Source organism: Triturus cristatus, chromosome 2_1, assembly GCF_964204655.1.
Source record: "Triturus cristatus chromosome 2_1, aTriCri1.1, whole genome shotgun sequence".
NCBI classification, from domain to species: Eukaryota; Metazoa; Chordata; class Amphibia; order Caudata; family Salamandridae; genus Triturus; species Triturus cristatus.
Window position 1 is genome coordinate 836,853,952 of NC_140581.1, and position 288,358 is coordinate 837,142,309.

The following is a 288,358-nucleotide window of genomic DNA, read 5'->3' on the forward strand; positions in this document are numbered from 1 at the left end:
GACACTGAATATTATCAATCTAAAGTATTTGCTCACGTTGCAGACACCAACACTTATTGTATTGTTACGAATAAGGATTGTATTTCAAAGGGTTTTTTTAATAACCCACAGTATTGTGCACAGTGTACACTACCATACTGGCTAGTCTTTTTTCCTGTTCAGAAACAAACTAAGACACATTTAAGAAAGGCTAGTGCTACTGTGATGCATTATTTCCCTTTTGCAAATATTTCTTTTTTGACATACAAGTGCAAATCCGCACAATGCTTTGTGTTATGTCACAGGCAAGTCCAATACAGGACTGGAAAATATTGTTGATTATTTTCTAGTACACATGTCATTCTTTTAGCTGTTTCATGCTGAAGTGTCTGCATTCTTTTCATTATCTATGGATTTATGCTTAATTATTTATCAAGTTTAGATATTTGATACTGTACAAACAAAGGGCCTGATTTAGAGTTCATCAGCTCAGTCACTCCATCACAAACGTGACGGATATCAAGTCTGCCATATTACAAGTACATTACATCCAATGGCACTTGGAATACAGCATTCGCCGAGCTGTAATTCTGGGCCGAAGTGCCAAGGATTTTGAAAACATTTACTAAGAATATTTTTATTACTAAGGCATCCCAAACACAAGGTGCAGTACATAGAACAGAGAGAGAGAGTGTGCATGTGTGTGTGTGTGCATGTGTGTGGGTGTGTGTGTTTGAGCATGTGTGTGTTTGAATATACACTCAGGTCCAGATTTATAAAAAACTGAAGCAGCGCTGCATGGCAATTCACCTCGTTGCACTGCGCTGCGCCATAGGGAAAGGGCTGGAATACACCGTAGTTAAAGCAATCCGGTGCATTCCTTTCTTTTCCCTTGTGCTGGAACCATTTTGGCAGCCTAGGGCCAACGCTGGCACCCCTATACCGGGGTGCCAGCGTGCGGGTGTTGCACGAAGGCTTGTTATTGTGCAGGAAGGAGAAACGTCCTGCAGAAAAACAATCCCGATCCTGGGAGGCATATTCCTCTTTCTATGGGCAGCACACAAACAAAGAAGAAGAAACTAGGAGAAACCGAGATTTTGGGAAGGCGTAAGATTTTGGTGCATCCCTGGGTTTACAAGTTCTTGTAAATCTGGGAATGCATCCAACTCCATGGGAGTTACATGGGAACACCCATGAAACGCTCATGGAACCTTCACAGGGCAGAATAATGCAGAGCAGTGAATTGCGCTGCGTTGCGTTACTCCACATTTATAAAACCACTCTGAGCCACGCAAAATTGCTTTGCGTGCCTTCATAAATCTGACTCAGAGGTATGCGTCATGCATGTACCACTTTGTGTGGTGCAAGCGTGGCCCAAGCATCTAGTAAATATGCCCCTGAGGACCTGACTGAAACTAGTTTACAGAAATTAGGGCAGTGAATGTGTACATGTAATTTGAAAAATGCTAGATATCTTACCTCTTTTTACACAAACAGATATTTACAATTTAAGATACAAGTAGTTAAAGTGAATTGCCCACAGTGACTACATTTATTGTGAAGTGCCAGGAGCCAAGATTAGCAAGCAGTTATCTGGAATGTAATATAAACTACTTGATTAAATCCCTTCCTCTTTTTCTAGTGTATTACAGGTTGTTGCAGTAGGCTTCCCTCTATGATTTTGACCCTGAACTACCATAGCCTTAATAGACGCTCAAATTCGGCATGGGTGTCTGCACCTTTCCCACCCATTTTTACAACTAACAGGCTCACCCTTTTGTTATTTATTTATCAAATGCTGCTTAGTAAGGTCTCTTTTTGTTTAAATAGCCTGGATTATAAGTAGGCTGTAAGTGATATAGTGCTTACAGAATTCAACACACCTTTAGGACCTATAATATAAATCAATATAGTGCTTCCGAATGAATAGGTGGTGAATTAAAGTTTGTGACACACTTTTTGAAAAGAAGCTGTTTAATAAGAAAGCAGCTCTAAGTGGTATTGATGACTAAGTTTACCAAATACGTGAACAATAGTTCAAGTTCGAAAGTATGCACTCATTATACAATTACATGAAACAATTGGTATGCATTCATCACAATACACTTTATCATGTAGGGACTGGCTACTTTACATTGGTGAAACAAAAAGAATCTTTCCATAATATTCCAGGCTTCCGTATTACTATAAATGCTCACAGCAGCAAGCATAACACACTGAGGGGTTTATTAACAAACCCTTTGCGCCACCGCGACATCACTTTTTCCCCTATGAAAAGTGACACACCAGCGGCGCGAGGGGCTCCTAAATGTGCCCCATAAATTTATGTTGCAGTGCTGTCACATAATAACCCTATTTCAGCACATAGGCCCTATTCTGATAGATGTTGGTCGAAGCGAGAAACGCTATCGCAGCAGTCAGGAGGCCGCCCGACAAGCGGGTGGCTGTCCGACCCCCGCATTACAACAGGCTGTTGGAAAGGGATATCCAATACCCAACTGAGGTACCTGGCTCAGCACCACTACCATTCTGGGCTGCGACTCCGATCACTGCCCCGTTGGGATCTGAGATCCGGGCGGAGAAGATGGTCCGGATTTTGACCTCTGCGGTCCAACCAGCAGCATTAAAATGCCTTGGTCGGACACAAGGGCTCTCAGCAGTCAGACCGTCACTGTCGGCCTGTCTGTGGTGGTCCGACCACCATCAAAATGAGGCCCATAGTTCTGATGAGGGTTTTGTGCACCATACAATAATATGAGGTGAAATGCTGGGGCCCGGTAATCTGTGGCATGGCTTCCATGCAGAATACCACGATGTGGCCTTATTTTCACTCGGCGCACAGTGTTTTAGGGGCCAATATTTTTCCTAGTCAGTGATCCTGTGGGTTGTTTTCTAGAAACATAACATAATTTTTTATTGCCCATTATTTCTTTGGCATTGCCTGTTTTTGGGAAGGACATGAACTGTGATTTGCTATCTCAATAGACAGAGTATCAAACAAGCATTTACAATGCAATGGTCTCGGCATTGGTAAAGTTAGAGCTATTGGCATTGCTCATGACATTATTTTTGTTTATGTTTTTGTTTTTAAAACATTTAAAGAAACAGCATTGTCATGAGCAATGCCAATAGCTCTAACTTTACCAATGCCGAGACCATTGCATTGTAAATGCTTGTTGCTTATGCTTTGATTAAATGAGTCAGGCTTTGACACTAAAGTGCAGTTCTGAAATATGTAGTTTGTGTGCAGTCCCCTTACCTCTTCCACTGTAGTGAATGAGTTTTGGTAAACTCCTAGGGATAGTGGTGCTTGTCTAGAATCACACTGTGAGTCTGTGTGCATTTGGGAACCACTGTGAGAGAAGCATTTGGTAACATTGTGTATTTGCTGACAGATAACTGTTTTAAAACCTGTCTTGTTGTCAAGTTTTAGTAGCCTTAGAAGGCAGTTTTTGCTTATGCTTTGATTAAATGAGTCAGGCTTTGACACAAAAGTGCAGTCCTGAAATATGTAGATTGTGTGCAGTTCCCTTACCACTTCCACAGTAGTGAAGGAGTTTTGGTAAACTCCTAGGGATAGTGGTTGTTGTCTAGAATTACACTGTGAGTCTGTGTGCATTTGTGTAACCACTGTGAGAGAAGCATTTGAGTAGTTCATTTCTTTGAATATGCATAACTGCTTAAAAAATGTCCTGTTCTCAAGTTTAGGTAGAATTAAAAGGTAGTCATTCCTTATGTATTCACCGAGGAACTGTCCTTGCAATACTGTAAACATTCAGTTAATGTTCAAGTAGTAATGGAGTGAGGCAGGCTTTTGCACATGCATTGATTCAAATGCTTATCTACTATGCATGCAGTTCTCTAACCATCTACATAGTTCTCTTTCATACCTTTAATTCCACAGTCAGTATCCATACACTTCAAGCAAACACCCTGTCACTCCCCATGACTCCTCTAATGACCCGTTCAGCACCATGTACTAATCCATTTACTGCGCAAAAACCCAAACACTTACAAATTCTCCCAGGCACTCTCTTTGCAGTACTTTAATCATTCAGTCAGTGTCTAAGTACTCATGGTGTGAGCCAGGCCTTTCAACATGGACTGCTTTAAACCCTATACAGTATGCACACAGGCTTCTAGTCACCTACACACTTGTCTTTCACTTCTTTAATTACCTAGTCAGTATCTATATATTCCAATAAACATCTTGTCAGTCATCTTGCACTCATCCAGTGACTGATTCAGTACCATGTACTATTCTCTTCACTGCGCCAGAACTGAAAATTTAAAAGTTTTACTCAGGCACTGTCCTAGCAGTTGTCTGATGATTTAGTTAGTTTCCAAGTACTCATGTTGTGAACCATGCATTACCACATAGACTGCTTCAAATGTCTGTGCAGTATGCATGCAGTCTTGTAACATACTATACACTTGTCTTTAACAGCTTCAATTCCCCAGTCAGTATCCATGTACTTCCAGCAAACATTCTGTCACTCCCCTTGCACTGTACCAGTGACCCATTCAGCACCATGTAGTAATGCATTCAGTGCGCCAAAACTGAAATACTTATAAATTCACCCAGGCACTCTTCCTGCAATAGTATAATCATTCAGTCAGTACCCAAGTATTAATGGAGTGAGACAGGCCTTTGCACATAGATTGATTCAAACGTGTTTCCACTATGCATGGAGGCCTCTAACTACCAACACAATTGTCTTTCACACCTTCAATTCCCCAGTCAGTATATATACACTCCAGCAAACACCCTGTCACTCCACTTGCACTTCTCTAGTGACCCATTCAGTACCATGTACTAATCCATTCACTGCGCCAAAACCCAAACACTTATAAATTCGCCCATGCACTCTCCTTGCAGTACTGTAATCATTCAGTCACTACCCAAGTACTCATTCAGCGACCCAGGCCTTAGCACATGGACTGCTTCAAACCCCTATCCACTATGCATGCAGTCCTCTAACCACTTACACACTTGTCTTTCACACCTTCAATTCCCTAGTCAGTATCCATACAGGCCAGCAAACATCCTATCACTCCCTTTGCACTCCTCTAGTGACCCATTCAGCACCATGTACTAATCCATTCACTGTGCCAAAAGACAACCACTTATAAATTCACTCAGGCACTCTCCTTGCTGTACTCTAATCCTTCAGTCAGTATCCAAGTAGTCATGCAGCGACACAGGCCTTAGCACAGACTGCTTCAAATGCCTATTCACTATGCATGCAGTCCTTTAACCACCTACACAGTTGTTTTTCACACCTTCAATTCCTTAATCAGTATCCATACACTTCTACCAAACACCCTGTTACTCACCCAGTGTGTCTCCTTATAGTACTGTAATCATTCAGTCAGTTAGCATGTAGTCTTTTAGTGAGGTAGGCTTTAGGGCATGAACTGCTTCAAAGTAGTATGCACTATGCATGTAGTGTTTTAACCATTGTCACACTTGTGCTTCAGGGCTATAGTTTCTCAGTCAGTTTTTATATAAAATGTGTTTCTACAGTAATAGAATAGTATAAATTTGAAAGTTATTAATATACATTTATTTGTGATTCTTTTTTACAGATACTGTTTTTCAACGTTAAAATAGAGAAATCATGCCAGAAAAAAAAGAAAAAGAAAAGAACAGAGACAGGAGGATTACTTGAAGAAACATCAACCACAAGTATTGAATGTACAAGATAATGTGGCTAAAAGGAAAAAATCTTCTGGTAAGATCACAAAGCAATTTATTAAAAATGTTTGTAGAACCAAACAGAATGTACATAATGCTGGAACTACTGAGAATTGTTCAAGTAAGAAAAAAATTCAAAATAAGAGGAAAAGCAAAAAAGCAAATGGTCAGTCAAAGGAGATAAAGTATGGTAAAAGAAGGCAAAATCAGTATAAGGAATTACGCAAAAAAATATTTTACAAGAGAGTAGTGCATAATTTGCTGAAAGATGTGAAGAAATTGAAAACATTGTGGAAAAGGCTTTTGAAGTAAAAAGGAAACTATTCATTTTAGTATTAAACAGAATTCGATCACTAGATAAACCAATCCATGTAATGAAGGCCAAAAGTAGGAGTAAAAGAGTTATTAAAAAAAAGAAAATTGTGATTTTTTGGGGGAGAATGGAAACACAGTTCCAGTTCAGAGCATTTTTTTAGCGAAGAGAGTTATTCACTGAGCGAAAAATTATTGTATGCAGTTGACACCAGTGGTAGAGGTTATGAGGTTAGCGACGGTTGTCCAATTGAGACAGAGAAAATGGTTGAAAGAAATGCAAGAAGTGATAGCTGATGAAGTTTTCGGGAGACGTGCTAAAAACCCTGTGTACACTTGGGATTGCAGTAGTATTTGCAGTGTACGACAGGAATCTATTGAAAAATGATGTATTTTTTTACGAGGCTATACTAAAAAAAGTGTAAAACAAAAGATTAAGCTGTTGCAAGGACGAGACCCTTGCAGAGTGAGAAAACATACTGGTTTGCAAGGTCATTCTCTGGCTTGTCTTTCTAGGAAACTTTGTCAAAGTGTTTTTCACCATTTCAGAATGCTGGCAGTACATCATACTCAAATGCGGAAGTTAGTGAGAAGGTTGTATTATGCAAAAAGTCCAGCACTAAAGTTAAGTGAGTTGAACAGTGCTCTTTTGTGTGGGTCAGTATCAGATGTGAAGAAGGTTTGTGATGATATTGAGTTTTGTTACTTTGGTCCTCAGCAAGAGAGTGTAGAAACTGACACATTAGTAGAACAAAATGTTAAAGACAATGTAGAACCCGTGATTACAAAACATTTTGAGGATGAAATCACAAAGTTTAAGGTAATTTCAGGTGAAAGACCAAATGTTTCTTGTATTTGTTGTCGGCAAAGTCACTATAAAAATCAGACTAGGGGTGCCAATCTGTATTTAAAAAGTGAAACAGAAGATAATGATAAGTGGAAGGAATTTGCAACTTATTTGGTGGTAGAGGATTGTTTTGATTTGGGATCTGAGCAGCGTATTTGCAAATATTGTTATAACAAATTAGATGAGAATAAAATGCCTGCTAGAGCTGTTCATAATAATCTAGAGTTGGTTGCTATTCCTCCAGAGCTGATAGATTTCAATACGTATGAGTCTATTCTCATTCAATGTGTTTACCCGTTTTAGGCTATTGTTCGTATGGAGCCTAAAACAGGTGAATTACCTCCATCATAGTTGCAAAGAAGATTGAAAAGAAAAGTTGTGTATTTACCGTTAGATTTAAGGAAAAATATTGAAAATATTGGTGTAGACCATGCAGAAAATGAGCCACTAGTCATTCTAGTTAATGGTGATCCTACTAAGAATAAGGAAATCTGGCAAGAGTTAGTGGATGTTAGAAAAGTGCAAAAGGCATAATTGTATCTGATAAAAAATAATGAGTTCTATAGAAATATGTTTGTAAGAGAAGAAGAAATAGATTTAGCAGAAGATACTGAAACATCAAGTGGACAAATTGAAAAAGTGGACATGTCCAGATGTGAAGAAATCTATGAACATTACAGTGTACATCCACTTCATTCCAAAGAGGTGATGGGGAATACGATTGAGTTGTTCCAAATGAAAAAAGCAAGAGGAAGTCCCATGAGTGAATGGGAAGAGAGCTTGGAAGCTTGTTGTTTCCCGCAGTTGTTTCCAACAGGAAAAGGTGGACGATATGATGAACGTCCTGTGCAGATTCCTGCATCTGAATATCGGACAACAAGATTATATGCAGAAGATCCAAGATTTTGACAATGTATCCCTTATATGTTTCATCTTCTGTTTGAAAGTGACTTGTCTGGACTTTCATATGCAGTAAATCACATTTTAAAAACTGGAATGCATCTGCAAAATGTAACTGCAAAGGATTTTATGGATAAAGTGCATCAGAGAGATGATCATTTAGAATCTCAGTTGATTAATCTGATGGCATGTCAGCGTGGGACTAATGAATATTGGTACCGTCGACATGGAGAACTGAAATGTATGCTACGGAACTTGGGAACTCCTACATGGTTTGTTACACTAAGCTATGCTGAGTATGCTTGGGATGATTTACTTGAATTTCTTTGAGAGGCAAATTCCAATATAAAAAATATTGAATACAAGACACCTTGGGAATTGTGCTCTTTGGATCCTGTCAATGTATGCAGATATTTCAATCATAGATTTGAAGCTATGATGTCTTTCATCTGCAATAAAAAGAATCCTCCTCTTGGAGCAGTTGTGGATTTCTTTTGGACAAAGGAGTATCAAGCAAGAGGTGCTCCTCACATACATCTGTTGTTATGGATCAAGGATGCCCCCAAATTTGGAACAGATTCAGATGAAACTTTTGAAGATTATGCTACATGTGCTCTTCCCAATAGCAGAGAAGATAAAAACGTAAAACAACAAGTCTTACGATTTCAAAGCCACAGGTGTGGAAAATACTGTAGACGAAAGTACAAGTCAAAGGATAAGTTCAATACCAAATGTCGTTTTGGATTTCCACGTCCTGTATTATCCAAAGGAAGAGTGAACAGTTTTATGTCAGCTATGCGACATACCATCACAAGAAAGTCTCCGAAAAACACCTACAACTTAAGAAGAAGCGAAGAATCGAAATACATAAATGACTACAATCCAGTTATTTTATTCATTTGGAACGCTAACATGGATATTCAGTATGTTGCGGACAATTCCATTGCTGTTGCTCGATAAGTAACGTCTTACATTACTAAATCAGAAAAGACTGAGTTGAAAGAAATGTGGGAAGAGATTTCTCACGAGAAGACGCTAAGTAAGAAATTATACAGTTTCAGTTTGAAGATGTTATTGCATCGTGAAATTGGAGCATATGAATGCTCAGATCGGTTATCATCTGCAAGTCTATTTTCCAAAAGTAGAAGAATCATTTGGGTGAGTCTAGGACTTTCAGGAATGCGAAATCGGGTACTGAAATCTGTTCAAGAAATTGAATATTTAGCAGAAAATGAACCAGAAAGTACAGATATTTTGAAAACGAATATGTTGGACACATGCTACCCAAATAGAAGTCATCATCTTGAGAACATGTGTCTCTATGAAGTGCTGCAAAACTACACTTTTAAATGGAATACTACAGTGAACATCAACGTTGGAAAATATGCAGTGATTGGTTCCGAAGGATGTCTGGTGAAACAAAGGAAAGGAAATTTAATTAATCACAGGAAACTGAGTTGCGACACTGCTGACAAAAGGGAATTTTACTATTTAGCCCTTTTGCAAATGTTCAAACCATGGCGTTCATAACTGGAATTACTTGGAGATTTTCCCAGCTATGAAGATTCATTTAATGCTTCTAAAGATAGCATACAATGCAGTGCTTTCGCAAATTATGTCAAAATGTTGAATGATGAAATTGATCACGAAGCTACAATTGCAGCTGAGATTGCTAGAGACAGTTCTCAAGACAGTCAAAGTTCTGCCGCACTGAGTCAAGATCCACAATTGTTGAAAATGAAGCAGCGATTGCAATGAATGAGGTGGAAACAGCAATGTATCAAGCTCAAGAAGATACAATACAGATAGGAAACTTGGAAGAACAACTAAATGTTGAACAGAAACAAATATATCAGCAAGTGAAAGAGCAGATTGACCATGGATTACTTCATGAAAAGAGAGGGTGCTCATGTACATCATTTCAACCTATCCGAATGTGTGTGAGTGGTCAAGCTGGAACAGTAAAAAGTTTCTTAATTAAAGTAATTACAAGTTATCTGCAGAAAACAACTGATTTGCATTTGTCTTGTGTTGTCACTGCTCCAACTGGGTTGGCAGCACATAACATTAAAGGAATTACTTTACATCGTTTACTAATGCTGCCAGTAGAGCATGAGAACACATTGGAATACCACAAGCTATCTGGAGAAGCTTGTTGTGAAGTTTCAAGAGTCCTGAAGAAAATGAAACTTCTCATTATTGATGAGGTGAGCATGGTCTCAAACTTGATGCTTGCCTTTGTGCATTTAAGAATGCAGCAAATTTTTAAAACAGAGTATGACGTACTATTTGGAGGAAAACATGTCATAGTTTTTAGAGATCTACTGCAACTGACTCCAGTAAAAGGACAACCGGTATTTAAAACACTAGCCCATGAAGATAGCAGAAAGTCTCTTGGCAGTGTTGGTAATGTAAACATTTGGACTCATTTTGAATACAAAGAACTGACAACAAATATGCGACAGGCAAATGATGCTGAATATGGAAGTATTCTTCAAGATATAAGAATTTGAATTCTTTCAAAACAAGGCAAACAAGCTTTGGAGAGTTGATTACTTTGCAATGTTTTTCCAAATGAAAATGCAGTTCCTGCAAAAGTGTACGTGGAAATTGCTAAAAATAAATCAGTGATTTGCTTAATGCCAACACTGCGCGAGTGTTCCATATTCAACGAAGAACTATTGAAACTGGAAAATGAAGAAATTGTAAAAATGGAAGCCATCGATAAAATACAGCATGAAGGAATCACTATTATTTTGACGGGAAAGTTGAGATCAAAACTGGATTGTTTAGAAAAAGCAAATATCTAAAATTGCTGGTTTAGAAAAGACACTATATGCGTGTGTAAACTGTCGGGTAATTTTAAGGCGTAATTTGGATGTAGAGAAAGGTTTAGTTAATGGTGCAATTGGTAAAGTGGTGGATTTAGTGAATTATCAGAAAAAAGAAGGAATTGAATTTTTAAAAATTAAATTTGATCAGATTGAAGAAGTTAAATAAATTGGTCGTTGTTCAGTTCATTTTTTGCTTGTTAAAGATTTATATGTCCGTAGCAAACAATTTCCATTTTCTCTGGCATACGCAGTGACTATTCATAAATCTCAAGGATTAAGTGTAAACAGTGCATTGGTGAACATTGGATCTACCGTATTTAAAAAGGGTATGGCATATGTTGCTTTGTCACGAGTCAGAACATTATCTGGTTTGTTTTTGATTGATTTTGATGAGACAAAGGTTATTGCAGATGCAAACTGTGTAAAAGAGTATAATAGGTTAAGAAGGGTGTATGCTCCCAAATTAGCTCAATATCCTGTATTTGAAAAGCGTGTGGTTGGTCAAAAAAGAAGGTTTGAGAATATCTGTACTGAAGATGTGAAGAAGGGAAAAGAACAAGATAATGTTGTGATTGCAGGTAAAAAGAAATTGGACACTGTTGAAGAGATTGTTGGTTATCAGTTTGAAAATAGTTCAGGTGTCAACTGCTATGCTAATGTAGTGGTCAATGTTGTTTTTTATCTGGAAGGTTTGCGAGAACAAATTATGCAGAATCGGCAAAAAAGATTTTTTTCTCTGTTGCATTCTGTTTATGAAAAATTGACAACAGATACAAGTAAAATACAATCTGTTTCAGATGTTCGTAGTGTTTTGGATGTGTGTTCTGGTTCTACACAATTTTCACAAAATATCCAACAAGATGCCCTGGAATTTTTAATGTATATGCTTACCATTTTTGAAAATGAAGGTGTAGAAATAGAAAATATTTTTGGCCTTTCTTACAAATGGGAACATGATTGTGAAAATTGCATGTATACATGTAGCACCAATGTAGACACTGGGAGATTTCTGTATTTAACATTACCAGACTGTAAATCAGTGTCTTTCAATAAATTAGTTAAAGGTGCAAATCAAAACATGGAGTGTACCCAATGTAAATCAGAAATGTTATCCACATTATTCTTAACAAAATATGGAAAATACATAATTTTAATGATGCAACGTTGTACAGCTGATGGAAGAAAATTGGATACTTTAATAAAGCAATTTGTAGCAGCACAACTATCAATATCAGGAAGGACTTTTGTGGCAATTGCTATAATTTTCCATGATGGTCCTTCCACCACATCTGGACATTACACTGCCTATCTAAAATGTGACAAAGGCTGGACTCTTTGTAATGATTCTCAGTTGGTTTTTAAACAACGTTTGCCTAGGGAATTACAAAATTCCTACCTAATATTTTTAAAGTCAAAGTTTTAGGAAGATAATTCATTCTATTCTTATAATTATTAGGACTACCATTGGACAATTTACATAAAGAAGGAGTGCAAAAATACCATTTGGCCTCAAGGAAAGGTATATTTTTGAATTATGGACTTTTTGGTGGTCATTGATTCAGTGAATATTTTAAAGCGGCAACATTTACAGTTTATATAAGTTAAAGTTATAAACTTTTGTAAGCCGTAAGCATTTCATATATGTGTGATTTGTATTTTCTGGTATTTTACTGAGAATAGCATGTTGTTGTTTTTTAACAATCTTTCTGATTGTTTTTTTTTGCCCTCTGTTAAGTGATGAGTACGATTGAAATCACTATTTCTAGTGAAATTCAATATGTTCTGAGAACAGCAAAAAAGGCAAACAAATTACTTTGTGGAAATTATGCTGTGTTGTAAAAAATGTATTATTACATGTTATAATGTTTTTTTCTTTTCGTTCACAGATACAAATTTTAAAATAAGCAATTTATATCAATTTAGATTGCAATGAAAATCTGGAAAAAATGTATACCATTTGTTATTCCTATTACTGTGAAGGTAAGTTTAACTAAGTCTCAATATGCAGTCTGAGGAGGTCTGCAAGAAGCTACAAAGTTGAAACACGTTTCTAAAAACACTTTGTTTATACCTATGTAGTTTTAAAATCTGAACATAATCAGATATCATGTGACCTGCAAAAAAAGAAATTTGAGGGGTTCATAATATTTCCCATTGTACCTATTGAAGGACCACAATCATTTGAATCATTCTTCTTTCTTCATTCGCAAGCAATTTTAAAAACAGAAATATGTCACTTTTTGTAACATAGTTATTGCGCAAGACAGTCTTTCATATTTACAAAGAGAGGAAAAGGTACTCTGTGCACTTTTCCTAATCCATGTAAATACAACATCATCATACACACCACTTTGCGTTGAAAGGGTGTTATATAAGTGTTGTTGTGCATTATTGCACTGAATACTCATAGAACAAGACACATCTCTAGATTTATCAGAAATCATGAATCTCAATATGTGTGTGAATGCTGCACCATTCTAAAATTGGTATAGGAAAGCACAACAAGGAGAATTATTTTCATTTCTCCACATTTTTACATCTTCAATGCATGCTAAAATGTTCAGCATACATTGAAGGAGAAAAATGCAATTTCTCATTGTTTTTGTGCAGGAAGGTGTGTCTTCCTGCAGAAACAAAATAGCACATGACACAGATATCCTTGCACTATGGTGCAAGGGTGCCTGTGTCACCACATGGCTGCAGTTTAAGCAGCCGTGCAGAGAGAAGCATAGATTTGCAACATATTTATGTACATATGTTGCATCCCTGTGCTTCAGAAGTACTACAGCAGACTGCAGTTAAAGAGGTTACTGTGTGATGCTGCAACACTTCCTTATAGTTCTGCACTTATACATTCACCATACGCTACTAATGAATTCATTCAGTCAATTACGTACTACACATCCATTCATCTAAACTTTCACACACTAACAAAGAAATTTAGCTCTTTTTTTAAACCAGGAAAGTTAGTTCTTAGAAGAACTTTTTTTTTTCTTCTTTCTTCTTTTATATTTTTTGGGGTTTTTCCAACAATTTTGTGATTTTTTTTGTTTTTTCTGGAAAACAAAACCAAAAAACAAAACAGGAAGAACCAAACAATGAACTTCAGGGAACAAAGAAAAACAACAAAAAAAACCTAGCAATTGTGACTTTCTTGCCGGCGGCAGATCAGATTGATCGACTGCTCACCGTAGCACAAAGTCGCATTGCACTTAGTGCAGAGCACTTTTAAAAATTGAAATTGAGGATGGATGTCCAAGTTTTGGGCTGACGGATGCACTCTTGAAGTGCTCGGCTGCGATGAAGTGGAAGGCGCAGGAGTGTCTCTCATCCGTCGGCATTCTTCTCGTGCAAGATTGTTAGGATGAAGGGTCCTTAGGTGCTTCATCATACTAGCCGTCCCGCACGAGTATTTCTTGTTAGGATCGCCTCGAGACAGGACTCTTTTGAAAATCTTGCACGTGACCAAGGTGCCATTGGTCTTCGTTTGCCCCTCGGGAAAAGTAAAAAATTTCCACACCACTGAAGAAAAACGTGGTGTGCGTGATGTCTCCTCCAAAAATTCATCCTCAGATGTATGAGGAGATGCAGGTGATGCCTGCTGCCCTGAAGCCATTTTTAGTTGAAAAAAGTTAGAGCTAAGTGTAAACTTAGTCTAAAAAATCTTCTTCTCTGCAAAGAGATGCTCCTCCAAAGAAGGTCAAAGAAGAATGATTGAATTGGGTGGGGTCTTTCAATAGTTAGAACAGGAAGTGTAATGAACCAATCAAATCTCTTTTTTTGCAGGTCTCATGGGATCCGCGCACCCTGCGCATAGGCAGCACGCACCCAGCGCGCATCCGCGAAATTGAATTAAAAAGAAATTTAGGATTAGATGTAAAAATATATTACTTTTAAGACTAGTTTAGAGTTTGTCTTCAATTAATATTCACATGAAATACATATATATGTTTTTTTAAATGTTAAATATTTTGCGGGATCCGCGCACCTAATGCGTCACAGACGCACATGACGCATCGCGGAAGCGCGTAACCGTCGTGTTACATACATCGTACGTGTCGTGTATAGGCTTGGAGTCGCGTACTGGTCGCATTGGAATCGCGCATCAAACACGTACCCAACGCATATCGTGCGCGGATGCTTTCGCGTAGGGATCGAGAACGGTGCGCATAGGGTGCGCAGATCCAAAAAATATGGAAAAAATATATAAAGTTTTGAACATATATTTAAAAAAAAGAAATTACAAATATATATAAATATGTTTGAAAAACCCAATAAAAACAAATAATATTTTTTAATTTTGAAAAAATAGTGTTAAAAAAGAATTTCAAAAAAACATAATTAATGAAATTGACACACAGAAATTGAAAAATATAGAAATCCAATGAAAATCATTAAACATGATATCTTTAGAGATAAGTTATAGATAGGAATTAGCATTTAAAAAACCTTTGACATTCACTGAAAAAAACCATAGGTTTCATGCACGTTATAGTTAGGAATTGGCATTTAAAAAACCTTTGAAATTCACTGAAAAAACCAAAGGTTTGAGGGGCGTTAAAGTTAGGAATTGGCATTTAAAAAACCTTAGAAATTCACTGAAAAAACCATAGGTTTCAGGGGCGTTATAGTTAGCTGGACATTTCCCTCGTACAAAACCCTAGAAATTCCCCCGTTATAGTTAGTTCAGTTAACTATAACTCGCGCCCCCGCAATGAACTGCTGATGACGTCACATATTACATTACTCATGACATGGTCAGTGACATCACTGATGACATCACTGATGACATCTGAAATGACATCACTGATGACATCACTGATGTCATGAGTGATGTAATATGTGACGTCATCAGCAGTCCATTGCGGTGGCGCGAGTTATAGTTAGCTGAACTAACTTTAACGGGGGAATTTCTAGGGTTTTGTATGAGGGAAATGTCCAGCTAAGTATAACACCCCTGAAACCTATGGTTTTTTCAGTGAATTTCTAAGGTTTTTTTAAATGCCAATTCCTAACTATAACGCCCCTGAAACCTTTGGTTTTTTCAGTGAATATATATATATATATATATATATATATTCAAACTGTAGCCAACCAACCCCCCATCCCGGCACGGTATCATTTAAGATGTTATCGGTGATGCCATTTGTGATATCATTTAACATGTCATGAGTGATGTTATATGCGAGGAAATAAGCAGTGCATAGAGGGGGCGCAAGTTATACTTATAGTTAGCTCAGTAAACTACAGCTGGTGAATTTCAGTGACTATTTGATTTTAAAGTCTTAGTTTTTATCTTATTTTAATGCTTAACTAGAACGTTTCTTTGCACTTTGATCTTTTCAGTGAATGTCTAAGGAGTTTTAAATTAGGACAAGGTATTATAACCACATCTAATTATATTTACAAAATCACTTTTACCTTTGTTTTTTGTTCAGTAAACTTCTGCTGTGTTTTTATCATATTGATCTATCTTCCTCGCTGTGTATGGCCTTTGAATGTGTGCAGCTGGTTGGTGGTCCCAGAGTCTGGACCCCGGCCATGTCCTGCGCCTAACCCCCCCAACCTGACCAACCCTGTTTTGCACATGATCTTTGGTCATATGCAGTGCAGGTTGAGCTGCACACTGCTTTTTGTCATTGGCCGCAGGCTTGGTCTCCAGTCTGCTCTTTAGCCAAACCCCGCGGGCACCCTCTCCTCCTATCTGTGCATAGGATTTGGCTATATCCAGGAGGGTAGCAGAGGGACAACACTTCTGCCATGCCATGTTCCCAACACTGTCATGGACTCCCAACCCCTTCTTGGGTGGCCAAACCTCCCCAGCATATGGTCATTTGTCGTGCGTGGCGGGGTTGGCCAAAGGGCCTGGTTTCTGGCCAGGCCCTGCGTCCAACTCCATATGGGTGACAACTTCCCCCTGCGCATGGCCTTGGTTGCCTCCAGCCCTGCTACAGGTTCCCAACCTCCCCGTTGTGCATGTCCTTCGACATGCTCCAAAATTATGAATCAGAATTATCTCAGACAGCGTTAAACAGCTTCTGATTATAAATATCCCGCCACAGACTGATCAACTGGAGGGTTGGCTACATGACTCTGCAGCCAAACCATCTGCTAAACCCCCACTGCACCATGTCCTTTGGCTTTGCACAGTAGAGAGTTGGCCGCATGGCCTGGCCGAAGGCCAAGTTCTGTGTTCAACTCCAGCATGGGCACCCAACCCACAGCTTTGCACTGCCACAAGTGTTGTGCGACAAGAGGTTGGCTTAGGACTCAGCCTCTGCCAAGGCCTTTCGTCCTCACTGGCACCCAACCCCATGGGTGCCCAACACCCTGCTGTGCATGGCCTACACCTGTGCGCAGTGAGGATTGCCCACAGGCCCTAACCTCTGGCCAGGTCCTGTCCCCTCCCACCTTGGACAATCATCCTCCGTAGATGCCCAACCCATATTTTCTTTTATTTTTTTATATTAGTTTTAGATACTGTAGTACTTTCTCTGCACCTGCCGCACAAGCTTCATCCCCATAGTACTAAAGTACTGCAAAGCTCGCATAGTACGGCAGTACCAGGATGGATGTTTATGCAGCAGTTCCAACTAGAGTACCGCAGTAACTCACGGGAGGGCAATCCTGAGTGCTGTAGTACCTGCAGCGTCTTTTTTTTCCAATTTGTCCTTGGCGATGGAGACCCTCTGGGTTCTCCCACAAGCACCAGGGTGTCAAGGTGGCCTTTTATACTATTTCTACAAACCATTTTTCAGGATACAGCGACAGAGTCTCCGAGTCCTGTAATGCAGCCACAAGATTTTCTTTTGCGAGGTGGCCGGCTTATCAGATTGTTCAGTACTGCAGGACGGGGACTGGTCACACGGTACTGAAATGGCTAAATGGCTGTTGGGAGAAAAATCTCCCTCAGTCAATTAGAGGGCCCTAGCTTTTTAATTTTCTGTACCACGGGACTCCTGCCGTACCAACCATTGCTCCACACACAAGTTTTTAACCCCACAACTTGAGCACCTTTTTAAACACAAATTACTCACAAATTGCAGAATAAATTCACACCAAATCACCAAAGGCATGCTTTTTGAGTACAGTTCTACCTTTTGCCAAATGTGATGCAATTCCATTTATCCATTTTTTCTGTATCATAAAACAAAGGGCATCATTACGATGTCAGACACGTTGCGGTCTCGGGACTGACTGACCTTCGGTAGGTGGGCCTGACACTGCAATTACAATGCGAGCGCACATGGTGCGGTCGCAAGCTCCCATTTCTCTATGAGAGCTTATGCTGTGGTCGGAAACCGGCTGCAGCACAAGCTCCCATGGAAAAATGGGAGATTCTGTAAATCCCTACACCGCGTGGCAGAGCCACACGGTGCAGGCATTGCCCCCCCCCGGCCCCAAACCATAACCACTGATGGATGGGCGCCCTGCTAGGGCCCCCAAAAGTCGCTTTTCTGACAGCCTTTTCATGTCGGACAGCCCGACATGAAAAGCCTGTCTGAAACCGACATCATACTGCAGACAGCGGAAACGGCATCCATAGGGTGTTATGAAAGGTTTCCGACTGGCCGACGGGCTCCTTGAGCCTTTCGGAAGCCAGTCGGAAAGACTGGCCAGTTTACACTCCAACCGGCTACATCATAATTGGTTAGTCGGACTGTAAACCTACCATGTCGGTCGGACTGACATCGTAATCGGCCCCAAAATGTCCTATGGGAATTACCATGGGAAACCATCGTTTTGAACCCCCTTGTTGTTTTTTTGGACACTCCTGACAAATCCGCACAATTTTACTATAAAGAAATAAAGGACCCAAGGTGGAGGAACAATTTTTTGGCAAAGGTTCTTGCTGATGCGTCAAACTGTGCCAAAGTTATTAACAAAAAAAAAATGCTCTTCCTATAGTTGGAATTCAGGGACACCCTTTGATGTTCCCTGAGTTTGGGAGAAACTCCTTTCTTTTCCTTACTCTCTAGTCTCAGAGGGGTAGCTCCCCTGATCCACTATGAAGAATTCCTGACTAGATGTTTGAGCCTAGAGCTAAAGCCAGTGTAACAGTTAAAGGCATCCCCATGTACATTAATTCCAGACGATTTGAAAAGACCAGGGCCCCTCATGTTTATTGCTTGTGTATTTTAAATGTTCTCGAACAATACTGCTTAAGATTTGTAAAATTGATCGTGATCATTTAAAACAAAAACTTTTTTATTTAGTTTAAAGGAATCAACATAGCATTAGCATACATGCGGAAAAGTAGCCATTTGTGGAAGTACAATCATGTAGTTACATACATTGGTACTACAATACGGGCCATCATATTCATCTTATAGGCATGGCATTGTAGAAGAAACACAGGTATCGAGGATTCAGAGAACATTTTACAAGGAAATGTAGGTGCCGTAAATAGATACAAAGTAATCAGTGTATGCCATATGGTCTACAACAGGTGGTTAAAAATAAACAAGGAAAATAAATAATAAATATCCCTATTCCCTCTGTAGCAAATAGAAGAAGTCGCATGGTCCATACTGTTGTGAATAAACAATAGAAATGAAAAAGTCAACATTGAAGCTCCTGGGAAGAAAGGACCAGGAAGGGGAAAGGAGGTAGAGGATTAGAGGAATTAATGGAGGGGGGTGCCAGTCAGTGGAGCCCCGTGGTGCTATCCCGGGTAAGCATCTGTGAGGGGCCAGCATAGGGGAATAAGGAGGGAGTTGGCCATTAAAGTGAGGTACCGATTAGGATGGGAATGCTCAGCTATGACAGAGCGGACATTGTTATACCTGGCACCATTGGCGTGGGTCTCCCTTCCATTTTTCGCTGTTGTCTCCTCTGTTTTTGCTGGTAATAGATGCTCTGGGCGCTGTGCCACTGTCATTCAGTGCCACAGCGTGAATGCTCCCTGTGTAAAGATGACATGTGAATTGGTATATCCATGGTTGGCTTATTTGGTTTACCTGTTAGTCCCTAGTAGCGTGGCCTGTGTGTGCCCAGGGCTGGTAAACCAAATGCTGTTGGTGGGCCTGCAGCGCTGGTTTGTGCCACCCACAGAAGCAGCTTGTAAAGTGCGTCTCAGACCCGCCACTGCAGTGTCTGTGTGCAGTCTAGAACTGCCATCTTGGCTGTGAAGTGCACCCACTTCCCAGCCCCTGAACCTTCCCTTGGCATCATGTAAGCCACCCCTATGGTAGGGTGCATTGTATGTGTAAGGTAGGACATGCTCTGATGTAGCATGTCCTGGTAGTGAATTACACCCAATTTCGTTTTTCACTACTGTAAGGCTACCTGTTCTCCATAGGCCAGAATGGGAGGTTTGGCTATTACATTCTGACCCACAGAACATGGTAGAAAAACGAATTTAGTATGCCTGAGCTAAGAATATTAAAATACATCTTTAAGTGAAGTTTATTTTTCTATTCTGTGTTTCAAAATACCACTTTTAGAAAGTAGGTATTTTCTTGCCTAAGCCTTCCAGTGTGCTCTGCTGTTATGTGTATTGGCTGTCTGGTTTTGGAGGGACAGGGCAGGATGAGTCAGACCTGGGTTGAATAGAGAGATCTGCATTGGAGTATGGGGAGGGGTAGCTCTTGGACCTGAATAGGGCTGTGCCTGGCAAGGTGAATGCTGGCTTCACCTCCCACTGTGCGTCTGATGGCAGACCCCCACTTTCTAAAAGGAAGGATGCAGCCTGGTAAACAAAGTGCTCCAGGGCTGGGCAGAACTGGTTCTGGCTGGGTTCAGTGACTTGTAGCTTCTAAGAACAAAGACTTTTGGGGTATAAATATCTGTGCTGAAACCCCTAAAATTTGTATTGCTCCTGGACAACAAGAAGAACCTCTGTCTGTGTAACTGAAGGAATCTGCAGGAGAGGACTGTCCTTGTGCTTGTGTGCTGTTTCTTGGACTGGCCTGCAGTGGTTACTACTGGACTTGGAAGAAGAGGAAAAGGACTTTGAAGGAACTTTTATTTTTGCTACAGCAATCATCCAAGGGCTAGAAGAGAGCTAGCCTCCTGCAGGAGTCTCAGGAACATCAGACTCCACCACCAGCCTCCTGTTTCCTCCCAGCGAGGATTTCTATCCCCAGGTGAGGCTCCTGTGAGTTCCAGGGCCTCTAGTTCTACTGTGGAGAAGAGAGTTGAAAATCATCGCTAACCCCCGTTAGAGAGCCGCCGCAGCTGAAGAGCGTAAGGATAATCATCGCGCTGCTGCCGCTGTGTGCTCCCTACCGGAGATTATCGCATCACACGTTTGCGGGCTGCCAAATGCTCGTTAACCCGAAGATTATCGCATTGCCTGTTTGCGGGCCTCAAAGTGCTCGCTAACCAAAGATCATCGCATCGAGTTCATCACTTCACGACATCGCAGCGCGGACGCCGAGCGTTCGCCATTTTCATCGCATCGCATCAGGATCGTCGCTCCCTCACGGAGCGCCATTTCTTTTCATCGCAACAAGATCGCACACGCAACAGGCTTGGCGCATCATCCTCCCTTCGCGGCAAGGATTTCATCGCATCACCGGCTTAGCATGTAGAAGTTTGTCGCTTTGTCCTGCACACAAATCAGCGCATCATCCTCCCTTGCGGCAAGGATTCAACGCATCGCTGGTTAGCGTAAGGAAAATCATCGCTACAACTCCTTAGCGACATTTTGGTTGCTTTGCTACAGAATCCAGGTATCTTGTGAGTAAAAGGGTCGCAGAGACCACTGCCTTGAACTGAACACCTCTTTGCACACTTTGAACTATTTTTGCAGCCTTTTAAGAGTAACCCTATTTTCTATTATTGTGGCGTTTTACTGTTTTTGGTCTTGTGTTAAGTCTATATATAAAGATACTTATTTTGTATAACTACTTGTGTGGTGTCCCTTTGTAGTGTTCATCATTGTGTTACTGTGTATGGTCATAAATGCTTCACACACTGCCTCTGAGATAAGCCTAGATGCTCGTGCTACGTTACCACAGGGTTGAGCAGGGGTTATCAAAGGGTGTAGTCTGCTTACTGTGACTTAGGAAGAAGGGTCCCTACTTGGAGAGTGGCCAGCCATTTCCAACTAGAGACCCCCATTTCTAACAGACATCCTGTGACTTATAAGCGGTCGATGGTAGATCATTATGTAAGGGTTGCCAAATATCTTTCATCCTTAAGGTAGGGGGTTGGAGAGAGGCATACAGCTCACTAGTAGTGTTGCACTATGTCATGCTGGTGCGCCAGTTGGCAGCTGTGGGGGGCAGGCCCTTACCCCAGTGCAGGGCAACTTCACGTTTGGCTAGTAGTAGCGCCATAGCAGTAAACCGTCTAGTACTTTTAGAAGGTCTTGTACGTAACCCAGCTGAGCGATTAGGGGAATCAGCATCTAGGTCAATCTCTAACATTTGGGTTGAGCAATAAAAAATCACACCTCAGTAATGTGCTATGTGCCTACATGTCCATGTCATGTGGAGAAAGTCTGTTCCAGAGGTGTGGCATTTCGGACAGTCAGAAGAACACGACAGGTCACATTTGTGTTGGTAATTAGGAGTTATGGATACTCGCCACAAAAATTTGAAAAGAAGAAGTTTGTCGACGATGGTAGGGCAAGCCCATACAGGTTTGTGCACAGCATGCAGCCCATACCTTATCTGTTATGGGTCTCCCCTAGGTCTCGTTCCCAATAGGTTCTGAGTTTTACATCTTAAGATGGGGGCAGGGCAATACTGGCATGATACAATTTGGATACTAATCATCTCCCATCGGAATCATTAATCACTGATGTTAGGGGTGGGAACTTACCTGGTGCTATTGGATAAGTCAGTATGGTAGTTATGGTATATGTTATGTTATAAAGGGTTTTATAGCGTGCTCAAATACTCAAGAGTGTCCTGGCGCGTGCCGTTATCAAAGCCCAAGGGAGTGAAGAGTATGTATCAGCTAATTAAAAAGAAGAGTTTTAAGCTGTTTCTTAAAAAGTCCAAGATCCTCAATATGTCGCAATTCCAGTGGGAGAGAATTCCAAGCCATAACTGCTTTAACAGAGATAGACTGACCTCCCAACTGGGACCTGCGAAATCGAGGGATAGTCATCCGATGTTGGGCAGCTGAGCGAAAGCTCTTCTGGGGACGTAGAAGCAGAACTGCTTCCTGATGTAAAAAGGCCCCATACCATGCAGAGCTCTATGAGCCATCGTGAGAACTTTGAATTGCACTCTTTGGGCCACCGGGAGCCAATGCAGGTTGCGTAGGTGCTGTCTCATGCTAGATCTTCCAGAGATGTTAAATAGAAGTCTAGCCGTGGCATTTTGTATGGTCTGCAGTTTTCTCAGCAGATATCCTGGGATGCCACAGTATAGTGCGTTGGCATAATCAATGCGAGAAAGAATGAGTGCACGGGCGACCATTTCCTTGGCAGGCCTGGGAAGTAGGGGGAAGAACCTTCTGAGTGACTTGAGAGTGTCGAAGAAAACTCCGGTGAGTTTCTTAATTTGCACCGAAAATCGGAGGTCTTCACCAAACCAGATCCCCAAGTTCTTAGCAGAAATGCCCTCTCACTTAGGGCGAGGGAAGTCTGTCGGCCACATGTTTTCTCTGAAGGCAGGTGGAAACGAACCATACAGAAGGACCTCCGACTTATGCACATTGCGCTTCAGTTGGTAGTTCTTACTGCGTTGTGTACACAGAGCATGATGAAACGGTCAATGAGCGAAGTCTCAGTGAAGCGCTTGTCCATGGAGAGTGTTAGTGCATGCCCCTTCGGGAAGAGGTCACCAAAGGTGTATAGGCCATATCGTGACAATGTGCGTTTTACCAGGTTTTCGCAAATTATGGGGAGCCAAGGGTTATCTGTAAGAGTTAAGGCAGGAGAGTAGAGGAGGGTGGCATTCAGAAATTGTTGAAGTTTCCTCCATGCCCAGCAGGTGACAGAAAGGGTTTGAATATCCTTGGGTATAGAAGGATCCCCTTAGGAAGTATGGAGGCAAGCGGAGTAGGTGCAGCAAGGACCACCTCATGTTTGGTGTACAGAAGTCTTGGGTCCGCATGGTACCAATGATGGGCATATTGGCATTGTGCAGCCACATATAATGTTGGAGGTGGGGTACTTCAAACCCGCATCTCTCCTAACGGAGCACCAACTTGTCCCAGCTAATGAGAGGTTGCTTATCAACCCAATTGAGTTGGGGAAGTAAGACGTGCAATGTAAGGAAGAATGAGTTGGTGAGTGGTATAGGTATATCAAGTAATAAATAAAGAAATCAGGGGAGATTCACCATTTTTATTATTGCTATTCTACTGGACATTGAAAGAGACAAATGAATCCATCGAGCAATTTGAGTGGATATTGTGTCAATGGCGGGGCCACAATTTAGCCACACCACCTGTTCCTTGTTGGGATGGAGTAGTATGCCTAGGTATTTCACTGGCCCATCGCACCAAGTTAATGGTAAGGCACACAGGGTCTGTGTGTGGTGGGATTAATTGTGAAAAGTTCCGATTTGGACCAATTGATCTGAAGACCAGAATGGCTCCCAAATTGCTTAATTTTGTGTAGAATCGGGGTTAAGTTATCTTCCGGATGCCAGATAGTATGTCATCCGCATAAAGTGAAATGAGGAGAGGGCCGGTTTTACACTGAAAGCCTCGGTGGAGGTGGTGCATATGATGATGTTGGACCAGTGGGTCCATTGCTAGTATGAAAAGTAAGGGGGGCAGCAGACAGCTCTGGCGGGTACACCGCGTTATTGAAAAGGGAGCCGTAATTGAGCTGTTGACTTTGGGCTGTGGGCCCTGTGCATACAGGATATTTATCAAGGAAGAAAATCCAAGGGGAACCCCAGGTTTACAAAGCAGAGGCCGGAGAAAAAGCCACTCCAAGGAGTCAAACGCCTTCTCGGCATCAAATGAGCTATCACGGCAGGGACTACTGTGGAGATTCTATGGAGTATGGAAAAGACTGCATGCAGATTCAGCGAAGTAGATTGGTGGGGGACAAACCCCGATTGTGCAGGGGTAATGATCTGTTCCATTAGAAGGGAAAGACGGTATTAGAGGGCTTTTGCTTAATATTTTATTATTCAAATATAGAAGCAACAAAGACCTATCAGAACCTCAATGTAGAGGGTCCTTGCTGGGTTTGGGGTGGAGGTTTATAACAGCCTCACGCATGGAGGCTGGCAAAACTCCAGTTTTGAGAGATTCCTTATAAACAGCGAGCAGATGTGGTGCATGTATGTTTAAAATGCTTATAGAATTTGCCTGTGTAGTCATCGAGGCCAGAATCCTTGGAGCCATCCATGGAGTTAAGGGCCTGAATGATTTCCTCACAGTATAAAGGCTGCTAAGGAATTGATGTTGTGGATTAGAGAGCCACACCATAGCCACCTCATCAAGGAATGCTGTTTGGGCTGTGGTATCACCTGATAGACAAGTAGTGTAGAGGTTTATACAATACTGGAACAGAGTATCCAGTATGCCCTTATTAGAGGTCACCCTTGTCCCACCATCTGCGTTCTGTTTGGGAATGAAGGAAGTGCATCTATGTGGGCAGAAAAGTCAGGTTAGGGTGTGCCCAAGGTGTTCGCCCTCCCCATATCTGCGCACGCGAGCATGTTTACCCAGATATTGGACCTCACACTCAGCAAGGTCTTGAGACCCAGTCAGTAGGGAGGCTCTGTTTGAGGGTGCAGTTCACCAATGCTATAGGCTGTCAGAAAATCCAGGTTGGCTAGCTCCTTCTAAAGGCCCTGGAGTCCCTCACGTATGTCCCTAAGTGACCCCAAGTACATGGAGATGGAAATGCCCCTGATGTAAGCTTTAAATGCCTCTCATTAGGAGTCCACTGAACCCTCATTTAGTCAAAAATATTCCAAAACTGCTGTTCGCAGTTTGGAACGGAACAGCTTGTCCTGCAACACCAAGGTAGGGAAGAACCATTGTCTCCCCTGACAGCCTCCAAAAGAGACACTCAACAGGATCTGCACAAGAGAGTGATCGGATAGTGTGCACGATAGATGTTATGTGGAGAGCAACCATAGGTACAGAGTAGCGGATAGAAAGCAATAGTCGATGCAGGACCATGTGTTGTGGGGGGGCGAATAATGGGTGAATTCCAGATTGGAGGTACCTTTCAGGCACCAGGCATCTCGTAATATATGTGCAGCACAAATATCATTTAGCATGTGGAGTGCTCTCAGCTTATTGGCCAGTGATGGTGTGGGAGTATCAATGGTAGGATCCATTAGTAGATTAAAATCCCTGCCCACAATAATGTGATCAAAATCCATATGCCCAATCTCAGTGGTTAGAGACAGGAATAACTCCAGAGAATCAAGATTAGGGGTGTAGATTTTAGCCAAAAATACAGAGCGACCTGCTAGGATACCAGCGACTAGTACATACTGGCCATCATCATCTGTGACAGTGGTGGTATGGCAAAATGGTAAATCTTTATGAATAATACGGCAAACCCCTCTGGAATAAGTGCTGTAATTAGAAAACAAATGGTGTGAGCCCCAAGTAAATGTGAATATGTGCAATCACCCAGGAGGAAGGTGTGATTCCTGAAGGAAAGCAATTTGTGCACCATGGCGCGCTACATATTTTAAAACTAGTTTTCCTTTATGGCGAACATTGAGATCCCTATATTCCAGCACAGAAGCGTAAGGTTAAGAAGGTTTGAATCAAGAGGGTATGTACAGGCCGTGTCAAATGGATCTGCAAAGCGAGGATGGACAGTGACCAGTGTATACAAGAAAGCAACGAGGAAAACAGCAAGCAGTGACTCAAGCTTTCACAGTAACCCCCACCACCCACACAAGGCACATGAAGGCTCCGAAATGACCCAAATAAGCAACCCAAAATATGCAAATAATTGAAACAGTAAGCATATCTGTGTGTACCACTAGGGAGTGGCAACATTACGGCAGGCACCGACGAGTGAAAGCATCATTATGCAGATTAGTGAGTGAGCTGCAGTAAGCCTGATGGAATAAGTCTGAGAGTGCAAATGTTCAAGCCTGCACTAAGCCAGAAGCAGGGTCTACAGCCATCTGTGCAGTATGGAAAGAAGGTGGAGAAAAGTAAGCCATCAGGGTGTGGGGAAGAGATCTGCACTGGCCGTGGAATAAATGTCTGAGGGGAATCTGGCCAGAGTAGATCGACGAGAGGACGGGCGCTCAACAGAGTGTTGCTTGCAAAAGGCCTGCGCTGCAGCCATGGTGTCAAAGGAATGAGGCTTACCGTTGACTTTGACCTTGAGGTGTGCTGGGTATAGCATGTCATAGCACAATGCCAGTTTTCGCAGAGTGGATTTGACATCTGTGAATTTCTGATGTGCCTCTTGGACCACTGCGGTGAAGTCAGGGAACAGGGAGATGGTGGAGCTCTGCCATTGAAAGGGACCATTTTCACGGGACAGCCACAGGGCTAAATAATGGTCTCAGAAGTTCAGTAGGTGCAATGATAAGCCATCGAGAACAGCCAGGATTGGGGCACAGGCCCAGTGATCGATAAGCCCGTTCCACCACGAATGCAGAAGTAAAGTGTTGTTTGCCCAGCCACCCTCAGGATGTGTAGGTTATTGCGCCTAACCCGCCTCTAAATCTTCGTTCTTCATGGCCACGGATGTAAGAAAGTTTCCATTCTCTCCAATCGCTTCCTAGACTGTGCAACACCATCTTTCAGGTCCAACACTCACCCCTCAGCAGCTTACAGTTGATTTTAGTGGTGGTTGAGGCGTTCAAACATATTCTCCTGGCATGTGTATCAAACCGAACACCTATGGCTGGAAAATCTGCTCTAAGTTCAGCCATTATGGCGTCAGTGCCCATCAGCTGTTCTGGGCAAGAGCCACCCTTAACACCCTCCGCCATAGTTATGGGTTGCATGGCTTCTGAAGGCTTTGGCTTCTCAAAATTAAGACATCTCTGCTTAGGTCTCCACGAACCACAGCCTGCAAAGTGGAGAAGGGAAGTCTTACCCCTGGATTTGGAAGGAGAGAAGGACAGCAGCTGCACCAGGAAAAGGCAGTATTGTTGGACTATACGTGAATATACCACAGCATTGACAAATACGGTCAGGAGGATGAATAGGGAGAGGCCTCCCAGGTGGAGTGAATTTTAACTTCCCAAGAGACTGCGGTGAAGGAACAGGCAGAGGTCCAGTCCATGAGGGAAAGAATGATCCTATCAGCGTGGTACATACCACCAAAGCTCCACCCCAACAGCTATCGCTGGTAGGGAACAAATGGAGGCATAAGGGATGGGCAGCACCTTCAAATGTTGCTAAGGGCAAGGTGGAGAGGCATATTCACTGGGTGGCAACTGGGGGGCCAGCAAGCATGGTCGACCAATAGACCCAAGAAGGAACAGCTGCCAGATAGAGGGGCAGGAGCATCTGATGTAGCCAAATCAGAGGGGGCAGAGAGCGGCAGGAGAACTGTCGCAGGTGCCAGGAATGGATGCAGAGTCAAGAGGCAAGGCGTGATTGGAATAGGCACAACACCAAGGCCTGTGTCTGCATATCAGGGCATTAAGTGTGTATGATGGATGTGCACAAGAGTCCAGGCTGAGTTAATGGAGGATTACAGCAGTAAAGGCCCAGTACTCCAATGGCAAGAGCTTGTAGGGCATCAAGGCCATTTCAGGCTGAAGGGTAAACGTACCATGAATGTGTAGAGAAAATGGTGCCCTGCAGTGCCACGCCCCACCAACACAAGGGAACACGAGCAATCCACTGGGCCTCTGGAGGGGAGGTGAAGGGGAGTTAGACGGTGGGGGGCACAGGAGGTAGCTAAGTTGTGCTGACACGGTACGACAGCCAGATCCCCAGGCTTACCCGCAGTCCCTGTCACTGTGGGGCTTCTGGGGAGAAACAGGGACAACTGTTACCTGAAATGATGCAAGTGATTTATGCCGGTATTGCCCCCACAGCTCTCTGTAAAGCTGGCCACTCGATGCGTTTCACTGCCGCAGCGTCAGTGGACAGAAGTGGCTGCAATTCCACTGCAGCACATTAATGAGGGCCCTGCCATTTGTAGGTAGAGGATCCGCCCCATGTGGCTCAGTGCACCAGCAGCCGGATGAGAGATTCGTTCAGGCTGCGACCTTCATTCAATCAGGAGTGAGTAATGGGTGATGCTGGAGTGCAGCCAAGCCCCCCGATGGGCCGCCGCAGTATGCAGCGATGCCACCCAGGCTCAGGTAGTAGGTAGGCCGACCAGCGGGCTAAATGCTGCATCCAGTGTAGGTCCCAAATGGAGGCCGGCCAGCACGCCACTCCAAGGCTACATCTCCTGTGTCACCCAGTCTCCCACTGTCAGGGTGAACAATGCATGCCCAGAGTGTCTGGGTCTCCCTACGGCTTAGATGTAGGCGGATGATTGCGAGGATCTCATCACAGTACTAGATTTGGGCAGCGTCCACCGCAGCTTCAATGTCGTGCAGCCATGTCGGTCTACGGCTTGGACACTCCCCAAATTGATCACGATCATTGGGATGTGTTTACATGGGAAAAGCTTCTCTGATAATATCAGCTATGCAGATTTTAGGTGAAAATACATTTGGAATGTTTGTGAATTGGCTTTGTGAGTGTTCCCTGATTTCTGGTGGCCAACCACACCCTCTGACTCTCCCCTGGATACATCTTAGCTCCACCATCATCACTATACTTACTGTAGCAGACAATGTGTCACAATTCGGAATATGATACTGCACTCTTCATTTTACAATCCTGAGTGTAATTTAAGATTACCAACCAATTTGTAATCAGGCCCAAGTTAATTCAATGTGCAAACATCAAGTAGAAAATTCTTGTTTATAATAAAAACAATGCACATTTGATACCCAGACACGGATATTTTCATTTATATTGCCATCTCTATCACAAAGGTTGTGATTATTTGTTTTAGTAAAATATAACTCATTTGATGAGAAAAATTAATAAAACCCCCCTGGTGATCACTAACATCAAAAATCATATATATTTTCTAAAGATATTTGCGCTCAATGATGAAAGGTTTTGTAAATTTAAAGTGCTATAGTTTATCATACTAGGTTTTTACCAGACAAGTGATTCAGGGCCTACATAAGCATTTTTTGGCAGCAAACTAGCAAAGAGACTTATTTAAATTATGACGGAAGGGTACTACATCAAAACGTAATGGATCTCATGGCCGCCATATTACAAGTGTCATTGGCTATAACGCATTTGTAATATGGTGCACTGAATATCAGGCTGTCATAATGGAACATATTGACTGAAGTATACTCAGAAACTGCAACAAGGGATTACAGTTGGTTATATTGGAACGTTGCCTTTTGCACCTTACAAGTGTTAGGAGAATCAGTGGATTTACAATATTGCCCTGAGGAAGCATTTGTAAGGTGAAACATGTTGGTTGCATGTTCGTAGTGTGGATGAAGAACCAAAATAAAGAAAAATGACCACTTTGACAAAGACCTACGAGTTATGATTCGTGTTGATTGATCATTTATACTTAGTTGTGTTCCTTTCCTCTCTTTTTTGTGTAAAAAGTTTTGAATGTATGGTCAATGAGCAGCTAGCCATTAGAGGTGGACAACGTGGGTGGCTATTACAGTGATTACTCCAGGTGCTGCAGCATTGGGTTCCCTGGATGCTCTTGTTTGTTCAATATTTTACATCACTCATGGCATGCTCAATGGCAGCATTGATAACATCACTGATGACACCTTAATTTACATCATTTATGACAAAACTGTGCATGGCGTCCGAGTTATAGTGATGTGAGGTGGTCCATTATCTACAACTGGTGAATTTATGTGTTTTTTGTTTTTGTTTAAAATGTTTTGCTGTAACTACCATTCCCTTCAATTAGTCACTCATTCATTCATGTAGTTACCATAATAATCAAGTATTATATTGGTCCAGGATTAACTTCCTTTAAATTCAGCACTTGACGCCAGTTCAACTGAATGTGAATATTAATCCTTTATTCTAAAATGTTAGGAAAAAAGACTAGAGGTGGTGGATTTATGCGAGTGCAGGTTTTCTACGTATAATAGCATCTTCCTGCGTCTGTGTGCACAAACATCTGGGCGCCTTCTGCTGTCTTTTCCTTTAGGACAGGTTTGTGCATCTATGCCTGGGCTACGGTATTCTGTATTAGAATGTGCTGATTTTACAGTTCCCGAAGAACCCACAAAACAGCAGGAGAGTTTTCATTAGCTCCATAATTGTGCCCAGGCTATTAAACATCAAGGCGCCGTCCTCAGCCTCCTGTGAGATCTCCTTTGGGAAATGCCATAAATTGGACTCCTTTACAAGACATCACACACATATGACAGGGTTAAATTACGAACTCAATTTCTAATTATTGCGAATGAAGCTTAATAGCAGCTCACACTGTGAATAAATATTTGAGTCACATAAAGAAATACAGTAAGTTAATTGTTTTAATGATACAGGGAAGTCAAACAGGAAACACTAACAAGACACGTTTTTCATTATACTAAAGATGGCCAGAAGTCCTGAGTGATTTTTTTTTACCCCATTGGTTTAACTCAAAATGATGGATGATTTATGGATCAGCATGCACTGGAATAATGTGTGTGTGTTTTTTTGTGGCGACTTCTGGCGTCGAACTTTAATACTATATAGTTCAAAGCAAATACAAATGGTCACTGTTATCAACAACTGAGCAAATCAATAAACATATTGGATTGCGTGCTTTGTGTGATAAGGGCGCGTGCTCTGTGCTGAGCCACTCAGCCACTCAAGGTACATTTCACTTTTAATTCAATGGGCATTTTGTTTGCAAAATAAATATATGCAATTGCCCTGTATGCGGAATACTCATCTCAACACAATTTATATTTCTGTCCCGTTATGATACTGGCAATTAATTTTCATATACTCTGGGTAACAGCTTGCAACATTTGTGTACCTTATTGTACCGAAGTTGTGGCTTCGAAGGGCTCTCCTTTTCACTTGGTTAAGAGGGTGCACCATTCCTTATCCAATGCTGGTAGCAAGTAGGTTCATACTGTGGTCTTGGTGTGAAGTACTTGGTGTTTTGTGTGAGGTTCAGTGGAGTGCTCTAAAAGGGTTGTAATAAGGAAAGCTAAAGAGAGATGTTTGGATAGCTTGATTTAATCTCAGTCACTGATAAGTAATCTGAAGCGGAATCCTGCCCATTATTTTGTGCCCATCATGCCACCTCAAACAGTGAGCAGCCATATGCAAACCAGCCTATGTCCTGCTCCAATAGGAAGGGTCCAGCTCAACCTGCAAGGCCAGATCCCATATAAAAAGGAACACAAGCAACCCCATTCTGGTTTTGCCCCTAAGTACCAGACGTAGGTGTTGTGTTCACTGTGCCATAGAACACTACCTTCCTACTTCTCTTGATGTCTTTCCAAATAGGAAACTTTTTTTAAAGCTACATCTGTCCCCTTAATAGTCTCAGGCTACTTTTAAAAAAATTGTTACGTTTGGGAGCGTAATTACAGGACAGCGGTCCTGTTCCTTGCATCCGTTTGTTTTTGGCTTATCAGAGGGGTCACAAATAGCAAACTAATGAATATGAATAAGGCAGACAGGTAATTCCATGACAACCTGTGACTGGACATTTTGAAATACAACTTATTAGTCCATAGGTCTCATCAGAAAACGAAAGTTAGGTCATAAAAATTCCGTGAGCAATTTGCACCCACTATATGCAACCTGCCTTTTTGTACATCAGGCCCCAAATTCTTTTTAAGTGGCATTGTCATATTCTAATAAAAGAATAGCCAAACCAGAAAGACCAGGCCTTGGCAAGCATGCATTTTTTTATTCTATTTTTAATGGCCCTGGGCGTAGTTCGCGTATTTTTGCAACGCGGAACTCCGCGAAGTTACAAAAAACCTCCATGAAGTTCCGCGAATGGCGGAGTGCAGTGCGAACTGCAGTTTGTGTTGGTATTCCTGCAGCTCGGGTAGAAATTGTACCCGAGCGGCAGCTCGCGCTCACAAACTTACCGTTCGCGATCGCAAGCGGAGACAAAACTCATCTGCACATCGCGAAGCTGAGTTTTCTGCACTCTGCGAGCTCCGCTGAGTGCGGAGTGCAGAAAACTACGCAAACTCTGCGAACCGAGCGAAGTTTACTTCCCAGGCCTAATTTTTAATTTCTAACATATGCTATATAAAAAACTGCCCTAAAAATATCAAGAAAGGAGTGGACTAGCAGCCCAGGCACACCAGCACTGGCGGTCAGGGGCGGCTCCTCTGCTAAGTCAGAGGAGCATCGACCCACTGCTCTCAGAGCAGGAAAAAATTAAAATAAAATGATAATAACATTGTTATTATTATTTTATTTTTCATAGCTATGGGTCTGGGTTCGGGGGGGTGGGGCTAGTGTCACAGGAGGAGAAGTGGTTTATGCACTTAAGCACGCATGGCGGTTTGGCCGGCCGTCTTGGGCCGGCCAAACAGTCATGCGCACTTAGCATGTTCTCCACCGGGCTGTTATACACAGCCTGGGTGGGGAACATGCACAGACTCCCAGTCTCCGTCTGAGTGCCGAACCGCGGCACTCAGACCAATCACAATGCTGCCATGCAGTGTTGTGATTAGCTTAAGGAAGCCTGTGTGCTTCCTGCTTTTGCGACTCGCCAGGAAGTGAAGCAATGACCAAGCAAGTGTTTTTTTTTTTTATATTTTGCTCCACCCCCACCACACCTGCTAGCAGTGAAGTGCATTCCTTTTCTGGCAGCTCTGCACATGTGATCAGGAAAATGCCTTTACTCTCAGCCTTTGGATGACGTGTGCTGGCCCATTGGCCTGTGTTGCATTGTATGGTGGGTTGAAGCAAAATTTGAATAACATTTAAACAGACCAAAGGATGACTAGGACTGACCAAATATCCATGTGAATGCACATATAAAGTATGAATTTTTTGCAAACCACAAGGTTAGCAAGATTCCTCTGGGCCAGACCTAAAACGAAATGCTGGTACATTCTAGGCAAGCATACCACTGTTTAGCAACAGAAGTCAAAAATATTTTACAAAAATAATCTTCACTTTTGCGAGCAATTCCTGTAAATTAATTGCAACTGTTGTTGTCAGTTCTGTTAATAACTTTAGAGAAAATAACATAGTAAGTGAAAGGTTTGGGCCCATAAGTTCTGGACCTGTTCTAGAGTCACAATCTGATGGTTCTTTTTCATAGCATGAAAGTGTAAAGGGGTGAAAAGTTGTTAGCTGGCCAATCAATTAGTCAATAATCCTCTTGGACACATAGTAACCCTGGACCACTACTTAAGGTTAGTTTGATTTATTACACAGCCAAAAATAACTGATCATCAAGACACCTCAGCACAAGGGTGTAGACATACATAGGAATTAGCATGAAGCCAAATCTGATTATCCATTTTAAACAATGTAGGATAAGCAATACAATTAGTTCAAGAAGTAAGATACAAAAGATCAGGATGCATAAGTCCAAGTTTCCCTACATTGAGGGTTGTTGTGTGAAAAGCATTAAATCTATTCCTACTCTAGCACTAAAGTGACATCCTTACCTAAGCATTTTCAGAAGGAAGGATAAAAAGGTGTCAGTATCTGGAGTCTTTCTAAGAAGTCTCTCCACGATCAGTGGGTTATGTAGCAGAAAAATATCAAGACAGAGCTCGTATTAAGATGCTCTCTCTCTGAAGACTAGAAAGAAGTCGAGGACTATCCCTAACTCCAAGAACGGTTATCCGTAGGTAGCATTCCCAGGGTGCAGCGTGAGTCACGCTTTTTGCTCTGGATACAGTCCTGAAGGTGATTTTCCATGGACAACGGTGTTCTTTCCTTGATACACTTTGTCCGTGGTTCCCAGGCCTTCTCCTGTGTGAAGCGCAACAACCTTCCTTTATTGACTCAACCACAAATTGTAATTTCTTCTCTCTTTGCCTGACTGGTAGAGCAAACACATTATTCTAGCTAACAAGAATGCTTCTTTCACCTGCAATGCAAAATGTGAGAAAGAACAAATTCCACAGCGCATAAATGTCAGCTGTTAATTCTAAAGCAAGAATTTTGAGGGAACTACATTTGAGGCATACGAAATTCAGACAACATAAGACAGCATTGCATGAGTTTTATGAATTTGTATAACTTTAAGGCAACTTCAATTAATGCATTTACTTGTGTGCAAAATGACACAATAAATAAATACATTTAATACATAAACAGTTGCCAGTTGCACAACACAAGTTCTTCACGTTAATGGTTTCTGCAACTTACATACAATTTCTACGTTGATTCTCCATTCTACTTTTCAATGGCCTAAAATAATTCATGTTTTCATGTTAATGCATTTCACAATTCTAACGCTTTACATTTATACAACAAAGGATTATATGCGGGTGCAGACTATACATGATTATAATGCACCCCTACAAAGAAGATGCAGTTTCCACCCTGATGATGTTGTATCATCATAAAACAATCCAACATTTCTGCAAAGTAGACCGATCTAAACAGATGTCGCAGCTAATTTCCTCTGTCTGAACCCTTCTCTCTCTTTCCCTTAAAGAATTCTCCGCTTGTCTCGGCTTGTGCCATTTGTATGCTCTTATCATCCTTACCAAGACAATAACACAGATTACAACAATTATTATTGGCTACAAGATGTATCTAAAGATTCCACTTCCCATGTTTGCAAACCAACTTCCAACTGCACCAAACCCTTTTCAAATCTTATCCCAAACTCACTCGGCTGCCAAATCCTGGATCTCATGATGTATATCAGTGATATTATAAATATATCTCCTCAGATCCTTACTTCTATCAGGAATATATGTACAACACTGTTGGAGCTTCAGCATTTGACAGACTCCGCCTTCCTTTGCCAGTAACACGTCTAATGCAAGACGGTATTCCATCACCATTGCCCTTATCAAGACCATCTCCCCATCTACGAGTAGCAAAGAGTGAGCTGTGTTAACTGATAACTTATCCACAATAGTAGACAACTTTCTAATCTTGATGTCATTCAATATCACTCCTAGACTAGGTGTCATTGCTCCAAATATATCTCCCACAACCTCACCAGCACTCATCTTTCTTCCTAAACTGAACATGACCATTTGTCCAACTAGTCTCTTCTGCTGAGTCTGACTCTATACCACTCGCAATGTTACCATCTCCCTCATGGATCTCATGATGTATATCAGTGATATTATAAATATATCTCCTCAGATCCTTACTTCTATCAGGAATATATGTACAACACTGTTGGAGCTTCAGCATTTGACAGACTCCGCCTTCCTTTGCCAGTAACACGTCTAATGCAAGACGGTATTCCATCACCATTGCCCTTATCAAGACCATCTCCCCATCTACGAGTAGCAAAGAGTGAGCTGTGTTAACTGATAACTTATCCACAATAGTAGACAACTTTCTAATCTTGATGTCATTCAATATCACTCCTAGACTAGGTGTCATTGCTCCAAATATATCTCCCACAACCTCACCAGCACTCATCTTTCTTCCTAAACTGAACATGACCATTTGTCTAACTAGTCTCTTCTGCTGAGTCTGACTCTATACCACTCGCAATGTTACCATCTCCCTCATGGATCTCATGATGTATATCAGTGATATTATAAATATATCTCCTCAGATCCTTACTTCTATCAGGAATATATGTACAACACTGTTGGAGCTTCAGCATTTGACAGACTCCGCCTTCCTTTGCCAGTAACACGTCTAATGCAAGACGGTATTCCATCACCATTGCCCTTATCAAGACCATCTCCCCATCTACGAGTAGCAAAGAGTGAGCTGTGTTAACTGATAACTTATCCACAATAGTAGACAACTTTCTAATCTTGATGTCATTCAATATCACTCCTAGACTAGGTGTCATTGCTCCAAATATATCTCCCACAACCTCACCAGCACTCATCTTTCTTCCTAAACTGCACATGACCATTTGTCCAACTAGTCTCTTCTGCTGAGTCTGACTCTATACCACTCGCAATGTTACCATCTCCCTCAGAGACTATACCAGGGTCTTGTGTAGCTTGACCCCCCTCAGATTGGTCTGGTGTGTATACCCAGCCTCTTCAGGAACCTCCACAACTTGGCTTACCTTCTCCAATGACCAATTGGTCATGGCACATGACACACCGATAACATACAGCTTCTGCAATCACTCTAAATCTCAGATTGAACCATGTCTGTCTAAACAATCGCACTGTTGCATCCCTTTCTATAGGAGCTTCTCCATGAATTCGCCTTGCCTATGCATGTAACAGACAATCTGGTAATACTACACTGCCATCAACTGAAGCCCATATGTCATTTTCTCCTTTCTCACAACCTGCTCTGATCCAACCCGCTTGTTCCTTGTTCGTGGTTTCCATTTGCAAAGGTCTGACTTCATCCCATGTGTCTGCAACAGCTAGCATCATGCTGAGTTAGGTCTTCTCTGTACTCTCACAGTATATTCTCCATTGAAAACACATGCGTGAAAGCACAGAAATGTGTGACTTTGTACCTATTCCCTATGGTAACAAAATCATCTCCCCTTCCATGGGCTGCGCACTTAACTACAGCCTCTTCTTTTGCCAATTGCAAAGCTTCCAACAGTTGTGTCACATATTCCCCATTCCTGATCGGAGAACCTGATGGCGTTAGGAACCCTCTCTGAGACCATAGCTGTCTGAAGTCATAAACCACACCAATCAGTATGGATGGTGACTCGGATTTGCTCAGAAACTCGACATTCATGGGACAAGGCAATGATTTCAGCCACTTGTGTGGAGTGTACTCCCTGTAAACAAGCATGCTTATGCCACTCCCGAAATGGTGCAGACAGCAAATGCTGCTATCAAATTACCCTCATTCTCTCTTAAGCATGAACCATCAACAAAAAGGGCTTGATCGTGTCAGACAATGGCTCGTAGACAATGTCAGGTCTTGGTTTTGTGGAAAGTTCAGTGACATCCAAACAGTCATGGTCTTCACAATCTTCCCCATCAGCATTTGGAACAAGCAACAAGGTAGCAGGATTTAACATAGAACAACGCTTCAGGGTAACATTCTCGGTAGCGAGCAACACTTGTTCATATCTTGTCAAGCTATTATTTGTCAAATGCTGTGTTTGGGTTCTCATCATCAGGAGCTCAACTGAATGCAGCACATATACTGTAAGTGGATGACCCATCACAATGCTCTCCCATCGTTCAATACTGACACCTGTTGCAGCAACGGACTTGAGACATCCAGGCAATGCTGAAGCTACAGGATCTAATGTACCTGAGAAATTGGCCAATGGTCTGCAAGCACCCCAATGTGTGTGGGTGAGTACAGAAAGAGCACAACCTTCCCTTTCATGGCAGAATAGCGAAAATTATTTGTTGTAATAAGGCATTCCTAAAGCTGGAGCATGATACAGTCATTCTCTCAACTCCAGGAAAGCGAGCAGACAGTTGTTATCCCAAGGTACGGGATCACACACATCCTTGTGGGTAAGCCTCTGCAAAGGCTTTGCCATCAAGGAGAAATTGGAATACACTGGCAGTAACCAGCCATTCCCAAGAACATCCTGACCTTTATCTGGGTACTGGGCGGATTCCTTTTCATGATCGCCTCCACTCGCTCCGGTGACACCTTTCTCTTGCCTTTCTCAATTCGATGACTCAAGTACTTTACCTCATTATGATAATACTAAAGCTTACTCAGAGATAACTTGTTCCCATTGCCAGCCAGAGGGTTCAGTAAATTGATAGTATCATCTCTGCAAGCCTTCCACGTCTCATATGCATTAAGGAGGTTGTCAATGCACTGGAATAGCACTGAGTTTCAGTGCAGAAACAAGCTCTCAAGGTTCTTCTTCAAGACCTGGTTGAAAATGGATGGGCTTTCAGTATACCCTTGAGGGATATGACACCACATTAAGACACAATTCTCCAGACAGAAAGCAAATACAAATTGTCTCTCCTCGTGCAATGGAATGGAGAAACATACTTGGCAGAGGTCAATCCTTGTAGACCATTCAGCTTTGCAAGGAATCTGAAATAAGATCACAGCTGGATTCAGTACCATGGGACAACATGGAATCACAATGATATTGACCTTTCATAGGTCCAGAACAATGCGATATTTCCCACTCTGTTTCTGTAATCCCATTATAGGAGAGTTACACGGACTTCCTATGATCTCTTTTAAGATGCCCTATGCTATCAAGGACTCGATTACAGGTGTAATCCCTGCCACCGTTTCTGGGGTCAGGTTGTAATGAGGTGTTCTTGGAAATTCTGCATTAGGCTAGACCTGTATGAGGACTGTCTCGACTCCTCAAATCAGTCTAATTTCCTCCCCAGAGAAGTCCCATACCACTGGAGAGATGGCATCTCTCAAATTCAGCGGCATGTCTTCCACTGTCAGGAAAGGAAACATGGCTGTGTAATGGTTCTGATTGGCCAATTTAAAATCAATGTCCTCATCATTAGTCTGCAATTCAATTCCCTTCAGTGTGCAATAGATGGTACAATTCAATTTGCACAAGAGGTAATGCCCTAACAAACAGACTGGGCTCTAATCACACACCATAAACTGATGGTGATTCTGAAAGGTTCCAATCTTCACTGATACCTCTTCAGTTAAAGGGTGTTTCATTCTTTTGTTAGAGATTACAACAACTTGGGTCAATTTTACAGAGAGGGGCAGGTTTGGGACTACTACAGATCTTACAGTAGACCGGTTAGCACTAGTATCAATCAAGAATGTAATGGGATGACCATCTACTTCTACTTCTACATATGGTCCACTCTGGTCTACCTGTAAGCCTGTGCCAAGTGTACAGTCTTCCTCCTCCCTCAGGCACCGTTGTAAGGACGGGTCTTGCTCGAATCTATCCAGGGCATCCATTAAGGACATCTGATGGTAGGTTCGGTTGCCCCTCAAGACTCTCAGAGGTTGGGGCACTTGCACTAACTGATTCTGATTCCATCTAGCGTTAAGCGATCTTGGCCGAGTCACTGTCTGTAATTGATTTACTCCATCTGCCACCTGTACGAGTTCTTTTTCCTGCACCTGATTCGCAGGTTTAAAGCGACACTCTTGCTTCCAATTCCCGATCTTGGGACAAAAGTGGCAGGAAGTGGTCATTTTCAGGGTTGCATCATCTATCCCTGTCTTAGGATCTATGGGCACACCTCATCCTCTTCCCTGTCCTGTCGACCCTGCGGCCGATGCGACTTGGACACCTCCTGCATTGTTCCCTTGGCCACGAGCTACAGTTCGTACTATTGCCTGCACCTGCTCTCCCTTCTGAGCATTCCGCATTTGGACCAGCATCAATTTCTCCTTTATCCTCCTAAGCTTAGAATCCACTTCATCACTGCAGTACCTGGCGTACTGTAGGATTTCATCTACAGATTTGTTTTGCCAACAGATTAGGGGCTGTTGGATCATGAGGCTGATCTGCTACCAACTGAAAGGATTGGGCCCATAAGTTCTGGACCTGTTCTAGAGTCACAATGCAATGGTTCATTTTTGCAGCATGAAAGTGTAAAGGGGAGAAAAGTCTTTAGGGGGCCAATCAATTAGTCAATAATCCTCTCGGACACATAGTAACCATGTACAAGTACTTAAGGTGAGTTTGATTTATTACAAAGCCAAAAATAAAGACAGTTCAACACGAGGATGTAGAAATACATAGGAATTAGCATGAAGCCAAATCTGCGTATCCAGTTTAAACACTGTAGCATAAGCAAAACAATCAGTTCAAGAAGTAAGATACAAAAGATAAGGAAGCATGAGTCAAAGTTTCTCTGAATCGAAAGTTGGTGAGTGAAAAGCATTAATTCTATCCCTACTCTAGCACTAAAGTGACATCCTTATCAAAGCATTTTCAGACGGAAGGATAAAAAGGTGTCAGTACGTGCAGACTTCCTAAGAAATCTCTCCACTCTCAATGGGCTATGTAGCATAAAGCTACCAAGGCAGAGCTCGTAGTAAGATGCTCTCTCTCTGAAGGCAAGAAAGAAGTTAGGGACTATCCCTAACTCCAGCAACGGTTATCCGTAGGTATCATTCCCAGGGTGCAGTGTGAGTTATGCCATCTGCTCTGGGTACAGTCCTGAAGGTGATTTTCCACGGGACAATGGTGTTCTTTCCTTGATAAAATGTGTCCATGGTTCCCAGGCTTTATCCTGTATGAAGCACAACCACCCTTCTTTCTCTACTCAAGCCACATGATTGTAACTTCTTCTCTCCTTGCCTAACTAGTAAAATAAAGACATTATTCTAGCTAACAAGAACACTTCTTTCAAATGAAACCCAAAAGTGAGAAAGAACAAATTCAACAGCGCACATAAATTTCAACTGTTAATTCTAAAGCAAGAGTTTTCAGGGAACTGCATGTGAGGCCTAGAAATTCAGCTACCATAAGAAAGCATTACATGAGTTTTAAGAATTTGCATAACTTTAAGGCAACTTCAATGAATGCATTTACCTACGTGTGAAATTACACGATTAATAAGCAGATTTAATACATAAACAGTTGTCAATGGCACAACACAAGTTCTTCATGTTTATGGTTTCTGCTAGTTACATTCAGTTTCTATGTTGATTCTCCATGCTACTTTTCAGTGGCCTAAAATACATCACGTTTCCATGTCAATGCATTTCACAATTCTATCACTTTAAGTTAATACAACAAAGGATTATATGCAGGTGCGGTCTACATGTGATAATGCACCCCTACAAATAAGAGGCAGTTTCCACTCTATCATAAGTCATAACCGAAGGTTCCTATTCCGCTAAAAGAGATTGTAGGTATTGAGATATGGTTTAGATCCATTATACCATGTTGTTTCTTAAGCCATAGCTTTACCGGTACATCATAGAAATACTGTATTTAGTTTTTTGGTTTTAAAGTGCTTTGACACCTTAGGGTATACTATAAATCCTTTTCAATATCATTAATTTCATTCCATTAAAAAACAAAATACATTTTGGATAGGAATAGGATGTTTTGGCATTAGAATTTTAATGATATTAACACGCAGGTGGCAATGGAAATCTTGTATTTTCCTTCTTGTTATAAAAATACTGCAAATGCTGTATTACAGTTGATTCAGGTTTTTTTTTAAAAAAAGGAAAACTTCTGTTTAATAATTGGAGTGGTGCAGGAGGCAACTGGATTTCAGGGTCGAACCATGTCAAACTATTTCCCTTTACTTCTGAGTTGTTAAACAACATTATTTACTCATGTATATGTTTGCTCGATGTCTAGAGATGCTGTAGAAGCGCACGTCAGTGTATCGTTTGATAAATGTTTCTTTTCCTAATTCAATCGCCATAAATTATTGTTGTGTACATATAACGACAACAAAAGGCCTCCCTGCCCCACTGTTTGACGCTTAGCCATTATTTATTCGAAAAGACCTGCATCGTGTAGTGAACACAATGGAACTGGAATGCTTGGAATTATGCCAAACTCTTTCATACATGGATATTTTCTGGATTTCATAGCAGCTTAGTAGAAAAAGAGTAGTGCTGTAATTAGCCCCACATGAAGCTGAAATAGTAGGATGTATGCCGAGTCTTTAACATGCAATGTTAACCCTTAGGTTCCGACATAAACATATATGTTATCATCTGGAATCTTAAGTTTCTGTTAAAATTGAGTCTTTTGGGGTTCAAATGCTCAGCACTGCTGCAGCTTTTTTGACCGGGTCCCTCCCTGTCACCCTAAGATACTGTGTAACAAACAATGGGAACTACCTGGTTAGAAACAGACACCTGGCAAAGCTTCAAACTAACGCCTTTGTTCATTGAAGCTAACGGCATCCTGAAGGTTCTAAAGATAACCGCTTCGGGCTGGAACTGCTAGAAAATGACCTCTGGGTGTGCGTGTCTATGCACTTTCGAAGTTCCTAGCACCAACGGTAGACAAATTATGCAGTTTTAAACACATTAGGGATCTTTCAGTCCTAACAACCAAACACATACCACTCCATTCCAAACAACAACAAGCATTAGCAAAGTCAATAGGTCTCACCTATGCAAGAGCTATTGGCTTTGCCAATGTCTTATAACCATAATGTACAGCAGCATGGCTGTTGTTAGTACGGCTAAAAGTTACTGGTGTGGCATAGAGGAGAGTGGTGTAGAGTTGGTAGAGGTTTGTAGATTGGATTGGTGCAGAGTGGTGTGGCAAAGAGGAGAGTGGTGTAGAGGAGAGTGGAGTGGAGTGATGTGAATTAGTACTGTTGTGGGTGTAAGTAACAAACAAGGAACCACATTTAAAACTAGTGCAAACCATAAGGGGTATGAATGGCTGGAAGGCATCAAAAATAGACATGGGGCAGCACGCATAACGAAGGTGTAAAAGTGTTGTTAGTACGGCATTTATACATTAATGAGATCTTCATCCAACCAAGGTAAAATCTAATGCATGAGTAAGCCCAAAGATGCCGGCGTAGATAAACAATGTCCAAAATGCATTTGAAAACAGAACAAATGGAGAAAGCAGCAAGAGAAGTGGAAAAAGAGGATATTTCCTGGAACGCATACCTCAATCACAGTGCTATCAGTGGACTAACACTAATTAAGTTGAATCTTTCTGTGCTTGGTCAATGCTCCACAGAAAGGAAGTGACGCCCAACACGTGCTGGCCAATTAGGAGTCGGCAATGAAGTCAACGAATGGTAAGCATTGGGCAGGCTTCAAGCCCTTTATTGTAAACAAAACCCCAAAGTGCTTTTAATGTAACCAGCATTTGAAAACCTTGTTAGTATGGAGTAAAATGATACAGAGACCCTAATGTTATAATAAATTGTGTTGTCACTATTCCCTGCTCCTTAGTGCTCACCAGGCACACTACATGTGTTGTTTTCATTGCAAGCTAACCAATATATCGGCCTCAGAAGACTGATGGGACTGAGCTGGGGCCAAGAACAATGTTGACCAACATTAACTGTTGCAAATTTTCCATGTGTAAAAGTATTTTTTTTCTTCTTTTTTTACCTTTAAAAGTGAATAAATAAAGCTAGAGGATGGGAGTGTCTAATCCCAGTGGATTTGAGCCTATAAAGGATGCATCGCCAAAGCAGTTTGAATAATGTGGCTGGAGTTCCAATCAGTATTAAATAGCGATACAAAAATAATAGCATAAATCAAATGTTTTTTATTAAAATAAGAAATTCAAATCAGTATGAAAATGTGAGTGTGCTTTAATGCGGGCAAGGATGCATGTGGCATAGGAGCAGTAGGAGCAGTTGCACTGTGGCCTTTGAGTATGAAGAGCCCTCTGTCCCCCTTTACTTTTCAATTAAAGCAGATGGTTTAGAGATTACCTTTTCTTGGTTCCACAAGCAGAAATTGCAGGCTTGCAAGGGCAATGATTGTTAAATGTATATATTGAAATGGATGTAGTTGTCATTTGAGCAGCAGGAGAAGCTGTACCTGGACACGAGTATGAAAGGCACACTGGTTCAGTTCATATAACAACCAAATCAATAGTTGTGTAAAATGCATTTCCTTGCTTCCACAAAGAGCAATGGCATGCGTTGTAAGGCAGTGACTCCAGGAGTAAAATTAGTAAAATGCAAAGTAAGTGAAAAGCGGTAACGGGAGGTAGAAGATGAAAAAAAATAGGCAGACAAATGAAGGTAGAAAAAAATGGGGTGGTGCAGGAAGGAGGGAGCATTATGGCGCCCATAGCGATGCACGTTGGTAAGGATTAAAAGTAACACACACGAGAGAGTATAAACATAAATTGTCTATGGAGTTTGACAGTGCGGCGTAAAAGTAGCTAAAGAATACACTTTGAAACATTAGAAACAGAGAGCGCACCAAGGAAAGAAAACCCACAGGCAAGAAAAGGAAAGTGTAATGACAAACAAGATCGTGTTTGGAAAGCGTCAATGTCTGATAAAGGCTGTAAAGCACATTTCAAAGAAAAGCACACAAGCGGACATACACTCCTATGTAAAAAACACAGAGTGCGTTTGAGGTGCCCAGCAGTTGAAGATCTTGTTAGCGCGGATCAGAATCTAATGTTTTACTCAAATGTGTTGAGCTTTCATTGTAATCTAACCTAATATGTCAACCTCAGAGGGTTGAGAGACTGAGATGGTGCTAAGAGCAATGTACATAAATGTTGGATGTAGCAAAGTAATGTGTTTTCCTTGTCTAAAAGTTGAAATGTAATTTTAGTATTTCACGTTAAAAGATAGGGGACTCTAGATTTTAAAGGATGGCCTGGTTGTGAAGTTTAAATAGTATGAATACTGTTTGTATCAGTGTTACTTTCAGTTATAGAAAAATGTAATATGAATTCAAAGTAATTTTTTTATTGCAAAACAACTGGAATTTGTTTGTGTTTTAACACATGCAGTGTTAGGAAAACAAGTCTTCCAACCCTCCTCATAGTGACACAAAGAAAACACAGACACCAGGCAGGTCTAAGAAACAGATTAAATGTATTTGCAGCTACCAATGCTCATTGGCATGCCAAGGCAGAAGGCAGACGCACACCCCAGTGTTATGTTTTGGAACAAGGTTCCTCTGCCTTGAGTCCTTCTTTGTGGAGTGTTTATTTAAGTTAGATAGAAAAAACCCCAGAAGGGGACACAGTCCATATACAGGCAATATAGAAAATAAAATTGCCATGCACGCACAAGACACACTGCAAAATATACTTATTGCAGTATAAGTAAACAAGAGAACAGAAAATAGGTCGAGCTAAACTTGTAAGAGACTGGACGTCTCAAAGTGAGGTTTATGTTGACAGCTGTTAACCAAGGAGGTGTCAGAGAGGGCAGTAAAGGGCCTTGGGTCAGGCTGGAATAGATTTGTAAAGAGGGGGAGCACTGCGGAGATCAGAAGATCAGAGCAAGCACTTTGTTCAGAGACAGATATAAATAGCTCAATTAATCTACCTTTAGGATAGCCATATGATTGTATATATATATATATATATATTCACACATCTTTGGGCAGTCACACCCCCCCACTGAACCACACACACATTCACTCTCCCATACAAATACTCAGTTAGCTAATCAATAAATAATATAGACTTTCAAGTAGCTAGTAACCAGCTGGTGCAGCAGTTTACACAACAACTGACAAAGTGATACAGATATTCACACAGTTTAGTCACTATCCAATATATTTAGTGAGACACTATAAATTAGTCAAGTTAACAGTCAATCACACTGCTACTAAATCCTCTGTCCAGATATTCATAAATGCAAATTGCTATATATATATAATACATATTTAAATTACGAACCAAACCACATTCACTGGATGATGTCATCAGTGATGTCATCAGTGATGTCATTTGAGATATCATCAGTGATGTCACTGACCATGTCATGAATGATGTAATATGTGACATCATCAGCAGTGGATTGCTGACGCGCGAGATGTAGTTAGTACAACTAACTATATCGGTGGAATTTCAATGGTCTTGTTCGAGTGAAATGTCCAGCTAACTATAACACCCCTAAAACCTATTGTTTTTTCAGTGAATTTATAAGGTTTTTTAAATGCTAATTCCTAACTATATCAGGCCTGAAACCTATGTTTTTTCAGTGAGTATATATAATAATATATATATGCCCACAGTTAAACAGCACTCGAACACGGTTAAGAGGTGGCAAACCTTTTATTCCCAGGGTATAAGCAGGCTCTGATGGCAGTTTCAATCAGACAGTCACTGGTGTGAGAGCCTAACGCGTTTCGTAAAATGTCCTTCCTCAGAGGCAGTCGCTAATTGACTGTCTGATTGAAACTGCCATCAGAGCCTGCTTATACCCTGTGAATAAAAGGTTTGCCACCTCTCTTAACCGTGTTCGAGTGCTGTTCAACTGTGGGCAACTTGGAGCGTACATATACATATATCCACAACAATCCTTGTCGGAGTCCGAGCCACTTTAAACGGCGGGCACACGGCGGGGTAGCCAGCCCCAAAAATTCCACAAATCCTGGCGACGCTCCTCATGCGGCTAGAAAGAACACCAGTGCCATGGCCACTATTTCGCTAAAGTGTGTTTATTTGGCAACAATAAACACCCGACGTGTTTCGGAGTTGAACTCACTCCTTTCTCATGGGTAAGGTTACACAGTGTTTCTACGCATTTAAAGGTATATACAAACTCATAGCGTGCACGTGATCAGAGACATAAACAACATACATTGCATTGTATCTTTATCACTGTTCGATTTCAATAAAGTTTTTTGGAGCGTGAGCGCAATCATTAAAACATTATACTTTAACGTTTATCGCCCTGCGAAGAGAATAATAATAGTGTGCTTCAATGTAATCCTGATTTTTATACCGGACAACGTTGCGCATTTGTAATTTTACCAAGATCATTCGATCATTACTCTCAAATATCATCTAACCTATAGGCAAAGCCTTAATGGGTTTGAGTGAGAGACACAATTCTGCCCCAGTGGGCTGGCAAATTTACTCACATTGCTTTAACTAGTCAAATTAAAACAATTGCTACATTATTTCATACAAAATCTCGTTGCAAGACATTAAGTCAATTCAACGTATTGAACCTCAATTTAGCCCAAGTGGGCATTTAAATACATTAAATGTTTCCTATACAACCAATGTTGCTGACGACAGTTGATTGTTGTGATGAGATATTTGCGCTCATTTGCTTTCCATTCTTCACATCTAAAGTAGTGAAACAAAATACACCAATTAAAATAAAAATATCAATATCAAACAGTGCTATGTAAAAATTAAAAAACCTTAAAATATTAGACTTTCTCCGAGAGGCAGCTAAAAAGTAGTGTAACGACATCCTAGTTTACAAGTGCACTGAGAGTTCACAAAAATGGTGGGAAGCCACCGCCTTAAGCAAATATGTAGAACAGGATACCACAGAGACTCAGAATATTCATTACGCCGACCTTTTATAAACCTGACCCTGAAATGGTCGAGGAATGGATGACAAATAACCATACATGTTCAATTAATATGTTGAAGATTCTCATCAAATATGCAGAAAAGGATTGTGAAAAACTAAATGTTGAAAGTGAAAAAATAACTAAAAGACTGAAAGAACTTTACACGGTTGATGACTTCAATGTAGAAATGACTAAAATTGAAAATAGACTAGAAAAGGTTGAAGAAGAGATAAAAGCAAAAAAACAGAGAAAATATTACCGCAACGAGATTGATTATGAAAGAGGACAGATACTTACATTCGGGAAAAGGTTCGATCATTTAAGAAAAACTACAGAGAAAAGAAATGAAAATGAACAACCGGCAACTGAAAAGGCGCCAAAGCAAAAAAATCAAGAGAACAGTGAAATAGTGATTGAAACAGGTGACACCGACACTAGTGAAAGTGATGTCTCAGTCCAATCCGAACCTTTGAGCGTAAAAGCTCGAATTTTAAACAAATTTACCCTCATGGCAAAAGGACGCCAATCAGGCACCTCTACAAGAGGTCGTGGGCGAGGAGGAAGAGGAGGAAACAGAGTAAAATCAGACATCAGCAATACAGAGAGCCCAGTGGGAGTTTTAACAAGGGGTCGGAAAGCGAAAAAATGAACACGATGACAGTGGTAAATCTTTCTAAACGTGTTTTAAGTGTTGACCAATTGGAAGTACTATCATTAGGTTTATCATTTTGTCCATTTGCAAAATTTTATTACACCGATTCACGAATTGATCTTCTTCATTTTACATGAAAGTTAAAATTGAAAAAATGGCTTGCAATGAAGAGTGCACAACGCTTAATGAAGAGGCATATTGAACCCACTAATCTCACGGCAAATGATGCCGAGGTCTTACACTCATTGCATGAATTGGAAAATAATGTTAATTTTATAGATGACCCATTTATGAATTTGATTAACACTGACATTGACATAGGTATGGGAAGTGAAAGTGGGTTTAAACCCAAGTCCATCTTTGTCCCTCAGATCTGTATCAACTCTATAGAATGCTTTAAAAAAGGCATGATCAATGAATTACAGAAAATTGAAAAACATACGGTTAAATGTAACCAAAATTTGAAAAAATCACAAAGAGAAACTGTCAAAGAACTAGAAGGTTTTACTGATATAGTAATTAAAAAATCAGAAAAAGGTGGCAATGTGGTCATTTGGCCACTAGAAATGTACTTGACAGAAGGTTACAAACAATTAAATGATAAAGATAAATATGTATTATCTACCAGACAACAATATGAGGACACTAACAATGGATACTACAGTAAATTAATAGACTGGAAAGATAAAGGTATTCTAGATGAAGACGAATACAGATATTTGTATTGCAAATAACCTAAAATACCAAAATTGCATAAAGATCTGTCCAAGCCACCGGGGCTACCTATAGAATCCTCGAGGGGAAGTCTATTAGAAAATACTTCTAGATATGTAGACAATTTTTTGCAACCATTTGTACAAGCCCTACCATCCTATGTAAAGGATACATCAGATTTTTTAAGAATCATTAAGAACATCACTTGGGATAAAGAATACCTCTTGTTAAGCTTTGATGTGAATAGTTTATACACAAGTATTCCCCAAGGTTTGGGAGTGGATGCATGCAGATACTTTCTCTAAGGTAGATCTCTGTCCTTCCTCTTGCATACTGAAATGTTACTTGAAATGATTTTAATTTGTCTCAGAAACAACTTTTTCCTTTTTGACAAACAAAACTACAGGTAAACCCACGGAACGGCGATGGGAACTTACTTCGCCCCCAGCTTTGCAGGTCTGTACCTGGGCTGGTGGGAGAAGCAAGTTGTTAATACTATCAAACTTTTTAATGACCACGTCGTACTCTGGGTTAGATACATTGATGACATCTTCTGTATTTGGAATGGGACCGAATTACAGGCACGAGAATTTGAGATCCTCTTGAATGACAATTCAATGAATTTACAATTTACCAGTCATTTGAGTAATACAAGTATTGAATTTTTGGATTTGAAACTAGAGATAAAAGAAAAGAAAATAACTAGTAAGTTATTCCGAAAAACAACAGCAGGCAAGAGCCTGCTACATGCAGGAAGCTGCCATCCAACAAACTTAATTCGCAGCATTCCGTATGGTGAACTAATACGAGCAAAAATGAATTGCAGCACAGAAGCTGGATATCAAAAAGAACAAGCATTTGCAATGCAATAGGTCTCGCAGTTACGCGAGTTTGAGCTATTGACATTGTAAATGACAATGCCTTTTATTTATGTTTTCGTTTTTGAAACATAAATATAAGGCATTGTCATTTACAATACCAATAGCTTAAACTCGCGTGGTAAAAAAAATGCAATAATTTGCTAGAGTTTAAGCTATTGGCATTGTAAATGACAAAGCCTTTTATTTATGCTTTAAAACAAACATTTAAATAAAATGCATTGACATTTACAATGCCAATAGGTGAAACTCTCGCAAATGCGAGACCTATTGCATTGCAAAGGATCCACTTGTCCCCAGGTAAAAGTATTCACATTTGGCAACAATACAAAGAGCAGATTGCAGATAAGGCCCAGTGGTGACATAAGCCGGTGATGCTTTCACACTCTTACCCGATTCACAGGCTCCCTTCTGCCTCTGGAGGATGGCGGGCAGCCCTTGTTGCAGCGCCTTGCATGTCTCCACCTTCAGTAGTCACATATGGTTATAGGTTTTTCCATCGCTGCCACACACCTTGGACGTCAGCTTGCACTGGCACACGCCCTTGGCCATGCGCTTCCCTGCTGGGTGCTTGCACTCAAGACTATCCCCACACAGCGGGTCCTCTTTGCGGCCACAGGCCTCCCCTTCACCTGCGGCACAGACGAGACAGCAGTTGCAGCGGTTGGGCACGTATCAGCTGGGGCAGCTGGGACTTGGGCATCTGGAGACATCACATCTCAAGGAGCACTTGCTGAGGCCTATAGGGTCCGCCGCACACTGCCCTGTGATTGCGGCCACAAGTAGGCACACTAACACATTGGCATGTGCTGATTTCTGTATCGCCATTTTTTAAAACTAAATAAATAAATAGAACATTTACGAAAATGATGAAAGCAGTGCAGTTCGGCCCAACTAATAACCCTCTATTGTGCGGTTTAGTCAAAATAGTAAATAGTGTGCAGACAAACTCACATGCACTCTGAGGCCTGAGGAAGGAACAAGCGTGTGCCCAGCTGCAAAAGCAGCTGCCCGAATTACAGGATATACTTTTGTTAGGAGCAGAGGTAGTCTGTGGAGGATGAAATGAGGGGTTTCGAGTGCAGGGCCACTAATGCAGGGGAACGTACGGCCTTTAAAGGGAGAAATATTGTGTGGGGTTGGGATCGGTGTGCACAACAGCCAGTGGTTGATAAGGAAGGAGCTGGTATCAGATCTACATCCACCAATTCAGAGGAACCTAAGGCCTATAAGGGGGAGGAATTGGGGGGTATCTGGTTTATACCCCAATGCAAAGGATTGAATTGATAAATGTGGGCGGGACGGGTACACATCAATCGAAGCAAAGGAACGTCTAGGCTTGAAAGGGAGAAAATGGGCGGGGGGATCGGAACCAGGAACATAGGTCATTAAACGAAGAAAGGGGCGGGTTCTGACACCGCGATGTAAAGAAACCAGTGATTCACAGCCACCCATGCAAAGAAACGTGTGGCTTGTGATGGGAGAGGGGCGAGTTTCTGGTTCAAACCTGGATGCAAAGAAGGGGTTTCGGGTCCACATCCCCCGAAGCACCAGAACCCGTAGCTGATAGTGCAAACTTTACTCTAACGGGCTCAGCCAGATGTGCACCTCCTGGCTTGCTGGGAAACAACCCCACCTAAACCACAATGACACAAAATAAACCATGCGACAATTATTCACCAAGGAGAGAAGGCTTGCTGTAGCCCAGAGGCAGGTAAACATCTTCAGTAGTGCTGCCAAACACGTGCCTCGCGGGAGGTGTTCGAAAAGTCTGCTGGGACCGCGGCGATACTCGAAAGCAAAGACAGCACAGGAACGAAGCTCGCGGCGAGAAAACACGTCCAAACGCAAAGAGTGCCCGATAAGCTATCTCGCTGGCTCAATGCACCAGATGCAGAGATAACCTCACCCAGGCGCAACTGACAATACCAGCGCAGCCGACCTAGCCCGCCATCTTCTATGGTCAATGAAACCCGTACCACTGCAGTGCTGTTATGGTGTATCAAGAGCTTTGGTGATTGGTGGCTGTCCACGTTTCCAGTTGTAAGTGGAAAGATAGCCCAGCCAACAAACAAAAGACAATGATGCACTGTAGTGTACTTCTTTCTCGCGCCAGGCTGTTTTATAAGAGTTTATTATCGTTTGGATTTAGCATGTCTTGGGGTCACATAACCCCGTTTCCAGTTGTAAGTACAAAGATAGCCCAAAGGCCAACAAACAAAAGATATTGAGGGCTGGAATGTGCTCGCATCCCCCTCCGCTGAGCCGGGCTGTTATCTAGAGGCCAGGCTGCAGTGGCGTGAACAGGCGTTAGAAGCCTGACTGGCTGGGGTAGTCAAGTGTGAAAATACTGAGCGCTGTTCCCCAAACAAGCCCGGCGGAGCGTGGTGCGCGCCCTTGGCGGGGGCGGGGGAGTGCATTCCAGGTGGGGGAGCGGACCCTCATTACTGAAAGTTTGACCTATTGGCGTTGCAAATAATGATGCAACGCCAATATCTCAAACTTTCAGTAATGCAAGACCTATTACATTGCAAATGATTGTTGAATTAGGGGACGGCAAGGTTTCTGCCGGCAGCAGATCAGAGCGCTCTCGAGAGGTATAGGGTTTAAAGTAGTGAGTTAACCCAGTAGGACCCTGACCGTGCAGGGACTTGAAAGCTGTGCACAAGGTTTTGAACTGAATGTGTGTTACAATTTACATTTTCGAATCGTCTGCCCAGTACAGGAAGAGGCTTCCGTGGTCCCCACTGCTTGTTGAAAGAGATGGAGGGGGAAGAAAGGGAGCGAGAGGAGGGACAGGGTAAGAGAGAGAGAGAGAGAGACTGTGTGTGAGAGGAGGGAGACAGAGCGAGAAAGAGCGAGAGAAGGAGAGGAAGCATCTTTGTGAGAGATGTGGAGAGGAGGAAACAGCGCTGAGGAGAGAAAGTGTGTGTGAGAAAGGGATTGGGAGACAGAGGACAGCAGGGAGTGTGTATGTGTGAGGGAACTTATTGCAGGCAGGCGCGTGCATTTCCACATCATGAGCTGGAGCTGTGCGTTCATAAGGGGGTGCAGAATCAAGTCATGTTGCAGAGCTGTTTGAATTCAGCGGCCTTGGAGAGCTAATTATGTAACACGTTATGCAAGCACATGCGCTGTTGTGGAACATTCTGTGGCATTACTTCTCAGAAAGATATCTTCACGCTCATCAGAGACCACACGAAACGCTTTTTAGTCTAATGTAGAAAAACCGCTCTCCAAACAAAATTTAACTCTTATGATGAAAATGTCAACTATGTCTCAAGCTCCACCCCCTTGTTTTGTGTGTGGAACTGGCAGACGGATTTTGTACAGACGCCTTGTGATTTCTAACGTGAGGGTGCGGCAGACAGCTTTAAGAAGACATCCTCTTTACAGAATAGGAGGGAGATGAAAGGAAAACAAGAAAAAAAAGGCCCGGCGGAGTGTGGCGCGCGCGCTTGGCGGGGGAGCGCATTCCAGGCGGGGGAGCGGACCCTTTGAAGTGCTCCCAAAAGCGGAGTGCATGGCGGCACGATGCACGTGATTGTGCGTGTGCTAGCCATGCAATCCGCTTTTGGGAGCACTTTGAAAAGCCCCTTTACAATAGTCTCGCTTTGCGATCGCTTACGCGATAGCAAGGCGAGACCTAAAAACCAATTATGATGGAAAGATTTTCTGGGAGGGGATACAATAAAGTTACTATAAAACAAGCAGAATTAAAAGTGGAAAAACTAAATAGAAATGACTTACTAGTGCCCAAAATCTGAGATGACAAAGAACAAATCAGATTCATTACGAATTATAATTGTCAAGCATGGGAGGTAAGGAAGAGCCTCAAGAAGTTCTGGGAGGTCTTAAGAACAGATGTAGATCTAAAAGATCATGTTGGAGAAAATCCCTCGCTAACATTTAGAAAAGCAAAATCCTTAAAAGACACCTTAAGCACATGTCTTGTAAAAGAAGCCCAAAAGAAAAAAGAGATTCAAGGTTTCTTCATGTGTAGTCGATGTAAAGCGTGCAAGAATAGTGAAAACTGCAAGAGACTTAAAATCGCAGTTAATAAACCACCACATAAAATTTTGAAACATGTAAATTGCAATACCGAATATGCTGTGTATGCCCTGAAGTGTCCATGTAACAAGTTCTACATAGGCAGTACCATTCATAAAGCAAAAAAAAGAGTTTTAGAACACCTTAGGGCCATAAAAAATCATGACAAACAATATCCCATAGCTCGCCATTTTCATGCAGCACATAATCAGAACGCTAATCTTATGAAATTCTACGTCCTAGATTTCATACCAAGAAGAGAAAGAGGAGGAAATAGAATGTCAGAGTTAAGAAGATTCGAATCTCCAATGATTATACAGTATAATACCATGCATCCTGAGGGTTTGAATTTGGATGAGGAACTCTCAGTGCACTTGTAAACTAGGATGTAGTTACACTACTTTTTAGCTGCCTCTCTGAGAAAGTCTAATATTTTTAGGTTTTTTAATTTTTACATAGCACTGTTTGATATTGATATTTTTATTTTAATTGGTGTATTCTGTTTCACTATTTTAGATGTGAAGAATGGAAAGCAAATGAGCGCAAATATCTCATCACAACAATCAACTGTCGTCAGCAACATTGGTTGTATAGGAAACATTTAATGTATTTAAATGCCCACTTGGGCTGAATTGAGGTTCAATACGTTGAATTGACTTAATGTCTTGAGACGAGATTTTGTATGAAATAATGCAGCAATTGTTTTAATTTGACTAGTTAAAGCAATGTGAGTAAATTTGCCAGCCCACTGGGGCAGAATTGTGTCTCTCACTCAAACCCATTAAGGCTTTGCCTATAGGTTAGATGATATTTGAGAGTAATGATCGAATGATCTTGGTAAAATGTAAAATGCGCAACGTTGTCCGGTATAAAAATCAGGATTACATTGAAGCGCACTATTATTATTCTCTTCGCAGGGTGATAAACGTTAAAGTATAATGTTTTAATGATTGCGCTCACGCTCCAAAAAACTTTATTGAAATCGAACAGTGATAAAGATACAATGCAATGTATGTTGTTTATGTCTATGATCACATGCACGCTATGAGTTTGTATATACCTTTAAATGCGTAGGAACACTGTGTAACCTTACCCGTGAGGAAGGAGTGAGTTGAACTCCGAAACGTGTCGGGTGTTTATTGTTGCCAAATAAACACACTTTAGTGAAATAGTGGCCATGGCACTGGTGTTCTTTGTCGCCGCATGAGGAGCGTCGCCAGGATTTGTGGAATATATATATATATATATTCACATGTGTATATATACATCTATCTATCTATCTATCTATCTATCTATCTATCTATCTATCTATCTATCTATCTATCTATCTATCTATCTATCTATCTATCTATCTATCTATCTATCTATCTATCTATCTATCTATCTATCTATCTATCTATCTATCTATCTATCTATCTATCTATCTATCTATCTATCTATCTATCTATCTATCTATCTATCTATCTATCTATCTATCTATCTATCTATCTATCTCTATATATATATATCCCAATTTCTCGTATCACACACGTTTCCCTTGCTTGAAAAAGACGATGCGGACCCAGATTAGTGGTGCTGTTTTTATTTTGCTGTGTGCCCTGCACCAACCGCCATTACGCGTTTCGGCCTTCCAAAGGCCTTGATCACATGACGTGCATCATCATCCCTTGCTGTTATTTAAAGTGACAGCGCATTAATCTCGTGACTAAGTTGATAATAGACATAGAAGAGTCCTTTAAAAACTTCAGCACACTTGACTGCATGTAACGGTAAAAAAGTAAATGTAACATACAATTTCAAAAAGATTGATATAATATCATTAAATATGCATCCATAAAAATAAATATTTAAATAGTTGCAAAATCTGTGAAAAAACATAAAATGCAAAATACAGCTAGAATGGTAAAATACACAAATAAAAAAAAGTTCTTCAAATAAAACCTTTTCAAAAACGGATATTATCCATCTGTGTAAAACCATCTTAAGCTGTTGATTGTGCTAGATGTTAAATCAATTATGCCCAAGTGGGCCTTCCAGACCTTCAGAGTCTACTTTTCATAAAGTGCAAGGGCTGATAACATAAAGTGCCACCAAAGAGTAGAAATGTGAAAAAAATACAATATGATAAATAGATGACGATAAAACTAATTGCAGAGGCATCGGATACAAATGATATACATATACATGATTGCTACAACTTTGGAACTACAGACAGGTATAAAAATCCTCACTAGAGTTGAGACCCTGAGGTGTTTTACAGTCCAACTCTAGTATGTACCTGGTCTCAAGTTGTTAAGGAGAGCTTCTCGGTCACCACCTCTTCTCAACGGGGGGACTGTGTCCACCACAAAATATTTAAGGACAATGACATCCTTCTCATGAAACTCTCCAAAGTGCCTGGGCAACGGGATAAGCCTGGTCACCATTAATGATTGCCCTTATATGCTGAAGTATCCTCTTGTGGACCTGCAGCCTCGTACTTCCAACGTAACGCAGGCCACAAGTACACTCCAGCACATAAACTGCAAACTCAGTTTTGCACGTTAGTTTTTTATCAATGCATATGGGCTCATTTTTAAATGGCATTGTGTATTCTGTTCTGTTGATCCCGTGTTGACAGGCCTTGCAAGTTGAACACTTACGGAAACCCTTGCTGGCATACAACCAGGTACTGCTTGATCTCAACTCTGGGCTGCTCTTAACTAAAGACTTACTCATAGACCTGGCCTTCCTGAATGTTATATTAGGTGACCTTGTAAGATTGCCACCCAATACAGGATCGTTTTTCACCAGTATCCAGTTTTTATTCACTATCTTACGGATAGCCTTGTGCTGGTTACTGTAGGTCAGGATAAGCCTTGATGGTTGTTCAGCTAATGATAGCAACTCCATAGGTTTTTGAGCTTTGCACATCAGAGCCTGTGATCTTTCCATCTTCCTAGTTTCCTCTATGGCTAGATTAATTTTGCCGATAGTATTGGCCCCTAGCCAAGAATCTCCTACAGTTGTCCTGTTGGGCTTTTTCACATTCAAAGTCAGTGCTGCAAATTCTACGAATTCGCAGCATCTCGCCATAAGGGATGCTACGGACCAAATGTGCGGGATGATGACTAGTGGCATGTAATAATCTGTTGACGGATGTTGGTTTCCTAAACAATCTAGTCTCAAGATTGTCTTCGACAACCATTATTTCAACATCCAAAAAGAAAATGGATTCTCTGCTGAGTTGGCCAGTAAATTGCAAATTTAAGCTATTAATGTTGATCGACTCTATAAAATGGAGGGAAGTCTCTTCGGTGCCCTTCCAAATTATGAGCACAACATCGATGTAGTGATACCAGCGCATAAAATGATCAGACAAAGTATCAGCAAACGTCACCCCAAAGACCTGTTCTTCCCAGAACCCCATGTGCAAGCAGGCGTAGCTAGGGGTAAAACATGCTCCCATAGCTACGCCTCTCACTTGTTGGAAATTAGAATACCTCGTTCTGGAAAAGAAAATAGTTATGTTCTAAGCAAGTTGTAATCATAGCTAGTAACATCTTGTTGTGCTCATGAAAATACATAGGTCGAGTATCTAAATAATGTTTGATCGCCTTCAATCCATCTCTATGATTGATGCTTGTATATTGAGATGATACATCAAGCGAAATCAAGAGCTACTCAGGGTGCCATTTGATACTGGTCAGTTTTCTCAGCAGGTCACTGGTGTCTTGCACGTAGGAGGGAAGACTTTTTACATGTTCCTGCAAATAGTAATCAACATATTTCGACAGATTCTCCATCATGCTTTTACAGGCAGATATTATAGGCCTTCCAGGTGGGGTTTTCACATCTTTGTGGATTTTAGGTATAAAATATACCACTGGCATAACAGGATGGTCGGTCTTTAAAAATTTGAACTCATAGATGCTCAAAAGTCCTGCATTTTTCCGAGCGACTAGATTAGTGTAAAAGGAATTCCAAGAGGACCTGACAACCAACATGGTACTGCTTCGATAGCAATCCCAGTTGTTAAGTTGTTTCAACGCCTCTTCCATATAGAGATTGCGGGGCCACAGCACCATGTTTCCTCCTTTGTCTGATTGTCGGATGATTATGTCCTCGTTGGCCTGAAATGTTTTCATCTGATAATACACATTATCCTGCTTTGTGTAGTGCTTGGTTACTTTCGTTTGTTTGTTATAGAGAGTTTTAAGTTCTTGTGTTACTTTATATATATTACCAACTAGCAGTCGCCAGTAGGTAGTTATAGTTAGGACCTATTTTCCATAGGAAATCCGCAACATTCTATTTGGAATAACGTTGGCGCCGATTGACGAATCTTTGCTAAATTTTCCAAACTTTTGGCCAGCTCCTGTCCGCTCCTATCCTTAAAATTTCACGGTAATTTGTCAAGCGGGGGCCGAGAATAAAGGGGGGTCCCAAAACGCATTTTCCCATAGGACCTGTTGACGCAGCTACAGCCCGAACTGCTGAACGGAATAACACCAAATTTGGCAAAGAGGTAGTCCTCAGTTCAGACTTGTGCCTTTTGCTTAAATGGTGTAAATCCGTTCAGTAGTTTCTGAGAAAATTAGAGTTAAAAAGATAGATATATCTGGGCGGAGCCTAACCACACATCTCATCGTGAGATCTGATTGGCTGTCAGTACTTCATCCAAGAAGTGTTGGCAGCCATCTTGGGACCAAGATACATGATAGCACCTCATTAAAAAGCATTGCAGTTAATAGAAGGTTTTAAGGCTTTAGTTACATTATAAATCATTTGTTGATGGTACCATACTCATTTTAGGAATTGTGGTGTGTTCTAAGGTGATTTTACCATGTGAAAAAGCCTTGTGCTGTGATATCATGAATCATGTTTGAGAGAAAACTATTTTCTCATGCTTTTCCCACAGAGGTTTGGAAGGTGATCTATAAGCTGAACTGAGAGCATATATTCTGTAAATTCACATTATCTTTCTCAGTCATGTGAGAATGAAGTCTGACATTCTCAGTAAAACATGTACATCCAACAAGGGCAGAGACTGTCAGTTGATTCCTTTGTGTTCTACTGCAGCTTCCCAGAGTGTTCTAAAGAACAACTAGAGCGCTAACAGTACTACTTATGACAAACGTATTGCACACCTGAAGCCATCTTGATTGGAATAAAGTGGTAACTCTTAAAACATTTAATTTAAAAAGGAACAAAATGAGGGGGTTCATTTTGCCATAGAAAGTATGATTAGTGCTGTAGAAAGAAAAAATAGGGCACATTTTGAGTGACTTCTCAAATCCTCTTCTATTTCATTAAAAAATGTTGACATGCAGACTGAAACATGCACTTTCAATACCAGCAGTAGAATTCCCTGGTGAGCAGTAGCTTTACTACAGTGATCTAATAAGCAACTAGAGTGCTAACATTCTGAATTTATGGCAAATGTGTGACACATCTGAATGCCTTCTTGATGGAATCAAAGTAAAAAACTGAAAGTATTTCCTACTGAGGAGACTGTAGTAAATGAGGAAATTAGGAAACTTCATAACAAATAAGTCTCCCAAAATGTCCACCAGAGAGTTCTAACGAAGAGCGCTAACAGTCTTACTAATGACAAAAGTATGGCACACCTGAAGCCATCTTGATTGGAATAAAGTGGTAACTCTTAAAACATTTAATTTAAAAAGGAACAAAATGAGGGGATTCATTTTGCCATAGAAAGTATGATTAGTGCTGCAGAAAGAAAAATTAGGGTACATTTTGACTTCTAAAATCCTCTTCTATTTCATAAACAAATTCTGACATGCAGACTGAAACATGCACTTTGAATACCAGCAGCAGACTTCCCTGGTGAGCAGTAGCTTTACTACAGTGATCTAATAAGCAACTAGACTGCTAACATTCAGAATTTATGGCAAATGTGTGACACATCTGAATGCCTTCATGATGGAATCAAAGTAAAAAACTGAAAGCATTTCCTACTGAGGAGACTGCAGTAAATGAGGAAACTAGGAAACTTCATAACAAATAAATCTCCCAAGATGGCCACCAGAGACAAAAGAGCCCAAATGCAGCACAAATATCACCCAGATGTAGGCCACATGTAGCCCAATGACAGAAGTGTGCAAAACACTTATTTTTTGTGTATTTGCAGTTTTATATAGTGCAGACTTGTCAGGTATTGGAGTGCTTTACATGAGCATTGGTTACATCACACAAGATCAAATTCATTTTGGTTGTAGACATGGGGAGATTAAGTGATTTGACCAGAATCACAGAATGTTGAGCTGAAGCAGAAACTCCAACCTGGTTCCCCAGTTGCAAAGTCTGCAGCTCTAGAAGTAACACTACATCCTCTCCCCTAGGTGCAACATTTAATCAAGTGGTCAACTGGATAAAAAAACATAAAGATTACAAATAATTTAAAAGTTTTTTGTCGCTATTTGAAAACTCAAGAAAATATGTCCTCATTTTAGTTTTTTAGAGCACTAACTATAATTTTGATGCAAATAAGGCCCTCTCATATATGTAATTTCTAAAGGAAATGCTCTAGGTATTACAGTTTTGATTACATCAAGATGACGTCAGGCGTTCCACACTTTTGTAATAAATATAGAATGTTAGCAATCTAGTTGTTCATTGGGATACTGTTGAGAGGCAGAGGCCAGGAGCACGGACTCTGAAAATTGAAGGCAGGTAGGAGAGTGCAGAGGCAACAATTTGACCACACTGGGCAGGCAGGAAGGGCAGTGGCAGCACAACAGACTATGGAGGGCAGTGAAAAGGGGGGCAGGGGCAACAAACCAACAATACAGGACTGGCAAAAGAGGCTGTGGCAATATAAGATACAGAAGGTAGAGGCAGTGGTAGTACATGCCAACAGACCCGTTTCAGCCAGGAAACGTCCAATGTTTTTAAGCTCAAATGGGCTTTATTTGATCTGTCTCCTGTCTACAATCTCCTCTTCCTCTTTTTCAATAAAACTCAAAGGGGAAAATCAATACCCCAGTTTTTTTTCAAAATCTACCTCTTACCAAGTTCAAAATGTTCGCAAGTATGGTACATTGGATCATGGTAGGCAGGAGGAATTGGGGTAGGGACATGGACTCGGATAACAGAGGACAGGAGGGACATGGAGAGGTGCACCAAACTGACCCTACAGGGCAGGCATCAGGGTTTGCAGCAGCACAATACACCACACAGGGCATGCGGGACAGGAGTGCAGCACAACAATCCATAGAAAGCAATAGGGAGGGGACAGGACCATGCACATGGACAACAGAGAACAGAGGGGAAAGAGGCAGTGGTAGCTAGCTGACCATAATGGACAGACAGGAGAGAAAGCTGCAGCATAACAGACCCTAAAGGGCAGGAGGGACGGATCAGGGGCATTACAATGGAACAGACAAGCCAGGAGGGAGGGAATAGGGGTCTGCACATGGAAACAGAGGGCTGGGGGCAAGGGGGTAGGGCAGGAGCAGCAAGATGACCATGGAGGTCAGACAGGATGGGCACTAGAAACAAGACACACCATGGAGAGCAACAGTGAGACTATGATGGCATACACACAGACCATGGAGGGAAGGTGGGAGGGGGTCAGGGGCAGCTAGCTGACCACACAGGGAAGGTGGGAGGGGCCATGGCAGCACAGAGGACCATGTATGGCAAGCGGGAGGGTTAATGGAAGCACAATGGCTATGATGGGCAAGAAGGAGGGTGCAGGGGCATGCACAAAGGACCATGGAGGTTAGAAGGAAGGGTCAGGACCTGGGCACAGACAAGAGAGTTCAGGGGAAGGGGCCTCACAACAGACAGCACGGGGAAGGCAGGAGGAGCAGTTGCAGCACAACAGACCAGGGAGGGCAGAAGGGTGTGGCAGTAAAATGGACCATATAGGACAGGAGGAAGGGGATAGGGGCATGGCATGTGGACAGGCAGGGTGGAGGTGGTAGGGACAGGTTACAGTCATCTGACAATGCTAGGCAGGTGGGAGGGGAGTGGCAGCTCAACAGAACACTCAGAGTAGATAGGATTGGCAGGTCCATGGAACATGGTGGGCAAAAGGATGGAGCAGGGGCATGCACAAAGACATCGGAGGGCAGGGGGAAGGAGAATAGGGGCAGCAAGCTAAGCACAGAGGCTAAGCAGGAGGTCAATGATGGGCCATAGAATTGGGCAATGGAGGGCAGGATGAGTGGACTGGTACATCATGCTAAATGGAGGGCAGTGGCAGCACATCAGACCATGCATGGCAGGAGGGAGGAGGCTAGTTCATGGATTCAGACAGCAGAGGATAGGATTAGGGAGGAGGTGGATGGGGCAGCAAGCTAACTGTTCAGAGAAGGTGGGTATTAGGAACTTTATTGTTTTTAAAATGTGTGTCTGTGCTAACTACTTCAAATATGAACGAGTATGCAGCATAATCTCACTTTTATTCAGGAAGAAGAGGACGTTTGTCACTGTGACTCCGGGCTCACTTGACAGAAACACCCCCTGACCCTCCACCCCCCATCGCAAAATATAATGCCCGTGAAAAGGGTAGGTGGACGCAGTGTTATATAGAACATAGTCCTGAGAGCACGATTGAAAATGAAAACTAGATATAGTATATGGTATAAACTATGCACCAAAAAGTGTGATATAAGATGAACCGGGGCGTGAAATATAATATGCACTACATTGTGCGCAATGACAGATTCATTGGAGAGCGCGAGATAGCACAGACACTAGCGCGTGCTATGCGATATGCGCCTTGGAGTGTAATATGTACAGGGCAGTGTTGTGTAACCTAACTAGTCTCTAAAGTTGTAGTATAAAATATGTGCTGGGGAGTGTAACGTTGCATATGCACTGTGACAAAGATATGGATCCCAGATTGTAATATGTATGGCATAGCGCTGTGCGTTACAACATAGGCATCGAGGAAGGCACGTTAGATGGGGGGGCAATATAACCCGTGCGAAGGCAAGTGTGGCATGACATATTCACGGGGTGGTGTTACAGTGCACATGGGCTAGAGAGTGTCATAGCATACGCACTAGATGGTGGAATACAACACAGAGGTGTGTGGCACTCGGCGGGCACTGGTGGGTGTAACACAGCATTGGGCTCAGCCAGGAGCACGATGTGACTCTCAAGTGAGGTTTGTCTCCTTTCCAGAGAGTAAAATAAAAAGTATTACACATCCGGCGGTGGACGTGTGTTTTATTAACCGTGAGGGGGGTTTCTTGCATAGTTTGGTCGAATTTTTGTAGAATCCACTTTGAATGGCTTGGTGTGCGTGTGTATTAAATGTGCCCGTCAATAGCTACCCATGTTTGTATAAATAAATGACAAGGGTGTCTACTTGGTGAGTGCCCACCGGCGGGGATGCTGGGATTAGGCACGGTAGGGCGTCAGACACGTCAGAATTTCAAGAGCGGTGTAAATACATTCCACGTGGATTCATTGTATGCATAGTCTTCTTTTAATGAATATCACGCAAATCGTCATTGTGATAGGTACATACGGTTTGTCCAGCATGTCCTAGGTGTTTCTATAAATATATATTTTTTTTAAATAATAAAAAACAAAGGCCGGCCACGGGGGATGCGGTCCCCGGGGCCATAAGTGGCCTGAGGAGGGGGGCAACACAGCCCCTCTCCTAAAGAATAAAAAAAAAAAAGGGCCATTACCCGGGGGTTGGGGTCCCCGGGGCCGATTAAGGCCTTGGGAGGGCCAAATTTATTTTTTTCAACAAAAAAAAATAGGGTGCAGGCCCTGGGGGATGGGGTCCCCAGGGCCAATAAATTAGAAAAAAAGGGGGGCCACACAGGCCTCCTTCTTAAAAAAATAAAATAAATAAAAGACCGGCATCGCGCCGGTGGTCACGCCCCCTCCTTGCAGCACTCTGCAAACGCGCCCCCTGGCCAGTTGTAAGTTGGGGAATTAATTCCCCTTCAATCCTGAGGGACTCTGGGGGCCAACTAGCCCACCAGGTGCATCTAGTATGCGCCACTGCGCTGCGTTGCAGAGAGGTGGTCTAAGCCGTGCCCCTTTTTACATCTCTCTGCAACGCAGCTCTGTGGCGCTTACTGGAGGTACCTAGTGGCCTAGTTGGACCCTAGGGACCTTCATGATTCAAGGGGACTTAATCTCCCAACTTAAAATGGCCACAGGGCGTGTTTACACAGTGGGGAAGGGAGGGGATGGGGCCTGAGGTGACGTGTGCAAACACGCCCTTTGGCGTGTTTTAAGAGGTAGTTTTAATCCCCTGCCCTATTATATACTAGGGGCTTACAGAGGAGGTCATGCTAATCACAGGGGGACCCCAACGCATAGTGTTCCCTAGTGTATGTAGGTGTTTTCACTGTATTCTAAGTGTCTTTTAACATAGCACTGGCTCTAGGACTGGTTAGTCAGACTCAGTTACCACCAGTATCCGTCTGAAAAAGTTGAGGGTACAGGATGATTTTGCAACAAGGCTTCTTTCTGCTCTTCTGTTTGTTCTTTCTGCACGTTATCCTTCTTCCTGCACTTTTCTTCGTCTTTGAGGACTTCTGTTGCTTCTTTCTGCATTTTTTTTTCTCTTTCTGTGCATTTTTTCTTCTTTCTTCACATGTCCTAGCTCTGTAGGCATAGTTAGAAATTAGCATTTAAAAAACCTTTGAAATTCATTGAAAAAACCATAGGTTTCAGGGGCGTTATAGTTAGCTGGACTTTTCACTCGTACAAAGCCATTGAAATTCCCCCGATATAGTTAGTTCAGCTAACTATAACTCGCGCGCCCGCAATGCACTGCTGATGACGTCACATATTACATCACTCATGACATGGTCAGTGACATCACTCATGACATCACTGATGACCTTTCAAATGACATCACTGATGACATCATCCTTGTGATAGAGTGGCAGACCTCCTCTCCCCCTAATATAACCTTTGATACACACATTCAAAAATAGAAACTAAAATTTTCAAAACAATGGACATACCAATACCAGTAACAACAACCTATTCAGTAATTCTAAGATCCACATCCACATCCACTCATTCACCAACAGTCCTGTACAGTCACTCATACATGTACTCACTCATCATATGTACTCATACACCTATACATCCTGTTACACAACGCCACTCATCCATAGAGTTACTCACACACATAGTCACTCATGCTAATAAAGAATCAAACATCCATTTACTTGCATATACAGTTATACACACACCACCACACTTACTTCTACAGAAACTTACACATACTTAGTATTTTAAACAATCACTTATAGAAACATATACTTATTCATACAGGAACTCTTTCAATCTCTCATTCTCACATATACTCACTTATATACACCAATAGTCACATATACTAGTTTAAAACATATGTAGTTACTCATAAAGACACTATTGAGACAGTCATTCACTCACTAACACACCCATGCACAAACTCATCCACCCATACAGTCCTACACCCATGCTGTCTTCAACACATACAGTGAGTCACTCATTCATGCACCTATGCACTACAAAATACCCCCCACCGAACCATACAGACACTCAGACACTCATACTGATACTCAAAAAACCAACTAATAACCAATATAGACACTCATGTAGCTACTCACCAACCCATGCAGCCACTTATACACAAAGTGAGAGACTGATACAGATATTTACATATTTAAACATTACTCACTAAGCCATGTATTCACTAAGATACACTTAATCAGTCAGTTATACAATCAATTTTTCAAAAACAAATCATCCATTTAGACACTTATATACCATTTATTCTTCCGTCGACCTTGAGATATACATATATAAAACATATGTAATTTAAAAAAAAACCACATTAACTGGATGATGTCATCAGTGATGTCATGAGTGATGTCACTGACCATGTCATGAGTGATGTAATATGTGATGTCATCAGCAGTGCATTGCGGGCGCATGAGTTATAGTTAGCTGAACTAACTATAACGGGGGAATTTCAATGGTTTTGTACGAGTGAAAAGTCCAGCTAACTATACCGCCCCTGAAACCTATGTTTTTTTCAATGAATATATATATATGTATATATACATACAGCTATCTATCTAGATAGAAAGATAGATAGATAGATAGATAGATAGATAGATAGATAGATAGATAGATAGATAGATAGATAGATAGATAGATAGATAGATAGATAGATAGATAGATAGATAGATAGATAGATAGATAGATAGATAGATAGATAGATAGATAGATAGATAGATCGATAGATCGATAGATAGATAGATAGATAGATAGATAGATAGATAGATAGATAGATAGATAGATAGATAGATAGATAGATAGATAGATAGATAGATAGATAGATAGATAGATAGATAGAGAGAGAGAGAGATAGATAGATAGATAGATAGATAGATAGATAGATAGATAGATAGATAGATAGATAGATAGATAGATAGATAGATAGATAGATAGATAGATAGATAGATAGATAGATAGATAGATAGATAGATAGATAGATAGATAGATAGATAGATAGATAGATAGATAGATAGATAGATAGATAGATAGATAGATAGATAGATAGATAGATAGATAGATAGATAGATAGATAGATAGATAGATATATCCACAACAGAGTCAAAGGTACGTGCGCTCTCAGGAAAACAGGATCCAGACCTCAAAGTGATCTAGCAAAGCGTTTATTCACACTACGCGTTTCGACTACAAAAGCAGCCTTGGTCACGTGTAAAATGCACAAACAGTGACTGGCTTAAATAACATCACATGGTGCATCCATAAACAAGAAAAATAATTATCAAAGTCATGTGACGCAGAGTCACCAGCGGCTGCCATATTGTAGTTGTCAAAATGAAAATATAACAAACACAAAGAATCATACAATAGTGACTCAAACGTACAAATAATAAGGAACCAAGGTTCGCTAAAAAACTGCATAAATACGCATTGCGGTAAACACTGTCAATTGTAAAAATGACTGTTGCGCTAGTGTGGTTCCTAGTGAGTGCCGAGAGTCTGAGCATGTTGCGTTGCTGGGGCGAGCAGTGTCTGTAATATCACCACTCTGTGGAGGCACTGGTTGAAACCCAAAATGGATGAGACTAAAGTCAACCAAATGTGCCAATCCCCTCGCGGGTAAGTACGACTGCATGCAAGTGCAATATTAACATGTGCTGGTTTATTCTCAGCAACCAACTGCTTAACGTTGGAGACTATAACTTACGTGATGGTACAAGAGGTGAAATGCCCAAGTGGGCATAAAGGGCACAACATGAATAAAACGCCAACTATGGCAGAGTGTTGGCAAGTGCACAAAAAAGAGAAGCCACTGACATTATATGGGCTAGTCCTCTATGGTACCTCTATATGAGATAACATTGTAGGCGAGTGCCTGGTGGTGTCCTATACAGTGGTCTAGAGGACCAAAGTGCTCTGTGCAATTAGTACAGATCCTATGATGTGCTTAACCGCAAGTATATGATTCCACTGAAAGTACAGTGTCACCAGCAGAGATGGAATCTACCCTGCAAGGATATGACAGGCGAAGCCCTGCCTGCCAAAGCTCATGTCGGATAGCCATGTGACGAAACAGCCAGGTGAAGTGAAAATGAAGAAAAGGTTAGGAGGCCCGTGCTCGTGGTGCTTGGTGAAGTGGGCCCCTTCCCTCCCTCCTGCAAAAGAAATAGAAAAATAGCATACAATTAAAACCTAAGGACCTCATGGAGTACATGAGTCATATAAAGATACAGTTCCTAATGCACTATTAGAATTAATGGAGGAATAAAACATGTGAGTCAAATTTAACAACATTCTACCCTGGGAAACAAGTGAAAAGAATGTGTATCAATAAAACTGGAGAAATAACGGGTACATGGCAGGTCAGGTAGAAGAATTGCAAAGCCTACTATTCTACTCTCAGATGTATGGCTAATTCCTAGCCTGATTTAACCCTCCCGGAATCTTGGTTTGAAAGTCCACTATGTATTTGGATTCCCTTTGCCTTATCCTGAGAGTCCGATCACCCACCCAGGATCATTCTGGATCCATTCGAGGATGAAGTAGCTCAAGGCAGAGGAGTCTGAGAAATGTTTGTCTTGGTAGTGTCTGGCAACGGGATACTTAGGATCTAAGTTTTTATAGCCCTCATGTGCTCAAGAATCCGTTTTTTTGCCATAAAGGTGGTGCTGCCAATGTACCAGAGTTTACAGGGGCATTCTATTGCATAGATGACAACTAGTGCTGCACGTGAGGAATTGGGTAATGTTTTTTTGTGTGTGCCTAATGTGAGTTACTTGTGGAACATACTGTGTTTACATGCTTTGCAATGTCCACAGGGAACAAATCCCTGAAGACTGTGTTCACTGCTGGTTTTGTATCTAGTAACATAACTATGAACAAGCATGTCCCGTAGGTTCCTGCTGCGTCTGTAGGTGATACTGGGTCTATCCTGTATACTCCCTCCCATGGTGTTGTCACATTTCAAAATATCCCAGTTTTTGACTAGAATATGTTTGATGTTGTTGACTTCAGAGTGATATGAGAGAATTATTCTAGTGTCTTCTCCTTCTTTCTCTCCCTCAGAGGGAACTTTGTCTGCCAGTATTTGTGTTCTACTGACGCCTCCCACTTTCTCCTTGGCCTTCTTCAGAACCCAATTGGGATAACCCCTCTCTCTGAATCTGTCAAGGATGCTTTCACTCTCACGTATAAAGGCTTCATCAGTATTGCAATTTCTCCTAGCCCTCAGCAGCGCTCCATAAGGAATACTCCATTTGAGTGTCTCCAGATGGCTGCTGAGGGCGTGGAGAATGCTGTTGCCTGCTGTGGTCTTGCAGAACAGTACAGTGTGGATGCTATTCTGTTTAATCTCCAGTTGGACATCAAGGTATTCTGCTTCAGTGTTACTGATGTTGCCTGTCAGTTTGATGTTACGGTCATTGGAGTTCAATTTCTCGATGAAACCTCTTGCTTCAAGCTCCGAGCCCCTCCAGATAATGAACAGGTCATCGATGTAGCGAAGCCACATTACGACCTGCCCAAAACTCTGAGATAGAGTTGGATCCCGCATGATCTCTTCCTCCCAGAGTCCCACGAAGAGATTGGCAAAACTGGGAGCAAAGCAAGATCCCATAGCTGTGCCGGTGGTATAAATGAACAGCTCCCCATCAAATAAGAAAATTTTGTTCTCAAGACAGAACTCCGTTATGTCCAGGATCATCTGACTATGCTCCCAGAATCTGACCTGTCTCCTCTTGAGAAAGTGTTTGTATGCCTCAAGACCTTGTTGGTGGTCTATAATGGTGTACAGGGACTGTATATCTAATATGATGAATAAAAATTCATCATTCCAAACAATGTCTTGTATTTTGCCCAATAAATCTTTGGTATCTCTAATGTAACTGGGGAGATTCAAGACATGTTCCCTAAGAAAACGATCAATGTATTTGGACACATGCTCAGCCATGCTCCCTCTTGAAGATACTATCGGTCGTCCCGGTGGGTTGACTGAATCCTTACGCACTTTTGGCAAAAGGTAAAGTACCGGGAGTTTGGCGTAATCTCTCTAAAGGTAGCACTATTACTCCCATGCCAATATCCCCTTGTCTTTCCACTCTGCTAGTTTGTCCCAAATGTTGGTGATACTGTTGTGGTACATGTCACTAGTGATGGGTAGGTAGAAGTTGGTATCTTTCAGTTGGTGCTGGGCCTCATTGATATATCGTTCCTTGTCAAGGACAACAATGTTACCTCCCTTGTCTGCTGGGCGGATAACAATATTGCTGTCTTCTGCTAGAGATTTGAGTGCCTGCCTTTGATTAAAGTTAAGATTGTGTGTTGTTTCTTTACCCCTGTTATTCTTATATCTGAAGTCTGTAAGTGCTTTGGTGACGTTCTCATGAAATGTATCTATCTCATCATGTGGTAGGATGGGCAGAAACGTAGAGCGGGGTTTAAATTGTGTGGTGGCCCCTGCATCATAAGCAATTTCTAAGTCAGTAAGGACTTGTATATCATTGACCTCAGTGGTGTTACAATCAGGATCCTGCTGTAATGCGAGCATGGTGACCAGGGTGTCAATATCGCCTATTGCTAGATAACTGACTGTATGAGTCTGTCTCATTTCCGTGTGCCTGAGGGTGCCTAGTCTTTTTAATTTGTGCCATTTTCTGAGCTTGAGTTTCCTAACAAACTTAAAAAGATCTATCCTAGTACTGGTGTAATCAAAAGAAGCAGAGGGGCAAAAGGAGAGTCCTAGGCAAAGGGTCTGTTTTTCAATATCATTTATCTGTCAACTAACAACACGCCTAGATGGAGGAGGGGCAAATAAATGATGAAAGTAAAATAGATCAAACAATCATAAACTTGACAGATGTAATACTAAATAACAACAACAAGAGAATACTCTCATATTGCCCCGCAAGAGATATTAATTATTCTAAAATCAGGTTGGATATATTTAAAAGTGTCAGGAAGCTGACATTGAAAAAATTCCACACTCTAAATAAGAAGGATGACAGCCCTTCCAAAGACAAGGGAACTGTAAGTATGGACAGAATTGTCGACATGCCAGTAACACAACCAGATGTTTCTTTCAGTCAAGAGATGCAGGATCTCTGGCTGAACAACGATTCACTTATTGAGGACACAACCACAGATCCCCATACATTGGATAATAGCCAATTAGAGCCTAGCAGAGTACAAGAGGGGATAAAGCCAAATCGAATTTTAATCCCATAATGATGCAAGACTATATAGACATTTTCCATGAAAGTGTAACCGAACAAGTGAAACAACTCAATCTAACTACAAGAAACAAAAAAATGGAAATTCAACAAACAAAATCGAGATTATGATTCCCTTATGAAGAGACTGAAAGAAAATAATAGCATCTTCATTCGCAATTCGGACAAGGGAGGGAATATTGTGTTAATGTCTAAAGATGAATACACAAATGAGGCATATAGACAACTAAGGGACAATTCCTGTTATCTGAAGTTAAATCAATGTACTCAAGCTATTATTCAAAATTAACGACTTGGAAAAATAAGGAAATCATAACGTCTCAAGAGTTCCAATTTAAAAACAATTATCATCCAGTGGTACCCATGATCTATTTTACCCCTAAGGTCCAAAAGGATCTACAGAAACCACCCGGTAGGCCAATAATATCGGACAGAAATAGCTTACTTGAGCACACAATGCAATATGTTGACTTTTTTTCTCCAAGAAGTAGTTAAATCATTGTCTTCATATGTGTGTGATACAGGTGACTTTTTAAGAAAACTCAAGGACTTCGCCTGGAAACCTGAATATCTTTTTATAGCGCTGGATGTGTGCTCACTATACACCAGCATTCGGCACCCAGATGGACTGAGGGCTTTGAGATTTTAAATGAAGAAATCACGATCAGGCAGAGGGAAATGATAATTGAAATGGTGGGCTTCTGCTTATCAAACAACATATTCATGTTTAACAACTTAATGTACAAACAAATCCGAGGTGTAGGTATGGGGGCCAGCTGTTCCCCCAGCTATGCATGTTTGCATATGGGTTGGTGGGATGAGCTGGTCCTCAAAACCCAACACAGACAGGAGATGACAAAACACGTCAAAATGTGGTTGCGATTTATTGATGACCTGTTTGTGATTTGGGAAAGGGATGTACAGGGCGCCAATGATTTTGTGACAGCGTTGAACATCAATTACTTTAATTTACAATTTACAGCGATCATAAGTGCAACAGAAATAAGCTTCCTAGATACCATTGTTCCGCAAGGAGACCGCGGGAAACTCGACGCTACACGCGAGTAGTTCCCTATGGGGAAATGCTACATCTCAATAGTGATGACAAGGATCTAAGGCACGCACAGGAAAACAGCAAAGTTAGGTTTCTTGAGAGAGGAAGTTCTAGAAAGGTGATAGATAGTGCCATTTTAAAATCTATGTGCTATGACAGATTCCAACTGCTATCATCCAATCCATGCAGCGAACAAATAGTGGGGCAGGGACTGAAGCGGTACCAATACAGCCAACAACACAGACAGCTCAAATCAATCATTACACAAAATTGGCCTATGGTACTGAGTGACCCTATTATTGGAGGGAGGTTACCAACTCGACCCTCCATTACGTACAGTAGGGGTCTCTCAATGCGGGACAAATTAGTAAAAACCAGCCCGGAGGTCATAGATAACACCAACTGGCTACAGACACACAAAGGTTTTTACAGATGTAAAACATGTAAGGCGTGCCAACAAGGGGAAACTGAACAACTTACACAACACCATTCAGTGCCAGAAGTGGTAAGATAACCAAACTTCTGACATGTAAAACCGAATATGCTGTGTATATTTTAATCTGCCCGTGCAACCTACAATATGTAGGGAGCACCAAGTTACAGGTGCACAAACGAATTTTACAGCACATCAGGGCAATAAGTAATCAGGACAACACCTATCCGGTGGCATGCCATTTTACAAGTAGCCATGGATCAAAAAGTCAGGACCTCAAATATTTTGTGATTGACTCTGTCCCACCTAGTAGACGAGGAGGGAACAGAGAGCAATGTCTGCGTCGGTTAGAGACCAGATATATTTTAGAGCTGAATTTAAAACATCCATTAGGGCTGAACATTACTGAGGATCTATATACATGCCTGTAAAACAAAAGAAGGGCATCTTAATATTTGACGTTTTAATCTGTTTATATTAAGCATTCTTATATGGAAATTTTATGTGCAATGATTTTAGCTGGTGTTTTTATGTAAATTTTATTGATGTTTATCTATGCATAGCGACATTATAATTAAGGTATTTTACTATGATTTTAGTAATGATGATTACACTTGAGAATGGTTTTATCTATGTACATTGATTACTGTCAAGACGTTTTTAGAACACCTAAGTAACATCCAAACATCCGGGCTAATTTGCACAAATAATGATTGATACACTTGTAGACAAATGGCACGTGCACTTTTTTGGTGGTATTTATGGTACAAATATTGAACAACACATATTCAGAGAAGTGCAGCCAATGACAAATAGGCAGGCAATTGGATGGGTCAACTGGTATTTAAAACGATATTAAGAAGTTTGACCTATACACTTGGATTTAACCTATTGGTTACATCTGTATCAGGAAGTAACTAGAATCATTAAAAACAACTTCCGCCTCACGACCCTCAAGATAAAGGAAAAAGGGTTAAACCACTCAGAGACAGATATACCTCGAAGACATAGAAAGGGGTCCCAGTGCCTACATAGAAACAGATTTCATGATATTCGCTTGCGCAAAGGATAAAACTTTGCAAAACTGTGTCAAACAATAGATTATCTTTACACTTAGGGGATTAGGAGATAAAGCACACTGCACTTTAAACACATACAGCACTTTTAAACACATGTGTAAAAATATGCGTGGACAGGAATAGACACAATCACAATATGGGGTAGGACATGAAATGTGACAGTATGCAAATCAATAAACGAAGGTTGCAAATATTATGAATTTTACAGAATGGTATAATCACCAACTGCTGATTTTTTTCTTTCATTTACTTTTACCCTTTGTACAAATATAAGTTCTAATGTGTCATAACCTCCGAGATAGTAACTTCTTTCTGTCCTTAGCGCAATTTGCACATGTGAAAGTAATCACGCTTGCACCAGTCACTTTAAATACGCCAATGATAACACCGAACATTGTCATCTGATCAAGGCTCCTGTGAGAGCTGAGACACGTTATGCCGTCTTGCACACAATAAAGGGTTAAATATTGCACAAAATTGCTTTGAGGATTTTAACCTGATGCGGTGATGACCGATATATATATATATATTTATATTTATATTCAGCAAAGTCCCAAATAAATGTGCTCTCAGCAACCAAAGGACACCACATCCAAATTACTTCAAAAGGTGTTTAATTCTACAACGGGTTTCAGCTTGTTGCAAAGCCTTGTTCAAAAACAAACGAAGTATGATGACTAGATTTAAGAACAGGGGATACCCAAGTAAAATGCTACAGAGAGGTGCCAAAAAAGCAGACCTCATCAGTCACAATGATGCTCTCTTCCTGCCTCCAAAAAAATCTAACAGAAGAGATAATACTGACGTACCAGTCAGATTTATCACTAAGTTCAGTACACAGGCAGATGAATTGAGAAAAATCATAAAGAAGAGATGGCATATTCTTACACAAGACCCTCTCCTTTTAACGAAGCTGGGACAGTCACCAGCCATTACTTACAGGAAGAGCACATCACTGAAAGATAGACTAGTGAATAGTCACTTACAGATTGAAACGAAGAAAACCTGGCTAGAACAGAGGGTTGGCTTTCACAAATGCAGTAAATGCAAAGCCTGCAGGCACAGTGTAAATGTAAAAGAAGTTACACTACTTAGATAAAAAAACAAATGGAAGATCAACAAACCAATCTCCTGTGGTACTGATTTTGTAGTGTATGCCATCATCTGCCCATGCGACAAACGGTATGTGGGGTCAACCACGTTTCCAGTTAAAAAAAGGATTCTGGAACACTGGCGGGCCATCACAAACTGTGATCTGAGCTACAGTACATCGAGACACTTTAATGAGAAGCATGAGGGTGACTGGACCAAAGGCAGATACGTTGGTCTTGAAACTATTCCTAAGCACCCCAGAGGAGGCAATCGAATTCAAACCTTACGTCGCCTTGAGTTAAGGCTGATCCTGCTTGCCGGTAGTATGTTCCCGACTGGTATGAACAACGATGAAGAGCTATATGTGCATTTGTGAACCTTTTAAAACGCTTCCCGCAACCTAATTAGGAGTTTCTAGCTTGTATCATTCTAAATGAATGATACATTTTAAATCACTTACTGTATCTATGTGTTGTTCTAGTTTCTTTCCCTTCCTTTCTGAATTATTATAGTGGATGGAACATTGGTTATTAAATACAGAATGAGAATTATGCAAATGTTTTTGACTGAATTAAGAATTGATACATTGATGAAATGACATGTAGAAGTCATGTGCTATACAATTGAAATGTAATGCTATACTTTTTTATTATGACAGATTGACAATGCAAGGAGGATAGCCACTAATTTTTGATTAAGAGCACATGAGATTCAGCAAGTTCAGTTGAACTGTCGTCTATACAGCACCACTATTATTAATTGATCATTAACGTCATCAAATCCATCACCTGTCAATATCCTAAACAATATCAGTATATGATGCATTGGATATATATATATTTTTATCTTTTTGACTGGTAGTAATATTCAGTCATTTTTTTCTCCTGAGCACCTAATGAATTAAGACTAAGTACTATACTTTGATCTTTTCGTAATTACACGATTAATTAACTTTATAATTACCTCTTCCACTCCACTAATGAATCATGACTAAGTACTATACTTTTATTTTTTCGTAATTATACGATTAATTAACTTTATAATTACCTCCTCCACTTTTGTTAGGGAATGATGTTTAATATCATCAATGCAAACTAATGAAAAAACAAATGTTGTTCTTTAAACTTTATTTATCATTTCAACTGAACAAACACATAGTATTGTGCACAAGTATTTCTTTTATGTTCACTTTACACGCTGCGTCGTGGTTGTATACTGCACCTTTAAATATAAGTGAAACTCACCAAAGGTCATGTGACCAAGATCTTGGCTGAGATCGAAATGCGTCGTTTGTCTGCCAAATAAACCCGCAATATTCAGAACACAGAACTGGAGTGGCTCGTCTTTTCTACATATACTTGTGGAGATTTCTATGTGCATATTTAGCGGCGGCGTCCGCTTAAACGAGCCCCGACTCGCAAGGAAGGGAAGTATCTGTTACCGCCAACTCGACTTTTTGATATATATATATTATTATTATGCACAGGCACGTGTTGACTTATATAAATTTGAAAGGAAGTTGAAATTATGTAAAATGCATGCTAACAAAAAGACCGAAACAACATTAAGAGTACCAACTACTGACAATGGGGGTTTATCGATTGGTGACATACCCACATTACATACCATAACCACCCTGGGGGAAACAGAATCTTCGGTGAGAACTGATAGGATGGTTGACCCCCTTGAATGCTCCCAGATATCCCAGATTATTACTACCCTTGATTTAGATACTAGGGAGACCACTAGTACAGCATTTAAAGCCAAATCTAAGTATATTCCAACATTGGCCAAAGATAACATTGATGTCTTTAGTGACCTAGTGGCACAAGATTTCCTTGATCTTCTCAAAAAGGAAAATTCACAGAGTAACAATCTGACTAAGAACCAGTGGGGGGTGGTCAACAGTTTACAAAAAGATCAGGAAATAGTGATCAAACCCTCCGACAAGGGAGGTAATGTTTTCATTATGACAAGATCGATGTATACCAAAGAGGCATTACGCCAGTTGAATAACCCTACATGTTATTGTAAAGTAGACAGGAAATACACTAGTGACCTAAAAAGAACTTATCATGACAAACTTCAAACTTGGTATGATAAAGGCCTACTTTCATGGGACGAGAAACAATTCCTCACTAATAATACTCCAACAACCCCGACACTTTACCTTCTTCCGAAGGTACATAAAGACATGATCGAACCTCCAGGGAGACCTATCGTCTCATCAAAAAACAGTTTGCTTGAAAATACCAGCACAAATGTGGATCACTTCCTTTTTCCCTTTGTCAAAGATCTCTCATCCTATCTTAGAGATACCACAGATTTTCTATTGAAAATCAAGGATGTTAAACTAGGAACAAATCATTGGATGGTTTGTCTGGACGTAGAGGCATTATACACCAGCATCAGACATGATGATGGTGCGAAAGCCTGCAAATTCTTTCTCAAAAAACGTAGAATAGAACTTCTGGAACACACACTCATGCTTTTGGACATGATCAATATCTGTCTAAAGGAGAACGTTTTCATGTTTGAGAAGGAATTCTATAAACAACTACAAGGCACTTCCATGGGCACCTGCTTCGCTCCCAGCTATGCCAATCTCATGGTAGGCTGGTGGGAGAAGCAGGTGCTCTGGAACGAACAAACTGAACATTGGACTCTATGTGTATCAAAATGGCTCAGATACATTGATGACATCTTTTTTGTATGGGAAGGAACAGAGGCTGAACTCAATCTGTTTATCAATTGTTTTAATCAGAATGATGTCAATCTCAAATTCACTAGACACTACAGTCAAGAATGTGTCGATTTCCTTGATCTGAAACTCAGTAATGATAACGGCAGAATTAGCACTAATCTTTTTAGGAAGAAAACAGCAGGAAATTCAATCCTGCATGCTGCCAGTGCACACCCACCGAGTTTCAGGTGGGGAATCCCCTATAGTGAATTTCTAAGAGCTAAGCGTAACTGCATTACCAACCCAATGTATGAAAAAACAAAGTAGGAAATGAAAATGAGATTCAAGGAAAGAGGGTACCCCAGAAAAGCGATACTGCAGGCTGAAAAAAGAGTGGATAGTCAATCAAGGGATGAAATTCTCAACAAAACCAAACAGACTGTAATTATTCAGACCACTCCGAAAAAAACAGTAAGATTCATAACCAAATATTGCAGTCAATCCAATCAGATGCGGAGTATCCTGAAAAACAGATGGGACATCCTTAAACAGGACCCAATCTTGAGAAATGAAATAGGGGCCACCCCATCAATTACATACATGAGAAGTCCATCTCTCAAAGACATGCTGGTACATAGCCATTTACAAACGAAAGAAACAAGCTGGCTTCAGCAAATGAAGGGTTTCCGAAAATGTGGGAATTGTAAGGCTTGTAAAAACAGCAATAATGTATCAGAAGTCACACTCAAAAGAACAAAAACGCTCTGGAAAATTCCGAAACTCATTACATGCAATACTGACTTCGTGGTGTATGCAATAGTATGTCCTTGCCAGCTATGGTATATCGGATCAACCACCTTTCCGATTAAAAAATGTATCCTAGAACACTGGCGAGCAATCACGAATTGCGACCAAACTTACAGCACGGCAAGACACTTCTCGAAGGAACATGGGGCCGACTGGACCAAAGCCAAATATTTTGGATTGGATACAGTCAAACCCAATACTAGAGGAGGGAACCGTATTGCCTCTTTACGCAAACTTGAATCACGTTTCATCCTCCTAGCAGGCACCAAATTTCCGGATGGCCTGAATCAGGACGAGGAACTTTATTCCCACCTGTAATGAGACACCAATTGATACTGAAATATAAAGACCTTGGTGGGCTGCTCATGCCCTGCCCATATCTCTCTCCCCCTTTTTAAAAAAAAAACCCCCATAAAAACAAAAATGCACTTTCGTTTTTTCTGATTATAATTAATTGAATGTACAGGATTTAGGAAATCACATGTAACCAGTGAATGTGAAATATAGCTATGTCCTTGAACAATAGTTGTGTTAAACTATGTTATTAATCCAATCTGTCTCTTTGATTCTATACAAGAACATCACTATGAATTCACCTGTATCTCACATCAGTGATAGAATTACGAGCACCGGAGTTCTCCCTACTCCAAGTCAACATTTGGATAGATGTTCAAAGGGCACTAGACCCTTCATCACATTTTTCGTCTTATTTTTGTGAGAAAAAATCTCTTTTACATTATTTTGAAACCACACCAATTTGGTCACATAGTTTACCAATAGGCACTAGTCCTTCATGACATGTAAACATATGCGAAACTACACCTTTGCATATTCACCACTGGTTATTGTCACGAACAAACAATGAAAAGAATTGTATTGTCAGTTTATTTTCTGTACTTCTCTGGAATTGTAATTTTGCGAATATTACAATTATACTAATCTGTTGTATTATGTACAAACAAACTACCAATTGTTTATTTCTTCTATGTCTATGCATTAAAAAAGTGTAAAAAAGTGTACTCACCCTTTTTAACTGGTGCAAATGGAGACTATGGTCATGTGACCAAGACCACGGACGTGGTCGAAACGCGTCGTCCTCTTCTGCCCTGTGAGGAATAAAGCTGCTTTGATGATCGAGTGGGCTCGTGTGGATTATTTTCTTGGCCAGGAATCAACTGTTTCGAAATATATATATATATATATATATATATATATATATATATATATATATATATATATATATATATATATATATATATATTATCTACTGGCGGTCGCCAGTAGATAGTTATAGTTAGGACCGTGTTTCCATATTCTATTTGGAATAACTTTGGCGCCGGTTGACGAATCCTCGCAAAATTTTCAAAATAGGTGGGGCGCTCCGCTCCTACCCTGAAAGTCTCGGGGTGATTCGTCAAGCGGGGGCCGAGAAAAAAAGGGATCTTCAAACATGTTTTCCCCATGCATTTTTCCATAGGGACCTTTAGTCCAAGGTACAGCCCGAACGGCTGAACAGAATTACTTGACATTTGGCAGAGAGGTAGTCCTCAGGTCAGGGAAGTGCCTTTTGCAGGTCTGGTGTCAATCTGTTCAGTAGTTCCTGAGAAAATCAAAAGTAAAATCATATATATATGTGGGCGGAGCCTAACCACACATCTCATCCTGAGATCTGATTGGCTGTCAGCACTTCATCCAAGAAGTGTTGGCAGCCATCTTGGGACCAATATACATGATAGCACCTCATTAAAAAGCATTGCAGTTAATAGAAGGTTTTAAGACTTTAGGTACATTGTAAATCATTTGTTGATGGTACCATACTCATTTTAGGAATTGTGGTATGTTCTAAGGTGATTTCACCATGTGAAAAAGCCTTCTGCTGGGATATCATGATTGAGAGAAAAATATTTTCTCATGCTTTTCCCACAGAGGTTTGGAAGGTGATCTATAAGCTAAACTGAGAGCATATTTTCTGTAAATTCACATTATCTTTCTCAGTCATGTGAGAATGAAGTCTGACATTCTCAGTAAAACATGTACATCCAACAAGGGCAGAGACTGTCAGTTGATTCCTTTGTGTTCTACTGCAGCTTCCCAGAGTGTTCCAAAGAACAACTAGAGCGCTAACAGTCCTACTTATGATAAACGTATGGCACACCTGAAGCCATCTTGCTTGGATTAAAGTGGTAACTCTTAAAACATTTCATTTAAAAAGGAACAAAATGAGGGGGTTCATTTTTCCATAAAAAGTATGATTAGTGCTGCAGAAAGAAAAATTAGGGCACATTTTGAGTGACTTCTCAAATCCTCTTCTATTTCATTAAACAATTCTGACATGCAGACTGAAACATGCACTTTCAATACCAGCAGCAGTTTTCCCTGGTGAGCAGTAGCTTTACTACAGTGATCTAATGAGCAAAAAGAGTGCTAACATTCTGAATTTATGGCAAATGTGTGACACATCTGAATGCCTTCTTGATGGAATCAAAGTAAAAAACTGAAAGTATTTCCTACTGAGGAGACTGCAGTAAATGAGGATATTAGGAAACTTCAGAACAAATAAGTCTCCCAAGATGGCCACCAGAGACAAAAGAGCCCAAATGTAGCCCAAATATCACCCAGATGTAGCCCAAGTATAGCCCAATGACAGAATGTCCCAGAGTGTTCTTAAAAACAACTAGAGCGCTTACTGTCTTCATTATGACAAACGTATGGCACACCTGAAGCCATCTTGATTGGAATAAACTGGTAACACTTAAAACATTTAATTTAAAAAGGAATACAATGAGGGGGTTCATTTTGCCATAGAAATTATGATTAATGCTGAAGAAAGAAAATGAGGGCACATTTTGAGTGACTTCTCAAATCCTCTTCTATTTCATTAAAAAATTCTGACATGCAGACTGAAACATGCACTTGTAATACCAGGAGCAGACTTCCATGGTGAACAGTAGTTTTACTACAGTGATCTAATGAGCAACTAGAGTGCTAACATTCAGAATTTATGGCAAATGTGTGACATATCTGAATACCTTCATGATGGAATCAAAGTAAAAAACTGAAAGCATTTCCTACTGAGGAGACTGCAGTACATGAGGAAATTAGGAAACTTCATAACAAATAAATCTCCCAAAATGGCCACCGGAGACAAAAGAGCCCAAATGTAGCCCAAAATCATCCAGATGTAGCCCAAATATAGCTCAATGACAGAAGTGTGCAAAACACTTATTATTTTGTGTTTTTGCAGTGTTATATAGTGCAGACTTGTCAGGTATTTGAGTGCTTTACATGAGCATTGGTTACATCACACAAGAACAAATTCATTTTGGTTGTAGACATGGGGAGACTAAGTGATTTGACCAGAATCACAAAATGTCGAGCTGAAGCTGAAACTCCAACCTGGTCCCCAGTTGCAAAGTCTGCAGTTCTGGAAGTAACACCACATCCTCTCCCCTAAGTGCAACATTTAATCAAGTGGTCAACTGGATAAAAAAACATAAAGATAACAAATAATTTAAAAGTGCTTTGTCGCTATTTGAAAACTCAGAAAATATGTCCTTATTTTAGTCTTTTAGAGCACTAACCATAATTTTGATGCCAATAAGACCCTCTCATATATGTAATTTCTAAAGGAAATGCTCTAGGTATTACAGTTTTGATTACATCAAGATGACGTCAGGCGTTCCACACTTTTGTAATAAATATAGAATGTTAGCAATCTAGTTGTTCATTAGGATACTGTTGAGAGGCAGAGGCCAGGGGCACGGACTCTGAAAATTGAAGGCAGGTAGGAGGGTGCAAAGGCAACAATTTAACCACACTGAGCAGGCAGGAAGGGCCGTGGCAGCACAACAGACTATGGAGGGCAGTGGAAAGGGGGCAGGGGCAACAAACCAACCATACAGGACTTGCAAGAGAGGCTGTGGCAATGTAATAGACCATTGTGGGCAGAAGGAAGAGGCAATGGTAGTACAACCATACATGCCAACAGACCCGATTCAGCCAGGAAACGTCCCATGTTTTTAAGCTCAAATGGGCTTTATTTCATCTGTCTCCTGTCTACAATCTCCTCTTTTTCAATGTAACTCAAAGGGGAAAATCAATACCACAGTTTTTTTTCAAAATCTCCCTCTTACCAAGTTCAAAATGTTCGCAAGTATGGTACATTGGATCATGGAAGGAAATGGGGTAGGGACATAGACTTGGATAACAGAGGACAGGAGGGACATGGAGAGGTGCACCAAACTGACCCTGCAGGGCAGGCATCAGGGTTTGCAGCAGCACAATACACCACACAGGGCATGCGGGACGGGAGTGCAGCACAACAATCCATAGAAAGCAAGAGGGAGGGGACAGGACCATGCACATGGACAACAGAGAACAGAGGGGCAAGAGGCAATGGTAGCTAGCTGACCATAATGGGCAGACAGGAGAGAAAGCTGCAGCATAACAGACCATAAAGGGCAGGAGGGACGGATCAGGGGCATTACAATGGAACAGACAAGCCAGGGGGGAAGGGGTAAGGGTCTGCACATGTAAACAGAGGGCTGGGGGCAAGGGGGCAGGGCAGGAGCAGCAAGATAGCCTTGGAGGTCAGGCAGGATGGGCACTAGAAGCAAGACACACCATGAAGAGCAACAGTGAGACTGTGATGGCATACACACAGACCATGGAGGGAAGGTGGGAGGGGGTCAGGGGCAGCTAACTGACCACACAGGGAAGGTGGGAGGGGCCATGGCAGCACAGAAGACCATGCATGGCAAGTGGGAGGGTTAGTGGCAGCACAATGACTATGATGGGCAAGAAGGAGGGTGCAGGGGCATGCACAAAGGACGATGGAGGATAGAAGGGAGGGTCAGGACCTGTGCACAGACAAGAAAGTTCAGGGGAAGGGGCCTCACAACAGACCGCATGGGGCAGGCAGGAGGAGCAGTTGCAGCACAACAGACCAGGGAGGGCAGAAGGGTGTGGCAGTACAATGGACCATGTGGACAGGAGGAAGAGGATAGGGGCATGGCATGTGGACAGGCAGGGTGGAGGTGGCAGGGACAGGTTACAGTCATCTGACAATGCTAGGAAGGTGGGAGGGGAGTGGCATCTCAACAGAACACTCAGAGTAGATAGGAGTGGCAGGTCCATGGAACATGGTGGGCAAAAATGATGGAGCAGGGGCATGCACAAAGACATCGGAGGGCAGTGGGAAGGAGAATAGGGGCAGCAAGCTAAGAACAGAGTTTAAGCATGAGGTCAATGATGGGACATAGAATTGGGCAATGGAGGGCAGGAGGAGTGGACTGGTACATCATACTAAATTGAGGGCAGTGGCAGCACATCAGACCATGCATGGCAGGAGGGAGGAGGCCCGTCCATGGATTCACACAACAGAGGATAGGGAGGAGGGGGATGGGGCAGCAAGCTAACTGTTCAGAGAAGGCGGGTATTAGGAACTTTATTGTTTTTAAAACGTGTGTCTGTGCGAACTACTTAAAATATGAACAAGTATGCAGCATAATCTCACTTTTGTTCAGGAAGAAGAGGACGTTTGTGACTGTGACTCCGGGCTCACTTGGCAGAAACATCCCCTGACCCTCCACCCCCTATCGCAAAATGTAATGCCCGTGAAAAGGGTAGGTGAACACAGTGTTATATAGAACATAGTCCTGAGAGCACGATTGAAAATGAAAACTAGATATAGTGTATGGTATAAACTATGCACCAAAAAGTGTGATATAAGATGAACCGGGCGTGAAATATAATATGCAATACATTGTGCGCAATGACAGATTCATTGGCGAGCGCGAGATAGCACAGGCACTAGCGCGTGCTATGCGATATGCGCCTTGGAGTGTAATATGCACAGGGCAGTGTTGTGTAACCTAACTAGTCTCTAAAGTTGTAATATAGAATATGTGCTGGGGAGTGTAACGTTGCATATGCACTGTGACAAAGATATGGATCTCAGATTGTAATATGTATGGCATAGCACTGTGCGTTATAACATAGGCATCGAGGAAGGCACGTTAGATGGGGCAATATAACCCGTGCGAAGACAAGTGTGGCATGACATATTCACGGGGTGGTGTTACAGTGCACATGGGCTAGAGATTGTCATAGCATATGCACTAGCTAGTGGAATACAACACAGAGGTGTGTGGCACTCAGCAGGCAATGGTGGGTGTAACACAGCATTGGGCTCTGCCAGGAGCGCGCTGTGACTCTCAAGTGATGTTCGTCCCCTTTCCAGAGAGTAAAATAAAAAGTATTACACATCCGGCAGTGGATGTGTGTTTTATGAATCGTGAGGGGGGTTTCTTGCATAGTTTTGGTCGAATTTTTGTCGAATCCCCTTTGAATGGCTTGGTGTGCATGTGTATTAAATGTGCCCGTCAATAGCTACCCATGTTTGTATAAATAAACGACAAGGGTATCTACCGGGATTAGGCACGGTAGGGCATCAGACATGTCAGAGCTTCACTAGTGGTGTAAATACATTCCACGTGGATTAATTGTATGCATAGTCGCCTTTTAATGAATATCACGCAAATCGTCATGGTGATAGGTACGTACGGTTTGTCCAGCATGTCCTAGGTGTGTCTATAAATATATTTTTTTTTAAATAATAAAAAACAGTGGCGGCCCTGGGGATTGGGGTCAAAAAAATATAATTAGGAGACAGGCCCTGGTGGATGGGGTCTTCAGGGCCAATAAATTAGAATAAGAAGGGGAACCACACAGCCCCCCTTCTTAAAAAATTAAAATAAATAAAAGACTGGCATCGTGCCGGAGGCGACGCCCCCTCCTTGCAGCACTCTGCAAACGCGCCCACTGGCGAGTTGTAAGTTGGGGAATTAATTCCTCTTCAATACTGAGGGTCCCTGAGGGCCAACTAGCCCAACAGGCATCTCCAGTATGCGCCAGGGAGCTGCGCTGCAGACAGGTGTTCTGAGGCCAAGCCCCTTTTTACACCTCTCTGCAACGCAGCTCTGTGGCGCTTACTGGAAGTACCTAGTGGTCTAGTTTGACCCTAGGGACCCTTCGGATTCAAGGGGACTTAATCTCTCAACTGAGAACAGCCACAGGGCGCGTTTACACAGTGGTGAAGGGAGGGGACGGGGCCTGAGGTGACGTGTGCAAACACGCACTATGGCACGTTTTAAATTGGGGATATAATTTCCATTCAATACTGAGGGCCCCTGGGGGCTAACTAGCCCACCAAGTGCTTCCAGTAAGCGCCACTGAGCTTCATTGCAGAGAGGTGGTCCAGGCCGTGCCACTTTTTACACCTCTCTGCAACGCAGCTCTGTGGCACTTACTGGAGGTACCTAGTGGGCTAGTTGGACCCTAGGGACCCTCAGGATTCAAATGAACTTAATCTCCCAACTAAAAACGGACACAGGGCATGTTTACACAGTGGTGAAGGGAGGGGACGGGGCCTGAGTTAACGTGTGCAAAAACGCCCTGTGGCCTGTTTTAAGAGGTAGTTTTAATCCCCCTGCCCTATTATATACTTGGGGCTTACAGAGGAGGTCATGCTAATCACAGGGGGACCCCAACACATAATGTTCCCTAGTGTATGTAGGTGTTTTCACTGTATTCTAAGTGTCTTTTAACATAGCACTGGCTCTAGGACTGGTTAGTCAGACTCAGTTACCACCAGTATCCGTCTGAAAAAGTTGAGGGTACAGGATGATTTTGCAACAAGGCTTCTTTCTGCTCTTCTTTTCGTTCTTTCTGCACGTTATCCTTCTTCCTGCACTTTTCTTCGTCTTTGAGGACTTCTGTTGCTTCTTTCTGGACTTCTTTTTTTTCTTTCTGTGCATTTTTTCTTCTTTCTTCACATGTCCTATCTCTGTAGGCATAGTTAGAAATTAGCATTTAAAAAACCTTTGAAATTCACAGAAAAAACTTTAGGTTTCAGGCATGTTATAGTTAGGAATTAGCATTTAAAAAACCTCAGAAATTCACTGAAAAAACCATAGGTTTCAGGGGTGTTATAGTTAGCTGCACTTTTCACTTGTACAAAACCATTGAAATTCCCCCGTTATAGTTAGTTCAGCTAACTATAACTCGCGCGCCCGCAATGCACTGCTGATGACGTCACATATTACATCACTCATGACATGGTCAGTGACATCACTCATGACATCACTGATGACATCTCAAATGACATCACTGATGACATCACTGATGACATCATCCTTGTGATAGAGTGGCAGACCTCCTCTCATATAACCTTTGATACACACATTCAAAAATAGAGACTACAATTTTCAAAACAATGGACATACCAATACCAGTTACAACAGCCTCTTCAGTAATTCTAAGATCCACATACACATACACTCATTCACCAACAGTCCTATACAGTCACTCATATATGTACTCACTCATCATATGTACTCATACACCTATACATCCTGTTACACAATGCCACTCATCCATAGAGTTACTCACACACATAGTCACTCATGCTAATAAAGAATCAAACATACATTTACTTGCATATACAGTTATACACACACCACCACACTTACTTCTACGGAAACTTACACATACTTAGGTTTTTAAACAATCACTTATAGAAACACATACTTATTCATACAGGAACTCTTTCAATCTCTCACTCTCACATATACTCACTTATATACACCAATAGTCACATATACTAGTTTAAAACATATGTAGTTACTCATAAAGACACTATTGAGACAGTCATTCACTCACTAACACACCCATACACACACTCATCCACCCATACAGTCCTGCACACATGCTGTCTTCAACACATCCAAACAGTGAGTCACTCTTTCATGCAACTATGCACTACGTAATAACCCCACCGAACCATGCAGACACTCAGACTGATACTCAAAAAACCAACTAATAACCTATATAGACACCCATGTACCTACTCACCAACCCATGCAGCCACTTATACACAAAGTGAGAGACTGATACAGATATTTACATATTTAAACATTACTCACTAAGCCATGTATTCACTATGATACACTTAATCAGTCAGTTACACAATCAATTTTTCAAAAACAAATCATCCATTTAGACACTTATATACCCATTTATTCTTCCATCGACCTTGAGATATACATATATAAAACATATTTAATTTTCAGAAAAACACACATTCACTGGATGATGTCATCAGTGATGTCATCAGTGATGTCATTTGAGATGTCATCAGTGATGTCATCAGTGATGTCACTGACCATGTCATGAGTGATGTAATATGTGACGTCATCAGCAGTGCATTGCGGGCGCGCGAGTTATAGTTAGCTGAAGTAACTATAACGGGGGAATTTCAATGGTTTTGTACAAGTGAAAAGTCCAGCTAACTATAACACCCCTGAAACCTATGGTTTTTTCAGTGAATATATATATATATATATATATATATATAGTAGAAACATAAAAGCAGCAATGTATCAATAAAGTACATATCTTTGAATGGCTTTACACCAGTACACAGTGTTTAAGTAGCATGCATATATTGGCACGTAGACACATCTAAGAGATATTCATTATTCAACATAGGCAAAATGATATACTAGTACTCAATGCATTTATATGTTACATATCTATAGCCAAACATTTCTTTGTGTGCTTCCTCTATGTCCTTTTGTATTCTGCGATATCTGCGGGCTAGCTCCTGCTCTGTAGGAGGTAGAACTTTAACTGCAGAAATTGAATGGATGTTCTTACTACACAATTGCTTTCCCATGGATCAACAACACTGAAGACAACCCAATAGTATCACTATTGCTATAAAGATAGCCAATAGTGCTGAAACTAAGCTCTTCAATTATCCTGTTGGCAGCCATGACCATAGCCAGGACCAATAATCAGAATCTGTCATTTTCTCGGCTCCACAAAATATTTGAACCATATGCTTAATTCGTGCTACATAACTTGCAATGTTTCCACTATTATTTAAAAAGTAACAGTAAGAGCAATTCAGTAAAACACACAGTCCACCTTGTTGTAGTGTCAGGAGGTCAAGTGCGATTCTATGTCATGGCAGCTACTGAATTAATTTCCACCTGCAACTGTTGAAGTGCATCTCTTGTTGTATTAGCTCAGCAGACATTTTCACAAGGGCCATATCTAAATCATATACCCCATATCCAGGAATTAATATATGCATTAGCTCAAAGAATAGACCATGTCTTGCCTCCAGAATAGGCGCATGTATATCTCTTTTAGACCTGTGAGCGAAACTCTCCAAATGTAATGGCTCATGGGCTGCAATATGCTGTACAACTGAAATGTTTGGTGTAAGATAAGAAATAGTTCACATGCCTTCTCAGTGCCAGGGCAGCACCTTGTATGATTTAGTGCCACAAACAAAATACTTACCGGCCTGCAACTGTATGTCCAATGTGTGATATTTACTGAGAGGAAGGTCTAGCCCCCTCAGGAACAGTGTTTTGAAATTGATCACACTATTTGTAATCAATCAATGCAGAATTTATAAGTGTAACATTTACCCGCTGCGCCATGTAAGAACAGCGAGCTGACCATAAGGGATATTTGAATATTTTAGAAATCACATTTGGTACACTAGCATAATCATTCTTTTGCTCAATTAAAAGATCGTGTAGAAGACCATCAGGTGTTCTTAACAGTGTCTCTCCATCTATAGTGATGTTCCAATAATGCAAAGTGCAGTTCACTTGTTTCCCATGTACCTTAGCTGTCCAGTTCCTACTTACTAACTGTCTGTCCCTTATGTTCCATTTACCTGTGGTATCATCAATTTCCAATATGTTGGGACACTTGCTACTTTTTAAATGTCCTAAGTATCGGGTAGCTGGTTTACATCCTGAAACAAGATGTTTTATACTTACAGGAAATGCATTTTCCTTGGCATTGATTTCCACCATAGGTGACACCTGGTATTGGGCTTCAATATTTGGCAGTATGGTACAATATGGGTACCATCAGATGCTTCCTTCTCCACAATCCCAAGTTACATTGGACATGAGACATCCTTTTCCATCTGCATAATTTCATATAGGCACAGGTGTCTCATATAGGCCAATTGGGTCTCTGGGGTGTCTAGATAACTCTCTACAAATCCAGCAATTTTCAAGACCTAAAGCTTGGGGTACTTTCTCATGTACTGCAATGAGAGGCTGTTCAGCAGGTTGCTGCAATACATGTAGAACTAACAAAAGTAAAGTACTATAAAATATGGTTTGCACTATGCAATGCATTTTTTGAAAGTGTATAGATATGGAGTGTCTTTCTGTTATTCAGTTCCAAGGCTCTTTCTCTAAGTGTCAGTAATGAAAAGGCTTGCAGTGCGCTATCATCTGCTTCTCCACCTGATCCGTAGTCTTCTTGTTCAGGGGCGGTTTCACGGACCTGCCCTGTGGTGTCTTCATCAGTCTATTTTTCAGCAGGTGCTTTACTCAACAGCATCTGTTGGTGTGACCTTCCTGGTGACACCTGATGATGGGCCCTCAGCGATGCTCTTAAGAATCATCTGGTCTCTCTCCCCCTTGTCCAGTATGTTGCACTGCTCCATGGGTGGCTGGTGCTCATCCATTAGAGGTAACTTTGTCTCAGGTGTTGTTGGTGCAGCTCTGCAGCCACTCAGGACATCCTTGCCTTTTTACCGCTTACTGCGTCACCAGGAGCACAGTTTGGGGTCCGGTCTACCTAGAACTATGAGAAACATCTTTTATTTTTCTTACAATGACCAAGTCTCCAGGTTTAAAAGGCTGTGTGGGTTCTGAGGATGGGTAGAGCAAAGCTTCCTTCACCTGGAGATGGTGATACCTCAAGACCGCTGACAACTGTACAGTGTAGTCAGAAATACTTTCTCCCATCCACAGCAGTGGTGCTTGGGATGCTGTGAGAGGCAACCACAACCCCACCAACATAGGCCACCCCATAAATACCTCATGGGGGGACAATAGAGTTGTTCTAGACTGTGTCGCTCTTATGGCATGCAGCACTAAAGGCAGTGCCTCAGGTCATATCAGGCCTGTTACATCAGTTGTCATTGTAAATTTATTTTTTATTGTGGAGTTCATCCTCTCCACCTGGCCTGAACTTTGAGGGTGGAAAGGGGCATGCAGTTTCCACTCTATTCCCAAACAGTCACACATCTTGTGTACAACTGCAGCCACAAATTCACTCCCTCTGTTGCTATTTATGCCCTGGGGCCAAACCGGGGTATATCCTTCATCAAGCATCCCACAACTGTTGCTGGATCATTCTTCCTTGTGAGAAATGCCTCCACCCAGTTTGAAAATTGATCCACACTAGGGGTGGGCAGTGAACTCTGTTCTGTCGGAGGAGTTCATGGAGTTTTTGACACTCCGAGCTCCGTTTGGAACGCAGAATTCTGCAACAGTCATCCGACCGCCGCAGAGCCAAGTTTTCTTCCCCCACCCACCCATACTGACCAGACCACTCTCTTACTCACTCCACCGCTTGAGTTTCACCCACGGTTTCTGCCTCCTTCCCACTCATCATTAATGCTTCCTGCTATTCCCTTCGGGTGCTCGGCTCACAGAGTTGAAGTTCCAGGGCCATTCCAGGGCACGCAGAGTGGGGTGGAAGCATGAAAGGAAGAAGCAAGGGGGCATAGATGAGTTTGTGATGGCATGGTAAGAATAGCGCCCCGTATTTAATAGCAGATTGTTTTTTATTATTGTTTTTTACTAATTTCTGTTCCAGTCTTCATTTTTACAATTACAATGCTGGTATAACGTATAATTTTAATTCATAGATCATGAATTAGTGAAACGTTTTGGCAAATTTACTTGATTTTAGTTTCATAAAACCTATGTAGCGTCTAAAAATATTTTACATAATAAAGTAGAACAAACAAAATTGCTCCTTTTTAACCTTAAATATATTGTGTCTTATAGGAACGAAGGCATGGTAGTAGTTTTGGACCACTTTCTAAGTGCTTTGTAAAGCAACACGAAAAAAAACATCCAAAGTACAAGCATACTGTAAATAAACGTGGGCATCACTAATCAAGCGCTACCATGGAAATGAGCCAAGAACTGTCAAATCCTAAAAGTTTTTCGGCCCGCAAACTAGTGTTCCATTTAAACACTATCGTTCCTGTCCACTTTTGGATAGGTTTTCTTGCAATCTCCCTTATCCTCCTTCCCTTATCCTCCTTGAGAGCTTTCCTGCTCATCATTAATGCTTTCTGCTATTCCCCTCGGGTGCTCAGCTCACTGAGTTGAAGCTTCTGGGCCCTTCCGGAGCAGGCAGAGTGGGGAGGGAGCATGAAAGGAAGGAGCAAGGGGCATTGATGAGTTCGCGATCACACATTAAGAATAGCACCCCGTAGTAAATGAACTGCATCATACAGCTCACATCCATTGTTTAGCAGTACTTTACTCTCCAGCACTGCGAAGCAGAACTCTGCAGAATTCCACAGAGTTTTTATGCAACCCCATGGAATTCCACGTAGTGCAACTCTGTGAACTCCGCCCACCCCTAATCCACACACCAGAAAATATTTGAATCCATTCACTGGGGGCATATAGGCAAAATGTATTTGGATATTAGTAAAGAGGCCCTGTGGTACTGTCAAGTGATCACGGGTATCAGGGGAACGACCTTTATCATGTTGGGCACAGACAAGACATTGGGAGCAGAATTGAGCAGTGAAAGCTGCTATCCCTGTTGCAAACCATTGTGGTCTAATTAAAGTATTCATGCCCCCTTGTGCCATTTCAGTGGGTCCATGAGAAAGCCTTGTAAGGGGTAGGAACATACTGCATGGGGTCACAGGCCTCTCATCCCGGTGGACCCAAAATCCCTCAACATTCTGCTCACATCCAGCATCAATCCACACTCTCTCTTCTTCTGGTGGTGCAGACAGTTGTGCTTCCTTCACATCAGCTAGCAAGAATTGTCTCTGAATGAACTGTATTTTTGGAATTATTTTGCCATTAAAGGCACCATCTGTATTAGCTGTAACTTGCTCTCTTTTGCTGTTATTATTATTATTATTATTAGTCAAACTTGTATTGCGCATGGCTGCCCTAGCGACGGGGCGTCCCAGCGCAGCCAAAGACCAAAGACCTGAACCTAGGAGAGAGAAATGCAGTATTAACCAAAGAGGCTGGGAAAAGCCAAGTTTTTATGGCTTTACGGAAGGGCAGATGATTCTGGATTGCTCTGATAGGGGCAGGAAGCGAGTTCCAGAGTTTCGCCACCAGACTACGAAAGGAGCGGCCACCAGCTCTGGCTTTCGAAACACGAGGAATACAGACCAGCGCACGGTCAGCCGATCTCAAAGGGCGCCGAGGTACGTAGAACTCAATCAGGTTAGACAGCCCCAGAGGGGCCTGAAGGGTCAAGATCTTATGCGACACGCAAAGCGCCTTAAACTGAATGCGCTTTTCAACAGGCATCCCAATGAAGCTTAGGGAGTATGTGAGCAACTGAACAGGACTTTGGAAGTGCTACCAGCAAACGCGCTGCTGCGTTCTGAACCCTTTGCAGGAGCTTAATGCTGGCCTTATTAGCACCCAGATAAAGGGCATTCCCATAGTCCAATCTGGACAAAATTGACGCCTGGACGATGGTTTGTCGCACCTTGGGAGGAAAGATGCCCAGCAACAGTTTTAAACCACGCAAAAGCCCGAAGCACACCCCTGCCACTGCTTTTGATTGACAGTCGAAATTCAGGCCCTGGTCGAGCCATACCCCCAAGTTCTTCACAACCTCCTTGGGTGAGGGGGCGGGTTTCAAATGCTCCGGCCAGCACTGCTCAGACCACTGATCACTGTTGTGTCAGTCATGGCGCTACCTCTGGCACTGTTAGCTCCTGTGTGTGCCGCACATTTTATTACCGCTATTCTGTTGGGTAGTAGTATTGCCCTTAGCAAGTTTTTCACTAAGGGGCCATTTTGAATGGGGCGTCCAGCTGCTGTTATGAAACCACGATACTGCCACAGTTGGCCAAATTCAAGGACAACTCCAAAGATATAACGTGAGTCAGTGAAAATGTTAAAAAAAATTCCCTCAGCTAGGATACAGCTCAGCTTACTGGGCAGATGTGCCAGGGGGGGAGAGTTGCACTTTCAACTTACAACACAGCAACCTCATAACCTGCTCACCTGGCCGCCGTAAAATGTTGTGTTGCTGCAGATGACAACAACAACTGTACCAAATGCGGCACATAAACAATGCAAGGGTACTTCAACACAGAGGGATCCATCCTTTCTACCATCACAGCTGCTGTGGCACTGCTCTCAAACAAGCCAGATGCCCAGTTACAGTTAAGTATGCCACAGGTCTATTTCCTGAGCCATGCTGCTGAGTCAGCACCCCATTTGCAATGCTATTTTGCTCTGACACATAGAGATCAAAGGGCAGTTTGTAATCAGGCAGCCTCAGGGCTGGCACAGTACCAAATTTCTTCTTCTGTTTCTTGAAACAGTTCGCAAGTTCATTAGTCCATACAATGCTATTGGGAGCATCTTGTAGTGTACATTGTCACATGATGGCATCAGAGGATCTGTACTCAGTAATCCACTGGCGGCAGTAGTTCATCATCCCCAGGAAGGACATCAGTCCTTTCTTGGTGGATGGGGGCTGCATGCTCTGAATCATTGGTGATATATGGTCTGTACCTTTGGAAACCACAAAACCCAGGTAAGTCTCCTCTTTTTGGCAGCATTGGAAGTTTGACAATGAGGCTTTGTGTCCTCCCTCCTGGAGGTAGTTCAGCAGAGCTACAGTGTCTTTTTCACACACCTCAGGTGAGGGAGATGCCACAAGGAGATTGTCAGCGTTCTGTAAGAAGACACTACCACCTACCAGGTGTAGACTGTCCAGGTCTCTCTTTACTGCCTGCGCATAGACCGTGGTTCTCTCAGTGAAGCCTGAGCGAGTCTTGTGAAAGTTTTTCTGCGTATCTTTTATTGTGAAGGCAAAGAGGTACTCACTCTCTGGATGGACTCTAATACTGAAAAATGCAGAGGAGAGATCTATGACCAAAAAGTACTCTGCCTCTAAAGGTATAGAAGATAATATAGTATTGGTGTCAGGCACAACAGGTGCTGAGTGAACTACAATGTTGTTTATCTGTCGTAAATCCTGTATGAACCTATACTGCCCAGCGTTTGCCTTGGGAAATGGAATGATAGGACTTTTACAGGGACTGGTGGTCTTTTAAATAATACCCTGTTGTAAGAGTCTCAATCATAGGTGTTATCCCCTCCTCTGCCTGAGGTGACAGTCTTTACTGACACACATAAGGTGATTCAGCATTTTCCATAAGTGTCACTTCATTGGGAGGGCATATTTTCAATAATCCTGCCTCATTTTTGTGTTTTGCCCAAACCTCTGAGTTCACTTGCTCTAGAACCTTGTTTTTAGTAAGCTGTAAAGCCATATTCCCTTCGCACTTGTCAGAAACTGTAGTCCTATCATTTGTTGAATATACACAACGTCCAACACCATCCTTTTTCATCTCTCAACACCGACACAATTCCCAAAGGAAATGTAAAATCCTTAGTTCTTGGTAAGTCCTGAAGGTTTTTGATCATGGGGCCCAAATCTTTAGGGTAGTAACCTGGTGCTACAGCTATAGACACGGGTGGTTCTGAAGCTGGCATTTGAAATACCCTGTCTTCCTGTGGTCCTAACTCAATGCTCACTGCACACCCTATGTTTTCTACATATAATGTGTCCTCGACCAACTCCATTCTCTAGTACAAATGTTTGTATGTTATGTAGGTGTACCATTCAGGCACTGGCCCTGTGAAAAATGCTGCAGTACAGTGTACGGGAACAGGTATTAATATCAGCTGCACTAAATTAGTGACCAAGTCACTCTCAATGTCAGGACTGTAATTAAACAGTTCTTGAAAGGTTGGTAATGTATTGGAGGGAGAGACAAGACAGGTGGTGCACATAACACAGAATCCTTACTTAATTTGCAAGCAGTAAGTGCTCTATTAGCCAATTCTAACCTGTCCTCGGGTACTTGTAACTAAATTCCATTTTGTGAAAAATATAATGTTGCATGGAATTTCAAAGGAAGTCTCACCCTAGCAAATTGATGGGTGCATCTGGTGACAGGAGAAACTGATGAGTCAGTGTGAAGTCATCAACAGAAACTGATAGGGGTTCTGACAACTCTTCATGCATCATCATTCCATCTACTGCTATAGTAGTGACTGTTTCACCACTACTAGGACTCAACTTGTTTCTTACTGCTGATAGGGTTGCGCCACTGTTCATTAAGAAATTGATCTCTTCATCTCCTACTTTTATTGGAAACATGGGATTCCCTCAGGGGTGTCTGATACCTTCATCATAAAGTGCTGGGCTCGGGTTTCTGCAGTTTGTCCCGTCTCTCTCTCCATGTGGTCCTATGCTGATCCATGTTGCTCCTGGAAAGGATTCCTCAGGGAGTGTGCTGGGTTTGCTTGAGGTCTCTGAGTATGGGTGATGCTGATGGCTGGACCTCATACTGGTCAAACCTGTCATTCCTGTAGTTGCTATCATTTCTATCATATCTGTCATTTCTCTCATTCCTGTCTCTTCTGCCACTATAACCTTTACAATTTCGGCAACAGTGCCCGTATCTTCGAAAAATAGAACACTGATCCCTACTCTTGTCTCTTCTCTGGCATCCTTGTCCTTCATCCTGTTCAGGCTGTGCCACCTGATAGTACATTCCTTCAGGATTCTCCTCTCTTTGCTCTTTCTGCAACATCATTCCTTTTTCATTTTTAGCAGTGTCCTTCCTTTCCCTGAAAATACCATCTCTTTCTATGGTTATGAGAAGCAAGCATAACTCTTGATATCCTTTATTAGATCAATCAGGGTGGCGCAGTTTACAACTATGGGCCACAGAAGCTAACAATCCATTCATAAGTGTCTGAGTAGCCAATATTTTATATACCTTTGACATGCGCAGTACCCCTGCACTGTTATCCCATGCTTCATTGTATCTTAAGATGTCATCAACCACTGACTCGCCTTACTTCTGCGACGTTGCAATGGCTTGAGAAAAATCACCATGCTTGACTGCTAGGCCATTCGTTTTGTCCCTGACCGACTCTAACCAATTTATCAATCTATTTTCCGTGATATCCATATTATTACTAAGTACTGTCCATTCTCTTTCCTGTGGAATTTGGAACACACTTTATACCAAAGACCATCTGCTAACACATCCTATGATTAGTAAAATTTCTACATCTCGAGGGAGGGGGGTATAGGCAATGCATATTTTATGAAGCCATTCATAATATTTCACACTGGCGATGAGAGCGCCAGGGGTGTCCTTAGTCATCTGAGTCACCTCTAAGGGGGTCAGTGGCTTTAACATGGCTGTCCCCTCAACAATATTTTTGGTGCAGTTATTTCAGTGTTTAATTGTATTCCATCAGTATTTGAATTCTCACCCTTTCCCTTTAGTGCCTGGGTGTCTGATTGTGTATGTATCAGCTGTTCCCTCTTATCTATCTTATCCTGGAGTTTAGTAATGGAGCGTTGTATTTCCTCCCTTTCAGTGTTCACCTCTTCTTGGAACTCATCTGCCTCCTTCCTCAGGTGTGTCAACTGCTCTTGTTCCTCCTTATTGTTTCTCTCTGCACTCACCCCTAAATCCTCCCTCAGACAAAAAGTGGAAGTTTGGGCTGGTGTTTCAAAAGCATGTAGCATCTCCCCTCCAACTAACAGGTGCCAATTCAGGACCGGTGTTCTGAAACCACCTTCTCTGGGGCTAGTTGGCATGTCAGATACCTCAGTTAAATCACCTTCCAGGGATTTATGGAAATAAGGGACACATGATAAGCCTGGTTTTGGAGCCAGTGCTGCTCATGTGTGTTATTTCTTTTACAGTGTATGTAGGGGCCTGAAAGTGAAGGGTAAGTTCAAGTTGCTTAAGGAGAGGCTAATAAATGAGGTGCAGGTAGAACAGGCCCTGCAGAATGGATACATTGTTACAATGTCGGGTGACTGCTCTTATTGTTGTCTCTACCTGTGATCTAGGAATAAAATTCACTATTTGCATCCACTTTCTGTCTTTTCCTTTCCTCCTCAGTAAATAACAAAATCTCCATCTCAGTTATTGTGCTACCAGTTATTTGCTCATTGTCTGCTCCTTCCCCCAGTTTGACATAAAGGCGTTGGGACTTGGAGGCGATGAACAGTTTTTAAAATTTATTTATGTCAATATTCACTTGACCATGTGGCCAAATACACAGCTGAGCACCAGCCCTTCTAGAATTAGTGGTATTTTGTATTGCTTTAACCCTGTCTGCTTCAGCTGTTGAAAAATCAGTGTTGACATAGTGACGGAAAATGCTGTTCTGTTTGCACATAGTTACTAAATTCTAATAAACATTGCCTATAAGTTGTGGGCCAATCCTTCACTTGTTCTAGCTCCTTTTTATTAGTTTTTTTGCACACACCGCATTCCCCTGGCCTCTATTTTTTGAAAGGATAGCATTATTTTTTACAATTGAAAGCCACTGTTGCAGGCAATCTTTTATATAGAGTGCATCCCATAATGGGTCACCCCATAAGTTTATAGTCTCTGTCATGTGTTCAATATTATCTATCTCAAGACAACCACAACCCAATCACTGACCCACAAACCACTACCGCACCTATTCACAGACCATACAGTCATCATCATCAAATTCACTTTATTTCGGTTTGTGAAACCATAAGAGGGTACAGCCACACAGATCGAGTTAAAACATTCTTGGTTATAAAGCAATCAATAAAAATACACCATACATGATGATAAGTACACTAGTATACATGGTTAAACTGGCATTTCAAAATGCTGCTGTCCCCGGAGAGATAGGACTTGGAGGGAGAAGGGGCCACATAAATAAAGTGGTAGTGCATTAGCAGCAATTGCCTAGAACAATCATCAGAATTATTATCCCGAGAAATGCTTTATCGCCCCTTTTACCCCTTAGCAGCACCCTCATACAAGAACCAGCAACAACATATTGCAGTACATAGTATGATTCCATAAAAACAGATATATACAATTTTAAAAATGTACATTTCTGATTGCAAATCAGTCCTCGTTGCTGGGTCATTACAATTGCCATTTTATCTATCAGGGCCAGGGGAGGATTTCAACAATGCCTTCCTTCTAATCTCCCAGCAGTGGCCTAAAAATGTCACTGTTGTGCAGACAAACAGAGGTCTGGCATCTGATTTTAAAATGCGCATGGCCTCCACAGAGTTTCGAGTCTCGAGTTGTCTGAACACAGGAGCCCACATTTACCCCTTGGTTTCACATAAGCTGGGCAGGCAAAAAGGACGTGGCCAGTTGATTCGTATGGACAAGTGCAAGAAGGACAACCCTTGGATCGAGTTTTATTGTTCATCCAGGAGTTAGTAAAGGCATTAATAGGTAGACTACCATGCCTAAACTGGGTGTGCAATTTCCTATCGGCTGGGACCTTGATGACATCAAAAAATCTTTCTAGGGAACAATTGGGTTTCGAATCCATAAAGGTATCAGCTAAGGATCCCAGTTTCGATTGTGCAAATTTGTTCTGGTCAACCCATGCCCAATAAAGTTGCTTCACATGGTCCCTAGTATAGGTCGGTAGATGGCCTACGACCTGTTGCGGCAAGCCAATACTTGTCCGAAGGCTGCCTACATGCTTGATCCAGCCAATCTTATTGTTGGTGTCTAAGGCTAAAACCTCACTGAAGGCTGCGGCATACAGTGCTAATTCTGGGATGATGGCCCATCTATGCAAAAAAAGCAATGGGCGAAGTCTCACCTGGTCATTAATCGGCATTATACCCAGGTCGAGTTTGAGAGGGAGCAGGGCGGTACTTTGGAGGAGCGATACAAGGTTCCTGAGGGACTTGTTTTCCAATACCATGAGGTCACTTACATTTGTTGCGCCCCATAGCTCCGCCACATAGAGAGCACTACTCACTGCCTTACAGGTGTACAGTTTAAGGGCAAGTGCTACCGGTTTGGTGTATGACAGTTGATGCTCCTGCCTTAGTGTTCCAGTAATCTGAGAGAATTTCAAGGATGCCTTCTTTAAGTGGTTCATCCAAGCCATTCCCTCGGATATCCTGATGCCCAAATAATCGAAAGAGCTAACCCTCTCGAGCGGCGTATTATCCAGGAACAGTTTCCCTTTGAAAGACTTGAGTGGGTTCAACATCATTAGCTTGGTTTTATCGGTATTGATGACCAGACCCCTTTCACCACAGAAAGCTTTAAAATGATTTAATAGTTTCTGGAGGCCCATTGGTGTTTTTGAGACCAGGAGTGTGTCATCAGCAAATAGGAGGGTAGGGATTTTGTGGTTTGCTAATGACGGGGCGTCTGCTGAGATGGAACACAATAGATCGGCTACTTGGTTAACATATAGGGAGAAGAGTGTTGGGACTAGGACGCAGCCCTGGCAGACCCCCGCTGGATTCTGAAGGGCTCTGTATTTTGTCCCTGATCCCCTGTCTCACACGGGCAAAATTATCTTCATGTAGCCTGATCAGGAGTTCCATAATTGACAAGGGTATCCCCAAATCCCTGAGCACCCGCCAAAGTGAGTCCCTGGGTACAAGGTCGAAGGCTGTTTTTAAATCTATAAAGGCAAGATATAGACTGCCCTTGCCCAGCACAGCTACCTTCCAATACAGTAAAACAGGCCAGAACACCTGGTCGATAGTGCCCGTCTTCTACCGGAACCCTGCTTGGAGTGGAGAGAGGATGTCACAGTCATTCCCACACTCACTTGCACACCCACACAGCCACTCATACATACTCACAGACCCACAAAACCACTACCACACCCATTCACAGACCCACACAGTTACAGTCACTCACACACACATGCATTCACTTGCACACCCAAACAACTACTCACACACCCATACAGCCATTCACACAACTAGTCACACATTGATACACAAAGGGGTTGTCCTTGCACATCATTGCCTGGAAGAGGCTGGGCTGGGCCACTCCCGTTGTTTCTTCACAACCTGTTCTTCATTGGAAGTTTGGCATTTCTACCATTCCAGGTATCTAGTCCCCGTATTTGTTTGAAATTTGAGAATGGGGAAGCGAAAGATTAACGCGACTGATGGGGGGATGTCTGGCTCCCTGGAGAGAGAAATGTATGCTATGGGGCTCTAAAAAATTAAATGTAAGACACGGATGCCAAGCTTGAGGCAACCCTCAAAGCAACACTAAAAGCTATCCCCTTGTTGACAGAACCTGTTGAGGTAACTAATATAGACGCTCCAGGATGCGGGACACTTGAAAATAATATCTCTCAAATGTGTACATCGGGGGTAGGCACCACCTCTGGCATTTCAAAGAATCCCTCCCCAGAAAAGAGCACAACATCATCCCCAAAAAGAAACTAAAGCAAAAAGCAGCTAGGGAGGGTCACTCTAACTTTCCTCCTCCTCAGATAGGCATTAGGACGGAGAAAAGGCAGCATGGGGGCACAATTAAATAAAATTCCACCTTGGAAAGCAATCACCAGGACAAGGACACTACGACATCTGTTAGTCACATCACCGAAGACTTACTGTTAAATATGAAACAGAGAATAACTTCTTTGATTGCCTCCTTAGCCACGAGATTCTCAGAGATTGAGTCTTTAATACAATCTAAGATTAGACTCCCAGCAAGCTCCATAAATAACTTTTGAATAGCTGCTCACCTGAATTCTACCGCCACCGCCATTGACATTGCCATTACCGGGAGACCAGGAAAGCTGCATCCTTCGCGTCGCCGCCTCGGGACTACGATCCCCGGCAGCCTAAGCGGCGGCGCGCTGCCCTGACGCAACAGCGCCGGGAGGCGGGCATAAAGCGGAGAGAGTCCGGCGGAGTGGGGGGGACGCTTTTGAATAGCTGCTCACCTGAATTCTACCGCCACCGCCATTGACATTGCCATTACCGGGAGACCAGGAAAGCTGCATCCTTCACGTCGCCGCCCCGGGACTACGATCCCCGGCAGCCTAAGCGGCGGCGCGCTGCCCTGACGCAACAGCGCCGGGAGGCGGGCATAAAGCAGAGAGAGCCCCGCTTCGCGGGACGCGCGCGGGACGCGCCGGGCGAAGCCCGGGCCAAGGGCGGGCCCGTCCTTGCCCGTCTCTGACTGTTCCTGACTGGACTGGGCCACATCTCTAACGCTGCTGTTGTGGCACTATACCCAAGGTAGAAGGGTGCACTTACTTTGTTTGGACTTGAAAGTGTTTGTTGCATCTTCTTATAGCCGCTTACCTTGCACTGCTAGTATTTTGTTCTGGTGGAGTAATATATAATCTTCTAATTGACCTTTTGTCCTTTGGTTAACGACTATATTGACTCTAGTTTTGTATGCTTAGTATAAATGGCATCCAAAGGTAAACGCACCGGTGGGGGTGGGTCTGTGACCGGTACTCTTGACCATTTCATTACAAGAGCTGTATCATGTCTAGAGCACGAACTTGCTATAACGGAGCGACGCTTGTCTGTAGAGCTAGCGCAAGCTAGACGCTCATCCTTGGGAATTTTGGCAGTGGCCAAATCTCCTTCGAGGAAAGGGGGCCAGGATGGGGGCGATCTAGTTTTACGTGAGAATGTTGGGGCCAGTCCTTCTACATCGCAGTCCTGTAGTATTGTGTGTGATGTTCCTGGTGACTCTGGCGACATTGTTACAACAACCCGCAGCCCCCCCGTTTCCAATAAATCTGCTTTAATCCATCCGCAGACAAGGGCTAGTAAAAGAATTGTAAATCCTCCCAATGCTAAGAGGAAACGAGTAGGGGCGTCCCAGGGAGGGAGAAAGGCTAAACACCCTAATGTTATGGGAAAATCTCCAATGGGGGCAACGCAGGGCGAAGTTCCCTTATCTCCGAGTGGGAATGTTACTTGTCATTTAGACCAGTCCCAATCGAGTAATATGATTCTCGAATTAGAAAAAATGGTCCGTTCTCTAATACTTCCTGTGTTGGAAAGGATTAAGCTAGTTAGTGAGAAGGTAGATAGATTAGAACAAACTGTTTTGGACAATTTTTGCTCACTTAAAAATGTTATTAAACTAGCTACCAAGGCAAGGGACAATCCTGTAGGGGTGTCTTCTATTCTCCCTATCCTCCCGCTGGTATCCTCTGCTAATGAAGTAGCGCCCGGGGTCACACCCGAGGTTGTTCTCCCCAAGGCACAGGTTACTGATAATTTTATTAATCAGTGTGCTGATAACGCGGGAGACAACCTTCCGAGTGTGTCCAGTATTAATGCTGGGAAAAAGTCTGTTAATAAAGGAAGGTCTTTGGAACCTGGGGCTAAAAACAGTATATCGCCTAGGGCTCATATTCATCTACCCCCTGCCTGTACTCCTTATGTAGTTGTTCTGACTGGAGTCCCGGAACTAAAGGAAGGTGTTCTGGAATCATATCAACAACTAAAAAACAAAGTTACGTTCTGGTTAAATAGGAATAGACCGCTTCCAAATCATTTGGATGGAAAGATCCTCTTTACTAGAAGGGTTAGTTGGGTAGGCCCAAGACCCAAAGACGTCCCTGGGGACTCCATTATTGTCAACTTTGGAGATAGTCGTACAGTGCATTATATTTGCGACTCCCCACTGGCTTGCAACCAGTCAAAAATTGGAGTACATGATTTAGGTTTTTTTTATAATGCTAACCCCAATATTCCTGTAGGATTTAGTCCATCTCTGGAAAATTGGGAAGCAAATGATCTGTGTTCCTCTGTAGCTTTTGCCTGACCGGCACTTGGGACGCAGTCACTTATTACGCCTCTTAATCTAAGTATCCCAGTGGGAGGGCTTAAGTTTAACCAACATCTATGTTACTCCCCTGTTACCAGGGCGGACGAGATAGCAGATGTAGTTGCAATAACCCCTGATCTGTCTGCGGAATTACAGTGTGGACACGACCAGTCGTGTGCGCACTCTGCTCACGTCCAAGGCCAAGGAAGGGAGGGGGGGTCTATGGTATCCTGGAATATTGCAGGCTTAAAATCAAAAATGGACTCACCGGAATGGTTAGCCTATATAGGCAACTTTGATGTCTGCCTCTTCCAGGAAACTTGGTCCTGTGAGCCTCAGTTCCTACAGGGATTTTTGAACTTTTATGTCCCCGCAATTTCGGGTCTAAGGGGACGCCCAAAGGGAGGATTGGCAATTTGGGTTCGCCAGGACATATTTCCTGAGGCTTTTGCAATACCTACTGGGTCCGAAGATATCCAATTAGTTAGGGTGTCACTTGGGATCCAGGGTAACTTGGATATCTACAATCTGTATCTGAGAGACCCTAATAGGACAGGCTCCCAGGTTTTGGCTTACTTAGTTTCCCTTATTGAACAGCACTCGGGTGGGAGGCAAATAGTTGTAGCAGGGGATTTTAATATCACCTTCGAACCGCTCCTAGACCCTGACTCTGGGTGGGGCGATGAAGCTATGGAAGACCAATTATGGGGAGTACCTGTGCTTGATCTCAGTCCAATTAAAAGGTGGACTGAGACTATTGTCCAGGCTAACGCTCTTTGTTTTGAGTACGGTTTGAGGGCCTTGAATGGGAGAACGCCAGGTGACAAACAAGGGGCGAAGACATTTGACAATGGTCGACATTCTAGCAGGATTGATTATGTTTTATGTAGCTTCCAACTATGGCAACCAGTTTTAGATATGGTTGTTGAGGTTAGAATTGAGAGTGACCATAACCCTATCTGTGTAGTTCACAGATGGTGGTCTAGTAATCGTTTAATAGCTAGTGAAATGGTCCCGTGCCTGTCTGAGGTAACTCTAACTACTAATATGCGTAGACTTAAGTGGGGGGAGCTCGAGCATAACATCCTGGCCATTACCGATATAGATAGCAAATTAGTTGATTCTATTGTTGAGCTTGAGGGTATGCTAATCCATGACCCCGGCAACATTGAAGTCACTGCATGTCATGACAAGTTGTTTGCTGAAATAGGTTCCTATTTTATGAAGCCCCTGAGGAACATGAATAAGGCCCCAATTAAGAAAAATAGATGGTATGATGGAGCTTGCAGAGAAGCTAGGACTAACCTGGTGAAAGCTCTGTCTAATGGTGGACAGGAGTGTATCCGTTTCACCAGACTAGCGTATAAAAAAGCTGTAAGAATGGCCAAAAAAAACTGGGATGAGCAACGCTGGCTTGATTTAAAAAGCGCCTGCCATACCCGAGATTCCCGGTTATTTTGGAACATTCTTAAGTGGGGCAGTGGTGAGCGGCCTGATAGTCCCTCTAATTACGTTTCACAGGCAGAGTGGGTTCAATATTTCAAACCTCAATATGCTTGTAACATCTTGTTTAATTTTGCATGGGTGCCAAATTATGTCTTCTTCTCTCAGGGTCCCTTTTGCATCCAAGATGCTAATAGAGCCCTACGCTCAGTTACCAGTGGACGCGCCCCTGGCCAGGACAGGGTTCCTTCGGACGTTTTTCTTCACAATAAGGATAACTGGAGCAAGTATATAACCCTATTGGCTAACGCTGTGGCTGCAGGCGCGCCAGTCCCAAAATCATGGAGGGGGGCAGTTATTATACCTGTATATAAGAAAGGCGACAGGACGCTCCCGGGAAACTATAGGCCAATTAGCCTCATCGACTCCATTCAGAAGGTGGTAGGGAGGATGGTTCTGAACCAAATGCAAGATTGGATCGATGATAATAACATTTTGTCACCCTTCCAAGCTGGTTTTCGGAAATTAACCAGCACGGTGGACCAAGTCTTTTACTTTGTCCAGCTCCTTTGGAAGGTGGTGACATTGGGGAACGGCAGTCTTTATGTAGCTTTTGTAGACTTAAGGGCTGCCTTCGATCTTGTTCCACGCCATCGGTTGTGGGCAGTCCTTGAGAGACTAGGTATCCCCAAAGAAATTTTGACAATGGGGATGCGTCTCCACGAGTCTAACTATGCTAGGATTCAGTGGGGTGGGGCGGGAGAGGTTACATCAGAGTTCCCGGTCGAGCGTGGTGTGAGGCAAGGTTGTACTATGGCACCCACGCTCTTCTCACTTTATATCAATGGGATAGTTGAACTCATGCTCTCTGTTAATACGGACGCTCCAAGGTTGGCTGGTGCTTCCATCCCCATACTATTGTTTGCAGATGATACGCTAATCGTATCTAGAACATCTAATGGTCTGCAAAAAGCCCTTCGCCTGTTTGATGAGTTTTGCCTTGATCATGGTCTAGAGGTTAATGTGGCAAAAACGAAGTCTATGGCCTTCAACCCCCACAGCAGCTTCCAAGGGAAAAGAGTGTTCATGAATGGGCAACCCTTGGAATTAGTAACCAATTTTACGTATCTTGGATTGCAAATTTCAAATAGTAATAATTGGCGCCGGCATCTTGAAATGGCCGCCCTGCGATTCAAGCAGATAACTGGTGCCCTGAGCAGGGAATTTAGCAGGTCATTCACTAAACCAATAAGCCCGGTTTTGCAAGTTTATGAAGCAAAGGCCCTAAACTCTGTCCTCTACGGGGCGGAGCTCTGGGGTTTTGAACAGCTAGCGACTTTGACAAGGGTGGAGCACAAATTCCTACGTAGTATAACTGGTCTTCCCCAGAGCACCCCTCTGATCCCACTTAGGTATGATCTGGGCAGGAGGTCCATCAAGGATATTGCAAGGCTCCGTCCGGTTTTATACTGGCGGAGGCTTTGGACTACTCCGGAACTTTCTCATTATGCCAATGGCCTCAAGGACATTATAAAATCTGATGTCTTTCATAAAATCGAGTGGCTAAAGAACTTGCATGAGTCTTTAAAAGACATGGGTATGGAAGGGATGTGGTCTGACCCAGCTACTGCCCAGTTTCCATCAAAAAGCTCTCTCAAAATAGCATACTGGGAAAGAATTGATTCCCAGGTTTTGAGTAGAGCATCAGGGATGTCCGGGAACTTTCTGGAGTTCAAAGACTTCCCAAGCCTTGAGCAATACTGGGATGTGGTGACTAAGGTGGGTGACAGAAAACTCTACTTCCAGTTCAGAGCTGGTTCTTTGCCTCTTAGATCTTTGACTGGAAGGTGGGCCAGGAACTCGGAACTGCAGTGCCCTGCATGTGGGGCTGCGATTGAAACATCTCCCCACTTTTTGTTTGTCTGCCCGGCATTTTCCATTCCTAGACGTGTTTGGCTTACCCCAATGTGTAAATCTCTCGGCACAAGGAGCTGCGCTGTAGCATTACGCATTTTGCGCACTAGCTCTTTGGCATTAGTCTCTGTCGCATTGGCAAAATATCTGGGCTGGGCATGGGCATTGCGGAGAAAATCAATCAAGCGTACCCTTGATGGCCTCTAATGAATTCTGTGTCTGGGTTTCCCCTATTTTTTATGCTGTGTTAAGGACAATTTTAATTCCAAAATCTTTCTTACTATATGTCAGTCCAATGAAGTGTTTAATGTTTTTTTTAACAAGGTTTTTTAATAAGGTATTTTAATGTATTTATTGAAATGTATGTTTTAGGTACTATGTTTGTGTCTTTTATGATTGTTTTTTAAATCGAATAAAGACTGATTGATTGATTGACAATCTAAGATTAGACTCCCAGCAAGCTCCATAAATAACTGTCCTTGTAACTCGAGAGCCCAAACACAGGCTGACGACATTAATAGGAGGAACTTACAGGATACGGTCTTGGAGAAGGGTACCCATAGACCCAGTGCTAACATTAAGCAACGTGTGGGGTTGGAAATATTAATTGAACTGTCAGGACCGCACCTGCTTTGAATCAACATCAAGCTTATGGACTCAGGTTGCCCGCTGCAAGAACAATAGATCTATCACCATATTCTGCTCATATCCATATGTGGTAGTCCTTGTAGGGGTTCCCCCAATCTGGAATGATGAGGAGGAATCCTGGGGGTCCTTGAAAAACATATGTATGCACTGGATTGGGGGAAAGATTGGTTGTAATATGGTCGGTGAGATCCACTATGATGTGATTATGGGGAGGCGAGCGAGCTGGGTGGGCAGAGGGCCAAAAAGCATTGCATTTAAATATTCGCTCCCCTATAACAGCTGGGAGAGTCCTCTATGCATGCAGTACTTTTTTTTTATTTTTTTATTTTTACAGAGTTTTAAATTTCGCGAACTTGACCTGAATCGGGTATCAGAGTGCTTTACATAGCACCAGTTGCGTTACATGAGGACACATTCATTTTTTTGTTAGGCACGGTGAGATTAAGTGATTTGCCCAGAATCACAGGATGTTCAGCGTCGTTGCCGAGACCCAAACCGGGTTCCCCAGATTTGTGGTCGACCGCCCTAGCTTTTAGGCCAACTCCTCTCCCCAACAGTATGACAGTACTGGAGCCCTAGAAAATTACAGCGGTCCTACTGTGCTTTTTCTACAGACCTGCAGAGTCTGCCATTGGTCGGCAGCATTGGGGATTACTCATGGAAGGCTCTAGGGGCTCGCGAGGGAGTACATGGACAGAGGCCCATTGAACCTTGAAAGAGTCCTGTAGGGTGGGTAATAGATTTGAGTCCCTGTCTGAGCTAAGTGAGCAGGACTGACTCGACGTACAAGCGGCGGACTCCCCCACCACCTTTTCAATAGGTGGGGGTGAAATTTAATTCTAGACTCTGATCATACACAAAGAAAGACTGTTGTGCGCCCAGGGGAGAAGGACCATAAATATCTGTTTAAAGGGGGTCTGAAATAACAAAATATGGGGTGGAGCTCAGATCTTGGAACATATCTGGACTTAAAAGTAAGATCGGGCTCCCAAATTGGCAGAGTCTGTTAACAGACGTTCACATCTTCTGCTTGCAAGAAACATTGGAAGTGCCAGATCACCACACTGACGGTTACCTAGGCTTTTTTTTACATCTGCAGTACCCTCTGTAAGAGGCAGGGCAAAAGGGGGGCTCACAACTTACATTGAAAGCACCACCCCATGGAAAGTTCTGAAATTTGTAAACGAATCTCCATACTTCCATCTTTTATTACGGAGCATGAGCAAGGGGCGGGACACATTACTAATTCATTTTTATAATAATTATTTTGATAATATAAAAAACAAAGTGTTAACAGACTTGGATCTTGCTACCCAAGAAATCGTCGATCCCCATCAAAACCAAGTAAGCTTTATGTGGGCTGGAGACTTTAACACTCATTACTGCCTACATTCAGGTAATTCAATCTGTGGTATCACTGACATAAAAGGTGAAGTCCCTATGCACTTTGCCCATTCCATTTAAATTACTGCCCTGAATAACCCTAATGATAAAACTAAGCCTGAGAATACAAAATAGGTAGGTAAGTGGGAGTGATACCTTAGCCCCTACGAACGAATATGAGTCTACTATAGATTACATTATGGTGTCAGAACACTTAGACCCAGAAATGTGTGATTTCAAGGTCGTTTTCTCAGGGTACACTGACCATGCTCTGCTAGGAATCAGAATGTCTTTGCAATGAGGCCGATGGAGAGAACTAAAACAGTATTTGACCCAATCATCTCGAAAAGAAACGGGTTTACTATCAAATGGGAGAAATTTGATCTCCCCACTTTTCTACCTCTGTCATTCAACAGACTATGCCAGAGATTATTCAGTGCCTTGATCTGGAGGCCTACCCTCAAAATAGTCTTCATTCATATTCTGCTATCACCTGTAGCATGAAACAAGATTTTACCCGCAGTAAACTCCCGACCAATGTTCATGAGGGTGTCTGGTTTGATTCAAAGTGTACATGCGCAAGAAAGCATCTTCAGTAAGCACTAAAACAGATCCCAAAGGATGTGCTTGCTGCTAAATTGGCTTGTGTACACTTTAAACAGACCTTGGCGAACAGGAAGAAGCATATTAGAGAAGCAGCCTAGGAGGAACTAACAGGAGCTAGCACCCTAAAAGATTTTTTGGAAGGTAATTAACAACAGCTATTATAAGAGCCAGAATGAGCTATCTGTGGAGGTTCATGTAGCGGAAAAAGCATGAGTAAGCTAATGTTCGGTTACATACGAAGCACAACCACCAAAAGGACTCAATTACACGGTACCCCATAGTATACAAAATGAAGAACCTCAAAATAGCATTACTTTGTACCACCCCATTCAACCCGTGACCCTGGAGGAAGTGGAAAGAGCACTGGATGAAAGTAGCAAAGGAAAGGCCTCCGGTCCGGATGGCACCTCCCTGGACTTAAAGAGCAGCCAGATTTATGGGGCCCTCTGCTTACAAACGTCTATAACTCCTCTATAGCTTTAGGACTGTCCAGTTCTTGGAAATCTTCAATTATAGTTCCGATTTACAGGAAGGGGGACAAGTCTTTGCCGCAAAATTATCGCTCAATATCGTTACTGGATGCTACTGCCAAAGCCATGGGGTGCATTCTATTTAATACATTGAAAGAAAGGGCAGTAGCAAATAATACCCCAGCTGAAATACAATATGGTTTAAAAGAAAGGCTTGAGTTCACCAGTGCTTAAATCTAAATACTATTATTGGAAGCATACAGTGGCGAAGAAGGGGTCACTGTACTTCTTCTTCATGGATCTTTCCGCAGCCTCTGATTGCGTTTCTCACTCGAAGTTGTGGAAAACCATGGAGGAGATGGAGATGGAGATGGAGTCAGGGATCATAAGTTTCATAAGGCAACTTTATGCGGACGCAAAGGCTCAGGTCCGTTTTGGCAGGAGAGATGAGTGCTCAGGTAGTTTTAATATCACCAGGGGGGTTAGGCAGGGCTGCGTTTTAGCCCCATTTTTATTTTCGCTTTACATGAATCGGGCAGAATCCCGCCTAACTCTATCCACTAGAGATACAGTAATGATGGGCTCCCTTACCCTTCCTGTTCTTTTATATGCAGGTGATGCTGTATTAACTGCTAGAACTGCGCAGGGCTTGCAAGCACTTATAAACTGTTACATTATTTTTATGGGGGACCTGGACTTAGAGTCAATAGCTCCAAAAAATACATAATAACAACCGGGGCTAAGCCAAAGATAAAACCCACTTTTTTTTCGCAGAAGGGCATACACTGACTGAAACATCTATGTGTTGTTATTTGTGGATACCTTTTGATAACAAGAACCTGTGGACCCAAATGACAGTCAACAGATGTGCTGAAATGGAGAAGGCCATACAGGATTACGTTCATTTACAAAGAAATTAGGTTTTAAATCAGAGAGGGAACATCTTTATAAATACTTAAGCAAGGTAGTGGCAGGGTATGGGGAATGGCCAGTAGGCAAAACATGCAAATAATTGAGGAGTAATTTTTTAAGTCTATTCTTTCCCTTCCCCCCAGTACGTCAAATTATGTAGCCCATGCGGAACTGGGCATACCGTTTATTTCCAACAGCATTAAGATAACCTCCATAATGCTTTTGGCACTCAATTTGGTCACATGAGGACACAGGCATGAGCAAATTGATACTTAACGATGCCATGAATTTAAACTACAGGATAAAAATCCTATGGCTGGGATACATTAAATCCACATGTGAGCTGATCGGTTTTCCAAAACTCTTTCTTGACTCAGAAACTAGTAAATCAATAGGGAAAAACCAACTGAAACAACATCTTCAGTACTATCGATTAGAAAACTGGTGGAGGGATTAAACCATCTGAATTGACTTATAATACTTTGATCCCCAAGAGGGTCTGAAAGCTTCACAGTGGTTAGTAATGACCAGCAGAGATTCATTTTATCCCAATTCAGGGTAAACAAGCTCCTGTTGATGTTAGGCTTCCCAGATAATTGTCATTCAATGTCTGAGTTATCACTATGCCTGTGTGATAAAATGTCCTCAATTACTAATTTGCACATCATATTTTTTGTAAATGTTATGTAATACCAAGTATGAGATACATTTAATCTATTTTTAAAACCCCTAATGTTAGACACTGCAGACCAGCTCTTTTATTCTTATTACAATTACATACTCGATTTTTTTGTTGTGCAACATCTTCCTATTTGTGGCCAGTATGGAAAATAAGGAAAAGTATGCAAGGGATCATAACGCCGGAAAACCCATTGTAAAGATTACATTTGGCCTATATAAGGTATTATATATATGAAATGTGTTTTAAGACGTGTGATCACATATTATATATATGAAATGTGTTTAAATAGATTTGATAATGTGTTTTTTACTAAGTGTTTTGTCTTATTGTGTATTGTACTTTTCTGTTACTGAAAAGTAACAAATAAAGTTAAATGAATGAATGAATGATGCACATTATTGTATACCCACATAATTGCTCACCCACCTACTCACACACCCATACAGCTACTCACACACCCACTCACAGGCCCACAAAACTACTACCACACCCATTCATAAACCTACAAAGCCACTTACATACCCATTCACACACTCACACATGTACTTTCATAACCACACAACCACTCACATACCCACACACCCAATCTAAGACCCACAAAAGCACACACACATTAACGCAGTCATACAGCCACTCACACATCCACTCACAAACCCACAAAACCACTCACACACCCACACACAGACCCACAAAGCCACTTAGCCACCCACACAAACACTCATGCACCTACTTGTGTACCCACACAACCATTCACATACCCACTCACAGATCCAAACAGCCACACATACATTTACCCACCCACTTATACACCCAGACAATCACTGACACACCCAAACAGCCACTTACATTCCTACTCACAGACCCACACAACTATTATCATACCCACTAACATACCAACAGAGTCACTCACACACCCACTCATATACACACTCACACACAAACATACCTACTTGTATACCCATGTAACCACTCACACACCCACCCTTACAGTCACTCACAAACCCACTCACAGACCCACACCACTTACACACCCACTCATATCGCTACCCAGTCTCTCATATACCCATTCATTCACCCATTCACATACTCACAGACCCACTTGAACACCAATACAGCCACTCATGTGCCCACTCACATGCCCAAACAGCCACTCATGTACCCTCTCAGAGACCTATAAAACCACTATCATACCCTCACACATACCCATACAGTCACTCACATAACTACTCACACACCCATTCACATACTCACACACCCACCTGCATACCCACACAACTACTCACACTCCTACTCACACACTCATGCAGCCACTCACACAGCCACTCACAGACCTACAATACCACTACCATGGCTACTTACAGACCCACAAGCCACTCACATACCCAGTCACACACACACACTCTCTTTCACACCCATATAACTGCTCACATACCCACACACCAATTTAAAACCTACAATATCACACATACTCCCACTAGCACAATGATACAGCCACTCATATACCCATTCACAAACCCCCAAAACCACTCACACACCCACTCACAGACCCACAAAGCCACTTGCTCACCCACACAACCACTCATGTACCCACATAACCATTCACACACCCACTCACATACCCACTCACAGACCCAAACAGCTACACACACATTCACACACCCAGACAACCACTGACACACCCATACAGCTACTTGAATTCCCACTCACAGACCCACACAGCCACTATCATACCCACTAACACACCAACGCAGTCACTCACATACCCACTCACACATCTACTTGTACACCCACACAACCACACACATAACTACCCAAACAGTCATTCACAAACCCACTCACAGACCCATACCACTAACAAACACACCCACTCAATTTTCCACACAGTCTTTCATACATCAATTCATAAACCCATTCTTATACTCACAAACCCATTTGCACACCCATACAGCTACTCACACAACCACTTATACACCCAAACAGCCACTCACAAACCCACTCAGAGACCCATAAAACCACACCACACCCACTCACATACCCACACAATCACTCACATACCTACTTACACACCCACTCACATACTCACACACCCACTTGCATACCCACACAACCACTCACACAACCACTCGCACACCCATACAGCCACTCACACACCAACTCATGTAACGACTCACATATGGACCCATGATTAAACACCCACACAAACACTCACAAACCAACTCACACACCCATACAGTCACTTACACAGCCACTCATAGACCCAGAATACCACTACCATACCTATTCACAGACCCACAAGCCACTCACAAACCCATCCACACACACACATTCTCTTTCCTACCCATACAACCACTCACATACACACCCACCTACTCACAGACCCAGAACATCACTCACACACCCACTAACACACCCAAACAGATACTCACACACCTACTCATAGACCCAAAAAACCACTCCCACACCCACTCGCATACCCACATATCTACTTTCATACCCACAAAACCACTCTCACACCCACTTGCATAGCCACACAACCACTCACACACCCACTCATCGACTCTAAGAGCCAGGCACACACACACTCACTCATTCATACATCTGCTTTCATGCCCACTCATATAAACACTCACAAATTCACTCACCCACTTGCATACCCACAAACCCACTTACACACCCACACACACGTATACAGCCACTCACACACCTACTCATAGACCAATAAAACCATTATCACACCAACTTGCAGAGCCAAACAGCTACTCACACACCCATTCAAACACTCACATACCCACTTTCATACCCATACAGCCTCTTACATACCCATACTGCTACTCACACATCCACTCACTGACCCACAAAAGCACTACCACATCAACTCATAGACGCAAACAGTCTTTCAGACAACCACTCACAAACCCACTCACACACCCACTTGCACACCCCCACAACAACTCACATACCCACTCACATACCCATACAGTCACTGACTCACAAACCCCTCACACAACCACTCACACATTGACATACATGATTGCACACCCACACAGCCACTCATACACCTACTCACACACCCATACAGCCACTCACACACCCACTCACAGACCCACAAAACCACTACCACATCCATTCACAGACCCACACAGCCACTCACACACCCATTCACCAACTACACATGCACTTTCATATCTACACAACAACTCACATACCCACTCACAGACCCATACCCACTCACAGACCCACACCCACTCACAGACCCATAAAGCCACTCACACACCCACCCATACAACCAGTTACATACTTTCTCACACACCAACTCATACATTTTCATACCTGCTTGTACTCTCACACAACCACTCACATACCCTCTCACACACCCACACAACCACTCCTATGCCTACTCACAGACCCACAATACCACTACCACACCTACTCACAGGCTCACACAGTCTCTCACTCATATGCTCACACACCTACGTGTGCACTCACACAACTACTCACACGCCTTTTAGAAGGCCCAAACAGCCACTCACACATTTGCACACCTTCTAGAACACTCACACACCCATACAGCCACTCACACACCCACTCAAAGACCCACAAAGCCATTACTACACCCACTCACAGACCCACATAGTCATACAACCACCCACTCACATACCTACTCACATACTCATCCATCCATGCAACCATTCTCATACCCTCTCATAGACCCACATAGTCACTCAACCACTCACTCACATACCTACTCACACACTCACCCATCCACACAACTCACATACCCACTCACAGACCAATAAACCCACTCACAGACCCACTTATACAACAACTCACACATTCACACACCCGCTTGCATACCCACACAAACACTCACACACCCACTCACAGACCCATGCAGCTACTAACACACCCACTCACAAACCCACAAAACAACTATCACACTCACTCACATACCCAAACAACCACTCACACACCCATTCACCACTCATACACCCACTTGCACAACCATACAGCTACTCCTACTCACATACCTGTACAACCACTCATAGACCTACTCAAAGACCCACAAAACCACTACCATACCTACTCACAGACCCATACAGTTTCTCACACACCCACTCACAAAACCACTCACATATTGACACACCTGATTGCACACCAACACAACCACTCATACACCTACTCACACACCTATACAGCCTCTCACACACTCACTCCCAGACCCACAAAACCACACCCACTCACAGACCCACACAGCAACTCACACACCCATTCACACACTCACGCCAGCACTTTCACACCAACACAACCACTCATATACCCACTCACAGACCCACACCCACTCACTGACTCACATAACCACTCACACAGCCAGTTACAAACCCACTCACATACCAACTCACACATTTACACACCTGCTTGCACTCCCACACAACCACTCACACACCCATAAAGCCACTCATACACCCATTCACAGACCCATATAACCCCTCCCACATCCACTCACAGACCCACACAACCACTCACATACCCACTTGCACACTGATTCACACACTCACACACCCACTTGGGCACCAACATAGCCACTTACCACCCACTCACACTCTCATACAAAACCAAAGGTTACAATGATGTTATAGTTAGAAAATAGGATTAAAAACCCTCTGAAATTCAGTGAAAAAAACAAAGATTATAGGGATGTCATAGTCAGTAAATAGAATTAAAAGAGCCTTAGAAATTCACAGAAAAAACAAAGATTACAGGGATAGTATAGTTAGGTTTAAATTTTACACACACAAAAGCATACACGTTCAGCAGTAATAGTTGTAGTTATCTCAAGTAACCATAACATGTGTACTATAACTTGCCCCCTCACCATGCACTGTTAATTATCTGAAATATTATATCACTCATGACATCTTCTATGACATCATTTATAATATCACTGTAACATTTGCAGTGAAATTATTGATGAAAAAACTCCAGGGTGCATTTGTAATGGAATATCCTATCTGGTAAACTTTAAATCAGTCTCAAAATTCCGTCCAACACATGGAATTAATTGGAGCAAGGTTTCAGATGAGCAATCGGATAGTTCCTCATCCAAAAAACAGAATTTTGAATACTTTAAGGCACCACTGTCTTGGTGAGTAGTTCTTGCTCAAACTACACCAAACCTTTTTGAAATTGCAAAACATTGTGTGATATCAATCAATCAATCAGGCATTTGTTAAGCGTGACTACTCACCTGTAAGGGTCTCAAGGCGCTGGGGGTGGGGGAATGCAGGTTCTAGTCCATCAAGGAGGGGGTTTGTCGAAGAACCAGGTTTTGATATTTCTTGTGAAGACGGGGAGAGATGCTGTTTGTCTGAGGTGGATTGGAAGGGCATTCCAGGCTCTGGCTGCGAGGAAGGAGAAGGAGCAGCCACCTGATCTAGTCTTTCTGGTGTGGGGGACTACGGTGTAGGAGAGCTGGGCTGATCGTAGGGCTCTTTGGGGTGCGTGGAATTTGAGTCAGCTGTTCAGGTATGCTGGTCCGGTGTCGTGGAGGGCCTTGTGTGTGTGGGTGAGCATCTTGAAGGTGACTCTAGCCTCGATGGGGAGCCAGTGGAGTGTGTGCAGGTGCTGGGGGATGTGGCAGTGTCTTGGCAGGTTGAGGACCAGTCTTGCAGCGGCGTTCTGGATGTTCTGTAGCTTGCAGGTGAGGTTTTTGTTTATTACGGCATAGAGTGCATTGCCGTAGTCGAGTCTGCTGGTGACCAGGGCGTGCGTGACGGTCTTTCTTTGTTCGAGGGGGATCCATTTGAAGGTCTCACGTAGGAGGCGGAGGGTGTGGAAGCAGGATGATGAGACGGAATTGATCTGGCGGTCCATTTTGAGCTCGGTGTCCAGGATGATTCCCAGGTTGCGTGTGTGGTCCGTGTGGGTGGGTGAGCTTCCGAGGGTAGGGGGGGCCCCAGGTGTCATTGAAGGCATCAGGGTTTGGGCCCATGATGAGTACTTCTGTTTTGTTGGTGTTTAGTTGTAGGCAGCTGTTGTTTCATCCATTTGGCGACGGCTTCCATGCCTTCTCGAAAGTTGTGCCTGGCGGTGTTGGGTTCGTTGGATAGGGAGAGGATGAGTTGGGTGTCGTCTGCGTATGACACGATGTTGAGTCCATAGGTTCTGACGATGGGGGCGAGCGGAGCCATGTAGATTGTGAAGAGCATTGGGCTGAGGGAGGAGCCCTGGGGGACTCCGCAGGTGGTAGGTGTAGGGTCCGAGAGGAAAGGGGGGAGTCTGACCTGCTGCGTTCTGCCAGAGGGGAAGGAGTGGATCCAGTTGAGGGCCTTGTCCCGGATCCCTGCGTCGTGGAGTCTGCATATTAGGGTGTTGTGAGAGATTGTGTTGAATGCCGCTGAGAGGTCGAGGAGGATGAGGGCTACTGTTTCTCTTTTGTCCAGTAGGGTGCGAATGTCGTCTGCTGCGGTGAGGAGGGTGGTTTCCGTACTGTGGTTTTTCCTGAAGCCGGATTGGGAGGAGTCGAGGATGTGCTCTTCGATGAATGTGGCAAGTTGGCTGTTGATGGCTTTCTCAATGACTTTTGCTGGGAACGGGAGCAGGGAAATGGGTCTGTAGTTTTTGAGGTTGGTGGGGTCCGCCGAGGGTTTCTTCAGGAGGGGGTTTACCTCAGCGTGTTTCCAGCTGTCGGGGAAGGAGGCGGTCACCAGGAAGCAGTTGATGGTGTAGCGGAGCATGGGTGTGATGGTGTTGGCGGCTCTGTTGAAGATGTGGTGGGGGCAGGGGTCCATGGGGGCCCCGAGTGGATTGATTTAATTGTCTTCAGTGTGTCTTCAGTGGTAAGGGCTATCCAGTTGTGAATCGCTGGCTTCAGGGTGTCGGTAGTGGTTGGTGAGGGTTCAGTGTGTTGGTTGTCGTAGATGCTCTTGATTTTGTGGTGGAAAAAAGTGCTGAGTTTGTCGCAGAGGTCTTGTGAGGGAGAGATGTCAGTAGAATCACTGGGCAAACTCCTTGATGATGTTGAAGAGTTCTTTGCTGTTGTGTGCGTGTGTGTCGATTCTGTCCTCAATCCCTTTTTTCCTCGTTCCTCTGATGAGTTGGTGGTGGGCGTTGGTGGTGGCTCTGAAGTTGGTTTGGGCTTCTGTGGATTTGGTGTTCCTCCAGGCCTTTTCGAGACAGTGGCAAGTGCGTCTGGCTCTCGAAGTTTGGTGGTAAACCATCTGGCTTTCTTGGCATGGGTGTTGTTGTTTTTCTTGAGGGGGGTTATGGTGTTGGCGTTGGCAGAGATCCATCTGTGCAGGGTTTGGGCTGCGGTGTTGGGGTCGTCATTTTCCGCAATTGTGGGGTGGAGGTGCTGAGTGAGGAGGTAAGCTGTTCATCTGTGATTTTGGTCCAGTTTCTTTGTGGGAGCAGGTGCTGGTGTTTGTGGATGGTGGGTGTTCTGAAGGTGAAGTGGACGCATCACGCCACGGGAGTTCGGTGGTGTGGCTGAAGGCAATGGAGTTTCCTATAGTGAGGAGGGGGCTGAGGGTGTGTCCTGCTGAGTGTGTGGGCTCGGTCATGATCTGGCGGAATCCAATGTTGTGGAGGTTGTCCAGGAGGGATGTGGTGTTGGGGTCCAGTTGGTTGTCGAAGTGGAAGTTGAGGTCTCCCAGCAGGGTGTAGTTGGTGGATGCGATGGCCTGCGGGGAGATGATGTCCGTGATGGAGTAGGCGAAAGGTCCATGGGGTCCAGGGGGTCAGTAGATGAGGGTTCCATGGAGGGTGGTGATAGGGCTGGCCAGTATCTTGAAGTGAAGGTGTGCCATCAGGTCTATGGGCTTGTCGGGGAGTGTGCTCAGGCAGAGGGCGGATTTGTGGATGATGGCAATTCTTCCTCCTGGGCGGGTGGGGCGGTCCTTCCTGGAGATCTTGTATCCTTGGGGAATGGCGATGGCGATGTCCGTTCCCGAGGTGGTGTTGGTCCAGGTTTTGGTGAAGAACGCTACGTCTGAGGTGGTGCTGTCGAGGAGTTCCCAAATTTCTGTGGCGTGTTTGTGGAGTGATCGGACGTTGAGGAGGATGCATTGCAGGGAATTTGGTTCGGGTGTGTTCTTGCGGGCGGGTTGTGCTGTGTCAGTGTTCCTGGTGGTGCTGTAGGTGTGCTGGCAGCGGTAACAGCTGAAGGGTCTGTGGGTGTCGGTTGGGGATGATAGCTTGCAGCTTGGTTGAGTGCATGGAGTGCCGCTGGGTCATAGCATTGGTTGTGTGGAGGTCCAGGGTTCCTGGCGCTGGTCACGGTCGATCGCGGACGGGCGCAGACGGGCGCAGACGGGCGCAGCCGGGCTTGCCTTTGGCGCGCCAGCAGCTTGCCTGCTGCATGCGGCCAGCCACCATTAAGTAGGGGTTGGGGAGGGCTGGACAGCTGGGAGGTGAGAGCGGGGAGGGGAACTGGATCAGGCTGGTCGCACTGGGTGGGAGGTGCCGCGGGGCAGCAGAGGCAGGAAAACAGGGGAAAAGGAGGCCAAAGGAGTGAGAAAAAGTGAGAAAAATTGAAATACAGAGCAAAAGTGAAAAAAGAATAAAGGGTGAAACGGAGCAGAAGGCAGAGCAAAAGAGAAGGAAAGAGTGAAGGGTCAAGAGGCTAAAGGGTGAAACGGAGCAGAAAGGAGAGGAAGAAGGGGGTAGAGAGCAGAGTGAGAGAAGGAGTCAGGGGTCCGCTGGACCACCAGGGCCTCGAACACCAGCACTATGGGAGTGCAGGGGCTAACAGAGGGCCTCACTTAGTGGTGGAGCTGCAAGGGTGGGAGAGCAGTCTTACTGACAGTGAGTCAGTGGTCTTGATATCGCAGCAAGAATCCTTTATTTCGACCAAGGTGGCCGTCCTGATCAACTTGGAAGCCACACCTGCTTGAGACCTCCATCTGTTCACAATCAGCCTGGAGGCCTCACCTGCCATTCAAGTGTCCTGTCTGCACCTGACCTAATAAGGCTGCAACTAACGAAGACAAGTGTCACCTTCTGAGATCCCATGCTGATCAAGTTTTCAGGTTCTGGGCAAAAACACAGTCACAGCCCCAGCAGTACAAGAGCTATCACCACAGCATCAAGACTGCTGATCTAGACCATTATTAGGCATGGAAAAATAAGAACAGTGGGCAAGCAGAACATTCTGGTGCTTGGTAGGAAAATGTTTTTTGTACTATTTACTCTAAATGAGTTTCATTTCCCTGCACAACTGTCTTTTTGTAAATGGTGTAATAATAGCTGAATGTTTAGCTTCTGTTTTATTGAGTGTGAAAAACTTTTTGCATTTGTGTTTGATGTGTATTTTGTTGTCTTGTGAAAAATTGGTTTTGTTTTTCTTTCTAGTGGGATATCGTTGGTTTTTGCTGTGTCTCCGCATAGTAGGTGATGGTGAGTGTAGCTGTCTCTTGCAAGTGAATCGTATAGTTTTTGAGTATATAGATCTTTGTGATAAAGCCACACTTTGTTTACTTACTTACTTTGTATAGTTTTGGTTGTTGTTGACTTGTTTGTGACGTCTCCTTTCTTAGTAAGGATTATGGCTAACCACAGGAAAACTGCTCAGCAGGTTGTTGGTATGCTTTTTGAGTCTTCCTCTGGCCATGGTTCAGAGACTGACTCTGCATCTGAGGCAGAGGAGGGAGAGGAAGATTCAGGCAGTGAGTTTTCTGTCCACGAGGAATCATCGGATGATGAAGCTACTCTCAGTGCGGATGAAGCTACTCATAGTCCGGATGAAGGGCCTGTTTTAGAGGAGGACATTGATGTGCCGATAGTGCAGCAAGAGGCATCTGGGCTACAGTCTGGGGCTGCAAGGCTTCCCGTTGGAAGTGCTGACCTCTGTTGCCCAAGGCATGGTGCTGCCGGCATTGCCAGACTTTACTGGTATTCCAGGGTGTAGAGTGGATACTAAAAATCTTTTGCCAATAGTTTTTTTTCAGTTGTTTATGGACGATGTATTTTTGGCAGAGATTGTTGAGCAGACCAATTTGTATGCTGAACAGTATTTGAGAGACAACAGTGCCAGCCTTAAGCCCCAATCTAGATCTAACCGGTGGACTCCCACAAATCTGGATGAGTTGAAGAAGTTCTTGGGTTTAACATTTTTGATGGGCTTGCTAAGGAAGCCATCAATGTCTTTATATTGGTCTACTATCCCTTAATGGCAACGGCTATGTTTCCGGCAGTCCTGCGTAGTGATAGGTATTTGCTCCTGCTTCGGATGCTGCATTTTGTTGATAATGGTTCAGCATTGCCATGAGATCTCCCTGATTGTGACCGTCTTTCGGCCTGTCGTTGATCACTTTGTAGATCTATTTTCTGAGATCTATGCTCCAGGGAAAGAAATAGCAGTGGATGAGTCTTTGGTCTTGACCAAGGGCCGCTTGGTCTTTAGGCAATACATTCCTAGTATGAGGCCACTCTATGGAATTAAGATGTATATGCTGTGTGACAGTAGGAGTGGATATGTCTCTAATTTCATGGTGTACACCGGTAGGAATTCCTGGATTGCCCCCCCCCCACAGTTGTACATCCACTTTTTGAGTGAGGGAGAAAATTGTGTGGGAACTTGGGAGAGGACTTTTTAACAAAGGTCACCATTTATATGTACATAACTTCTACACTGGTGTGCAGTTGTTTGGGGAATTGGCCAAAGTGGACACTGTTGCCTGTGCACAATCCGCTCTAACCGTAAAAGTTTCCCTAAAGAACTTGTTTGTCAAAAGCTTGTGCGGGGACAGTGCAGTGCGTTACGTAGAGAGGAACTTCTAGCTGTGAAGTTTTCAGACAGGAGAGATGTCTACATGCTGACTTCCATCCATGATGAAAGCATTTCACCTGTGACTGTTTGGGGTCGGGTTGCTGAAGAGCGCAAACCTGTATGCATTTTAGACTATAATAGGCCCATGGGTGGTGTTGATAGACTAGATCAGAGGTTGGAACCTTAGACTGCTCTTCGTAAGGTTTACCTTTGTTATAAGAAATTGGCTATCCATCTTTTCCACTTGGCTACCTTCAATGCTTTTGTTGTATTTAAGGATTGTTGTCCTGAGTCAAAGTTCACTTTTGCAAAGTTTCAGGAGTCTGTAATAGGCAGCCTTGTTGTAGTGGAACAGGCAAGTGTTCCTAGAGTTGGAGTGATTGAGGATGTGGCTAGATTAAAAGATTGCCACTTTCCTGATCACATTCCTCCTTCCTAAAAAGACTTTCCCAGTAGGAGATGGAGAGTCTGTTGTTGAAGATGTACGCAGAAGGAAACTCGTCTGTACTGCCCTGAGTGTCCTTCTAACCCTGCCCTGTGTGTGCCTGCTTGTTTTAGAATATACCACACTCATAAGAATTTTTGGAAGCATCCATAAGTGGTAAAGTGATCTGCCTGGTCTGTATTGTTTTATATTTTTTGTTCAAGGTTGGCATTTGTGCAATGCATTTAGTTTCAGATTTTGTGTTAGTAGATTTATATCTATTTACAATTTTTTGCGTTTTCTTTTTTGTATAAAAAAAACCCTAAATGTGATGGCGGTGTGTATAGGCTGGCACTTGGCTGGTGGTCTGCGTGGACTGGCGCTTGGCTGGCGGTGTGCATGGACTGGCGCTTGACTGGCGGTGTGCATGGACTGGCGCTTGGCTGGCGGAATGTGTGGACTGGCGCTCGGCTGGTGGTGTGAATGGACTGGACCTTGGCTGCCAGTGTGTGTGAACTGGCGCTTGGCTGGTGGTGTGCGTGGACTGGCACTTGGCTGGCGGTGTGTGAGTAGTGACTTGCTGCTGGTCACTACACACACTGGTAGCCAAACACCAGTCCACGCAATCCGTCAGCTGGTGTGGTTGCTGTGTCAGGCATGTGAAAGTGATGGGCCCTTGAAAGACGCTGTCTGCTGATGTGAGTGTTGTAATCTGATGGACCCGTAGCTGGCAGTGTGAATGGTTTTGTATGTGTCACACGTATGAAAGGTGTATAAATGGCCTGTAAAGTGGTTGGTGCCTTGTCGTGGCTTTACAACTCACGAGCTGTGAGTCAATGGTTCAGTTTCTCATCCTTTCAATTATTAACTGTGTATTTCATTTTTGTGAAATCTCTTGTTAATACAGTTGTATATACTGAACCATCACTCACTCTTGTGCCAACTCCAACCTGTATGTATGTGTGCTTGAGGAATAGATGGTTGTGCCTTAATATTTGTCTTTTTTATCTCTCTGCCAAAGTGTACATTCCATCTAAGAAAAACCTACCAACTGCAGATACTGTCATAAACTAAACACCCATGGGAGTACATGGTGATGTCTCTCTTGTGGATCCCAACAAGTTATCTTTCCAACAATGTTCTGCAAACCTCAAAGTGTGACTGTCACATTTTCCTTGCATTACTGTGCCAACATTTTCACGCTTTAGAATGAAACAACAAATTTCCTACCAACCAGCATTTCCCCAAGTCTCCCAATAAAAATGGTACTTCACTTGTGTGGGTGGGCCAAGTACTCATGGCAGGGAAGGCCCCAAAACGTACCGCGGTGACATCAAAATTACCTATTTTGAAAGGACTCGGTTTTGCAAGGGGGAATCACCTGAATTTTTGGCCCTGTGCTCGGCGGCCATCTTGGGAAACCTACCTACAGAAATGTGCGAAATATGTGATTTGTTTCAGTTAAATTTGAGGTTTGCAGGGGATTCTGGGTAGGAAAATGTTGGGGGTCCATGAAAGCCATACCTCACTAGACTCCCCTGGGTGTCTAGTTTTTAGAAATGTGTGGGTTTGGTAGGTTTCCCAAGATGGCAGCCGAGCCTGGGGCCAAAAACTCGAGTGACCCCGCCTTGCAAAACCAGGTTGTTTTTGTGATAGGTAATTTTGATGTCTCCTGAATACGTTTTGGGCCCTTGCCTGTCGCAGGTATTTGACCCACCCATGCAAATGAGGTTCCGTTTTTATTGGGAGACCTAGGGGAACACTTGGTAGTAGGAAATTTGTGGATGAACGCAGATTCCAGAACTTTCTATCACAGATATGGGATGAAAATGTGTTTTTTCTTATAAAGTTTGAGATTTGCAAGGGATTCTGGGTAACAGAACCTGGTGAGAGCCAGACAAGGTACCCCATCCTGTATTCCCCTGGGTGTCTAGTCTTCAAAAATATATTGGTTTGCTAGGTTTCCCTGGATGGCGGCAGGGCTAGGGTTCAAAATCTACAGCTAGGCACTTTGCAAAAAAAGGGTCTGTTTTCACTGTAAAAATGTGGTGTGTCCACGTTGCGTTTTGGGACGTTTCCTGCTGCGGGCACTAGGCCTACCCACACAAGTGAGGTACAATATTTCTCGGAAGACATTGGGGAATGCGGGGTGGGTAAAAGTTTGTGGAGCCACTCAGATTCCAGAACTTTCCACCACAGAAATATGAGGACAATTTGTTGTTTTTCTTTTTACAAAGTTTGAGGTTTGCAAGGGATTCTGGGTAACAGAACCTAGTGAGAACCAGACAAGTCACCCCATCCTAAATTCTCCTGGGTGTCTAGTTTTCAAAAATGCATAGGTTTGCTAGGTTTCCCTAGTTGTCGACAGAGCTAGGGCTCAAAATCTATAGCTAGGCACTTTGCAAAAAAAAGGGTCAGTTTTCACTGTGAAAATGTGGTGTGTCCACGTTGCGTTTTGGGCCATTTCCTTTCGCGGGCACTACACCTATCCACACAAGTGAGGTACCATTTATATTAGGAGACTTAGGGTAACACAGAATTGTAGAGCAACTGTTATTACTTATTGATTTTCAATGCAATTCTGCCTTCCAAATGTAAGACAATGTGTAAAAAAAGAAGTCACTTTCAGAAATGTCCTATAATTCACATGTTGGAATTGGTACCCACAATTTCGGAGATGTGCAAATAGCTACTGTTTCTAAACTCTATATTTTGTTCCCATTTCAGAAATACATAGGTGTTTTCATATCAATTTTTCCCTGTTTATATTTTCCCAGATGAATTGCTACATACCTGGTACACAATAAAAAACCATTCCAGTTATTGGCTCTGGGTTCCTTGGGTTCTTGGTGAACCTTCAAGTCCTATATATCCCCACAACCAGAAGGGTCCAGCAGATTTAATGGTATATTGCTTTCAAACATCTGTCATACTTAGTAGAAGTTACAGGTGAAAATGTTGACAAAAATGGCTGTTTTTTGTAACTCATTTTCAATTTTTCCTATTTTCAACTGTTAGTTTCTATACAAAAATCTTGAAGGATCTACACAAATGACCCCTTGCTGAATTCACAATGTTGTCTACTTTTCAGAAATATATAGCTTTTCTGCATCCATCATTGCTTTCATACCCAATTTTACCATTAACTGGAAGGAGGTTGAAAGCACAAAAATAGCAAAAATAGGCTATGTCCCAGTAAAATGCCAAAACTGTGTAAAAAGGATGTATGACTGAACAACTGCTACCTAAAGCACGAATTCCCTAACCACGAAGGCTAAACAACGAGAAAACCTAAACAACTACATTTTTAACAACGAGTTCCTGAACCACGGAAATTACCATATTGCTCTTTATACATTTATACTAGTATGTTCTTTTCAATCCGCTTTTTATAACACTTCCCACAGATCTAACTTTACTTTAGAGGTACCCACCATGCTATTAAACTATATAAAACGTTTTTCAATCTTACCTGTCTGTGTTTGCTGCCTCTTCTCTTCTTCACCGGAAAGCACTACAGTCCGGAAAACAGAGGGAAACGATCTTGCGCATACATCAGCAGATTCGACAGAAATTGTATGCATGCCTACCCCAAAGTATCAATAGAAAGTATTACAGCCATTTTAGGAACATCACAACTTTATTATTGTGAGGTGACAGGGCTCTTGGGGAACATAATGTTTAGACAGTAAGAAAGATGCATTTACTGCGGAAAGATTTTTAGGAGCAAACAGATATGTAGGAAAAAGGATGGACATACATATGAAAGAGGTCATTTGGAGTGAAAAACACATTTAAACGGAAGAATACTTTTTTTTTGGAAAAACAAATTCATTTTGTGAAAGAATTAATCTCATTTGAGGGAGAAGTAATGGCACACTCGAGTTGGAAGACAAATGCTTGAGTAAGATGCAATGTTCAAGGGAGCACAACTCTCATTTCTGTGAAAGAGGCTTTTTAATACATAGGACACCAGTTTTAAAGAGTGGGAACAGTATATGTGAGGCTTCCAGAGGTCGATAGATAAATATACACCACGATCAGTATGGACTTTTGTGGACTGACAGCAAGAACGAGGAGGGAATTATAGCATTATAAGCAGTGGAATTACCTCCCTTATACCGTGAGTAAGACAATTACTTCCCTCCTGTGAAGCAGGCCAGATGCTGAGCTGCAGATCAAAGAACAAAGCGTAATTTCATTCAACTGCATGTAATGAATCTTATCTAATAGTTTTACCTCCCTAGAGGCAGAGAAGGCTGAGTCGTGGTTTAGGAGTGTTGTGGTTAAGGACTTCGTTGTTCTGACTTCGTTGTTCAGGTAAGTCGTGATTTAGACTTCGTTGTTTAGGATGTTTCCTGTGTAAAAAAAATTGTTTTTCTGACAAAAGTCTGCTTGTCCCTAAAAGCTGGGAAGATGGTGATTTCAGCACCACAACCCCTATGTTGATACCATTTGCAGGGAAAAAAACAGACACTTTAATTTGTAGCCCTTTTTTCCAATTTTTCCCTCCCCAAAAAATATTAGCATTATTTTGGCTAATTTCTGGCTCCCCTCCAGGGAAATCGAAAAACCCTAGGTACCTTTAAAATACCCATGATGTTGAAAGAAAAGTACGCAAATTTGGCATGGATTTCTTATGTGGTCAAAAAGTTACAGGGGCCTAAGCGCAAACTACCCCAACAGCCAAAAAACAGGCTTAGCACAGGAGGGAAAAAAGGCCTAGCAGAGAAGGAGTTAAAATCCCATAATACAATGTACTTACTTAACATATTTACACAATAAGTAAATATACTGCAATACTCCAACTGCAACAAAACCTATCTTTAGAAAGGAATAGGACAGGATAGGGGATGCATTTACCATTCCCATTCAAAAGAGAACCATCTTAAGCAGCTTGATGCACACTAAAGGAGTCACATTTACTATTCCCACACCAAACTTAACCATCTGGGTGAAGATGTTGGGCATTAAATGGAACATATATACTATTCCTTCTCCAAACTAAACCATCTTGGGGAAGGTGTTGGAAACTAAAGGGGTCAAAGTAAGTATTCCCACTCCAAACTAAGGCATCTTCGGGAAGGTGATGAAGAGCAAGAGGGTCAGATTTCTTATTCCAGTGCCAAACTAAGCCATCTTGGTGTAGGTGATACACATTAAAGGTTCAGATTTGTTATTGCCACTTCAAAGAAAACCATCTTGGGGAAGGTGATGGACACTAAAAGGGTTAGAATTACTATTCCCACTACAAAGTAAACCATCTAGAGGGAAGGTTTTAGACACTAAAGGAGCCAGATGTACTACTCCCGCTCCAAAGTAAATAATCATGAGTAAAGGTGTTGGACCCTTTTGGACCCTAAAGAGGTCAGATTTGATATTCTCACTGCAAAATAAACCATCTAGGATAAAGTGTTGCAAACTATAAGGGTCACATGTAATTAAGCCTGGACAGAGTTCACAGAGTTCTGCTACATGGAACTCCATGAAGTGAGAAAAAAACTCCGCCACGCTACGCGGAGTTCTGCAAGCGTTGCAGTGCGTTAGGGTCATGCCGGTCTAGGTGATTTTCACCGCTGGGTGATTGTTCCACGCTGGAAAATCATCGCAAACGGCACAATGCTCAGTGCAAGAAGGCTCTTCTTCCTTCCTGCTGTTTGGGTAGATTTTCTACCCAAGCGGCAGCTTTGTCAACGCAAGCGGAACGTTTCTCATACGCAACCACCCGCCACGTTGAGAAATCTCACCGGGAGGTTGATTTTCCTCGCTCGTCCTTGACGTTGACGAGTGCGAGCGAGGAAAAAACTTTTTCCGGAACTCAGCGAGCTCTGTGGAGTGCACAAAACTCCGCAAAATCCACATGCAGGGCAAAGTTCACTGCCCAGGGTTGCATCTAATATTCCAACTCCCAAAAATAAAATGACTAAATACATACCACATTGAAATCATTATGAGAAATGTAAATCCATAACCAACTCATACTAGATTATAATGTATAATATAAAATATATTTAAAATACTAAAGCTCAATCCCAAATATCTTTTGAATTTCAATTAAAATATCTAATACTAAAAAATATAAATATTTTAAAACTAAATAAAAGAAGTTTTTTAGTACTTTCCAGTATTTTAAAAAAAATAGTTATCATTTAGTTTACAAAAATTACAAAAAGTGTATTGAATTTAACTGTTATAACTAAAACAACATTTATCCATAGCAAAAATGTTAAATAGAAATGTATAAACTAATAAGTGATAAAAATATGGATCTACATTAAAAACAAAGAAATTAACAATCGAAACAAATTCTTCAATTAATTTCCCAAATTGTTAAATACCTATATATAAAAATATATATCCAGTCGAAAGCTGCACCAAAATTGAGGCACCACACATGTGCGTATTTTCAACCTTTTAATTTCGGCAAGTTGCAGGGAAATCAGGCTCACCATCACAGCGTAAGTCACCAAACATGTTTCAGGCTACCTTAGCCCTTGCTCACTGGTATCACTCGGGAGGCACAGCACGAAAGTTTTCCGCCGTGCTTGCAGCATTTAAAGTTTAGTCCCGCCAGGTGGGCGTGCCTCGCAACGGCATGCTGGTCTCAGTAGTTTAAGGCTGATTGACATCCATAGTGGGTATCACTGTGTCTCCCAAATGTTTCTTAAAACCTCAAGTGGGTAACTGTGTATGTCGAGTGTTTGTAGTCTCACCAAACATGGTCACGCCATTCCATTGTGCGCCGATAAAGTCACAGCGCACTGGAGCTGCTCATCCGCAGCGGGGTGTCTCGCGACCTGGGCAAGGCCGCTATATATCCAGTCGAAAGCTGCACCAAAAGTGAGGCACCACACATGTGCGTATTTTCAACCTTTTAATTTCGGCAAGTTGCAGGGAAATCAGGCTCACCATCACAGCGTAAGTCACCAAACATGTTTCGGGCTACCTTAGCCCTTGCTCACTGGTATCACTCGGGAGGCACAGCACGAAAGTTTTCCGCCGCGCTTGCAGCATTTAAAGTTTAGTCCCGCCCAGTGGGCGTGCCTCGCAACGGCATGCTGGTCTCAGTAGTTTAAGGCTGATTGACATCCATAGTGGGTATCACTGTGTCTCCCAAATGTTTCTTAAAACCTCAAGTGGGTAACTGTGTATGTCGAGGCTGGGTCCCTGCTTGTAGTCTCACCAAACACGGTCACGCCATTCCATTGTGCGCCGATAAAGTCACAGCGCACTGGAGCTGCTCGTCCGCAGCGGGGTGTCTCACGATCTGGGCAAGGCCGCTATATATCCAGTCGAAAGCTGCACCAAAATTGAGGCACCACACATGTGCGTATTTTCAACCTTTTAATTTCGGCAAGTTGCAGGGAAATCAGGCTCACCATCACAGCGTAAGTCACCAAACATGTTTCGGGCTACCTTAGCCCTTGCTCACTGGTATCACTCGGGAGGCACAGCACGAAAGTTTTCCGCCGCGCTTGCAACATTTAAAGTTTAGTCCCGCCCGGTGGGCGTGCCTCGCAACGGCATGCTGGTCTCAGTAGTTTAAGGCTGATTGACATCCATAGTAGGTATCACTGTGTCTCCCAAGTGCCTCCCGAGTGATACCAGTGAGCAAGGGCTAAGGTAGCCCGAAACATGTTTGGTGACTTACGCTGTGATGGTGAGCCTGATTTCCCTGCAACTTGCCGAAATTAAAAGGTTGAAAATACGCACATGTGTGGTGCCTCAATTTTGGTGCAGCTTTCGACTGGATATATAGCGGCCTTGCCCAGGTCGCGAGACACCCGGCTGCGGACGAGCAGCTCCAGTGCGCTGTGACTTTATCGGCGCAGAATGGAATGGCGTGACCATGTTTGGTGAGACTACAAGCAGGGACCCAGCCTCGACATACACAGTTACCCACTTGAGGTTTCAAGAAACATTTGGGAGACACAGTGATACCCACTATGGATGTCAATCAGCCTAAAACTACTGAGACCAGCATGCCGTTGTGAGGCACGCCCACTGGGCGGGACTAAACTTTAAATGCTGCAAGCGCGGCGGAAAACTTTCGTGCTGTGCCTCCCGAGTGATACCAGTGAGCAAGGGCTAAGGTAGCCCGAAACATATTTGGTGACTTACGCTGTGATGGTGAGCCTGATTTCCCTGCAACTTGCCGAAATTTAAAGGTTGAAAATACGCACATGTGTGGTGCCTCAATTTTGGTGCAGCTTTCGACTGGATATATAGCGGCCTTGCCCAGGTCGCGAGACACCCCGCTGCGGACGAGCAGCTCCAGTGCGCCGTGACTTTATCGGCGCACAATGGAATGGCGTGACCATGTTTGGTGAGACTACAAGCAGGGACCCAGCCTCGACATACACAGTTACCCACTTGAGGTTTCAAGAAACATTTGGGAGACACAGTGATACCCACTATGGATGTCAATCAGCCTAAAACTACTGAGACCAGCATGCCGTTGCGAGGCACGCCCACTGGGCGGGACTAAACTTTAAATGCTGCAAGCGCGGCGGAAAACTTTCGTGCTGTCCCTCCCAAGTGATACCAGTGAGCAAGGGCTAAGGTAGCCCGAAACATGTTTGGTGACTTACGCTGTGATGGTGAGCCTGATTTCCCTGCAACTTGCCGAAATTAAAAGGTTGAAAATACGCACATGTGTGGTGCCTCAATTTTGGTGCAGCTTTCGACTGGATATATAGCGACCTTGCCCAGGTCGTGAGACACCCCGCTGCGGACGACCAGCTCCAGTGCGCTGTGACTTTATCGGCGCACAATGGAATGGCGTGACCATGTTTGGTGAGACTACAAGCAGGGACCCAGCCTCGACATACACAGTTACCCACTTGAGGTTTCAAGAAACATTTGGGAGACACAGTGATACCCACTATGGATGTCAATCAGCCTAAAACTACTGAGACCAGCATGCCGTTGCGAGACACGCCCACTGGGCGGGACTAAACTTTAAATGCTGCAAGCGCGGCGGAAAACTTTCGTGCTGTGCCTCCCGAGTGATACCAGTGAGCAAGGGCTAAGGTAGCCCGAAACATGTTTGGTGACTTACGCTGTGATGTGAGCCTGATTTCCCTGCAACTTGCCGAAATTAAAAGGTTGAAAATACGCACATGTATGGTGCCTCAATTTTGGTGCAGCTTTCGACTGGATATAAATATATATATATATAATCATAAAGAATGCATAAACATCTTTTTTTTTTTAATGAATGCAACAGTTAACAACAGCTAAAAATGTCAAATAAAATCTTAAAATGCAATTTTAAATTAAAAAATATACATTAAATAAAAAAATTATATATTTTTTATTCTCCCCACTCCTTTACCTTATAAACCCAGCATTCCGCTACAAGAAAATATTATAGTACCTTAAAAATGTTATTTATGTTAAATGCTTTCACAATTGAAATAACTTATTTAAAAACAAAAAGTATTTTACAATCAAGTACATTAAACAAATACAAAATATATGTAAAAAGAAACAAAAATATCCATTAAAATTATATTACTAACAACAATTTTTTTTACAACAATATATTTAACAATGATATTAAAAATATACCTAAAGAAAGATCTTATCTGCGGTATTACTGTTGATGATATTTCCTGCATCACAATATTCTTGCAACGATATTCTGGTATCAGAATAAAAAAATCGATATTTTGTCCAAACACCCATCGGGGCATGGTATCACTGGGATTGGGATGCATTTTGGCATCTGTCATCAGCATAAGAATACCAGCTGAAAACAAAAACGTTGCACATTAACAAGCATTATAGCAATGATTGCTTTTTATATAACTTCTGTGACCGCACTCATAGAACATCTGTGTATGTAAATATTACCTAATCTGAATTGATACTCATTCTTTTGACCATCTTGACCTAGCTGAAATTTGGCATTGTGATCTTACACTCATACACAGATCTAAGTAGTAGCTCCTAAACATAATGAGATGAATACATTTTTATAGGGATTCTTAACCAAGACATGAATATGGGACACAAGAAAAACCAGTAAGTGAACTTTGTGCACTTATTCCTGTTTTAATGTAGTCATTCTTTTTATTTAATTTAATTAGTCATTTTAATTGAATAATTAATTTTTAAAAATGTATTTTCTTTTAATGTATTCATTTAGTTAGTCATTTTAATGTAGACATTAGGTAAAGTCACAAAATATTAGACTGATGTGTATCTTTTATTTAAATATTTTGCACCTTTTATGGTCTGATCCTTTTTGTTCCCATCTCAAATTAAAGTGTTGCCTAGTAGAACCCTCACATAATTGTTTGAATAAGAGGCTGTTTCTTTTCAGAAAGACATTGGGGTGGAGCTTGGAGCCGATTCAAGACGACTGCATAATTCCAGAGTTCAGAGCCCACTCCCCTGACCTGCTCATTTAGAGGCACCAGAGGATGGCCCAGGGGGCCGCCATGCCAGGAAGATGCCCCTGAGACTGGGGAGTGCCGGTGGTGGTGTCCTAACTTGACACTCTTGACTCCGGCAATGTGTATTGTGTAATGCCCATATGGTTTGTGCAGCCGTGGAAGCCCGGCAGCCATAGGGGCTGTTGTCAAGCCTAGGGCTGGTCATTCACCTGGAATGCTGAATCAACTAGCTTTGCTGGCGGTGCCGCTGACCCCACGATGCTGATGTGATAAACCTTATTGCCAGTAAGGTACAGCAGTTCAGCCTTGAGTTTCTGATATGCCAAATACGAGGTAAGGACTAACATTCGACAACAGGCAATCCAGATACTCCTGAGGGCATGCCCGTGTACGGGCCCCACACCTGTTCAACAGAGAGGAGCTATTATGGGAGGTTCCAGGGAAAGACATGGGTTTCTTTAAACTATTATATGCCCCACAGAATCCCAAATACGAAGTTTCATCTATGGCTGACATGAGCCCCCCACCAACTTCACTCATGTCTAATTAAACCTTTGCTAAGGACTACATTTCTGGCATCTCGGATGCATAGGTAACAATCACAGCCTTGATGGCTTTGCTGAATACTTCCGATGGCACATTGACGCTTTGAGGAGAGTTGCTGTATAAAAACTGCTCTGCCCAAGTCGCCTTTTGCTAAGCTGTTGCGTGAGAGGGGTAGTTCCTGAAACCATACGCTAAAGACCTTGAGTAAATTGGCCTGCAATGGTCAATAAGGGAAAGAGGCCCAGCTAGGCAATATAGCATTTAAGCCCAAACAACCTACTGATAATAAAAATACTCGAGAAATAGATGCAGCAGACCCCCCTACCCTTCACTGAGTGGGATGGGGCACACATGAAGACCATGCTGCTTGAATTGACGTGCAGACTGAGGGCAATAGATGGCAAACTGGACAGTTTTACCTCCCCTTAGACCAATTGCAAAGTAAATTAGACAGACAAACCTCTCACCTGGATGGGGCTAAACGGCATTTAAATGACAATAATGAAAGGCTGTTACATCAATGGGAGAGAGAACACTGGGGAAAAAAAATATTTTTTCCAAAACAAAAATGAGGATTTGAAAGCCAGACCACATAGGTACAATTTTAGAGTTACGGGCCTCCTAGAAACTTTTGCTATTATTAACATGAAAATCTACATGGAAAAACTGTTCCTTGTAATATACCCCATAAAATACCCCAGACCTCCACTGGGGGCTCCTCTTCCCCAGTCATCAATTTTAGGGAGCTCAATGCCATTTTAAGATTGGCTAGAGTAAAAGGAGTGATTCAATATCAGGGGAATACCCTATACTTCTATTCAGACTTTATGCAAGCTGTGAACATTAAAGAGAAACTGTGAAGTCATGAAGTGAAGTACTCTGTGATATACCCGGTGAAGATGAGCGTGAGATGGAAAGATAAGACACACATACTCACCACACCAGAAGATACTGGAAAATTCTTCAAGAGACACATTTTGAAAAAAACAGCCATGACTGTGGCACGGAAAAAGGACATGCTGGTCACAGATATGTTTCCTGGCTCACTCAGGGTACTAAGTGACAGTGACTGAATGCCTGCTTGCATTTTCTTTTCTTACAAAGACAGATGGTGCTAAACCACTAGCTAGTTACTAAAATACAAAAGCATGGCCAAGGGTCACCTTGTTAAATAGATATACTAGAAGGTGAAAGACATTGTTGAGTACAGACTCAATGCCCCAATCAATGAAACACAGTTGATAGGATATGCGAGGGGCAAGGATCGCTCCCTGGTAGGAAAACTAGTACATGGCCAACCAGGTATATAACCATAAAAATAAATGTTAAAATGCTGGCCGAAGAGGAGTCTACCGCCCTGTGGCTTTTACCACAAATATAAATTTAAGAACTGTTCTATATGTTGGTTGTGTGTTGAGATGTGAAGATGCACTGGGAATGGAGTCAGTGAGGGTGGGGATACTAGAACTTTTTGTTGCCCGTGATCATAAAACTGTTTTCAATTGCAAATAACAACATTAAAACCTATGCAATGTTGAGGGTTGGGATAAAGGAGATGCACTTAAGTGGACGAGATAACAGATAGCATTGGCTTAACTATAAAGTTCTTACATGGAAAGTGAGAGGATTGATCTCCCCACAAAAACAAAGGAAAGCATCGGCCTTTTAAGATAGACACGATATTGCTATGCTGCAAAGACGCACCTTCCACCTGAAGGGTTGCCCACATTTGCTTCCAGCTGGACCGTTAACAACAGGTGTCTCATACAGTACGTACTCCCATGGAGTTGTCAATATACGCCATTCAGTCATTTTCTGATTGAGTCATACTGTAACAGACCCAAATGGGTAATATACAATATTACAGGGGCAACTGATGGACCACCCAGTCACACTGACTAATATATATGGCCCAAACACAGACATTCCTATCACACTATATGAAATTTAAAGTACATGTATAATGCCTAGAGGCTCGAACCATCATTTGCAGGGGAGATTTCAACTTGGTGTTAAGCCCTGCAAAAGATAGATCACATTCACATCCAACTACAGACCATGCACCCATGTTCCTACATTCATTAAGATTTTGTATTATTGAGCTCCGACTGGTGCATTTCTAGAGGGTTATTCATATGGAGGAGGATGCATGTATGCACTTTTTGGCAGGTCATCACTCATCCTCACATATTGATTTTTGGTTGCGCTCAACATTTTTGTTAGGATGGATCCGTGAAGCAGAACATCTTCCAGCCACGTTATCAGATCATTTTCCAGTGCTAGTACAGGCAGGTCTATCAATTAGATCATCTACAACAAGGCAGTGGTGGTTGCGAGCTTATCCTCTTTGAGATGCTGTATTTAACCCCTTCGCTGCGGCGGAAATTCCGCCGCAGCGCTGGGGGGTGCGGGGCGGCAGCGCGGTGGCGCGGAGCTCATGACGGAGCCACTCCGTCATGAGCCACGGTTGGGCTGTGCTCATGACGGAGTGGTTCCGTCATGACTCCGCCCACGGCGCTAATCGCCCGCACAGGCGGGGAATTAGCGCCGCGTGGGCGGCGTGGCCGCCAACGGCCGCAGCATGACGGAACCACTCCGTCATGAGCACACGGCAACCGTGGCTCATGACGGCGTGGTTCCGTCATGAGCACGGAACGAGTTAAGCAAGAAATCGCCTCAGCCATGACAGAATATTCTGATGATTACGCTGAATTGCAGCCCTATCTTCCTCCTCGCAATTAGCGCCCAGGATTTATTATTTACCCACCAAACAGTGGTGGAGGTGAAAAACATTTCATAACACGATGACAATATCATACCTGAAAGTACCACAGACTCCTACTTTTGGTTTGTCAATTTATTATAAGGCCAAGAAAAATAAGATGTACACACATCGTAAGACCATCATATAGAGGTACAAGAAAATCAATACAGAGCCGATTCTACGAATATAAGTGATTCGGCACAATAGGAATAAAATGGTGAACTCCAAGAATAAGATACAGCTTAAAATAGAAACATAGTCCAATTCCCTTTTTATGAGAAAATAAATCAAATCTTTCCCTACACTATGCTAAAAGGGTTCCCATCTAATGCCTTTCTATCAGATCCCAAAGGTGTCAGCACATGTTGACTTCCTAAGAAGTACTCACGTCAAATGGGTTAAGGTGCTTAAGGCTAGGAGCGAAGTCTAAGATGCTCCTTTTTCTCCGAAAGCTAGCAGAAGTCTGGGATCTCTGTCCCTGCACATCATATAATATAGAATCCGATTCTCAGTTACATCCTTGTAAAATTTTCCAGTGCAACTTTTTCTAAATGGGGAGGTTCACGCCTTTTAATTAAAAAGGCTTTGTGAGGTGCAGTGGCCTTGGTTCCCAGAACAGTCAGACACGAAAGATATCCTCCCTTCTTGCTTCCTCCTGTCTTCAAAGCATTCCTTGTATATTCTCCCATCTGAAAATAACGAGTTGGCATTCCGATACCTGCAGTAGGGTGAGAACACTGCTATTTCTCAAAAACAATATGCATTTCATTATTTATTTCTCGAGAAGCCAAGGAGGTGCAAAACAAATACAGTCTTGGGCCTAGGGAATCGGACAATTTAAACACAAACGATTACATTATATGATTATAAATGGTCCTACTTTTATATACGCAGGCCTGATGATACATACATGATCATTTTATAACACAGCACTACAGTGAATGTGTAAATGATTTCCACTACACACATATTCATGATTATAAAATACTGCACCAATATGCTTAATTGTGGGTACATGGCAACTATGACTATAATGCACCCATAAAAAATAGAGTGCTGAAAGCGCTCTATCACTGATAACAACATTGGCAGTGTCTCTACATGGATCACATTGTCAGAGGCCTTTAAGATGGCTATTGGAGAAGCCATTTCTAAATTGGAGGGGGGTGCTCAGGTCCATTCAAGATCAGCTGCACAGACAGGAGCAGAAGATCTCAAAGCTGGAGAGAACCTTGTAAGTCACAGTGCAAGAGGGACAAATGCTGGAAAACCTGAAGCAGGCCATAGATGAGTTCCACAATTTATCGGAGAGAGAAATTGTGTTACTGGGCAAGTAAACTCAGGCTAGGAAATACGGCAAGGGTGAATGCCATTGCCTCTTTCTGAACTGGTTGCTCAAATTACACCAATAGCATAACATAGTGAGCTGCTAAGTGACCACAGTCAGATGTGGATGTGTTATAGGACTATGTGAAATATTATGAACAATTGTACGCAGCATGAGAGACGGTTGGACAGGAACACTTAAGAAAATATATGGAAAAGACAACCTTAGCATGGCTGGAGAGAGAAGATGGGAAACCTCTGGGGGGGCCCACCAAGCTTCGAAGAGGTGAAAAATGCTGTAGATGAATTCGAAACATTCAAATCACTAGGGTCAGATAGCATGTCATCCTGATTTTATGAGACATATATCGAACTACTGGTGCTTTATATGCAGACAATGTAGAACAAGGGATTAGAGGGTGGCATCCTACCTAAATCATGCCACAAGGAGCTTCTAACACATTTTTCAAAACCCGGGAAAAATCTCCTAAAGACACAGTCATATAGACCAGTGTCTCTACTTAAAGTCAATATAAAAATCCTTGTACAAATAGTGGCAAACAGATTAGCGTCTATGACAGGAGGATTGGTCCTCCCGGAACAAACAGGTTGTATCCCTGGCAGAAAAGGTGCATACAATGTATCTACCCTATTTGTAATTATGAACTAAGTGGATCCTTACCTGCGGGGGTGTCAGTCTCGTTAGTCACAAAGAAAGCAATTTATACCCGGCGTTGAGAATATAAATAATATGTCCTAGAGAGAATGGGCATGTGTAACCCTTTCTTGAAAATAGCCAAAGTGCTATACACGGATCCTGTGGCAAGAATCAGAATTAATTGATATATCTCCCCTCCCTTGGACATCTGGCAAGGCAAATGATAGGGCTGACTTCTATCGTCCCTGATATTCTTGCTTGCTATGGAACCACTGGCTTGCATGATCAGAGAACACATTTGGCAGTGTGGGTTTACATTCACAAGGAGGTGTCTGACCATATCATTTTAAGCAGGTGATATACTGAGGTCTCTGGATAATCTCCTCCCAATAAAACGTGAAATAGTGCCCTTTGCTTCTATAATCATTCATTGGGGGAAGTCTGCAGTATTGCCTCTACACTGTTGCACAACATACCCTAGGGAGGGAATGTTGATGTTGGTGGTATGGGAATCTCTGCACAGGAAAGTTGGGCTAATATATCCACCAGAGAGCCCAGTTGAGGACACCCCAGCCTTCCCACCAACCATGGAACATGTGCTAGCGCAAACCCATAGAAAACACAATCTGGCGCAGTGGGACCACTCTTTTAAGATTTTATATTGATATCATTAGAAAAATTCAAAGGTCAGGACAATAGCAGTCCTCTGGACACATTTATATATTTTAGACTAAATATTGCCGTGAAAGTTCAATACTTCTCTTTCCCTCAAGAAGCAAAAACTTTTCTCCCTCCCCCTTACCAATACAATTATGTTGGAAGGTACCCGGGGTTGAGGTATTAAATTATACAGGTGGTTTACAGGGAAAAGAACTGATATGATACTACCAGTGAAAGAGAGATGAGTTATAGACATTGGAGACCAGTGGTCAGAAGAAAAGTGTGTGTACTGTTGTGCATAGACTGCGTTTTAGACAGCTAATCACAGACGTATACTGAAACATTACAAATATGTTCATAGGCTAGACATGACTCCAGAGAGATTGCACAAAGTGAATCAAGAAAATGATCACATATGTCAAAGGTGTGGGACGTTGCATGCCATTTTTATGCATTTGGCATGCTCTTGTCGAAGAATTTTCGTTTTTTGACTGAATATTGTTTGAGAACATAATATGATGTTGTTATATGCATTACCGGTCTCTCTACCGGTTATGTTGCTTGGATATGTGACTGACATCACTAAACTGATCAGATGACCTTCTGCCCTGCTTCTACGGTCGGTGAAAAGATGTGTGGAGCTGGGGTGGTGGAAAGACTCATGTTCAAGTGAGAAAAGTGCTTACCAGACACACTCAGATGTAAGTCTAATTCTGAAGCGTATGCCATGTTAATGCCAGACAAAAATACACCTAGAGTCACATGGCGCCATTCCATGACTACTGCAGAACATATTGCGCAAATCTGGTTATTGATGATGCTGGGGCCCAATTTTCTTGTATCCACTTATCTCAAGAACCCACTCTGGTCGAATGGACCTTTTTACTTGCCTAATAGCGTGGAGGGAGCAAACACAATTATCAAAGAATACCTTCCGCAATTTGACATAATTGAAGACTCGGAAGTCAAGTTCTATTTCTCTCGGGATTTTATTATCAAGAAAAACATCTGCAGATACAAGCACCTTAGCACAAGGCTCAACAGGTAAATGGGTACTAATACAAATGCCACTCTACGAAGAATCCGCATACGACTGAATATAAACAAAAGTACAGCTTCTAAAAGCATGAGGTAGATAACTACCAAGATAATGTCGATATTAGGAATCATTAAACCAACGCATTTCTGTCCCTACTCTATGCTAAATTGCATCCCTGCTTACCATTCCCTTAAGACCCAAGAACTCGTGAAAAAGGTGTCAGAAGTGAGCTTCCTAAGAAGTCCTCACTTGGAGAGCTTGGTCTAAATGCTTCTTCTAGCTCCTCGCCTATCTCTTCTCTGCTCAACCCTCAGGGCGCTGTCCCTAATACGAAACCCCAAAACACAGAACACGCCCTCCGACACACCTCCTCAACCAGGTCTTCTTTCAGTAATTTTCCATCCTGCTCCGTCCATCTTCCATCGTCCATCAGCTTAGCCTTGAGTCCCAGACATCGTCGGCACTAGGAGTTGCGATTGGCACATTCCAATGCACTCCAATGTCTGGCTTCCTCCATAATTCAACTGTTAGACAAAGACCTTTTTACTAACGAACCGACTGTCCTTGCACCTGCGGTGAGATCATGGGATGGAAAAATACTTTGCATCTTTTAACTCTACGATTTACTGCAGCCCAAAACCTCTACTAGAATAAATCACTTGCGGCCTACCGCATTCAGCTAACATAAGAAATACCAGGCCTTTCTCTTCAACGATATATGTGACTTCGGGCCTCTACTAGGTTAAACACACTACTAAATTACATTCTAACATTAGTGCTTTTACTTTCACATACGTGGATAAACGACATACATGAATTAATTCGATCAGGTTACACATTTAGTCTGGTACATTGCATTAAACAGAAACTTATCGTTATGCATTTTGCTAAATACATCCATTATACATTTTCGCGTCTCCTAACGCTTTTACATGACGATGTAGCTAACACATTTCTTAATACGTTTCACACAGAATAACTAAAGATACATTCATCATATGCGGGTGCCAACTAACAGTGAACATGATGCACCCCTACAATTTTCAAACCTTTAGGCGCTACATCAGTTCCCCCCTTTGATGACAACTGTCATCACACCATCATTCTCATTCCTCCTGGAATATAGCTGATCTAAACTGCAGTTGCTACCATCCCACCATGTCGGATCCCTTCCATCCTTTTAAGATTCTGATACTGACGATCCTGTAATCTCTCCATTCTCTGCTCATTTGCTCTGAGGGCTCTTTCGGCCCTATTCCCTCTGTACCACTTCCAGGCTCTTAAGAGTCCCCACAAACAAATCACACATACCACTGCAATTATGATTGGCTTCAACACAGAACCCAGGAATCCCATTCCCAAGTTCGCAAACCAAGTTCCCACTCGACCAAATCCTTGGCTAATCTTTTCCCACACATTCTCTTCCGTCAAATCTTCTATTTCCTTATGGATTGTGGTAATGTTGACGATGTACTTTGCCAGGTCCTTACTGTTGTCTGGAATATTACGTGCAACATTCTTGGACCTTCAGCAATTTACAGACTCCGCCCTCTTTTGCCAATAATACGTCTAACGCAAGTCGATTCTGCAAAACCATATTCCGTATCGACAACATTTCTCCATTCACCAACAGCAATGACCTCACCGAATTCATTGCAAAACCAAAGGAAATGATGGACGGAGTGTTGAACATTGCAAGCACTCACCCCCAGTCAACTGATCTGGGTTTAATCCATCACGTTCTTTAGCCCACTCTGCCACCCCAGTTCAGACATTCCTTTGGTTTTTGCCTCGCCGAATTCATTGACAATTCATCCACCACAGTCGCCAACCTTCTTATCTTCACATCATTCAGAACCACTCCCAAACTAGGTATTGTCACTCCGTATATATCCCCAATCACCATTCCCGCATTCGCAGCTCTACGCACTTTGGAATGACGTCCCGTCTCTAATAGTTTCAAATCTTCCGTATGATAAATCTTTGGGAACATAATTGCCAAGTAACACGTACCATACCAATTTGCAGGCAATATCACATATGCATTTCTCCCACACACATAATACACAGTCGGAATCACCTGTATCGAACTTTGCAAGAAATTCTTAGCAGAGTCCTCCATGGTAAAGGTATGTTCACACGTACTATGCCCCACTAGAACCTTCTCCTTAGGAGTTTGAGGACGGGCAACACACAATTTCCCCTTCTGTACCTCATCCAATGCAATCGGTCGATAACTTCCCTTAGATTTATGCAATCTCTCCTCATCCGTCCAGTCCACTGGACTATCTCCTGTGTTCCGCGTCTGGGTCAGTTTTCTATATCTGTCCTCTATCTGACCTATGAACTTCTTTTCCGTTTCGGACAACCAACATGTCAAATTATGTCTATGAGCATAAGCTGTATCTAGCTTCACAGTCGGCCTAAAATACTTCCGAAGCATATCCTCTGACTTGTAATAGTCATACTTATTCAAATGCTTGTATGCCAGAACTTCGGGAAGTACTGTGTCATAATTTGAGAAGAAATACTCAAACTGTTTCCTTTCATAAAACAAACTAAGCAATAGGCTGCAAGAGATCCCATATGTCAGTGGGAGATGATGATACCTAATACCCTCATCTACCGAAGCAGGCAATTGCATGCACACATAACAATCTTTCGCATCCATCGCATCCACATATTCGTACAACAGTTTCGCATAAGCATTGAGTTTGAAGTCGGCTCTGGACAAGTCTATGTGAAACATATGACTCTCCTCGAGTGTCTGAGCTCTCTGATCCCTAATAGTGACCCCTCCATGACCTAGAGTGGTAGGTGTGGGTGCTTCCTGTACCTCCCCCTCCTGTCTATGGGCCACCATGTATGAAGTCACTACTACTGCAAATATAACCGCTATCACTACTCCTAACAATATGCCTATCACTATTTTAGCTCTACGATGCGTATTCCCAGGTTCCGCCATCTCTGAAATGTTCTCAATGTTCAGTACAGTCTCTGCTGACACAAGTCTCTTTCTCATCCAGTAAGTTCAATTCAACTGCTCTGTTGAACCAGGGAACCTTTAGCAATGTTCAATTTCTTGTTCCTTCTGATCGGGAAGACTTCCCTAACTCTTCTTCGTCCTTCAACGGAAAATCCCTAAATTTATTCTTCTTCCTCTCGGGCCTAGGTTATCTTCTTTTCAAACTTTATGTACAACCACTTCACAATCAGTCCAGAGTAACTGCTGGTCCCAACAGTTCTAGGAACGCCTGCAGTATTTCAAGCTTAAGGGTTGTCAGTTCTTGGGGTGCGGGTATGACTGCAAAGGTTGGGAAGTCTAGCGTTTCCAAAATCAGACCACGGATGATACTCAAGAATGGTGGATTCGAAATATTGATGGTCAGTACTCCTTCGATCTCCAAGCCTGGGATCTTCAACAACACTTCCACTCTCGGAAACGGGAGACTGTTGACCAATGTGTTCGACTTCAATCTTCCCGTGTTCAGTAAACTTGGCATCAGTCACTGTGTATGCCCACTCTGGTGAGGCGTACTTTTGGCACGGCACTCTGGTTCTCTTCGACCTTCTCAGAGCTCCTTGGGGTCGATCTACGTCCTCTTGCTCCGCTTCAGATTCTTCGGAAACTGGGGCAAGATCTGTTCTTGCTGCCGATCTCGAGTTTTCCCGCCTCTGACTCACGGGCCAAACCCTTTCTGCTTCTGTGGCACCTCCACGCTCCCTACTGGTACCCTGTGCACTGCTTTGCTCTTCAGCGGAATCCGACTCGGTACTGCCTCCTGCAGCTCTTTCTTCTTCCTCTGAGTCAGTTTCAGCGTTATCTTCGCGTTCCTTTTCGGCTTGGCTTAGTGCACAACCAGCTGCGTCAGCAACCCCTACAGCTTGACTTGCCCTCTCAGATGGCTCGGCCACCTCAACTGGATTTTCGTTCTCGAGAGGGGCTGTTTCTTCCAAGGGTGCTGGAACTCTACGAGTATGGGAAGCGTGTACCCAGTTCGGCAGTCCCCAACACTTCACTGCTGTATTCGTTATCAGGATTATCTGGTACGGCCCACGCCAGCGAGCATCCAGGCAACTCTTCCTCACGTGTTTGCGCACCAATACCCAGTCACCTGGGCACAGGTCGTGGCACAGGTCGCTTGCGGCGGGAACCGTTGCTGTCTGCACCTGCTGAGACACAGAACGGACCACGTCACCCAGGCCTTTACAATAGTCCAAAATCATGTCATCAGTGATGTTAATTAAAGCAGTAGTAGGTATTGCTGGCAAGCGCATCGCCCTCCCCATTATTATCTCGTGGGGTGACAATCCAGTCCTCCTATCAGGTACACTCCGGAGACTCATGAGAACTAAAAGTAATGCATCTGGCCATTTCAAGGATGTCGAAGAGCATACTTTCGCCATTCGGGCTTTCAAAGTTCCATTAACTTGCTCCACGATCCCAGAAGCCTCTGGTCGGTAGCTGCAGTGCAATCTTTGGTCTACATTTAAGGCAGCGCAAAGTAGCTTCATGATTTCACTGTGGAAATGAGTTCCTCTATCTGATTCAAAAGAGGTCGGGAAACCGTACCTCGGGATTAGTTCTCTCAATAACAACTTATCTACGGTGAGTGTGTCACACCTACATGTTGGATAAGCCTCCACCCACCTGGAAAAGACACATACTATAACTAATATGTACCTCAACCCATTACACTTCGGCATTTCAATAAAATCCAGCTGCATCCTATTAAAAGGTCCACCTGACCTACCTATGTGACTCAACGTCACAGCGGTTCTCTTTCCTACATTCATCTGTTGACAGGTAACACACCTCTGGCACACTGCCTCAGCTACCGTCCGAAACTTCGGATTGTACCACGTTTGCCGAAACACTCGCATCATTGCATCTCTGCCAAGATGTACAGCACCATGTATCAGTCTCGCCATGGGACTCAACAAACATTCCGGCAACACAGCACGTCCATCACTTGAAACCCATATATCCACATCTCCTTTCTCACATCCCGCTCGTATCCAGCTGTCCCGCTCCTGATCGGAGACCCCATCTTGCAACTGCCTCAGTTCTTCCCATGAGTCTGCCATAGCTAACATCACAGTGTAATCTGTTTTCTCTTCGCTTTCCACAACATGATTCTCAGTATAATTACATCCCTGCTCTGCACAAAATCGAGCAACTTCATCTGCGTAATTATTACCTAATGACACAAAATCGGTTCCTTTATTGTGTGCAGAACATTTAACAACAGCAATTTCATCTGGGCTTTGCAATGCTTCCAACAATTTTCGTACATAATCCCCATTTCTAATGGGTGAACCAGAAGATGTCATAAACTCTCTCTGGGACCATAGCTGTCCGAAATCGTGAACTACACCAAACCCATATATGCTATCTGTGTAAATCGTTACACGGATCTTATCAGCGGCCAAACAGGCATGGGTCAGAGCAATAAGCTCAGCCACCTGTGCGGAGTGTACTCCTTCAAGACAAGCGGCTTCAACCACCCCTGTGATGGTACACACAGCAAACGCTGCTCTCAGTCGACCGACACTGTCTCTTAAACATGAACCGTCCACAAAGAAAATCTCATCTGAAACTGGGAGCGGTTCATCGACAATGTCAGGTCTCGGTTTGGTGCACAGTTCCGTCACATCGAGACAATCATGGTCCTCACAATCTTCCTCATCGTCTACCTTTGGAATAGGCAACAGCGTAGCAGGATTTAAAACAGAACACCTCTTCAGCGTCACATTGTCTGCAGCAAGGATGACTTGCTCATAACGAGTCAACCTATTATTCGTGAGGTGCTGTGTTTTAGTCCTAGTCATCAACAATTCAACAGAATGCGGCACATGAACAGTAAGCGGATGCCCCATCACAATGCTCTCACATCTTTCGATACTGACACCGGTTGCAGCAACGGATCTGAGACATCCGGGCAACGCAGAAGCTACTGGATCTAAAGTAGCTGAAAAATAGGCAACTGGTCTACGGACTCCTCCGTGACTCTGAGTCAACACTGCTAATGCGCAACCTTCCTTTTCGCAACAGAATAAGGCAAATGCCTTGTTATAGTCTGGCATCCCCAAAGCTGGAGCGCTGCATAAAGCTTCTCTCAGCCTCAAGAATGACCTTAAACATTTGTCATCCCATGGTACCGGATCACTCACATCCTTTCGCGTCAGCCGCTGTAAAGGCTTCGCTTCAAAGGAAACGTTTGGGATCCACTGGCGGCAATAGCCCACCATTCCCAAAAACATTCTAACCTCATTTTGAGTCGAGGGAACTGGCATTCTCAGAATCGCATCAATGCGATCTGGAGACACCTTTCTCTTTCCCTTCTCTATTCGGTGCCCCAAATACTGTACTTCACTCAAACAGTATTGCAGCTTGTTTGTAGACACCTTGTGACCATTCTCTCCCAAGTAATTCAACAGAGCAACTGTGTCAATTCTGCAGGCGTCTTCCGTCTCTCACGCGACAAGCAGATCATCAATTTATTGCACTAAAACAGAGTTTTGTGGCAATACAAGACCTTCTAAATTCTTCTTCAAGATCTGATTAAAGAGAGATGGGCTCTCTGTGTACCCCTGTGGGATACGACACCACGTTAACACACGATTTTCCAGCCTAAATGCAAAAAGAAATCGGCTATCCTCATGCAAAGGAATCGAGAAAAATGCTTGACACAAGTCAATCACTGTGAACCATTCAGCCTCACATGGAATCTGAAATAGGATCACGGATGGATTCGGTACCACTGGACAACATGGAATGACTATTTCGTTTATCTTTCGCAAGTCTTGCACAATCCTAAATTTCCCACTTGGCTTCTGCAGTCCCATAATAGGCGAATTACATGGGCTACCCATAATCTCCATCAATATTCCCTGCCTAATCATAGACTCAATCACAGGTTTGATCCCTGCTATCGTTTCAGGGGATAACTTATACTGGGGTGTCCTCGGAAATTCTACATTTGGTTTAATCTGGATTTTCACTGGATCTACTCCCTTGACTAAACCAATTTCCTCACCACTAAGGTCCCATACATCAATAGACACTGAGTCCCTCAGATCAAGTGGAAGTTCCTCCACCGTTAATGCTGGGTACATTTCCATGCACACACGCTGATTTGCAACCTTAAAGGTCGCATCATCATCTCTCGTCTGTACCTCCACTCTTTTCGGGGTACAGTAGATCGTACAGTTGAGTTTGCACAGTAGATCTCTTCCTAACAGGCAAACCGGACTAGAGTCGCACACCACGAACTGGTGTCGATCACTGAAATTTCCTATCCTGATTGGAATTGGCTCCGTCAGCGGACTAACCAGTTTCTTATTTGCCACTCCAACAACCTGGATACTTTGTCCAGAAAGGGCCAACCGTGGAACCACTGCCGACCTTATAGTCGATCTGGTAGCCCCCGTATCAACCAAAAAGGTTGTAGGGTGACCGTCAAGATCTGCTTCCACAAAGGGTCCTGCCTGATCTACTTCTAGAATGGCCCTAAGCATACAATCCGTGTCTCTTTTTGACCCTAATCGTGCCAACAAGCTTGTATCGTTTCCCTCACTCACTTCGAACATTGGCATCTGCAAATAAGTGCGAGCTCCCTGCTGTACACTCTGTATTCTGGGTGGCTGGGGAACCTGCACCTGCGGAACACCAGTCCCCCCTTTCATCGTCCTAGGTCTAGTTACTGTCTGTACCGCCTCCGCCCCAGGGACCTGAACTACTTCTCCTTCCGGCTGCATCTGATTCCATGGGTTCAGGGGACACTCGCGTCTCCAGTGTCCCACCTGGTGACACTGATGACATGCTGTAGTCTTTTTCAATGTCACCACATCCATCCCTGTCCTAGGGTCTATTGGCCTTGGCCTTCCCTGCCCCTGAACATTCTGATTTCCCGCCTGATAATTCCCCTGTCTCCTTACCAAGGCTCCCCCATTAGGCTGTCCCTGAGCGGTTTGCATCTGAACAAGCATCAAGTTATCCTTCAACTTCCTATGCTTGGATTCAATCTCATCAGCACAGTACCTGGCGTACTGCAAAATCTCGTCAACAGGCTTATTCTGCCAACAAATCAAGTGCTGCTGTATCATAAGGCTGACCTCTGGCCTCAATCCAACACAAACTTTGAAACAAACTGGCCCATATCCGTTGTGTCCAACGCATCTAAGCCACTGTACTGCTTAAAAGCCTGCAAGAGTCTCTCATAGAATTTATGTACCGTCTCCTTAGGTTCCTGTACTGTCCTGTCTATCTTTACCCAATCGATGTCTTGGGGTGAAACTTTCTCCTTCAACCAGGCAATCACTCGATCATACATCCTCATTACTGCCGGTGATGGGCCATTCGTGTATGCATTTCTCTCAGGCTCTTGAGTTGGCCAATCAATGGCAGTCTTGCATGCCGCCCACAAATCTCCCGGGACCACGATGTTGAATAAAGTATTCAGATCGGTCCACAATACCTTTGAGATCTTAACAAAACGATCAACCTGCTTATACCACTCTACTGGCTTCTCCCTAAGCCGGGGGAAATCATTGGTAAACGCCGCCAAATCGCCCCTGCTCCAGGGTACGTACACGTATCCTCCATTCTGCACTTCCCTTAAAGGGAAATTCCCTATCTTTACCTGCCCTCCACCCGGAGGTGGAGTCTCTCCTATCATTCCCCTAGAGCTTTTCTTCCTGGACCATTTTTCTTCCCATTTATCAAGCGTCATCCATATACGCATGGCTAGGATCAAATCTCTGCTATGGGCCCTCAATCCGACAACCCTTTTCTCCTCCAGTTCCTGGTCACTGTACTGCAACCTATGGCTTCCTTGCAATGCTTTGGTTTTAGACAAATCTACCTCGTATCGCCTAGCCAATTCTGACAATTTCTCATATGCAGCTCGTGCCTTCCGAGTCACATCCTTCGCCACAAAGAGTATTTCATACGGTCCATATGTTACCAATCTCTCAAGGGATAAGCTTCCACTTATTATCTCATCCACTTCTGCCTTTAACCTTACTACATCTATCATCCCGGCTCCTAGGGCTCATTTCAGCACCTCTCGGCAGACCACCCTTCCTCTACCGTCCTCCTCACATTCCTGGTCCTGCGACCTCCCTTCCCGTAACATTTCCCTTGGAGTGGACCGATCTCCGAAGCCGACCTGCTCTCTCTCTGCCATTCTTACTCTTGGGTCTTGGCCTCTTAGGGGCGGTACCCATGATCGTAAATCTGATCTCGACTCCATCAGGGACCTCGACCTCTCTGGTCTCTGCTCTCTTTGTTCCCCAGATGAATCTGACGTGGCTGGCAAGGGTGTACTCCATTCTATAGGGTTCGGATTCCGGACCATTGCACCCGTTAGGCCACTTTCTGTGACCTCTCTCCTAACCCCCTCAGCTGTCTGCTCTGGGTTTTCGCCCTCCTCTGTATCTGGGTGGTAAATCGAAACAATGGGTCCAATGGTAACCGGTACCTTAAAAGCATCCGGTAACCTCCCCTCTCTCTCAACCTTTACGCTTGCCTCGGACGGGCTCCTCGTACGCTCTGTTCCTATTGAGAGTCTTCCTTCTACTCTCATTTCTGGGTGAATTGTTACTCCTCTAGTATCTTCCATTTGAACCAATGTCCCTTCTGGGACCTCTGGGTTATACGGAGGTGGTCTCTCTGACAACAATCTTTCCAATAAGTCATCGTCTATCTCACTCTCATCCTCTTCTTCTGACTTTGCATTCCTTACCTCCTCTGATGTGATCTATAAGGGATACAGTCTCTCTCCCTCTATCGCCTGCACTCTCCACCTTTTCTCCGCTGCGTCCCATCTAGCATCCTGGTAAGCCCTGATCGACTTTTTCACCCTTTCCTGATTCCCCTTCACTTTGAGTCATTTTATGCCAATTCTCAAGCCAAATAATCGTATGCAATCCCACATTCTTTGCCATATAATGTGCTGGAGTATCCTCGGGAGGGGCTTCTTCTCCTTCTCGAGTAACCACATGTTTATCGCCTCTACACAATTCTCGAAAAACCTTAAAACACTTCATGATTGACAAAATTCGATCTCACACGCTGTTTACCTCTTAATGTCGAACCCTCCAATAACAGCGCGGCTAACACCAACCAACCTATCACAGCGCGACACTCCCTGACGTCACCTTTCTTCGTTCGCAGCAGTTCCCTCTCCTTACCGTTTACGTCTCACACCTGCACTCGTCCCAGTCATACACTGAAATAACCATTTATCCCAAACAAGTTACTTCTCTGGCTGTCCGTCCACAGCCTCTGACTGTTCGTCCACAGTCTCTCGAAATTGTTGACCTCGGTTGGCAACTGTCTGTCCCCGTCTGGGCAGAAAGTTCACCTCTGATAGGTTACAAATACTCAAATCCACATGCAGCAACCCGCGACCAGCGTCGAGTTGTCATACACTCACACATTCGCTACCCCTATCTCGGTCCAGGTGATCGATGGTACCTCACGATCTCCTTTGGGTGGTCAACAAAATCTACCACGGGTGTCTTCTACACCACAATTCCCGGGCTGCCCGCACTCACAGCCTGATCTCACAATCACTCAACATTCACTCCAACTCCGCAAGACATCACACAACAAATCAACACCGCAATCTACAACATCTCATCCTGTTCATACTCACTTCACGAACTGCTGCTTCCTGCCGCACTGCTACTCGCTGTCTATGTTCATCATCCGCCGTCGTCTGCTGCTCACCATCTGATGATTCACCATTACTTATCGTCTATGGGTCTCAAGGATCACTTATCTTATCTAATCGTCCCTCGCTATCGGAAGTATTGTATTGTATCTGGGTTTTGTATCGCGCCAACTCACCGACAGGTCTCAAAGCGCTACTGACCAAGTACAGAACAAAGACGGAGTAAAGATATATAGGTGTCAGGTCTAGCAATTGATTATTGAAGCGGGAATGCGTTCTTGAAGAGTAAGGTCTTCAAAGACTTCCGAAAGCGGAGAAGGTTGGGCTCTCTACGAAGCGCCTCTGGTAACTTATTCCAATTGATGGGAGCCTGCACTGAGAAAGATCTGCCTCCTTTAGTTGTTAGCTTGAAGCGTGGTTGAGACAGTAAGAAAGAACCCGACGATCGCAAGATACGTTTAGGTTCGTGGAGTTCGAGCCTTTCTTTTATATAAGCTGGCGCCTGTCCGTGTATTGCTTTGTGGCAGATACACATGCTTTTGAACGCCACTCTCTGCAGCATGGGCAGCCAATGTAATCGATGGAGCAGGGGGGAAGCATGGGTCCTCCTCGGTACTCCAAAGATCAGGCGTGCTGCGTCGTTTAGAATGACCTGAAGACGGCTGATGGAATTCTTTGGAAGGCCGAGATACAGCGCATTTCCATAGTCTATTCTAGACACTATTGTGGCTGACACAATGGTTTGCAGCATATTCCTCGAGAGCAGGGGGGCGAGTTTACGTAGTTGCCTGATCAAGTTAGTACAACAACTAACTACAGCGGAAACTTGATTAGCCATTGAGAGTTCTTGATCGATTTTCATCCCAAGACTCTTGACATTGGGGCATGGCTTTGGGGTAGGGCCTAGCTCTTGTGGCCAGTACAGGTCGCTCCAGGGGGACACAGAAGTTGAAATAACAAGGACTTCCGTTTTATCCGGATTGATTTTCAGCAAGTTAGATGACATCCAGTTCACTGTGAAGCGTAGGATGTCTTGAGCCACTGATTGTGCCGATGATGTATTGTCGATGCTCAGCAATAGCTGAGTGTCGTCGGCATAGTTGAATACTTTACACTTCATGTTTGCCAGTGACTCTATCAGTGGTTGCAAGTAGAGGTTGAATAAGAGTGGCGAAAGCGCTGACCCCTGCGGAACCCCACAGACTAACCTGCCCACCTCTGAGACCTGGTCTGCCAACTGGATCTTCTGCGTCCTTCTTGTTAAGAAGGCTGTGAGCCATTTAAGAGCCTGTCCTCCTATCTCGAACCCAGCCAGTCTGTCCAAGAGCAGTGCATGGCTGAGTAACCATCCGACTCTGCTACCAACTGCTGGGGCCCAATTTTCTTGTATCCACTTATCTCAAGAACCCACTCTGGTCGAATGGACCTTTTTACTTGCCTAATAGCGTGGAGGGAGCAAACACAATTATCAAAGAATACCTTCCGCAATTTGACATAATTGAAGACTCGGAAGTCAAGTTCTATTTCTCTCGGGATTTTATTATCAAGAAAAACATCTGCAGATACAAGCACCTTAGCACAAGGCTCAACAGGTAAATGGGTACTAATACAAATGCCACTCTACGAAGAATCCGCATACGACTGAATATAAACAAAAGTACAGCTTCTAAAAGCATGAGGTAGATAACTACCAAGCTAATGTCGATATTAAGAATCATTAAACCAACGCATTTCTGTCCCTACTCTATGCTAAATGACATCCCTGCTTACCATTCCCTTAAGACCCAAGAACTCGTGAAAAAGGTGTCAGAAGTGAGCTTCCTAAGAAGTCCTCACTTGCAGAGCTTGATCTAAACGCTTCTTCTAGCTCCTCGCCTATCTCTTCTCTGCTCAACCCTCGGGGCGCTGTCCCTAATACGAAACCCCAAAACACAGAACACGCCCTCCGACACACCTCCTCAACCAGGTCTTCTTTCGGTAATTTTCCATCCTGCTCCGTCCATCTTCCATAGTCCATCAGCTTGGCCTTGAGTCCCAGACACCGTCGGCACTAGGAGTTGCGATTGGCAAATTCCAATGCCCTCCCATGTCTGGCTTCCTCCATAATTCAACTGTTAGACAAAGACCTTTTTACTAACGAACCGACTGTCCTTGCACCTGCGGTGAGATCATGGGATGGAGAAATACTTCGCATCTTTTAACTCTACGATTTACTGCAGCCCAAAACCTCTACTAGAATAAATCACTTGCGGCCTACCGCATTCAGCTAACATGAGAAATACCAGGCCTTTCTCTTCAACGATATATGTGACTTCGGGCCTCTACTAGGTTAAACACACTACTAAATTACATTCTAACATTAGTGCTTTTACTTTCACATACGTGGATAAACGACATACATGAATTAATTCGATCAGGTTACACATTTAGTCTGGTACATTGCATTAAACAGAAACTTATCGTTATGCATTTTGCTAAATACATCCATTATACATTTTCGCGTCTCCTAACGCTTTTACATGACGATGTAGCTAACACATTTCTTAATACGTTTCACACAGAATAACTAAAGATACATTCATTATATGCGGGTGCCAACTAACAGTGAATATGATGCACCCCTACAATTTTCAAACCTTTAGGCGCTACATCAATGACGATTCTGAATAATTAGGTGTTTAGAGACTGTTAGTGTCCTCCCGTGACCACCGACCTGGTCGGTGTTGAAGCAGTCTTTGCATGTGTAACTTGGAACGATGAAAGTAGTACGGCTATCCATGGGTGAGGCTAGAGCACCTCTCAGTTGTTTGGCCAACACTCTTGATGGAATACATGACAGTATCGTCTTGATACATTGTGATTGAGCATTGTATGATGTTCATGCCCTTGTCACTATAAGTGACTTTAAAACTATAAAATATAATTTGAAAAAGAGATTGAAAGCATCACACATTGTGAAAGTGTAATCTGGTACGCATTATACAAAACTGAAAAAACAAACAAATTAGGCAGTGAAAGAACAGTAGATAAGGCTATCAATCCCCCCCCCCCGTCACTGCCCGAGATCTGGTGAGGCACTGCTCCAGCACCTGTCCTCACGGGCTGCCACGGTTGCAGTGTTTAGAGAGAAAGAAACAAATTCAAAAGGTAAATATACTAGTGTTCATGTGAAAATGAAATCCATATTAAGGGCTTCATTAGGATGGCCATCCATTCGGAATTGGGACTGCCCGACTACAAGTCGGCGGTCCTGCAAGTCGAATTAGGATGCGACCGTCACCACGGCAGTCGCAATGTCTATAATATGTATTGCGGCGGGTGGTGCGGGCTGCAGCACCCGCCGCAGTACAAAAAATAGACATATCTCTGCATTACGTGGCAGTCACCATGTGGTGCCTGCCACAAAGTGCAGTGATATGTGGGGTGGCACCGTAGGTGCCCCCCAGGGCACGTCAGAGGCCCACGGGGAAGGGGGCCTGCTACGGGCCCCCAATGTCCCTTTCCGCCTGCCTTTTCATGGTGGGTTCACCGCCATGGAAGGGCTGGTGGAAAGGAACATTGTTATACCCACGGTGGTGCCAGGCAGGCACCGCCACCATAGTAGGTATTACTTCACCTCCGACGACTGACCGGCTCCTTGAGCCCATCAGATCCTTGGCGGTCGGTCTCTCCGACCGCTACCCATCCACACACTATCCTGATGCTGAGGGTGGAAAACAGCATTACGATGGTGGTGGGACCGCCACCGACGGGCTAACGGTGGCAGTCCTACTGTCACAGCGTAATCAGGCCCTAAATGTCTGCCTTTTCCATCAGAGTCTGCAGCACAATGCCTTTAGATTATGTATCCTAATAGTGCTCTCTACAGGAAAAGTTGTTGTTTCTCATTTGATATACTCGCAGTGATTCACAGATTTCCTTGCATTTAGTTAGAGACCTCGCAGCTAAAGTTTTTTCAGGAATAATCCTGACAAATACGAATATCCATGACAATCCTCATTAGGCAAATAGGAGAGACGATGGATAGCTCTAGTAAGTGGGCCTAACCAGTGGAAACATGGCGATGCAAACAGTGTGTGCACTACAATCCTTCGTTTACTGTTCAGACTTTCCCAGAACAAGATTCCTGCACTAAACAGAATACCAATCTGAAAGGTGGTTTCTGCAAAGTGCCTCCAACAAATCTCTTGGGTGCACCTAAGTAAAAAAAAAACTACTATCATAACCTGTGGGGAAGAAACAGAATTAAAAAAAATATGTATTTTAAAAGTAAAATATAAACATTCCCCGTTCCCAGGCCAACTCCAATGCCCAAACATTCTGGACTGATCCACAGTCCTCATTGCAGTTAAGATGCACTGATTCACAGTGGCATTTCTCAAACACAATATCAGCAAATACCACTTGCATTCTGAGCACTGTCACCTCCTGTGATCCATGGAGCTATAACTCGTGCTGGTTGTGAGGAGCAGAAAGCAGTGAAGCCTCAGCAGCTGATTTACAATCTAAAGTGCAGTTTCAATTCTTAAACTGCTTTTCCTAACTTTGTCTCATTTTTTTCTTGTAGCTTTCTAATGCTGAAGAGCAATTTTGTAACTTGAGCACGACATGCAGTCCTGAAAGAAGGGGATTCATCATGTAACATGGATGAATGCCAGGAAGAAAGAGACAGGGACTGAGGAAGAGCTGGAGACAGACTCGATGCCAAGTCATTACAGTAACTGAAACAATATTCACATCTTCCTATAACCCCTGATAAAACTGACAAAGAATTCCTTTGATTATAATTTGTAATAAATGATACCATTCTTTCTCGTCAGTGAAACAATACATTTTCCATCAGCATCAGCATTCTCGGATTCACTAGCTATGATTCAATTTTAAAGGAGACAGAGTGAGACAGAAGTGGTGGTGCCTGACTCTGAATACCAAACTTAGAGCCAGATGTACTAAACCTTACAAGTGGCCCAAACAAGAGCAGCCCGTGCAGGTAAGAGCGGTGGGCTGGGGGGGCCACATCACCGTGCGTGCAAGTTAAGTGGTTTTCATTTTAAATCGCCGTCTGTTGACTCCCCCTACCCCCACGCCCCACCGCCCTTACCTGCATGGGCCGCTCCTCAGTGCAAACACTCCATTTCAGAATTTGCGACCGCCAAAAGGTATTTCCCATGTACAAAATCTGTTTTATTTGAGTCAGTAAGGTTTTACAGACTCAAATGGGTTTGTGACTAGATACTAACTCGTAATTTGGAAGGGGTGCATTGTGGGAGTTGCTCTCAAATTGTGAATCGGTACCAGATGTCTCAATGGTCTGCAACCAGAATTCCATTTGAAAATCATTGAAAAGTTACTAGCTCCAAAGTTGTACTAACTTATTCACTATAGGAAAGGATCCCCTTTGGATCCCTTCTCCTTTGTGAATTGGGAAGCAAGTTTCAGGTGATGTAACTCCCACTGAAACTTTTGAAAAATTAAACCTTTTTTTAATTTTAAATCAGCCATTTTCTGGAAATCGGTCTGCTTTAAAAATTAAATAAAAAGATTTAACTTATCCAAAGCAATCACAAGGATGGTGGTCTGCTGACCCTTGCTGGCCACCATCCTTGTGATTGTGGCCATTCGAATGTGGTCTCAATTTGCAATCTACTAAAGAATTATCATTATGTAAGCGAAACTGTGACTCACTCCAAATTAGAAGTTTGCACACTGAACTATTAGTACATAGGTTGGTTTGCAAAATTAGATACTGATTGCAAATTGTGACCACTTTTTGTGACTAGTATCTTGACACACATGGCTCATAGGGTCTTGGCAAAGTTAATCCACCACACAACTAATTCTGTGGCATTTTACATTTTACATTGCTTCTTAGTTATCTTTACACATTTCAGAACTGTGTGTGTGAAGATCTTAAGAAACATTTACTATATGTGATGTGAGAAACCCCTGATAATGGAGAGCCACTATTATACTCTACACCTACTAAAAATGGGAGGGCCGGGAAAAGTGGTGTTAAATTAACCAGGCATGGTTTAAGGCTTGGTGCGATTTTTACATGGTTGTGCTGAAATTAATCATGGTTATTTTTAGGTGTGACCTAGAAACAGCTTTAACTGTTAACTGCTTGCCCAACCTGTGTTATAAAAACAAATTATTAAAGAAAAAATTCATAGCACATCCATGGAGGCGCTTGGGTCAGCTCTCGTCATCCGTTGCTCTGTTTAGATATTGTTCACATTTTTGCCCACTGTAGTACACAATAGGGGTAATCGCTGGGTCCACTTCTGCCGTGGACACTCTTGCCTATGAGTGATGGGATTTTCCTGATTAGATGAGCACATCCATCTAAAAAGAAGTATACTTCAGTGTCAGAGCTGGTCGGTCAATACTTTACTTTGACAATCCTATTTTCGTTCTATTCTTTTATCCTGTTTATTTTCTTACTAATCCTTGCATGTTTAAAATATATCTTCAGGTTACTTTATTGGAAGCAAATAAAAATCTTTTCGCTGAGCAAATAAGGATTGCATTTTCGTATGAGGTGCGTTAAAACTAGGGGTGGGCGGATTTTGGGAAAGCGACTTTGGCAAATTATCGCAAAAATGTGTAAAATCTCCGCAAACACGCAGAAATGTCGCGAAGATGCGGAAGTTTTTTTCCCGCCCGTTCACGGTATTTTCTGCGTGTTCGCGGCTCGCCAACTTACCCATGCGGTTGCTTGCGGGTGCGGCCATCTTGTTTTCACTCTTCTCGCGGTGCATGATCGCGAGAAGAAAGACGTGATCGCGCGACGCATGACGTTACTGCGGGCGCGAACTGTCACGAGACAGCGCAAATGGCTACCAACAATCCAACATCTTGTGGAGAACCCGACCGGATCGGGAAAACTTGTCGGCGAACGCGGGGATTCAGGTAAGGCGATCGCGGGAGCGCGAGAATGTATTATTTTACAGCGCAAGCAAGAACCAAATTATCGCTAAGCTGCGGAATGCGGAAATTTTGACATTTTCGCGCTCTCCGCGGAACGCGAAAATGTCAAATTATCGCAATTTCCGCGAGCGGAACGGAAATTTAGCCCAGGCTTAGTTAAAACTAATGAGGGCTTCCCTACCCATTCTAAGTAAGCCTCCCTGCTATGAGCCACTCTTGCTGTTCTATATAAATTAAATGTGATGGTTAAGTCTTTACATTTAAATTTCTTATTGCAAGCGTATGACTACCTCACAATATTTTTTGCTTTGTTTTACATTTTGTGGCATTTGCTCTCTTTAAAAAAAAATAACCATCACAAAAGCTTGTCAAGGTTAGACTTACTGGCTTTGCCAAAACTTGTTGTAAATTGCCTTTACTTACTGTACGTCCACCCGGGGCCTTCTCTATAACTTTATATGCTGACTAGGTTATTGTTTAAAACAATTTTTAATTCCAGATATACACTGATGACAACACAACCCTATTTTCTCTTCCCAGTGAGTCTACGACCGATTAATGACATCACCCTATGATCAAAGAACAACTACCTCTAGATAAAGCTCAAATAATTATAGTGAATGAGATCGAATGGACCAGAATATGTATTCTTCTGCCCACAGAGCTTTGTTCCCCAACATGCAAAAAAGATTAACCATCAATGCCAACACTTTCTATGTGCACTACTGCTGTCTATGCTTGTTGGACATACCCTGGCCTCTTCATCATCTGCACTGTGCTTTTCTTGGGATGTCTTTTTTAATATTGTGTTTGCTACCTGTTTCTTTCTCACTTTTCCTTGGGTTACTTAGCTCCCTTGGTCTTTTTGCTTTTGTTGGGGTGTACCTATTGTGTTTATTGAGCTTGAGAGGCATAGGAGTACCAGCTTCTCTGATAGTTCGTTTGACTCTATCAATCAATCAATGACACTTGTAGAGCGCGCTACATACCCGTAGGGTCTCAAGGCACTGGGGGAGGGGGGGGTGCCGCTACTGCTCGAACAGCCAGGTCTTCAGCTTCTTCCTGAAGGAGAGGTGGTCTTGGGTCAGGCGCAGGTCGGGAGGGAGGGAGTTCCAGGTCTTGGCGGCCAGGTAGGAGAAGGACCTTCCTCCTGTGGTCGCTCTTCGGATGCGGGGGACGGCGGCGAGGGCGTGGTTGGCTGATCGGAGGTGGCGTTTGGGAGCGTAGAAGTTGATCCGGCTGTTGAGGTAGCTCGGGCCTTGGTCGTGTAGGGCTTTGTGTGCGTGGGTGAGGAGGCGGAAGGTGATTCTTTTGTTGACGGGGAGCCAGTGAAGGTCTCTCAGATGTCCGGAGATGTGGCTGGTTCGTGGGATGTCGAGGATGAGTCTGGCTGAGGCGTTCTGGATCCGCTGGAGTCTCTTCTGGAGCTTGGCGGTGGTACCGGCGTAGAGGGCGTTGCCGTAGTCCAGTCGGCTGGTGACGAGGGCCTGGGTGACGGTCTTCCTGGTCTCGGTGGGGATCCACCAGAAGATCTTCCGTAGCATGCGTAGGATGTTGAAGCACGCCGAGGAGACGTTGTTGACTTGCCTGGTCATGGAGAGGGAGGAGTCCAGGATGAAGCCCAGGTTGCGTGCATGGTCTGTCGGTTTGGGTGCGGTGCCCAGGGCGGGAGGCCACCAGGAGTCGTCCCAGGCGGAGGGTGAAGAGCCGAGGATGAGGACCTCCGTCTTGTCAGAGTTCAGTTTCAGGCGGCTGGTCGTCATCCACTCGGCTACCTCTTTCATCCCTTCGTGCAGGTTGGCTCTGGCGGAGGCGGGGTCGTTGGTCAGGGAGAGGATCAGCTGGGTGTCGTCGGCGTAGGAGATTATGTTGAGGTTGTGTTTGCGTGCGATGGCCGCGAGGGGGCTCATGTAGACGTTGAAGAGGGTGGGGCTTAGAGATGATCCTTGAGGGACGCCGCAGATGACTTCGGAGGCCTCTGACTTGTACGGTGGTAGGCGGACTCTCTGTGTTCTTCCGTCGAGGAAGGAGATGATCCATTCCAGCGCCTTGTCCTGGATTCCGATGTTGCTGAGGCGCTGTACTAGGGTGCGGTGGCAGACAGTGTCGAATGCCGCGGAGAGGTCTAGGAGGATGAGGGCCGCTGTTTCTCCATTGTCCATCAGGGCTCGGATGTCATCGGTGGCGGCGATGAGGGCGGTCTCGGTGCTGTGATTGGCTCGGAAGCCGGACTGTGAGGGGTCGAGGGATCCATTCGTCTCGAGGAAGGCGGCCATCTGCTTGTTGACGGTCTTCTCGATGACTTTGGCTGGAAACGGGAGGAGCGAGATGGGGCGGTAGTTCTTGAGTTCGGTGGGGTCCGCTGTTGGTTTCTTGAGTAGAGCGCTGAGTTCGGCGTGCTTCCAGCTCTCAGGGAAGGTGGCGGTGTCGAAGGATGTGTTGATGATGTCTCGCAGGTGGGGTGCGATGACCGCGTCGGCCTTGTTGAAGACGTGGTGAGGGCAGGGGTCGGACGGTGATCCGGAGTGGATGGAGTTCATCGTGCGGATGGTGTCTTCGGTGCTGATCGGGGTCCAGGCGTGGAGGGTGGTGGTGGGGGGTGGTTGTTCGGTCACGGTGTGCGTTGGTTGGTTGTTGAAGCTGTTGTGTATGTCCGCGATCTTGTTGTGGAAGTATGAAGCGAGGGAGTTGCAGAGGTCTTGCGATGGGGTGATGTCGTTGTTTCCTGCGCTGGGGTTGGAGAGCTCTTTCACGATGTTGAAGAGTTCCTTGCAGTTGTGTGCGTTGTTGTCCAACCTGTCCTTGAATGCTGTTTTCTTGGCGGCGCGGATCAGCTGGTGGTGCTTCCGGGTGGCAAGCTTGAAGGAGGTCCTGTTGTCCGGTGTAGGTTCCCTTCTCCAGACTTTCTCGAGGGCTCGGCAGTTCTTCTTGGAGCTCTTAAGTTCGTCGGTGAACCACGGGGCTTTCTTGCTGCCGGGTCTGCTGGGCGGGGTCCTCAGCGGGGCGAGCTCGTCCGCGCAGATGCTGATCCACTTCGTGAGGTTGTCGGCGGCCTGGCTGGGGTTCGCTGAGCTGGCAGGAGGGTGCTGGCTCAGGGAGGTGGCGAGCTGGTCTGCTGTGATCTTGTTCCAGCTTCTGCGGGCGGCTTGTTGCTGGTGGTGGTGGGTCGTCGTTCTCTTGAAGGTGAAGTGGACGCAGCTGTGGTCCGTCCATTGAAGCTCTGTGGCGTGGCTGAAGTCGATGTCTGTGCTGGAAGAGAAGACTGCGTCGAGTGTGTGTCCGGCGAGGTGGGTGGGGGTGGACACCAGTTGCTTGAGTCCAAGATTGGCGAGGTTGTCGAGCAGGGTGCTGGTGTTGCGGTCGTTGTTGTTCTCCAGATGGAAGTTGAGGTCCCCCAGGAGGATGTAGTCAGCGGAGGGGAGGGCATGCGGGCTGACGAAGTCGGCGATGTCCTCGCTGAATTGTGTGCGTGGTCCCGGAGGTCGGTAGATCAGGGTGCCTCTGAGGGTGGTGTTCGGGTTGGTGTGGATCTGGAAATGCAGGTGTTCGGCGCTGGTCAGGGTGTTGTCGGTGCTGGTCGTGAGACGGATGGTGTTCCTGTGGATGATGGCGATGCCTCCTCCCATCTGGTTGGCGTTGCGGTCCCTCCGGACGATCTTGTAGCCCTCTGGGATAGCGATGGCGATGTCGGGAGCTGAAGAGGCGTTCATCCAGGTCTCCGTGAGGAAGGCAACGTCAGGGGCTGTGGCGTCTAGAAGGTTCCAGAGTTCGATGGCGTGTCTGTGGACGGAGCGGGTGTTGAGCAGGATGCACTTGAGGTGGGTGCTGCTGGTGTTCGGCTTGGCGGGTGCTGGTGCGAGGCAGGTCCGGATGCAGGTGAATTTGCAGGCGTGGCAGCTGAAAGGTCCGTGGGTGCGTCGTGGAGTGGCTTGGTGGCATTCTGGGAGTCGGCCGGTGTTGAGTGCGATGAGGGTGGCGGAGGAGTACGACAGGCGGGTCGCTCGGGGTCTTCGTGGGCCAGGGGTCCTGGCGCTGGTCGCGATCCGGTCGCGGATGGGCGCAGACGGGCTTACCTTTGGCGCGCCTTCGGCGCACAATCGGCGCGCCCGCTGCGCGTGACCGCTGCGCGTTCGCACGGTCGCCATTTAAGGCGAAGTGCGCGGGTGGGCGGAGCAGCTGGGAGGCGGGAGCGGGGAGGGTACAGAAGAGAAAAAGGGGCGGGGAAAGCGGCGGTGGCGGGAAGGGAGAGCGGAGGGCGGCGAGGTAGGCGGACAAACAGGAATCAATTTGATATAAAATAAAATAAATGAGACCACAAACCTACCAGTTTAAAATGCTTACAGTTTACGTTGTTTACTTTTTACTTTTTACAGTTTTAATTTTGCAAAAACGTGAGCATATTTTGCGGTAGGTGTGTATTCCTTTTCATAAAAAGTATTTATTTTGTACGGTCCGACTTAAATAATGAGAAGAGTTCCATGAAAGGAAAGACTTTCACCTGAAGTAAAAAATATTAGAGGTTTCTTTGCTGCGACTTCTTTTCTGAATTGTGATCTAGCACAGGCCATCTAGTTGAAGCTACTTCCAGAGCACTACCATACTCTAAAAAAAAAGCCCTTCTTTCAAGGCTTCATGGGAACCTAACAATATTTGCAAAGCAGACAGCCTATGGCGTATCATTCTTGAGAAGCAAAGCAGCAGCAGGAGGAATCTTCATCAAAGATGGATAAATCAAGGTAACATACCTTTTGGGAGATGTGTTAGACACAAGTGCATATGCTTATTCACTTTTGAAGCATTTTTAAGCTTAGCAATATGTCAGAAATCTTCTAAGCTTTGGGTTCAAGTGACAGCCCTTGTTTAAAAATATGGAATTTTTATGTGATTGTGATTGTTGTTTTCACGTTCCACGATTTCATGGACTAAATAGTAGCAAGAATGTTCAGATTACCGATTTACCTTCCCGATATCTTTGTCATATTCAACACTGTTAATAAATCTTCTAATGTATTTTGAAAGGATCCACGCTTTCTTAAATGTGCTTACAGAACTAGTCTGGCATTTCTTTGGGATGAAAAATAAGTTAACAGCTTCTCAAAATGGTTTTACTTTCTCAAGAAGAGAAAGCTGGTACCCAGCCATTTTTGTCTTTGGCACTGTGTTCCTTGAGTGTGGAGTTGGTGTCCAGGGTCAATTCAAGTGACTTAGCATTCAGTGAAACTGGGGGCTCAAAACTACCAAGGTTCATGTCATTGAACGTGGTTTGTATTATTTCTTGCTGGTTCTAGGCAAATAGCAAACTAACAAGAATTTAATCTGAGTGGGAGTGATCTTAAGGCAGGCACTGGACACCCAGGTCTGGATGAAGTGCAGGGAACTTTTGAGGCACTGGATTGCGGGAGCAGAGGAGACCTTGAAGTAGATTTGTGTATTGTCAGCATATTGGTGAATTTTGATACTTTTATCTGTGAGAAGAGCCCCAGAGCCTACAAGTAGAGGTTGAAGTGGATAATATAGAACCGAGCGAAGTTTGCAGATAAAAGAGTTCTTTTGTTACCTGCAGATCCAAATGCGAATGAACTGTGTCGGTTGGAAAGCAGGGGGAAAGTCATTAAAGGACCCTGCCAATTAAACCCATTTAAAACTCCAGGGTATGGATGTGTGCAGGATGTTCAAATGTGTCAAAGGCAGCAGAGACGTCTGTAGTACATGCTCAATGTTCTCTATGCTGATGGAATGTTTATTCACCTATGTTCTCTATTGCCTGGTGAATTCTAGGTTCTCTTCCAAGGCAGTTGCTGTTGGCTTCTGTCGTGGAAAGTCCGCTCTTGTGTTTGCTCCTTACTTAATAAATCACTCTACAAGAAGATGCCTGTCTACGGCTGTCTATTTACAAAAATTTTGGCGACGACTACTGGTTAACAACCCACGCTGCATATCCAAGGCATACAGCAGTCCCATCACAAGAGCGGAAGATCTTCACCCTCCACACCCACGTTTGTCTTTTGAAATCTACTTCTGGGTCTTCCGATTTATGCCCTCATCGGCCCAAGGCATGAATTTACTGCATTTTGTCGGCGCAAAGCAGCTGGTTTGCCAACCCTGACCTCAAGGTTCGTGCATGAATTAACTGCATTTTGTCGGCGCAAAGCAGCTGGTTTGCCAACCCTGACCTCAAGGTTCGTTAAACAGGATTTAGTCGCTGGAAGTAAGATTTAGTGGTGTGTGAGGCTGAGCCAAGTCCTAGGGATCTCCAGCTGCAAGTCGCTACTCACCGTTGCTTCCTGCTTCGTCTCCTGTTCCGTCTGGCGTTGAGATGGCAGTTGATGCGGGAGGAGCTCCGTCGCTCTCGATGGTTGCAGTCTGAATGGTGACGTCATAGAACTCTTCGGTAGCGGCGTAGCGGAACCTTCGTCATTCAGAATCTGATGTCGGGTGAGATGTGCTCAAGCGTCCCCACGCTCTGACGTCCACACGTCCTGTACGTGGCGACCATCTTTGATTATCAACACTGTTGCCTTGACTACGGCCACAGCTTATCGTCTGTGTGCGATCTTCCCTCGTACAACGTGCTGGTAACAGCGGCGATACACACGCCTTTGTGTATTGTTAAAAGACACACAGGTACTGTTATTTCTCCTGTTTGTGTGTATTCTTTTCTTGTACTTTAATTTACTTCACCTTATGCGCGCAAATTCCCTTGGTTAAAATGACCAATGAAAATCCGTCGATAGTTCTCCCTCCAAGTTTCCTAGCTAGTCCTGGTCAACCCAGCATCTCTTGGGATGATTGGTTCCCAATGTTTGAGAACTATCTAGACGCTTTGGATGCACAAGATTATTCTGCGAAAAGGAAGAAAGCGCTGTTACTAGGTTCTTTGGGTAAGGAAGGTCAATGCGTTTTTCGCTATTTACCACAAGCCTTACAGGCAAATGGCCAACCTGTCCCGGATGAGTACAAGGAAGCAATTTGTCGCTTAGAAGTCAGATATGCCAAAGAAGAGAATTTGGTCATGAATAGGTATAGGTTTTATACCAAGGGTCAAAAGATGGGCGAATCAATTGATAACTTTGTGGAAAGACTAAGGGAAATGTCTGTGAAATGTAAGTTTGGCAATATGACTGATGAGCTCATTAGAGATCAACTTATTGTGCAATGTAACAATAAGAAAGTCCAAGAGCGTCTTTGGGCGGCTAAAAATCCTAACTTACAAACCGCTATTGAGTTAGCAAAAATAGTAGAAGAGTCACAAGGATATATGAAAGAATTGGAGAAGAAGCCTTCTAGTGATGTTAATGAAATTTCGACTCAAGACTACTCAGAACAAACTCTTGCTTCTGGTGAACTGACTGATGTTGCTGCAGTGAAGAACAAAAATGTTTTTAAAAATAACTTTACCCTCAAACCTCCAAGTACACAAAAGTTGTCTTCAGCTCGCATGTGTAACAGATGTGGTAGTTCTGTTCATTCTTCTGACTCAAAATTTTGTTTTGCAGCTAAACAAGAGTGTCTAAAGTGTGGTAAAATGGGCCATTATGCGAGAGTCTGTCGCGGCAAACCTCGCTCTTCGGTCACTACTGTCGAAGACTCTATCTTGTTTGATGAGGAGGGTCATAAAATTTTGGTCATTGATGATGACCCTGCAGGGAAAGTTGATGATAGGCGCAAAGTTAGGCCTAAAGCGCTTTTCACCATTGATAGTAAAGAGGTGTACTTAATGGTGGATACAGGTTCGAGGTACACAATTATTCCTTATGAACTTTTCAGGGACAAATGGGGTTCCAGGTGCCTTTTACCCAAGAACATCTCCCCGGGTGGTTATCAAGGCGAGACCATTGACATTGTTGGGTATTTCACAGCGAACATTGTTTTTTCGTATAGGAACATACACGGCAAGGTTTATGTGTCAAAGGTGGGTCCAGCGATACTCGGGTGGGTCCATCAGTATGATTTAGGGATAATTGTCAACCCCCGTGCTTCCCCACAAGTAATGGAAGTTGAGGACAGTGGTTTACAAGATATTCTAGAGAAGGCCAACTCGGTATTCAGTGAGGGTTTGGGCCAGCTCAAGGGATATTCTCATCGTATTGTTTTGAAGGAGAATTCTGTTCCAGTACAACACAAAGCCAGGCGCATTCCAATAGTTGTCAGGCAAGAGGTTAAAAATATGATTGATGACATGCTTGTTTCTGGGGTTATTGAACCTGTGGAAGCTTCACCATGGGTTTCTCCCATTGTCGTTACAAAAAAATCGGATGGCAAGCTCCGCTTCTGTGTTGATTTGAGGTCTTTGAATGATTGTGTGATTGCGGACACTTTTCCCCTCCCTAATATTTCAGAACTGGTCACTACTCTGCATGGTACTAGGGTGTTTTCTAAGTTGAATCTTAGAAGTGCTTATCACCAAATTAATCTTCACAAGGACTCTAAACACTTGACAGCTTTCATCACACCTTTTGGCACGTTCCAATTCACGCGCTTGCCCTTTGGTCTCATTTCGGCTGCCAGTGTGTTTCAAAGGATGGTGACTGATCTTTTTGAAGGTGTGGGCAATACCGTTTCTTTTATAAGACGATATCTTGATCTATGGTAACTCTGAGGAGCAACATAATGTCACTCTCAGGATTGTTTTGGATAGACTTTCGTCAGCTGGGCTGACGTTGCGCAGAGACAAGTGTAAGTTTTTGACTGAACAGATAGATTATCTAGGATACACTATTAGTGCAAGTGGTGTACGTCCAAAACAAGACTTATGTCATGCTATTCACTCTGCTCCTCGGCCTAAAGACAAAGATCAGTTTCGTTCCTTTATGGGACTTATTGAATACTACTTTAAGTTTGTAAAAATAAATTCTGATAAGACTGTGTCTATGAGGTCACTTTTAAAGAGGGGTGTTAGTTTTGTATGGTCTTCTCAGTTGCAAGAGTCTTTTGAGGCCATCAAAAGAGAGATATGTGATGCAAAAGTGCTTACTCCTTTTGACATTAAAAAGAGTTCGGTGGTGACGGTGGATGCCAGTGCTACTGGTTTGGGAGCTATGCTATCTCAAATTTCTGATCGGTCTGAGTGTACGGTTGCTTTTGCCTCTAGAACCTTGACTGATGCGGAATGAAATTACTCGGTGATTGAGAGAGAGGCCCTTGCTGCTGCTTGGGCGGTGGAATATTTTAGAACTTATTTGTGGGGTTTGAAGTTTGTGCTGAAAACTGACCATAAACTTCTCATAAAAGTTCTCTCTCCTGGGGGCACGGGCAAGGGTTCTGCTAGACTGGCTAGGCTTGCCTCTAAGCTCCAAGAATTCCAATACACTGTTCAACACATCCAGGGCTGGAAAAACACCCAAGCTGATTGTCTTTCAAGGTTGTCTTTAGATTGGAGGTCAGTTATTGATTCCTCGTCTTCCAGTAACTCTAATGATATTGCAGTAGCTTCGGTGGAAGATGCTGTGTTTGTTGGTGAAGGGGCTTTCCAAGCTTGTGATTGGGAGCGAGAAATGGTTGTGGATACAACGTTGCAAGAGGTCATCAAACTTATTTCGCTTGGCTCTAGAAGGGAGAGTGCGGTGTCAGTTTCTGTGCGTCCTTTTCTCAAGGTATCAGATGATCTCTCGCTTGTTGGTGACAATCTTATTGCAAAAGGGGAAAAATTCATACCTCCTTGTGGCCTAAGAAGCAAACTTTTGGCCTTGGCACATGAAGGGCATTTGGGTCAAACCCTCACTCAACGTCGTCTTAAAGATCATTTCTGGTGGCCTGGAATGGATTCTCAGGTCGTGGATTGGGTGGAGAACTGTCCAACATGTAGAGAGGGGGAAAAGAGACTCAAGATTTGTCCTGGTACTTCGCAGGGGCATCTGCCTAATCCAGGTTCACCGTGGCACACTATTTGTTTAGATTTTATCGGTCCCATGGGTGAACTACATGAGAGAGATAGATTTGCCATAGTGGTGGTTGATGTGTACTCAAAATGGTTAGTTGTAGAATTTACCAACAATATTACTACTGACACCACTATCAGATTTTTGGGAAATTTGTTCAAGGATGAGGGTCTTCCTTCTATAATCATTACTGATAATGGTACCCAACTCATCTCTTCTGATATGCAATCCTTTCTCATGGGGTGTGGAATATCTCATCATCGCACATCCTTATACAACCCACAGGGCAATGGAATCTGTGAAAGGGCCAATAGGGTGGTGAAGGGCATCATACAAATGGCTTTTACTGATGGTTCTATTGTAAGGAAAATGGTGAATGAAATGTTGTGGGCGTATCGCACTACACCCCTAATTGATGGTCAGCTGTCTCCTTTTCAAATCATGAGGGGGCGAGCTCCTGGTTCTAAATTGATTCCTGCTTGGATGAAGAGGGTGGTCTCTGGGCAAAAGAATCTTTCTGCACTGCTGCCTACTTCTCCTGTGCGTCCTTTTTGTGTGGGGGATTTGGTCAAGGTCAAAAGGGGCAGGATAATCAAAGGGTTATCGAAATTCAAGGGACCTTTTACAGTAAAGAAGGTTTTGGACCATTGTGTTATTCTTAATAATGGGGAGTGTTGGAATTTCAGGCGGGTAGCCCTCTATAGAAGAGGTGTATCTCTGGAAAGTGTTGGAGAATCTCCTTCTTCGGAAGAGGAAAGCAGTGGGTATCTTTTGGCTTCACTGCTTTTTGAGTCTAACTCTGTTGTTGCTGCACCTCAGGTTGTTGGGGGTGCTGGGGATTCGTGTACATCTGGATGTATTTCTAATCCTATTTCCTTACCCATGCCTTTGGTCTCTAATCGCACTCCACGATTTAGAAGGGCTCCAGCTTACTTGCAAGATTTTGTACATTGATGTGTTTTTTTTTGTTTTTTTTTGTTTTTGTTTGCTCTGTTTTGTTTGTTTTCTTTAGAAAGGAAGAAGATGTGTAGTACATGCTCAATGTTCTCTATGCTGATGGAATGTTTATTCACCTATGTTCTCTATTGCCTGGTGAATTCTAGGTTCTCTTCCAAGGCAGTTGCTGTTGGCTTCTGTCGTGGAGAGTCCGCTCTTGTGTTTGCTCCTTACTTAATAAATCACTCTACAAGAAGATGTCTGTCTACGGCTGTCTATTTACAACAATGTCCAGCAATACCAGGAAGCAGAGAATATCTTCATCTGTGGTTAAGAGGGCATTGTCTGTGATGTGTAGGTTAGTGGTCTCCCTGCTGCAGCGCAATCTGGAGCCACATTGGTAGTCATGCAGCAAATGGTTAGCATTGATGTGATCTTGGAGTTGATTATAGACTGATTTTCTGATTATCTTGTGAAAGAAGGGAAGGTGAGTGATGGGTTGATAGTTGGTGAGATTATGAGCTGTAGTGTGAATTTCTTTAGCAGTAGGAGGATCTGGCCTGTCTGGGAAGATGTGTTGATTGGGGAAGCCATTCACAATGGTGAGTTGGGATTAGAGAGCTTCTACAAAGAGAGCTTTGATGTAGGCTAACGGTAAAACATTATTTTCATAGGAAGTGGATTTTAGGGAGTTGAGTATGTCAGTGAGATCTGTGAGAGATAGGGCTTTAAAGGATGACAATTGTGGGAGTCTATGAGATGGAGTGGGTGTAAGAGGAAAAGCAGTCTTGATGTTTTTAATGTGCTGTAGAATCGTCTGTATTTTGCACTTGTCTCTCCAGTGTAGTGTAAGGCAGAGGGTTCTTGCAGTGCTTGTCTTGAAGAGTGGTCTGCTTTTGTTGGTGGCTTCATTGATGGTATTGATATATTGCTTTGTTTTGTCTGAAGCAATGTGCTATCTGTGTGTTGTGCTGAGGAACTTCTCGATAATGAGGTCACAATGAGTTGTATTTTCCTCCCATTTTCTTGCTTGTCTGCAGATAGAACATTTATTATCATCAAGGTTTTTAGATTAACAGGGTGCTGAAGGTTTTGGCTTGCACTTCTATGTTTTATTTGGAGCGTGAATGTTCACAATCTTTTCCAAAAATGTGATTACAAGGATGTTGGCATTGGACATGGAGTCATCATCAGGGTGAGAGATGACTTGAAGCATTAGATTATCGATGGAGAAGCCTTGGAAGGATCTGTAGGTTTAATCTTCTCTTTTGGGTTGATCTTGGTTTATTGACAGGATGCTTAAAAGGGAGATAGGAATGGAAAGGTGGTTGGCCAAGTCCAGGGGTATAGTTGATTTGCATTTGATTGCTGGTGATGTTGAGAAGATGAGGTTGAAGATATGGCCTTTGGAGTGTATTGAGTTGTTGGCATGCTTTACCACATTAAGTGTGTTGACCACTTTATTTTTAGCTTGTGTTGCCTGGGAATTTAAAATCATCTAAAAGGGTGGTTTGGGAGTTTTGGATGGAGGAGGTGACAGAGACATCTGAGAATTCATTAATGAAGTCCTTGTTTTGCCCAGGAAGCTTGTAGACCAGATGGGATGGAAGGCTGTCTTCTGAGTGGCAGAGAAGGAAAAGTGGTATTTAAGGAGCTCCATAAAGTTGATCATCACCTTCTTGCCTAGGGCGCACAATTAGGAGGACTAATGGATTGTCTGGGATCAAGACACATTTGGACACAGAAGACTGGGTGGGAACTTGGAAGAAATGGCTCACAGGACAGATAAAAATACGCACTCGTACCTGTAAAACTACATTTCCCATACTCACATGCACAGCAACAGCCACTAGAGGACCAGCACAATCAGGCATGCTTCTATGTTAATAGTGAGTAACTATGTATTTAAACTTTATCTGTGATGTTCCCTTTTCTGGCAGCAACAGTAGTTGGGGCTCTTCATTGTTCTTTTTAGTATGTAGTTGGCTTGATCTGTTCCTTCACCTTTTATGTTTTCTCCCTCTTCAGTTCCCCTTGGTCCTGCTACAGTTACCTGCTGTGTGTGGCTACCTGCTTTGTTACCCTGATGTCAGTTTGTCTCCTTGTACAGGCTTCCTCTCTCAGTGCCGCACTGGCGTCTCATCTCTGGCTCATATTTTGACTATAGTATTCACCTGTGTTAATTATAGAAACTACTTTTCTTTAGATGAAGAAAGACAGGCCTAGTTTATGAAAGGTCCAAACAATGTTGCATAGTGATTTCAATGCGTTTAATTACTGGGAGCCAGTGTACAAAATGCAAAATAGTCTTAATATTGTCACATCTCATAAGCTTTTACAAGCTTTAACAAGAGCAATACTACCATGTTCTGAACATGACAGTGTAATCTAAAGAAAGGATGAGGCAAAGATGATTCCCATAGTTAAAGCGGGAGAAGAGTTTTGAATTGATAATTATTAACTCATGTGGACGACAAAAAAAGGGATTTTTTTTCAGATTGTGAATGCCAGAGCTGACAACAGACTTTATCCCTAGGGCTTTTCACCTGGGAAAAAAATTAAAAGGAACCAATGTCTCAGAATGAGGAGTGTGGTATGAACTGGTTCTGAGTTCCTTATCTGTTCTGTTCTCTAGTCTCCGTCTTATGTGCCCCCTTACAAACAAAAGATAAGTACCTGACCCTGGCGGAAAACTGTTCTCAGAGCTAATCCCGTATAAGTGGTCCCCAGGAGGAACTTGTCACAATTGTCTTAGCTCTATAACAATAATAACTACATAATTCACTTTGCCTTCATTGTCGATACATTGAGCATGTCTGCGAATTTTTGTGGCAGTTTTGATGTAAGTACTCATTACTGTATTGCTGAATATCTGTTTGCATTGCTAGATTTGTTAATTCACTGATCTTTAATCTAGGTGTTTTTTAATGTGAAAATTAAGGCAATTTTGGACTTCTAGAGTAGCTGCAAATCAAATATTCGTGTAATCTGCGAAAAAGCAGTGAAGAAAGTAAGCCCTTGAGGCAATACAAATAGTGTCACGGACTGCAGGATTTAAAAAAGTTTGAAAATCTTCTGATGTAGAGCACCTTTTGTGGAATAGGGGCTCACATAGGCTGTGTCACATGCTTTCACATTAGAGTGCGGGCTAGTTTGTTGCCATGGAGCATTCTGACAGATATTAAATCTTTGCCAGAGCAGTGTTCAGTGTTCTTGGCTGGTAAAGAGAGAGGTGTATCAACTCAGAACTTGGCTGCAGATTAAGGGTGGGCGGAATTTGCGAAAGTGACTTTCGCAAATTATCGCGAAAATGTTAAAAATCTCCGCAAACACGCAGAAATATCGTGAAGATGCGGAAGTTTTTTTCCCGCCCGTTCGCGGTATTTTCTGTGTGGTCGCGGCTCGCCAACTTACCCATGCGGTTGCTCGCGGGCGCGGCCATCTTGTTTTCACTCTTCTCGCAGTGCATGATCGCGAGAAGAAAGACGTGATCGCGCGACCAATGACATTACTGCAGGCGCGAACTGTCGCGAGACAGCGCAAATGGCTACCAACAATCCAACATCTCGTGGAGAACGCGACCGGATCGGGAGAACTTGTCGGCGAACGCGGGGATTCAGGTAAGGCGATCGCGCGAGAATGTATTATTTTACAGCGCGAGCAAGAAACAAATTATCGCTAAGCTGCGGAATGCGGAAATTTTGACATTTTCGCGCTCTCCGTGGAACGCGAAAATGTCAAATTATCGCAATTTCCACGAGCGGAACGGAAATTTAGCCCAGGCCTACTGCAGATGCCAATGTAGTACTTCACGGTGAGGCTAGACTCACACCATGGTGCCCTCCCAGGTGATAAAAATCTGCATATCATAAGATACTATATTAGACTACTGTGCTCAGCCATATCAGTACCATGATGATAGATACATAGTTAACACATGTGGAGATCAGAATAGTAAATCTATACCTACATAAATACTTTCACAATATTTTGGTGCTCAATATTTAGGCCACTAAATTTCTCTAGCACAATTTTCCTGTTTACAATATTCGAACTGCAACCTGACCCATTTGTGAAGTATACTATCCAGTATTTTTATAGTTGTGTTGTTAGTGCTGAATCTGGATCAGAAGTCAGATTACTATTCCACCAGCAGAAGTTATTTCCTGGCATCAGAGTTCAGTTGGTTGGATGTGCACCTCTCTATAGCATGTTGTAAATGGTTCTGAAATCAGAGAGGTGAAAGAGAGGTGGGTAAAATGTCATTTGGCCACTTTAGTGTTACATTTTGGGTGTTGTAGATGAAGTGCAAATAGACAGTGCAGGATGGGGATAGATAGATATTTTGAGGCGCATGAAAGTTGAATAGATGGTCACAGGGGGTATTAGCAGTTGGTGGATTCTTTGCAGATGACAAACACACATCATTCTTTTTAACTACCTAACTTCCTCTAACATCGCAAAATCTTGTGTAAGTAAGGAGTTGATGGTGGCTCAAGAGTGAGAATTAAGCCAGACTTCCTTGATGAGTGGTATGTCAGGCTTGTGCAAAGTAATAAAGTTTAGACAAATTAACAGAAGAGTGTTCCTTATTTTAGACGAAGAACAGGCATGTAGAAAATCCCATTAGGTTTTTAAGACTATATCAAAAACCATTATGTAGAGTAATTACAAAAGGCAAAAATATAATTGGTTAGTCAATTAAAATAAAAAGGATGTATGACGTTACAACGCACTATTTTACAACGCATGCACTTACAACGCATGCACTTACAACGCATAATCCATTACAACGCATGACATTACAACGCATGACACTACAACGCATTTTTAAAAAATACCTTTACAACGCACTACCATTACAACGCATACTACCTTTACAACGCATACCATTACAACGCATAATATTAAATTACATTTAAGGTAAGTATTAGATAGTATAGGGGTAAAAATGACTATTCTAACTCCAGGGGGTGCAACAGTAGGGTAAGTGTTGGATAGTGTAGGGGTTAAAATTACTATTCTAACTCCAGGGGGTGCAACAGTAGGGTAAGTGTTGGATAGTGTAGGGGTAAAAATTACTATTCTAACTCCAGGGGGTGCAACAGTAGGGTAAGTGTTGGATAGTGTAGGGGTAAAAATTACTATTCTAACTCCAGGGGGTGCAACAGTAGGGAAAGTGTTGGATAGTATAGGGGTAAAAATTACTATTCTAACTCCAGGGGGTGCAACAGTAGGGTAAGTGTTGGATAGTATAGGGGTAAAAATTACTATTCTAACTCCAGGGGGTGCATCAGTAGGGTAAGTGTTGGATAGTATAGGGGTAAAAATTACTATTCTAACTCCAGGGGGTGCATCAGTAGGGTAAGTGTTGGATAGTATAGGGGTAAAAATTACTATTCTAACTCCAGGGGGTGCATCAGTAGGGTAAGTGTTGGATAGTATAGGGGTAAAAATTACTATTCTAACTCCAGGGGGTGCATCAGTAGGGTAAGTGTTGGATAGTATAGGGGTAAAAATTACTATTCTAACTCCAGGGGGTGCATCAGTAGGGTAAGTGTTGGATAGTATAGGGGTAAAAATTACTATTCTAACTCCAGGGGGTGCATCAGTAGGGTAAGTGTTGGATAGTATAGGGGTAAAAATTACTATTCTAACTCCAGGGGGTGCATCAGTAGGGAAAGTGTTGGATAGTATAGGGGTAAAAATTACTATTCTAACTCCAGGGGGTGCATCAGTAGGGTAAGTGTTGGATAGTAGAGGGGTAAAAATTACTATTCTAACTCCAGGGGGTGCATCAGTAGGGTAAGTGTTGGATAGTATAGTGTAATATTATGCGTTGTAATGGTATGCGTTGTAATGGTAGTATGCGTTGTAATGGAATGCGTTGTAAAGGTAGTTTTTAAAAATGCGTTGTAGTGTCATGCGTTGTAATATCATGCGTTGTAATGGATTATGCGTTGTAAAAAATGCGTTGTAATGGTAGTGCGTTGTAAAAGTTGCGTTGTAAAGGTTGTTCCCCAAATAAAAATGTCAATACATTCTTAAAAAGCAAAATAATGTGTGCTTGCATAGGGCTGTCTATAGTCTAGCTAAATAATGAAAAAATACTTCAAATATACAGTCAAAGAGCAAACTGTCAAAGGGACATACACGCTTGATAGACATTTTGGGCAAATCTGAGAAAATCTCAGTATTGCATCAAAAAGCAGGAGGTGTCTTTTAAGTAAATCGAAAAGCTTGGCAAACATCTCAAAAACAGCATGACAATTATTTTTGCTACAAAACTAATGAATAATACTGTATTATGCATTATGTCTTCTCTGTATAATGCATTACAGAGAAGACAAAAAGACAAATTTACATTTATATATCCAATCCCCGCTGGCCAGAGGAAATGGCATTATAGAGATACACTCAAGCTCTGCTCTTTTCTCCAGGACATCAGGGACATGAACAAGAATGCATTTTCAAGATACAACAAAAACAAGACCATAAAATTACTTGAATTACGGATATTTTCAAAATGCTAAAGGACGCGTTTTTAACTAAAGCTGCACAGAGAAAGGAGAAACCATGTTTAATTCAAAATGTGCAAAGTACAGCAAATGGAAGTGGATTTAAGGCCTAGTCACATCAACTTAAAAAACATTGTTTTTTTAAATACTTATAAGGTGAAAGCGAAGCCTCGGCTCCCAGTTAGCAGCCTCGCCCCTCCCACTGGATCAGGCCACGGCTGCCGGTGACCCTAACGTGTGTCGGAGACAAGTCAGGGGACTCGGGGCTTGCAGTATCGACTCGTACTATGGACCTACTACACCCCACAACCGCCTGCAGCCTCGGCAATGGCGCTCACCCGGCTTGCTCACCAGGTGGCCCCAAAGCCTGTAAGGAGTCGTCCAATGAGGTCTGCGACAGCCGCGAGTCCCGCATCAATACCATTTAGGCCACGGATCTGGGTGTAACCAACACGGCCCATTACAGGTAGGTAGGGACCCCACACCTTCTCCCCCCTGTACCACTTCATCCTTCTCCTGCCATACTGGCATGTGCGGGCCCTGTGAGTAGGCACGCATGGACACATATGCTGAGGCGGAGCCTGGACCCACATCCTAGATTTCTTGTGGCATTGCAGCACCTCCCCCCATTGCGCAACACCCCAGCTCAACACCACCCTGGCTAGCAGCAGTGCACCCATGATACGGTGATTGCCCAGTGATCAATCAGCCCCAACCTTAAACGCTATACCTCATAGTGAGCCTGACTGGAGTCGGACATACTCAAACTAGGGGCTACAGATCCACGAGTTGACCCTGCCTCATCACCCATGAACCGTGCACACTAGGACCCCACATATCTTACCTGCAGGAGCCTACCAGCCCTCACACAACCGCATGGCCTGGAACCATGAGCCTGAGGTGACCGCATCCTGCTCTACGTATGCGAGATAGCTATGCCAGAACCTCAGACAGCACCCGCCCCAACCCCCCACTCCTCCATTATTACAGGAGGCCTCTCAGCCCATTTCCTCGGGCCCCTACTGCCCCACGGTCCATCTGCAGTCCCACACCCCATGGACTGCTTGCAAGGAGGGCAATCAGACCTGTGGACTCGAGAGGCATTGTGTAATATGCATCTTTACTCAGCTCTCCTCCTGGAACTGTTTGCCTGACCCACCAACCTCAGAGACTCTGACCAAGGAAGATTGCCGACAGTCGGCCATCTCACAGTCCTAATGAGTGGAAAGGGACACGCCAGGAAAGAATGACTTATCAGCACAGACCCTGCCCACTCTCCCAAAAGGTCCTGGCACTGCCTTCAATCTTTCCTACCCAAGACGCACCACCTGCAGGCACGGCGGTGGGAAAAGGCTTGTCCCCCACCCGGCTACTTTTTGGCTTGTGATACCACAGCAGTTCCTGGGAGCATTGCCTCACCTCTGATTGGTCCAGATCAGAGACTTTTCAACCATCCTCTCCCAGCCATCACAATTGTCCCTGGAGCCACAACACCCTCCCTGCCTTCCCATTCCACCTGGGGTCACTGCGAACTGGCAGCAGCCTGCAGCCTGTAGATACCCAGCGCGCATCAACCTGTGGACAATCCAGAGGTGCTCACCCTCCTTTCCACACTTCAGAGCTACTGGAGAGCCCGCAAGTATCAACAGCCTACAGCCTAGAAATGAACAGTGCTGATCAGCAGCCATCACCCCTACTGCCGCCCCCAGTTGCGGCTGGACCTGAATCACGGAAGAGCTGAGTGCTCCACAATGACCACAGACGAATGTCACCTGGAAGACCATCGGCAAACCCGCAGGGCAGCTCCTCTTCATGGAATCTCTCAATCACCCCCACACCACGGCCATGCCAAATGGGACCACTCTCCCAGCAACCGCTTTGTCTTAGCCTCCTGCGACTACCGCTCAAGACAGTACCATGGAGCGCATTCTACAGGAAATATCGGCGGTGGGCCATCGATTAAAAGGCATGGACGCAAACATATCTGCATGGATGGGCTTGACCAGAGGGTGACAGTGATGGAGGGCCAGCTGGATAACATGCCAGACAGAGACAGGGAACTCCTCTTCCTGCGCCGCAAGTTTATTGACCTGGAGGATCACAGCAGAAGGGAAAATATCTGCTTTTTTGGCTTCCTGTAATCGGCAGAGGGCCCTGACTTCAAATCCTTCCTCAGAGACACTCTCCCCAAGCTCACGGGTCTCTCCTTTGAGCGTCCACTGGAGATGCAACGCTCTCATCGCATCGCCCCCCCATGCAAGGGTTCTGTGGCACGTCCCCGACCTATAATTGCCTGCTTCTTGCATCACAAGCAAGCTAGACAACTAATCTCCGCAGCTCACTCACAAGGTCCGTTCACATACGAGGGCCATGAAATATGCATAGCAGCGGATTTCTCCGGGGAGATCAATGACCACCACAAGCCTTTTCTCTCCTTCGACCCGTTTGCACCAACTGGATATCAAGTATGGCCTCTTCAAACCCGCCCGATTCTGGATCACTAAGGATGGCATCTCCAAAGAATTCTACGAACCAGAGGACCTGCACCTTTTCTTGGACAGTTCTCAAATGCAGGACATGGACACCTCTAGCTCGTCAGCTGAAGAGACTCATACCTCGGCGCCTCCCCTCTTCACCTCTGGCAGACGGTGGCGAGCCAACAGTCGGTATTGACATCGGGGAGAGACCCCGACAGAGCTGCCTGCTCCCATGTTGATAGACCGCAGGCCCTCCAAGCAGTAGCTGTCCTCACCCAAGACAAGGACAGAGACAAATCTTGTTCCCCGCTGAAACCCACTGCTGTAACGGAGTGACAGCCAAGGGACTTTTGCTGTTGTCTCACAGCTGAAGCTCCCGGACCTGTCGTTGCAGGATCAAAAGGAGTGATGCTCATCGGACAGCTGAGTATCACATCGCCAGTCTTGAACATTTTCATATCTGCTCTCATTGCTTATTGTTATGCCTGTTACTGTTATTTCTGTTTGACGTGTGCTTTGAGCCCCAATCTCCCTCCTTTTCCTCATGAGATAGCACTGCTCACCTCCCAATCGTGTTGTGTCTGGAGTTTGATTAGAAAAGTCATCAATGGGTCATCCCTCCCTCACATACCGCAGCCCCCCCTCCCTTCCCTCCATCCCAGATCCATCTGTATTCACCGGCAACTCCCACCTGCTGCACCCTGGCCCTCATCCCCCCACTTGTACTCGCCCTAGAATAGATCCTCTACACCTTACCCAATACCTCAGAGATCCTGCAACAGTGAGGGACTGGGGAGATACTCGCCTCTCTACTCCACCGGACCTCTAGGATTCAGGCTGCCCATCCTCACCCCTTGGATGAGAGTTGGGACCTCTTCTGCTCCCTCACTCATAGGACTCATGCAGACCCCCTAAACCTCCTTTCACCCTGACCCACTTTCATTGGTTCATCAGTCTATCTTGTCCATCGCCCTGCTGTCCCTATGGGGCTCTCTCAATGCACCATCTCAACAAGCTTAGACCCGTAGTACACAGATCTGTGTTCCCAGTGCTGCACTCTCCAGCAGCAGTCACCTGTAACTCCCTCCTTTCCTACCCCCTCCTCTTTTCACTTACACTTTTCACTTGGATGCCCCCGGTAAAGCAGAGAAATAGTTGTGCAGCAAATTGAGGGGGCATAACTCGCTTTCCTACCAAAACAGTCAAAAATGGATTGCCGTGACTATTTGTGAGGCTGGAAAGAAAGGGAGTGAAGGAGGCGGTGGCCTCTTTCTAGCAGTCTTCGTGTTTCTTTTTCAAGCACTTACTCATCATGTGGCAGCGAGGTGCACTATGCTTTTAAAAGACATTTTCCTGAAAGCATCGCTGATTAAAAGGTAAACGCTGGACTTTGGCAAAATTAGAAAGCTACTAACGCTAAATATGACAATATGCAAAAGCCGGTCTGAGATATTTGCATAATGGTGCATTTTGGGATCTGTGGTCTGAAGAAGAGGCCACATGACCACTGTGACTAAATACGACTAAATTCAACTCACCTGTGACCAAGGCGCTGGTGCGCTGAAACGCGTAAGGTATTTAAGAGTTGCTAAAGCTGCCACGTGATTCAGACAGAATAAAGATGTCAGTTTGAAAAGGTGCTGAAGCTGTGGGCTCTTCGTCTTTTTTTATAAATATATATATATATATATTCACTGAAAAAACCATAGGTTTCACACATGTTATAGTTAGCGGAAATTTTACTGATAAAAAACTAGGGGTGGGCGGAATTTGCGTAATTGCGTTACGCAAATCTCCGCGAAACGGTAAAAAATCTCCGCGAACACGCAGAAATTCCGCGAACACGCAGAATTGCTTGTTCGCGGTGCTTTTTTCCTGTTCGCAATTGCTGTTTGCGTGTTCGAGGAGAAATATCTTGCGAACATGCATTTTGAGAACGCGAACAAGCAAAAATTTCGCGAAATCCCGGAAAGCAGACTTTTAAGCAATTTCGCGTTCTCCGCGGAACGCGAAATTACGCAAATTCCGCAAATTCCGCGAGCGGAACGGAATTTGCCACCCAGGCCTATAAAAAACCAATGAAATTCCCCTGTTATAGTTAGTGCAGGCAACTATAACTCACGCGACCGCAATCCTCTGCTGATGACATATGTGTCTTTATGAAAAAAAAATATTTGTAATATATGTATAGCTAAAATTTAATGGAAGAAGACATGGGCAAATAAGTGTCTAAATACAGTATTAGCATCAGCAGAGGATTGCGGTCGCGTGAGTTATAGTTGCCTGCACTAACTATAACGGGGGAATTTCATTGGTTTTTTATCAGTAAAATTTCCGCTAACTATAACATGTGTGAAACCTATGGTTTTTTCAGTGAATTTGCAAGGTTTTTTAAATGCTAATTCCTAACTATAACGTGTGTGAAACCTATGGTTTTTTCAGTGAATTTGTACGGTTTTTTAAATGCTAAGTTACTTTACGCCATTCGTGGCGTGCGCGCCCACTTAACGCAGTTCGTTCCGTGCGTGCACGGTGCGCTTCGCGCACTGTGCGCGCACAGTGAGCACGTGGTGCGCTTCGCGCACCGCACGCCCACTTTACGCAGTTAGTGCCGTGCACGCACGGTGGGCACGCGGTGCGCTACGTGCACCGCGTGCCCACGTTACGCTAGATGGGCCATGTACGCACGATGCGCTTCGCGCACCGTGCGCACATGGAGGACATATGATGCGCTTCGTTGTGAAAGGTAATATTTTAATTTTTCACTTTTCTATAACTCGCGCGACCGCCACTCTATCACAAGGATGATGTCATCAGTGATGTCATGAGTGATGCCACTGACCATGTCATGAGTGATGTAATATGTGACGTCATGAGCAGTGGATTGCGGGCGCGCGAGTTATAGTTATTTGAACTAACTATAACGGGGGAGTTTCAATGGTTTTTTACGAGTGAAATGTCCAGCTAACTATAACATGTGTGAAACCTATGGTTTTTTAAGTGAATTTGCAAGGTTTTTTAAATGCTTCTTCCTAACTATAACGTGTGTGAAACCTATGGTTCTTTAATTGAATTATATATATATATATATATATATATATATATATATATATATATATATATATATATCCTTCTGACATTTGCATACTAGCTGCTGGTGTCCACCCTCCCTCTCACACCAACTGCTATCCTAGGGCACCCCTTCCCTGCATGTTCGGGGATGTACCCACCATCTCTCCCCATACCCCTCCCCCTTTGTCTTCTATTTTTCCCTTTATCTTTATCCTTTTCTTTCTCTCTCTCTCGCCATCCTCCTCTTCCTTCTTGTGCGCCACCACGCCTACCCTTTCTATACCCCCTGCAACATTTGTTGTTCCCACCCCCTTCTTGACCCCATCTCTACTCTTGCCACATTGTTGCTGCCCGCAGCTATCGACGCTATCTCATCAACTACTTTGCATACCATATTTCCATACAGCCTATAGTATAGCCTCTTAACACACCCTTCTCTCCTACATTTAGTTGCCTAACACCCTTTTAGTAACAACACGCAGAGGCTGGGCCTCAGATCACCACGCCTGCCCTAGTAATGTTCGCCTCTCACCCACTGCGTGCCCTCTCCGGGAATGTTAATGGTCTCACGTACTACATTAAAAGGAAAAAAGTTCTCTCCTACCTCCAGTCCAAAAGAGCAGATGCGCTCTGTTACAAAAGACACATTTAAATGCCCTGAGTCGTGACTGGGTAGGTAGGGTGATTCACAGCACTATATCAACAAAGACACCACCCGACAGCGGGCCTTCCCGCAAATGCAGAGTCGCGATCCTTATTCGTAAATCGCTGCCCGTCACCATAGCAAAGACATGGTCCGACCCTGACGGCAGATAGGCATTTGCCAAACTGCGCCTCAGAGATAGTTCCTTATGCATGAGCTCTATCTAAGCACTGACTGGGGCGAAATAGGTCCTTCCTCCGCCGCTTGAATCGGTTACTACTGGAGATAGGGGCCTTGCAACACATTATTTGTGGGGACTGGAACCTTGCACAGGACCTGGTCCTGGACAGAATAGGACCCTTAGACAGAGGCAATGACGTGGACAGGGCCCTGATGAGTGATGTGACCTCAGATAATGGACTAGTAGACCATTAGTGCCTCAGTCATCCAACAGACACATAGTATACTTTTGACTCCCCGTCCACGGCACGCTCTCCAGACTGGACTACTTTCTTATCTATCAGAAAACTGTTGCTCTTGTCGTGGGGTCTTGCATACTAGAGGTGGCACTGTCCGACCATTCTCCGGTTCTATTGTCCTTATAGGTGGGACTAGCCTCACTGGAACGCAAACCATGGTGCATGAACATAAAGCGGCACTCACACTTCAGGGCAAATCCCAACTGAAATATCACGTCTCCACGTATCTCTTAGACAATAACAACTGAGTGGACTCCCATAGAGTACTTTGGGACGCTACGAAAGCCATGATCAGAGGCCAACTCACGAAAGATGCCTCAATTGCTAATAAATAGGCGATTACCTACCAGAAGGAATTAGAAAGGGATACCGCTTCTGTCACCCGCCTCTATTCTACCCACCCAAACTTGCATCACCGCAGACTCCTAGAACAAGCCCGGATGGCCCTTATTGGTCTTTTCACCTCTAAGGCTGACTATGCTCTGCAACGCCTTAAGGGGCAACACTACGGAGAGGAGAAAATGGCTGGTTGACCTCTCGCGAAATCCTGTCCAGTGTTTTGGCAACACGTCTAAGCAAGGTTCTCCCATCTCTGATCCACCCAAGCACATAGGCTTTGTGCCGGGCCGTTCTTCCAGAAACCATCAATGCATCCTGGCACACACCCTCTGGATGATCAAAGACCTCCTTACGGATGAGATAGCCCTCTCCCATGATGTCGAAAAAGGGTTCAACCACATTGAATGGGATTACCTCTTCGCTACAATGCAACACTTTGGCCTGGGAGACCAATTAATTGCCAAGGTGCGGTTTATATATGACTGCCTCGCTGCCAGGTTAACTGTGGGGGATTTCTTTCTGACCCTTTCCCGATTAGGAGAGGGGGTGCACTCTCTCATCACGCCTATTCCTCCTGGCTATGGAACCTTTGGCCTCTGCCATATGCAACTCAGCCAGCATAGTGGGCATCCCACTCATAACCTGCCACTCCAAGATCTATCTCTATGCAGATGACATCCTGCTTACTCTAATCGATCTTAACCTCTCCCTCCGGGCCTTGCTTGGCGTCATCGATGACTTCTCGATCCTCTCTGGCTATAAAGTGAATTGGGACAAGAGCGAGGGCCTCTCAATCTCGGCCAGCACAACCAAAGCAGCCAGACATGGATACCCCTTCTGCTGGCAGCTCTCACGACTCAAATACCTAGGGATACTTGCGAATAGGGGCATTGAGGGGATGGTTTTGGACAACATGGACCCATTAATAGTCCAGATGAAACGATATTATGAGAAATGATCAAGCCTGGGGTTCTCTATTTGGGGCAGGGTGCAGGCAGTACAGATGGTTAAGTTGCCATGCTTCACATATACACTTGTGATGCTCTCCATCCAGGTGCCTTTATCCACACTGTGCCTCATCGATTCCCAAATTCGATCCTTTGTGTGGGGATCTTCGAGCCCCTGACTGGCCACGCCGGTATGCCGTTCATGCAATGGCCTGGGCCTCCCATCTGTGGAGCATTACCCCCTTGCCACCCAGCTCTCCCAATTGGCAGACATGCTCCCCGGTGTCCCCGATCAACCGCATTGGGTTCATTTCGAACAAGAGCTAGTCTCTGCTGGCAAAAGACTCTCCATTCTGTACAAGGGCCGCGCCCACGATTTAGGCCCTTCGCGTGCTGTGTTTCGCACTATGCACAAGGCCAGGATGCAAATCTACTCGGGGTAGATGCACGATTACATGACAAGGCGCCTCTATAGGGCAATGATGATATATGCATTGACAGCTGGACCCTGTCTTGGACTCACTGGAGAGAAGCGGATATTCATACCTTGGACCAATTCCTGCTTACTGGTGACCTTAAACCGTTTGACTAGCTGAGAGAGGAATATGGCCTTCATCTGCGGCAAACTTGTCACTACATGCAACTGCAGCACTGCCTAAGGCGTTGCTTGGGCCCTCGCCCCTGGTCCCTACAGCCCTCGCCTATAGTGTCTTGTCTGAACAAGGAGGGGCCTTATAAGGGAGTGATGTCATGATTATACAGCACGCTCTCAACTCACCTTTTCTCACAACCTGTTTCATGGACTATTTGCACCAAATGGCAAACTTGCCTACAGGCCTCCTATGAGGACGATGAACGGGCAGAATCCTAGAAGCTCTGGACAAGGGCAAGAGAGAGGCATGCTTGAAGTTCTGCCTTTTTAAAATGCTACACGACTGGGACAAGACACAGACAAAATTGAACAGAGCATGACTCCTCCCCCATACAAACTGCTGGCGATACGCCAATACCCACTGCAATACAGCACGCATCATCTGCCTTGCTCTTCGATCCAACCCTTCTAATTTGCAATCATAACAGTCTTGGATGCCTCCATGCCACTACGCCTCCCACTCACCCCCTCAGTTATCCTCCTCCAAGGCATGGGGGACTCACCGGAACTCTGCCGCCCACAGTACTGCTTCCTTCACACAGCATTGGCCGCAGCCAAGATACGCATTCTCTGACAGTGGAGGACACTCGTACCCCTATCTCAGAAAGCCTGGTTAGTGGCAATGATTCATAGGAACGCGTCATTTACAACTTTCAGGACAAGACTGAGCTATTTTTACAGACGTGGGTGCCCTTCCTCCACGACGAGACTGCTGACAGGCACACTGCCCCAGGCTCTCCACCCCCTTGAATCACGTCGAGCCGAATTGAATCGCACAACTGACTACTGTCCTATGGAATGCTCACTACCCCCCTTTTTTCTCTCCACCCCAACCTCGCTCTCTGCGTAATGTTGGTGTCTGCCTCCCCTCCTTATCCTCCCACCCCGCCCCATCTTGTTTCCCTCCCTTCCCATTCCTGGACTCCCCTCACTTTACCTCCCCTCGCCCCTAGTCCCATCCCCCTCCTACACCCCCCTTGTGAGCTGCACACCCCTCCCCCCAGCCCCTCCTACGCCCTTCTCTCACCCGCCCATCCCCCTCTCTTTCGTTTCTTTTTGTTTCCCTCTACCCCTTCTCTAATCAATCTCCTCTTCCCCCTCCCTCCGGACACGCAGGTCCTTTGAACGACAGGACCCCCTCCTTCACCAAGGGTAACCGATGATGCCCCCAGTCCTGACAGTCCAATCTTCTACCAAGACTTCACCTTCCCTCCTAACAATGCGTGTGAGATTCACCTGCACCACTAGTGGAGGGCTTTTTTTTCTTTTCTTTTCTTCTTCTTCTCCCCCCTCTTTTTTCTCTTTGACTTGACTCCAGCCTCCTCCCAGCCCACTGTCTGCAACACCCGACCCCTGATGACCCACCTCACCCCTCACAGCTCCATCACCCCTCAACATAGGGGATGCACGTCACCCAGTGCTCTTACCCCAACATACTCTCACCTGAGGGCCCTAGACCCACCAGCCCTCTCTGCATATGACCTGTAAGGGCCAGACTCGTGTTAGGGAAGTGGGCTCCCCCTCCCCGTGTTGCCAATACTGGGCTTCAGTATCTCTTAGCTTCTCTTGGATACTGACGTTTACCTTCCCTCCTGTGAATGCCCACCTACCCCCCTTCCCTTCTCAGTACAATGTATCGCATCACCCTGTCTATTACTGTTCAGTGTTACTATGTCCGGATGTCGGGTGGCATTCCTGCTGTATAACTTTTATTTACGCAACTCAACTATAAGTTCTGTGAGAGAAAAGCCCTGAGTACCCTCACCAAATAAACCCCTAAAAATGTGAACAGGGTACGGAGACTGCCAGAACATGGGCTCACAGAAAGGAGGAACTCCAAGTGAGTCAATGTCTAAAATTCCCATCTCAGCCTGGAGACCGAAATGGCATGGTCAATACGAGATTGCAGAGGTACGTTTTTCCCCAGAAACTTAGAAGCTAACATTTGTTCTTCTCGTTTCAAGCTGACATACACAGAACACAATAAAGTATAATGACTTTGAGGACACTGATGTGAAAGTGTAAAGGCCAAGGCATTTTCACTGGCCTTCACAATACAAAGCATTCATGTGGTGGACTATTAACATTGGTGTGGTGTGAATAGGGCACAGACTGGGTCTGAACCAGTTTGGTGATACATTCACTAATTACATGAGTTTATAAACCAAGAATAAATCAAACCAAAAAAAGGCTTCAGTGAAACAGTGATTATACAATACAGAAATGAAGGAGGATGTGAAAGCTTTGTGGTCACTCTTCCTGAAGATGCCTGGTGCATCAATGTTGGTCTCATAGCCTGTCAGTTGTCTCTAAGGTGTATGCATCAACACTATCAGACCTTGCTGTAGCTTGATGAGCCGAGGGACAGTTCAAGCGAGGTACACCATGGGCAGCTGATCTAGGAACATATATTGCTCATGAGCAGTAATGTGGGGCTCCCTAGACACTCTTCATGAATCACAGACTACTTCATTGTTTATACTTCTAATTGATATATTTTTTACCATGCATACTGTATAGTATAGATCCTATGGTATCCACAAAAGTGAGGACATCACAGTAATAAAAAACAACAATGTACTAAAGGTACCATTACTGTCAGTGATGTGGTATTACCGAGGGATTAGTCCCATATACGTCCCCTGCGGAATGGGGAATATCATGCAGAAATCAGTGTTACTGTACCGATTTCCTCATAGTATTCCTGCATTCCGAGGTCCTTTTTTTAGGGAAAAGAACACCAGGTTTGACTAGGTAGGAATTTTCTCCAGTCACCTGGAGTAATATCACCTGCGGTAATGCCACATGCCTTATTGTAAGACCGAAAGGCGCATCAACTTCAGATTCTACCCAAATCAAAATTAAGAACTCACTTGTACTGTAGGCAGTGCGTGCATCTGTTTCACTTGTGACAAAGGATGCGGAACTTACACATCTGTACGTGTGGTCCTTCTCAATGCTGTTTGCTGTTTGGGAATAGATGATGCAGACAGTAGTTGGAAATGTTTGTGAGTGAGGCTTAACAAGATTGCTGAAAAGGAATATTTGCCTGTGCTGAAATAGAGGAATTTACATAAAGCTGGCTATTCCTCCAAAACTGCCCACAGACTTTCTAGGTTGATCTCATGAGCTCCGAGGCTTGGAATGTGAATGTAATCTATGTGGGAGCAGGGTGGGGTTGCATCAGCTTGGCTTGATGGATGACAGCACTATGTATAGATGCTGTGGATCACTTCACAGTACATGATAACTTGAAACCGAATCCTATAATTATCAAATTGCCTGCATTTTATCTGCAGTCTGGTAGATATTATGTGTCTTTGTGGTAATTGTAACAAAACGTATTGAATGTAGCTTTAGTCTGAATCTGCATAATGCTTCTGTGCTTCACTGGGTTTCCTACAACTACCTCACTGCAGAAATTTAGAGTGGGTGGCGGCAGTGCTGTAGGGGGGAGGCTGTCTGGAGGAGTTGCCGGGTCATTTAGGGCCCGATTACGGCATTTTCTCTGGGGTGTGGGCAGGCGGCCTGCGACCACAGCGTCCCGCACCGCCAAGACCCGCTGCCACCCGCTACCAGGTTACGCGTTTTTGGTAGTCTACCGGGTGGATGGCATGGTGGTTCACGCTGTGGTGCCTCTTTCAAAGGCTGCAGTGCCTTTAAAAAAGGCACCGTAATGGGAACGCCTCACAAGTATCCTGCATGGCATGGACTGTAGCATCCATGCCATGCAGGAGCTGGTGTGCATACACATAGGGAGGCACATGTTGTGCCCCCCTGTGTGCATAGGGAGCAGAGGCACAAGGGGGCCCTGTAGGGCCACCTTTGTTTCCTCTCTGCCAGGGTTTTCATGATGGAGGTGGCAGAGAGGAATAATTAGAGCAAAGATTCTCCCTATATTAATTTTAGGCCCTAGAGGAGGGAGTAGAAATGAAATGTAACAGAAAAAACCTCTATGCCGGCCTATATACTTATGTGAATGATCTAACTAGATTCTACATTACCAAAACCTCCTGCTTTATGTCATACAATATCCTACTATCGCTCTATGTAGACAAATTATAACTTCTTTTTATTTTGAAGCCAGAATTTTTATTTCTTTTTTATGAACATATACTGTTAAACTTAGTAGCATATACAGTTAAACAAACATGACATTTTTTTTCCCTTTTTCTTACATAATATGATTTTTGTACTCACTATAATTTTGGTACATACATATAAAGTGCTCTATATTTCAAAACGACATCCTAGACATATAAAATCACTTACATACTCATTCATACTTGCATTCATACGAAGAAATGATGCACTATCTAAAATGAGGAAAAATTTGGGAAAAGGGAGTAGGGAACAGAGGACCCTCAAGTTGGTCTCAATGTCGTCGTGTGGTGAGTTAGATCATACATTTCTCCAGGTCACCATGATGGGAGACATCAATCTCCAATATCACTATGCTGAAAACAGATTCGCGGTCAACGCGCGTTTCAGTGGGAGACCACCTTCTTCTGGACCAACAGGAATTTTTTAAAAGGTGCAATTTATATACAAATTGTCAGGATGTCTGTAGAAAAAACAAAAAGGTAATGACATTGGCAGGAGGAGAGGAAAATTAATTCAATTTCAAAAAGGCGATACCTCCTTATATTTATTTATACTTTCTTTATATTAATCTCTTTGTTTGCTAGCAGTGCTTGGCAGGACCATGGCGGTCCCGCCAAACATATTACTGTCTCTGACCGCCACACCACCGCCAGGGAATGTCATAAGTCATAATGGGGCTGTCGGACAGCCAGTACGGTGGTGGTTGGACTGCCACCGCTGCGCCACCACGAGTCTGGCGGTCCTGTGACCGCTAGACTTGTAATTAGGCTCATAGAGTCTACTTTCTCAGCAGAAGACCACCCACCATACATAGAGATCCCTCCCAACACGCCACAGATCACTTTGACAAAATTGATTCCACCAATGTCCGAAAGCTCTTTTGATAAAGCTAATGTCAGGCATCTCCTATGCATGGAGGATAGCTAGCATTTGCTTTTGTATTGCAAATAAAGCCTAAACCGTTTTTTTTCCAGCAAAACATAAAACCAATGACCCTGATGCACTGGGAATTTTCCTTCAGCGCGTTGTGGGAGTAATTTCTATTGCTTCCTGAAGAAATACGCACATCTGAAGGTGCTGCCCTACATAGGGTCACTTTGGCGTACATTGACCGACTGACCGATGGCAAACTGCCCTTTGAACAGCCTCTGTTGGCTCTGCCGGCAGAGACCTGGCACTCCGCCCAGGTGTAAACGGGCAACTGTGAATGTGGCGGACGGGGCTTCTTCCAAACTCTAAATTACCCACTTAAAGAGTTGCCATTATAACTGCATGCCTGCCGACAATGCAATAAATCAAGCATTTTCTTTACTGACATGTGATATGGATAGGGTACATTATAGCAGTTTTACTGATGTCATCCCGCTCCCTAACGCACACATCGTCTGCTTGACTCCGTGCATGCAATACTACCAGCTTCTGCCTTTCATTAGCATTAATGCTCCAATTACCTTTCTGCAAGGGTCAAAATACTATTTCATGTCATCACCGTAGAACAGAAACATAAAATGTAAGTATTATTTTAAATGTAAATAGCTTAGATAAAATGTGTCATCTGACCTCCACAAAATTAACTGCAGGAGCTTTGGGGAGGGCAATGCACCCCCTGCCTCCGTGCTACTACGCCACTGTAGCTCAGACCACCCTGCGCGAGGGCTTTAATGAAATCCAGAGCGCCTCGTGCACTTTCTGAACATTATACCTATCTTTAGTGGCTTACGGTTTGCTTAAAAGCATCTGCTCCTATTAATGCTTTGCAGAACCTATGATCTTGTCGCCACGTGAGAGGCCTTGCCTCTCAAACATACTAATCTTTCACGTTTCAATGTTTGAGGGCCTTCTATGCATTCGCTGCCAGCTCTGCTGTGACCACATACAGCATCATTCCCCTATTCCCCTCTTGTAAATGCAGATAAACATCACTCACAGTTAATACACTCGGGGAGGCAGACCGGCCAGTGGTCCCTGGAACTCGCTTTGGTGATGCGGTCGATAAGGCCTACACAGTTTCACATTAAAATGCATGTCGACCTAATGACTAATGGCAAATGAAGGACTGATGCCAGAGGACTGAGCCAGAACTGGCCATACATGTAAAAGAGCATTATATGCCCACCAGAGACAGTGTTCTTTACTTCTTTTCGCCATCCTAAAATAACCAACAGCATTTTACGATGTTTCGTCAAGTGAAGAATTAATGTGTGTTTTTTGCTGTACAATAAGAAGCCACCAATGTGGCGAAGAAGTAAAGAATTACAAACTCTAGAGTTCGAGTGTGGTAGTAATACAATAGTTCGGTACAGCAGTGACGCCATCATCTTGATACTTTGCTAAATCACAAATCGCCATGAAAACAGTACTAACAGCAATAAATTGATATTATATTCACTTTTGCTGCCTCTTATATTGTGAGGTGTGTACTCAAATTTCCCAGTCTCTACACCCAGGGATATAAGGGGGCCGGGTCCTGCCGGTGCAAAGCACTGGCAGTTCTAAAAAGCAGGTGCTGAGACGGTTCCCTATTGGGCTCTCCATTTTTGCCGTCATCCTCGGTGAAAAAACACAATCTTAACTCTGCAGCAGTGCCACCCTCCACTGCCTTTGAATCAGTGGCGGCCGGCTTGGCTCGCGGGTGGTGTGGCAGACACGGGGGGTTTGCTTGGGGGGTCACGCAGGGGGGAATTAAAAATAAATAAACTTACCTTGAGGCCGGGTCCCGCGTCTCACATCCTGCTCTCCTGCCTCCGGCTCCAGGAACAGGAACAAGGCAGCCATGCTCCCTCCCCTAAGCCACGCTGCAATGCAGTGTTGTGATTGGTCTGAGCTCTGTGTCACGGCACTCAACCAGGGGCTGGAGGGGTGGGAATGTTCCCCATTCTCCATGCAGGCTGTAGTGCAGCCTGCATGGATAATGGGGAAAGTGCGCATGACTGGTTTTTGCAGCCCGAGAAGGCCGACCAACCAGCCATTGCGCACTTAGAAGTGAGCAAACCACTGCTCCCCTGTTCCGAGAGCAGATCAGCCCCGCCCGCCGTAAAGCAGCAGGGCAAGAAGCATAAAATGATAATACCTCTAAGTTATTATTATTTTATGTTTCTCCTTGGCACTGCTTAAAAGCAGTGGGGTGACGCTTCTCCGCAATAGTGGAGGAGCCGCCACTGCAGTGATGTAGCTTCAAAGATACTCACTATAGTTCCTTACAGTCTCATTTCAGAACTGAAGCTTTCTCCATATTCTATATCACAAACCCATAGTTGTTGCTTATTTTGCATATGCAATTAACAACAATTGACAAAGACAATAGTCCTGGCTTGTTTTCTTTTTGTGGGTGTAATATTACTTATTGTATTATATATCTGAATGTAATGACAGAAGCCGGAAAATCGCAGTCAGGCGGCGGACAATGCTAAACACAGATCTTTAGCTCACTTTTTATTATGCCACGCTCTTAATCGGTCATGCCCCTTTGAGACCCCCCTGTTTTTTCATCACACTTAAAGCTCTGTCTACACCATTGTGTCTGTTCTTGTATTTTAGCCATTGCCATTTAGTTCGGTCTAGTTCTCCCAGATCCTTTTCAATTTAATAATACAACCACTACCCTGGTAGCCACTTTTTCAGGTGCCATACATCAGTCCATGTTGTGGTTCCATTCTATAATCGTCGGTAGAGCCGGTCAGTCCCATCTTTATTGCAATGTCCTTCTTCGCCACAATGAAACCTTGGTCAATTCAGATGCTTTCTAAATCCCAAGGAGTATACTGGGTGCAGTCAAATGTTTTTCTAACCAAAAGGGTTTTAAAATCAGTAGAGACTTATCTTGTAGAAAATAACCAAAAAATGAAGATTTCAGAGGTGATAGAGTTGGGTTTGTGCAGTAATTTAACGACTGCAGAAGAAGGGCCCCAGCATTGTCAAAGCATGTGGTGCTTCTGGTAAATTCTTTTTTTTAAATAAATATTTTTATTTGAGCAGATCCAGAATAAATATACATAGATAACGTACATCAAAGTTAATATTCTCATTATATAAAAATATAGCAGCTTAGACTTACAATAGAGCCCCTAAATGCCTTTTTAAGATTCCCTTGCAATTTGCATGAAAGACAGAAAAAAAAATGTTAATTTCATTTCTAATTAAAAAAAGTAGAATTCCAACTATAAATTAGAAAATCATCCCAATAAAATGCAGAAAATTGAATCAGATATTTCATTAAATTTCTAATGTTTCTAAAAATCTATAAATACCAGAGCATCAAGTTATTATGCAGCGCCAACGATACATCATTATAAAGTGCAAAAATGTCTAATCTTTACGGTGCAGAGTGGATATATCCTAGTACATAGAGTTGTGTTCCTAGACAAAGCATACATCTTTATAAAGCGCAAAGAACTGGATAAAAATACATAACAATAATCAAAGTGCTGACGTGCATTCAGTTAATGGACAATTATGCTATTTCGAATGACATCCTATGTCAGTTTGCATAAAAAATAATTAAAGGGTAGTGGGCCAAAAAATAAATGGGCAGATTTACAAGCCCCTTGCGTCACTTTTGCACCGTCGTTGCGTCACTTTTGTGACGCAGTGGTAGCGTAAAAGTTGCGGCCCATTTACAACGTGACGCATCTAGGGAGATGCGTCACGTTGTGAAGCCCTGCGCCACATTAAACCTGCGTCAGGTTTAATGTATGCAGGGTGGGCGTTCCGTCGCAGCAAGCCCCTTAAAAGTGACTCAGTGAAATCTACAAGATTTCACTGAGTCACTTTTACGTCCATGCTGCGTCAAAACCCTGCATGAAGTAGGCGTAAGGAGTGACGCAGCATGTTAGGCATAGGGCGCCCCTGAGCATTGCTGGAGTTGCGTCGTGCTTGCGACACGACTCCAGCAATGCGTGACTTTTGCGTCAACAGATGCGTCAGAATTTCTGACGCATCTGTCAATCCTTGCGCTATGGTGCGCCGTATTGTAGATACGGCGCATCCATGGTAACGCAAGGATTTGGAACGTTGGCGCAGGGAAAGTGACACATCTCTACAGATGCGTCACTTTCTTGTAAATCTGCCCCAAAGTTTTTAAACATGCCCTCAGGATTTCTAGCGGAAAAGCACCACCTTGGTCCGAGGAGTATAATGATCTGAAGCTACACTGGACTATACTAGACCATAGAGCCTTGATTTATAATTGAGCCCAACCCGGCCAAGAGACATTAAATCGCTTTAGCCCCCTAACCCTTTTAGCATGTGCGTACTTGAACTGCTTTGTACTGCTCATTTTACTAAGCCATTTTTGCTAACTTGGAACCCTAGAGGTTCGCCATCTTTGCAAAATGAGAGCGAGCAACAGAAAAAACTATTGACTAGAACCTCCCCCTGATTTAGATACGTTCCGAGATTGCCTATTATGTAAAAAACTGAAGAGTACCAAAGCTGTATCTATCTCAATTGGTACCCCAATAACCAAATTTAACCGAACGCTAGGTTAGCCCAGAAGGCGCTTAATCCAGGATAGGAATAAAAGATATGTAGCCAGCCACCTTCACCCTGATGCTTACAGCGGAAACAACAATTGTTGAGAGCCGGGTGCATTTTATTTACTGCCTCTGGGGTTTAATAGGCCATCCAGCGGGAGATAAAAGACATCCTTTTAAAATTTGCCACTCTCAACGACTTATGGTCTAGAAGCGATATAGTCTCCCAGTCCCTCACTGAGAAATCGCATTGAGTTGTTAACCATATTTTATCCAACACGTTGTTAATACCGTTTAGATATACCTCCAATTTATGTATTAGCCCGTATCAATTTCCTATTCCGGCCAACCTTGCCCTGAACATGGCTTGAAATACAGTGTTTCTCTCCTGGTTAATATCAAAATCATAAGCTTTAAGAAACAATAGGATTTGGTGGAAGAAAACGCAGTGAGCCTGACTCACTACACCGGACTGAGATTTCAAGCCAAGTCATTTGTCTACCCTGAAGAAAGAAGTGTCCCACCTCTCTAAACCCGGCTTCTTTCCAGAGAGAAACTGTGACAGATGGGATAATTAAGCCCACATAGCTTAACTCACAGAGTGCAAGGAATACCCAGCCTGAGACACTCAAAAGCATAGCACTGATGTCTCCCAGGACCTTATATCTAGTTCGCTTTGGAAATTTGGCAACCTTAATCAAAACTGGTAAATGCGTGCCAGCATCCTGCATCATTGAATCAACAAAGAGGTAGTTGATAGTTCCACTACGTTCCAAAGCTCTAGCACAAAGATGTAAAAGTGCCACTTGATAATATCCTTGAAAATGGGGACTAGCCAACCCACCCTGAAGGATGTTCAGCTGAAGGGCAGAATATTTAACCCTAGATGCTTTATTATTCCAAATAAAACACCTTAGAAGCACATCTAAATCTGTAAAATAACTATTCTTAACTTTAATGGGGACGTTCGAAAAAAGAAATAATAAGAGCAGAAGAACAGACATCTTGATCAGGGCTATTCTGCCTACCAAAGTCAAGGGAGGAGAGTTCATTTTTCGAACAGCCTCTTTATTTTATAAAGCATTGGGAGATAATTTAGCTGGAAGAACTTCGAGTAATCCTGAGTAACATATACCCCCAAATACCAAATTGGTGTCCAATGTCTTGCCTGAGAGTGCAGAAGTGCTGGAAGGGCCTCAGGAGGAGAGTTGAAAAGCAGGACTTCTGTTTTTATTGGATTGATCTTATAGCCCCCGATATTCCTAAACTGATCAAATTCATCTAGTGCCTGCTGGATATTTCCTGTTTCTAGTTTAAAGTACAAGATAAAATCGTCTGCAAAGAGTTTTAACTTGGTCATACCTGAGAGAGGTGCCTCTATAGCCTGAGAAGCCCGAATCCTAATTTCTAAAGGCCCTATAAAAATGTAAATAATATAGACGAAAGAGGACACCACTGTCGGGTCCCCCTCTTTATTGCGACCGTGCCAACTAGATGAGAGTTGACAAGAATTTGAAGGTTAGCTCCATGATAGACTTTTGATAACATATTGACAAAGCCTAAAAGAAATCCAAACCTCTGCAGGTTTAAAAAAATGCCTCCCAGTTAACCAGATCGAACGCTTTCCCCGCGTCGACCATGAAAACCACAGCCTTTGTCTGGTTAACTGAGAAAAAAATTGATTGCCTGGAGCAAAAAAATAGTATTTTGGCAGTTATCAGCTGCCCCACGACAAAGCCTGTTTGGTCCCTATGGATTACACCCTGGGCCAGTACTTAAGGCTTATACTTACTGTGAAGTGGGATAACTAGTTTCGTAAATAGACTTATAGTGCTAAAAAAAAAAACTGAATACTGTACCTTGTCTTCAACCAGATTGCTCGTAGGCGGGTTCTTCAGTTTCCTTACATACGCAGACTCTTGCTTTACACAGGTAGACCAACACAAATACATCCAAATCTGCTGACTGTCCTCATATAGGTTCTGTTGATAAACCCTAGAGCTAGTGCTTTCTTGTTATGTGGAAAAATCCCTTAAATTCTGTTTGACCTGCACATTTTTATTTTTTTTATTTTATGAAGTTTTATATAGCGCAAACAAGATCCCGAAGGATATCAGAGCACTTTACAAAAGCATGGAAGGAAGGACGTAAATGCAATAACGACATCAAGTAAGAATTTTTAAAAAAACAGGAATAATCGCATAATTACAAGACAATGAGTCAAGGAGAGTAATACAATAAACAGGTATATAGCGGGCTACAAAGGGGGAACACTATGCGGTAAAGAAGAGCAGAATCAAATGATGGTACAATGGTTGTAGGATCAATGACTTTGAGCAGGTGAACCTAGCCCAATTAAGGTAAGAATTTATTCATTAGGAATCTTTTAGCTTCCAGTTTGAAAGCAGTCGTTGATTATATTCTGCGCACATAGGCAGAAGAATGTCTACCAAGTTGTGCTGCCTGATCTACAGCAGTTTACAGCTGAGCAATCTTTTGATGATGCTCTCTATGTTGTAATGCCTTGTAGCCAATAATCCTTCCCCTAACAGTGGCTTTGAACACCTGCCAAACAGAAAAAACTGGAGCTGTAAGCTGGTTCAGTCTAAATAATTCCTTGATGAATTCTTTCATTTCACTATCCCATTGTCGATCTGCTAATAAGGAGCGATCCATCTGCTATCTGGGCTGTCTTTCTGTGAGACCTTGAGCTCAATAGAGACAGAAATAAGTGAATGATTGGAAAAAGAATAGGCCCAAATATGCAAACCTACTCTTGTTATCAAATGGGAGAGTAAGAAAAAGTATTTGCGGGAAGCGGTACGATACTAATTTGAAAACAAGTAAATTGTTTAATAGCAGGGTGATCAACCCTCCATGGATCAATCATGTGGAGATCCTTCTTTAAGGTGTCAATCACTTTTTTTAGATTAAGATTTTAGTTTTGTTGGCGGTGTCAAAAACGAACTTCTGAATAAAATTAAAATCTCCGCCCATAATAATCGGCCAGACTGCCCCCATTGCTATATTATATACTTGCTGCAGAGGTTCAGGTACATCGGTCACTGGGGTGTAGTAGTCTACTAAGTTAATAGGAAAACCATTGACCAGATCCTTGACCCATAGCCATCGACCCTGCGGGTCCCTTATTATATCGCTTAGGACACAGTCAAGAGCTCTACCCAGCTATATCGCAACCCCCCTTACTGTCAGGCCAGCTGAGGCAAACAACACATACGAGTACTGCCTTATCTTTAAGATGAGTTTCTTGCAAAAAGAGAAAATCCGGGGGGAAAAATGCAAGCCATCTCTCAAGTGCCCTCCACTTCTGTCTATTGACTATCCCATTAACATTACAGGATAAAATTCTAGTTTTGTATCCAATTTTTCAACAATTGTTATTATTGCCAAATGCTGTAACCATACATAGAAAGAGATCTGCTCACTTTTTAGATGATGTGGATTTTGACCCACTCTACTTTATCAAATCTGAATATGAAAAGGGAGAATCTGCTAATTGTTTTCATATATGTACCTACCCCTAACCAAAGTGCCCCACCTGTGACCTAACAATGACCCCAAGAGGGACCATAAAGAGAAAGTGCACATAGAAAAAAACACCCAAGGGAGGGGGAGAGCCCATACTACCCCTCCCAGTGAATACCTATCTAAGATTAGTGCCATGACTTTGCACCATTGGGCCCTCTCTCACCCCCGACCCCCATCGTCAATCTTAAAAAAAAGGAATAGAAAATACCCATTAGAAACTGCTGGAACAACTATATATAACATCCTTAATAGTGAAAACAATCCTGTGCTATTGCAAATTTATGCAACAAAACCCACACTATTAAATTGTTTTAGAAATCTGTTGCAAAAGCTCCTGAGCCTCAGATAGGTTAGAAAATAGATGGATTGCCCTTTCAAAAGAACCTTCAAGTTAGATTGCTGCGCAATGTTGGCCTGTACCCCTTGCACTTTCTATGGGTGGAGCATTCTAAAAAAATCCTTTCGCCATCTGGCTGCCGCAGCAGACAGATTGGAGAAAATTAGACACAGAGGCTCTTCTGGTGTAGAAAATGGACACTGCTGTATTGGCTTTGAAAGCACCTGCTCTTTTACTCGATAATACCCAACATTAACAAAAATTGTGCGTGGGAATTTTGAGGTAGCGGAGCATTGCGCTGCGACACAATGAGCTCCAGTTAAAGTTAAGTACCCAGAGGAACCTGGTAAGACATGGGACTAAATAAAGGAATCAACCAACTGAAGTATTTGTTGACCCTCACAACCCTCAGGGACTCCCACAATACGGAGATTAGAGCAGCATGAGTGATTTTCCAGTCCTTCAATCTTGTTCTCTAACTAAGACTGCTACTTATGAAACTGGGCGATTTGCTTCTGAGTCGTGGTGAGCTGGCCTTTTAGCTTCAAGATCCTGAATTCTGCCTCCTTCAACCTCTCCGGAAGCTGTGCTATAGAATCACCGATTTTATTGAGTCTGCCATGAAGGGCAGCGGTTTCCGATGCTTGAGATGCCTTTAAATCCCTGATCTCTTTGAGGATCAGATTGAGCATGTTTTTAGCTTCCATTTGCAGAGTAGGGGTTACATTCCCTTGCTGGAGAGCCTCTTGCTTTGTCCTAATCACCTGATTGCTTCACTGCGCCACAACTGAATCTTCTTCTGGACCATTCAGATGTGAAAAGGTCAATGCAACTACCTGAGGATCGAGTGGAAATGCATGCAAGGTCTCTCATTCACCCGTTAAAGAAGAAGCAGACAGCACCTGGAGAGGAGATGAAACCAATACCTGAGAGGCTTCCAGTAAATCGGCACTAGTTTTTGTCTTCTGAAACAAGGGATATTCCTTTACTGTGGCCTGCTCGAGGCCTGATTCATTATGTACAGACATCTCTTGACCATGTCTCTTCCAGTCACCTGGTTAGGGGTGGACACCAGCAGCAGATTATAGTGATCCAGCTCAAAAAGAGAACCAGGTGCCTCAGGATCAGAATGTTTGGCAGCATCTGGAGAAATTAAGCTATGCTCGGTGTTTCGTGCGCCTGGGCTTATATTTGTGGTCATGATCGGTTCTTTTCGCAAGAGGGATGTGTGATTTGCCCTTGCCACTGCCTGCCCTCCCCGTTTTTAGCCATTGGTGCCAAGGTTGACACCTTGAGATTGGTGGAGACACCAGATGCCTTGGAGTACTTCCGCATAGTTATTGCTGTGATTAAATAAACCCAATCAGTGACCCCAACTGGGTGGCAATTCTCAAAAGTCTAAGTATTCCATCTGGCTCTACATTTTCCTCCGGTCTCTAGCAGTTCGCTCTAGTTGCAACCCGGAAGTTGGTGCAGGCCAGTCCTTAGTATTTACAGCACAGCAATTTGTTGAAAAACCCCATCTCTGGTTCTGATGGGGGTCAGGATGCCACAGATTACCACTCCTTCTCTCTCCTCTCCAAGCTGTTTGTTACTTGTTGATTTAAGGAAAGCTGGCCAGCAGTTGTACATATAAGGGGTTTAGTCCCTCCTTCCTGCTGATGAACTGTACCCTTCAATGGTTTAAGTTCTGAGGGCTGAAAGGGTTAAGCAAACACAAGGAGATGATGGATGGAGCGCTGAAACTTTTCAGAGACTCACCCCCAGTCATACATCTCGGTTTAATCCATCATCATTCTTTATCTCACTTAGCCACCCCAGTTCAGACGCAACTATATGCAAATCAGTCTTGACCCTGTGCCTCATGGGAACAGTCCAGCCAGCACTGCCAAGCCATGTCTTCCCTGGACCCGAAACAAGCATCCTGGTACTGGTTTTGAGCTAACTGCCCTCATCAGCCAGGCTAGCTTGAATCCAGTAGCAAAGTGAGCAAGGGACCCAAGTCTGGGCATACCCTACCAACTTAAGGCAAAAAAAAGCAAATACAAGGAGATGACGGACGGAGCACTTAAACTTTTCAGACACTCACCCCCAGTCACAGATCTGGGTTTAATCCATTATCATTCTTTAGCTCACTTCGCCACCCCAGTTCAGACACAGCTATATGCAAATCAATCTTGACCCTCTGCCTCATGGGAACAGTCCAGCCCGAACTGCCAAGCCACGTCTTACCTAGACCGGAAACAAGGCTCCTGGGACCAGTTTAGGGTTAACAGCCCTCATCAGCCAGGCTAGCTAGAATACAGTGGCAAAGTGGGCAAGGGACCCATATCTGGGAATACCCTGCCAACTTAGGGCGAACAAAGCAAACACAAGGAGATGATGGACGGAGCGCTGAAACTTTTCAGACACTCACCCCCAGTCACAGATCTAGGTTTAATCCATCATCATTCTTTAGCTCAGTTCACCACCCCAGTTCAGACATAGCTATATGCAAATCAGCCTTGACCCTGTGCCTCATGGGAACAGTCCAGCCCGAACTGCCAAGCCATGTGTTCCCTGGACCGGAAACAAGCATCCTGGGACCAGATTCGTGCTAACAGCCCTCATCAGCCTGGCTAGCTTGAATCCAGTGGCAAAGTGAGCAAGGGACTCACGTCTGGGCATACCCTGCCAATTTAGGGCGCACAAAGCAAACACAAGGAGATGATGGACGGAGCGCTGAAACGTTTCAGTCACAGATCTGGGTTTAATCCATCATCATTCTTTAGCTCACTTCACCACCGGGCAGCCCAGTGGCACTAGCACATCTCGATTTGTCTTTTTTTTTTTTTTAGAAAGCTGAGCACCTCCTCAAAAACCGCAATTCAGTCTGCAGTCTGAGGACCCGAGCTGGAGGTCCAAAAGCAATTTTTCTCCCATGGCGGTTTTCGGGATTATACTCATGAGACAGTTAGCAGCGCCGCAGGAAGATTCCTTCTTCTTTCCCTTTCCCGGGGGGGAGAACCAGCTGTGCTGCTACCGCTCCAGCGCTGCTTCGCAGCCAGAATCCGGAGCATGTACGATCCGCCCGCTTGACCCACGCTACTGGTAAACTCCTTATATTTCATATTACATGACAAACATAGACAAAATTATTATATGTGGAAACTGCAGTACTGTACATGCACTGAAGTTATGCATCTATTCAAAGTAACATGGCGCATGGGTGAAAACACAGGAGGTTACATGAATTATCATGCCCAGCAGCAAACAAACACACATCAGAAAGCAGTTCCAGTGCCATTACCAAAGGCCTGCAGCCAGTCCCCAGTGCACACAGCCAGAGGCCAGGCATAGAGAGTTATGTCTAGAGGAAGGCTCGGTAAAGAGTCAGGACTAAGGCAGTCCCACCACCAGTTCTCTATTGCATCTACAAATGGCCTGATTGGAGGGTCTGGCAAGTGACCAAGCCCTGTATCAAACCCACACTTACTGCACTTTTAACCACTTGCAAATGACTAAAAGCCATTAGCAGCTGCTTTGGGTGGAGTGGCAGCTGGGTGCAAGGAGGCCATAAAAAAATGGCAACATATTTTTGTGGTATTTGTGATGAGCAGTATTTCCTTTACCTTGGGATGCAAAGGATTAAACAAGTGGATGGAGGCATGTCAGAGAAAGTATGAGTTGCCTTTGCATGGTCTGCAAAGCTACAGGTGAAGGCAGTGTCGCTGTCCTTATTCTCCTCCCATAGGAGAAAGGTTGAGTTTATTATTGACATCTGTTCTGTGGACAAAGTCCAAGCCCGGGTGTGGAGACTAAAGTGGATGACTCAGATGTCTAACATGAGTGTTTTACAACAGAGCAACATAAACACAATACACAATTACACATGTAGCTAAAAATGTCAGTTATTTTCATTTTCCTCTTTATCTATCAAACCTGTTTGACAACTGTGACATCCGTATGCACGTTAAAGTCCCTAAATGTGTCAACCCCTGATATAATTTAAAACACTTTCACCTTCGAATAAAAGGAATTACACAATATATTAGTAAAAGATAAATATTGAAAAATGTATGAAGCTGCATGAAACAACATGGCAAACTGTAACCACTTTGCATGGCTACATAGAGTAACATGCTAACCATCCTTAAAGCACTTTTTCATTATCATTTTGAAGACATAGAAACTTAAGATAGATTGCGTTAGAGCAGTTTAGCACATCCTCAGAGGTAGTAAATACCCATACAGACTCATCCTCCATTCTCACTTATCCATCAACATTTGCCTGATGGCTGGGTGTTTGGGTGGGCATTTTGTTTTTCAATTACATGCCAGTCTTCTTCCTCATGCAAGGGTACACAGTGCCTAATGACAAGTGTGTATACCGTTCAGGACATTGCCAGAAGTTACATATCACACAGGAATAATGTAAGGCCTTCTGTCAACCTCAGGCATGGTAATTTTTGTTTCGCGTGTGTTGTATTTCGTTAAATAGTGCGATAGGATTTATATAGCATTTCATATGTTTAATGGGGCTGAAAAACACAAGGATCCCCATCGGGTCTCTAGGTGCTCTTTTTAGAGTACATGGTGGATTGGGTGGTGGTTGAAGTTAGACCTACATCTGTTTTGGCTGATGCAAGTGAGTTTCAGAGATATCCACTAAAATGGCGTGGGAAACTGGTAACCTTGAATATATATAAAGTACTGCAGTGAATTGTGAGAGTACATATGCTCACATCTGTAAATACACACTGCTTTTTAGGGCATACTGTAGACGGCTTCAACTAGCTGGAAAGATCTCTTGTCAATACTGTACACCACACAACTAAATACAACACTCAACATACACAAATACATAAAGAAAGAGACTTTAGGCCAGTCCTCTCCAGCCATTGGCTTGTTTGGGCAAGCCCCATTGAAGTATCAGCTCTTTGGGCTGTCCATCACAATTTGGATCAGCCTATGGCATATCTCAAAAGCTTACTCTTTTTTCTGCATTCGTAGTATTGTGAGGTTACATAGGCCCATGGTAAACACAGTCTCTCATTTTACACTCTCACATTTAAAGTTGACGTCTTTTTAGATGATGACTTTTAACATACATTTGCTTGCACATTTGCTTGCATGGCCTCATGAGATAAAGTACTCAGAAATGGGTTTCCTTACAGATAAACTGCACCCTATCAGGACTTGGAACATTCCGCACAAGGACTTAGTACACTGAGCAAAATGTTGTTGTTTGTTATTGTCGATTTCAGTGACAACCCTGGGTGGATAGAATCAACAATGAACGAATGAGTGCAGTTTATTACATAAACAACACTACAGCTCTGTTTAGGCAGAGGAGCATCTAAATGAATTATCAAAGGTCGCCCGATGCCTGAATTCTAGCCCAGCTGAACTCCAACACCATCCTGAAGAGGATGGCGGTCTGTTCTACACCAAGGCTGGCTGCCAGATGACACACACTTGTAGGTAAATGGGGAATTATGTATGCATATAATCTAATGCAAAGCCACAATGGGGGAATTATTCCTTCTGTTCAACAATCTTGTAATGCTGGTAACATTGTTTTGCTCCCTTCTAATACTCATTGCAGTGCACGTATTTTACACAAGGGTACAACTGCTTCAATAATTGTTTGAAATGCTAATTTGTGTACTTTTTGTGTCTCCCTTTGGGCATGCCTGAGTTACTAACAAAAGGGTAGAATCTCTTTCCACGATTTCCTTGGGTGAATTAGGGTTGTTATGTTCGGAGTTTGCAGTAACCACCCGGTGCCCTATCATTTAAGGGGCCCAGATGGCACACTGTGAGCAAGCCAGGATTTAAGTTAACATATTCTGATAGTATGAGTGGACTCAGTCCCACATAGTTTTGAAGCTTATGTTGCCACAGTTTTACTGAGAAAGTAGGAACCGTACGACGTGGTGTCTAACGTTCTAGTTTGGGTACTTATTTAATGGGCATCCCGAGTAGTTTTCTTAATTGTGCCCAACGAATCTACTCACCAATTAACCAGAAATGTCTGTGATGTTGGGGATAAATCCTCCGCGGCTAAATAGGGGACCCCTTTTTTGTTTGTAGGTTGTTCAAGCTTGAACCTTTCAAAGGATCACCCCACTATAGTTACCTTCTCTGAATTCCATGAATTAAAATGGCTAATGCTGCACCAGTGGTTATACCAGTAAACTGCAGACATGTAGTTGCACAGATGCTACAACAACATGGGCTCGCCCTTAAGGGTGGAGAAGTTACCTTCATGGTAGTGGCACATGAAGCATATAGAACAGAGATATTCTATTCTTGGGTAACATTTCCAGCAATAAACACAGTCTTGCAACATTTTCACACTTAGACTGTAGCACCAGTTACTAATATTTACACACCGCATGAGGAACTAGAAATACCATTAACATTCCAGGAACATCAAAATTGGTTCCAATGCGCCCTACCACATGCAAGAGATTAAGTGGGTCTGGGTCCCCTCAGCAATGAAGGGCAACATGGCCAGACTTAGCCAGTTACACACCTTACCCAGACATAGCAAACCCCACATTACCAGAGCTATGTACACTATACCCATGTCTAGTTAGGTTATACAGATGCATGAGAAAATACATTATGCAAACAATGACAATAAACCCAGTAAGGAATGCTCAAGCTGCACAACCGCATTCAGCAATGCTGGCAACTAGTCTACCGACTAATAATTCAATAATGGGAAAAGTTCCCACCAGACAGGAGGATATTCCATTCTGGATTGCAATAAAAATAAATAAGCATGAAGCAGCATTTCCCCATATGGGACCTCAAGATAAACAAAGAAATCTCACAATGTGCCTACCGTTAGGAATGTTTCTCCCAGTAGATGACAGCATGACTAGGGGCGCAGTATTTGCTCCGGTCTATACCATAACACATGATACACCATCTATTGCTGTTTTGCCAGAGGTGCTAAAACAGATCCAAAATGAATACGGGCAGCCTGGTCTTGGGGATGAAACTTATTGACCATTATGCCACAGTCTTCTCAATTATTTTAAGTAATATTCAATGGGGAGCAGCAGCACTGGGAGTACGCCAATGTCTCTCAAAACATCCACTAGTGGATCAGGAGCGAGAACTACCAAAAATGATTGCTGACACCTACATATCCATAGGTCTAGAGAATTTGGGAGCCAGACCAAATAAATCACAACTTAAGGGTTACTCTGAAAAGGATAACTCGAAGCAGACACCTGAGTTTTCTTAAAAAACATTGGAATACTAAGAAAAATAGAAAAAAAGATAAAACACGGGGTGGATCTCCTGAAAAGCACTATAATTTGTGCAACCATGATACAATTAAACAACCTCATAAGTATCTATATACTGATACACAACCTTCTCGTTCCTTTCAGGAGTCATTCAAAAAAATCTTGGAGAGAGGAGGATGATCAGAGCACAAAACGGAGGAATATGTTAAACCGGAGAAGGACTCACAATGCTCTTCTGACTTCATAATAAAAAAGGATGAAAAACTTCCACTGCAAAAGCCTCAATTTAAAAAGAAGAAAGTGGCTGGGATGAAAGCTTAACATGCCACACATATTGAGAGCTCTCTGAACGTACCATATGATATTATATCCATAAGGTCCAGCCCACAAGTGCAACCACAATATCCCATCAAACCTAATGCTAAACAACAGGTTGGAGAAATTCTAGCACAACTTGGATATCAAGGTGTAGTTGAAACTTGAACATCACCAATAAACAAACCTTTATTTCCAGTAGTGAAACTGGGTCATTCATATCGGTTGATCTTAGACTATAGGCAATTAAACAGTTACACATGCACATTTGCAGTACAAAATGTGAACGGCACAGCACTAATGAACACGATAGTGTGGAATAAATGCAAAGTCACAATAGACATTTCAAATGGGTTTTGCTGCCAAAACATAGCACCTGAAAGCAGGTATTTGACTTCATTTACCACCCTCAGGTCACAAAAATAATTCTGTTGATTGCCCCAAGGGTATAAGACTAGCCTGGGCTTGTTCTCTGTCTGAGTAACAGAACTGTTACAGTGCTTTGACAATGAAGCATTGTCCTATGTAAAAGACATATATCTCACAGATGATGATTTAGAGGAGAGCGCATAATTCTAGGATTTGCTCACATTGGCTACAAATTTAATTTAAGAAAATCAAGAATTGCCTATCTTAGTGTCCTTTTCTTGGGATGCAAGTTATCAAATGAAGGCAAGAGCTCAGGGATGCACTTCCTAGAGAAGTGTGCACTCTTACAACCACCAAACAAATTAAAAAGACGCCAATCATTATTGGGTTTTATAAATGTTGGTAGAACATACATGCCAGATTATGCTCAATGGGTCAAAGCATTTTATGACATAATCCTTCCAGACTTTTCAAGCACACATTGGACACCAGAACATACACAGATTTTAAGTGCAGTACAAACTGACATGCCAGCTGCAAAACTTTAACACATGTGTTAACACAAGAGTTTGGCAACATGCGTAATTGCGGGTACCACTAGATATAGATATGTCACATTCAAGGAAGCTAACACTGTACCAATTGCATATAAATCGCATTTATATTCCAATGTAGATACGCGTTTTGCACCGACATAAAAAAATCTGACAACAGTACAAACCGCTGTAGTGAGAGATAGGCCACTGGCTCAGGGGAAACGCATAATTATTGTGACTCCCATTTCAGCCTTAGGGGCTGTTCCAAAGTCCAGCATTCACAACAGGAAAGCCTATACCCTAGATGGATACAGTGAGCCAACTCACTAACAGCAACAGATCAAGACTACATATTTGACTATAAACACAAGCTTATCTTCAATATGAACAAAAATATCCTCTGCCCAGTGAAATAATGCCTCTAGATCAGTACAACTTTATAGTTTATACTGATGGTTCTACCCAGCCTGCATTTGGAACAAAACACCAATACTCGACCGCTTACACTGCGATAAAGGGTAAAATGAGTGATGGAGAATTCCAACCTCTAAAAACATTCATACAGCCACTAGATGATTACACTGCAATGCATAGCCGGCTGAACTGAAAGCCCTAATTCTGATACTTAAGAATACGGATCCAGAATTCCCCACACTTATAGTGTGTGATTCTTATTATTGTCCAGTCATTTAAATACTTGCACTATTGGAGCCAGAATAGATTCAGAGATTCAAGAGGTTATACTATCAAGCACAAATTGCTTTTTAGACAAATGGCAACTTTTAAAGCAAGTTTGCCATGGGCTCATGTTATATACACAGTGAGTCACCAGTATGGAGGAATACAAAGTGCATGGAAGTTATTGGCTAATGAACCCACAAAGGTAGCTATGCAAACTACTGTTGCAGCCGCAGTGACTTGTTCCAGTATGAGGATAGATGGAAACATCATGAAAACTGTCACAGCTTCGTGCTTTGGCATCCCCTTACCTAAATCATTTCCAGCAAAGTACTCCCACCTACTAAGTGCCCAAATCATTTTGTTTGCTCGTCTTCCTGGAGTGGGGATAAAGTAATACAATATTTGGACCACTTGTCAGAATTAATCATAGCGGCTCATGAGGGGTTAGCTTCTGCACACATTGGTGTGGTGGCTACAGTTTCTCTGCTACAGCAATGATACTAGTAGCCAGGACTATACAAACAGACCAAAGGTCAAGAGCCTGATTTAGATCTTGACTATAATGGTTCCGATGAAGATTTTCCAACGGATTCCCCATCTGCCTACTAAGCAGTGCACCCGCTCCGTTTAGAAGCTGGCGTGTTGATGGATCTGACAGGTATCTCTGCTAGGTATGTTCACTCGTGTCAATGGCACCATAGGCATTATTTGTATAAACTGAAAGCCTGTTTCCTTTGTTTGGGCATTTCATAGTGGTAACACTTACTTCAAGTAATGAAAGTATATTTCAAATGTAAAAAATAATATAGGGATTCAGTACTGAAGCAACTTATCAATATATCATGCCTATGGTGTAGAAGAAATATCTTTTATTGTGGATTGACAAATGACTTCTACAGCATAAAAAAATACATAGGGCTTGATACATTTATAATCCACTTTACCACAGAGCAAAAACATTTTCAGATTTGACTCTTAAATATCTCCAGTAATTTCCAGTTTGTTTTAGCATTGTGAAAGTTGTTTTACAAAATATGCTGGCTTTCACTTTAGGCATAAATTGGTATAACAACACATTGAATATTACATAAACTGATTCATATTTAATTTTTACATCAAAGATTAACATGTATTTCACAATATGCAATAGATTACACCTTGATGCATTTCTACATTTTCCTAATAACTCATGAGTTGGGCTTGAGTTTGAGTTTTCCAGAGGGGATACTCTAACAATTATTTGATGGAACATTCCATCTGCAAAAGTCTCTTTAAGTATCCCATTTTTCTCCATCATTGATTTATCATCTGGCTATGTTTTTAAAAAAATGGTATGCCTATTACAATTATTTTTCCAAAACAACAGCCTGTTTTACATTCACATTTGCACAGGATCTTGCAAATCTCTCACTTTCAACATGAATGAAATAGTATTCTGTAATATGTTTTGAATCCAAAATGTAGCCATTTAATTTGATGTTACCAGACATTTTGGCTCACTCGCTCACTCTTGTTTGTGTATAAAACCAACTTACTATTGTGATAGTTGGAACATCCACTGTGTCATGAGTGCATTTTATGCTATGTCACCTGTTATAGGACTAAGCTTACCTCAGTCACAATACTGAAGGAGCATCACACCTGACACAATAAAGACTAGTGGCATGTTTGGTACAACTTTCCCTTATAACATCAAACAACCTGATGTATCCTTATCGTTTAAGCAGGCATGTGTCTGCTGCAACCAGTCCTTTGGTAGTGAACAGAAATCAGGTGGTATCCTTTTCCACAAATTCAAAGCACAACACATCATCATACACCTTATGCAAATCATACACCTTCAAGAACTCTTCTTGTGTGTTGGACATGTGTCAATGATAATGTTAATGGCAAACCTTATTCTTTAGTATATGATCAAAAGGGGGAGGGAGAAGAAGCTGCGATCCATTCAGCTTACTAACGGTAATCAAATTATCAATGGAAAATGGATCATTTGTACCTGTGTAACCAGGGTCAGGTATTCTGGCCGTCTTTAAAAACCCTCATTCACGTACATAGGTGGTCGAGGTAGTACCTATAACTACAATTTCCTCATTTTGGGCTCCCTCGGGGACCCGGCGAGCATAGTAACCTGCCCCGGGGCACCGTTTCCAGAGCAAGCACAAGACGCTGAAACAAGCACTGCAAAAAGGTTTCTATGTCCGCCTGGCCTCCCAAGGAAGCCCCAAATTATGGAATTGAAGTTATAGGTACTACCTGACCCATATTTAACATAGAAGATTGGTAAGTCATTGACCTACCAACCCCACATAACTATAGGTCCTGAAGAAAGCCCCCAGATGCGGCTGGGCATTTATATGGGGCTGAAACATGTCGACCACTCACATGGACAATGAGTGCGTTAAATCAGTAACTTGTCTACTTACGCACCACACTGTTTTTGCTTCCTACATTCCGAACTGAATACATCTTTCAAGTTTGGCAATGCAGGCAATTTTAATTCACCTCACTTGAGCGCCACTTATCACTGATCACTACTATATTACCAGTGGGTCTACCTCCAGGTAGAGGATAGCATACCAAAAAAAACCAATGATGATGCTGTCACGTTTATAATGAGGCGGACAATCAAGATATACCGCCCGACCACCTATGTACGTGAATGAGGGTTTTTAAAGACTGCCAGAATACCTGACCCTGGCTACCCTTAGTCCTTGTCATTTCCTAAAATCACTAATCCCGGCCAGTGACATCATCTAGGCCCGGGGGCTACAACATTTTCTGCAATAAGAGCTGCTTCTTATAACATGGGTCATTGACTTGCTAGACTTGCGTATTTATCACCCAATTCCTCACTTCGTCAACTTACACCTCATGCATACACCTAATAAGCATCACCAGATAAGCCTTAAGGTGTCAATTCATAGAGTTAAGTAGCCAGGGGATGGATACGTGGCAACTATCCCTCCCTCGCACATACCCCCTCACAGTCAACATCTGACTATGTCTTAATCGCCATGGTTAGGCATAATAGTTTGGGTCAATCCCCGGTTGGGGTTCGCTCTTATGCAGTTCCCCAGCTTAAGCTGCATATTATTGTTTTACCCTCTGCTTATGTTGCCCTACACAGTGACCTTAGGCCCACTTTGCCGCCACTACACACGCCAACTGCTGCGCAGTCTAGGTACTACCGATTTACGTCAAGCACATGATGGACATTAACATCATTACCTGGAGCGTTAGTGACATCCACACCCCAGAGCGCAGGTATGCCATATATGATTACTTAAGTTTAGATCCACGGGGATCGCATTCCTACAGGAGACTCACCTCACAAGCCTAGAAGGAGACAGACTTCGTTGCCGTTGGGCGGCCATGTATAATGCACAAACTATTCATCCCAGGCTAGAGGTGCCCTGATTTGGGTGCAGGCGGGGATCCCGTGGGAGGAGTATGAGGTTGTAGTTGACCCGACAGGGCGCTATGTTTGTGTCATGGGCAGACTCAATGGTCAAACTCTTTTGTTAGGCTCAATATATGCTCCCAAGACTGATCAGAACACTTTTCTTGCCTCTCCAGGTGGGGAGTTATCCCCTGGTTACTGGGCGGAGATATTAATTTGGTTCTCAGGCTCTCACTTGACCGCTCCTTCCCACCCCTTACCCGCACCACCACCTCATCTAATGCGCAAGCCCTGCGTACCTGGCTAGAGAACTGGTCCCTCATAGATGTATGGCGCGCACGCCACCCTGAGTCGAAGGGGGTATTCATTCTACGCATTTGTCCATGATCGCCATGTGCGGCTGGACTGCATTCCGGCATCAGCAACCATACTCCCCTTGGTCAGTGACATCAGCTACCTAGGCCATACCCACTCAGACCATAACCCGCAGATCATGACGTTCAGTTGGCCGATACTTCGAGAATAACACTGGCTCCACCAGGGCGCCTCTGTTAGAATGGGAGGCCTTTAAGGACACTGTAAGGGGGCACTGCCTGGGTCTAACCTGCAGCATCCGCAAACAGTTGGATACCTCACTCACCTTTATTGAACGGAGACTCCTTCACTGGGAAACACTGTCAATTGCACAACCCGAAACATGGGCTCAGGTTGAGTCACTGCAAACGGAGCACCTGGAACTACTGGAAAAAATACGCTGTCACAATCACTTAGCCCACTCTGCCAGCACCCACAGTTCATCAGACAGGGGAGGTAGATTACTTGCTTTCCTCATTAGGCAAGAGCCCCATACATGCAATTAGAGATGAATGTGGACAGATGAAATACACACAGCTTGGTATACACGAGGCCATGACTAAACATTACACCACACTTAATACATCTAATACTCATGGCGACTCTGACCAAATAGATTCCTTCTTAGACTCTGTGCAACTGCCCTCCGTATCTATTGACCAATTCCAAGAGTTGGATTCCCCCCCTAACTGAAGATGAGATCAGGGATGCGCTAGCTTCCCTGGCATCGGGGAAGACACTGGGCCCTGATGGGTTTCCTACAGAATTCTACAAGACTTATGCTGAAACCCTGGTGCCCCATTTGCATGCGCTCAGTCTATATAGCGCCATTCAACAGTTCAACTCTCCCTCCCTCTCTTTGCACAGATAATGTTGTCTCCCTATTGAAACCAGGCAAGGATCCTACGGCCCTAGGATCTAACAGACCTCTGGCGATCCTGAATACCGACTATAATATCCTGGCGAAAGAGCTTGCCAACAGACTTGTTCCCCTCGTACCCTCCTTGGTGCACACGGACCACAATGGTTTAGTCCCAGCCCGGAACACCACACTCAACCTTTGCCACTACTTCAGGGTAGCAGAATACGCCCCCCTGAACTGTCCCCATTCGGGATGCCTTGTGCTTGATCTTGAGAGAGCGTTCGACTCACTGGAGTGGAGCTATCTCTCTGCAGTGCTGCCAAAATTTGGCATAGGTCCCTGTTTCCTCAGCATGGTGCGGCTATTATATAAGTGCCCAACGATTCGCATAAAAACAGGGCCCTTCATATCGGAATCCCTCCGGGTGGGCCTTTGGACCCACCAAGGATGTCCACACTCCCCACTTCTCTACTGCTTGGCGGTGAAACCATTAGGGGCATTTATTCGCACCCGAGTGGACATGGGCATCCTTTTAGGTGACGGCATACATACAATCTCCCTATATGCCGACAACCTATTACTATACGCAAAAAATCTTCATGCTATCCCTCATGCACTAGACTCAGCTCTTTCGCAATTCGCCACAATAAAAAGGCTTAAGGTTAACGCAACGAAGTCCACTCTCTTCCCGTTCTTGTTGTCCTTTCCAGATCCGGGGTATACACTGGGGGGGACCAGTAGCCTGATGTACAGGTACATTCCGATACTTCGGTATCCACATATACCGAACTAAAACTGACCTATTTGACCGAAACATCATTAGCGCCCCTTTCATCTATTTATTCACAGATGACATTCTGGAAGACGCTCCCGCTATCTATTTCGGGTAGGGTGGCCCTTGCAAAGATGGTGGTTCTCCTGTGTCAGAGCAAAACCAAAGGGGATGATGGACGGAGTGTTGAACATTGCAAGCACTCACCCCCAGTTAACTGATCTGGGTTTAATCCATCATCATTCTTTAGCTCACTCCGCCACCCCAGCTCAGACATGGCCATATGCAAATCAGTCTGACCCTGTGCCTCGTGGGAACAGTCTAACCCGAACTGCCAAGCCATGTCTTCCCTGGATCAGAAACAAGCATTCTGGGACCGGTTTCTGACTAATCAGCCGTCATCAGCCAGGCTAGCTTGAATCCAGTGGCAAAGTGAACAAGGGACCCACGTCTGGGCATACCCTGCCAATTTAGGGCAAACAAAGCAAAACCAAAGGGGATGATGGACGGAGTGTTGAACATTGCAAGCACTCACCCCCAGTCAACTGATCTGGGTTTAATCCATCATCATTCTTTAGCTCTCTCCGCCACCCCAATTCAGACATGGCCATATGCAAATCAGTCTGACCCTGGGCCTTATGGGAACAGTCCAGCCCGAACTGCCAAGCCATGTCTTCCCTGGACCGTAAACAAGCATCCTGGGACCGGTTCTCCTGCGTCTACTTTACTATTTCGATATCCTACCTCTCTACATTCTGCCCTCATATTTTAATAAACTCAAGGCAAAGGTTAGGGATTTTCTTTGGGGCACATCTAGGCATAGAGAATCCATTAGGACATTATACCTTCCAGCGGGTCAGGGTGGATTGGCAATGGCAAACGTTGAGCACTACTTCTTGGCAATGGCTAGCCAGATGGCTAGCATCATGACACATACCAGATACCGCCACTCTGTAACCTCCCATGGCCCTTCATGACTTGCTTCATATATTTCACCTGCGCGCTAAGCCCAGGAAAGTGGACTCCTTGCTGCTCTCCATAGCCCTCAAATACTATCTTAGAAGGTTATACATCACTCGCACTACTACACCGTATGCCCCTGCTATCCCTTTACTAGGTTCACCAAAGGGTAGGTCATACATCACAGCGGAAGAGTTGCTTGGTTTGGAGGCTGCGGACATTCATGACACAGGAGACCTTTTTAGAGGCTGTGCCCTAATCCCCTATGCTGACCTTATCTCAGAAGACGGTCTCCTTCCGGGGCAATTCCTTATGCACCATACACTCATAGCCTCACTTTCAGATAGGTGGGGTAATTTAGCAACAGAACCTCACACAGACCACTTGTTGCAATATCTACATATAATGGGCACAGGGGGACAATTGATATCCTGGTTCGCCTCATCACTCCGCCAACACACTGCGATATCACTGACCCCCCTGAGGCAACACTGGGAGGAAGACCTGGGCTGTGCCCTATCGGAAAAAGAATGGATAGCTATACTAGAAAGTCCTACAAGTGTCCCTCACAACCAGCGCTTCGGCAGATTCAATATTTTATTCTCCATTGCGCGTACCTCTCCCCTGCCCAGATAAATAAGTTCTTCCATCGGGATGATTCTGAATGCCCCAGGTGTCGTCTGCCCAACGCAGACCTCCTACATATGCTCTGGCATTGCCCTGCCCTAGGGGGCATACTGGATAGACGTGGCAGCCATCTTTATTACGGCAAAATGCCTGATCACTAAAAGATGGAAAGCCCCGGTGACGCCTCATGCATTGGCCAGGCACCGCTCTATGCTCAATTGGGCTAGGACAGAGGGCATGACTCTGCAGAGGGAGGACTTACTGGGACTTCACAAATTCCCTCTTGTTACACATTGGGGAGCTATGGTGTTTGTGTTGCAAAAGTCAGCTACATCCACAGCAGGCTCACAGAAGGAGGCAGAGGTCCCTTCAGCGCCAAGAGGGCTCTCCACTCTCGTTAATGCGTCGCCATAATAAGGGCTCCCTCACACAATCCTCACATGCTCCGTCATATCATGGTATCTTCATGCGCTTCACAAGCAGTTATTTAGCCATTGCTACATTTCAGGGCCTTGGGTCATGGGCGGGAACCCCTTTCCCTTAGTCAAGTTAATTTGTCCTCAGACACAGTACACTCTCGCTATTGATGCTAATACCGTGCCATATGTCTTGCTGTAGTGTCCTTGTCTGGCATTTGTGGCCATTTGACTATTGTTGTACTGTAATGTTAAAAATAATAAATGTCAATAAAAAAGATTTAAACAAAAAAATAAGAGCTGCTTCTTATCAGTGAATATAATTGTGAAATACTGTAGGCTAAATGACTTGTTTATTAAAACCAGTCGCCCCCAAGCCCAGCTACATTGACTTGAAACCTAATGTCCATAGAGCCTGATATGGTTTGAACTAAATACTATGACAAAAGGCACCATGAAAGGGCTGCCATGTGTGTCAGTGAGAGCATGGTCTTTGGGGATGTATGAAAATGTGTCCGTATGAAGGAAATATATTTGTATGGGTGACTGAGAGCCAGTGTTGTATGTGCTTGCAGCACTGGGCATACCTTTCACCATATGTGACACCTTTACATGAATGAAAGAAGCATACCATTATATGTTCTATTTAATTTGGAAAAATTAAAAGTGCAGATAAATATTCTGCCAAACACTAGATATCATGGAATATTTTTCTGCACTTAAAAATGTAATCATGTAAAAAGGGGCTGCATTTTTCCTATATACTTATTGCACCGTGTATACTGCCCACTGGGAGTAAGGAGCCTGCTGTCTGTAAATGCAAAACCTTGAAATGGGAGAAAATTTAAATGAAATGTTAGCTCAATAATTAAGGCAACTCTCCATTTCATTTATCGTCCATTTAAAAGCATTCGAAAGCATCATTTTGTTCACAACTCCAATTTTGAGTTGACAAGGAATTTTTTCTAGGAGTCAAATACTGTGGTGTAGTTCCTATATAACCTATACAGAATCTGCACGTTTGGATAACATAAACTGTGGGATTGACGGCAGACTGATTCCATGCACCCCCACCGGGTATGTTAGCCTGTCTGTATCAGCTAGCTCACAGTGCCACTAGAATCTCCTCTTATCGGGAAGAGAATAGTTCTTGGCAAACTCAGAACATGACAACCCTGATCCCTCAGAATCGTGGAAACAATATACTACCTTTCGCTCAGTCACTCGTGCTCACTTAGTTTCTCTCAGAGATACACGGAACAAACAGGCTGGGCGTTTTCAATAAGAATTTATTGAACAGTTGTTATTCTAGTGTAGAATAGATTAGCTGCAACAACCATTAGACAGTAGCAGAGATATATGATTAGAAGTACTACGAAGGTAAAGGGTTGGTACAGTTCCACCATCTTGCAATAATCATGATTACATACAAGTACATAAAATACATGATAAAAAGTGCATACTCCTACGATGCCTCCCTAACTAGATGTACCTAAATGTACCTAGCATCTGTGTCGGTGTTATGCGAATAATCCCTCTAGGATCTAGTCAACCCCATTACCTGAGAATGAGAGAATATGGGACCCCGTTCTTGGCAAACTCAGAACATGACAACCCTGATCCCTCAGAATCGTGGAAACAATATACTACCTTTCGCTCAGTCACTCGTGCTCACTTAGTTTCTCTCAGAGATACACGGAACAAACAAGCTGGGCGTTTTCAATAAGAATTTATTGAACAGTTGTTATTCTAGTGTAGAATAGATTAGCTGCAACAACCATTAGACAGTAGCAGAGATATATGATTAGAAGTACTACGAAGGTAAAGGGTTGGTACAGTTCCACCATCTTGCAATAATCATGATTACATACAAGTACATAAAATACATGATAAAAAGTGCATACTCCTACGATGCCTCCCTAACTAGATGTACCTAAATGTACCTAGCATCTGTGTCGGTGTTATGCGAATAATCCCTCTAGGATCTAGTCAACCCCATTACCTGAGAATGAGAGAATATGGAACCCCGTTCTGGTCTCGAGTTGGACACCCCACGAGGGATGGTAGACCACTGCGAGCCGGAGTGTCTGCAGGAACGTCTCGGTCTCCTCTGTACTTCTAAACAAGTACAGAGGAGGTACTATATACCCATAGGTCTCCCCAGGGGTCCTACCTTGCTGTGTTACTGTGTCGGTCTAAAGGATGACGTCAGGCTTGAACTTTATACAGAGATATTATACAGGAGATGGTAGTCCTTAGTGCTTCCAAGAAACCTCATGCATACTGTATGAGATTTGAACTAGGGAAAACCCCCCGTTGTGAATGCAGTGTCGTATCTCGGTAAAAGGTCAGTCCCTAAGAACCGTTATGTATGTAATGTAGGGAAGAATATAGGTGAAAGGTTGCAATGTTACCTGCGTGTATATATGGTACCTGTGTGGAATATAACACCCACTCCTCTTTCGACTGGACGACATATGTAACTTATTACCGTACTACTAGCCTAACTAGATATAGGTACGCTCATAGGGCCCGATTCACAGAACTAAGACAAAATCCTAAACTTACCACCATTTACTCATTTTGGTATTCACAGAAGGCACTTACTCATTTTGGTATTCACAGAAGACACTTACTCATTGATGAGTAAGTGCCTTCTGTGAATACCAAAATGAGTAAGTGCCTTCTGTGAATACCAAAATGGTAGTATGTTTAGGATTTTGTCTTAAGTTAGTTCTGTGAATCTGGCCCAAATTTCATAAAACATTTGTTTTGCTAAAACAATTTTAAAACCTCTAATAAATGTAAAAAAGATAATGTTAAAAGAAACTGTTTGCAAGCCATAGCTCTAAAGAGTACGTTGTTATAGTCAGAACCACTATAAGCATTAGAAAGCCATGTATGCCCAAAAAATGAAAACAATTTCAATTTTGTTTTTGAGCGCCCAAATTGAGCTTGTTTTTAAAAAAGGGAAAATTTCTTCCAGCACATGACGAGCCAAATGTTTTGTTGCTTGCTTCCGCAGTAGACAGCCCCTGTAGCACCTCACAGAGTACGTCAATTGAGCACCGATGATGTTCTACGCTGCCGGTGCTGGGGCAGCCTGTGCGCCGTCCAAAGCCTGTGTGTCAGAGGAGGAGGTGGTGTCAATACCAACAGGTGCTATTACTACCTGTGGTGGCTCAAGGAATGCTGCCATCAATATCAGGACACTGCAGAACATGGGCTGTTATCAGGTCCAGTAGAGCATTCACGTCTGGTTGCGCACATGTTGGGAGTGTCAAACAAAGGTCTAACACACATTCTTCTCCGCAAAACAGGCATCGGAGGACAGGTAAGATGCAGTCCATCCAGGCTGGTCGAAATGACAAGAACTAAGATGCACTTAGTCCTCTTAGGCGAGTGCTTTTTCCATCTCCTTGGTGACTGGGATGTCCATTGCGTAGCAGATGGAAAACAACCAGGAAACCTGCTACTAGAAACAGGATTAGCGGAAGTCCTCCAAAGATGCTTCCGAATACGGAGTGTATGAAGTTTGGTATAACTCCATGTACCATCTTTAAGCTGCCCAGAAGTCCAGAACCTATGTTCTTACATAGGTGGACTATGCCTGTCGTATCAGACATGTTAAAGATATGATTTACCATTACCGCGAAATGAAAAGTGCAGTTTGTATGGATAAGCGCCTGTATCTCTGCCGAAGACCTTGCGATATGGAGAGCAAAAGTCTCTTGAGCGGAGGTTAAGGTCAAAGACTTCTGCAAAAGCATGGCTTTCGTTCTGCTTAGAGTATCAAACCGTATTAAGGAAACATTCGGTGAAGGCCATAATGGCGCCTCCATGACTGTATGTGTCGGTGGAAACAATACTTGCGTACAACAAGTAACCCTGGAGCTCATGGTTACCAGATATGTGATGCCCGGGAGCATTCCGCAGCAGCCTTGACTGTTCAGCATCAAGTAACTCCCATTTGAAAGTAGTCTGAATGCTGGAGTAATCACTGCAGCTGAGGCACCCTTCAAATGACAGGGCAAGTTTGCTACAGAACCATTACAAGCCCAGTGCAGCATACCCTGACATGTGAGTGATCCACTTAAAGTGTTCTCACAGTTCGTACCGCTCAAAAACACTTTGCGATCCCCACTCCGGCATCGAAATCTGTATGGTAATTCCGATGATTCCTTAATGTATTCCTTGCCCATTTTTTCATATCTGCCTGCCTGCTTTTGTTCAAGGCAATACTGAATCTGAAAAGTAGTGACTGGCAGAGTTATGTGGCCATAGATTAGCTATTCTGTGGATGGTGATTCTGCCACTGTATATGCTAATCTAAACAGTTTTTCGATATGCAGCATTGTATATTTTGCTCCCCTTTGTGCAACTTCTATCTGTTTATCTGTTAATATAACGCCAGGGGACATAGTCAGCACGCAAAGATTGCAGCGTCCAGCTTAACAACACAATAGAACGTAATTGAGATTGCCCGTGTTGTAATATGGCCAGATCTTGTTCTAGTATGTCTATCCCAGAAGATACAATGTTGCCTAAGGAATATATCTTGGAGGTCAATGTAGTTAACCCATTTTCTACCACTGCTAGAGATTTTTCTAGATTTATACGGTCTATTTCACATAATCTCTCTGTGGCCTCTTGTTGGGATATTTTTCATATTTCATTGTAGACAGCATAAATGAAACGTTTCTGACGTGGCTTCCTGGGACCTAGTAAAAAATCCCTGAGATCCACATTCTGTGACAGTAAGGATAAGTGTTGTTTCACCTGTGTGAGTGTTGAGGTTTTTAGCCAATAAAGGCAAAACTTCCCAACACTGCAGGATGTCACTACCCCTGGATGTTCTCTCTGTACATAATGTGGATCTGGCCTTTGGGTATTAAACCCTTCAGTTTTACCCATGAATCTTGTCTGACAACTATTGGTGTCTGTGGGCCAAATGAACCATTTCTTCCAATGAGAGTCTGATCTGTTGTATTACATAATGTCATCTACTGTAATCTCTTTCTGTGATGTTATGTTACCCTCGGTGTGTGATGGAGCTGGCATCCAAGGTGTGTTCAAGTCCTTGTTTTAGGCTAGTCTAAGGCAAGACGTTTGTTACACTGTCTCGTTCAAAAACATGATCTGCTGAGGGATGAGACATGCTCTAAATAAAGCTTCTGTTCCCTGAACTTGCCATTCTCTAGTACTCCAGACTGATTTTAAGTCTATGGTATCTTTCCATAAGCCGAAACCTTGTTCAGACAACTGGGCAATAAAGGAAGCAGAGTAAATCTGTTTGGTGTTTGTTAACATATTTTTCTGTGCTGATGTTGGTGCAACCTTATAATAATATGAGGCTGGGTCAGACATGTGAAACCCTGAAAAATATGGAAACTTTTGTGTAAATGTTTTTGAACTGCCTTTCGGCGGTGTTGAACAATGTTCCCACTGGTGGTATGTGAACACATTTCTAGGATTAGCAGATTTATGCAGGAAGTAATGACCATAGTCTTGATAACAATACATTATTTCGAAATCTGATGTGCTTTCCAATGTTTCACTATTAGAAAATGCAGCAGATATTTCCAAATCAGACAACATGTTATTTACAGTTTTCAAAATCCCAATCATCGGAAAATGTACTTGAGGTAATGACATTTTAAATAAACAAGGAATTCTTAAAAGTTCTATCGGACCAAATATATTGAAATCTTGTCCCAAACTATACCATCAGGTATAGGAACTGCTGTAATGTTCACTGATGACAAGTCTCTTTGCTCTGGATGAGATGATTGGTGTAGTTTTCAAATTAAATTCACCTTTTGGGCTGCAGAGCTTTGTCGAAGGTATTTTCCATTAACAAGCATGCTAAAAACTATTACTATTACTAAGCCTAAACAGAAAAGAAAGAAAAGTATCCCGGTAATTACCCATAGTTCTACCCACGGTGATACCAGGTAAGTCTTTTTAAGAAAGTTCAGAAAGTCTTTAACTTGCTGCTTGCATGATTATTGGACTGGCATCGTTTCAGGTTCACTTGGATCCAAAGAAAACGTATCAAAGTTTATGAAGTAGCCAGAAGCAGTTCGATCAATTGTTGGTATTGCACCAGGATTTGTGGAAATCGTAGTTTGCTATTGTTGAGGCATGTTGATGTAGACATCTGTATTTGATCAAATTGAAGTTTGTCTTTCACTTTGACTCTGAATTTGAATTTCCGGTTCAAGAGGACCAAGTTCCATAGCATTATTGCATAGTCCATTATTCCGTGCAGGGGACTCTTCGAATGTGATGAGTCTTTCCGTTTGAACTTCTTGAATTGTAGCGTGAGGAGGGTATCTGCTACTTTGGAGTCCACGTGGCCTTCTACTCAGAATCGGCCAACGTGCTGTGGTTTCATTAGGTCGATTGAGACAAATCTTTTCTCCTTTTTTCCGGCAAGAGGTGGTAGAGGTACAGTTCTTGTTCCTTCAACTTCTAGGACCTGTGCAGGCTTTCTGAATGATGGCTCAAATTCTTTCTTATCCTCTATTTTCTCTCTGTCCAGATCCCTGACTTTTGGTATCCAGACAGGTCTTGCCGTAACTGCTTTGACTTCCCCAGTGGCATTCTGCTTCAGATGAACATTACTTTGAGGTGTCCTGGATTCCTTTAAATCCTTTAAAACAGCCAAATGATCATGGATGTCAAAAGGCTTTTCATCTGCCACTGCGCCTTCACAATCAAGATCAGGTGTCCACATTCTTGTCCCAAATAGGACCTCATATGGAGTGACCCCCCCTAGAGAACTTCTTGGCATGTTATTCAATGCTCGCTGCACTCCATAAACATGTTTTACCCAGCTCTCACCGAGCCTAATACTCTAGCTGTTAAAGACTGCTTTGAGTCTTGGTTTTTCCTCTCCACGACCGAATTTCCCCCAGGATGGTATGGAGAGGAGTACCGCAATGCTACACCCAATCCTTGCATGGCCTCCTTGTAAGCCCAAGAGCTAAACGCAGGGCCCTGGTCAGAATGTAATGTGCCTATTGCATATGTTCCTATGAAGACTTGCAAATCTTTTATAACAGTTCTAGCGTCAGTCGAGCGTTGGGGCCACACCCATAGTAATCTTGAGCAGGAACCCACTGCAACCATGGTATACCTGTAAGCCCCATCTCTTTTTAAGGGGCCGCAGTGGTCCAAGTAAACACACGCTAGTGGTTTATCAGATATTAATAATGGAGTCTGCGCTGGACGTGTTACGGTGGAACCTTTCATCTGCTGGCAGACGTCACATTTCAAGACACAGTCTTTAGTCTGCTTTGTTAATCCAGGCTACCAATAGCATTGTTTCAATAAAGAAACAGTTGCCGTAACTCCTGCATGCACAGAACCTATCCCTTCGTGTGCTGCTAGAATTAAACCTAACCCAGGATCCATATTTGGAATTACTCTATCCCCCACTCCAGGAATCTGAGCAGAAGGAATGTTATTGCCATCTAACTTGTAGGATTACTTGAGTGGAAATCTATTTGGTACTGCTTTGCTGTTTTTGCGTGAAGCAATGACAGCCACCATAACCTCACCGTCTATTCTCATTTTAGAACGAGTGATTGCAGCTACGGAAGCCGTGCGTACAGCCCCCTTTGCAGCTTCATCAGCCAATGAATTCCCTTCAACGTGAACGCCATCACGCTGAGCTCTCAGTAGTTCAGTTTTCAACTCCACTACCTGTTCCCACAGCATTTTGTGCTTAATTGTGCCACCTTTTGCATCTTTGAACCCGTTTTGAATCCAGTGTTTTAAATATTTATTATATGACTGCACACAGGTAAAGGAATCGCTAACAATTAGTGTGGGGAATTCTCGATCCGTATTTACCAGTGCCAGTATCAAGGCTTTTAACTCTATCAGCTGTGCAGTGCAGTCTCCTAGAGATTGCGTTTTTGTGCAACTTGGGTGGAACTTTCCATCCCGCATGCGACCTTTAATGATTGCGCATGCCACGTTATATGTTGCTTACAGCAGCGGTCCGTGGAGGGAGTTCCGTGGGGCGGAAAGGTGGGGTGGGGGAGGGGCAGGGTGGGGGGTACTAAACACCGGAATATGGATAATTGGAGGTAAGTAAACAATTAAATACATAAAATGAATTTCGTAGCGCGCGCTGCACCGCATTTTGTGATGCCGGGCGTGCTACGAAATTCGTTTTATTTATTTAATAGTTTACTTACCTCCAATTATCCATGTTTCGGTGTTTAGTACCCCCCACCCTGCCCCTCCACCGCCCCGCCTTTCCACCCCACGGAACTCCCTCCACTGACCGCCGCTGGTTGCTTACTTCCTATGGCTAGTTGAGCAGATCCGTCAGTGTAAATTATATATTCATAATGATCAAGAGGCATTATTTTGTTTGGTAGAGAATATTCTTGTTTGTATTGCAGAAATGCTTGTGTCTTTAGATTTGGGTCGTACCTGTATTCTTCATCTGTTGCAGTGAGAGAATTAGCCCATTGTATCCATCTCGGATGTAAGGCTTTAGCGTTAGGAACGCTCGCCTTTGTTGCAGCCTCTAAGGCTGGAACTGGGGTCACTACTATTAATCGTTTCCCCTGTGCCAGTGTTCTTTCTCTCACTACAGCAGTCTGTACTGCTGTCAGAATCTTTTCTGTAGATGTGAAGTGCATCTCAGTATTTGTGTACAAATGTAATTTATATGCAATTGGTACCGTTTCCCCTTCATAAAGTGTACCCCGATTGACCCGCAACTATACGGATCACCAGGTTGCGTACGTTTACGCATGTCTGTAAGTGTTTGGAACCTATCATGTCAGCTTGTAAGGAAAAAAATTTTAAGAATCCCAGTATTGATTGTACATTTTTCAATGATTTTGGAGGTTGGAGTAGCGCGCATTTTCCCCAACAATTGGCTGCCAGGCTCTTCCCTTCACTTGAAAGCTCATATCCTAAAAACAGGACACTGAGGTGGGCAATTTTAGATTTTTTAAAGTTGAATTTGTAGCCCTCAGATGCGATTCCCAAAATTATGGTATTCACTCTGTTCAAGTGCTCCTCTAGGTCATCATCCATCAGATAAATATAATCCACATAGGACAATGCCTCTTCATCCAAATTTTGAAGTAACTCAGTTCCTCTGGCCGAAAACAACTCAGGGCTGTTTTACACCCTTGGGGGAGTCGACAAAATTGCAGATGAGACCCTAGCGCTGAGAATGCTGTTAGATACCTGCTTTCAGGCGCTATATTTTGGCAGAAAATCCATTTGAGATATCAAGTGTTGTTTTATTTTTTTACGCACAATGTTATTCATTAATGCAGCACTGTGTACATTCTGGACTGCAAATGTCTCAGTTAAGTGTTCAGATGTCTATAATCTAAAACTAAACAATATGAATTGTCAGGTTTCATGACCAGAAACAAAAGATTATTCATCGATGAGGTGCAGTTTTCGATCACCCCTTGGTATTCAGGTTGATCTAAGATCTCCCTGACCTGTTTTTTTAGCTTCTTGCTTTTTTGGATACTGCCTTTGTGCAGATGGAGTATTTTTTAAAGGAATTATGTAGTGGGTTGAATCCTCATCCCATCCAACATGGTTTTTGTATAATGCTGGCGCTTGGGCTGCTGCCCACTCCTGCGCATATGTATGTTTTAAGTGCCTGGGAATATGGTCTGAGAGTGCCGGTAAAATTACTGTTTCCCCTTTAAGGCAATCCATGATGAATGCTGGCAGCCAATCTCATTTTATACTTTATGTGGGACGCTTACCCTAGTATTGGGTATTTCTACCGTGATATAATCATTCAAGTCCGCTTTCACCAGAAATTCTATCAGGTTCTGGCGAGCTATTGTTACCTCTGCCTCACTGTCTAGCATCGTCAGAGCCCATTCCCCATTTAATAGTCGAGTCCTCAGAATTCTGGGCATGTCTGATCTTTAGACCTGCAACCTTCTTCTTTTTGAACTATGGCTTTTGCTTTGGTTTCTCTGCTTTTTTAGAAGTGTAATCTTGAGCGTGCTGCTTGTCTCTGGACTTTGTACACTCTTCTTGTCTGTCTGACCGTCCTTCCCTCTCTGAGTTTTTCAATGAACACTGAAAGGAAAGAGAGGAACGTGTATCAGTATCCTGATAACTGTCAAGTTTCCTAATATTATCCCTATTCCTAATGTTATACCTCTTTTCAGAGATTGAGATCTGTTTCCTTTGGAGTTTTGTTGTTTCTTATTGTCCCACTTCTTTTTTGTTGAGGCAGGTATCTGCTTGCAAGTGTCCTTTTCAGGACTGCCCATCAGTTGTGGTTTTAAAGCTTTCCCACCCAAAATGTCTCTGCCTAATTCTGCATATGCAGTTTCAATTATTTTGGTAGTTCATGTTCCTATTCTAAAGGATTGAACTCTCTTAGATGTTGGCGGATAACCACTCAAGCTGCTTCCCCTTTAATATTAGCTAATATTATGGCTGATACCTGGGCATAGTTACCTAGTGACTTCATCCCTAAGTTCAGAGCAGGCTCTGCTCCCTACTCGTTTTGTATTTGTCTCAATACGTCTGGTATTACAGCTAATGACTGGATACCTTGAGTTCTGGTATAAATGGCAGTAAAGACTGTACCCCAAGTCGTACAATCTTCTATTTGTGGTGTTATCCCCATGGGCAAGCAGATGGTTAGCATTCTGTGTTTTATTATACGGGGTAGTATTCAGGAATATTGCCTCTAGCTGTGTTAATTTCTGAACTACCCAGAATGGCATTTGTTCACGTTTTGTGGGCACTTTACCCATCACCGCATGTAATGTTTGTGGTGTGATTTTAGTTGCTGTACTCTGAGCTTGAGTTCCATTTGTTGCAACCATTGCTGGTTGGACTGTAAGTGTCCTCATGACGAATTGCGTCAAGTTTCTGTAGATTTTTATTGATTCTTTGTGTTGTGTGAGTATGTCTCCTGGTGGCATTGTTTCAATGTCAGGATGTGGTGTGTAGGCCGCTAATATTGGACATGTTTCCCCTTCTCTTCCGAGCGGGCCGAGTCTCACTCTTCTTCTTATGTGGGCTAGGGTGCCTTTAAACCAGTATAAGTGTTCCTGGTATGTGAGCGGAACCTCAATGTCCTTAAACGGACAGTATTACGCTGGTGCATCTCCTTCTGTGTAGGAGTGAAATGTTTTTGTTCTTGCATTTGCTGCTGGGAATGCAACCCACAAATAAAATACCTCTGTTCTGTATGATTGTGCGCCTCAATCATGAATACGACTTTCCCACCCCTAGGTGTTAAACCATGCTCTAGCAGTTTCAAGGTGACTGTATTTCTAAAAAAGTTTGCAATGTGTATTGCGTCTGCATCGTCTTCTTGCGGCTGAGAGGTGTAGATCTTGTATTACGTTATCTCTGTCCTCAGTCATTTTTGTAAAGAAGAGCTTTCCAAGGGAACTAAGATAAGGTGTTTATGCACAATTTAGGAACAATGTGTCCTTCAAGCTTGATTAACCAACAGCCAATAAATAGGATTTTTTTTGCCTACTCAGCTGTGGCAGAGTTTGTGCCCACCCACTCCAGACGTCTCTGGTTTTGTGAGCAGGGGTCTCTGAGAATAACACGACTGAACCCCGCAAAGATTACTGCTAAATAAGTACCCAACCAACGTTGGTGATGCAATGTCGTGTAGTTCGTATACAACCTATACAGGATCTGTGCGTTTGGATAACATAAACTGTGGCATTGGTGGCAGACTGATTCTGTGCACCCCCACCGGGTATGTTAGCCTGTCTGTATCAGCTAGCTCACAGTGCCACTAGAATCTCCTCATATCGGGCTGAAAATATTTCCTGGCAAACTCAGAACATGACAACCCTGATCCCTCAGAATCGTGGAAACAATATACTACCTTTCATTCAATCACTCATGCTCACTTAGTTTCTCCCACAGTTACACGGAATAAACAGGCTGGGCGTTTTCAATAAGAATTTATTGAACAGTTGTTATTCTAGTGTAGAATAGATGAGCTGCAACAATCATTAGACAGTAGCAGAGATATATGATTAGAAGTACTACGAAAGTAAAGGGATGGTACAATTCTACCATCTTGCAATAATCATGGTTACATAAAATTACATAAAATACATGATAAAAAATGCATACTCCTACGATGCCTCCCTAACTAGATGTACCTAAATGTACCTAGCATCTGTGTAGGTGTTATGCCAAGAATTCCTCTAGGATCTAGTCAACCCCATTACCTGAGAATGAGAGAATATGGGACACCGTCCTGGGTTTGAGTTGGACACCCCACGAGGGATGTTAGACCACTGCAAGCTGGAGTGTCTGCATGCAGAAACCTCAGTGTCTCTGGTCAGTGTGTCAGCCAGGAAGTCTCAGTCTCCTCCGTCCTTCTAAGAAAAATGTGATGTATACATACCCATAGGTCTCCCCAGGGGTCCTACCTTGCTGTGTTACTGTGTCGGCCTAAAGGATGACGTCAGGCCTGAACTTTATACAGAGATATTATACAGGAGATGGTAATCCTGCTGTGCTTCCAAGAAACCTAATTCATTATGTATGAGATTCGAACTAGGGAAAGCCCACATTCTGAATGCAGTGTTGTACCTAGGTAAAAGGTCAGTCCCTAAGAACCATTATGTATGTAATGTAGGGAAGAATATAGGTGAAAGGTTGCAATGTTACCTGTGCCTATATAGGTTACCTATATGGAACATAACAATACCACAGTGCTTCAGTTGTTCACCCTTGTGACTCAGCCCCAGCCTGGCTCACAGATCTGACTGAGAACTGCTCATTGTCAGGCCCTGCTATCTGCAGCCTGATGATCCTGATGTCAAATAAACTCAGCCTTCCTTTAACTTTGTAATGAAAATATGAACTTGTGCTCATTTGAAAATGAACTCAAGGCTGTGAGCTACTCTGAAGGTTTCTGGGAGCTACTGTTAGCTCCCAATCGACCTGTTGGAGACGCCTGATCTAGACTGAGTAATTTGTAGGATTATGCACATAAGCAAACATCATTTTTTTACATGATGAGAAAGTTCTACATTTCACAAGAAAACCATACATTTACATAGATATAACTCAAAATACACACCAAATCAAATGTAGGGCTCAAAACACACAACACATACTAATGTAGATTTCTTCAATCATAAAGTGCTTACAAATTCACACCATTGTTTAATGTAATGTAAAAGATAAATGACACTTCACTTCAGTCACTACACGTCACTCAGGAACTTAAAGGGACATTCGAGCGTGTGTATTAAAAAACAGTTAGATAGATTTACAAATACATTTTAAACATGTACCTGCTCCTCTGGTGAGCCATAGAGCTGGCTGTACAGGGATAGAACCTTTGTTGCCAGCCACAACAGGTCCTGTGGTGAGAAAGCTGGGGTACTGTCATCTGCTCTTCCTGGCTTCGTGGCTCCCAGAAGCCAGAAACAGCAGCAAACATTGAAAAGGTCTTGTTGTCTACAGTGCTGGAGGCAACTGAGTTTTTTCTAAAAGCTGCATACATGTGCACAACATACGCAATCGTCAACGGAGACAGACGCAGCCATTGGATTTTGTATGTTGCTTTCACACACGTTAACCTATGGCTGTGTCTGTCATGGAGTCCCCCCACTACCCGGTCAACTTCTGCTTCAGCCATCTAATTCCAAATGTCCTTATGGCGAGGTCAAGCGCCCGCCATTTTAGATGGTCAAATAGTGTGTTTGTTAATGTTTAGTGCATCACCACCACAAAAAATGGTAGCTACTTCGTTTACATATAAAAAATGCTAATGTCATTCGTGAATTTAAAAATGAACATTTAGATGTACTGCGTTACCGTGGTTAAATGCGATCTTTGTACGTTGTTGTTTACGCTTCTGGTGACTGTATTTTGGTTGAAAAAAGACAATTGTGTAAATGATACATTTCAAAGGTATTATTTACACAATCTTATTTTTAAAACAATTGACAGATAAATAAAATGCTATTTGTACAGAAAACAAATGCAATATTACATGTTGTGTTAAATTATGTTAAGAAACCATATATATTTTTAGCAATGCATGACATTTGTGTTATTTATCTACAATAATGTTTAAAAATATTTTAATATGTTGACAATTTTTTAATGCAGAAATCTGAACCCAGGGAGAGTGAGGAGACGGCAGCCTCAAGTGTTTCAACCATTTCCAGACTTTGCCACCATGAAAGAACGGAATATTATTTTAAAAAAATCCAGATTGAATAAGCAAACTATACTGGATTTATGTCATCAACTGGAGTCAGATCATGTGCCTCACAAGAGCATTCCCACATCTATTACACCAATTGTCAAACTTGTGCCAGTACTCCATTTTGTGACCACAGGATCATTCTTATACACTGTGGCAGTATCTGGCGGAGTGTCACAACCAGCTTTCAGTGGTATGCTACAAGGTGTTTTTTCAATGATGAAACACATCAACAGCTTCATCCAGTTTCCATGACATGAGAATTTTGCAAATGTGAAGGGAGATTTTTATGGTTTGGGTCGCCTACCCCATGCTGTTGGAGCAATTGATGGCATACATATTGCCTTAGTGCCACCACACGCCAGGGTTAAATTATACAGGAATCTGAAGGACTTCCATTCAATCAATGTGCAGGTTATGTGCTTACCGGATGTTTACATCACAAGTGTCTGTTTGGGTTTCCCCGGATCAACCTATGATTCCTTTATACTACAGAACAACAGCATATCCTAGAAAATATCACAACTTGCACCTGAGAGGGCCTGGCGTGTTGGGAAGTACAATCTCTCACAATTTTGTTTGGTTAATTTCAAGTTGAATAATCTGAAATTGTGTTACATATTTTGGCTCTTTTTATTATCTTCCATATAGGAGACTCAGCTTATCCTTACCGACCATGGTTGTTAGCACCAGTTAGGAATCCAACAACACCATGGGAAATCTGCTTCAATGAGGCACATGGAAGTACATGAAGGCCAGTTGAGCAGGGTTTTGGGCTCCTAAAGGCCATATTTAGATGTCTTGACAAGACTGGGGGAGCCCTCCTCTACTCACCCTATAAGGAGTGCAAAATTGCCAAACATAGCCCTGAGACTGAACATCCCACATTGCAGATGAAGAAGACCATGAAGAGCCACTGGGTGAGGTTGTTGAAATGCCAAATTAAGATAATAGTTGTGAAGAGGAAGGAATTGACGAACGTCAAGATGTCATTGACAACTTCTTCACATGAGTGTAAGTATATATTTACATTTTATTACATGAAATGTTAAAACAACTAGTAAAGTAATGAGAATAAAAGTCTGTGCCGGACATTTTTTAGAAAGGCCAAGTTAAGGTAAATCCAGGGCAAATATGTTTGTTGATCAACATTTCGACACATTGGCTGTTGTATTCATTTACATAGTTTATCTTTGATTGTTCTTAGAAAATGTGTCCTCTAAATTGTTAATTGGACGGTATCTATTTTGGAATGTAATTTAATTAATCTTATTGTTTTTATCAGTTTTAGGACTATTCACCATGTTATCTTCGTTTTGACATTTCAAAGTTGTCACCTTTGCAGTAATATGCTGCTGTTGCAAAGTACAAAGTGAACCTGGATTGATCCTGTAATATACACATACATACTTTGGGTGTACTTGAAAAATTACAGTTATAGCACTCCCTTCCTTGATCACATTTTAGTTCTATTCGAACATAACCTTGATATAGGTAAATATCACAACAAAAGCTAACAAAGTTCTATAATTCTAAGATAAATATGATGTGTCCAAGTAGCACACAGGTTCTCAAGGATTCTCCACCACAGATGAAAAGAGATCCCCTTTATTTGTATTCAGCAAATTCCCAGCAATTGATCGAAGCCAACACGTGTTTCGTCGGTACAAAAATAAGAATTCAGACTTTTTCATGGCTGGAAAACAAACATCAGATATAGTCTATAAGCTCTTGCTGTATTTAAAAAAACATTGCTATTCTCTATTTCCAATCACTTATACACAAAGTAAATCATAAAGAGGAGAGAAGAAAAGAAAAAGAAGTGGAGAGACATTGTGCACCAAGTAAGTAGTGGCTATCCCAAAATGCAGTTAGACAACCACGCATTCCTATTGCTAGGAAGAAGAATCACAAAGAATGTGAATCGAAAAGATAGACAGCTGGTCCTGCAACATAGTATTGCACACAGTGATTGCAGGATAGAACTACCGTCACCCATGCACTGTTGATAACATACTTAGTAGTTTCTCCCGTGGCCGACTGTGAAACAATCATGCTCGTGCTCAACAATAAATTAGTACTAAAAACTGCTCAAAACCCACCCATCCAGCAAATCGAATCAGGGTTCCATGTTACGTGCAGCGTGTTATATGCAGGTGGTATACTTTGGGTGTACATTTCTTGTACAAAGACAACTTGCACAGTTATTGATTTGAAGTGATTAAGATTGCAGGAGACTTGTATTCTGTTGAATGGAGCTGCCAAGCCAATAGGTGCTGCTTAAATTGATCTACCAACATGTGGTATTCAACCCAAAGCATACCAATCTCCCTTCAGATTGGCTAAACCCTCATTTTGTGTTACATGTATGAAGCTGTTGATGTGTCTCATGATTGCAGAAAGAACTTCTTACATTACACCACTTAAAGGTGGTTGTTACATTGCAACAGATACTGAAACCATGTCTTGGAATGATCCAGCGACCACAGAATGGAGTGATGCCAGGATTTTCACTGTTGGTGTTATTGATGTGGGCTTACTATTCTGAGCCAGAAGATCAGGCTCCAGCTGATGACAGAAATCAGTGATAGTTTTCCTAGTGAACCTGATGTTTTGGATTATATCACAGTCTTCCATGGTGACAATATCTGGAACTGTAAATGTTAAAATGGCACTGATGATTTGGATTATGCATGGGTTGCAATGGGTTTAGTAAACTATGACAAACATTAATTTCTCACAATGTAATGACATACATCAGTTGGGTTTGTGCTCTTTGTTCTTTTGGTCATTTTTGGAGATTGTGAGAAACATTAGATACATGGCATTTTATTATGAATGGCAATCATTTTATTTTTTACATTTGAACATGTGTGATGTAAGGAAAACATTGATAAAGAGATTGAGAAAGAATGTCAACAGCAGTCTTTGACTTTGTTATTTTTGTTTTCATCATGGTGAATGAAACTATTATTGAAGAGCCACAAATGTTTGAAATCTAATGTCCAAAATACATCTGGCATCAGAAAGGTAAATGTGTCCAGAGAATAGTCCACAGAGTAAATGGTAGTCACACACTGGAGGACATTAAATTCCTGGTCTCTTGGTGGAGGTGGTCTTGCCATCCTCTGCTAGTGGTCCAGATGAACGTGTGCTTTTGAGGTGGGTTGGTGGATCCCCAGTTGCAGGGACAGAGATGGGTGCAGGTGTTGCCTCTTGTGGCAGGGCCTCCATTTCTGTGGATGGGGCATTTGTAGTTTGCCCAGATGTTGTTGGACCACAGAAAGGGGAAGATTTTGCTGGAAAAGCCTTGAACATATGGGTTTAAATGTCATTCAGCACCTCACTCAGGGAGCCCACATTAGAGATCAGATTCTCCATCTCTACATTGTGCTCCCGCTGCAACAGCTTCATCTTCCGGAACTCTGTAAGGACATGGCCCATCATGTCTTGGAGTTGATATAGGGATCTCAAGACTTGGCTGATGGTGGCCTGGTTGACAGTGAAACCAGTTGTCTCATTTTGCTGGCCCACACATTCCCTCACATGACCCCTACCCCTACTAAGCTGTGGCCTTGACACAGTGTGCCCCATCCCACTGGGTCCTGGCTGCACTGGGTGTGGTGGTGGTGTTTGTTGAACTACAGCCAGGACTGGTGGGCACAAGACAGGCATGATGTTGGTTTGGACATAGGAAGTGGAAGTATCCATAGGCTGATGGGTGGTAACAGTGGGGGTGGGAGATGTAGGTGTGGGCTCAGTATGACTCACTGGAGCTGTCTGCCCAGGCAGACCAGATGAACCAGGCTCCCCCTTGTCATCTGGACTTTCATAATTGGAGTCATCCCTGAAAGCTTGTTACTGGTGTGGAGTGGAGGTGTCCTCAGCAGCAGATTGTTATCTGTGAACTCTGGGTGTTGGACCTATAATAAATGTGAAAAAAGAAAGTTGTAAAAGTCTGGATTACATGTCAAATTAGTTTGAAGGTAAAAATTAAGTAGAATAAAAAGAATAAGTTAATTAATGTAGTGAATATACCTTTCAGTGGTTTATGGTAAATTATACACACAGTTTAAATTACACACAAAACAACTTCAAAATAACAGGTAATACGATGTCCTGAAATGAAAACAAATTAGTAAGTATACATAAGATATACCAAAGACTCAACACAACAGAGAGGAGAAATGTGACAGAAACCATTCCTAGCAGGCAAATATTCTGACAATTGCACAACTTAGGAGGTTATATAGCATTACTCATCAAAGAAACAATGCAGCGTACATTTATTAAAAAAATATCTTTCAGAAAAGACAACTGATATTCAGCATACAAAATACAATACATTCAAATGTGTAAGTCAGAAAACTTTTATTTGTGAAACAAATACCATTAATTCAATTAAATACCAAGACAAGAACCACATACAACATTAAATACAAACACATTTAAAAAACATTGCACGAAAAAAAGATTGAGGAACTACATCATAACACTTCAACATAAGTGGAAATTTGACAGAAAAAAAGAGAATGAGCAAAGTTACATTGCGTTAATATTTTCACATAGCAAAAACAAGGCAATGTACTGGAGATGGATACCTGTAATCTACAAAATACATTCAGACAAACAAGCAAACAAGACAAAATAATTATACTTATATATCTAGGTTTATATGTTTAACTAAAGTGCAAAACACATTAGCAACAGCTAAATTAAAATGAAAAATTACATTAAGGTTTAGTGACACTTCCAAAGTGTAACTTACCAGTCTCCACTTCACCAGGGATTCCTGTCAAGCCTTCAGTATGAGGATCTGCAAGACCTTCTCCTCCCAGTGAAACAATTGTAAGGGGTCTGGGAGAACCACCATCAGTCCTCTGGGCTTCTACTCTCCCCAGCAGGTTGTTCCACCTTTTCCTAATTTCTTCCTGTGTGCGAATGTTATTTGCTTCAGCGTTTCTATTCTGGCCCGTCAACTATTCTGGCCCACATTTGCCTTTTCTGAGATACGGTTGTATTTAGGATTTGGGCTACAAACAATTGTGGCTCTATTCTCATAATTTCATCCACCATGACTTACAATTCTCTCTCTGTAAAACGGGGATTTCTCTTCCTACCATTATAATATAAGTAATTTAAATGAATTTGTAAATCCATAAGTAAGACAGAAATAAAATGTAAAATGCAAATTTTGAAGGTTGAAGTCTCCCCTAAGGATTGTTGGAGAAGCACCCTTGCATTTCGCACTCCGGGACCTAAAAGAGATTTAATCAGCTTCCTACTGAATTTAAGGCCTCAAATAAAAGTAGTAGACACTGGCGCAAAATTGTCCCCAAATTGTTTGCTAAAGAGTTTGAGTTTATGATTACAGCTGTAGATGCAGGCATGGGTAAAGCTCTGACTATCACTTAGCTGTAACACAGTATTCGATAAATTAGCGCCTGTTAAAACTTGCTCAAAAACTAATCATGGGTGGCACACACGCACCCTGGTATACACCAGAACTGTGAATTGAGAACTCACTGTGTAAAAAATGTGAAAGACGGTGGTGTCAGTCTAAAAAACCTTGTGAAAAAGAGTCTTATGAATCATCTTTAATGAGCTATCATTGTAACATAAAAAAGCTCATTAGGCATATATTTCTCATCAAATGAATCAGGGGCTTGGGCCCAGAGCCACAGTGCTCCATAGGAAAGAACACAGTGTGCAGAAACAGATGACTTCCAAGGAACACAAATACATACTTGGTGGCTGTCGGCGGTGAGTGGTAAAACAACAAGATACTGCAGAGCAATGTCCAAGTCTAGTCACTGATAAATGAGATCTCACGGTTTTGGCAGGCTCCCAATAAACACAGGAGATTGAAACATCATCTCCTCTTGCCCTCATGAACAATCCAGACATCCTTATATCATGACAGCCATGTGGACGTAAGATAAATGGCCGAGACAGTTTGAATACAGTGCACACCCCCACTGCAGAGATGTAGCCATCAGATGACAGGTACACCAACACCGCCAGTATGATTAAGATTTCTCATAGAGTTAAAGCGCCTACGAGTCTGCAACAAAGATTTTGTGTAATCTAGAACACAGTGCTGATTAATTAATTTTGCCAGCAGAGCAGCGGAATTTATTAGTAATTCTGTGTTAGAAGGGTAACACGGAATTACTAAATTCCTCCAATTCCGTTGGTGGAATTAAAAACTCCTTACCAAACATTCCCACACCTGCACATTTTGAGAATTGGCAGCAATTCATAAATTACATGGAGGAAAACTTGAACAAAATGCCCAGAAATGGTGCATACACATTTCAGTCCAGAGGGATGGCTAGTGTGGCCATTAAATACTAATGTTTGTCATGCATGTTTTTTGAACAACACGAAGAAGTTTAGAATAAACAGACCAGACCCACATTACGTGAATACACCATACTCAGAAGTAGTAACAACACATAGCGTGGGAAAATTGTGCCTTGAATGGCTAAAACATTCCATGTTAGATGAGGTGAAAAAAATGTTGTCTCTCCTTTCTGATGACATATATTTACAGGATTTTTTGTTAGGTTATAGAAAGCCACATCAAAACACTTTTTGTATGCAATATACAATGAATTGTGGAAAGTTTCACAGCAGGAAGCTGCTAACCGATACGTTAAATTTTACAGAGTGACCACGTTATCCACTAGAATTTTTTCTCTGAGTAACATTGTGTCATCAGCAAATGACATGATACAGAATGATATGTCGCTCTTACAACATGGACAGAGTCAGCTTAGACCCATAATGTTACTGAGCTGGGCTTTACCAACTCTGTGAAATGGTTGTGTGTCCTGGAAGCATTTGAACGCAACAAACTTATTCTTGCCATATAATTTGACAAGAGAACAGAAAATGATTGCTAGTAAGGATGCGGCATACGCACTGCCAAATATAGACCATCTAGAGAAATTACTATTCACTGTGGCAGAAACACTGTTAGTAGATTGGATCATTACTGGGATCTTATGTCTGCCAATTTCAACATTCCACTTTACGAACTGCTAACAACACTATCAAGTATGGAGGTATGAAGCGTGAGTGGTGAGATTTGTAAACAAGGCCTGGGTCCTACCTTTTCAAGTTCAGGTGTAGAAATGTAGGAACTGAATCTTTTCTTAGCAGTATAGACTGCGAGAACACTCTCGACCATTCATTAGTTTGCAGGGAAGTTGCACTTCACAGAGCTTGTAATGTGTCCATGGTGAACTTAGTCTGTCATCTCAAGGGTTACTCAGCTGCTGTAATTTGTCCATCATTTAGATTACCTTTGAATGGAAGTTATTTGATGTTTAATTATCAAGGTTGCTGTGGGATGAAACTGGGAGTGCCTTATGTGGAGACGGTTTCCAGGGTTGTGACCTGTTGTACAAAGTGCTTTTTTCACCTGCCCGTACGGTTAGAGAAGTGATGATTTGGACTTCAATTTCTATCTTAAACGTAAATTTGGGTAGTCTGAGCAGACTGAAAACCTAATTGTTTTAAAAGTAAGTTTCTTTAACAGCTGCAAAGGAGACATTTGATCTTCAAGTTGCAAGGTCTTCTTGTGAAATCCAGTTGCTAATATGCACTAACCTCCCACAACACTTCAGAGAACTTGTGCACTGCATTTTTAATGCATCAAACACTGCAGTAGTAGTGTATTTCTTCAAAGTGCTTGAGTTATGGATTTGCTAGCACGTTCCAGACTAGAGTGATTCCATTCTTCATGCATGGCTTGGTCTCCAGCATCTTTTGAGGCATATCACTTGTCCTGTTTCTGATTGTCAGGATCTTGGTTCTATTTTTGATGCTCTGCAATGGAGGTTCCGTCATGGGCCAAATGTGAAAAGCTCTACCACATTTGCTACTGGGTCAGTACGCATGATGCAGTATTTTGGCGCACCCCTGTTTCCGGAGCTGAACAGCAATTGGTCTTTGTTTTTTGGCCTATATGGTTACATTGCGTACAGCCCGTGTTCTGCTGTCTGCAGTGCACTTTCGAGTGTGCTTTGGATATTGGAGGCCAATGGTCCAATCTATAGATATAGAACTGCTGACGGGTCCATTAAGAATCCACCTGCAAAGTTGTCCTGCCTGGTTGCCATTGTTGTGGAATGCATATTATGAACTGGAAGCCTCTGCTTCTGGATTTTCAGATCCTGGCGCTCCATCTGCAGAAGCACTACTCGCTGTCACATCTGTAGAGGCGGCTGATTGGGTTGGAAACATCCATGTTTGTCCTTTGGAATTTATAAATAGGATGCCAACAGAAGCAGCGTCTGCAGAAGCTGGAAACAACATTGTTTCATCTGCCTCTTATAACATTCAAACACACATGCAGTTTCGAGAACAAAATATTTTTTAATTCAGCTATTTTTAACAGCCAAATCGTTTTTTATATGCAGATATTAATGGCACATTTTTTACATTGACTTTTGTATGCAGTTTTGCTTCCTTTCTGCTTTTTTTAGTTAAGTGCGTAATACATTTAACACTTTTTAGATTTCATAGGCAAGTTGGGCTTTGTTTTAAGCAAGTAAGAGGTTTAATATGAAGCTTTTTAGTCACCTTATGGACAAGGAGTGGGTGTCGGGTGGGTACATAGGCCACGGGTGCATACACTTCCATTTTACATGTTCATGTTTAAAGTTAACATCTTTTTAGATGATGACTTTTAACACACATTTGCTAGCGCGGCCCCATGAAGATAAAGTACTTGGAAATGGTTTCGCTTACAGCTACACTTCGTCATAGGCACACTATCAGGACTTAGAACATTCTGTTCAAGGACTTAGTACACTGAGCAAAATGTTGTTGTTTGTTAATATCCGTTCTGTGCCAACCCTAGATGTATAGAATAAACAATGACAAGAAGACCATGACTCAGGCATGGAACGAATGGGTGCAGTTTATTATATAAATGACATTATGCCTCTGTTTAGACAGAGGAGCATCTCAGTGGATTGTCAACGGTTGCACCATGCCTGAATTCTAGCCCAGATGAATTCCAGCACCATCCCGAAGAGGACGGTGGCCTGTTCTACACCAAAGCCAGATGAAACACATCTGCCGGTAAATAGGGAGTTACACCACTCTAAGGTTTTCTGGAAGACCCGCACACCCTATGCCTTATAGGATAGGAAGCGCTAGGTAGGAGTGCAATTATATGTATACATTTTATCTAATGCAAAGTCACAATAGTTGAAATATTCAGTCTGTTCATCATTCTAGTAATGCTGATACCATTGTTTTGCTCCATTCTGTTATTCGTTGCAGTATTTTACACAAGAGTACAATTGCTTCAATAAAGTTTGAAATGCTAGTGTGTGTACTTCTTGTTTCTCCCTTTGGACATGCCTCGGTTACCAACAAAAGGGTAGAATCTGTTTCCACGATTTCCTTGGGGGAATTAGGGTTGTCATGTTCAGACACTATCCGCTGCCATGTCAGATTAGAGGCCCAGATGTCGCACTGTGAGCTAGCCAGGAATTAAGCCAACATATTCTGATGGTATGAGTGGACTCAGGCCCACATAATTTTGAAGCTTATGTTGCCTAAACGCACAGTTTTACTGAGAAAGTAGGAACCATACGACAGTAGTAGTCCATTTATTTATTTTCATTTGGTCTTTATTTTTTAATTCGATGTGAAAGTACAAATACTTGTTGGTTAACTGTGGTTCCACACAAAAGCTCTCACTGCATAGAGACTCTTGTTATTGGCCAGGGTGCTTTATTGTCTGCATCATCATTGTTAAGTACCTAATAAGCAGCCAGCTAGTAGTTCCACTTGTGTCTCCTCTCTATTATAATTTCTTTCAAAGTAGATGTGTCTTCTAAAATGTATTTCACTCTAGTGTAACAATGCCCTGAAGTCATCCTGGGGCGGTGAAATGAGCCAGGATAGGGCACAGTGCTACAGCTTCTTATGAAGCATTCTGCTCTGCCGAGAGTCATCCTAGCTGTACTGGCACTGTACCACTACAGTTCATGAGAAGTGTATATTGTCTCATCTCTGTGAATGGAAGCAGGTAGCAATTTGTGATTAAATAAGATACATTTAATATAGTGTAGTTCAGGGTTGTCAATCCAGGTTTTGAAGTCTCCAAGTGCGCAAAGGTGGGGATCTTTTAAAGTGATCTCAGCAACTAAGCCAAGGAAGAGCTCAAGAAATGCACAGATGTAAGGGGAGCTCTACAAGAAGAAATCGCATTGGCATTTTGGAGACAGAGAGCATTTCTAAGTAGAGATTTGAATCCTTCAGCATGCCATCATGGATGCATTTGGATACTAGAGAGTACTTCTGGGCTGTGGCAATAAGTGAGTATTTGAGCATGATTGTGGATGATCTCTTGGCATATGGTACTCGGCATTGCACTGTTGTGCTGGACTGTATGAAACATGTCTTCCTTTTTTCACACACCTCTGGCATGAATGCCAAAAATGTACAAGTTTATTAGAAGGTACTTAGGTAAGTAGCTGGTGTTGTATGGCTCTTTCTATAATACATGTGTGCAGTGCGTGTATGGCAATGCTTGTGCAATGGATTGTGTATATCTGGGCTTATTGCAATGCATGTGATACATACTAAATAGTTGCATCCTATTTGCATGGTGTTTCCTTGCAAGCTCATGTTGCCACCTGTTATTCTGAATCATAGGGTTACAGGCTCATCCCCAGATACCTAGCACAGACATGAATAATGGAGAGGTGTATGTTGCATCACATCTGCATTATCATTGAGTTTTTGATAATATTTTGTTTTATCGGGTATGATGTGAGTACAGTTAATTGCAGTCACAACATTACTGATGCCTCTCTGTGGCTAGAAATACTCACCTTCATCATCAGTAGTTTCTCTTTCAGTAGAACATTTGACATTTGAAGTGGATTACACATTGTTAGAAATGTCCCTAGTTGGCAGTGGTTTGCAGCCTATCCAAGTAGGGACCCGCACTCTAGTCAGGGTAAGGTAGTCACACAACTAAGATAACCCCTGATCACCCCCTTGGTATTTTGGCATGAGCAGTCATACTTATCTCAGAGGCAATGTGTAAAGTGTGTGTAACCACACAAACAGTAACACAGTGAAAAAACTACTAAAGGAGTCCACACCAGTTAAAAGAATAGCAAATATTTATCTGAACAAAACAAGACCAAATTGACAAAATTCCAAAATACACAAGTCAAGATATCACTTTGATAAGATTAAGCAAGTTTAGTCCATAGAAATGAATGGAAGCATTCATTTTAGCACAAAATACCTTAGATGCGTCAAAAAATCAAAGACGGTGCAAGGCGCAGGGGAGGTGCGATGACAGAAAAGCAAAGCGATGCGTCGGTTTCTTACTACACAGGGGAGGTGATGCGTCCAGTTCCTTAATGACAGGGGAGGGGATGTGTCAGTTCCTTACTGGCAGGTAAGGTGATGCGCTGGTTTTCAGACACGAAGACTCAGTTCTTTACTGCGGTGTGGTGTAGATGAAGAATCAGCACCCAGGGACGATGCATCGAAAATCCAGATGCGCTGCGTTGATGCGACGGTGGCGATGCAGGCGATGCTTCAGTTCCACAGCCTCGAAGCAGGCGCTATGTCGGAGTGGGACCGGGTGTCACAGACGTCGGCTACACGGGGCTCGAGACTCACGTTGCAGTGATTTTTCTGACAAGATGCGATGGGGAGCTGGAGCCTGCGGTGAAAGCCATGGTCGATCCTTCAAGCCACAACCATGCTTCGGGGCAGGCAGCGGCGAGGCTTTGATCTTTTGCAGCGATGCTTTAAAAAAACAGGCCCTGGGAGTAGATGTGTGGATTTTCTCCTTAAGCTCACCAGGTTACACTTCCAAGAGCCGAGGAACTGAATTTGGCACCATTTGGCTGCAGCACCGCCATGCTTATTTGGAGTTTGTACACCGCCAGCCTTACATGGCGGTCTGCACCGCCATGTAAATGCTAGTGGTGAGTAAGAAAAGGGGGCCCCCACAGGGCCCCCCTTGCCCCCAAGCAAGTAGGTGCAAGTAGGTGCAAGCAGGGGGGCACAACGCTCCCATTCAAGCACGGCATGGACTGTAAAGTCCATGCCGTGCTGGAACGCGCTGTGGCGGTCCTACAGCAGGCAGTATTAAAGGCTCATTGAGCCTTTTTACTGCACCGCTGTGGGACCACCACGCTGCCCACCTGCCAGACAACGATTTGTTTCATAATCTGGAGGGCAGCGTTGGGGTTTGGCGGTGCAGGAGCAGGGCACTCCCACACCACCAAACTTGTAATAAGGCCCATAGAAATCAATGGCCATGACAGCACTCAGACTTTCTTCCAAATGTAGCATTAACGAAGATTTGCATAGCAGACTAAGTCCTAAAGTCCCAAAAGTGCAGCAAATCGATAGTGCTATGGGCAGCAGCCCTTGTAGAGACACAAAATAGACCTGGCTGAACCCCATTTTGAGGTTCTTTTATAACGAATTTCTCCATAAAAAATTATAGAAAATTCAATGTCAGCATGGTATAATCAAAAGTATCAATATGACAACAAACCACATTTCAGCATTACAAAACATCATATAATCCCACTATTTTAACACAATCCGCCAACATGAATATTGAGTAGCCTCTTCTGACCTAATGTAATCAGTGGCGGCTGGCATCTACAGGGGGGGGTGCGCGTGCAAAATAATATTTTAAAAAACTAAATAAAACTTACCGAACTCTGCAACATCCTCGCTTTGGACCTGTTCGTTCGCCGACACAACAACTGGATGCTGGTACTCTCTTGGCCAATCCTGACGCTGCTCTTACCAGTATGAGAGCAGTGCTAGGATTGGTGGGAGCCGCCTAACTTGGCCCTCCACAGCATTCTGGAGGCTTTGGTTTGCTCTAACTTAGCTGTCTTAAGACAGCTGGGTTAGAGATGATTAAAGTGGGCATGTGAGGCTGGCCGTGGCAAGACGGCCGGCCCAAAAAACATGCGCACTTTAAACAGAGCAATAGCAGACCACGCTCCTCCCTGCTGCTGTCACTTAGAAGCGGCCCCGCCCCCGTCCTGACTGGGACTCGGGAATGCAAAATAAAATGGTAATTAATTACCATTTTATTTTTCATCTCTGGGGCTTTGGGGGGATTTTTAAGTGAGGTGACGCTCCTCCCCTCAAACGGAGGAGTCGCCTTTGAATGTGTCAGAACAAACTAGTTGCATGAACAATGGAAAACGAATAAATGAATGGAATACAGAGTGCAAGAAGAAAGAGCCTTAAAAGTAAGCAAATCATTCCTCGGTAGTTCTTCAAGAACAACATGTCATACAAAATCAACAGTGCAAATTTTGCTGCGTGCTGTGTCAATAAACACACATTATCAATCTGCAACCATTACGCTTCAAGACGAAGTCAAGGTCTAGTCGAGGTCTAGTTAGCGTAAACCAGGAAAACAATGTTCTAATCATCACAAATTTCTCGTTTTAATTGGAAAATAATTCATGTTAATTGGCACATATGATTCTAATCAGAAATAACTCACACAAGTGTGAGCAGTAATTTCCACCCATGTGGATACCACTCTAAATTGGCGCATGTGTAGGAAATGTGGGTTGGCAGCGGCGAAAACATTGCTTAGTTTGTTAAAATCTGAATTACAATTTCTTTTAGATTCATCCGAGCAATGTCTGCAATCGCATCTGATGCACTCACGTGATGGACAAAAAGGTCTACAAAACAAATCGTAAAAACCAAACACAAAAAAAGGCCAATGGAATTAAAAGAAAAATGTGATGTAACTATGCATATGAAACAGAAGCAAAAACATCACTTGCAACTTAAACCTCACTAGATTATTCACTAATCTCGCCCCATGAATGTATTACTAAACATTATTCTGTGCAACGTGATGACATCCAGCCTGGACCGTACTCATGTTCAGAAGAACACACAGCGCAGCCACACACATGAACACAGTTCAGCCAACCAATCTATTTCAAAACAATCCTGGCACAGTGCTGCACAGTGGCACAGAAGGAGCTCTCACAGTCAGCCCCCACCCTACAGAACAGGGGAATAACCACATGCCAACTAATGTATTCGAACAGGATGGCATTGTGAATCGCTGCCCTCGCAGATTTCCGTCGGTGATAAAACACAATACATACATTGTTACAGACACTGAAGAAGCTTTAAAATAAAGGAAAAAAGGAAAAAATAAAACGCCTCCGCTGGAGGATGCGCAAGCAGACAGCAGCAGCATGAGACGAACATGATGCAGGAAGAGGAGGCAACCTCACACAGGGGAAAAGGACTGCTGAATTCTGGCAAAAACAGGGACAGTTAGGAACCATAAGTGTGCCAAACTGTACAACCAGCTTAATGGATCGTGACCCTAAAAGTGTACAAATAGTAAGTGGTCACATAAATAGAATATGTCATAATGGCTTCTGTATTGAATGGAGAGGATTTTCCTACCAAGAGCACATCTCAATCCGGGATACTGCAGAGACACATGCGAGGGGGTGGAGGAAACATGAGGGCAACGCAATCATGGGCTTTGGGGTGTGTTTTACGTCTCCCCACATTAAATGCCCATAAAGCACATGCAGGCAGACAAAAATGAGAATACTCTTGTAATTTGAAAAGTAAGCTATTTGACTTGTTTATATGTTTAATAAAAGCTTTATACCAACAAAAAAAAAGCAATTGAGGGGCAGGTTAAATGGGATGATAACCGATCCCTTGCTGGCAGGGTTTACCAGCAGCATCCAAAAATCTGTGCTCGTTTATTTCCAAAAGTCTCTCCTTGCCTGCTTTGGCAAGGCGCATGAGAGCAGCCCTTGTATGCTAACTTAGTGAACACAGACCGAATTTAGCTGGGCCATGAGAAATGTACAATTCATAGAAATTCATAGAAATGCTAAATTCATCGAAAGCAAGCTTTGGAAATGACATAAGGTCTGGCTTTAAAATGAAAGTGCCTCCTAGGTTAATGATGGGATTAGACGTTCAATAAGTCACCAAACATGCACTCTGTCACTCATGCCAGCACTCATGCATCCATTCATCCACCCACTGACTCGTTATTGCATGTATCCCCTTACACAACCAGAATACACTTCAACACACAAACTCAACAACATTTGTATGATACAGTAAAAGAATAAAAAGTTGAAAAATAAAGGATGTTGCCATTTAAACAAGGCAAATATATGCTTCCAATAATAAATAAAAGTAAACATAGCAGCACATAGTCATATTGCAATGGTATTGCACATGGTGTTTTGTAGTTGAAGCATGGCCTGCATGTTTAGAACCAATGTACTGGCCATCTTGGAATGGTAAAAGAAGCAAATTGTGGGTGATACTATTCCCTGACAGTGGCCCAGTTTAGAGGCTGGTGTCTGGCCATACCTGCAGCATTTAGGGCATCATACTGAAGAATACAAAAAAGGGATGGGTGGAATGCTTTAAATAATCTCAGCTACTGGTAATTACTCAGATTAAGGTTCAATCCAGCCATATACAAATCAACCTTTGTCCTGGCAATAGAAACAGTCAAGCCCAAACTGCCAGGCAAGTCCTTGTGCGAGGAACACAAGCAAACCTAGAGCTGATCGGTCCCAATTTGGCCTCTTCTGAAGGGTGCAACTTGGGTTCAAAGAGGTGATTTCAACCACGCTGACCATCTAGGAATACTCCCTCTGGTCAACAGCCATCAAATCAGAAACACCAATGCTCCTGACTGCAGTGCAGAGGAGCAGTGGATTCATAGGTTCTGTTTGAGGGACATAGCCAAGACTTTATTCAGCATTGCAAGGAAGATATTTCTAATGCATGGGTGCTAAATATTTTTCAGCATGGTTATTAGAATTCAAATGTTCAACTTTAAATTTGTTTTTTATGACTATGCCAGCCCCAAAGAACTGCTTCAAGAAGTCATAAAGGAACTTTTGGAAAAGATGGTGATCAACCCAGTCCAAGGAGAAATATTGGGTCAAGAATCTATTCTATTCATTTTGTTGTCAAAAGGCATGAGGGAGATATCACGAAGAGAGGGTCACAGACGCATGCCCAGCATCAAGGGACGATGCAAATGAAACAGTTGGTACTACACCTCGCAAATGCCATCTAACAACAATAACACTGGAAGTGTAACAATTATCGAAAATCTCAATTACTCCTAATCCCCGTTGAAGTGCCCGTTCTGTCTTGCTCTAGTTAGTTTGATGTTTCTCAGTTTGGTAACATAGATATTTAGGATTAACTATTTTCAAATAAGAAAAAAGGGCCGGCTTTAGCGCTGGTGGCGCCCTGTACGACAATGTTTGTTGGCGCCCCCCCCAATGACCACCTCCACCACGGGTTCTCTCACTAGCACCCTTTAACAGTGACCAAGTCTCCATAACCACACTCTCTCAGATGCATTGAAATAGTTATATAGCGCCACTCATACCAGTGTAGGGTGTCTGAGCACTCTGCATCACACACACATTACACAGAGACAATCAATCATACGTGTGTATAGGAAATGTTACATTAGCCAAAGGTCAAACATACTGGTAGGCAGTGTAGTTTAAGAGTGCTTGGAGTGGAGAAGCACAAACTCAGAGTCGAAAAAGAAACGGCATAGTTGGGAATTTTCTTTAATAATAAGAATCGATTTCTAGCCAAATTAACCCTTTTTGCAACATTAATCAATGTTCTAATAATGTATACTTTGCAGTGTGTATGCACTTCTAGGATGAAAGTTAATAGCTCACTATTCTATATTAGGACTTTAAGTTACAAATTGCAAGTAACAAAAGGATTTCTCTTTTGAAAGCAGTAACCTGCTGATCTGTTTACATCATGCGCACTCTGTAATCTACTTGGTACACATTCTTTGCAGCAGGCATATTAACCCTCTGCACTAACTTCACCTAAATCAATACCTCAACTATACAAAATGCTGATCTCTCTCCAGGAAGATAATTAATCACAGGAGCTATCTTGACATTTATGTGAGGCCTGGTAATTGCCGCTGCTGCAGGTGCTTCAAAAGCAAAATAAACTTTCAATCACGACGCCCCCAGGAAGCCAGCACCCGGTGCGGTGGCACCGGTCGCACCGCCCTAAAGCCGGCCCTGAGAAAATTGAGTCCGCAAGTTCGGAATGCCATGAGAAACACTGTGGGAGTCAAACATGTCCAGTGTGTTCCAGGACGATTGTACAATTGCTGGGCGGATGAGAACGGTGTAACATTACCGAGATGTCAGAATTTACGACACTGCTAAATGCCTGAGAGAACGAGCGGAAAGTCCCCAGAACAGGTGGTACATTTCAAATAAAGCCATATAATTACAGGGTTTCACTCCATGCATCTTTATAACTCGCCCAGGGCATATACCAAAAGCAAGCCCCCAATTCGACTCAAAGCTGAGAGCTAGCCTTCTGGGTCAGCATGTCATCTGCACGTCACGTGACCTGCAGATTTACCTGCAGACACCTGGATGGCGCAGTTTGTCCCGCAGCTGCTAGAGGTGAATTGCCAGCCCTGGTCGTTTTACTGCTGAGCTGCACCGCATTCCCAAAGAGCTCATATATGATTGGGATCCTTTTCAACTAGGCCAGTCCCCGAGGGCAGGGCAGCGCCGGCAGCTGAGAATTTTCATCTTTCTCCGTTCCCGGTTTCCTCAGATCGTCCGCCCTGCCATTTTCTCTTTCCAGCTGCGGGGGTCGGGGGCAACAAAGTGAAGGCTGGGTACAGCTACCTTTCAGGAGTGGCTCGGCCTGGCAGCTCTATCTTACAGAGCCAAGGGGCATATTATCAAGCCAGGCGATACAATTATCGCCGCTTTAGCGGCAGAAAACTGCCGCTAAAACGGCGATAATGGGCTTGATAATATGCTCTGTGGAATTCCAATTGAAGCCCATGCTAGATGTCCTTCACATCTAACCTGGGCTTCAATTGGAATTCCATAGAGCATATTATCAAGCCCATTATCGTCGTTTTAGCGGCAGTTTTCTGCCGCTAAATCGGCGATAATTGTATCGCCTGGCTTGATAATATGCCCCTTGAAGTTCGTTATTTGCAAAGGAGTAAGTAGGAGCAGCATAGGGGAATGAAAGGGGAACCAAAGAGCAGACGACTAGTACCAGGGTCACATTTTCCTGGCAGGTAAACAATATCTTTCTGTCCACTTTTAGGACGGGGATACCCTAGTCCTAAAACTGGATAGAGAAGAACGGGGATACCCTAGTCCTTAAAACTGGATAGAGAGATATTGTTTGTCTGCAAAAAACGCTGAAATACCAGTCAGACTTTCCGCCAAAACTCTGCATCAGTAGCCTTTGTAATATGCATAACACTAGCTGCATACCACACTAAACGAGCATCGCGAATATATTCAATTTTGCAAACATATTTCGTATAGGAAGTCAATGGTGATTGTGTGTAGGGGGTATGGTATAAGCAAATTTTCAACTATTGGAATAAATATATACTTATTATGTGGCCCAGAATCAACAAGTTCTGGTCGTTCTGGCTTTTTAGCCAAACAGCAATTTGCATGCTGAACCTTGTAATTCCACTATTCCAAGTGTAAGTATTAGCTTTTGGGACATAGCATCCAAACTGTTGTTGGAATCGAGGTCAGGATGAACGTCAATGATAAAATCTAGGGTCGCCAAATTACAGCAAAAAGTTTAAAAAAAAAAAAACGACCTTTAATCTGTTGTTGGGGAGTGCTCAAGCACAAAAATTATATCTCTCAGCTGTGAACATCCTTATCCTTTGCACCATTCTGATAATGACACTTGGCCCCTGTGCAAAATCTGTATTTTTAGTTATTTATTCCATGGCATCATTCATAGATACATAAGAGCTTGCTAGGGCATCTCTTTTTCTTATGCTTGAGTTAGATCATGACTCATGAGTTACAGCATAAAGACTCTTTTTTTGACACTGGAGGTCTATACTTAATATTATTTTTGAAGGAGAGTAAAAAGTATTTGCACAATGGTGGGTTCGGCCCTATTTGTAAGTGAATGATGCCATAAAGATCCTCACATACCTAAATGCATCGTTTTACGTTGAAAATTGGAAACTTCTTATTCTGTGCCAGTGAAACTACAACAGCATTTTGCCCAAACTGAAAAGATGGTTTGGAGGTAGGTTCACACTTGCATGCACAATAACAAATAAAGGATGAACCAGATCACACTGCATAGGACTGCACTCAGAACACAAAATCCAACAGAACTCACTAGCCAGATAACTGACCTCACACCCATCATAGCCCAAATATCTAAGGGCCTCATTACAATGTCCCCTGATTTTGCCCTGTTAACTGCTCCCCACTCGTGTACCAATACCAGGGGTTTAAGTAAACTATGGAAGGGCAGAACAGGGAAAGGGCAACATATATTACAGTTGGAATCCTGAGGTTCACTTGAGAAATGAGGAATTACTTGAAAAACGATCATTCTAAATCTGACTCCCGTATCAATTTTCTCCTGTAGATTCACCCAGAGGTTTCAGCTGCTTTCAGCAATAGAATACCCAAATTAAATTTACTCACTCTTTTGATTTACTGTGGACGTGTATGTAGGAAGGTGGATATCTGACTATGGTTACCCCCAACTTTTTGCCTAGTGTCTAGCTGGTTTTTCGACTTAGTTGGCCTGAGATCCTGCCATTCAGGGTCTCAGGCTGTCTGCTCTCTCTGTAAAATGGACTCCATGTACCCTAGGTACATAACCAATTGGTAAGGATCACCTTATTGGACCCTGTACAGTGTACCCTAGGTACCCAGGGCATAGGTGTACCCTAGGCCTCCCAGGGGCTGCAGCATGTATTATGCCACCCCTGGTCTGGCCTTCCAATCAGACACAACTGGCTGATCACTCAGCTGGGGCAAGGTCGTGTAATCACCCCTTGCTTAGATATAGTATGCCTATATCTACCCTTATATATAGACACATGTGTACCTATCAGTCACTCCTATGGCAGGCCTTAACAATCCTGGAGGCAGAGTGCTTGGTAACATGTGAGATGGTGCTCTAGCATGAGCTGAGCCTGTCTGCAGCTTTCGGAACCATGTCCTTATAGCTGTTCTATGATATAGCCTACCATATACTCTTAAAGTGCCTTATAATCTTAAACGGTTATGGTAACTATGGTTGGCCTGTATCAAAACATGTCGTGTAAGGTGTCTAACACTTTGGAATAATACCCCCATACCATTTCTGGTGATGAGGATATTATTCCCCCCTTCTAGAGGGAGAGACATGTTAAAATCCTACTTTGCTGTGTAACCTCTGACCAAAGCCTCAGCATCACAAAATGGATGCTGCTGCCACGACACAAGTCTGACCTCCTGCAGCTGGGAGTGATCCCAGCCAGGGAGGCCTGGACAATAGGTTTCCTGCTTGGGGAGGTGCTAGCACCTCCCCAGAAAGCCTTTAGTGTATTGGGGCAGGGTGGGCTGAAAGGAATGAGACATGCCTGGGGCACACAAGGTGTTCCTTGCATAGTCCAGTTCAAACCGGCGCTGGGGCACTCCAGCCCCAGCTCTGGCGCGAAACTGGACAAAGGGAAGTGGGTGTAACCACCCCCTCCCAGGTCCCACCCATAAGGCGTGACCTAGCAGGTATCCCAGCCCCCCAGATTAGTATAAGAGTGGGAGTTGGGCCTCAAGACTTTAGATTATCCTGAACCTGCAAAACTGAACAGAAACTCTGGACCTTCGACATTCGACGAAAGAAGAAGACTGAAGAATCTCCCTTGTAGCCAAGGAGTGGCTACCCTGTGCAAACAGGCACCATCAAGAGACTACCCTTTGCTTTGCGACCGTTCTACGAGGAACCGACTGCAGAGCCCGACCAGAGCCTTGACTTCCAGACTTCTCCGACCCTCATCCACATCTGCAGCAGAGCTGAGATCCGTGGAGGCGACGAGCGACGTGGGACCGGCTACCTGGGAAAAGTGGCTAGTAACTTACAGCGCAGCTTCTGAGGTACCCTCGAAGTTGTGCACCGGGGATTGAGAAGCCCCAACCCCAAGCACCATCTGCACCGAAGATCAGCCCCCCACACTCCACGAGTCCTGCGTGGGGCCCTTCAGCATTTTCCTGCTTGCCGCGTCTGTCCGGTTGCTTGCCTGCTGGCTAGTGGCCTTTGTGACGACGCACCCTGAAATCTTCTGCGCTGGTTTGGCTCCTCCAGACTGGCTCCCGCTTCTCTGCAAAGAAGAAGCACCCCAGACCTTCCTGGTCTGCACCAGAAGCAAGTCCTTCGTTCTTCGTGTGTTCCGCTTGCCAAGGCTTGGTGAGTCCTAGTCCAACTTCGACGACGCCGACAGCAAGAGCCTTCGTGGGACAGCTCGCCTCCTGGTCCTGGTCGTCCTCGACGCTTCCTGGTCCTCCTGGCTGCAGCGACAAGCTTCACCTTCACCTGCAAGTCTTCACGACATCGCCTGGTTCCTTCCTGGTTCCACGTGGTCACTGGCTAGTGACCTTGACTCTGTCCCTTCTGCTTGCAGGTTTCTTCTCTTCTTGATCCCAGCCTTGGGATCCACTGGACACTCTTCACTGACTGCCTGTCAGCATCTTTCTTCAGGCATCCATAGGAGTCGACGACGAAAACGACGCATCTTCACCCCTATGCACCCGCAGCCTGTGGGCTAGGTAACTTGGGTACTCCGGTGCTCATCAGGATAGTGACTATCCTAGTGTCTAGTTTTCAAGTCTCAACTTCCTAGCTACTCCGGAAGTGTCCTAAATCTACCGTTTTCTAAACTGTACTATTGCTATTGACTTTTACGCATTACGCGTGAGGGTTTCCACTCTGCACACGAATCCCGTGGGCCTCCCACTTCCTAACTAACGCTAGTGTAGTGTAGCCCCAGCGATTCCCTAGGCCTAGGCCTACTCTATTTCCGTGACAGTGGTTCTTATACCACTTACTTAGTATATGGTTGGCGTGGCCCCTAGGGCCTAACTGTATTACTTACCTGTGTGACTTAATGTATGCATAAATAAGACTGTGTTGTACTTACCTCTAATCTCATAAAGAGTGCTGAGGGTTTGCTTAGAATAAATACACTTTATTTTATATATATATCTGTTGTGGTGTCCTTTCATTTGGTATTCAAGGGATTATATATGGTATCACAGCTGGCTTCACATGCCATTCAGAGTTTAGCCTAAGACTGCTCTTGTCCATGCTACCACTAGGATAGCTGGTCTATAAGGTTGACTTTACAACCAATCACCATAAGGGTATTTGGACTGATATAAGGTGTACACTATAACTAGTGACATCATACATCAGGCCAACTTCTCACATTGGTGAGCAGCGGTTGGGATCTGAGCTTGCTGTTGTAATACCATTGTAATCTTGAGATACTGAATTGAAAGATCACACAGATATTGTCTAGGTACATATAACATAGATTATTATACTTAAGTCCTACTGGACTTTGTAGTTGTAGGTTGAAGGGAGTAACACACCCTGACTACAACTACTAGAGAGGTTTAGTAGATACAACTAGTGTAGGTAGGTGCACACACCACACCCTCACTAGATCATGTCTCTGAGAGGAGATCAAGTAGATGCTCTCTCAGGAGGATCAGGTCTGCAAAAGATCCCCTCTAGATATGATACCTTAACATTCCAGGAGATGAGACACTTGTGTACCTCCAGAGGAATAAAACAGGGTGCAAACCCTACCCTCCTTCAGTTAAGACAACTCCTAGAGGAGTATGATGCTCATAGGGCATCTCAGGCAGGTGCCCTAGGCACAGAGGAGGGTCTACCCACCACAGAGGAGTCAGATGGGGCTTCAGATGGAGAGGTAGACAGCCAGGGCCAAGTAGGAAGACTTAGCCAGGCTAACCTAAGTTTACATGGGAGTTTGCATGGGGTCCCCCCATACAGACCCACAAGTAGGCTTACACAGAGAAGCAGGAGGGACAGATCCCCTTCAAGGGAATCCATCCACTCCCATGTCTCTAGCATCTCTAATGCTTCCTCTCACAGGGGAATGACTTCACCTGAGAGAAAGGAGCATGCAGCCAGAATGAGGGAGGCTAATCTGAGGATTCAGAGGGAAGAACTTGCCCTTGCCAAAGAGAAGCTTGCTCTGGCTAGAGAACAAAAGTTAAGTGGGTTAGAACCCACTGGTGGCAGCAACATTCCTAGAGATAGGGATAGGTCTTATGACCATAGAAACCTAAGCAAGATAGTCCCCCCATATCAGAATGGGGATGACATCCACAAGTGGATGACTGCTTTGGAGAGGGCCTGCAAAGTACAGCAGGTACCCCAAAGTCAGTGGGCAGCTATCTTGTGGCTCTCCTTTTCTGACAAAGGCAGAGACAAGCTCCTCACAGTCAGTGATGAGGATGCAAACAATTACAAAGTCCTGAAGAGTGCTCTGATAGATGGGTTTGGTTTAACCACTGAGCAATATAGGTTGTTGTTCAGAGACACCCAGAAGACACAGACACAGGACTGGTCTGATTTTGTGGATTGTGCCACTAAGGCTTTGGAAGGTTGGTTAAATGGCAGCAAGGTGCAGGACTATACAGGATTGTACAACTTGATTATGAGGGAGCAGATCCTTAGTAATTGTCAGAACCAGCTTCTCCATCAACACCTGGTAGACTCAGATTTGACCTCTCCCCAAGAATTGGGAAAGAGGGCAGATAAATGGGTCAGGACCAGGATTAGGCCTAAAAATCAGGGTGGCGACCAAAAGAAAGATACCACCAAGCCTCAAGAGAAGGGTGGGCATAAAGCAAAAGAGAAATCTTCCTCAGGGCCCCAAAACTCCACACAGGGTGGTGGGTCCCAAGCTCCCTCCTCTACCACAGTTAAAAAGCCTTACTGCCATGTGTGTAAAACACCTGGGCATTGGAAAACTGACAGCAGTTGCCCACAGGCTAAAAACAAAACTGTTCCTCCAACTACTCCTATCACACCACCTATTACTGTCAGCAGTAATCCCCCAGGTGGTGGGAGTGCCCCCAAAAATTTGGTTGGGTTTTCTTGGGGAACACAGGGGGACTCTGGCTTAGCCAATTCCCCTACAGCAGCTACTCTTGTCTGTGATGGTGGCATGGGGTTTGCCAACTTCACTGCCTGTCCCAACACTTTGGGTAGGTACAGACAGGAACCCTACATCAATGGTAGAAAAGCTGAGGCCTACAGAGACACTGGAGCTAGCATCACTATGGTGGCCCATAGGCTAGTTCCCTCTGAGCAGCTTTTGCCTGGTTTCTCATACCAGGTAACTAACATTGATGGCAAACAGAACAGTCATCCCATGGCAGAGGTATGTCTCAGCTGGGGAGGGGTCACTGGCCCTAAAAGGGTGGCAGTGTCTCCAACCTTGCCTGTGGACTGCTTACTGGGGAATGACTTAGAACTCTCAGCTTGGGCTGGAGTTGAACAAGACACCCATTCTAAAATGGTAGGCCTTTCAAAGAAGGGTAGTGGGGTTGTGCCAGTCACCACCCCTGTCCAAGCAGATTTCCTCCCTGAAAAGGTTGGAAGGGCAGTGGTAGCCACAGCCCAGGCACAGACAGACTTCCCTGTAGAAATTGGCAGAGCTGTGACAGTCACAGCTCAAACACAAACTGAGTGCCTTCCTGAAAAGGTTGGCAAGGCTGTAATGGTCTCAGCCTATACTCAGACTGACATAGGTGTAGTGAAGCCTGAAACTATGGATCACTCCACACAAACAGAGAGTAGTGGGGAGGAAGAAAAGTCTCCCTCTCCCCAGACATTAGGAAAAGGTCAGCCTCCTCAGGGATCTGACCTCACCCCTTGTGAAGGAACTGCCCCAGAGGTGGCCAGGCCTGGCCTGGCAGAGCCTCTGATGTCAGTGGCCCCTTCCAAGGTGGGACCCAGTCTGGTGCAGGTAGCCTGCCTCTCTCTACCCTGCCTCAGTCAGCCCAGGGCTGCAGAGGTCAGGGAGGCCAGTGGACCCCAAGAGGGCCCCTGTCCACAAGAACCCCCCAATCAAAAGAATGAGGATTGCCTGGCTAGTAGCCCTAGCCAGGTGATGGGTAAAAACATTCCTGAGGGATCCCCTTTACAGGTAGTTAGGGACCTCCCCCAGAGGGATTCTGTTGGGCACAGGCAAACCTGGGACCTTAGGGCCCCAAACCTGACCTGTCCCTCCAGTAAGCACACAAAAGGGACCCAGCCTCCAGCTTTAGGTAGCCAGAGGCTGACCCTGAGAGCACAGTGCAACTCAGTTAGAGAAAGAAAGGCATCCATGGTGGAGGATGATTGGAGGAAGCTGAGGCCTCACATTGAGGACACTCACTTCAGTACTCCATCTCAACACCAGCCTTTTACTTTGCAAAGACACACCAAAGGTAGAGATTCCCTATGGTGGAGACCCTATGATATCTTTAGGATGAGGGATTGCTTAGTGGACCATGAGACAGGGGGTAACCATGCCAGTGCTGGTTCTTCCTTATATGGCCACTCAGGCAATAGAGGCTTACCTTGTCAAGGCCAGCCTTATCTCCTTTCGTTTGGGGGGGGGTTGTGTAGGAAGGTGGATATCTGACTATGGTTACCCCCAACTTTTTGCCTAGTGTCTAGCTGGTTTTTCGACTTAGTTGGCCTGAGATCCTGCCATTCAGGGTCTCAGGCTGTCTGCTCTCTCTGTAAAATGGACTCCATGTACCCTAGGTACATAACCAATTGGTAAGGATCACCTTATTGGACCCTGTACAGTGTACCCTAGGTACCCAGGGCATAGGTGTACCCTAGGCCTCCCAGGGGCTGCAGCATGTATTATGCCACCCCTGGTCTGGCCTTCCAATCAGACACAAGTGGCTGATCACTCAGCTGGGGCAAGGTCGTGTAATCACCCCTTGCTTAGATATAGTATGCCTATATCTACCCTTATATATAGACACATGTGTACCTATCAGTCACTCCTATGGCAGGCCTTAACAATCCTGGAGGCAGAGTGCTTGGTAACATGTGAGATGGTGCTCTAGCATGAGCTGAGCCTGTCTGCAGCTTTCGGAACCATGTCCTTATAGCTGTTCTATGATATAGCCTACCATATACTCTTAAAGTGCCTTGTAATCTTAAACGGTTATGGTAACTATGGTTGGCCTGTATCAAAACATGTCGTGTAAGGTGTCTAACACTTTGGAATAATACCCCCATACCATTTCTGGTGATGAGGATATTATTCCCCCCTTCTAGAGGGAGAGACATGTTAAAATCCTACTTTGCTGTGTAACCTCTGACCAAAGCCTCAGCATCACAAAATGGATGCTGCTGCCACGACACAAGTCTGACCTCCTGCAGCTGGGAGTGATCCCAGCCAGGGAGGCCTGGACAATAGGTTTCCTGCTTGGGGAGGTGCTAGCACCTCCCCAGAAAGCCTTTAGTGTATTGGGGCAGGGTGGGCTGAAAGGAATGAGACATGCCTGGGGCACACAAGGTGTTCCTTGCATAGTCCAGTTCAAACCGGCGCTGGGGCACTCCAGCCCCAGCTCTGGCGCGAAACTGGACAAAGGGAAGTGGGTGTAACCACCCCCTCCCAGGTCCCACCCATAAGGCGTGACCTAGCAGGTATCCCAGCCCCCCAGATTAGTATAAGAGTGGGAGTTGGGCCTCAAGACTTTAGATTATCCTGAACCTGCAAAACTGAACAGAAACTCTGGACCTTCGACATTCGACGAAAGAAGAAGACTGAAGAATCTCCCTTGTAGCCAAGGAGTGGCTACCCTGTGCAAACAGGCACCATCAAGAGACTACCCTTTGCTTTGCGACCGTTCTACGAGGAACCGACTGCAGAGCCCGACCAGAGCCTTGACTTCCAGACTTCTCCGACCCTCATCCACATCTGCAGCAGAGCTGAGATCCGTGGAGGCGACGAGCGACGTGGGACCGGCTACCTGGGAAAAGTGGCTAGTAACTTACAGCGCAGCTTCTGAGGTACCCTCGAAGTTGTGCACCGGGAATTGAGAAGCCCCAACCCCAAGCACCATCTGCACCGAAGATCAGCCCCCCACACTCCACGAGTCCTGCGTGGGGCCCTTCAGCATTTTCCTGCTTGCCGCGTCTGTCCGGTTGCTTGCCTGCTGGCTAGTGGCCTTTGTGACGACGCACCCTGAAATCTTCTGCGCTGGTTTGGCTCCTCCAGACTGGCTCCCGCTTCTCTGCAAAGAAGAAGCACCCCAGACCTTCCTGGTCTGCACCAGAAGCAAGTCCTTCGTTCTTCGTGTGTTCCGCTTGCCAAGGCTTGGTGAGTCCTAGTCCAACTTCGACGACGCCGACAGCAAGAGCCTTCGTGGGACAGCTCGCCTCCTGGTCCTGGTCGTCCTCGACGCTTCCTGGTCCTCCTGGCTGCAGCGACAAGCTTCACCTTCACCTGCAAGTCTTCACGACATCGCCTGGTTCCTTCCTGGTTCCACGTGGTCACTGGCTAGTGACCTTGACTCTGTCCCTTCTGCTTGCAGGTTTCTTCTCTTCTTGATCCCAGCCTTGGGATCCACTGGACACTCTTCACTGACTGCCTGTCAGCATCTTTCTTCAGGCATCCATAGGAGTCGACGACGAAAACGACGCATCTTCACCCCTATGCACCCGCAGCCTGTGGGCTAGGTAACTTGGGTACTCCGGTGCTCATCAGGATAGTGACTATCCTAGTGTCTAGTTTTCAAGTCTCAACTTCCTAGCTACTCCGGAAGTGTCCTAAATCTACCGTTTTCTAAACTGTACTATTGCTATTGACTTTTACGCATTACGCGTGAGGGTTTCCACTCTGCACACGAATCCCGTGGGCCTCCCACTTCCTAACTAACGCTAGTGTAGTGTAGCCCCAGCGATTCCCTAGGCCTAGGCCTACTCTATTTCCGTGACAGTGGTTCTTATACCACTTACTTAGTATATGGTTGGCGTGGCCCCTAGGGCCTAACTGTATTACTTACCTGTGTGACTTAATGTATGCATAAATAAGACTGTGTTGTACTTACCTCTAATCTCATAAAGAGTGCTGAGGGTTTGCTTAGAATAAATACACTTTATTTTATATATATATCTGTTGTGGTGTCCTTTCATTTGGTATTCAAGGGATTATATATGGTATCACAGCTGGCTTCACATGCCATTCAGAGTTTAGCCTAAGACTGCTCTTGTCCATGCTACCACTAGGATAGCTGGTCTATAAGGTTGACTTTACAACCAATCACCATAAGGGTATTTGGACTGATATAAGGTGTACACTATAACTAGTGACATCATACATCAGGCCAACTTCTCACATTGGTGAGCAGCGGTTGGGATCTGAGCTTGCTGTTGTAATACCATTGTAATCTTGAGATACTGAATTGAAAGATCACACAGATATTGTCTAGGTACATATAACATAGATTATTATACTTAAGTCCTACTGGACTTTGTAGTTGTAGGTTGAAGGGAGTAACACACCCTGACTACAACTACTAGAGAGGTTTAGTAGATACAACTAGTGTAGGTAGGTGCACACACCACACCCTCACTAGATCATGTCTCTGAGAGGAGATCAAGTAGATGCTCTCTCAGGAGGATCAGGTCTGCAAAAGATCCCCTCTAGATATGATACCTTAACATTCCAGGAGATGAGACACTTGTGTACCTCCAGAGGAATAAAACAGGGTGCAAACCCTACCCTCCTTCAGTTAAGACAACTCCTAGAGGAGTATGATGCTCATAGGGCATCTCAGGCAGGTGCCCTAGGCACAGAGGAGGGTCTACCCACCACAGAGGAGTCAGATGGGGCTTCAGATGGAGAGGTAGACAGCCAGGGCCAAGTAGGAAGACTTAGCCAGGCTAACCTAAGTTTACATGGGAGGTTGCATGGGGTCCCCCCATACAGACCCACAAGTAGGCTTACACAGAGAAGCAGGAGGGACAGATCCCCTTCAAGGGAATCCATCCACTCCCATGTCTCTAGCATCTCTAATGCTTCCTCTCACAGGGGAATGACTTCACCTGAGAGAAAGGAGCATGCAGCCAGAATGAGGGAGGCTAATCTGAGGATTCAGAGGGAAGAACTTGCCCTTGCCAAAGAGAAGCTTGCTCTGGCTAGAGAACAAAAGTTAAGTGGGTTAGAACCCACTGGTGGCAGCAACATTCCTAGAGATAGGGATAGGTCTTATGACCATAGAAACCTAAGCAAGATAGTCCCCCCATATCAGAATGGGGATGACATCCACAAGTGGATGACTGCTTTGGAGAGGGCCTGCAAAGTACAGCAGGTACCCCAAAGTCAGTGGGCAGCTATCTTGTGGCTCTCCTTTTCTGACAAAGGCAGAGACAAGCTCCTCACAGTCAGTGATGAGGATGCAAACAATTACAAAGTCCTGAAGAGTGCTCTGATAGATGGGTTTGGTTTAACCACTGAGCAATATAGGTTGTTGTTCAGAGACACCCAGAAGACACAGACACAGGACTGGTCTGATTTTGTGGATTGTGCCACTAAGGCTTTGGAAGGTTGGTTAAATGGCAGCAAGGTGCAGGACTATACAGGATTGTACAACTTGATTATGAGGGAGCAGATCCTTAGTAATTGTCAGAACCAGCTTCTCCATCAACACCTGGTAGACTCAGATTTGACCTCTCCCCAAGAATTGGGAAAGAGGGCAGATAAATGGGTCAGGACCAGGATTAGGCCTAAAAATCAGGGTGGCGACCAAAAGAAAGATACCACCAAGCCTCAAGAGAAGGGTGGGGATAAAGCAAAAGAGAAATCTTCCTCAGGGCCCCAAAACTCCACACAGGGTGGTGGGTCCCAAGCTCCCTCCTCTACCCAGTTAAAAAGCCTTACTGCCATGTGTGTAAAACACCTGGGCATTGGAAAACTGACAGCAGTTGCCCACAGGCTAAAAACAAAACTGTTCCTCCAACTACTCCTGTCACACCACCTATTACTGTCAGCAGTAATCCCCCAGGTGGTGGGAGTGCCCCCAAAAATTTGGTTGGGTTTTCTTGGGGAACACAGGGGGACTCTGGCTTAGCCAATTCCCCTACAGCAGCTACTCTTGTCTGTGATGGTGGCATGGGGTTTGCCAACTTCACTGCCTGTCCCAACACTTTGGGTAGGTACAGACAGGAACCCTACATCAATGGTAGAAAAGCTGAGGCCTACAGAGACACTGGAGCTAGCATCACTATGGTGGCCCATAGGCTAGTTCCCTCTGAGCAGCTTTTGCCTGGTTTCTCATACCAGGTAACTAACATTGATGGCAAACAGAACAGTCATCCCATGGCAGAGGTATGTCTCAGCTGGGGAGGGGTCACTGGCCCTAAAAGGGTGGCAGTGTCTCCAACCTTGCCTGTGGACTGCTTACTGGGGAATGACTTAGAACTCTCAGCTTGGGCTGGAGTTGAACAAGACACCCATTCTAAAATGGTAGGCCTTTCAAAAAAGGGTAGTGGGGTTGTGCCAGTCACCACCCCTGTCCAAGCAGATTTCCTCCCTGAAAAGGTTGGAAGGGCAGTGGTAGCCACAGCCCAGGCACAGACAGACTTCCCTGTAGAAATTGGCAGAGCTGTGACAGTCACAGCTCAAACACAAACTGAGTGCCTTCCTGAAAAGGTTGGCAAGGCTGTAATGGTCTCAGCCTATACTCAGACTGACATAGGTGTAGTGAAGCCTGAAACTATGGATCACTCCACACAAACAGAGAGTAGTGGGGAGGAAGAAAAGTCTCCCTCTCCCCAGACATTAGGAAAAGGTCAGCCTCCTCAGGGATCTGACCTCACCCCTTGTGAAGGAACTGCCCCAGAGGTGGCCAGGCCTGGCCTGGCAGAGCCTCTGATGTCAGTGGCCCCTTCCAAGGTGGGACCCAGTCTGGTGCAGGTAGCCTGCCTCTCTCTACCCTGCCTCAGTCAGCCCAGGGCTGCAGAGGTCAGGGAGGCCAGTGGACCCCAAGAGGGCCCCTGTCCACAAGAACCCCCCAATCAAAAGAATGAGGATTGCCTGGCTAGTAGCCCTAGCCAGGTGATGGGTAAAAACATTCCTGAGGGATCCCCTTTACAGGTAGTTAGGGACCTCCCCCAGAGGGATTCTGTTGGGCACAGGCAAACCTGGGACCTTAGGGCCCCAAACCTGACCTGTCCCTCCAGTAAGCACACAAAAGGGACCCAGCCTCCAGCTTTAGGTAGCCAGAGGCTGACCCTGAGAGCACAGTGCAACTCAGTTAGAGAAAGAAAGGCATCCATGGTGGAGGATGATTGGAGGAAGCTGAGGCCTCACATTGAGGACACTCACTTCAGTACTCCATCTCAACACCAGCCTTTTACTTTGCAAAGACACACCAAAGGTAGAGATTCCCTATGGTGGAGACCCTATGATATCTTTAGGATGAGGGATTGCTTAGTGGACCATGAGACAGGGGGTAACCATGCCAGTGCTGGTTCTTCCTTATATGGCCACTCAGGCAATAGAGGCTTACCTTGTCAAGGCCAGCCTTATCTCCTTTCGTTTGGGGGGGGGGGTTGTGTAGGAAGGTGGATATCTGACTATGGTTACCCCCAACTTTTTGCCTAGTGTCTAGCTGGTTTTTCGACTTAGTTGGCCTGAGATCCTGCCATTCAGGGTCTCAGGCTGTCTGCTCTCTCTGTAAAATGGACTCCATGTACCCTAGGTACATAACCAATTGGTAAGGATCACCTTATTGGACCCTGTACAGTGTACCCTAGGTACCCAGGGCATAGGTGTACCCTAGGCCTCCCAGGGGCTGCAGCATGTATTATGCCACCCCTGGTCTGGCCTTCCAATCAGACACAAGTGGCTGATCACTCAGCTGGGGCAAGGTCGTGTAATCACCCCTTGCTTAGATATAGTATGCCTATATCTACCCTTATATATAGACACATGTGTACCTATCAGTCACTCCTATGGCAGGCCTTAACAATCCTGGAGGCAGAGTGCTTGGTAACATGTGAGATGGTGCTCTAGCATGAGCTGAGCCTGTCTGCAGCTTTCGGAACCATGTCCTTATAGCTGTTCTATGATATAGCCTACCATATACTCTTAAAGTGCCTTGTAATCTTAAACGGTTATGGTAACTATGGTTGGCCTGTATCAAAACATGTCGTGTAAGGTGTCTAACACTTTGGAATAATACCCCCATACCATTTCTGGTGATGAGGATATTATTCCCCCCTTCTAGAGGGAGAGACATGTTAAAATCCTACTTTGCTGTGTAACCTCTGACCAAAGCCTCAGCATCACAAAATGGATGCTGCTGCCACGACACAAGTCTGACCTCCTGCAGCTGGGAGTGATCCCAGCCAGGGAGGCCTGGACAATAGGTTTCCTGCTTGGGGAGGTGCTAGCACCTCCCCAGAAAGCCTTTAGTGTATTGGGGCAGGGTGGGCTGAAAGGAATGAGACATGCCTGGGGCACACAAGGTGTTCCTTGCATAGTCCAGTTCAAACCGGCGCTGGGGCACTCCAGCCCCAGCTCTGGCGCGAAACTGGACAAAGGGAAGTGGGTGTAACCACCCCCTCCCAGGTCCCACCCATAAGGCGTGACCTAGCAGGTATCCCAGCCCCCCAGATTAGTATAAGAGTGGGAGTTGGGCCTCAAGACTTTAGATTATCCTGAACCTGCAAAACTGAACAGAAACTCTGGACCTTCGACATTCGACGAAAGAAGAAGACTGAAGAATCTCCCTTGTAGCCAAGGAGTGGCTACCCTGTGCAAACAGGCACCATCAAGAGACTACCCTTTGCTTTGCGACCGTTCTACGAGGAACCGACTGCAGAGCCCGACCAGAGCCTTGACTTCCAGACTTCTCCGACCCTCATCCACATCTGCAGCAGAGCTGAGATCCGTGGAGGCGACGAGCGACGTGGGACCGGCTACCTGGGAAAAGTGGCTAGTAACTTACAGCGCAGCTTCTGAGGTACCCTCGAAGTTGTGCACCGGGGATTGAGAAGCCCCAACCCCAAGCACCATCTGCACCGAAGATCAGCCCCCCACACTCCACGAGTCCTGCGTGGGGCCCTTCAGCATTTTCCTGCTTGCCGCGTCTGTCCGGTTGCTTGCCTGCTGGCTAGTGGCCTTTGTGACGACGCACCCTGAAATCTTCTGCGCTGGTTTGGCTCCTCCAGACTGGCTCCCGCTTCTCTGCAAAGAAGAAGCACCCCAGACCTTCCTGGTCTGCACCAGAAGCAAGTCCTTCGTTCTTCGTGTGTTCCGCTTGCCAAGGCTTGGTGAGTCCTAGTCCAACTTCGACGACGCCGACAGCAAGAGCCTTCGTGGGACAGCTCGCCTCCTGGTCCTGGTCGTCCTCGACGCTTCCTGGTCCTCCTGGCTGCAGCGACAAGCTTCACCTTCACCTGCAAGTCTTCACGACATCGCCTGGTTCCTTCCTGGTTCCACGTGGTCACTGGCTAGTGACCTTGACTCTGTCCCTTCTGCTTGCAGGTTTCTTCTCTTCTTGATCCCAGCCTTGGGATCCACTGGACACTCTTCACTGACTGCCTGTCAGCATCTTTCTTCAGGCATCCATAGGAGTCGACGACGAAAACGACGCATCTTCACCCCTATGCACCCGCAGCCTGTGGGCTAGGTAACTTGGGTACTCCGGTGCTCATCAGGATAGTGACTATCCTAGTGTCTAGTTTTCAAGTCTCAACTTCCTAGCTACTCCGGAAGTGTCCTAAATCTACCGTTTTCTAAACTGTACTATTGCTATTGACTTTTACGCATTACGCGTGAGGGTTTCCACTCTGCACACGAATCCCGTGGGCCTCCCACTTCCTAACTAACGCTAGTGTAGTGTAGCCCCAGCGATTCCCTAGGCCTAGGCCTACTCTATTTCCGTGACAGTGGTTCTTATACCACTTACTTAGTATATGGTTGGCGTGGCCCCTAGGGCCTAACTGTATTACTTACCTGTGTGACTTAATGTATGCATAAATAAGACTGTGTTGTACTTACCTCTAATCTCATAAAGAGTGCTGAGGGTTTGCTTAGAATAAATACACTTTATTTTATATATATATCTGTTGTGGTGTCCTTTCATTTGGTATTCAAGGGATTATATATGGTATCACAGCTGGCTTCACATGCCATTCAGAGTTTAGCCTAAGACTGCTCTTGTCCATGCTACCACTAGGATAGCTGGTCTATAAGGTTGACTTTACAACCAATCACCATAAGGGTATTTGGACTGATATAAGGTGTACACTATAACTAGTGACATCATACATCAGGCCAACTTCTCACATTGGTGAGCAGCGGTTGGGATCTGAGCTTGCTGTTGTAATACCATTGTAATCTTGAGATACTGAATTGAAAGATCACACAGATATTGTCTAGGTACATATAACATAGATTATTATACTTAAGTCCTACTGGACTTTGTAGTTGTAGGTTGAAGGGAGTAACACACCCTGACTACAACTACTAGAGAGGTTTAGTAGATACAACTAGTGTAGGTAGGTGCACACACCACACCCTCACTAGATCATGTCTCTGAGAGGAGATCAAGTAGATGCTCTCTCAGGAGGATCAGGTCTGCAAAAGATCCCCTCTAGATATGATACCTTAACATTCCAGGAGATGAGACACTTGTGTACCTCCAGAGGAATAAAACAGGGTGCAAACCCTACCCTCCTTCAGTTAAGACAACTCCTAGAGGAGTATGATGCTCATAGGGCATCTCAGGCAGGTGCCCTAGGCACAGAGGAGGGTCTACCCACCACAGAGGAGTCAGATGGGGCTTCAGATGGAGAGGTAGACAGCCAGGGCCAAGTAGGAAGACTTAGCCAGGCTAACCTAAGTTTACATGGGAGTTTGCATGGGGTCCCCCCATACAGACCCACAAGTAGGCTTACACAGAGAAGCAGGAGGGACAGATCCCCTTCAAGGGAATCCATCCACTCCCATGTCTCTAGCATCTCTAATGCTTCCTCTCACAGGGGAATGACTTCACCTGAGAGAAAGGAGCATGCAGCCAGAATGAGGGAGGCTAATCTGAGGATTCAGAGGGAAGAACTTGCCCTTGCCAAAGAGAAGCTTGCTCTGGCTAGAGAACAAAAGTTAAGTGGGTTAGAACCCACTGGTGGCAGCAACATTCCTAGAGATAGGGATAGGTCTTATGCCCATAGAAACCTAAGCAAGATAGTCCCCCCATATCAGAATGGGGATGACATCCACAAGTGGATGACTGCTTTGGAGAGGGCCTGCAAAGTACAGCAGGTACCCCAAAGTCAGTGGGCAGCTATCTTGTGGCTCTCCTTTTCTGACAAAGGCAGAGACAAGCTCCTCACAGTCAGTGATGAGGATGCAAACAATTACAAAGTCCTGAAGAGTGCTCTGATAGATGGGTTTGGTTTAACCACTGAGCAATATAGGTTGTTGTTCAGAGACACCCAGAAGACACAGACACAGGACTGGTCTGATTTTGTGGATTGTGCCACTAAGGCTTTGGAAGGTTGGTTAAATGGCAGCAAGGTGCAGGACTATACAGGATTGTACAACTTGATTATGAGGGAGCAGATCCTTAGTAATTGTCAGAACCAGCTTCTCCATCAACACCTGGTAGACTCAGATTTGACCTCTCCCCAAGAATTGGGAAAGAGGGCAGATAAATGGGTCAGGACCAGGATTAGGCCTAAAAATCAGGGTGGCGACCAAAAGAAAGATACCACCAAGCCTCAAGAGAAGGGTGGGGATAAAGCAAAAGAGAAATCTTCCTCAGGGCCCCAAAACTCCACACAGGGTGGTGGGTCCCAAGCTCCCTCCTCTACCACAGTTAAAAAGCCTTACTGCCATGTGTGTAAAACACCTGGGCATTGGAAAACTGACAGCAGTTGCCCACAGGCTAAAAACAAAACTGTTCCTCCAACTACTCCTGTCACACCACCTATTACTGTCAGCAGTAATCCCCCAGGTGGTGGGAGTGCCCCCAAAAATTTGGTTGGGTTTTCTTGGGGAACACAGGGGGACTCTGGCTTAGCCAATTCCCCTACAGCAGCTACTCTTGTCTGTGATGGTGGCATGGGGTTTGCCAACTTCACTGCCTGTCCCAACACTTTGGGTAGGTACAGACAGGAACCCTACATCAATGGTAGAAAAGCTGAGGCCTACAGAGACACTGGAGCTAGCATCACTATGGTGGCCCATAGGCTAGTTCCCTCTGAGCAGCTTTTGCCTGGTTTCTCATACCAGGTAACTAACATTGATGGCAAACAGAACAGTCATCCCATGGCAGAGGTATGTCTCAGCTGGGGAGGGGTCACTGGCCCTAAAAGGGTGGCAGTGTCTCCAACCTTGCCTGTGGACTGCTTACTGGGGAATGACTTAGAACTCTCAGCTTGGGCTGGAGTTGAACAAGACACCCATTCTAAAATGGTAGGCCTTTCAAAAAAGGGTAGTGGGGTTGTGCCAGTCACCACCCCTGTCCAAGCAGATTTCCTCCCTGAAAAGGTTGGAAGGGCAGTGGTAGCCACAGCCCAGGCACAGACAGACTTCCCTGTAGAAATTGGCAGAGCTGTGACAGTCACAGCTCAAACACAAACTGAGTGCCTTCCTGAAAAGGTTGGCAAGGCTGTAATGGTCTCAGCCTATACTCAGACTGACATAGGTGTAGTGAAGCCTGAAACTATGGATCACTCCACACAAACAGAGAGTAGTGGGGAGGAAGAAAAGTCTCCCTCTCCCCAGACATTAGGAAAAGGTCAGCCTCCTCAGGGATCTGACCTCACCCCTTGTGAAGGAACTGCCCCAGAGGTAGCCAGGCCTGGCCTGGCAGAGCCTCTGATGTCAGTGGCCCCTTCCAAGGTGGGACCCAGTCTGGTGCAGGTAGCCTGCCTCTCTCTACCCTGCCTCAGTCAGCCCAGGGCTGCAGAGGTCAGGGAGGCCAGTGGACCCCAAGAGGGCCCCTGTCCACAAGAACCCCCCAATCAAAAGAATGAGGATTGCCTGGCTAGTAGCCCTAGCCAGGTGATGGGTAAAAACATTCCTGAGGGATCCCCTTTACAGGTAGTTAGGGACCTCCCCCAGAGGGATTCTGTTGGGCACAGGCAAACCTGGGACCTTAGGGCCCCAAACCTGACCTGTCCCTCCAGTAAGCACACAAAAGGGACCCAGCCTCCAGCTTTAGGTAGCCAGAGGCTGACCCTGAGAGCACAGTGCAACTCAGTTAGAGAAAGAAAGGCATCCATGGTGGAGGATGATTGGAGGAAGCTGAGGCCTCACATTGAGGACACTCACTTCAGTACTCCATCTCAACACCAGCCTTTTACTTTGCAAAGACACACCAAAGGTAGAGATTCCCTATGGTGGAGACCCTATGATATCTTTAGGATGAGGGATTGCTTAGTGGACCATGAGACAGGGGGTAACCATGCCAGTGCTGGTTCTTCCTTATATGGCCACTCAGGCAATAGAGGCTTACCTTGTCAAGGCCAGCCTTATCTCCTTTCGTTTGGGGGGGGGGGTTGTGTAGGAAGGTGGATATCTGACTATGGTTACCCCCAACTTTTTGCCTAGTGTCTAGCTGGTTTTTCGACTTAGTTGGCCTGAGATCCTGCCATTCAGGGTCTCAGGCTGTCTGCTCTCTCTGTAAAATGGACTCCATGTACCCTAGGTACATAACCAATTGGTAAGGATCACCTTATTGGACCCTGTACAGTGTACCCTAGGTACCCAGGGCATAGGTGTACCCTAGGCCTCCCAGGGGCTGCAGCATGTATTATGCCAACCCTGGTCTGGCCTTCCAATCAGACACAACTGGCTGATCACTCAGCTGGGGCAAGGTCGTGTAATCACCCCTTGCTTAGATATAGTATGCCTATATCTACCCTTATATATAGACACATGTGTACCTATCAGTCACTCCTATGGCAGGCCTTAACAATCCTGGAGGCAGAGTGCTTGGTAACATGTGAGATGGTGCTCTAGCATGAGCTGAGCCTGTCTGCAGCTTTCGGAACCATGTCCTTATAGCTGTTCTATGATATAGCCTACCATATACTCTTAAAGTGCCTTATAATCTTAAACGGTTATGGTAACTATGGTTGGCCTGTATCAAAACATGTCGTGTAAGGTGTCTAACACTTTGGAATAATACCCCCATACCATTTCTGGTGATGAGGATATTATTCCCCCCTTCTAGAGGGAGAGACATGTTAAAATCCTACTTTGCTGTGTAACCTCTGACCAAAGCCTCAGCATCACAAAATGGATGCTGCTGCCACGACACAAGTCTGACCTCCTGCAGCTGGGAGTGATCCCAGCCAGGGAGGCCTGGACAATAGGTTTCCTGCTTGGGGAGGTGCTAGCACCTCCCCAGACAGCCTTTAGTGTATTGGGGCAGGGTGGGCTGAAAGGAATGAGACATGCCTGGGGCACACAAGGTGTTCCTTGCATAGTCCAGTTCAAACCGGCGCTGGGGCACTCCAGCCCCAGCTCTGGCGCGAAACTGGACAAAGGGAAGTGGGTGTAACCACCCCCTCCCAGGTCCCACCCATAAGGCGTGACCTAGCAGGTATCCCAGCCCCCCAGATTAGTATAAGAGTGGGAGTTGGGCCTCAAGACTTTAGATTATCCTGAACCTGCAAAACTGAACAGAAACTCTGGACCTTCGACATTCGACGAAAGAAGAAGACTGAAGAATCTCCCTTGTAGCCAAGGAGTGGCTACCCTGTGCAAACAGGCACCATCAAGAGACTACCCTTTGCTTTGCGACCGTTCTACGAGGAACCGACTGCAGAGCCCGACCAGAGCCTTGACTTCCAGACTTCTCCGACCCTCATCCACATCTGCAGCAGAGCTGAGATCCGTGGAGGCGACGAGCGACGTGGGACCGGCTACCTGGGAAAAGTGGCTAGTAACTTACAGCGCAGCTTCTGAGGTACCCTCGAAGTTGTGCACCGGGGATTGAGAAGCCCCAACCCCAAGCACCATCTGCACCGAAGATCAGCCCCCCACACTCCACGAGTCCTGCGTGGGGCCCTTCAGCATTTTCCTGCTTGCCGCGTCTGTCCGGTTGCTTGCCTGCTGGCTAGTGGCCTTTGTGACGACGCACCCTGAAATCTTCTGCGCTGGTTTGGCTCCTCCAGACTGGCTCCCGCTTCTCTGCAAAGAAGAAGCACCCCAGACCTTCCTGGTCTGCACCAGAAGCAAGTCCTTCGTTCTTCGTGGGTTCCGCTTGCCAAGGCTTGGTGAGTCCTAGTCCAACTTCGATGCCGCCGACAGCAAGAGCCTTCGTGGGACAGCTCGCCTCCTGGTCCTGGTCGTCCTCGACGCTTCCTGGTCCTCCTGGCTGCAGCGACAAGCTTCACCTTCACCTGCAAGTCTTCACGACATCGCCTGGTTCCTTCCTGGTTCCACGTGGTCACTGGCTAGTGACCTTGACTCTGTCCCTTCTGCTTGCAGGTTTCTTCTCTTCTTGATCCCAGCCTTGGGATCCACCGGACACTCTTCACTGACTGCCTGTCAGCATCTTTCTTCAGGCATCCATAGGAGTCGACGACGAAAACGACGCATCTTCACCCCTATGCACCCGCAGCCTGTGGGCTAGGTAACTTGGGTACTCCGGTGCTCATCAGGATAGTGACTATCCTAGTGTCTAGTTTTCAAGTCTCAACTTACTAGCTACTCCGGAAGTGTCCTAAATCTACCGTTTTCTAAACTGTACTATTGCTATTGACTTTTACGCATTACGCGTGAGGGTTTCCACTCTGCACACGAATCCCGTGGGCCTCCCACTTCCTAACTAACGCTAGTGTAGTGTAGCCCCAGCGATTCCCTAGGCCTAGGCCTACTCTATTTCCGTGACAGTGGTTCTTATACCACTTACTTAGTATATGGTTGGCGTGGCCCCTAGGGCCTAACTGTATTACTTACCTGTGTGACTTAATGTATGCATAAATAAGACTGTGTTGTACTTACCTCTAATCTCATAAAGAGTGCTGAGGGTTTGCTTAGAATAAATACACTTTATTTTATATATATATCTGTTGTGGTGTCCTTTCATTTGGTATTCAAGGGATTATATATGGTATCACAGCTGGCTTCACATGCCATTCAGAGTTTAGCCTAAGACTGCTCTTGTCCATGCTACCACTAGGATAGCTGGTCTATAAGGTTGACTTTACAACCAATCACCATAAGGGTATTTGGACTGATATAAGGTGTACACTATAACTAGTGACATCATACATCAGGCCAACTTCTCACAGTGTACTTCCGATTGGGTGTGAAACTGCAGCTGGAATAAAAGGGATCTCGTAATCAAGAGTTTAGTAGGGTATCAGTGAGATCACAACTGTACTAACTATAATAGCTGTGGTGTGGTATTTGCTAGCTCTTTCTCCACCTTTGCCATGGGCTCATGCCAGTGAGCTCATGACACCCCTTAACATGTTTGTGTTTGTTCTGGGTCCATGGTTCTGAGTTCCTTCTCCATGGTTTCCAATCCAGCTTCACCAGTTGGAGTTGAGAACTGCTGGAGGACGTAATTGCAGGATGTTTCTCTGTAGTTAGTCTGCTTGCCAAGCTCAGGGTAAAAGGTGTAATAAGTGTCAAAATGTTTTGACAATCTCAGGGAGTTTGTAGAGGTAAATGCTATGTTTAAATACATACGGTGGATGTTGATACACCACAAGCTGATTGTACTCATGACCTTTTAAAGTTAGTACTTACTTTGGATGTTCTAGACAAGAATCCCAAACCAATTAAAGGTCCACTATGTGAGGTACACGCTGGGAGTATCATGTTGCAAATGATGGCTGATTCTGGAGCACTTATCACCATCGTATCAGATACCCTGTTCACACAGTGTTTGGCAAACACTCAATCAATCAAACATTTGTAGAGCGCACAATTCACCCGTGAGGGTCTCAAGGCACTAAGGGGTGAGGGGGTGGTGTTGTTACTGCTCGAACATCTTGGTCTTGAGAAGTCTCCTGAAGGTCAGCAGGTCCTGGGTCTGTCGCAAGTGGATGGGGAGGGTGTTCCATGTCTTGGCGGCGAGGTGGGAGACAAATCTGCTGCCAGTGGTCGTTCGGTGGATGTGTGGAACGGTGGCGAAGGCAAGGTCAGCGGAGCAAAGCTGGCGGTTCAGAGTGTAGATGGTGAGTCGTTTGTTGAGGTATGTTGGACCGGCGTTGTGGAGTGCTTTGTGCGCGTGGGTAAGGAGCTTGAAGGTGATCCTCTTGTTGACGGGGAGCCAGTGCAGGTCTCTCAGGTGGGCAGTGATGTGGCCGTGGTGGGGGATGTCGAGGATGAGGCTTACAGAGGCGTTCTGCATGCGTTGAAGTCCTTTCTGGAGTTTGGGCGTGGTTCCCGTGTAGAGGGCGTTGCCATAGTCCAGCCTACTGCTGATGAGGGCCTGGGTGACCATCCTTCTGGTTCGGGTGGGGACCCATCTGTAGATCTTGCGAAGCATGCGGAGGGTGTTGAAGCAGGAGGAGGAGACGGTGTTGACTTGCTGGGTCATTGATAGTGATGAGTCCAGGATGACCCCCAGGTTGCGTGCGTGGTCGGTGCAGCTCCCAGCGTGGCCGGCCACCAGAAGTCATCCTAGGCGTAGGGGGTGGATCCAAGGATGAGGACCTCCGTCTTGTGCGAGTTCAGTTTCAGGCGACTGTTCTTCATCCATTCGACGACGGCCTTCATTCCTTCGTTGAGGTTGGTTTTGGAGGTGGCGGGGTCCTTGGTGAGGGAGAGGATCAGCTGGGTGTCATCGGCGGATGAGATGATGTTGAGGTCATGCGATCGGACGATTTTGGTGAGTGGTGCCATGTAGACGTTAAAAAGGGTTGGGCTGAGGGATGATCCTTGGAGTACGCCACAGGTGATCTTGGTGGCTTCGGATCAGAATGGGGGAGGCGGACTCTCTGGGTTCTGCCAGGGAGGAAGGAGGTGATCCAGCCCAGGGCTTTGTCGCGGATCCCTGTGTCGTGGAGGCGTGTGCATAGGGTGTGGTGGCAGACGGTGTCAAAGGCAGCCGAGAGGTCCAGGAGGATGAGGGCAGCAGTTTCGCCGTTGTCCAGCAGGGTCCTGATGTCGTCTGTGGTGGCGATGAGGGACGTTTTGTTGCTGTGGTTGCTGCAGAATCCGGATTGGTACGAGTCTAGGGTGTTGTTCTCCTCGAGGAAGCGGGTCAGTTGCCTGTTGACAATCTTCTCGATGACTTTCGCTGGGAACGGGAGAAGGGAGATGGGCTGGAAGTTCTTGAGGTCCTTTGGGTCCGCCTTGGATTTCTTGAGTGTGGCGTTGATCTTGGCATGTTTCTAGCTCTACAGAAAGGTGGTGGTTTTGAAGGAGCTGTTGACGATCTTCCAGAGATGGGGTGCAATGATGGAGCTAGCTTTGTTGAAGATGTGGTGAGAGCAGGGGGTCAGAGGGTGAGCTGGAGTGGATGGTTTTCATGATTTTGATGGTGTCGTCGTTGTTGGCGTGGTTCCAGGAGAGCAGGAGGCCAGTGTGGCTAGGGGGGCGGTGAGTGAGAGGTGCCGGTGGCTGTCGGGGGGGGTGGTCTGGGTGTTGAAGCTGTCGTGGATGTCTGCGATCTTGCAGTGGAAGAAGGTGGCTAGGTGGTCGCAGAGGTCTTGCGAAGGCGGGATGTCGTTGGAGCTGGAGCTGGGTTGGCGAGTTCCTTCACGATGTTGAAGAGCTCTTTGCTGTTGTGCGAGTTGTTGTTGATGCGTTCCTTGAAGGAGGTCCTTTTGGCGGTTCGAATGAGTTGGTGGTGCTTGCGGCTGGTGTTCTTGAGGGCTGCGTGGTTGTCCGGTGCCTGTTCGTGGTGCCACTTCTTCTCGAGTCTTCGGCAAGTCCGCTTGGATGCCTGGAGGTCGGTGGTGAACCAGATGGTCCTTCTGTCGGTGCGTCTGTTTGAGGGATTCTTGATCGGGGCGAGAGTGTTGGCGCAGTTGTCAATCCAGTGTTGATGTCGGTGGGGTCGGTTGGTGGGTCTTGGGCGAGGGTAGTGATTAGCTGGTCTTTGGTGACCTTGTCCAGCTGCGGTGCAGGGTTCGTTGTATGTAGTTGTGCGTGGTGCATTTCTCGAAGGAGAAGTGGTTACAGCGGTGGTCGGGCCAGTGGAGTTCGGTGGTGTGGCTGAAGGTGATGTGGTTGCTGGTGAAGAAGATGGGGTCGAGCGTGTGTCCAGCAGAGTGGGTGGGTGTTGAGATAAGCTGTTTGAGTTCAAGGTTGGCGAGGTTGTCGAGCAGAGTGGTGGAGTCGCTGTCGTTAGCGTCCTCGAGGTGGAAGTTCAGGTCTCCTAGGAGGATGTAGTCTGTGGATGCAAGGGCGTGCGTGCTGACGACGTCGGTGATGGCGTCGTAGAACAGTGGCCAGGGGCTGGGGGGTCTGTAGACGAGGGTTCCTCTGAGGGTGGTGTTGGGATCGGTGTGGATCTGGAAGTTCAGGTGTTCGGCAGCGCTGAGGGTGTCTTCGGTGCTGGTCGAAATTCTGAGGGTATTCCTGTGGATGATGGCGATTCCTCCTCCTGGTCTGTTGATGCGGTCCCTGCGGGTGATCTTGTAGCCATCCGAGATGAGTCAAGTAGGTCCCAGAGTTCGATGGCGTGCTTGTGTACCGAGCGGGTGTTGAGTAGTATGCATCTGAGATGGTTGCGACCAGCCCTGGTGGGAGGGGCAGGTCGCAACACTAAGAAATTAAGTCCTCCAGATGTGTCTCCCAAGCATACTGGACCAAGATATTAGCATGTTGGGATTCTTACTACAGTGTCTTGGAAGAGAGATCATGACAAAAGTGTATATTGCTTTTACGTATGCTTTTTTGTATGTACTGCTATAGACACCACATATAGCATTTCTAACGTCACAATGGACGACTATCCAGAGGTTTACAAGCAAAGATTGGTACCAATCGCAAGTTCTAGCAAAGGATAAAATTAAAGAAGCACACAGTACCTATTGCTCACAAACCTAGACCTGTACCAATGTCAGTGAGATCTGAACTGAAAATGTTATTGGATAAATTTGTCAAGGAAGGAGTCTGAATGGGTAAGCCCCATTGTGATTGTCCATAGGAAGACAGGCGATATACACTTGTGTGCCAACTTACGCACCCTGAACAGCAATATTCGAGGATTGCCAGTTACTTCCAAAAATTCAGGACTTACCAGCCAACTTGGGAAATGGCAAGTTTTACCTCCCAGTTGGAATTACGATTTGCATATCAACAGGTCCCACTAGCAGCAGACTCCCAAGATATGACCACCTGTGTTAGCCTTTTTGTGTACTTTAAGTTTTTTTGAATTCTCTTTTGGTCTGGCGTCTGCAGCGAGTGCGTACCAGAAGTTGATGGACTCCATACCAAGATGATGCCTTGATCTTTTCAGAATCCATTTAGGAACACAATGTGATATTGTCTAAAGTCCTAGACATTTTTAAAGAGGTTGGCATTACCCTCAAGACAGACAATTGTTGCGTTTTAGTTCAGTAACTAGAGTATTTAGGACATCACATTTCGCTGGATGGCATCAAAAACAAATTTTCTGTGGTACAGGCAATCAGGGAGGGACCTCCACTCAAAGATAAAGGTACTTTAAAGTCATTCCTTTGGATGAGTGAGTATTACTCAAGATTCATACAAGTATATGCACTTGTGGTTCAACCCTGCATAAGCTGTTGCAAAAAGGTGAGAGGTTTGTTTGGGATGCTACAGCTGCTCAAGTGTTTTCCACCATCACAAATGTGATTATAAAGGCTCACGCTCAATCTTATTAAAAGTCTGGTGGCAAATATATACTCATGGTATACACCAGTAAGTTTGGCTTGGGGCAGTTTTATTATCCCAAATGGTCCAAGGGAATGATCGTACGATGGCTTTCATTTATCGTCAATTCCTTCAGGCAGAGACACGTTAAAGCACAATCAAGGAGGAGGCACGCACCTTTGGAGCACGCATTTTTAACTTTACTCAGACCATAAACCATTCCTTAACGTGGTTAATGGTAACAACTTCGGCAAGGCGTCTGCCAGACTAGTAAGGTTGTAGTCACGTTTACAGAACTCTAACTTTACCATCACTCAAACAAAAAACATGGGAATAGACTGTCTCTCCAGCTTGCCATTAAATATTACTGATTTAAGGGATGACAAATATGATGTGATTGCGTTGTGGCCACTTTAAATGAGGTGTTACAATCCTCCTCTGATGTGGTGGATGCAGTGAGCAATGATGAGGCCTTATCGTTAGTGATAGACTTTGGGGCAGATTTACAAGCCATTTGTGCCACTTTTGCGTCATTTTTAACATGGGAAAAGTGACGTACGGGTGGTGCAAGGGGCTTGTAAATAAGCCCCTTTGTTTCTAAAGTTTGGCCCAGGGAAAGGTCCCTTTCTTCACCTCTTAAACCTTTTGCTCAGGTTGAAGGGGACCGGTTGCTGGTCAATGGGGTTCTAATGAGGAATGATGTTTGTATTCCACCATCCTCCTTATGAGAAAAGCTAATTGAAGCAGCTCATCAAGGCCATTTAGGTGTGGGTAGCACTTGCAAGTATTTAAAACAGTTCTTTTGTTGGCCATCCTTGGACTCCCAGGTTCCTAATTGGGCTTCCAAATGTGACATATGTTTGTTATCCGATAAGCACTGGACAACACCTCAAATGCCACTCCACACAGTCCCGCTGTCAGATGATGTCTGGTCCAAAGTAGCTCTGGACTTATGTCATTAAATTCTTGCAAAAAGTCGCAGACAATGATACCCACTTTACCTCATCCCTCATTAACGTTTTTATTGATCATTTCCACATCAAGCATTTGAAGGTAACACTCTATTCTTTTACTTCAAATGGTCTTGTGGAGAGGATAAATAGGTTCCTCAAGCAGAGTATTCAGACCGTAGTTGCAAACAAATTACCTGTTGAGGATTTCCTATGAAAAAAGTTTTGAGCCTAGTCTATCACTCCCCACAGCACTATGGGTGTGACACCATTTTGCATGTTGAGGAAAAGTACACCCAAGTGTGAAGCCTGTCCTGATTGGATCAGAGACTTGGTAGCCAGAGAAAAAGGTTGTTTATGTGATCTAACCAATGTTGCTAAAGAAAGAGTGACACAAAAGCTTCATAAAGTGTGTTATGATAACTCACACGGAGTTAAAGTTTCTGACTTTCAAGTTAGTGATTGGGTGATGATTAAATCCCCAATAGAGTTTGGAAAGAAGACACAAAATATTCTGCTCCAGTAAGGCTAACCAGAGTAGCTAAAGGTTCTTTTCTCGTTGAAGGTAAAAGGCTGGTTGAGCAAAAGAGCTTTGGTTAAACTCACTCCTGAACAAGCTACCAAAATAAGAAAACTTGAGGGCAACCTTGACAGAGCTGTGAATACTGATGCTTGTTGGTTTGGTACATTTGGTGTGCCTCATAATGATATGGAGGTGGTCCGTCTGGGTTAGTTCAGTGTGGGACCACTGAGCCTATTTTGTCTGAACCTATTTTTCTGAGGATGTACTTGATTCAGACTCATGCTGCACCAGCGATTCTATTGAATCTTTGGATTCTGAGAGGCAGTCATCCTATGTGCCTTTTCCTGCAAGGTTCAAAGACTTTTACATGAATTGATGTAACTTTATTGCCTTGTTTCAAATCTGTAACACATGGTTGACATTATTTCATTTCAAATCTTTTCTCTTTGTTTCTGTAAAGGGGGAGATGATGTAGTGTGGTATTTGCTAGCCCTTTCTCTATCTTTACCATGGACTCATGCTAGTGAGCTCATGACACCCTGTAACATGTTTGTGTTTGTTCTGTGTCCGTGGTTCTGAGTTCCTTCTCCATGGTTTCAATTCCAGGTTCACCAGTTGGAGTTGAGAACTACTGGAGGAAGGACCAGGATGTTGGCTCCTTTGCTGCAATAAAGAAATCTTACTTCGCTTCAACTACACTGCTCCACTCTGTTCTATTAGTCTGAAACTTTTACATAAGAGCAAACAATCACATCCACTGACCAACCATATCAGACAGAACAACACTCCCATCAAACATAGAACAGAAGCACCATATATTTGATCCTCAAGTGACTCACTTCAGCACTTTACTATTCACAAAACAATATGCAACTCAAAAAATAACACACAAGACACCAAGTCAGCACACACAAAACCCCTCAGTTAGTCTGTTTAGTGGGATACTGTGGACCTCAAAGAGACACCATACTCTGACCAACTTTCTTTCTTTCACAGCAAATTTGAATGGGTTTTTGCAATAAGATAAGGCCATTACAGCCTACATAATTAGGCAGTAAATAATAGGGTACTTACCCTTGAACAACAAGAACATAGAAAACTGGCACCGTCCTGCCCAATCCCCCCAAACCCTGGAATGCCCCCACAGATCCCTGAGGTGAGTACACTTGGAGTTTATGGAAGGTTCCCTCATGTGGTATCTCCATATGTTCGTATTTCAGAGACCAACTGGGCATCAGCAGTACTCACCGGGGCTAGAACTATACCTCTATAATCGGCCCAGCGCTGCCATATACTTGGGTGTTTTTGAGGACAGATCCTGGCCTGAAAGGCTACAATTTCTAGACCCATACAATGGTCCATACTTCTCTTCCATGCACCTATGGATGATAGGTAATTCACTTTCCACATCTTAGCAATGTCTCTCCTGGCCAGAGTGAGCCCCAAGAACAACAGGTGTCATTTATAGAGGTTCCCACCAAGACTCTCTGTACTACGAAGAAGGATCAGTTTGGGATCTCCGAAGAAAGGACCTCAGCGAGGCAGGATGTCACACGTCGCCAGAAGCATCTCATGGATGAACAAGCCCACACTGTGTGTATGAAGGTGCCCTCGTCTATCCCACACCGAAGACACATAGGGAACTCAATCACTCCCATGCGCCACAGGTGGTGCCTGGTGTAATAACCTCTATGTAGATATTTTAATTGAATCAAGAGAAGGCAAAGGGAAATATCTGCTTCACAGCGGGACTCCAGGGTATCTGTCCAGTCATCTTCTTTAACCTCACCCACAATATCGCCCAAAGCGTGGGTAGTGTCGTGGTACTATGCATGATCAGTGACTGGTGTAATTTTATGAATGCCTAGGTCCCCCATTAATATCTTGCCCTCCAGATGGTTAAACTCTGGCAGCTCTTGAAGGTCACATAGATAGGGGGATATGGCATGGCAGAGCTGTAGATACCTAAAGAACTGGCTACGATGATGCTGGAATATGGTCTGCAACTCTTGGAAGGATTTCAAGACTGGACCTTTAATAACATCGCTGAGTGTGGACACCCGTATGTCATCCAATTTTTGCAACCCTTTTAGTAAGGCAACCTGACTAAGCAGGATATCATACCACAAGGGAGTCTCCTGTGTCAGTCTCCACCACCACCCATCTGCCAAAGGGAGCGCTGCCATTGGGATATACCTACCTTGGTCACAAGGGAAAGAAAGCCTAGTCCCATACCGCTGTTCAGGAGGTCCAGGAGTGGGGTGTCACCCATCACCCATCTCTCTCTAGCAAATGCTGGGTCATCATGAGAGCTATACCACCAGTCATTATTTTTCAGGATGTGTGAGGCAGCATAATTGGATAGTACATTGGCGGCTGCGATTCTTCCACAATAAGTGGACTGAAAACATGTACGAAGGGCAATGCGAGTTGAGGCACCACCCCAAAGAAACCGGTTTAGCATGGCATTAATCTGTTTGAACCATGATATTGGGATAGTGTGGAGGTGATTCTGGAGCTGATAAAGCATACGCGGGAGCTAAACCATTTTAAAGATTGTCGATCTGCCTAGCAGTGAGAGTTGCAGCCGAGACCAGGCCCTCACCTCCTCTTTAACACATGATAGCAGTGGACAAATATTACAAGACTATGATATCACAGTATTGGGGGAAATAAAGACTCACAGATATTTGAAGCCGTGTCTGGCCAGTGTCAAACCAGCCGCCCACTCTATGTCATTAGCTGAGCCACCCACAGGTAATACCACCGACTTCCCAGGATTCATGTATAGCCCAGATGTCTCACCGAATATCTGCAAAATCTGCAAAATATGAGGCCCAAAGTCTGAGAATTTGTAAGGAAGAACAAAACATCATCTGTGTATAGCGCAATTCTGGCGACCACTCAAAGTCACGTACTTGAGCATCCACCCTTACCCATACAGCCAATGTCTCCATGGTTAGGGCGAACAATAGGGAGAACAGAGGGCACCCCTGTCTCGTGCCCCTTTGGATCTGGAGAGGCGTGACACTTCATTCACCACCTGGACTGAGGCTGTCAAATCTGCATATAAAAGGCAGATATAAGAGAGGAGCCACAGGCCAAAATTAATGTTCTGGAGTAGAACGAATATGTATTCCCAGCTGACAGAGTCCAACGCTTTATCAATATCGGCCAATAGTATTTCGACTGCTTTCTTCTAGGGTATGCATCTGAGTCTCAAGAGCCACTAAGATGTGTGTTTTATGCTATGTTCACCAGCACATTAACTAATATCAACCCCACGCAATGTTGGTTTGAGAGCTTCCCATAAAACAGAACCGGAAGACGTGGTATTCAGGTTAATGATAAAGTACTCTGTAGGAGACCGGTACAACAGTGTCTTATAGGATGGATTTCGCAGATGCCAAGGCGGCATGAGCCAGTGGAAAGGCAGACGCTTTGGACGGATGTGGAGCCTGGGGGCCTTGGGGGAGCTATCAGATAGTCCCCTAGGCAAAATATCAATTTCTGAGTCTCTGGGGGAGTAATTAGTGGGGATTAAGAGGTAGTCGAGACTAGAAAAGGAGCCATGTTCTGGTGAACAATATGTGTACCCAGCTTCGGCAGGGTGATACATTCTCCATGCATCAATCTATCCCAGCGCGGATAATAGTGGACCTAACTGAAGCCCCAGGTCCATCTTGCACCCCTTAGCACACCAGTGGTCAATCTCCGGATCTAGTACATTCCATTCCCCACCGACCTCCAGGGAGATTTTCCCACACACTGATGAGTTTATCTACAAACGTTTGTTCTAATGGGGGGGCATATATACTTTCTAGTGTAAGTGGCTCCCCATAGAGTGTATCAGTCACAATAATGTATTTATCGTAGTCATCTGACTATACTCTAGTAGACTGGAAAGGAACTCTGTGATGAATTAGGATACCGGTTTCCCGTGAGCCCCTCGTAAAACAAGAGTGAAATGTCTGTGTGTACCCGAAGCATGTGAGGCAAGGGGCCTTGGTCCCCAAGAGTAGTGTTCTTGTAAGAAGAGCATGTCAGCCCCCAGTCTCTTGGCCTGCTTCAGTACCACACCCTGCTTAAGTTTATCTAGAACCCCATGTACATTCCAAGTAATCACTCATTGGTGGCCCATCTGACCACCAAGACCCGCAATGTGTTGAGCAGTCCCGGGGACCGAACACAGGGATCTCAGGGGGATCATGTACTGGGACTGTGCAGTGCGACAACTTACAAAACAGAAAAGCAATCCAACTACCCCCCACTCCAATACTTTAGAGAACAATCAGTAGCTGTCGCGGATGATGCCTTCCCGAAACCTCAATGGGGGCCCGGGAGAGGAAATCGCCAATGAATCCCCATATCCCTTCCCCAATTTAACATTGTACTCTAGGGAGGCAGTCTAATAGATAATGCCCATTCTGCAGGAAGAAGTAAAAAGTTCAGTCAGGTGGGCATGGCGGAGAAGGGTGACCACTGTGTGCTACACTGCAATCGCAAGCGGCTAGTGTTCATCATGTGGGCACATATTCCTCCAGAAGGATCGGGATCGATTACGACGCTTTGTCGTGGATTTCTTAGGATGATTGCGCCTGTCACTCTGGGTATATGCGTTGCAGAGTATTGGGCCGCAGTGATACCGATGCATCTGTCCATATAAATACCTCCTCAGGGGTGTCGAAGAAGAAAGTCTGTGAGGCAAAGACCACTCTAAGATGGGCCGGATACAGCAGCATGAATTTTAAGCTCTCTTAACCTCTGTTTCCCCACCATAAAACATTGCCATTGTTGTTGGATCATCTTTGTATAGTCCATAAATATAATTATTTGATGAGAGTCAAATAGAGTCTTGTTCTGGTGCTAAGCATGAGCAAGAATGGCAATTACTGGTCGGGCCTTACACCTGTGGGTTGGGGGCGGCTTCTGAGCAAGGGCCCTGTGAGCCCACTCAACGACGGAGCAGGACGAGAGGGAATCTGCGGGCCTTAAAGATTTAAGCCATTGTGCCAGGAATTTGTTCATAGATGAGCCCTCGCACCCCTCCGGGATTCTAATGAAGCTCATGTTGTTGCATTGGGCACGACCCTCTGCATATTCCACTCGTGCCGCCAATTCCTTGTCACATCCGTCAATTTCTTGACCTTCTGTTGAAGGGTGGACACCGAATTGTCCAAACTCGACACCCTATTTCGGCATCTAGCATGTCTCGTGATTGTGTTATTGCCACCAACACCGCTGCATTGTCCGGGCCGGGCTCAGCTTCCGTCCTGAGGTTCACCGCCACAGCACCGGAGCTGGTAAACCTGTCCATGGTGCTTTGCCTGGCCGAAGTCACCGCTGGCTCATCTCTGGTCATGCTGCAGCGGTGGAGTCATCAATTCTCAGTCAGCCAACTCTCACAGTAGGTCCTGCGTGGCCCACCACACCCCCTAATGTGTCCCTAAGAGGTGGCACAAGCGGTCTGCTACTCCGATGAATGTCGTCAGGAGATATGTGGTCATCTCCAGGCCACAAGCCACACCAGGACCTGGATTGGCTGCTTGTGCGACCAAGGAACCAGCCGTAGCGCAGCCCCCCTAACATGGTGCTGCACCATAAAGCACTATGCAGGCAGTATAGACGGAACATGCAGGGGTGAGTGTTGTGGTACCTCAGTTCACAGACAGGGCTACACACGGTTCCTCTAGTGCCAATCTCCCTGCGGCCCACGCCAAGAGTGGCCAGGACCAGTGGTAACATCTGCCATACAAGATGATGAGACACACAGCCCGTGGGCACAGGCCAAAGTGTCACACACCAGTCCTCAACTCCCAGTTCAGGTCCAGAGCCCAAAGGAGCCAGTCCACAAAGGCACAAGCCACCCCAGAGGTGGGCCACACACTGTGCATGACAGGCCACAAGTCCGTGATCTGGGGGCCCAGACCGATCAGCCCTAGGTTGAGGCCTAGTTCTATGATCAGCCCAATACTCATTGTGGAAACCGCAGCTCCAGCAGCCCACCCCTGGTGTCCTCGAGGGAGGTCCCCCAACTCCCCAGGGGTAGCCAAGGGCCCAATCCGTCCGCCGGCTGGGAAGACGAGGTCAAGTGGTCCAGCCCATATGATATACAGTCGGCGGGAGGTTCCTCTAGGCCTGGTGCCGAGCGGGCACAGGACAATGCCCCCAGGTCACTCCACTATGCACCCAGGCAGCACTGCTCCCCTCTTCAGCTCCGTATATCAGAGGGCCGCTGCGGGCCACGAAACAAGAGCACGCCAGGCCCTGCCAGCCCTTTACTCACAGGCCGCCAGCGACAGGGCCCAACAAGGCAGCCCATGGCCGTCGGCGTATAGCCACGTCGGTGAGTCGTCTTTGTCGACCCAGCTTCCACTCACCTCACCGCAGCTCCGGCACCAACTCGGGACCTTCTCTGCTGGCCCACGGCCCAGCTAGGCCACTGTCTCCTCTGGTCCAATTGAGGGTCGGTGGATGTCACATGGGGTGCAAAGATGTTCCCTGCCGTCTCAAACATCCAGGGATCAGTGCTTTAAAATGACACGTTGAGGATATGGCAGGTCAATTACGGACTATTTAAGCGACTGCCGGGAGCTCATCTAGTATGCGACCACCATTCTGTGCACCAGGCCACATCACCCTCAGCTACTTTAAACACATACTTCCATGCATATACCAATCAACACTATTGCAGTCTGTGACCACCAGGTGCAGAGGGATAGTAAAATTATATGGCCATGTCAAAATACATCATAGAAAACAATTCCAAAATCACTGACAAAACGTTCAATAAGGTAAGGCATGGTTCTCTATAATGAGCATTAAGTAGCCAAATTTATTTAAAACATAAACACCCCTTTAAGAAACTCCAGTAATCTATTGGCACAAAGCATAGACTATGGACAAGACTTGTGCCCAATTCTTCTGAACATGGTATTCAGCTGTGCTGGGTCTGGCTTGTAGCCATACTTTTTGCCTTCAGCTGTCCTCACTATCCAAGCTGCACAAAGTCTCCAGCCATGCGCAGTGGACTCTGGATCCAGGCTCCTTCCCACTCAACTCAGCAGTGCATCTCTAAAGGTAGTAGGCAATACTGTGAGTACTGAAGAAAAACAGAGTGCAGCTGTGTATAAAGCTACTGCACATTTAGCACTGTTGACTCCTGGGCTGAGCTCACTGTACAACTGGTGTAGGTGGAATGGGTGCTAGGCAAGGGTCTCTGTCCGGGCCCAGTCTCATCAAAACTTTGGGACGGCAAGACCTATGACCATCATACCAGCTGTACCCTGCACCCAACCCACATGTCTACAGTACTTACTGTGCATGGCATTTGTTCATTCACACTTCTGCAGTGTTGTTCTTTTCTTCAGGATTCACAGCCAAAGAGAAATGTAGGTTCAAAATGTTTGTGTATCCTCCAGTGCATCTAGAGATGCAAAGACATAAAATCCAATACAAAAGGCCTTCTCTGGTGTTTTGTGCAGCAAAATCTGCCTCTCTCACCTCACCAGATCCTCCTTCTAGCCAGGTGATAATCCACTACCTATTTATGCCCCCACATTTTATCAGGATGCATAGTTCAGCACCTTGTATCCTGCAATGACCCTTGGAAGAGCTATCTTCGGTTGTGGGAGGATAATCATATCGAACATATCTGCAGACCTCACTTTAATCAATAGAACAACGTTTTACATACAGTTCCAATGTGGTACAAATTGGGTGAATAGACCAAAACTGCAAAAATCCAACATACACAACTCAAGATATGAATTTTCAATTTAATAATAGTAAAAAGGTGGGCGATTCGTATGTTCCTTACAGCTAGGCAACGGAGGTGATGCATCGTTTCGTTTATGGGCACAATACTTTGGTTCCTTACTGTGGCGTGGTGTCAATGAAGAAATCGGCACCCAGGGACAATACATTGAAAGTCAAGTAGCGCTGCATCGATTCCACAGCGTTGAAGCAGGCCCTGCGTCGGACTCGGGGCAATGCATCCTCCAGCGGTGGTTCTTTGGATGCCCTGCAATGAAAAGCTGGGGCCTGCATTGTAAACTGTGGTAATTGCTTCAAAGGGGACCGCGCTCCAGTGCAGGCAGCGACAATACACCGAGTTTTGGCAGTGCTGCGCCGGTTCAGAATGATGCTTGGAATTGATGCATGGACTTTCTTCTTTGTTTCACCAGAACTCACTTCCAGGTGCCCAGGAACTGGATTTGGCACCACTTGGTAGCATGGGACCCACAGCAACCAGTCCAGTTGATTGCAAGTGAAGTCATTGATGGCCCTGAGACTTCTTAGCAGGAGGCAAGCTCAACTAAAGCCCTTGCAGAACCTTGAAAGCAGGATGTAAAATGCAAAGTCCAGTCCTTTCACTCCCAGAACAGAAGCAGAAAGCAGCAGGCCAACACCTCAAAGCAAACAGCAAAGTGGCAGTCCCTTCTGATACTAATCCAGCTCTTCTTCCTGGAAAGAAAAGTCTTTGTAGAGCACAAGACCCTATTCTTCCTTGTCCTGGCCCCAGACACACTACAGGAGGTGAAGATGTCTTTGTGTGAGGACAGGCACAGCCCTATTCAGGTGTCAATGTCAACTCCTCCCACCAACCTAGCTCAGCAAGATCCATCAGCCTGGTGATGGACCATCAGAATATACAGGGTACACCTCAGCTCCCCTTGTGTGACTATCTAGAGTGAATGCACAAACAGCCCAAATGTCATCCTGACCCTGCCATGTATTCAGAGACAGGCAGAGGCACAGAATGGTTAAGGTAAGAAAATGCCAACTTTCAAAAAGTGGCATTTTCAGACCTGCAATTTAAAAACAAACTTCACGAAAAGATGTATTTTTAAATTGTGAGTCCAGAGACACCAGACTCCAATTTTCCATTAGCTCCCAATTGGCAGGTACATTTGTAAGATGTTACAAGGCAGCTCCAATGCTAACCTGTGGGAGAGATAGGCATTGCTGTAGTGAATAATGAAATTAGCCGTACCATGTCCTACCTTTAAAAACACTGCACCCTGCCCATGGAGATACCTTGGGTGTACCTTAGTCGTGCCATACATGTAATAAAAGGGAAGGGTTGGGCCTGGCAAGTGGGTGCACAGGCCAGGTCGAAATGGCAATTTAAAACTGCACTTACAGACTCTGCAGTGGCAGGCCTGAGACATGTTTGCAAGACTACTCATGTGGGTGGCACGATCAGTGCTAAAGACCCACTAGTAGCATTTTTTTACAGGCCCTGGGTGCACTGTACTAGGGACGTACTTGTAAATCAAACATGCCAATTATGGAGAAACCAAATACCATTACATTTTAGAGAGGGAGCACTTTGCAGACCTATTCTTCCATCTACATTGGTGGAAGATGCAAAGTTTTGCTGTGATTGGTCAAGGAGATGCAAAGATAAAAGGGGGTCACAATTTTTTTTTTCCCCAATTCATTTTTCATAGACTTTTGTACTGGATATAGCTCAAAAACAGCTGAACATTATGGTGCGCAGCTGATCATTTTGGGTACTACACGTAAGTAGGCTAAGCATTTGTTAAGTTATAAGGCATTTTAACAGTGATATCTGTTATTGCTATATTTTTGCGAAGTTTAGTGCTATTTTGCGGAAATACCGCTGTACATAGCGATGATAAGTCATTATGTGATTGGCTAATGACTGCCTTTAAAAAAGCTAAAGGCAGCCATGTTGGTTTTAGATACACTTAGCATGTGTTCTGCGTTTCACATTTAGATGTAGGAAAGTATTGGGTTTAATATTTCCCCCCACCAACTTTATTAAAGTGGTGATAGGTAGAGAAAAATATTTATACGCTTTTATATATTTTGTTTTAAATGTACTGTGGTCCTACCTTGGGAGTACAGCGGACCAAAATAAATGAATGAATAAAAAAATGTTTAAAAAATGAAAATCACACTCTAATACCATATGTTTTACAAATACAGTGTACTACAGTGCATTTTCCATTTCTAACATATTTAAATCTTCACTAAAATGTCTACAGAGTACTGGAGTAATACCTACAAATTACCATTGTACTTAAAAACATTGTAAAACAAATTGTGCAGTTCTAGCTTAACTGCTGTAAAAATAAATCAAAAACTATAAATACATTTTTCTACCTAATAACTCGTTAATAAAGTGGAAATAGGTAGGGAACAACATTAAAGCATACTACATACCTAGATTTCTAACACAGACCCTAACCCAGAACTCAGCGAAACTGAAGACTCAGACAAAGAAAACAACATGCGTGCCTTTAACATTTGGTAAACACGGCCATAAGCCAATCACATACTGTTGTGTCATCCCCTTGTACTGCGGTATGCCATGAACTTACCGCAGTATACCACATCACTATATATTACTAAGGATTTTAAAAATTATAACTTTACCACTACTTACCCTATTCAAACATACTACCAGAAAATACCATTTACACCAAATAATCCATTATCCTGCCACACATTTTCACAGTATGTATATTTCAATTTCCACACTCCACTGTACACCACTACACTCTATGCCACTCTACTCTACGACACTCCACTCTACGCTATTACATTCTATGCCACTCCACTCTACGTCACTCCACTATACACCACTCCACTCTCTGCTAATCCACCGTGACCCACTCTACTCTCTGCTAATTGACTGTATGCCACTCCACTCTACGTCACTCCAGTCTACACCTCTACACTCTATGCTATTAAACTCTATGACTTCCATTTTATGACACTCGAGTGTACGCCAATACACTTAATGCCCTTCCACTCTACACTACTCCACTGTACGTAAATCCACTGTATTTAACTCCATTCTTGCCACTCCACTGTATGCCACTTCACTGAACACCACTACATTGTACTCTAGTCCTCTGTACACCACTGCATTTTATGCCACTTCACTATACATTACTTTGCTGTATGACAATCCATTGCATGCTATTACACTATACATCACCCCATGCTACTGCCCTACACTCAAAGCTAATCCACTTTTCACCAATCCACTTTACCGTACTACACTCTGCGCTATTCCACTGTATGACACTTCACTCTAGACCACTTTACTCTACGCTATTCAACTCAATGTCACTGCAGTGTACACCAGTAACACTGCACATTATTCCATTTCACTATCCTCTGCTCTATTTTATGCCACTCTGCTCTACACCACTCCACCCTATGCCACTACACTCTACGCTATTCCACTGTATACCATTCGATTCTGCAACAATCCACCCTATGCCACTCCACAGTATGCTATTATACTGTACGCCACTACAGTCTACCCCACTACACTCTACCCCACTCCATATTACACCACTGCACTTTACACCACTCCACTCTATGCCACTCGACTATATAATACTCCATTGTATGACAATCCCCTGTACTACTATGGAAGAAAGTACACCCACTGGACCTTTATTACTTCTCATATGCCTGCCAAGTGCTGTTGGTTCTGTTCCCCCCAATGAAATAGTACTATATATACAATATTTTCATTACAAAACCAAGTTAATTCTATTTTTTTTTTAAATATCTCATGTTTGTTAATCTCAACCAACACTATCATTTGGGGGTCTATAAGTACATTTTAACAATTCCTTCCATGTACTGTGACACAATCATTATATCATCAATATAGATATGTTTTTGTCATTTTCATAAAAACATAAATGCAACAATATAGAGAGAACCCCCACATAGCAGTCCACTCACTCTTACATGCACCCAGAATCATCATCTACCATACCCAACATTCATAGCAAATCCCAGCGTACTACACATACATTAGAAAAACAACAACGGGAAAACAGATTGAATTTTTCTCTGTTGAGGTGTTGTGGGCTGGGATCACTCTTCCCAAAAAGCAGTCAGCGCAACTTTGACCAACCATCTTCTTCAGGACCACACAACAATACAATGCTTTTGCTCCAAGGGAAGTACATGGGGGAAAGCTACTGGAGACACAGAAAATGGAGAAATCAGACCAAACTACTCAATCTAAAATCCTAAAAAAGAGAATTATTCCAGATTACCATGTAGATCACCATTACTCAGGATTGACAAAAGTTGGTGCAAATAAAAAAGAAACACCTCCCTAGGGTCCAATGTTTACCCAGATAGTCCACTACATGCTCAGAACACTATTTGCAGTTCATAAAACAATTTCTGAGAAAGGAGAAAAGGGCATAAAGTCACAACAGGATGTGCAAAGAATAGCAGAATCATCATTGAGTGTTTCCTCATGCTTGCATGCAGCACTGCCTATGTTACCTCGTATAAGTGACAAGGTGCATATAGCGTGATGGTGGCACTTACTAATGTTTCAAAAAGCTCAGCTACTTGATAATGGTAATCCGCCAAGGATGTATCTGGTTGGTGAGGCGTGGCCTCACTACTACTATGTTAAAATATCATTCAATGCTGCGTCTATCAGGGTTGCAGTACACTTGATTCCTATTTAAAATGAAGAGACACAAGAGAAAGGCTCAATGCCTATGTCCAGTCAGTCTAGCTAAACTAAAACATTTCACCAAGGAGAAGAGGGACCATGTGATTCTTTACCTCAAAAAAAGTTATTTCATGGGCCAAGATAACTGATATGTGAAAATCACCAATCACAGAATTCTGGTCATTTGTAGAGGCTCCTGGTTTTAGTGCTAAACGTCCTGATTGTGATGGAAAAACATGAAGAGAACATAAGATGGAGGCCTGGTCTACATGTGTGAGACTGCTTATCTGACAAACCATTATCAAAATGTGCCAGGAGGAAGGTTCTTACCAAACTGTTAAATACAATGGGGGATTAAATGAGTTGGTAGTATCCTCTGGGATCTAAGCCAAACCATGTGTTAAGGCTCCCCGGGTCATATATAGTTCCATCTTTTGGTCGGAAGTGTTCAATTCTCTGCACTATCCTCACCGGGATCTATATAAGCGCGCATTCTCGGATCCCCTGAGGTAGCATTGACCATGCCATTTATCCTGTAAAAAGACAGTGTCTATAAATTACACAGTACTGGAGCTGCCCCAGAGCCTTTTAGATCGTCAAGAAGCTAACTCACCCAGTCCTGCCTAGTACAGACCGGTAAGTAAAGTAAAACAATGACAGTCTCTCACTTCCTCATGTTGAATTCCCTAGAGGTAATCACCTGTAAGACACCCATTAAAGCATAAATAGCTTTGCTATTGCTAGGCAAGCACCATCTTGCCTCACAAATAATATCTTTTGTCATGCTCTCGTCGTCTAGGATTCAGTATGGACGCTGAAGACTAATGCCTAACATATCCCGAGTGCAGAAGTCCCTAAGAATACTAAGCCCCACCTGTGACTGATGTAGCCTAATAACGTCCGGTTGGTAGAGAGTAAGAACGTGAAAGAAATTGAGCACCATCTCAGAGTGGCAATCCCCTGTATGCTATTACATTTGACACTTTGCATGTAAAGTGAAGTGCACTTTACATGCACTTCACTGAACACCACTACATTGTACTCTAGTCCTCTGTACACCACTGCATTTTATGCCACTTCACTATACATTACTTTGCTGTATGACAATCCATTGCATGCTATTACACTATACATCACCCCATGCTACTGCCCTACACTCAAAGCGAATCCACTTTTCACCAATCCACTTTACCGTACTACACTCTGCGCTATTCCACTGTATGACACTTCACTCTAGACCACTTTACTCTACGCTATTCAACTCAATGTCACTGCAGTGTACACCAGTAACACTGCACATTATTCCATTCCACTATCCTCTGCTCTACTTTATACCACTCTGCTCTACGCCACTCCACCCTATGCCACTACACTCTACGCTATTCCACTGTGCACCATTCGATTCTGCAACAATCCACCCTATGCCACTCCACAGTATGCTATTATACTGTACGCCACTACAGTCTACCCCACTACACTCTACCCCACTCCATATTACACCACTGCACTTTACACCACTCCACTCTATGCCACTCCACTACATAGTACTCCATTTTATGACAATCCCCTGTACCACTATGGAAGAAAGTACACCCACTGGACCTTTATTACTTCTCATATGCCTGCCAAGTGCTGTTGGTTCTGTTCCCCCAATGAAATAGTACTATATATACAATATTTTCATTACAAAACCAGGTTTATTCTATTTTTTTCAAAATATCTCATGTTTGTTAATCTCAACCAACACTATCATTTGGGGGTCTATAAGTACATTTTAACAATTCCTTCCATGTACTGTGACACAACCATTACATCATCAATATAGATATGTTTTTGTCATTTTCATAAAAACAAAAATGCAACAATATAGAGAGAACCCCCACATAGCAGTCCACTCACTCTTACATGCACCCAGAATCATCATCTACCATACCCAACATTCATAGCAAATCCCAGCGTACTACACATACATTAGAAAAACAACAACGGGAAAACAGATTGAATTTTTGTCTGTTGAGGTGTTGTGGGCTGGGATCACTCTTCCCAAAAAGCAGTCAGCGCAACTTTGACCAACCATCTTCTTCAGGACCACACAACAATACAATGCTTTTGCTCCAAGGGAAGTACATGGGGGAAAGCTACTGGAAACACAGAAAATGGAGAAATCAGACCAAACTACTCAATCTAAAATCCTAAAAAAGAGAATTATTCCAGATTACCATGTAGATCACCATTACTCAGGATTTACAAAAGTTGGTGCAAATAAAAAAGAAACACCTCCCTAGGGTCCAATGTTTACCCAGATAGTCCACTACATGCTCAGAACACTATTTGCAGTTCATAAAACAATTTCTGAGAAAGGAGAAAAGGGCATAAAGTCACAACAGGATGTGCAAAAAATAGCAGAATCATCATTGAGTGTTTCCTTATGCTTGCATGCAGCACTGTCTATGTTACCTCGTATAAGTGACAAGGTGCATATAGCGTGATGGTGGCACTTACTAATGTTTCAAAAAGCTCAGCTACTTGATAATGGTAATCCACCAAGGATGTATCTGGTTGGTGAGGCGTGGCCTCACTACTACTATGTTAAAATATCATTCAATGCTGCGTCTATCAGGGTTGCAGTACACCTGATTCCTATTTAAAATGAAGAGACACAAGAGAAAGGCTCAATGCCTATGTCCAGTCAGTCTAGCTAAACTAAAACATTTCACCAAGGAGAAGAGGGACCATGTGATTCTTTACCTCAAACAAAGTTATTTCATGGGCCAAGATAACTGATATGTGAACATCACCAATCACAGAATTCTGGTCATTTGTAGAGGCTCCTGGTTTTAGTACTAAACGTCCTGATTGTGACGGAAAAACATGAAGAGAACATAAGATGGAGGCCTGGTCTACATGTGTGAGACTGCTCACCTGA